This window comes from Erithacus rubecula, assembly GCF_903797595.1.
Source record: "Erithacus rubecula genome assembly, chromosome: 1".
NCBI lineage: Eukaryota > Metazoa > Chordata > Aves > Passeriformes > Muscicapidae > Erithacus > Erithacus rubecula.
In genome coordinates, this window is record NC_136658.1 from 59,084,007 (window position 1) to 59,354,006 (window position 270,000).

Below are 270,000 nucleotides of genomic sequence, written 5' to 3' on the forward strand. Positions count from 1 at the left end.
TTCCTTCCTTCCTTCCTTCCTTCCTCTTCCTTCCTTCCTTCCTTCCTTCCTTCCTTCCTTCCTTCCTTCCTTTTCCTTCCTTCCTTCCTTCCTTCCTTCCTTCCTCCTTCCTTCCTCCCCTTCCTTCCTTCCTTCCTTTCCTTCCTTCCTTCCTTCCTTCCTTCCTTCCTTCCTTCCTTCCTTCCTTCCTTCCTTCCTTCCTTCCTTCCTTCCTTCCTTCCTTCCTTCCTTCCTTCCTTCCTTCCTTCCTTCCTTCCTTCCTTCCTTCCTTCCTCCCAAGAAATCTCTCTACATTTAATTTTTCCAATTATTTAACTGTGGATTCATTAATGTTCAAAAACAAATCTTTCATTCAAACCAATACCTTGCTTTCCAAATACCAGCTACCACAAATATATTTGGGTTCTGTCTAGTTAATACCAATCAGTATCGCTAAATTGTAGGTACAACCTTGAAAATAGATTTTCTTTTATCAGAGTCTCTATTTTTACAAATGTCATTCTTATACCAACATAGTTAAATTTTTATATAACAATTGTTTCTAGAGATTTTGACTCCTAATATGATAAGAAATCTACTGTGGAAATTTACCTAAGCTCATTTCCTTTACTAGAGGCTTGTGAGAAGTGGAATGTAGGCAACAACACGGTGAGAAACCCATTCCAAAATTACCAACTGAATGCCTTCCATTACTTGATTTGATGAAAATTAGAAAAATTCCTAAGTGTTATTAATAAAAACATGGTTTGATCAAACAAATTTAAACTGAAGAAAGAACTTGAATTCTTTTTTTTTTTTTTCTGTTAATTTGTTGGATTTCTGGAGGTTTATATTAGAAACATAATCACTACGAATACAGTGAAATAAATATATATTGATTCCTCAGCCCCATAAAAATGTCCAATAGAGGCTTTGTTTGTAAGTGGTATGTAATAAATACACACTTAATTAAATTACAGATGTACTTTTGAATGGACAAATAATAAATTTACCCTCTTGAAAATCAGGACATCAATCATAATAGAAATTATATGAGCAATAAATGAAATTGTAAGCTGGTTTTAATTAAAAAGCAATAGTGGAAATATGTCATGTGTATTTTTTCAAGATCATATTGCAGTGCTTCTGTCAAGTATAAATACTACCAGAAAAGCTGAAAATAAATACTTTTCATTGCACTTAGTGTAACTACAGCACTTTTCACAGGAAGAACTTTAATAACCAGCAGTACATCAAAGTTCCTATCAGACCTGCTGGATTAGTACTTGCAAGTTGCTGAAATGTATGAACCAGAGTATAATTTTAAGTAATTTGGTGTATAAAAATATGTTGAGCATATATGGTGCCTTGTCCATAATTTCTAGCTTGCAAAATAAGAAAATGGTCATTATTATAAATATGCATATTATGGCATATGCAACATCTATGCAAAGTGTGCACCATAAATTCAGGTAGAAATTACCATCTATTAAAAGGCTGATAACTGAAGAGAACAGAGCAGAGGCTGGGCTGCAGCATGTCACTACAATCCTTTGTCCTCATCTGGCAGAACTGAGCCAGCTGGAAGCTCATTTTAGCCTTAATTTAAGCAGTGACTAAGAGCACATACATTTAAATAACCTCTCCAGATCTTTCAATTTTTTCTGTTTTCTTTTACAATATGGAGAGCTTATGCTATAGACTACAGAGACACTAAGTAGTAACTAAAGGAACTTGCCTATCAATTGCTTAAAGATAAGAGGTTGTCCCATCATCCTTCTTCCCTTCTTTGGAAAATCTAAAATGTTTTTATCAGAAACAGTAAGATAGTTTATCACAGTATCCAATACATCCTATGAATTAGGTAGAATAATATTTGTTCTCCATAATGTCCTTATTTTTTGCCTTTTACAACTGCCTTTCAGTGGAAAAATTAGTTATTTAATCTTGGATATTTAACTCAGTGAAAATTAAGTTCCCCCCTTCTCAAAAGTAAATTGTTAGGAAATTGATTGTGAGGATTACTTCTTCAGCAATATGTTTTAAAAGTTATTGCCAAAACATAGCAGTGGAATTTGAAGTGTAGGAAAAGTCTATTGAAAAAATTAAACAAATTGAAAGAAACTGACCTGACTGGTACAATAATGTACAGATATACGTATATATACATAAAGAAATGTGTATTTTATCTCTGTAACCAAACCACCTTGAAATTTAAGTTGCTTAAAACCACAGAAATAACTGCAAGTAATATTTTCAATTACAACTCATTGAAGAAAGTGCTGCTACTTACTTAGAAGAGAAAAATCATATTAGAAACAATATTCAGGCCTAAATATTTCCAGAAGCAATATGGTTTCAAATAGACTTGATTGCTTTCTACTCCTTAAACTGCCAAAAGTTACCTTTACATTGGGGAGGATAAGTGAAAAAGTGGCAACTGAATAAAATATTTCATTTGGTAGTTTATGAGTTTCAGTTTTAACGTATGTTTGGTTTTTTTTGGCTTACTGTTTTTTTGGGGGATGTTGGTTTTGTTTGTTTGTTTGTTTGTTTTTGTGGTTTTGGTTTTTTCCTTCTTTTTTTTTTTTTTTTTGTTTCTAACACAGATATATTTATTACTTATGATGTTAATTAACCATATCAGGAGATATTTAGACATTAATTTGGGAAGTAGATAAAATTCACAACTGTTTTTATGGAAGTTAGAGCCTAGAATGCAACATGAAACAACTACCTGGAAACATATTTCTAATGTCAGGTTTTTCAAAATTAAACTAATTCACAAAAGAGTATCTTTCAAGCTTGAAATATAAGTACAGGTTACTAGCTGGGTATTTTTGTCTACATTTCTAAATATGACTTGATTTGGTGGAAACCCTATTAAAGAAAATGCTGTTTCAAAATACTTGGTTTCCATAGGACACTATAATCTAGAATTCCAGGGAAAAACTCAGGGAAATTAAAATTCTCACCTTTTTCAGATGTGACCAAGTAATCATTGTACACCTTTCTTTCTATATACTTGGAAATAACCACTTATTTACAGCAGAATTCTTGACATTGCTTTGTAAAGGTGATAATTTATTTTTTCCTAAATATTTTGACTTTTCTGAAGAATATTGGAAACCAAACTCTATAAGAATCAGTATTACAGCATAATAAATTAATTCACCAGGGAAAAGAACTAGGTAGTAGAAGAGGAGATGCACTTATTTTTTAAAGTCTAGATTCTAATTGTGAGGTAACTGCCCTCCGAGCAAGATGGCAGAAATAAACATATGAGCATGTTGCTCTCAAAAGTCTGATGAAAAGCTCTGGTTTGATGAATTAGGGGTGTGTTCTGGGATTCTGGAAATAATACAAAATGGTCTTTGATCAGTAGTGGGAAAAATAGTGAAGTATAATGGGAATACTCTTTAATTAGTGGGTTTGTCTTCTATAGACAGCAACATAAATTCTTCATAATATTTTACAAATGACAAAGCAGTCAATTGGACAAGTTCTGAAAATTTTTGCCAGTGTTCCAAAAAAAATAGAAGCTCATGTAAATGTTAGCAAAAAAATGTTTATTCAAAAAGTATTAAATTATAGATTGTCAAGACTATTAAAAATGCAAAAATTGCTGATGGGAAGCTAATAGATGGCTAAACTTGTATCCATGGGATATTTGCCTTTGAAGAAATACTCTAATACTAAAATCCATTAATTCTTTATATCATAATCTTATCCTCTTTCATATTTGAAATGTGAATGAAAAATATAATTAAGGACTCTGTACATATATCTCAGATTCATCTTACGTATAAAGCAAATATTTTTTCACTGCTTTTCTTTAAGTTCTGCTGACTGCGTTGCACATTTATTTGAATGCTTCTTTGCTTCTTTCTTCTGTCAATACTGTGCAATTCATGCCATCTACAAAAGGTATGATTTCTCTCACCTAAGTAAATGTATTTCATCTTTAGCATCCCTTTATATTAAATTGACAGAAAAGTAATTGATTTGGTCCACCTAACATTGATTCTTTTGGCAAAGGTCACCTTGAGAAAACTTTGTCTGCTAGGATTCAGCTCAAGGAATGGAATAATTGAGAAGACTGGTAGGCACTGGAGAGACCTTCAGCCTCTGTGGATATATATTATAGAATAAAATTATCAACCCTCTAAACTTTATTGACTGTACTGAACAGAATTCTGACAATAATCTCTTTCACATGTAGATACCCCTTTTGAAGACACATGTTAAGATAAACTTCACCTCCTCTTCTGTGCAGGTATTTGTAATTCTGTTGAGTATTTAGGAAACCTAGGTGAATTCTAGATGTCTAAAATTAGGTGAGATGAAACCCACTCTCAACACCAAGAAACTCCTCCCTATAAACTGCCAAACTCACAATGTTGCAGTTCTGCAAAATTTGCCAAAGAAATGACTATAGCATTAACTGCATAAAAAATGCCTGCACGTGGATATTTTTCAAGATATTCACAAGATATTTTTCACATAAGAAGATTTGGAGACTCGTCTTCTATTTCTTCAGTGAATAATACCCCCAAAAATATATTAGGTTTTTGAATTTAGTACTCTTCCTGTTACAATTTTTTAACTTTACATGACTTGTCAAAAATCATCTAATTCAGAGAAAGATTGGTAAAGCCAGATAGGAAAGAAAATTAGAAACTGGTTACTCATAGTGTGAGCAGAAAGATAGGGAAAGATTTTAAAAAGTAAGGAAACTAAACAGAAGCAGTGACAAACATCCTGCAATTTTCCTGCAGGGATTATGTATTATTTAATCAGTGACAAAATTATAAGAGCCTGCACATTTGATGTCTCACCACGGGAACACAATAGCCATTGTGCATGCTTGTAATTGCCAAAGTAACATGGCAAAGAGAAGGAAATACACAGAACAATATCACTGAGTAATAAGACTTTTTCAATAATTGAAATTCAGGTGGTGAATTATTCAAATAACCACTTTTATATTGTAAAGCAGCAGATACAGTCTGGTAAACTGCATATATGTGTCACTTGAACTCAGAGAATGATTTCAGAAAACTACAGATTCTAGTTTTGATCAAAAGTTTTTGAATGACACACAAGAAAGTATAAAAATTTGAATCAGAACATTTGGGTAAAGTACAGGATCCAGAGATCAAGAAATTTGTCAAGGTTGAAAAAGCACAGATGATTCTTACAAGCTCAGCTTATGCTAGCAAATTAATACGAATCAGAGTTTTGTCTATTATTGACAGCAACTCTGTGAAAAAACCTGCATTCAGTCTATTAAACTATTAAACTCCCTTTTGCTGCAGAGCATCATGAATACATCCACAGTGCCTTTTGGGGTCATCCATAGTCAGTGTTAACTCCCCAAATGTCCTAAGAAATGCTTTAGGAGACTGTAACTGCCACAAGCTTTTCAGGGACCATTCCAGCAGACTAACAGAATATAAAATAGTGTCCAGGAGCATTTCCAGGAGCTTTATTTAATAATACAGATGCAACCAAAAGCTTCACTATTGATGTTGTTTACAATTTCATTTACTTTTCAACCACTTACTTAAGCTTAGGCAGCTTTCACAACTGTGTACTCAATAAACCTCTCTAGCTGGTCATTCCATGATTTCTCAGTCCGATGCCCTTGAATATTAAGTGTGTATCTTGCTCTCATTAATAGCTTTCCTTCTGGCATGCTGCTTCTCCGTACACTGGGGTATACTAATTGGAAACTACTTCCTATCTGTTACACCAGTTCATAATCCCAGGCTTACTCGTGAGGTGTGAAGACTAAGGTATGGCTCAAGAAGGCTTCATTAGAAATGCCTGATAGTCCACTATATGATTTTCGTTGTAAGTTGCTTAGCAACCTTCCTCTGGTATCCATCCCTGCATTCAGGATGGCAAAAAGCTCTACAAAGAAAAAACAGATAATCAAGAAATGGGAGAGATATCTCAAAGAAAAATCTGCATGTAAAGGGATCCATTTATTAGGCTTATTTTTGTGATTTTTTTCATGCCTTTTCATTTCTTCACTGATTATTAATAGAAGTGCAAAGATGCCATTGAGGTCTGTGCATCTCTGCAGCTTATGATGATGCCAGGAATGAATGAATGAACAAAAAAAGAAAGAGAGAGAGAAAAGGATGTACGTCATGACAGCTGTAGACAGAAAGGTCTAAATGCAAAACTCCACTCACTCTTTCCTCAAACTTCCTGGTGAGCTATTTAGTTATTACTGCATGCTTTTTAGAAAGGAAAATTTTGAGAGATAATAATAGGCTCATTTTTAATGTTGTCTAGTTTTTTTCTCATTGGTAGAAGTCCCATAAATAGAGCTCTGGAAACTGGAATTGCTCTACAGCACAGACACAGATATCTACCATAGGCTAGAAATTAGAGAAACTTTTAACTTAATTTGAATAATTATATCAAAGGCTGAATTTGTGGGAAGTCTTGCAGAATTTTCTTAAAACATATATAAGGATATAGATACTGTATTGTGCCATAATATTCAGAATATTATCAAAATTATCTCTTTATGCTGATGTATACTTACATCTGGAGTCTAGCAACAGAACCAATAGAATTAACTTACCCAAGACAGTGTTAAATCAGCTGTTTCCAAATGAATATCAAATGTCGTACCTCTCTTTGACTGCCTTTTGATAAAGGCCATGTGTAGTTCCCTTATGCATTCAACTACAGCCTTAATGCTTTGAAGTAGTTTTTTACAGGCATGGGAATGGATCCTTGAATGAACAGTTATAAAGCACAGAGAGCTCCCATCCAGCTTCAAACACTTCCCTCTCAGTATGTGACTCCCACGGTTCTTATCTCAAATGTCCTTTTGGTGTACTCACTAATAGTGTAGGGAAGATTAATTTGAAAATTTCTCCTTTTTTATATTGTACAAGATTGAATTTGGCAACTGAAGGCAGTGATCAGAACAAGGCACAATAATCTTCGACTATCAGACTCCAAAAATTTAGACTAATGGTGTGGAAAGGATTGTGAGCAGAAGGATAAAAGCTATACAAATATTAAATGTCTCATAAACTCTTTTTTTTTTTTCCTTCATATTCCACATGTTAGAAGGATATAGACTCAATTACTAATAGCTACTGAAAGAAAAGGGATAAAATGGGATTTACATCAGTGACAGTTTGATTTCTTAGTCTTGTGTCTGAGCCTCTGACTTCTACTTCCCTGTCTATTTAAATAAACTTGTAACTTGTGTTACTATATATTTTGACTGCTTTTGCTGCAAGAAAAAGTGGACTCATGTAAACTCAGGCTGATGATGAAGGATTTATGGTACTGACCACCTGAAGCAAACACTTCCTGCTTAGGCTGGCATCTTGTGACTTGTGGGCAGCCATTCACAGTGATGTGCTGCTGGGACCTTGGTCCATGTTACTGATCATCCATGGAACTTGAGAAGTTTACTTGGTCAGATGAATGCTGACACCACTACAGGGAAGGTCAGGCATTGCTGTTCAGGTCTGTGAAGAGATTGTGTCCTTGTAGAAATCTGTCAGTACTGAATTCTTGCAATATGTATTCTCAGTGAAGGCATTTATTGCATGCAGTACTTCTGGCTCATATATTCTTATTCTATGTACAATGTGATAACAGTGAAGACAAAGGAAACTATGTCTGTATACCTTCCCAAGCCCACTCAGAGCATTCTTTATATGTTTTTCTTTGACAATCCCATCTTTCCTTAGTTAGCCCCTCTCCTCCAGTCAGTGTCTTATAGGTCTTCTTCCACCTTACAGGGCAAATTGGGAAAACACGACCATCCCACATGCTGCTCAGTGACAAAACAATTTTCAGCTGGCAGCATCTGGGGACTCAGAGCAGGAAGTTAAGCATGTAAATCATCAACCACACTGTACTACATACAGAAACTGCAATATTAGCTGAACATACGTCATATTGATATGATCTACGTAGTTGGTTTTGGCTGTGACAGACGGGAACTGTGCTGTCCAGGTGTGCCAGGTTTTGCAAATTTTCTGCTTCTGTAAAAGTAGAAGCTGTGACTCTTCTCTCAGAATTGTCTTCAAAAGGCAACAGCTTTTTGTCCATGAAAATTAAATCTTCTATTTTCTAGATAGTTCATCTGGGGTTAGGGGAAGAGGTCTTGCTAGCAGAGAAGAAAAAATAAACCTCCAAGGTTTGTGGGTTTTGGCAAAGCGGGGTAACGATGGATTTGAAGAAGGAGCAAGACTGAGCAGAAATGTGGAGGGAATGGGTAGGAGGAGGAGGTTTTAGTGTGATGCCCTGCAGCTCTTTTCCTTCATGTTGTATTGTCAGCTTGATAAAGCTGAGTCGCTTGAATCACTCCAGCTGAAGGCTGTCTGTCCATGTCTTCCATTGTGTAAATAGGTAGGTAGGATGTCTGGCTCTGGGCAGGTATCTCATGATTAAATGCAGTTTTGAAAAGCACTAGCCTAAACTCAGATATCTATTTTTAGACAACTGAATCACATCCCAACAGAAACTAATGTGGAAGTAGGAGTGGTTATTGTGAGCCAAAGGATCACCCTGCAGTCTTTGACAAATTTCCTACAATGAATATGAGAAGAGTACTTTACAGGAACACAAAAATATGGTTTATATACTTATGAAACTTCAAAGAAAAGTATCATGGGGAAAAATAACAGAGGAAACAATCATGCAACAACAATTAGCAATCATGCAAACAATTAGCACCTGAGAGGAACTACAAAGTCTCTGAGTCCTACTTAGACATTGCATGTAAGAAATGTTATAAGGTGATGCAAATTAATGCATTATAGATGCTGTACAGCCATCACATCTCTTATTATCACATTTTCTGCATTTGGCTAGAGTTTGGAACACTGACATTTAAAACTAATCTATTGGGAAAAGCGCTTCTAAGTCTAAAATTAAAATTGTGTGTATATATTTCGGAGTTCAATTGGGAAGCAAGATATTGTCTAGCATCTAAATATGTAATTAAACAAAAGCTCCTTAATTATACTATGCTCATTAACTCATACCTATAATAAATGCCCATCTTTAAATATTTATATGATTGAATTCATGTTGCTGAATAATGTACTTCAAATGATTTCTGTTTAAAACAAAATCATTACTGTGCATATTGCCATTGTAAATCTGGAGAGGTGGTAATAGCTCATTGGATTGCAGGGCTTTGGGATTTTTTGTAAGATGGACAACTACAAATTATATTAATGTAATTTTATGCCAAGTTTTATGTTAATGAGGATGAGTGAGGATGACCTGCAATAGGGAACAAGGAGATTTATTTGAGGGGACTGTTCTCAATAGAATTTTGGTCAAAGCAAGCCTTGTCATTGCAGACCTGGAAGCCTCAAGGCAGGCAGGTTTTTCTCCTGTGTTAGTTTTCAGTATATCCAGTCTTGTTTTCAGCTACAGTGAGGAGATATATTCAGTTACATATATTCACATGGTAACAGTTAAGCTGTTACCATTCTTCTATTTTCATGTCCACAGCATCAGCAGAAGACTTCATTTGTCAGTTTCTCTCGTTTATGAAAAGTTATGGAATACAATTTTCAAATTAGACTCAAATTTCTTCCTCATCTATAAATGTTGTATATAGGGTATGAGTTCTGAGGTTTTGTGCACACCCAATGCACTTAAGTCATTAGTTCTTGGTGTGGTCCAGAAATTCCCTGTGAAGCTATCTGCAGAGTTGAGATAATGGACTGACTGGAGAGAAGTTTATTACTGAAATCTTAATCATCTACCCATAAACGCCTTTGACTAATCTTCAGAGGAGCTCTCCAGGTCAGAATTTCAAACTGTGCCGAAGATTTTGCCAGGTGAAATGTGTTGTCTGTATCAGTGTGCATGTGCAAAGTATTGACTAACACCTTGGGTAAAAAAATCTAACCTTTTCAGAAACTCAGAATGGTTCCCGTGCAGAACTGACCAACCCTTGAGTAAGAAGGATCCCTGTAAACAGTGACTATAAAGTGTTTGTGCAATACAGAAATGGTCACATGTGACAAACTCTTGTGGGTACTCAGGATAAGCAGGAGATGTTTCACATGTGATTAAATTATTGAATTGTACACATCCTGGTCATGTAGTCATGCATGTCAGGGAGCAGCAAAGAGCAGGGCTGCTCCCTGAGTGAGCTGGAGCCCTGAGTGACCCTGAGTGACCCTGAGTGACCCTGGCATAGGCCATGGGCAGTCATGGACAGGCCATGATCTAGGCAAGCAGAGCAGGGGTGGAGGCATTGCTGGAGGATGCAGGTGAGGCTGCTGGAGTAACAATGCACAGTGACTGACCATCTACTTTGAGATTGCCTAGTGTACTCAATACTCAGTCTTTTTTCTTTCTTTCTTTCTTTTTTTATTTTTTTTTGTTTGTTTTCTTCCTTTACTTTCCTTTATTTATCTTTTTTTTTTTTTTTTTGCCCCTATTTCTTACTCTTTTTCTTTTCTTTGCAATACTTAGGCATGCTGAAAAAGTGTTCTTTGATAAAGTACCATATCAGAGTCAGCACTGGGTACTAAGGAAAATCACTGGAGAAAACCTGGCATGCAATCAATAAGAGGCTAACTCAGTCTCTGTATAACCCTCAAATTTCTCTTTTATTTGAGCCATGTATATTTTCAGAAATCTGCTTCTAGGTTTAAAAAAAAAATTTAAAAAAATAGCAAACAAAAAAAATCTTACCTGGATAGCTTAAGGTACTTTTGTCCTTTCTTTTGTTTAGGTTTATTCGTTGTTAACTGATATTATTATCTCTTTATATTTGAATTTGCTGATTAAGTTTCATAGGGAACATTCAATTTTTTTTTTTTCCTTATTTTTGCCATTCTTTCTGAGAATGAGGGGCTTATTCTTTTTCACCTTTTATTTTAATTTTTTTACTAAGCAATTTTTATTCTATCTTATGATTTAAAAAATGAAATAATTTTGGATGTAAATTCTTTTAAGTATTAAGCAAATAAAGTATCCTATGAATGTGTGACAGATGAGAAAAAGTTATTTCAACTTTTAAACAAACTGTTTGTAATATAGTTAATGATATCCATAATTCATGTTCTGGAATAAACACACTGAGATGAGATTGTTACTGTCAATATTTTAAGGTAAGGCTTCAATAATGGATAAAGTATCTAAGGTTGCTGGTGTGCTGTATTACTAAGCCTGTTAGAAAGTCGTGCAAATAAAGCCCACATGGAATTAGAAAACCAAATAGTAACCACATAGCACAGCCAAATTTCCTCCCAAGCTTTTCCAGCAAAGTTGCATGTGCAGGTATCAAGTACCAGAATGTGTATTGCCTTCCTAGTCTATTGATTTTTGTTGATCTCCTATATTCTAGTCCATAGAGTAAGAATAGAATTGAACTTCTGAAATAATAGCTTCAACTAACACAAACTGTGTTTATGATGCACCCTAACCTTCAAGAAAAACTTCATGTATCTCTATGATTAGCAGACTTGCTTCACCATTCAGATAAAAAATACAAGCAAAATACAAAGCTAAACTTCATTTTGTCTGTTTTGAGTTGTTTTGGTTATTTGTTGGTGCTTTAGATTTTTGGAGTGATTGATTTCCACTTTTCTTTCTGTCATTGAAAAAAACATAAAGCTTTTATCAGCATTAAATTGTTACTTTGAGTTTTCTGAAGGTATCTAAGTACAGACCTGAACTTAGAATCATAGAATTCTCTAGGTGGAAAAGCTCTTTAAGATCAAACTCCAACCCCTTACAGCACTGCAAAGTCCACCACTAAATCATGTCCCTAAGCACCTCAGCTACACATCTTTTACATACCTCTAGGGCTGGTGACTGAACCATTCTTTTTCAATGTTGCTTGACAATATGTTTGGTGAAGAAATGTTTCCTAATATTCAACTTGAATTTCCCCACGTTAAACTTGAGGTCATATCATCTTGTTATCACTTGTTATTTGGGAGAAATGACCAATCCTCATCTCATTAGATTCTCCTTTTAGATAACTGCAGAGGGCAATAAGATGTCCCCTGTATTTCATTTTCTCCAGGTGAAACAACTGAAATTCCTTTAGATGCTCCTCATTTTGCTCCAGCCACTTCACCAGCTCTGTTGTCCTCCTCTGGACATGCTTTAGCACTTTCTTGTAGTGAGGGACTCTCACAGATAGAGAGATAAACTTCAGTCATAACAGCACAGCAGCAATATATTTTATTGATATAAAACAGAGAGTTGAACAACTTTAAATGAGAAATTTAGCAAAATTTGATGGCAAGATATACTTGATTACTTACTACATAGGTCAGATAAAACTATTAGCTGGACCCTCTCATTAAGTCAAGAGGGTTTAAAAGGAGCCTTATGCTTATTAAATTCCTTCTCAGAGAGTGATGTCCCTAATTTGTTCAATGGCTCATGTCTAAAGGATTAGATGTGCAAAATCATTCATTTATGAAACTCAGCTAAGATTTCAAAGTTTAGCATTTTATTAATCTCTTACCAAGGATCTGTTGTGGCAAGGAATCTCTCAGCCTCATGGAGCAACCTTAATAGCCATCCCTACTAAAAGGGAGATCCTGGTGTGTGCAGCCCATGGTTGTGCAGGAAAGTTCAGTGGGTCCTGAGCTCTCCACTATCTATAGAGTAATTATCATAATAATGATAATTATTATGTCATATCTGCATACTAACAAGAGATCTGGGTCACTGTTTCCAAACAGCCCTTGACTACCCTGTTGTTATTGGTCACCTTGGCATAGAAGGAGATCAGGTGTCAGGTTGCCTTTCATAAAGCTGTGATGCTTACTGTGATCAACTGATTGTGCTGTATGTGCCATGTGAAAGCACTCAAGATGATCTTTTTACACTGGAATAAGTGCCAATATAAAATAGGCCATTTTTTTGTCTCAGCAAATCTGCTATCTGAAAGTTCAAATTTAGATGTTAACTTTATCCATAGTCATTTCATGCCCATTTATTCTTGCACCAACATTTATCCCCTACCTTTGATAACTCTCATTTTTATGTTCCACCTTTTAGTACCGTCTTTTCAAGCTTCATTTTATCTATTTTAAGTGCTAGTAGCCCTTGTAGCTGCTAGTCCTCAGCATAACTTTTATAGTCTCCAGTCAAGTCATCTGTCTCTGGGCACAAGTATACATTAGAAAGAATATTGGCTTGAAAGCAACCCTGCATAAAGGGATCCAGGGGGGCTAATTGACAGCAGGATCAGTAGGAGCCAGCAGTGTGCCCTGGCAGCCAAGATGATAAAATGCATCCTGGGGTGCATCAGGCAAAGCATAACCAGACAGTCAAAAGAGGTGATTATCCATCATCCTATGTTCAGCACTGCTGCAGCCTCACCCTGGAGTGCTGTGTGTGGTACTGGGCCACACAGGGTTAAGGTAGTCCAGTGCATACAGAGGAGCTGGAAGGAATTTCCTCTGAGGAGCAGCTAAAGACTTTGTATAGTTTAGAGAAAAGGAGGGTGAGGGGTGACCTCTTTGCTCCCTACAGCTTCCTGAGGAGAGGGAGGTGCTGAGCTCTTCTCCTTGGTGTCTAGGGATAGGAAGCATTTCTTTACCAAAAGAGTGGTCAAACACCGTGACAGGCTTCCTAGAGAGGTGGTTGATGCCTCGAGAGTGTCAGTGTTTAAGAAGCATTTGACCAATGCCCTTTATAACTTTTGTTTAGTAGTAGTCAGAGAGTTGGACTGGATCACTGCTGAAGAGACCTTTCAACAGAAACAGGGTGTTCTGTTCTATTCTCTTTTCTAAACCTTTGTATAATAAATCTGATACCTACTGGGAGTAGCAGGGTACTTTACACAATTTCTCTTCATTTTTATCACATCTGTATAAATTTGGGAGAGTACAGTCATAACCAGGGAAGTAATATTCTGCTGATTATCTTTCAGTTAATCTTGTAGAAACTCACTTTATAAGTTATATACACATGACCCTAATAAATTTTGGCTCATTTATATTATTGTATTTTGGAAGTTCATCTCATTCTTCTCTCATATAATATTCAGGTCTTGTTATGTATTAATGTTGTCTGCAAAGAAAGAAGGGTAGAAAGAGTTCCAAAAAGACAGAAGCATTGTCTGATATTTTTCTATTTTATTAATGGGAAACAATAAAGAAATAATAAATGTTAATAAATATAAAACTAAAAGTCTAACATTATTAGGGGCAGTATCTTCCTTAAATTTAGCCTTTTTCTCTTTTTAATCCCCCCACTGTTTCTCCCAGTGTTACATCTCTTATATAGCACTTCTAAGAAGCATATGGCTTCCACATATTTATTTCACTACTCTGCCTGAGGATACAGAACTATGACTTAAGTCACTTCCTCTACAAATTTTACAATTATGAGCTAGAGAGCATCAGTTAAAAAGTAACATTTGAATTAATCTCTGTTCTTATTCATGCAGACTTGGAAGTTTACACAGCATAAATTCAGTGTAATCCTTATAATGGATTTGATAAATACAAGATCAAGCAGAGAGTCCCTTCAAGAAAAACCCTGTAGGATAAACAGACTACAGGGTGTTTAAAGAATACAGTATCCTGATATCAGTTCCACTAACCTTTTTATGAGGTAAAGCAGAAGTCCATGATAGTGTCTGATTTAGAATAGTTGAGAGCTGGCAAATAAAATCTGTTTTGCAGGCAGACTTTTACCACATAGCTGATAAAGAAGAAACATCCTCATGTACTGTTATTCAGCCTGAGGCTTGTGATAAAAAATTATTCCAGAAAAGTGAAGGTGCTAAATGTTTAGAAACAGATAAGTGGGCATCCGTTTGTTGCTATTCATCACTTTTCTAATTTTCAAGAGCATTTTATGAGTGTTGGTTGTCATATCCTTAGCACTTGCTGAAATAAATTTAAAATGTAAAAAAACTTCTAGAACTGAAGTTTTCACTGGAGTAAAATGACATTTATGAAGATATCAATTTTATTTTTGTAAATCTTATAAAATGTTTCACCAAATACTCATAAGAATTAAAAATTATATGAATTCTCTTTAACAAAATAGTTTTTTAGTGAAATGTTGGTAAATGCTTTATGCTCTTTTTCAGTAAAGCTGGCAAATGGATTTACATTGTTTCAAATATTAATGCATAAAGCCAAAGATACAGTTCTTCTATAATATATGATAATTTTAAAAATTATAATAAATAAAGTTGTTATCAGATTTTTATGTAAATTACGTTTAAAAAATCAAAATAATCTATTTTCTAAGAAAATATTTTAGCTACATTAGAGTGGTTTTCCATCCCATTCTGCTACCACTGAAGACAAATGAAAATTCTGTAAAAGATGATGTAGCATAAAAGAGCCCATAAAATCAAATATTTCAGATACCTAGGGCACCAGTAAATTAAAGAAGACATGTAACTTCTCATTTTTTCTGGATTACACTGGCACGCCTTTAGCTATGGACTGGTGTCAAAAGAAATATTTATCAACTTTCCTGTAATGACTCATGTTAAAATACTACAGTTGGACAGGGTATGTTAATTATTTTGCATTTTTTTATTCTAAGAGTAATTTTGAATGCTGTTTTGAGATGTATTTTGTTTAATATCTGTATTGTAGTCAAAGAAATTTGCAATTTGTTAATATGGTTCATCAGACTTTTTTCTTTGCACTCTTCTTTCCAGTCAGAATGTTCTCTGATTTCTAAATCTGAAGGGACAGAGTTGCATACTGAGGATAGGGTTGCTCAAAAAAGTCCATTTGGAAACCATGACAGAATTATTGAATCAGCACCCTTTTGTGTTTTGGTTTAATTTTTGTTGGTTTTTTCCCTTCCTTTTGGGACTTATATGACAGTGATGCAATGATGATAACTACATGCTATCTGGTAATAAAACCACAGTGTCAACAGAGTTATGGAATCAAATCTCCTGAACTTCACTGTTGAGATGATATTGGCAGATAAAAACCACTTTAATCTCAGACACGTGCACTTTTAAAAGTTACATAACATTGCTGCTGCCTCCCAGGGTAGCCCGGGAGGAATGTCAGATTGGTCACAGCAGCAGTCACAGCTGGTGGTTTGTGATCAGGGAGCTGGGCTATGGTCCCCTCTGGGTTCCACCTTCCTGCCTTTTTCTGCAGTCCCATCAGCCCTGTGTTGGACCCTCTCCTTGTGCGCCCCAGGAATCTCTCTTCCCTCACCACTGTCTCTGTTTCTGTGTGTTTCCACCTGCCCCTTGCACAGCCTCTACACGGGTCTCCTCAAGCTCCCAGTCCCACCTGTCTGCACAAGAGTCTATCCCCAGCACCAAACAGCTCTTGACACTTCTCTCCCAAAGTGTTCCTCCTCAGTGTGTCTCCTGTGCCTTGTGGCTCTCCCTCCTTCCTAAATTCATGTGAGCCAGAGCACATGGCTCCCCTGCCTGGCTGCACTTTGGGGTGCAATGGGATATCTACAGCAGCATCAACTGAACCCTCAGGATCTCCTTCCAGAGCATCTGGCAGCTCCCAACTACCCAAACCTGCAACACTGGTCCAACACATCAACATTTAACATCAGATCTTCCTCTCTTTTCCCCTTCCCCCCTCACTTTTTTCAGAGCTCAGTCTCATACTTTGTTGGTAAGATTTAACACATTCTTAGTGGGTGATGATTTTCATTGTTTCTACTATATGTGAAATACTGACTTTTTCCTTGTTGCAGGCAGGTTTACTGCTTTTATTCACTCGTAAACTAGCTACTTCCTGATCTGAAAAGGAAGGATTGGGTTATGTCTGGTTGGGTGCTTTTTTTCTTTTTCTTCCAAACACATAACTTTCCTTAAAGCAACAAATTTTCACCTTTTGAGTCAGTCCAAAAAGGTGCTTTAGAGCAAAGTATTAGCAGCCAGAGCTAAAGTCAGAACAGAGGGTTGTGTATTGTTAAGGTTATTAGTATCACTATTCTGCAAATACTTGAGAGAGATGTCTTGGCTGTTTTTTAGGGATAAGATTGAGCTGGAGAAAAGCAGTAATAAATGAAATTTTTAATTTTTCAAGCATATCAAATGGTTTTAATATATGTATTTTATAAATAAGACATTAAAAACAGGAAAAGGGAAAAATTCTTGTTAGGTTTTGATTGGAGCATAGCTACTAAATAGATTCTCAGTATAATGTTTCTGTTTTAGTATACAAAATCACCTTGTTTCTGCATTGCTTGCTTATAATTTTGTAAATATCAACCTCAAAGAAGATGAAAACTAAGCAAGCAGGATGTGAAATTCTCAAAGTGTTCTCTCTTGGTTGTTTTTTTCCTTTGTTGGTTTTGTTTTGTTTCTATCATGATACCTATCTTTTTTTTTTACTTTTTGATGTTTGTCTTAGAGAAGCTGTAAATGGCTGACAGGTTCTTTTTACATTTATTTAGATTCCAGCTGGGACTTCATGTATGAATTAGCTTGAGGCCATGATAGTGAAAAAAAACATGAAATATAAAGTGCTCTTTTGGCATTGGAGGCCACCTTCTACAGAGATTATGTATAATGTCAATTAAACAGTCAACAAATATTCAGCACCTGCCAAAAAGTTTAAGAAACCCTTACTGTCAGATACAGCTTCATACGCATTGTATAAAGATATCTATTAAAGAAAAACTGAAGTGTTCTCTGTGAAGCAGTTTTACAGTGCTTTTCTTTCTGCTTCCTGTCCTTCTGACTTACCTGTCTCCTAGAGAGTCTTAAGACACATGAGCACAAGGAATTTTCTTCATCTTTGTGTAAAATCCTTATTTATAGCATGAGGATTTAAACTATGAGTTGAAGATGCTAATTTTACATTTCCAGAAGCTCACCAGTCCTAAAGAAAAGAGATTTGACAAATCCTCCCTACAGAATGACTGTGACATTCTAGTTCTGGGGTTTTACTCTAAGTGAAAAAGGCAGGAAGACATCTAATTTTTAATTAGTTCTCCCCATTTGGGAGATCATCTGATTTTACTGGCAGAATTAGCAATTGAAATCACTCAAGAACTGCCATGTAAATGTCCCCTACCCCTAGGGACTCAATATATTGAGTACAGTATTAACCTGGAAATATTATCATTGGTTTTCAAAGAGAGCAGCTCTGAAATTTGGTGGAAAACATTAAATTGAAATAATTATTTGCATTCTATTCTTGATCAATGACAATGATCAAGATTAGACATATATGTCTCTTTTCTGCAGAAAAGAGGACAATTTCTGTCCACCTCCTGCATTTTGTTGATTAAAATAAATAATTCAAATTGATTTCAGACAAATTTTAGTGTTTTCTGACAAACAGAAAGAACAACTTGCAGGACATATCAAAGCATAAAAAAGGTCTTAATTCTTTTCCTCCCTGATACGTATTTTTAAACTTATTTTGCTAAGTTATACATAATCTTTTTTTTTTTTAATTTTATGAAATGAAATATTTCTGAAAGAATTAAAAAAATATATACTGAGATTTTGTTAATTGGTTTGTTTTTCCAGCATTATTTAATTATTCAAATTCAACTGCATTTCTATGGCAGACTTTCAACCCTTGATTTGATTACAAATGAAGACGATTTCTGGAGTATCAGTATGGAAGCTCATTTACTGCAAAATTTACAATGCTTATGTAAATTCTGAATGACTGCACCCTGGAGCCATACAGACAGCTGTCACATATTTAAAGCTCAGCCCTCCAAAAGTTCTTGAATAAAGACCCCAGCCTTACTAGCCTGACTAGTCCTACAGAACTGTCATTCTTATCACTCTTCCTTTTACTACCTCAGAACAAAAAATGCCTGGAGATAAGCAGAGTTTTGAGCACCTGTGCTTTCCAGTCACCATTTCATGAATTTTACTGCTAATGTAAAATAAAAAAGAATCAGGCATTTCCAGATAAATATTAAGACTGAAAATGTCATGTAAAAATTCACCACTAATGACACATTTTTTTTAATGTATTAATATATGCATGTATATAGACACACATGCATATGGATCCATACACAATCATAGGGTCACAGAAACCTTTAGGTTAGCATTACCTTTAAGATCGAGTCCAGTAAATTGTAGCAAGAATATCTGACAAAATCACAAAAGAAAATACATTCAGGTATAATATAATAGTCTAGATTTTCCAATTCCCTTCTATCTTTTAGTACAAAGATGTCTCCTTAAAATGATTATACATTCCTACATTTTAAAACATAAATTACTGTAGAAAGACTAGCAAAAAGAGGTCTTTATTTCACAAATCCACACTATGGGGACTGCATCTTTTAAAATCTGATAAGTGGTATGTAAATCTAGCACAATAATGCAGAGGATTAATTTCAAATGTAAGCACTCTAAAAGGATAAATTAAAGCATAGGGGATAAATTTACATATTACACTTATCACCATAAATGAAAATACAAGAAGTACAAGAACTCTTTTTGAAACTTTGCAGTCTTCAGAAGTATAGGAAACCATATAGTTTCACCATAGAGAAGTTCATTCAGTTTTTAACAGCCTCAGCAATCCATGAAATACATTTCTTTCTTAGTCACTAATAATTTTTAAAAATAATTTATAAAAGGAATAAGCTTGAAGTAATGATAATGAAATACAAAAAAAAAAAGAAAATAATTTTTATTTAATGTAATTTTAAGATTACATTTTTCAAAAAAACAATTTAGTTAGAAACGGCATCATTACTTGGACAGCTTTATTGTATGTATCTTAAAAAAAATTTAGGGAAGTGTTCCAAATTTTGTTGTAATAGATCTTGGTCTTCTACTACTAATACATTGTTAACACCATTAATATTAATGAAGGGGAAAAAAAAGAGGCAATTCTATCAAGAATATGCATTATTATTTTCAGTAATACTTGCATCTGCTCTCAAAGATTAGAATCAAACTTGTCATTATATAGAACTATACCTAAAAATGGAAATTTGTTTCCAAGAACTGACAAGGAGGATATGAGAACTCATTAAGAGCTGAAACACTTCTGTTAAACAAAAGGAGACTACTTGAAAATGCTTAGAAATCAATATAACTATATACAACCTGCAAAAATATATTAGTAAAAAAGAAAGGGATTCAACTCTGTAGTGCTCTTGATCATGCAGTCATTGCCAGCTGCAGAATACTAATGTGAGTCATTATCATTTTAATATTTATAAGAAGGTAAGTATGTATGTATACTCAAAACCAAACTCATCGGAATCTGTGAATTTAAATTTCTGCAACTTTCTATTATTTCTTTCTGTTATTGGAATACTAAGTATAAAGGCAGTTTCTTTATCAAATTGTCAGATAAATTTGACTTGTAAATAAGGCCCAAAATGTCAATATTTGGATGGCCCATAATAAAGGCACACTTTTTGCATATTTCACTGAAAACATAGTTCCTTTTACTGCTTATGTCAGAGCTTTAGAAAAGAAACCATTTTGGCAACTACTTTGCCAATTAGTTTCTCTGAATAATAATTGAGTGAATAATGCTGGAATAAATAAAGAAGTGATAGCCAGAGATATATATTTGTCCTGAAAATATTAATTTCAGTTATGAGAGAATCTGCCTGATTTATAGGCCAATCAATATGATTTTTTACAGAATAAAGAGATCATTAGAAGTAATGAATTTCCTTTTCACTTAATTTCAAACTTTTTCTGGTCTTTTTCTGTTATGATTTATCAGAAAGCTGCATTTTTATGTCCCTTCAAAAAAAAAAAAAAAACACAAAAAAGTATTACCTTAACAAGAAAGAGACATTTAGCTATGAAAGAAAAGAAAAGATCTCCAAGTAGCTGGAATTCAAGAGGTATAATCAAAGAGATATCTTGAGCAGAAGCTCTTTCAAACACTTGAAATGTACAGTAGAGTTTGACACTATGTGTCCTCCACCTGGCTATTACTGGTTCTTTTGAGTTACTGATTTTTATCAGTTTTTATATCTTCTAGCAGAATCATGTCTTATGAACCATGGCTACATCACGTCTCAAACTGTTATTTGCAGGAATTTGTTTCCCATTCACTACAGACTAGCATATGGATAACTACGTAGTGAATCTTGATTTTAAAGTAGGTACAAACCTTATGATTCACAAATGCTGTGAATAGATCACTCACTATATGCCTTTCTTGCTCTGAATTTCCACAGAAGTACTTTGTGTGACCTTGGGAACCTTTAAGTAAACAGCATCAGCTCTAAAAAAAATATATGGTTGCAGTGCTATTTCCAAGCCATTGGCAGAACTTAGTGACTTTTTAAATTTTACATAACTGCTGGGTGACAAAGTGTTACCATGTTTCTATTTTACACCATTTCTTTGCAGTCAGAGGAGTAGTCCAGGCTACCAAACAGCTTTGTTTACTCCACATTGTACACCAACAGGGTAAAAGTAACATCCTGGACTTCCCAGGAAAAAGCCTTACAGATTACATTAAAAGATGTTGGGTTGAAGCAGATAAATTCTCTTGGTTTCTTCTTTTCAAGTGGTGCTTATATGCAATAAGAAAATTATTATTTAATGTATTACAAGACATACCACAAGTGTGAAAATAACTCCCATATCCTCTCAAAGTTGATATGACTTTGAAATTCTGACATGGGAGGGATAAATAAACACTAAACTTTAAATTTCTCTCATCTTTTCAACTGCTGCACTATTATTGTGGATCACTTTACTAGTACTGTAGTGGTAATATGTTTTCAAAGAGTGTTTATTATTACAGTTTATGAGGGACAAACACGGTGACAAACTTTGTTGTGACTTGAGATTTCTATATGGTCATTCAGAAGACATTGGATTCAGTATACAGCTTCAAGGTAAAAGAGACTGGTTATGTAAACAGATCAAAATGAGACTTCCTGCAAAACTGCACATAAATAAAGCACAGTGATACTAGTGTTTTAAAGTCAAAAAGAGATAGAAATTTTTTTTTTTTGACATGCCAAATCCTGATTTTGGGTTGGGGCAAAGACAAATTTATAAACCCCAAATTAAGACAGCAAAGTATCCCATTGTGCCATTCCTGTAATCAGATTTCAGGGGGAACATTTGTTTCAGGCTGCATCTATCACTTTCCAGCCTGGATATGTGGATCTATGTATCAGCTTGTAATAGTCAAATCTGTATGCCAGCAAGACTTCTAAGACTGCACACCATAGCTAATTTCCACAGTAGATTTTGGGAAGCATAATAAAAATGAGTTCTATATCAGAAGATGTGAATGGACAAGAACACAACAAGAGACTAATCTCTGCCACTGCAATGCAGACAAAATATATCTATGTAATTAAAATTATCTAACTATAATCTCATGTGGATGTTTGTTTATCAGGATTAATTATAAAACACAAATGTTGTTTATGGTTACAAGTACACAATTAAGGGCAATATAGTATAAAATTCAAATAACATATGGCATTTGCAGAACCAGCAGTGCCACCAGAAAAAAAACAAACTAGTTGTCATATTTTATTAATCTTATGATAAATTATTGCTGCATTGTAATTAAATGAGCAAGACAGTCAGCCAACATCATTATCAGAGCTCCTGTTTTCTTTGAATCTCTTGAAACTTAAAAATCCAATTTAGGAATATTACATTGTTTTATTGAATGTGAATTACTGTAGGGATAGTGAGCTTGAGTTATTCTCCAGTAATATTATTCCAATATAGCAATGATTTATGGTAGGTATTAATTTTGTCATGTTTCATATTGTATCTATTTATATGTAGTTCTTGGCAAGAATAACTAGTCCAATATTCCTTAGGTAATGAGCTATTAAGTTCAACAACTGAACTTACAGTGCCCTTTGAAATATAGCATTCACATTTAGCTCTTATTCATGTCAGAGGTTAATAATTTCACAATTTAATGACTTCCCTCTAACAAAGGTAATCAATATTATTTTGTTTCACATGTTGGAATGAACATAAATTTGTTTTGGTAACATGTTTCAGTAGCATTCAAAATCTAAAAAAAAATACTATTTTCAGTATCCAAGAATTTTTTAAGAATTAAAGACCACTGGAAAGGAAATTAAAAGCTTACACATTGTGAAAAGATAACTAATTATATTCATTACAGAAATAGAACCTGGAGACACAATCCAACAGCAGATGAAGTATCTTAAATTAATTTTGGGTTTCAGTGCTGACAACTCATTGGATAAATAATCAATAAAAGAACATTTAATCCTATATTACTGATTCTTCCCAGCAACAACAAAATTCAAGAACCTTAAATCTGTCAGGGTCATGTACATACCTTGTAAGTGCTTCTCTTGCATTTAAGACCACCAGATAAAAGACATTTTGCCCCAGAATGTCTTTGGAATTACTATGTAGACACAGCTAAATAAACTATCAGGCTATTTTGATTTCAGAACTCAACAACAGGTCAAGTAGACACGCCAATTACTTCACTAAGAAAAAAAATAATTTGACTTAAAATGGGTTAACTGGTTCAAATAGAAAACTAACTGCTGCAAGAACAATTTTTAGTAAGTTCTTGGAGATCTGGATGCAAAAAAAAGAGACTAATTATAGGTGAAATACTGAACATATTACATCCAAGAAGAAATTCAGCAGAATTTTAAGCTTTGAGGACTGTTCTACATGTTTTTCTTGTCCTCAGTTATTAGAAAAATATGGGACACAATTATATTTTATAAGTCTCTCAATTCAAAAGCTTATTGAATTGTAAGTATTTTCAAATTACTTAATTTACAATCTATTCAATTGACACAAGAGGTCAGTTCTCACATCAGAATCCTTTCTGGAAAGGGCTCTGCAAAGGATTTATCTGCTATCCAAAGGATTGTGGAAGAAGCTATGGCACATGCATAAATAAACAAGAATACAACACCTCACAAATAGAATCCCAGGAATTTTTAGCAAAACCACATGATATTTTGTCTAAAATTGCATTGATATATGGATTACAAAGTAAACCAGTTTAATTAAATACATTTTCATGTGCAGGGAGAGAACTACATCTTCATAACTCTTATACCAAGCAAATTAAGATGCTATGAAGGACAGAATTAATTGATAAGTGAATAGATAAGATCATTCAGTAGATTACATATGCTTTTCTCTTTTTATCAAGACAAAGAAATATTTTAAATTTCTCTTTTAAAGTTGCATCTTTATTCCACAGTAATCTATTGACTGAAGGATAAGGCATATGACAAACAATCAAATAAAAACAAACCTACCAGAAAGAAAGTATGTTTAAAACTGAACCTACATCTACTATATCCTAATAAACTTCTGCTGAAAGGGAAACAAAACTCTTCTTGCTGTGCACTGTATCTTCAGAAGAAGGACTGTTAATCACACATGGAGAAAACAGCCTCCCTGGGGACTGGCATTGTCTGAAGAGTAATGGCACTGAACAGATACTTCTCACTACAGGCAAAATATTGGCTCATCACTCAGCACTCTAGTCAGCCTCAAATATATCAATTCATTTAGGAAGTTAATAGTCCACCAAAAATGACTGGGATTTCAGTCTACGATGAACATATCTGAAAAATAGATTTAAAAATTAGAAACCCCAATATTATGCTGCAGTGCCTAAATTCCTTTCCAGGTTTAATTTCGAATTAATTTCACACAACACTTACACTGTTTCTTTCTATTAATGGAGTATTTTAACCATACTGGAAACATGCTTGTTGCAGCAATATTTTGTAAATAATATTTTTTTACTGTTTCCAAATGAGCAATTCATAAACAAAGTATATCAAGAGTAATTACATGAAACAATTTTGCAGCTACAAGACAAGAGATTTTGTTTTTAACATAATTGAACCAGTTTTTGTCGCGAAATTGAATTGACATATTTTGGAATACACAACTATAATTACTCCTGCAAAAGTAATCAAACAAACAAAAATCAAACCAAACAATCAAGCAAAAATAATTTCTTATCTTAGTTCTTTATATTCCTTAGAAGTGGTCTGGTGAAGAAGAGAGACCTAACTAATATGACTTATCTAGATGGGAGAAAGAACAGAGATTTGAGCTCTTAGAGAACTCAGAAGGCAGTCCTGAGTTTTCTGGACTATACAGCTCTCAATAAATTATATTTGAGGATCATAATGAAAAATGTTTGTATGACAGAAAAAATATATTATTTTTATCATATGTTGTGTTATTAATTCGAATTTCTATACAAGCAGAGTAAATATTTGGGCAGCTCAAACAAGAATTTCAAAAAACATAGTTCAGTGCTTTTTTATGATTCTGAGTTATCTTATTAGATGCCAGGCTAACACATTGCAAACCATGATCCTCTGTTTTCAATGAAAATGGAATCGTGAAAAAGACTTCCAAAACCTTCTGCATAGATTTTTTAAAAGGTAAATTAAACCACACACTTCAAATTAAATTAAAATAATAATAAGAAAGGTTCTATAAATCTTTATCAGTGAACACATACATAACTCTAACAGAAGACATATGTTTCACTAAAAATTTCTTCTGTCACATCTTCTGACACCTTCATTTCTTCCAGTTTCTTCTATCATATTGCCAGAATACTATTCCCAAAAAGTGCATGAGGATCAAAAACCCTTTAGAACAACAGAAGGAGCATAGCAATTGCCAAATCAAGTGCAGGGGGAGGGTTTATATGTTTTTTTCTTTGTTTGTTTGGTTGTTGTTTTTTTTGTTTTTAATTTCCCATCTTAACCATTTTTATTCTCATCAGTTACATGGTCATTTCTGTAGCCTCACTTTTCAGTCACATAGAGGAGTTTTACTTCTCAATTTCAGTTTGCCAAAACTATTCCATACATGATACTCTGCAGGGCACATTACCAAGTTAGACTTCTACCCACATAGGTAGATTTCTATCAAGGAGGAATAATATGACATGAAAGTCTGACAAGGTTAGTCTGTGCTTCAATAATATCTGTTGGACACTGACTTCATTGAATTTGAGTTTTTGACCAGTTATTCTTTCTAACTTCTATATAAATCCAAATAAAGAGGTTATTAAGTTACAAGTAAAGAAATACTGAGAAGAGAACTTAGTGGTTGTGGTGCCATCCAACTTCCAAGTGCATCTGAGACTCAGACATCATATTTCTATCTATCCATATAATACAGTTGTTTAAGAACTAACATATGATTTAAGAATTTGTGTTGTGTAAATATGAACAAAATGCACAGGAAAATCAGAGACTTCTTCAAGGTTTGAATACACCCTGAATATACCCTTCTACAGGGTTTGAATACAGGGTTTTGAATATCAAAAATTACCTAAAACAGTACATGAAAAAATTCCTAACAAACAGGCACTAATAAATGAAATATGTAAAATATAAAAATAAAAAAATAAATCATCAGTAGAAGACGTGTCTTCAGGTATCCTTCACAGCTGTAATTTGAAGGAGAGGAGGAAGACACAGTCACTGTGTTATCTCTGTCATGCCATTTTGAATGGCAAGGCAGCTGATGGTGCCAAATCTTACCACTGACTATAACACATTTAACTTTCAAAACCACATGTGGTATCTGAGCACAATAGATTTTTAGTGTGTGCAGTCTGGAGCTCATTTGCAACTTGCATGACCTTACTCTTACTGTATCCTATGCTCTTACCTATTTCTGTTTTCTGCCTACAGAACTATCATTTAAAATCAGCCTTAGAACCTAAACTACATTTTTAAAAGGACCTGAAGGGTCCCAGTACAGGGGAATTAGAAATTACAGACATTGGATTTGCTCTGTTTGTTAGCAGGAAACCCAAAAAAACACTTTAATTATGAGAAACCTTCAGAGAAAGGCCAAGTTCCAGAAAACCATATAGAAAACCAGATCCACTGATGGGCTATTTCCACACTTGGAAAATACAGTTTAGTGTACAAATTTATACTAATAGGTATATTTCAGATACATTTTCTTTCATAAATAAATAATAGAATGCAATACATAGCTAAAATAAAGATAATAATTTTAAATTTTCAATGTAAAACTCCAGCAATTGGTAGTAATTTCCTTTATACCTAAAATGAAGAGCACTGAAGGAATAATCAATACCTCTGAAAGTAGAATTGACTTTGAGTGCATTTTTTAATTAACTTCTTAAATCACAGTTTGCTCTTAATAACATTTTAAGATAATGAAATATTTTATTGTGTTTGCAGTGTTCACAAACATAGACTATTTTTTTAATTAGCTAAAATCTTTCATTCTCATACTTGGTGACAAATCGTCATACAGAAAACATAAATACAATGAACTGTAAAATTGTAAAATTGTATGTAACTTTTTTCCCTTGTTCAAACTTGGTAAGGATCATTTAAATGAAACCTAAAAGTCTAGAAGATACTTTAATAAAAAAAAAAAAAAGATATGTTTTTACAGCATGGATAATTTCAGTGAGAAGATGTTAAAGTTGATAAAGAAACAAGCAACAAGTAAAACATGATATATAAAGATGATGCATAAATATGACAATAGCACAAAAGTAAAATTTTATGGAAGGCTGGAGTGTTTGAGAAAAGAAATCAAAGCCAGCAGGTTCTAATAGCTATCTGATATCTCTCAGTGCCAAATACTATTAGTGGTGGTACTGGAAAAGCTAAGTGACAATAGCAATGTTAGGAAGAGGGGCACAAAGGTGATGAGCACTTATCTCTATCTGTCTATAAAAATTTGTGCTTTTTTCACTGGGATTTTACTCCCCTTAGTTGCCTGTGCTAATAGTTTGACAAAAAGTCTGTACTTAAGTGTCCACAGAGCTGAATATTGGCTTTACACAGCTGTGAACTTGCATAAAGGGTGGAATCTTGTTAGAGCTGCAAACCCATGACTATGCTGCTGGCTATAAGCATGTCCTGAGATAAAGCTGACTGAGCTGGACATGGCACAGCATGGGGAATGGCTGGATGTGACAGATAAAACAGTATGAGAAGCTGAAATAAATTGAAGAGAACACCATGAGGCATGGTTTGGGGTGCAGAGGTGGTTAAGGCAGAATTATCCAAGAAATGGTCAAACTTCACAGCTAATTGGAGGGATAACTTGGGACCTTCAGGAGGGCAGTTTCTCATAGGCAAGCAGTGAGAAGGTAAACCAGCCAGCAATGACCCACACTGAGGCTGAGGTTACATAAGGAATGGTCACAGAATTAAACAGTTGGGATAAGGATGCAGCAAAACAGGGATCAACAGGGAAGAAGTAATTGAGGTCAGTTAGGGGCATAGAATGGGAGGTGCAAAAGAGTCAAGATAAAGAAAAAGCAGTAATAAGGTATGTTAATGTTGAAATTGATGCTGCCTGTGTGTACCTTCTGGGAAGTCCTGCACTTCATCACTGTGGCCTAAATCAGCACTGCAGACAAAACCTGCTCCTCTGAGTGTAACACAGGAGTCAGCCCTGCAGGAAAGACACCTTAGAGGACCACACCTGGAAAACCAAATCAGATGTCTCCACATGAGATCCTTCTTGCTCATGACAGCATCCACATCTACTCATCACTTCTAACAAGAACAAAATTTTGTCACAAACATTTCCACACAATTCATGCAATTCATATTTTGGATCTTCCAGCTGCAGATGTAACTTGAAATAAGAGAAATGGATCCACTGGAAATATGATGTAAATATTTATTAATTTGGAGAGGACAACACAATACTTTTTTTTTTTTTTTAATTGCTGTTTTTTTTTTAATTCATGGTTTAGGATTTGTTCAAGCACAATTAACAACTTCTACTTTCAACAGAATGAGAATGCTGTTTTTCTTGGTTTACAAAAATTTGGAGATGGAAAAAAACACCAAAAGGTAGACTACAAAGACCGTGTACACACATGGGATAGATTAAACCACTAGAAAAATCTTGCCTGAGATCTGAGATACTTGGTTTAGTGTACCTGAGGAAGAACTTGAATTAGTAACTTTAATTTACTGTGATTAAATGGCACCTAGTCCCCTTAATATTTGGCAATGCATGCATACACATATACAACATTGCTGGACTGCAACTCTCTTAAATGGTGTCAGCAGCAAAGCTATAAAACTTAAGTATGAAACATGCATTAGACAGAAGAAAGAAAATTATTTCAGAAGTATTTGTTTACTTCTTTATTCAGTTTGGTTTTTTCATGGATCCTTTATGGAAATCAAATGGAGAACTTCAAATATTTACTGCTTACTTTTAATAAAATACAGAATAAACTGCAAGAAATATAATTCACTGAGAATCAAGTGCTACAAGTTACAGAATCCATTACTTTAAGAAGACTAAGTATGTATTACCTTTATTATTAAGTACATTTCAACAGAATCTAATTGTGCAGTCCTTCTGCCTATCTATCTCTAAATCTTATACTTTGTGTGCAAAATGATTTTTTAATGATTTTTATTAAACTAAAATATTTTCACTTCCTTTATCTCAGATTTATACCTCTTGCTCCACATAAGGAGCAATACATGATGAACTCTGAGCAGGAAAAATATAAATTTTCAGAAGGAAGCAGCAGATGTCTATCCAAGTAATGATAATTTATTTTCTTGATTAGAAGCAATTAAGTATGGAGCTAGAGAAATGAAAGCTCCCATCTCACCTTCTGTAGATTTATCCTTCACTTGTAACATTATGAATTCCAGTAAATTTGTTCTATAGAACTTCAGGGTATTCAATAAAAAAACAAGCTTATCAAACCATGAAGTATTTCAAATTTCATACAGTACAGGCCTGATGAAAAAAGGGTTACTATGTGACCAAATTATAGGATCCTATTTAATTATTTTAAGAGATGAAGAAGGAAGACTTTATATGCAGACAGATTTAAGAAAAGAAAACCCTGTATAATGTGGAATGGTTTCAGTTTAAAAAATGTACGCAAAGCCCTCAGTTAGCTGTCCATTATTAGTTTCTTTTTCCAAGTCAGCATGAGTCATCTTCATTAAAATTGTCATATTTCAGAAACTCTGACATTCAGAGACAGTTTTCAAATGTATCTTTGATATAGTCCCTTCTGTTGTCAAGATGCCATGGAAGTTGCAGCCTCAACAGCACTCTACAGTCAACTGATGGAGACATGGAAGAAAGCAGGAATGGTGGCAGTGACTCCAGAACTCAGAAGCAAGCAATACTTCACAAATTAATTCTTCTCCTTGCAGAAGTGCATTGAGCAACACTCTAGCTTGCATTTCTGTAAAGAAAGAAATTATATGTGGAAAGCCAGAAATAATCAAAAAAGACATGGAATTAAATGTAAACAATGACTTTTCATTTATTTCAACATATTCCACCAAATTTTGTGTTTTGCATTTGTATTCTTACTAAAAGAAATATCCTAGACAGTTTATGACCCAGTTAAAAAAAAAAATAATAAATTGCACCATAAAGTCTACTGTAATTTGGTCAAAAACTTATGGTGGGACTTTCAACTCTGAAACACTTTCATTTAAATAATTTGCTTAGTGGCTTTTATATTTCTATTGTCTTTAGGTTTCCTGGTCATCAGAATTTTTCATATTTTCAGCCATATGATACCTTTATATATACTGTAGATGGAACTAAGGTGGTAACTTACCTTAAAACTTGCTGTATCTGCACACCTAATGCAGCTGCAGTACTAAGGTTAATAAAATTTCTGTGTCTTCACTGCTTTGCTTATCAATTGTATTGAGAAGGAAACCATGAGGCAAATACAACATATTATTACTTCCCATACAATTTAGGTTAATAAAAATGGATGCCATATTGGGATATTTTCCAAGGATTGTTTACTGCCAAATGTTAATGAATACTAATTTAAATTTAATCAGGACAGTATTTCACATAAATTTCCAATTAAAAGGAATGCATTTTTCTATTGCCAAAAGATAAGTGGTGTTCAAAAAAGTTCAAAATATATCTAAAATTCAAATTTGATCTTGATACACATTTTTCTAAATACATATCAAGAGGTACAAAAGCTAGTTTATTTGAGAATAGCATACAATCTACTTAACAAAGAGATTTAATTTATGATTAAATGTTAGGTGCTTTGTGAATTAGCTGCTCAGTAAAGGTCAGTCAGTCAGTTATCCCTAAAGGTAAAAAGATAAATATTCATAAAAAAAAAAAAATTAACATTGAGAAATGTATTTCAATTTTTTAAGATGAATTATTCCTTTAAAAATTATGAAGTATACCAATATTAATAATCTGAAGACAAATTTTGGACAACTATTGAGCCTGAAATCCATATAGAAGCATAGAATGGTTTTGGTTGGAATGGGTGATTATCTTTTTCTAATCCCCCTGCCATGGGCAGGGAACATTTAATTAAACCATGCTAATGCTTAGAGCTCCATCCACACTTCCAAGAATAGAGAATTCATAACATCTCTGGCCAATCTGTTCTTGTGCTTTGCCACCCTCTTAGCAAAAAAAAAAAAAAAAAAAAAAAAAAATTGAATATCTAAATAAACCTTCCCTATTTTTGAACATGAATGTTTGAACACATTCTCTCCTTGTCTTGTCACTACATGATCTTGCAAAAAGTCTCTCTCCATCTTTCTTGTAGGCTCAGTTCTGGTACTGGAAGACCACAATTAGGTCATCCCAAATTCTTCTCTTTTTGCAGGCTGAGCAAACTAAGTTCTCTCAGTCCTTCCTTGCAGGAGAGATGCTCCACCCCTCTAGTCCTCTTGTTTCTCCTCTTGCATCACGGTGCTCTCCTCTGGATTCACTCCAATCAAAGGTCAAAGTCCTTCCCTGCGCTGGGGACTGCAGAGTGGATACAGCACTCCAGGTGAGGTTCCACCAAAAAGGAGTAGAAGCAGAATCACCTCTCTTGACTTGCCTTTCATGTTCCCCAGGGCATCTACAGCTTTCTGGTCTCAGTGTACGTTGGGTCATTTCTCATCTCTCATCCATCAGCACCACTCCCAAGTCCTTCTTAGCAGGGCTGCTCTCCATCAATTCACCCCCAGCCTGCATTGATTCTGGGAACTGACCTGACCCAGCTGCAGCACCTTGCACTTCATCTTACTGAACCTTATGACATTCTCACAGGCCCACTTCTAAAGCTCCTCTGGATGGCATCCCCTTCTTGAGGTACATCAACAGCACCACTCAGCTTAATGTCATCCACAAATTTGCTGAGGGTGAACCTGATCTCACTGCCTACACCATTGATGAAAGTATTAAATAGCACTGGTCCCAGTATGGACCCTTAAGGGAAACCACCCATCTCTGATGTCCATAGGGACTCTGAGTCACTTCTGCTTGGATGCAATTTTCCAACTGAGTCCTCATTCACCTAACAGTCTTCCCATCAGTCAGAATCAAATCCATCTCTTTCCAATTCACACAACAAGGGAATGATGTTTACTCCTGGTTGTCTGCAATGCTTAACTGCTAAATTACTTGTGGCTTCTGTTTCCAAATCTGTCACTAGTCATCTTCAAGACAAATTTGTCATTAAAATGGCTAAGTTTCAGCAGCCTTTCTCCATTCGGTCACTGAGTTAGTGATAATTTCCCTGTAAGTTAACATTAGCCATGGAAAGGGAGGGAATACATACTGTTAGTTTATCAGAAGTAAAAGGATAAACAAGAAAGAGCTGAGTCATTACTTAAAGGGCACCAAACATTGATGCTGGGAAGGATGAAGTGTTTGCACTTCTGCTTCAGCTTTCATTAGGGAGGTTAGGGATTAATGGACATCACACTAAGACAAAATAAGGAATAAAAGGTTTTCTTACATATTGGTCACATGTAATTTTACTGAGTTCATGAAATTTTCTGCAGGGGATTTACAAAAGTGGTGAGAAAAGAGAATAAATGACCTTACAAAATATTAGAAAAGAGCAAAAACAGTTTTTATTTTTTTTTTTTTTAAGGGAGGAAAATTGCCCTGGCAAACTGCATCCCATTGAGGAAGAATAAGCTACGATAAAAATATGGAATATCCAAAAATATTTACTGCTGAAAAGTACATTGTGCCATAAAAATTTAATTCAACCAGATACCTAATATCATTAGTATGTTTGAAATATTAAGGTATTTCAGACACTGCCTCGTACTATTTTCTTAAATGACCTAGAAAATTACAGTGAAGAAAAATCTGCAGCAAGGTAAGAATGTAAATGGTTGGAAAACTGTACTCGGCTGCTATTCATTGCACACAGTAGTACAAGAGAAAAATGATGTGAATGTTTGCATGCGTATTTTTCTTTCCTTAACTACTGTTTAATTTTTGTAACAGAAAATAGAGTACATTCTTCAATGTGCAGATCACTTCAGACTGGACTGGGCTTTGGAGACCACATTAAAATTCAAAGAGACTTGAGAAACTGAAGTTGTTTATCTTCCTAAACAACTGCAAATGGAATGTTTACTGACAGTAATGCATTCTTAGCTTAAAAGAATAGAAAAGATTGCTGTTGTCTTCACTTAAAAATTGCATCCTGATAGCCAAACTGCACATATGAATATTTGGGGCAAATAAGAAAATGGTCCAAAAGTATACCATAATGATTCTATTACTTGGTATTTTCTTCATGCCCCTTCTTTAGATTATCAGAAATAATAAACCTTCTCTTTTTAGGTTTTCTAGGTATCAGTGCTTTGTACCGCCCATGTAACTTCCACTGGACAGGTAACTCATGTTCTCATCATCACAGTATCCCAACAAGTGATCTTATTTGCTAATTATGATTTCTTATTAGTTAATATGCTGTAACAATCAAACCACCAGACTCAGGTCATAGCAAAATAATGAAAAATATTTCAGTCCTTACTTAAACACTTGCAGCTGTAAAGAAAGCTGTGTGTCTATTTTACATTTAATCTACATGCAACCTTTTGAAACTGCTAAAACCTACTGAAATAAAATGGGGAAAAAATGAATTTCCATTAAAAGCTTTTTTAAAAAAACAGAGAAATACCTGTCAGTTATAATTTAGTCAACTTTGAGGAGAAATTTGAGGAGAGAAAGGGAGAAGAGAAAGAGAGTGAGAGAGAGATTTAGTAGAAATACATCACTGCCACATAGATTTTTGTGGCATCCTCCTGGTACTTCTTCACCCCGGTCTTCTGTGGTAGGGTCCCAGACTCATTCTTCTATATGAAACCACTCTTTTACAGTCCAGGTCCCAGGTATCCACAGGGTAGAGATGCTGTGCCCACAACCTGGTTGGCATATGTATCCTTTCCCACAGTTTGTGACCAAACTGGGACAGTCTGTGGTCTGCTAATTTGAAGTCATCACCTTTGATAGACCTGGAATTAAGGCCTTCTGTGGTTATCTCAAGTTCCTAATGTGGTGGCTTATCTTATGGGAACTTTATTTTTTAACCATGTTTTGAGAAAAGCAACTGCATTCTTTAAGTCCTCACAACATTCTACCTCTAAAAAAACTTGTGAGCAAGGGATTGAAAATATATTATACTATATTAAAAATAAAGTTTGTCAGGTGAAATCAGAGAGAACGCAGTAGGAAAACAATTCTGCGAACATAAATAACTATGTGAAATTTCAGATATATACTGTAAAAAATTTTTAGAGTTTCCATAACCACAGAACCAAATCTTCCTGCTTTTGTACTGTGTACTTAAAGCAAGGAAATTTAAAGCAATTTTTGATCTCAAATTGTTATGTTAACAGTTATTACTGTAAGCGTCACGACATTTGGATGGAAAACTATCAAGTTGTTCAAAGAATTATGATACTCTAATCTGAATCACAAGCATTTTTTTCAAGAGAAAAAACCCCAAGAGTATACACTTTGGGGCACTCAGTTTAAATGAAAGTGTGAATAGGCAGATTTAAAAAAACATTCTCAAATATTTGATTTTTTTATTTCTTTATTTGGTCAGACACTGATTATGAACAACCAAAAGACTATTTGTACACATAATCACAGACAAAACCTCATCTTCCCTTTTCAAAAGGAAGGACAGAGAATCCAACAAGAGCTTATTTATTACCTTATATTCAATGTTGAGGAATTCTTTTAAAGAAATAATATATTTCTGCAAAAAATATTGTAACTTCTTGCTCACTTATTTTTAATGCATTATCTGACTGCGATACGAGATGTGAAAGAACGAAATACTTTGTAAATAAAGACTTCCTTGTCATCAACAGTTTCTTTAAAATTAAAATGGCACTCAGAGATCTCCAAGAGCATAACGAGATGTGTATTTTCTTGTTAGGATTTCCAGAAAGACCATGAAGTTGTCCAAACACTGACCATTTCTTGAAAGCTGGGAAAAAAAAATCTGTAACTATGAAACACAGTATTTTAAACTACTCTTACTCATGTGATGACATGGCACTTGATACAAGCAACAAATATCTTGACTGCAACTAGAAAGTTAATTATCATGGAGAAAAGGCTGGTAACTTTCTAATCTGGAAATATACAGTTTTTCAAAGTCTGGGAATCTGTCTACTGAGACTAGAAAATATAAGAAGTATAAGGTACTAAAAGTTTGATGCTAAATAATAACTCAGGTGAGACAATATACCTCTGTGAGGGTATGAGAGTATACCATGAGAGATTGGGAAAATAGGGAAATGCTTCTCCTGTTAATGTGTATATTATATTTTCCTATAAAATAAAACAACAAAGAAAATAAAAAGTCAGATTTATTAAATAACCCCCCCAAGTTTCTTTTAAAACAATTTGTTCACAGAGCGTCATTACAAAATATCTCATAAAAGGTTTTCGATTGTAAAATTCCCCTGAAATATTTTTTTTAAACTTCAAAATAACCTGTAAGCTGAAATATAAGCATTGTAAGGTCATGTCTAGAACAGTAAACAAAATCTCCCTGTCCCTGTTCTCTGCTCTGTTCAGCCTCTGGACCCAGGCCAAATGGCATGGCACCATTTACCTCCACATGCCTAAATGCTCTTTTCCTCCAAAATGCTGGCTGCATTCAAAGTGCCTACTGAGTATGTTCCCTGAATCATGGTAACTTCTGAACGAGGTTAAAAGACCCTATTTGCACAACAAAAGCATTTGAAGACTGCAATGCCTTATCAGTGTTGACCATTTTATGCCAGTTACATTGGCTCTGTTTAATTTAATTAGCTGTAATATAATTTACTACTACATGTGTAGTTGTAAAATTCTAGCAGTTCCCTTTTTATAGAACATATTTAGCAAACCATTGGTGCCTCTATTACTGTGATTTGCCAACATATATTTGAAATTTTTCAATTCAGATTAAAAAATAAACATGGGATAAAATATCGGCAGGAAACTGCATATTTTTTGAACAGAACATGAAAGCAAACAGCTTTTAAGAAGATTCTGAGTCACCAAAAAATGACAGCAACTATTACTGAATCTAGCAAAGGAAAACCACCCTATTTTCCTTGCATCACCAGTATTTCCACTGAGATTGATGTCATTCACAGAAACACCACTAGAGGTGTTAGCTTTATAGCAAAACAAAACAACAGAGTGATTTTTATGATATTCTAGCACTTAAAATACACAGTAATAGTGTCTATGTGAATCAGCAGGTGGAATGGATGACTGGCCTCCAAATGCTAAGGTCTAAGGTGTTAGGGGGAGTATGGTAAAGGAGCAGAGAGGTGTGTACTCTGCCAAAGTTGAGCAGATGGAGTTTGGGTGTTTCTCTTGACCATAACTTAGGAGTTTTTAGAAAAAGGACAAGGTTTGGCATTTTCTTCAAATAAGGGGGATTTATAGGCATCGTGGCAACAGTGGGTAAAAACTATGTACTTCACAAGAAAACTGTTACAACTAGAGAAATTAAGGGAAATTATTTAGGAATTTAAGAACATTAATATTCGTTAACTACCTTATTTTTGAAAATAATTGGTGTCATAATTTCATTTTCTCTAGCCTTAGTTTACTTGTGAATCACTACCCACAACAAATCCTGTAACATTTACACTCCTTAAGTGAAATTCTCTGACTATTTAAAAATTGCTTTAGAGTATGCTTATGCAACTGCTTGTGATCATGATGAAACAGATTAAGAAATTACTGTCTCTCAAGCTTATGCAAAATAAGCAACTGCTCTTCTAGGTGCCTGCAATGCTGAACAAAATCTGTTCAAGTCCCCACTAGGGGTAATTCATATATGGTTTTTTTCATCTGGCATTACCAAGGAGACACCAATCAACAACTGTGGAGAAGCAATTTTTTTAACAACTAAAATAAATGCAGTTGGTCCTGTCACCACACTTTCAGAAACCTAGCCTGTGCTGTGCTAGCTCTTTTAATTTTGAGAAATGACACCATTTAACCTTTTAACTTGTTGAAGGCAAAATCATTCTCAAAAGTTCAATCTCAGTTGAAAAGTCACCACAAAAAAACACATACAAGTGCCACCAAGTAAATCACCTCTGGTTTAGTTTTTGTCTGGTTTTGTTATTCTTTTCTTGCCACTAGAAAACAATCATAGTAAACGGGTGTGGGCATATCTATAGTATTTTAAATATAACTTTACATACTATTATGGGAGGAAAATCAACTCAACAATTTGACTCAGAGGAATGCCACAGCACTATGTCTATACATTATAAACAATGTAGGAGTTTGATTTCCCCCTACAACCATCTATTCCCACTATTTCTCAGTTTACTTATCAAAATAGACTCAGAATATATCTACATATCGTAAAAAATGTTCAAAGGCTTTGTAAACACCAAAAATATTATTTAAATAATAATTCTTAAACATTACTTATTTGCTTGAATTACCTAGCACACTATTTCAGCACTGAGTTTTGATCTCTCAATGGATGTCCCACCCCATCAATTTCTTTCTCCACTTTCTTCTAGCTTCAGTATTCCATAGTTCTGTTTCACAGCATCTTTTTAACACCCTCTAGCTTTTGAATGTATAACTAAACACCCATAAAATAAATAGCTTTATAGCTGAAGTGAATGTTCCTTCATTCATATAAGAATTCCCACATTGAAGTGAGAATTCTTGTAAAACTATTCATTCTAATATTATACCCAATGCACAGCATTCTTTTTTCTTTTTTCTTTTTTTTTGGTGGGTTTTTTTTTTTTTTTTGTTTTTTTTTGGTTTTTTTTTTGTTTTTTTTTTTTGTGTATTCTGGATTAAAATATGTGACAGGATAAAATTCAGTAACAAAATTATGCCCTATCCTTTTAATTTGCTGAGAGGTATATCCCTTCTTTTATTAGTAACTATGATTCCCCAGTACACATATAAGCTCATCACTCTTAGACTCTCTGTATCTTTTGCAGAGACTCACACAGACTGAGACTACTCTTAACCCTAAGGGGTTTCTTTGCACAATGGCTCCTCTCTTGCTTGTTTTATCAATCAATAACCAACCAAAACTCAACTTCAGTCCTAATCCACCAGTTCTCCCTGAGGTACAACATGTAAATAGCTCAACATAAATCATGTGCTTAAAAATAAACAGTACTCCAAACCTTTGCAATGGAAAGAAGGAAAAAAGAGGGTTAATAAAATCTGAGTTATTTGGATACCTACTCCAAACTTCTTTCTTTGGAAGTGCTGTTTACTACTTGAAAGATTTATTAAAAGGATATATATCCTTAGGCCATTTTTCCTACAAAACACGAGCATGAGTCTTCCTTAGGGACATGACTATGTGAATTTATTTCATTTGAAGTGCATTAGAAAGGCAAAAACACAAAGAGAAAGTGTCAGGAATCTGACTCATAACAGGAACATAAAGATTAACCACTTTCATCTGTTTGCCTGACTAATACAAAAGAAAAAAGAGGCATGAATACTTTCAAGCAAAGTCTATAAAGTTATTCAAGATTTGAGTGGCAATGAATAATCCAGGGAAACTGCATCAGGGGTGGAGGTTGAGAACTGCTGTTTAATAAACAAAAATACAATGACACACAGTGTGCAGCCAACAGACAGAAAAGTTTACCTGTGATCATTATTATTTTGGCTATGGAACACATAAGATATGGATGGAAGGCCACAAGACATCAAAATGTTTCCTTTTGACAACTTAAAAGACAAGTGCAATTTCATACTTCTGTTCATATGTCTATGTCAATCCCATGAGTAGACTAAGATACATTTAACTAGAAAGCTAATTATTTTAGTGTAATTTCTATAAGTAAGATCCTAGAACTCCAGGAGAAGAACCATTTTTTCTTCCTAGAAAGCCTAGAAAAATTACAGTTAAGTTAGTATTTTTATGTACCAGAAGTTTCAACTAAAACTAAAATGTATTTTGTGTTTCTCTCATGTGATAATCTAGAATATGTTCTTTGCCTCCCAGGCATATATCTGAAGCATTCACTGGGAAATATGAAGGAAAAATTCATGAAAACCTAACTAAACAAACCTGCTTATTTTTTTTACTTCATGCTCAGTAAACCAATCTATTAACTAACTATAAATACTGACAATGACTGCTTCTTCCATGTAGCTGTTTTTTGGGGGGTAGCTCTTATTTACTGTATATTGACAAAATAATTTGTGATCGTGATATGAATTCAGGAGAGTATTCCAGATTTCATTTCATGATAGTCAAGTGTTCACACAATTTAATGCAAGAAAAAACAGGGATACATGCCAAATTAATGCATCTCTTACTGCAAAAAAATATGCACTAAGATATGAAAGAATCAAACGTTAAGAAGTATGTCAATATATTGAAGACCTGAGATTTTAGTTATTTTAAAAATCTAAGACTTTATTTCAGTTACTGACATAACTGAAATAATAACTTATTAATAACAAATAACCTAAAGTCTGTTCTGCCTTTTTTCCTTATAAATGATTGATAGCTTGTATTGGATGGAAGGGTGATAAAAAAAACAAATCACTTTCTTGGGTGATACTATAATATATATTGAGTGACCTCTGAAGTATATTTAGAATTAGTATACATTGTCCTTTATATTTACCTATTAAGGTGAAGTAAAACTAGAATGTCTAACCTAATAATTGTTCAAAATTATGATTATTAAATGATCAATTTAAATACTAATGCAGATTTTAAAATGACTAAGATGTATAACATGGTGAGGAAATGATGCAATTCTCAAATCAGATTATCTGAATAAGCCTAATCAATTAAGAGGTATTAACACAGAAGAGATAGCAGTGTCTATCTATATAATCACTGATTAAAACAATTTTGTATGTAGATACCCCCATCTTTTAGAGCACACTAAGTAGCCAGTATTCACTAGAGATGATGTCATATATTTAATCATAAGAGATGCATTTCTAGACTCTCAGAAATTATCAAAGTTTCATCTGTCCTACTCTAGATGAAGATACCCAGGCATTTTTTTCTGCTGCTTTCCTATGCAGCATATACTTAGATCAGCTCCTAGATAAAAATGAACTGTCTCTTCTGTTTGGTTTAGAATGGTCTTTGTCTCTTTTTGATCATGGAATACTGAGAAAAAAGTTGAGGCATCAGGGAGTTTTCAGTCCAGCTGCTGTGGCATAAATCAATATTTAAAATGCACAGTGGCAGTTTTTCTTCCTTTGAAAGTAGGACTTGGTGCCCTGCATTCTTGTACTGTTAAATCCAGGACTTTATCAGTCTTAAACACAAACCCTAATATTGCTTTGTATCCAGAAGCACTACTTCATTGAAAAATAAACAAAACAGTAATATACTTGAGTTGTGAAGTAAATGTAACAGCAATAAAATTTTTAATTCATGATTGATTTTTGTGCTTCCCTGGAGGAATTTTCAAGCTATAGTACTTTATGAATGTGGAGTTAAAACATGCCAGCTTGAGGAAGATAATTCCTTCAACCTTATTTCTTGATTTCAGAGAGTTAGAATAACAAACTTTTGAGAGCTCATAAATGCATGGGTAAAACTGGCCAATGCAAAGATTCCTGGTTGAAAATACAATATATTTCATCATTTTCCTAGGGACAAATCTTCTTCGAAAATATTACTTAGTAAGGTACAGGTGAATTGAAGGTATTCTGTGTATCATCTTATTGCCACCCACTTTTCACGTGCGGGGTTTATGAGCCAGCAGGTGACAATATGTAATTTTGCTGCCATATCCCTCTCCTGCATTTCACCATAAAGCTTTTAATTCTGTAATTATGCCCCTGATGCAGTGTACTCTGTGACACCCCTCCCAAGCGGGCAGATGTTCCTAAGCAGATCTCTTCTGTTGTGAAAGGAACCTCCCTTGGGTTTAGCACTGTCAGACTACATTAAGAGCAGGTATGAAAGGTAAGAAGCAGATGTGTCGTGCTATTTTTGTTTGACACACTGTCCCTCTAGCCAATGTTTTCTACTGGTACAGCAATACTGAGCCAACAGGCTAATGAATGGAGCCTGCAGAATACATCGTTAACCTGTAACCTCATCCAGCCTGCACGCAGTCTATTAAGTCTGTACTCCCATAATTCACATTTTTGTGTTTACTGCAGCTGATACATATGTTGTTACACTTTATTTTGCTCCCAGTAATATACAGCTGTCTCAGAACCAAAATACCAAGGTGAGGACACCTGCACTGGAGGGAGAAGAGGAGGAGGCTGTGAGGGGCAGTTAGTGACCTGCCGACTTACTTGCACGACGAAGCCTGAAGCATCTCTTTTCCCCAGAGCACATCTGCGTCACATGCAAGGGAGGGGGCGGCTTGGTGAGAGGCGCCGAGATAGACGGAAAATTGTATACTGAGGACCTTGACAGCCTCACGGGCGGGATTTTTTTTTTCCCTCCTACGTACAGTGCATATAAAGGAGCCCCGATTTTTTTCGGAGACAGCTCTCAGGCTTTGCCATCCCAGATAACGGCAGGCATGGGACTCCCCAGAGAAACGGGATGGGAAGGCGGGAGGTGGAGAGAGGCTTCCAGGTGACTTTTTCCTCTCTGCGCTCGGTCACGGAGCTCTGCGAGACTGAGGAGGTGCCACCTGCCTCCCGCTGTGGCTGCCGCCGCCGCTCCTCTCCGGGCTGTAGCTCGCTCCCCCGTTAATCACATCAGCGCGTCGCAGCCTCCCTCGCCCGCTCTTCCCTCGCAAGTGTCCGTCTCCCCTGAGAGATGTCTCTCATTTCTGCCTCTCTCTCCTCCCCTTTCCACTGATCACCGAGCAGTTCTCGTCAGCTCTGGGCATCTCTGCCTCTCTCTTTCTCCCTTTCCTGCTGGGTGTCTCTACCTCCTCTGTGCATCGCTCCATCCATCCTCTCTCTCTCCGCACTGGTGTGCGCGCATCTCTCTCCGCCCGCCCGGCTGCCACCCCTCGCCCTACCAGCCCAGCCGCCCGGAGGAGCCGCCGCCGCTGCCGGAGCGGGGCCGCCCGGCGCTGCCTCCGCCGCCGCCCGGCCCTGCCCGGCCCTGCCTGGCCGCCGCGAGTCCCGCCTCAGCCCGCGCCGTCCCCCGCCCGCCGCGGCACCATGTCCGGCTCCGGCAGGAAAGACTTCGACGTGAAGCACATCCTGCGCCTCCGCTGGAAACTGTTCAGCCACCCCTCGCCGGCGGGCGGCCCGGCGGGGGGAGGCTGCCTGCCGCCCGACAGCAGCTTCGAGCACTGGGGACCGAGCCAGAGCCGCCTGCTGAAGAGCCAGGAGAGAGGCAACGGCGTCTTCTGGAAGAAATCCGCCTCCTCCGCCTCCTCCTCGGCGGCCACCACGGCCAGCCAGCCCAACGGAACGCTGCTGCCCGCCGGCGGCCGGCCGGCCGCGGGGCACGGCCCGGGACCGCCGCCGCCCCGCACCGTCTTCTACGTGGAGTCCCTGGAGGAGGAGGAGGAGGCGGTGCCCGGCGGGATGGAGGTGGCCCGCGAGCCCGAGAAGCCCCTGGCGCCGCCGGAGCGGGAGGAGGCGCCGGGGGGCTGCGCCGATGGAGGTGGCCGGGCAACAGGTGACGGAGGCGGGCACAGGTAGGGGAGCGCGGCGGGCTCGGGTCGGTCCGCGGCGCTTTGCGGGGCTTTGCGGGGCGGGGGCACAGCCGGGTCCGTGTGCTGGCGTTGCTGCGGGAGGATGAGGGTCTGGGCTCGGGACGATTGCTCCGTTTGAGCTGGCAGGGTTTGGAGCCGGAGGGAAGGGCGGCTGAAGGGCTGCCGAGGGTCCCGGGAGACCGGCCAGCTTCTTGGTCAAGGTGGCGCGGACCAGGGATACTGCCCTTGGCCTGTCCCTGTCCCTGTCCCTGTCCCTGATCTGCCCCTGTTCCCACTCCGTCCCCGCTCCTGGGCTGCCCCTGCCCGAGAACAGGCGCTCCTCAAATCCGCGCTCCGGGCTGGGGACCGTCGCTATCCAACTTTCTCAGAAGTTTATTAAAACGAGGTGGTGTTGTGCTGGGTAGTGGGAAGACAGGTGAAAGCTCGAAAGCAAAGGCGTCTGCTCTCCTGAAACTCGGCGTGACAGCCTACCTCAGAGAGAAATTAGACTTACAAGAATTTTACGAGTCGTCAACCGAGTGACACCCGAGAGGATGTAAGAACAAGAGAGACACGTCCAGATTCTTGTGTTTCATACAAGTGCGTTAATGTTGAGTTGGTTTTCCTTCCCATTCCCTGCCCTCTTTCCCCCTAGCTGAAATAGAAATTAAAATCGTTTGAAGAAGAAAATGGAGCTAACAGAGAGCTTTCAGAAAAAAACTCTGATACAGATAGTCCTAAGGGTAAAATGATTCATTGCTTTAACTCTGCTTGCCCCTGCCTCCCCATGGTTAAGATTACTTCATTTTCATTTCTCTTGTATATTTTTTTTCCTAGGGAGAGAAATGTACAGTTCTGTTTCTAAACATGAAAAGAAATGAAATAAATTATTTGATTTTTTTTCATATTGAAAGTAAAACCTTTAATATTAATTATTCTATTGCATGAAGGGGCACACTGGGTTTGAAGTAGTACAGCTGTAGATAAACATGTGTGTGTAACTTTGAGTATATTACACCTTTTCAGAAAGCCCTATTCTCTCCTTGAATCTCTTAATGTTTTGTCAGTTAGCATAGTGGATTTCATAGGAGCTACATAATTTAAACACGTGGAATAGCTGCTATGTGACTTAGGGTATATTTTTAAGGCAAAAGTAATACTGAAGTTTTTATAAACACTGGAAATTGTTCTAAGCCACAAGAAGGTGCTTATACTAGCATTCAGTTCAAACTGTTATCTGATCCACTACAAAGAAATGCAAAACACCATTCCTAAAATTATATCTTCAAGAGTTTTGAAGAGGGAATGGGAGAGGTTAAAGACTATTACAAATATAGTCTCATTCTATATTCAATATTCTATTCTAGACTTTTAATTTAGGTGTGTCACTGATCTGAGATTCTGTAGAGATTTTCAGACTAGCATAAACTGAATTTTAATGGCACCATGTGATTTGTACATAACAGTTGACTTGATAGAATGTATGTACTTTGTAACATTACATATCTAATTACTGCATTTACTGGTCTTGATTTTCATAATCCATTTATTCCATGTTCTTCTTTTATTGCTACTGAAATGACACTTCTGGTCATCAATAGCTTAGTCCTGCTAAAGAAATATGCTCAAACTTGTTCAGATTTAAAATATCTATACCAGGAGATATGATTTTATTAGCAATGAAAATGCCATCTTCTGAGGCATGAAAATGTTTAAGATAGTTTTAGAGTCTAAGGCTTGACATTCTGCTTTTCATCAAAGAACCTTTCATTTACCTCTACAAACTTATACTAAGTTGGTCAAATGCTTCAAAAACAGCAGTTCTGTGCTTGAAAGTTGTGATGATCCAACAATCTTCTAATGCCCTGTAAAGTTATGTTTCACTCATTCTGTAGACATAAGGATTTTTATATTTTTTTTTTTTCCTGCTATTGATGTATATGTACAAGTGAAAGCTACTTTTTATTTTTATTTTTAGTGTCTGCTTGGTATCCTTGTATCTCCAAAAGAGTTTTGGTTGGATTCTTGTTTGGAGTTTTTGTTTGTTAGTTTCTTATTTTTTTTCCCAGTTGGTCTCCTCAGCTTGGTACATGAATTTTATACTGGTATTTTGTACCTTTTTGTGCTCAGCTGGGTTTGTTTTTATCAGTAGAGTTTTAATTACTGTTTCTACATCTAAGCTAAACACTAAGCTTTAAGATCCTGAATTCTTGGTTTTAATTTTAACGTTCTGTTAGCTATTGTGGGATTTACTTAATGAGGGATTATGTTTCTGTAATAATAAATATATTCTACTTTACTAATTTGGGGTTTTTTGCATGTTTCTGAAGAACATCCTGTCATGTCAATTGTACAGTACATCTTGCATAAGTAAGGTTATGTGGATAGTCCTACTGGCATTTAGAAGACTGAAGGGTTAGATAGGATGTGTTATAAAGTACTCACCTTATTGTTCTATTTTCCATATTGTATCTTTAAAAATGTTCTATGGTTAACAATTAGACCATGTTAGAACACTGTCTGATTGCTTGAAATTGCTTGGAAACATGCATATCAAATTAGTTTACAGCTGGCATGACAAAATTGTCAATAGATGCAGTGGATATTTAAAGATTTTTTTGTTTTTTAATCTTAATTTCCTAAGATAAAACTGTTAGGAAAAAAAAAAAAGTGTAATATGAATTTATGATTGAGATTTACAAATCAGCCACAAAATACTTTGAGAATACCAGTGCATTGATTTGTGATATATCCATCAGAGCCTCAAAGTCTGTAATGGAGATGTGACATGATCACGATGGCTCTTTTCAGGTGACATGTTAATCAACCCCCAACATGAATGGGATCCACTTAATAGGCAGAGTTAGTATTTTAATCTGTCGTTCCAGAGTGGGTGGCAGCATGTTTTGCTTGCCTTACACTGTCCAGATTGTATGAAAATATAATTCCTCATGAGCCCTTGGCACTGTTCACCACTACGTACGTGCCTCACAAACTAGTAACAGGTTTATTTTTACTGCAGCCTGATTTTACGGTGGAGGGGTAAACCAGAAAGAGAGATAAAAGAAAAAAAAAAAAACAAACGTTAAATTGATTGGTTTCAGCACATATAGCACTCTTCTCCCACTGCTTTCTGTGTTCTCACTTGCACCCATAAATGATGAGCCCATCTGCAAAACAGTTCCAGACTCCTCTGGTTGTGTGCAAGAGGAGTGGAGAACACAGGATTCAATTAACATTTTGTTTAAGAGACAGTTCCAAGAAGAATATGCCAGATATGCCTAACCCACTTATATCAAGCACTGACAATGAAGAAGTCTTTGATAAAACATACAAGAATTTGAAAATACAGCTTCTGAAGGAAGATGGCAAATCCTCCCACCATTAGATATTGTCTAATAGTGTACTGTAAAGCAAGAAGCAAAAGGGCTGAGTACTGTGCCTTCCTCACACTACAGTTTCATGCTCAAATGTTGAGTCACTAGAAAAGTAACGAGGAAGTAATTTTACTGTGTTTCTATTGACTTTGTCAATGGGAAGTAAAAAATTCAGTATTAATGGGAATCCGAAGGGTTAGTAAGTGAGAGAATGATTTTCTAATTCAAACATTAACTGAGAAATTCTGAGTTTGCAAGTCTCTGTGGTCAAAACTATTTAAATTAAATCATTATGATCAGTGTGGAATCAGGAACATAAAAATATTCATGGTTAAACTATATGATCAAAGCTTTTGTATAAGCATTTTTTTTTTTTGTATTTTTCTGTTCTGAGCCCACAAATCCTGCATTTTGATGCTTTTGTCCATTAGTCTCTCCCCCTTTCAAGTCTTCCTTTTCTTCTGGCAACCTACAACCTTGTGGTTGGCAGGCTGCTGTAGAAAGTGACGAATTTGAAACCTGTCAGGATGAGCAACATTCTCTCAATGAAGCTTTCTAATTTAATGAGAAAATACTTTGACCATTTAGAAAATGCAGATAAGATTGTCATAAAGATTTGCTACTTTACTACTTCATGTAGTGTTGCAAGTGTATCTTGTCTCATGACAGGATTCTGGTCTCTGGTTTCTAAGTAAATGGAGTTTCCTCTTTTCAGCTTTTATTCCAGTACCTGAACTTACAAGAAGAATCAAGATACCTTCCTATGGCTTAGTCAGCCCTGTGGGCTCTCACAACTTCAAGTATTTTCACAACTGATCATGACTGTGTCCTTTCTGAGGTGCTATCCACATTTGAACCATAGCTTTTGTTGTGATAATCTAAAATTAGATGCTAAAGAAGTCAAATTAGTAGCTGCATATGTTTTTATACTATCTCATATAGACTGCTTTGTTAGAAAGTTAATTTAATGCTTGGGGTGGAATATAGATCACACAATTCTTCATTTCTAGGTTATGGAATCAGAAGAGAATAACATATTTGTCTTTGTCATGAGCCAGTTCTTCAACTTGATTGTGAAACTTCTTAAAATGGTTATATAACTTGTATGCTTTTATATCTATACTTTTAACTTTCACAACAAAAGAGTCAGTGTTCCTACACAACACAGGCCACAGACCTTTCTCCTCCAAAGTTCTTATTCATTCTCAGAGGATCTATACTTTGTGCATGGGATGCAGAAGAATCAGGTAACAAATATAGTGCAAGATCACATAGCTGAAGACTGTATATATGTGTGTCTGGAATTAGGTAAGTTACAAGGACAATCTAGGTCTAGAATTACCTAACTTTAAAAACTGGCTTTGGTACTTGTAGAACAGCATTTCTAAAGCTTGGCTGTTTGTTTTCGTTTGTTTTTTGACAAAAGAAGCAAAACACACAAGTCACTTCATGTGCTGTCATTTCTTTTGTCCATTATTTGAATGCAGAACTGAAACTTGTGGATTCAGTGTGTATCCCATAGCCACTTGAACTGATAGAATAACTGACATCAAAAGAAAGTTGTTAATGTTTATGTAATTACAATGGTGATTGTGTACTTTCTCTGCAGGAAGACTGAAGAATTCAGTAAATGAAGATATGACAAGTATTTAGAATCGTCGTCTGCATTTGTGATTCTACTGACAAAGATTCATATAACTTTCTTCTTGGTGCTTCCAAACTGTCTTTTGTTACAACCTGTTTTGTTTTTTGGGTTTTTTTTTTAATTGAATATGTGTTCTCCTGGACTTTTTTCTCTCTTTTTTCCCTTCCTTCCACAGTCCATTACTTGGTTTTACCAACTTCTCTTACTATCTGCTTAATGGGTTTATTTACCGGGTTGCTTTCTACCCATCCTTTCCTGTATCTTGTCCTAGATACTTCCAAAATTAAGGTTAAATTTCCTGAAGTTCATTAACAGTTTCTTGGACGTCTCATTCTTTTGTTTTTCCCTAACTATTTCATAGTCTTTGAATTTCAGGATAATTTAATCATTCCCTTATCTCCTTTGTCATTTTTAATAAAATCCTAATAGAATTACCACCCCTATATTTTTACCTCAGCTCCCCATTTTACTTTGTTCTCTGGTTTGTTTCATCACCAGCTGCCAAGTTGATGGTAACATTTACTGTGTTTAATGGGTCAGCAAGACACTTTGAGTAACTCATTCAGTCCATGATGGGGATTTATCTTCTCTCATCTCATCTTTATCTTAGATGCACATTTTTGTATAAGGTGAATTATCTTTCAGATGTCCCTATTTCTCATTATTGAATGTAACAGTAGTCTAAACTGGCTAGTTCAGGTTCAAATATTCAATTTAAATGTTTAATGTTCAATTAAATTTGATAAAAAGAACGCAATTTGAAATCTACATGGCAAATTCAAACTGTTCTAAAAAGATAGAATGAAAGGATAGAATTAATTGAATCTATTATATTTTCACAGTGTTAGTAAAAAGTATATCACCCATCTCAATAAAAGTATGAATGCTGCTAGAAAACATGAGCCCATTAAACACACTAGGAAGCAAAGGACTTGACCAGTTTTTTGGCTGTTGTTACCCATGTACTTTCAACATTAACAAAACCAGCCATTCTTTTTTCTCCTGGATTAACTTGCACTGCTTTGCAGGAATATTAAACAAAAAAAAAAAAAAAAAAAAAAAAAAAAAGTTAATGTTTAGAAAGGATTTGGCAGTGAAAATATCAGTTGTGCAGTGAGTTACTGAATCAGTGAAATGCCTCTAAAACTATGGACTTTTTAAGGGCAACATCAAAGAATATTACAAAAGAGAAATGCTTTTCAACCTTTTCATAGTCAAAGTAAAAGCAAGAACAGAGAATAACCATCTTGAAAATCCAATTGATGGTGAATATAGATAAGTCTGCAGAAACACAGTTGGATTGAATATAATATTTTTTCCTCGATAAAACCATGTCTGGAATAATAATAGTAGGAACCTGTATAAGTCTATATATGCACAAACAAATATGTATCACCTTCATTTTCTCCCTTAATATAAACATTATAAGATTTGCATGCATATAATTCATATAGTTTTTAATGAATAAATTAGACTTGTTTCCTTTATAATATTTTGTGAGCAGTGAAGATCACTTAAATATTGTAGATGGACCAAAATTAGAGCAAATTGTTGGAATATATTAAATTCATAAGAATGCTGCAGATACATATAGATACACATACTCTTAGCACATGATCTTTGCCTTCTAGCTGCTACTTCTTATCCTTGGGACACATTTTTTCCTGTTGGAAGCAGTTTAAGCATTTTCTCTTTGTTTTTCTATCTCAGACTTGCATTTTTTAGGTGAAAACTGTTCCTTAAATGCTATGCTATGATGTTTTGGCAGAAATTCCTAGCATACAAATCTCCTGGAGTTGTTAGAATAATTTTTTAGAATACAGAATCAATGACTTAAAGTATTTACACTAGGGAAAGAACTAGATGTTATTAAAAGTTTCAGAAAAGAAATTTATCCTGTAAAAAGTTGAAAACTCCTGCAACTTCCACAGAAAGACAAGTAACTGTGTAATCTTTCCTAGTAACTCTGAGAAAAAAAATCTGCAAATCCTCTAACCTTAACCTTACCAAAAACTTAGTTTCAGCAGTATCTAAAATTTCTGATTTTTATTTCAAAAAGTCATAACTTACCAATAATTTAAGATGAACATAGATTAAAATTGCTAAAATATTATGAAATTTTGGTGAGAGTTTTAGAAAAGGTTATAATTTTGTTTAGATGTTTTTCCATTAGTATTCTAAATATTTTATTTCAAAATTTTTTGAAAAATGTTATTTTTAACTTTAATATCAGATTACAACATTTTCATCATTTACACTTGAAAACAGTCTTTTAAGTGAAAACATTTTTCTGCGAAATGAAAGTAAGTTTCTCCAAAATTCATGTTAAAATTTAGCTGGAAGTTTCCATACATGCTTCAAGTTTACGTCACATTGTTCTTTCATATCGTCTATTTCCAACTGAAGTCTTGAATATTTGTACTGGCTCTACTGAGGATTTCTGTTAGTTTGGGCCACTGTTAATGTAGTCATAATGATAAATATTCAAGGCATAGAGGTGATTACCATGAGTAGCCTGATTTTTCAAACCACATTTTTAATCATATCTCCTATTTCTTCACTCTTCAGTCCTTTGCTGGATATCTCCCTGCTCAATTTTGGCTGTCACGTAACCTTTCCTATCAATTAAGATCCCAAATCCATTATTTTTTTACTCAGGCACATCTTATCTCTTGATTTCCATTTTCACTACTATATGTGCAATTTCATCTGTTCTACTTGATTCATGAAAAAATATTGCCATTAATTAATGAGCTAAAATGGAAAATAAATGACGAGTATTTAATTCTCAGAAATGATCCAACAAAAATACACAGAGAATTAAGACTTGGTTCAGTATGGTGTGTATGCCAAAGTTTGGATTTCAACTTATATTAAAATGTAAAGTCAGAAATAAAACTTGTAAGATTATGCAAAATTGAAAGTAAGTTTTATATTTTAGTGTTCGCCATTATCTCAAAATGCATTTGAGAGATGGAAATGTCTTTTTCAAAACTTAAAAATTATTTATTGAATCTAAACCAACACTTTATCACACACAATTTGTTTTCTGAATAAGGAAATAATTGTCTTATTCTTTAATAAGTAGCTGGGTGCAAGTCACAGAACATACCATTTGCAGTTCATTTTTTTAACTGTATCAGTCAAGTTTTCTGTTTGACTATGTTTCATTAACATTAAAATATTCAACCTTTTGTTGCATTTGTATTTTCCTGTCATCTGTGTTCATCCTTCCTCCCACTAACCATATGGAAAAAGCAGCATTGTTTTGACCTTGGTATCTTTTTGCTGCTATGTAGCTTTTCTCTGTGCAAAACTCATGAAGAAAAACAAAACCAAATCAAATTAAAAAATCACAAAAATTCCTTGGATCTGAATGGGCATTATCACAGGCAGCATCTTTGCCAAATATAGTCCTAGGACTCAATCCTATTTGGCCTCTTAATTCTTTCTAGAGATTGTTCAATGTGTGAGTTATTCATACCTAAAATAGAGTGTTGAATTATGTAAAAGGATGTATACCTTATGCCAAATTCTGTTGTGCATTGTGATTGTATTGAAACTATAGTTTCCCAGATTATTTTATATTCTAGCTGGGAATAGGAATAGGTTCTTCCAGAGCACAGAAGTTGTTTTATTTTCAGCAAGTAAGGAGAAAACATGATAAAAAACACTGCATCTGTATTTGCAGGAATAGATGGCACTTCAGATACTCAACTTGCAGTTCTTAGATGGGCTTCTGATTGTCTGCACAGGCACTTCTTTTCATATTCTAGACCAGTCAAATGCATCACCTGTCTAAGCATTCAGACCAATCTGGTTCACTGTTTTTTTCTCATATTCCTTGTTATTTCTCTACTTATAAATTGGAATATGTAATATTAGTGTACCTCCATCCACTACTAATTTCCTCATGCAGTGCTATATTTTTATTCACGCAGTCAAATGATAATAGTTTACAAATGCCCAAAAGGTTAAATTGATAAAATTATTTATATTAGAGTTTTATAATTCTAATCATTATACTAAATGCAAGCCTTCTATGTGTAGTGTCTGGTGGCTCCATTTATTGAGTTCTTTTCTGTCCGTTGCTTTGTCATAATTTTTACTATAAACTGACCCATAAAGATAACCACTACTTATATCAATTATCTGAAATTCCAAACAAAAATACCCCTTCAAAGTAGCAACAGTAAAAGCAACTCCAAAGAAAATGAGAGATAAAATATAGGGAAGGAGAAAAGAGAAAGAAAGGAAGAGAGAAAGGAAGTTGTATAGAATAAACTACTCAATATTTTCAGTTAGTGGGAACAGTTTTTAAAATTATTTTTAGTCTTCTGTTGATAGACACAAGGACTTCAAACTACTGTCTTATCTCAGAAGTTGTTTTTTTAATAGCAAAAGCTTCAATTAATAATTGTTTGTTAATCAACAATACCTTCACCAACATATTTGATGATAATTAATCCTCCTGAATTAAATTTCTGTGTATCTTGACTGTGGTGTTTTAATTTAGAAGATTAATGACTTTTTGAAAAGTAATAGTCTTTGAGAGGACAGAAATTCAGATGAAAGTGAGTGCTTCTGTACACTGTTCATCAGATATGTAAATGGAATTTATGAAACCTGCTATAAAAGGGATTGAAGAGGAAAGCCTTGACATGCAATATTAGGAACAGTAGTAGAGTGAGTAGGAATTCTTCATGTTTCTTTTGCACCTTGTACTTTCATTTTAGTCAATAAGGACTAAATAATGAAGTGAAGCATATGCTTCTTCAAAACAAAAATGAAAAGTGTTAAATGATTCACCCATATGTTTATAGGAGAGAATGAAAATGCACAATAGTCTTGAAAAAAAGTAATAGACCTCTGAAAAAATGAATATGGAATAGTGCAACTTGCTATTCTGTTAAAACAATATTCAGCAGAGATGTGAAGTAGGATCAAATGCCTAGATAGCCTTCTGCAGAAGTGTTATGCTTAATAAAAAGTAAAATATGAATTAAGTATTCCATAGTGCCAGTAAAATTTAATCACAGGAGTAGATGAACAGACACATAGCTTGCAAAATAATAATTCTTGTTCTCTAATCTGTTTGGATAGAGTCTCAGTTCTACTGTATTGTCCAGAACAATTAAAGAAATGCATGAATTGTTTGAAGAAATACCAGGTAAAAAAAGTTACTAGCATTTTAAGAAATATGTTGTACTAAGAAAAGATTATCACAGGAAAGAAATATTACTGTGTTTTTTTAAATATGAAAAAGATTTCCGGGTAGTGGTGTGGACTCTTAATATCTGGCATTATAAGATCATAATAAGCTAGACAAAGTTCTGTCAATCATGACATGTTTAGACATGACAGTCTTTTTGCCTTGAAGAAAGAAGCACATTCAATAATTTCTCTCAAACTGTCAGTAAGTATTTTTCTACAGAAAGGTTGCCTGCAGATGCTGACAAAGATTAAAAATGAAAAATCTTACATTTTATATCAGTGCTAAAGGTTTTTTATCAATCTATTTTTTACAACAGTCATTGAATATATCTTTTAAAATTTAAGTACATCCTCTCTAAATTTTATACTTAATCTGATTTGCTCTTCCACTGGAGTACTGTAGTGTCCCAAATCTCATGACTATGCATAACCAAAATCAGTCCCCTCATTCAGACATTTAGGATAACAGACAGACTCGTACCTTAAAAAGTTTTGTGTTTAAAGAAATGCCACTAATTAAAAGTGAATGCCAATTGTATTATTTATGGGGTGTTTTGTTTATTTGTTTTCTGGGATTTCTTCTGGTTTGTTTTTAAACAAACACTGAAGCAAAAATAATTAAATTACATAGGGAAATTTATAAATTGAAGCTGGCTATTTTGAGTCTGAGTCCTTATAGGCAAGATCAATCTCCATCAAGTAAATGTAATAGTAGAATAAACTTATCCACAGTACTCATAAGAAGAGAAGTTTAAGTACATAAGGGAGAATTGTGCATTTAGTTCATTAAACTGCAATTCTTTAATTATGTGAAATTTAGTATCTTCCTTTTTGTGCACAAGTTTCATTGTTATTTCCCCCAAATTATCCCACTCTATGTCATTTCTTGTTGCAGCAGACATCTTGTTAGGGCTAGAGATGAGTCAAGACACAGACTCTCATACAACAACATGAAAAAGGTCCCTGTTCATTCTCCTTTACAGCTTTGCCATCCTGTCTCTGACTACAGCAAGCTCCTGCTGTAGGGTCCAACTGCAGACTCTGGCTGTGGCTATTTCCTGCTGGACTGTGACTGCAAGCATTGGTTTGCAGACTCTGAGCACAGCTTTCATCCAGCTCAGCTGTGACTGCAGGCTCCAGCAGCAGCTCTGACTCCATCAGACCCAGACTGATCTCACAGCAGATCTTCCACTGCAGCAACTCCCTTGTTTTGTTCTTTGTGGCTCCCTGGATCATTCCCCATATTCTCTTGGGCTCCTCCACCTCGGTATTCTCTTCTTCAAGGATGCCCTAACCAGCCCACCCACCCATTTTATCACACTTATCTTTATTAGTCACAGCTGTAACCCATTAAAGGCAAGGCTATTCCTCTTCTTGGTAATTAGTACAACTAGTCACTTATCAGGGGTGAGGTCACCTGTAATCTCTTCTTCTACCCTACAATTTCTCATTATAGTGTCTTAAAAATACTGTGGAAAATATAATGAAGTTTATTGCTTCCAGAGAGTGAATTAGATGCAAAATAAAAACTTAAAAGCAATTTTGTGTGGTTTCCTAACAGCACCAAGTAATGGCTAGTGCCATCTCTCTCACCACCGTGAAAATTGACAGGTTGATTTTAGGTTTTCATGACAGGCTTCAAATATTACTAAAACAGAGTTGAAATAAGATCTTTTTATATGTAAGACTCTTAATCCTCTTATAGTAGAAGAGTACACATTATTAAGAGTGTAATGCATAGAATGAAACATGGTTGTCTAATCAAGGAGATTTCTGTCAGAAGTGTCCTGTTTCCTTTGTAGTGGTGACTGGAAATGTAGCAAAAAAGAGGCAGTGAGTAATTAGGAAAGGAAGGAATGTGAATTATCTTATGAACTGTAATATAAGAGGCTTATTTCAGAAGGAGAATTTCATTGGAAGGTTTTTTTCCAAATTTTGGTGATTAAGAAATTATACAGATATTTTTTAAATCTTTGGTCTGCTGTCGAAATTAATTCCTTTGTGCATGACACAAGAACATTTTGAAAAGATCTGTGAAAGAAAGAAAAGATACAAAAATCTAAAAAAATAAGTGCGAGTAATTAATCTCAAATGAAATTTGGAAAGCGCCCATTTATCTTTTTTTTCACCCTGCAATTTGAGTGTTTTTTTACAAAGAGATGTGTCCAGACTTGTGTTATTTTGCAAGGTGAAGTCAAATAAGATCTCTCTTCAGGGCCTTATTTTTTTCTCTTTCCTTTTTGTGTAGTCTAAACAGAGCCACCCATGGTTATTGTACTGTAGGAAAAGCTCAATATACTTCAGGATCTTTACTTAGCTTGACTTTTTATGTTAACATATGAAAACAGAAGTTAAAAAAAACCAACCCAATCCAACAGATGGTTTGTGCATTCTGCTACAAGCAGATGATAGATTCTTTCTCTAGTGTATGAATTGTCTGCCTAAGGTTTTCAAGAGAGTGTGATTATGGCCTATATTGAGCAGAAAAATGTCAATGTCTTTTTTTTTATTTATTTATGTTGAATGGTGATGTATCTACAAATTTCAACATATGTATAGTTTATGTTTCTGTGGTATACAGAATATAGATATTAGATATCTATATATAGTAAGACAAACCAGAAAAATGCTTGTTTCTGGAAGTATTGCTTCCTCTCTTTGCAAATGTCATGTTTTGACTATCTGTTGCAAACTTTCCTGTCAGGGCTGAAAGACTCTAATGAAACTTTTATCTCTGCATGTTTGAGCATATTGAAATAACAAGTAGACAGGTCTCACTTTCTTGCTGATTTTTATTGTTTTGTTGTGCTTTTTTGTTTTGTTTTGTCTTGTTTTCTTTTGTTTTTAAATTTATTTTTTTTATTTCCTGGAGAAAATACAGGTAGATATATTGACCAAGCAGCAGTTGTAATTACTCCCTTTCCATTTTGTATCATTAAAAAAAAATCTTTTTCACTGATCATAATTAAGTAGTTAAAAATCCTAAAGAGTATGACAAGAACTAGTACTAAATTATTCAAATTATATGTTGGATTGAGCTGATAAAGACTTTATATTTTTTTAATTTTTTCATTCTGGTTCATGAAATCATCAAGGTTCTGATTGCATTTTTAAAATTATAGAAAACTATTTATCTTAAAATGCCATCAAATGGTCTAAGAGATTGTTTCAAGTTTAATGCAAGAAGAAGGAAAATATATTTTATTATTAATTCTCAGATCACAGATCCTATTTTGAGGAGTTTGACCACCGCATTAATGTTTTTAAGTTGTGCAGTTTTTCTGAGTACATAAGTTCTTTCCTGTGAATAATTATTATTCTCAAGTAATCTTTTGGGTTTTAGAGTACCTTATGTTTATATAGACTTGCTATGTGATTGAGAATAGATAAAGATTTCAATAACAGTAATAAGTTTTAGATGGATGAACTTCACAGTATTCCATGCCCTTTGAAGAAATGCACTAAATTAGTCTTATATTAAAGTTTATAATTTACTATCAGCATAATATTTCAGTCTTATTTTCCATTACTGCTGATAACTACTCAGTGAGCTGTAGTGTCAAAAGGAAATGAGCCATAGCAACCTTATAGATCGGAAATAATATTTTTGTTAAAATCATAATGGGGCAAAAAAAGCTCAGTATTATTCTTCTGCTAAACCTTTTGTCAAATGCTGTGTATTGTCCCTGCTTTATGATCTTTTCAAATTTCATTTTAAATCTCCACATTGTATTAGAAACTAATTTCTGAGATTAAAACATTACTTAGGTTTTACAATTGGAATAATTAGACAAATGTCATATAAACCAGAGGAGCTAGATTTTTAGTAAACCTCCTCTGACTTCCATAACTTTCCTTACTATTACTTTTGTGGTTTTGATTACCAAAATGGTAATCCAAATGGTCCAAATGGTCCAATGGTCAAAAACAATTTAACCACTTTTCCAAATTTTCTTTGCTAAAACTGCAGGCAGTAAGCTTTGATTATCCCTTTTCAGCCTGATACCTTTATTTTCTTCAATTTAATTTTACTCATCTAAAAGAAAGAATCGTAGTTCAGTATTCATGGAGTCAATGTAATGTACTCAATATTTGAATATAGCTTGTCTGAAAAAAGATGTGCATGTACTGCACAAGATGAGTCTCTCTGTGTGACAGGAGAGAATCAGGATCACAGTTCTTGAGTGAGATCATTATTGAGGTAGACTATCTCAATGCATTTTAGCCATTTACATTTAGATAACCCATTTTGGTGTATCTTCTATATTCTGGAGTAAATGGAGAAAAACACATATTTTAAGCCTTGGTTCAACTGACTTATATCATATGTCTACAGTAGTATGGATTGGCTTGTGCTTAAGTAGTGCTTTGATTTCTGTACTACCCATTCTGTGTTTCTGTAAAGATTGTCCATGAATAGAATAAGGAAGAATAGACTGGGGCAAGGCAGGATCTGAATTTTACTCGTCTAATGAGCTTAAATTTCTGGGAAGGCAGCCCAGGCCTCATAATCTTAACCTAAAATGATAAAAGGAATGAATTAAAAGAGAATATATATTCCTTTAAAGGTAGAAATAAAGATTTTTAGCTGCTCTCTTTCATATATAGATGGGGTTACTTCAAATTACATGTAATACTCTATAAAAGAAGATATTAAGATAAAACTATAACTTAGAAGGTTCTAAAACTGATAGAAAACAATAACTGCACAGTACTGCTAAAGAAAATTATATGCACTACTTTATAATGAAAATTCTACAAATTAGAAAAACAAATGCAAAATGAAAATTTCAGAAGTTACTATATCAATTGAAAGTGTTATTTTCAGTCCAAGGCACATATTTTTCACCTATAGAGAAGTAAGAAAACCCCCAAATTTTTAACAGTACTGTAGCACCTTCTGAACCATCTATTTGAATTATTTTTAAATGTGCTTAAGAGCTGCATATGAGAATTTCATACAAAGATACTGTTGAGAGATACTGGGTGAACATTTCTGAATTCAAACAGAATGATTTCAGGTTGAGGCCCAACCTCACAGAGCCCTTTAGCTATTGACATTTCTGTGACTAGTATTGACCAAAATGCTTTTGATGCATGGTGACCAGTAGTTTCTGATCAAATTTTGAGGTTGGCCAAGACAAACAAATTGAAAGTTTTGAAAGAAAGTTTGTAAAAAAATTGTTTTATTTGATCTCAATGCGAATTTTTCTTTTTTTTTTTTTTTTTTTTTTTTTTCTTTTTTCCTGTTATGCATTGACCAAAAATAAATACACCATGAGAAGGGAGTAAGGAGTATCAGAAAAGCATATCCATGAAACAGCAATGCAATAAAATCTGTATTTTTTACTTTCTGGTAGATACACTTGCTGTCTTTTAAAGAGAAATTATCACAAGCCCAACTCTTGTCTTAATATTTCATAACCTTAAGCCTTATAAAACTTTAACTCTGATATAAAATTTTAATAGATAGCAGAAGATGCTGAATAAGAATGTTTTGAAAGGGGTTCTTTAGCACAAAGAAAAAAGAACTGAAGTAATTGTGAATATTTCATGTTGTAAGGACTAGCTTCAATGTCAACTTTCATATTTTTGAGAAAAAATTCCAACAAAAGGTTAGTTATAACCTTTGGAAAAGGTTACTTAAGTAATGCCATGCAGGGAAGCATATGAAATGTTTGCAAACCTTTATGTTTTTAGTATGCGTGTTTCTGATGTCAATTAAAAATATCATCACTCAAGGAAAAGTGCATTTTGAAATAAACATTGGCAAAAAAATCCAGAAAGTATTTTAAAGGAAAACAAATGCAGGGGAAATGATGGGTGTGTGTTTAGATTGGAGTCTGCAAGCCCCATTTTATTGTGGGAATTAAATAGTAACATTTGAGTTTTCAGTTCTGACTGACTGTACCATTTTGCTTGGCTTCATTAGTTCCTCTAAAATTAGAAACCAAAGTAATGAATGACAACAACAAAACTGAAGAAAATCCGTTTAAAGTATCATGCCTGTATTTGATCACTGCTGGATGGGGTAGTCCATTTATTCCAAGTTCCCAGCTACAAGTAGGTTGCTTAAAGCTATATTTGGTGGAAATATATTAATAAATTATTGGCTAGCTAGTATGATTGATGGCTGTCCAATGTTTTTTTGTGTTTCCTGTCCTCAACTCAGAAATAGCTTCAAGGTCTGATACAAGGGACATTTTGTTTTGGGCTGTCATTTCTTTGCTTCCTTTCCATGCCCCAGTTGCTCTGTAGTTTACAGCACTGTCAAATATGGGTCACCTTATCACTGACTACACAAGTTGTGACAAGCATTAATATGAAGAATTCTTATTCAGAGTAAAGGAAAAAGCTTCTCAAATTATTTTTTTAATTTTATCTCACCCTTTTTTATCCTTCTTTTTCTTCTCTTTCCACAGCATTGAGCTGTATTGCTGTCATAGTGCTGTGAAAATACTACTTTGTAAACTGCAAACGTAATAAAATTGGTGGTCATGACAAATGACTCAAGTCAGTCTTTCCTATTAAGTCCATGTAATGGCTGCAGTATGTACAGAGGAATGAGTATAGTCTCTGCAGGAACTAACCAACCCATTTTTAACCAGAAGTAAATCAGACAACAGTGAACAGTCTTCTTATTTAAGGGTATTCATAAAGTCTCTACTGTGCATTTTCTGTGGAGGAAAAAGTATCCCAGGTTTCTGGAACCTTGTGCAGCTTCTCCTGTCAGGTTTTGTTTCTGATTTCATTACATACTGAATTCCATGGGAATTTTGAGAAGGTTTGATTCAATAAAATGATATAAAATTGATAAAAATTTAAGAAATGATACAAAACCTCTTAATTTTACATCTGAAAAGGATGGATTTTAGAAACATTATCAATGATGGACAGGGATAAGATGCTCACCAAGGTGTGTATGCCACACCATCTTAAATATATGGTAGCTGATTCAAGAGATTATATGAGAAATATTTATTTTAAACAATACAACTGTGGTGATACATTTTGCATTCTAGATTACATATAGACATACACAAACAGATGAATTTTTCCATTCCCATGGAATAAAGATACTGACAATCTCTCAAAATGCAACTATGCCCGTATTTTAAAATATTAAGAATGGTTTTTATTAAGACAATGCTAAAATAAAGAGGATTAAAATTAAATTACTGTCATATCACCTTTTTGAGACATTAAAGACAAAAACTCACTGCCATATCAAAGATTACAAAATATGACTTAATAAGTGGCTACTAGCAGATATTCATACATGGAAAGCGTATCAAATGGTCTACTATATTTATTAAGAAAATAAAATTATCCACAGTGTATCCAGAGTTATCTTCTAAGTGGTAATAATCAATTTTTATCCAATTTAGAGCCTAATGTTTCCCATATGTGGTGATTCTTACCCAGTCTGCTTGATTATGCAGTTACCAACACTGAATTTAATCTACTTTTTTTATTCAAATGTATTGCTCAGTCATTTAGAAGCATGAGATATTTCTTATGCCTCTATGATCAGGTTAGATGTGATTATCATTAATAATTTAAATAAAATATTTTATATACTCAGATTGTTCAGGGATGTTTCTGTGGAGTTCCCTTCAGTATGAAAAATGACCAGTTTTTTCAATTCTTCCCAATTCTAATCTTTTAGCTGATCATTAATTCATTGAAGACCTTCTTCTTCCCTTAAAACAGGATAGGTTCTTTCAAAGGCATTGATGGGAGGACTTAATCAAAGATTTATTGACAAAAAGTATATAGTGTGCATATCATATTTACATAATTGCTCATCCCTTTGCATACTAAAACTTGTAAGCTCAGGATTTCTTCCATGTTACCTGGTTTGAAACTGTAACTCATGTATTCAAGTGTATATGAATAATGCTCCTTATTTTATTTTATACTAATTTCCTTGTAGTAGGGTAAGACAATTATTAGAAGTCTTCTTACAGTTGATGTCACACTGAGGTTCTGCCCATTGTTCTGATACCAAAGGTAATTTAAGCAATAGCTTAAACCACAGCAGATAGCTGTGCATTTCATAGAAAATTTGTGGATTAATAGAAAATTATCCAGACAATTTATTGTTTTATATTTCATAAATCCTTTTCTTTAGCAATTTCATTTTGTTACTACTTGTCAAATTTTGTTTCCAGTAAAAACGAGACATCTGGTCAGAGAACCTACATGTGTGCCTCCATGACTGAACTCTATTGTAAACAGAAAATTAGAAAAGATACGTAAGAAAAACAAAACAAAACTGAAAGAAGCATAGGAATTTCCATATTTTTAAAGCCTTGAAAAGTGCATAATTTTATGCAGTTTTTTTCCAGGTATGATTCACATATTCAGTGTGTGATACTGCAATATTTCTGCTATCCATTTCTTGTTCTTAGCTAGAACTATCATCTTCATTTCAAGAGTCTCAAAAAAAAAACAAAAAAAAAAACCAAAAAAATGGAGCAGGCATCTAAGAATATGAAGCTAAAAGATTGTTCAGTTTTGAACCTGTCATTCTGTCAAGCTGTTTGAAAAGTGCATCAAAAATACGAGTTCATAATAACAGAAAAATAGAATGGGAAGGAAGAATTTATTTCCTATTTTTTCTATCATTTTATATGATTTTTCAGTGCACAAGGCAAAGCTATAGATATGATAAAGACTTAATTTTTAGTAAAAGTTAACTCAAAGATGAATTTACTGTAGAAATGCATAATTATGAAATTAATTATATTTAATTTCTGTTATCAGATGTTTAGTAATGACTGTTCAAAGCTCAGCAAATAGCCTTCTGGCTTTGTTAGTACAAGGAGATAATGTGACATCTCACACATAGATCATCTGATGCTCAGCAAAGCTCATTTGAGCTACTTAAGTTTTACCATTTATTTGGGAAAAGGATTAGCTTCATCATTACATTACTCATATATAACAAAGCGTCTTTGGGAGGGAAGAGCAGAGGGAAGGAAAACAGGAGTCATTTAAATGTTATTTAAATGTTCTCAGCATTTGGTTATTCTCCACATGAATGGTCTACTGAAGTATACTCTCACCTAAGATAAAAGCCAAAGCTCAAGACACAGTCCAATCCCAGCACAAAAATCAGAACATAATCATGCCTATTCCTGACTAGGTTGTGTGTCTGAACTCTCTGGGTTCTGTGATTTTTGGTTGGTGGTTTTTTATTTATTTAACTTCTAAGTTACTTAGCAGGAAGTAATCTGCTTTAATGCTGGAATTCTGATAAATGCTACTATATAACCATATTGCCTCTTGAGTATTTTGTAAGCTTCTCATTTTTCTTGAAAATGTGGGAAAATAGTATGAGAAAGAGTTTCTCCCTTTTGAAGAATTCAGTTAAAATTTATTTGTTAATCTTTGAATGTCTATGTATGTATCTACTGTAACTGATAAATAATTGCAGAATTACAAGAACTTGAAGTATGATTGTAAATTACACTGCTAATGAAGTGTGTGCCTAAAATTTTCCTGTGAAAATTTTAAGCAAATAGAAGTAAAAAAATAATTCTTCAATAAAATGTAGTCACCTACATTGCAATTTTATTTTCTTTTTTAGGAAAGTTTGAAACGATATTTGAGTTACTTGTGAAAGATTGTCTTTATTCTTTAAAGGGTTTTTTCATATTATTTGTGCTGGCTAAAGGATTATAAAGGTCTTCATGAACTTAATAGGCTAGATTAAAAGCATAATTAGGGAATTATGTAATCATACCTAATTTCCTGTTCACTTTTAAATGCACCTATTAGGAAAAATTCAGAGTAACTTACAGCAGACAGCTAACATAAAGCACAGGCGAGTCTCATATAAATTTTCTTGGTTTAGTTATATGCAGATATGTATGCATGTATATACACATACATATGTGTCTATATGATCAAAATACACCTTTTTGCTTTGTGGAAGCACTGTATGGGAAATAGACTTGGATGTTTTTACAGTATCCATTCACTTCTGCACAATGTTGATCATTCTTCCCCCTACCACAGAGGGCTGAAAGATGGGGGAAGAGGAGATTAAATAAACCCATCCTCTCCTGTGAAGAAGACCAGAAACTTCAAGCATCTCCCATGTTGCATAACTTGAAAAAAATGAATTTGTTTCAGTAACAAATATTTTTAAAACAATGCAGTGCAATAATACTATAAATTATCTCTATAACTGATAAAAAGACTATAACATTCAATGCAAAAATTCATATGACTCTAGTAAAGTTTTGAATTAAGAACTCATCTCTGGAAAGCCTTACTTATTTCAAAATAGACCATGTGTTGTTATTTCAAAATAAATTGAAAGTTAAAATCTTATTTTAAAAATAAGAGATATATACAAAATATCAGAGAATGTTTCTTTTTTGTTGTTGTGCAGTACTTGATATCAATGTCTTACTGAAAATATGAAAATACTTTAAAGTATTTTTATAATTAAGAAATTATGACTTTTTAAATAATTGTGATTTAAATTAAATAATAAATCAAAATATTTGGAAATAACATGCCAATTGTTTTGACTCTCAGAAACATACTATTCTATGAGTCTATGCCAGCCCTGCAATGCTATTGAAAGTACCATCTTGACTTCAATCCAAGAAGTGCTATGGTACTTCTACAATAATTCAAGTTTTAAAATTGGTTTTAATTATATTATTTATTCTTTATGAACTGACAAAATTTAAGCAATAGTGTTTTTGCTTTCCTTAATGAGATCTTACATTAACAGTATTTTCATTTCAGTTGCTTTTCTATGCATAGGAAAAATTAACATGTATCTATGATTCCTTTCATAGATAGATCTTCTAAAATAAGATTCTTACAAAACAGCAATAATGTTTTCATTCTTGAAAATTTTATTTGCAACTTCTGACTACTGAACCAAAAAGAACAGAAGAAGCCAGTTCTCTTCCTCCATAGAAGTTTTACACAACAGTAGAGTTAAAAGGGAACAAATAATTAAGAATTTAAATTTTTAAAATGGCAACTAATTTTCAGAATGCTCTGTAAACAAAGCAAGGATAAGGATTCACCAGAAAGGTCTCATAAATATACAAGTTGAAGTCCATATTTTATGAAGTATGATGAGCTGTTAGAAGCTGTCAGTGTTGTCAATAAGCAAAGTAAAATGTGTGTGTGTTTGAAAAAACATTGCTGGTTTTCTTTATACTGTAGGGAAGTGAGAACAAAAGATGCTTCTCTCCTATGTATCTCCCCACTATGTTCAACAAGGAGCCCATAATGACCCTTAGCCTTGCCTAAGCTCACACCTGGCTTTAGATTTCTAGTTGAGGCATAAAAGTGAGGACGAGAGCAAGAACTTGCCATAATGGTACTAGAAGGAAGAAAGGTATTTCCCGGTAATCTAGCACATTTTGGGTCCATTACAGCAGCTAACTCAGTATGAAAAGTGGAGCCTTTCTTCATTAGCACCTTCAGCTTCGTGACTACTTCAAAGGAAGGTGAAAGAAAAATAAGGGCACATATGGTAGTGCTGTAAAAGGTACAGAATCAGTCTCTCTTGATGGAGGTCACGGTAGACTGAGAAGCTGGTCCCAGCAGACACCTCCTAGTCTATTCATTCTAAGGAATTGCTCTCAGGTCAATATTAGGCCATGAGATGTGGAATCCTGCTTGAAAGAAACATAGTGGCATACTTCCATGAATCCAAGATTATTCCAGAAAATTAGATTTATAATGTGGTATTAAATTTCTTGTAGTTTTCTGTTGCCGTATTTCCATTGTTCTACCTTTACATGAGCCTATGACATGAAAATTAAAGAAAGATGTAAGTAGAATTCAATATCAGACAGATAAAGAGGTATTTAGAAACAGCTTTGTTTTTATTAAACAAAAAAAATCCAAATAGGTATAGATTTTTAGGTTCTAATTTAAGACCATAGATCTCCTGTCCTTTAATGAGACTGTTACTGTCACTGATTCTTGTGATTTCAAATACCTTTTTGAAAAATGTGTGAGGTTTTAGAAACTTAGAAACAATCATGTATTTTTCTACTAATTAAACTGAACAAAATTGGTGTGTCAGCCACACTTAATTGAGACTGTTCTGCATGCAAATGGGTTCAATACTGCAAAGCTGTCATCAATTGAGATGTTTTTTGTTAGCATAATACCAGGATAAACCGAGTCAGTGTGCCTAACATAAACAGGAATAAAAATATAAAGGCAAATTGATGTCCTCACGCACAAGCATACACAGAGCATTCCAAGGAGCACCCTAAAAAGGCACTGTTTGGAGATGGAGATATACTGAAATGGTTCAATGGTTATTTCTTGTTTAAAAATGGACCAGCATAAAAAAAAGTATTTCTAAACTGAACAGCAGGCCTGCGAACACTTAAATGTTACTGAGTTAATAAATCCAAAGAAAATCTAAACTGCCACATATTGGAAATCCTTGAATTAGGGCTGTCCATTAATGTCTTAAAATTTTCTATGCATGGATTGAAGCAAATGAAGTCTTGCTTCCCTTTTACTGTTTTGTTTGCCTTAAGGATTATTGATCAGTCTATCAATCAACAAGTATTGCAGATACCCCTGTAGAATAAAATTTGTAGCTAAGCTTCATATCCTTGAGCATTAAGCTAGAATTGCACACAGTTGTACTTAGGCAGCTAAATGTCAACATGTCAGTCAGACATTGATCCATCTAAGTCTCTTCAAACATCTATACTATGAGACTTTTGAAATAGCGTTGCTAACATTTCATTCAACAGAATAAATTACTTAAATTTTTATTGCAATTATTTTTTTTTTTTTTTTTTTTTTTTTTAGAGCTAGAGAATGCACTTTGCATTTGTTACCTCTGATGCAGAGATTATACTTTAGAAATAGTTCTTTGCTTATCACTCCCATGAAGTGATGCATGGGAAATCATAATATTGTCATGTGCTTGTTGTACGACACAGCTGATGGTTTGTGTGCCACCGTCTACCAGCTATATACAAATAACTGCTGAGGATGACAGTTGTGGTACTCCCACTGAGCAGCTTTGGTGGGACCCTCTCAGCTTCAACAGAATGTCTTAAACATCATTCATGACACATGAACAGTTAGGAGAATATTTATCCATTGATTACCCTATATATGGCTCTTTGAGTCCTAAGCATTGTCTGTAGTTAATGAAATGAGGAATTCCTTTTTGCAGACTTTACACAAATCCAAAGCTCAGAGCTTATTTTTAATTACTTATAATTCCTGTTACATAGCTGGATACAGGTACTCATTCACATAAATGCTGTTGGATTTTGCTAATTTTGTTAAATATATTACTAAGAGTGAGCGGTAGCAATGTAACTATTAAATTCAAGAAATAGAAAGGTTTTTTGTTTGTTTGTTTTATTCTGTTTTGGTTTTTTGGGGTTTTGTGGGGTTTTTTTTTGTTTGTTTTTTTTGGGGTTTTTTTTGTTTTTGTTTGTTTGTTTGTTTGATTTGGTCTTCTTTGGTTTGTTTTTTTTTGTATTTAACAGTCAAAACAATGCCTGCTCCAGTTCCTTCTTTATGTAATTTTAAATATTTTTACTGGCTTTTCAGGAACAGTAAAATTTTACTTGCAGCTTCTGACCACTGAACCAAACAAAATTGGAAGACTGGTCATTTCACTTTACTTCAATTTCTGTGATGTAGACATTTGAATGTGGTTGAGCAATTAAGCATGCACTGTTAAAGGAAAAGCCAAATAAGGCATTCAGAGACCTCATCATATCCTTGATAAAGGTTACGTCCTTAGATGTCCAGATGAATACTGCTCTAAGCTCCGCTAACAGCTAAGTTCAGGTTCTCCTGTGCAGGTATCTAGAGCCATTTGACATCCCTTGAGATGTCTGAGATATCTGACAGTTACTATACTGCATCTAGAGGAGAGCACTCTTTATGTGATGCCATCTGAAGACCACACGACACATGAGAGCATCTTAGATTGCTTCAAGATGCTGGAATATGGGCAGCTGTACTGATATTTTATAGCATAAAGAATGCCACAGTGATGCCTTTATGTTCATGACATAAAGACTTTTGTCAGTAAGAAATAATAATTTTAAATACACAGATTTGTCTTGTGCTTGTTGATGAACAAGTGTGCTACAGAAAATGTAATTTTATAATCCCACATGTAGCATTACACATTTTACTAATTTCTCTATTTTAAAACAGCATAAGGTGATAATTAACATATTACAAAATACTAATTTATTTCTTAATACACACATACAGCAGCCTTTGTTTCTAATATTATAAAAACAAACTACTCTCAACATATCAAAGAGGAGATAGACTGTACTGTAATTTGGTTTTGACTATTGTAATTCCTTTTCTGGAAAAAAAAGTCCACAGTTATGAGCCATACCATACTGTGATATTTGATGACATAGCACAAATATAATATTGGAAAAATAATGTTCCAACTGAGGAATAAAAGTTGTTAATTGTGATCATGAAAAGAAAAAAAAAACCTTTCTGAAAAAATTTAAGATTCATCTGTCATGCCTGTTTCCATTTATTATTTTCTTGCTTATATTCTAAAATAGAGAGCAGACACATTATTTAATGTTTGCTGTTTCTTTACATGTTATAAGTTCTTCACTTAAATTGATCCCTCCGTCCTGAAGTTATTCGTGCTATATATTTTCTTCAGATGCATTGAAATTTAAAATCTAAGGAACAATTTTTGTAGATGATTTCACTTTCAAGGGGCACTCTACTACAAAGGTGTATTTAATGGGATGCTCATTGACTATGGTGCTTGAAAGGAATACTGTCTCTTACTTCAGGAGTTTGTAAGCAGCGAAGAAGTGATGGATTTACAACAAATCAAGAAGGGATCATTGCACAGGCTTAAGACACATGGAGCACATACATGGAATTTCACTGAGGTACCTTGATTCTCAATAAATAAACACTGATCTAATAAGATTGTGATCAAGAGATAAAACGTGTCCTCCTATCATCGGTATTTGAAGAACAAGTAATGTCTAACCAATCTATTTGCTAGATTGACTTTCTCAATTTATTAAAACCCAGGAAAGATTTTGGCACTTGAGCTAACTGATAAATGGACTATTGATATATGATGTAAGTGTAATCTGCCTCTGGTAAGTGTTCAACTGCTTACAAATCAATCACAGGATAGTTACTAAAGACTTGTTGTTAGCTAAAAGGACATTTATTACAGTTGTATTCTGAATCCAGTTTCATCCATTATTTTAATTGCTTGAATAATAAAATAAAATTAAAATTAATGCAGTTTTCAGGTGAAATACACAGAGATTTAAAAAATTATTTAAAATATAAATGTCTGATCTTGCATTGATTTTGAACCATTTGGAAGGAAAAAGGAAAATAAAGGAGAAATCTAAATTTTGAAACACAAGTCTCTCACACACAAGCAAATTACCCATGGGTACTGTTTTACTAATCACAGATGTGTACATCCCACAACAAATGCAAGGTAATTTGTGTTAACATATTTCTCTTGATGCAACAATGATAAGCTATTCCATGTTTCTAGTGTCTGTGGCTAAGAATTAAAATTTTGGTTAGCTGATGTGTGTCTTTTGGGGACATGTTTAACTTGAGATAGGAACACTGAAAAAGATTATTACAGATCTCTAAATCTCATTCATTAAACAGGTTTGAGTTTTGAGAATTATCCAGACATCTTTCAGCAATTTTCTAGATTTGCTTAATTCTTACTAGACAGATGGTTATATTTTTAAATTTATTTCATTTTAATATTTAAATTCCCTTTATTTTAGCTGTTTATCTGCTATACCAGAATCATACATCATCCCAGTATAATTTATATAATGAGTGTTTCTCATGTCTCTTGCTCGGCCAAGTGCAACCAAACGATGAGCACTTGACCTGTTCAGCAGAACCCCTCTGACTCACCCTGAGGAATGCACCCTCATGTAATTTACAGAGTGCCCCAAGAAGATCAAGAACAAGGGTGTCACACCTGCCACCCGTGTTCCAAATTTATCAGACTATTTAGTGTGCAGTTAAACTAATCTGCCTTGTGTTCCTAAGTATGTGTGTGCACAAATGCTGTCTTGGTACCAGTGCTCTTTGAGAGGCACAAAGTCCTTGGCCTTCCCAGCAAGCTGATGCCAGGTCTCCTCAGCAACCTGCTACGACTTGTGTACTCTTCCTGTGCCTTCCATTGCCTTCACGACCTGCTGTCCAAGGTCACTGTGAGTGGTGTACCTCTGAAGTGGCACCTCCTGGTGCACAGCAATGTGCATGTACATCCAAATATTCTCAGGGCAATTTAGAATCATTCTGTTTTCTGACAGTATCATTGCTCAAAGAAATGCACTGCAGCAATACTGCAGTGAGAATACTGGGTGTGAGAAAATAAGGAAACAAGATTGGCGAAACAAATGAGCATCTTAATGTAGCTTCTTTTGAGACCATGATAGCAGTCTCCCTCTGGTGTGAGTCTTTTCTCATCTCTGTATCCCAAGTCACACTACTTGCTAGTTCAGTTATTTGATGCTGTGAACATTTCACAAGAACTTATCCACAGGTGTAAAACTCACAGCTGTCATTATTTTTATGAGCTATCTTCCCTTCACATAAGTCATCATCTGTCCTGCAGGCTCACCTTTCTCCCTGCCTGACTGCTTCTAAGGATTGCAAATGGCCACTCAGTTGTCCTCTTGAGTAACACTGGGTATCTACATGCACTTGTCATTAACAGCAGGAAAAGGAGTAAGAGCTCACCTTACTGAGCACAATCCCAGACACTGGAACCGGCTGGAAAGGGAAGAAGTGGTAGAAAAATATGTGGTATTGTTATTGTCAAGCTAAGATACTTCAACATGGAAGCTCAAGAAAGGAAAACTAATTCTCCCTCAAAATTTGTACAGTAGTAAGACATCCTCTCTTCCAAATGGGGTGCAGTTCTGCACTTATGCATGTGTGTATATGTACACACTAAAGATATTTGTGCCGTGCAAGTGCAGTGCATAATGTCTTGGCAAAAGTAATTGTCTATATCTGGATGAGGTCTGCACTGTTATGATTTTTTTCTGAAAAAGGAAAAAGGAAACCTGGAATTAGATATTTTTTTTTTCTTTTCGAGTTCAGAGCACTCTGACAAAGCTATTTGCCACACAGTGAAAAACCTCTGCTGCAATTGTGACAGTAAATTTATTCCTCTGCTCATCTGCTCTCTCATTCCATACAGACAGTAATGATAGAACTTATTTTTCAAGAGTAAAACATTTTTAGTACTTGCCTTTTCTTATTTATTTATATTTTTCAGCTCTATTAGAGTGTTCTCATTTGTGTTTGTTTTTTTTTTTTTAAATCCAGATTTTTTACATCTTAGCAAGAAGCAATCCTTTAATAAGCATATAGATTTCTACTTTTTATGATACAGCTAGGTAGTAAAGTAAACAATCAATCTGCAGATCATCTGTTTTCTCAGTTCAGCATATTTTCCCAGGAATCAGCACGATTCATATCATAACAGTACTTAATGAACCAGTACTTCAAAGCCCTACTATTTGTTCTTATTTTGGCCACTGGTAAATAGGCTATTGCAACTAATGCTTAACTCTGGCCAAATCTATCAGAAGGAAATGACAGTCCATATAGTTTTATGTAGTCGGCAATGAATTTCACAGAAGCTTAAAGGTTGTTTTTTAATGAAGAAAATCAATTACAGCTGAGCAATCCTATATTTTTGCTGTTGCTGTTGTTAGATCTATGCTGAATGATTGCCACAAGTTAAGAATACACATGCCTAACAGAAACTGTTTCATTTAGCATAAATGCAGTTTTGTTTTAAAAGAGATTCTAATTTCATAGCTAGGTCATATTAATAAATGTAGATATAATATTAAGTCATTTATGCTTCTGCTTGTCCTCATCAAACTCATTACTGCAGAGTCTTTCATCCCTCTCTCTAAACAGAAATACGAAAAATTCTCCCAAAAGGCCCTCTTCATATCTATTCCCTTTCCAACCCCCACAACTGAAATTTTTCTATGGAAAAGTAATGAGAACAAGCTCAAAGAACATAAAGTAAACAAGCTTTGGAAAACAAGCTCCAGCTTTCAGTTGCCATTTTATTCAAAGCAGTAATTTCTCATGGTCAAAGCATAATTTAAGTGCATGCAGTTTCCTGTAAAAAAATAAGAGAATGGGGGAGACTAGAATGGGAAGAAAAATTAAACTTTACAGAACATTTTTGTAGAACTGCCTTTTAATTCAAACAGAAAACAACCAATGGGTTAACTTTTAAGTTTTCACCCTCCTTAACTAAAAGGCTGGGTCTTCACAAATGGTTTTGCTGCAAAAGTGCATGTAATTTTTTTGGGAGAAGGGAGGTCAGGGACTGCTGCCTAAGGGAAGGGGAACAGTGAGCAAAGGGTGACCACGGCATGGATGCTGATGTGGTACAGCCCTAAAACATCTGAACATAACAGAGACCAAAGGTTTCCAACCCCAACACAGCAAACAAGGAACCATAGCCAGGGTATTTCAGGGGAATCAAGACTATAAAGAGACAAAGCCAGAGAAAGATCTGGAGACAAAGCTACAATAGAGACAGCAGTGGAGTTTTAAAACAATTCCATTTCCTCTTTCATTTTAAAATACGAATTATATTCCTGCATGTCTGCAAAATAAGCAATAACTCAGAAAAGTTTGATCAAGCCTATATGACCACCAGACATTAGAAGGAAGAGTGCTGCCTTCCAGTTTTAATTTCCCCATGGAAACAGTCTTGAGGTGCTTGTGGGTCCTTCAGTGTAGATCTAGTCCAAGATATTAGATATATGAAGTCAGGACTACAGGCACATAAAGGAGGCTAAATATATCCATGAAAAATTCTGAGCAGGACCAAAAAACAAAACAATATTTTAAATATTAGGAGGAAATATACTTTGCTGACATCAAAATATGGTCGGCAGGACATACTGAAAATACAGCAATCCTGTATTTGTGAGTTTTCTTTTATTGAAATGCTATCTGATCTGGTTTCTATTTCTGAGATGTTGATATTGAACTATTAAAAATATGTAATAGATGGCAAATGTGACGACAATATTATTTATTAAAAGTGAAATTCTTGATCAAATCCTTGAATTAATCTTTTTAAAAACCAAACAGAATGTTAGAGAATATGTAGATGTCTAAGGAAAAGTTTGTTCTAATAGTTCAAAAGACCAGCCAGGTAACACACAAACTAGTCCAATTTTAATCCTAAAAAAATATTATTGAAGTTGACATTGTATGCATTATGAAATAAGCAATTCAAAACAAAACAGCTTCATGAATAATAAATTTTATCACTCAATTAATTATCTTTCTCCAAAGGAAGAAATAGATACAATCTTTTGACAACTGTAATGTTTTATATTAGCCTTTAATAAGATTCTAATATAAAACAAAATAGTTAGATATGGCATTTACCACCTAAATGAAGTATGACTTGCATTGAGTTAATTTTCTCTGCTCTAGACTTTATGCTGTCAACGTCCATGAATATGTAACTGTTTTAAAGAAAATATATAAATGTACTGATGCAATCTGCATATGATTCTAATATTTTAGTTTCTTACACGATAATTACAAAATAATATGGTAAGCATATGTTAGTAATGAAAAAATGCAAAGGGAATCTTTTGAGTATAAGCCATTTCAAGGTATCCATGTATATCTGCTAAGATTATTAAAAATATTCCTATGATAGGAAATAGCATCCTGGAAGATAAAAATAAATTATAGAGAGGATCAACAAATTCTGAATGCATAAAGAAGAAAAGATTAAGTAAGAAAATATATGGCAATGATGATGCCATCACAATAGCTTCACATCCTGTGCTGGTATGTGATGTGAAGAGAGCAAGGGTCTGAAAACCAAACAAAACAAAGCAAAAAAATTTAGTGAAAAAAAGAATGATCTGATAATTATGCATTAGACAAAATTAATAAGCAAGGTAATTTATTTTCTTGACTGGAAGAGAGGATTTACAAGTAATTGTATTTGTAGACAAGAAAGCATTTTCTTATGTACTCTAGTCTTCATAAAGCAAAATATCATCATGTTTTTTGACTTTCTGGATTTCAGAACTGGTATTTGAGTTGTCTTGTAAATCCTGAATCCTTTCTAAGCAAGCAAAATAGGTAGGAATATGACTCCGTTGAAGCATGTGTGTGTTTCTACTGAACTCAATTGAGTTCTCATGTGTGTTTTTCCGGGTGACTGTGGGGAATTCAGTGCTAAGCTGCTGCATCATTCCCTTCTGCATCATGTAGTGTGTTCCCACGTGTGGCTGCATTCATCTTCATGTATGCTGGTGCTCTTGCTGTCTGTTGCTCTCAGGCACGTTGGTAAATATTCATTTAACGACAGCTTACTGTACATTTGATTAGTAAAATGTTTCTTCCAGGGATATTAGCAACAGTTTGGACTCTAGAAAATGTTCCAGGAGGCATAATCAAGGAGGCTGGTCTGAATCAGCTTGGAAACTCCTGACAAATGTGCACAGTAAATAAAGAAGCTGTGGATTAATATGTATTTGAAAATAATAGTATTTTTCCCGTTTATTATTTTCTTTGCGTATTGGAGCAACAATTCAGTTGTTTTGGTTTTGTATTTCTGATGCCAACAAATTCCACATATATTGAAAGTAAATAGTATCTCTAATCCAATGAAATGTATTAAGTGTGAAGAGAGCACATGCTTTTTTTTCTCCCCTCCAACTCCCCCAGCCCCTATTTGCCTTGTCACTGTTGAGCTACAGTCTTTTTAAGAGGAAGCCAGGAATTTTGTATGTAGAATCCCTTAAATAACATAATTACACTGCCTGGTAGAGGTATGGGCTCTGAGGTTTATTATCCAGTTCTCCCTTGTCTCCAGAGAAACAATGGGATGTGGAAAGGCACAGAAGAAAAAACAGAGCACAATTTTATACTTATCTCTGATTCTCATTATACCTTTACTGAAAGACCATTTTTCTAATGAAAAACATGGATCTCAAGCCACTGTAAAGGGTTTTACTTCAGTGATTCTAGAAAAATATTTAGCTAGGCTTTTTTGTTCTTACTTGGTTATCATTAACTTTGTGAAATACAAGATTTAAATAAAAAGAAAGGATGATTCGTTGTTGAAATATCGTGTTAATACACAGAAGATTTAAGTTTAGGTTTTGGCTTTACTTCAAGCCTTCACTATAATTTTGTGGACTTAATCTCAAAGCTTCCACATGATTTGTAATGTAAGATATTCCCATTTTTCTTTTTATTAAGCTTGAAAAGTAGTAATATTCTAATAATGTGATATTAAGCTCCTTGAAAATGTTGGGGTTTTTTTGCCAAATATTGCAAAAGGTGTTATTCTACATTATTGCAAACTCTACATTTTGGTGAACTGCCCTATAGGTTAAAAAAAAAAAAAAAAAAAAAAAAAGTGGCAAAAAAATTACCGCAAAAGGATAATTGTTTGAGAATTAGAAGAAATTGGATAGATCCTTCTTTTCATATCAGAGGATTTTCTTAGGATACAGCTATGAATGCTGATTTGTAGACAAATTTAGGCATTCTTGTTTCTTCTACAGCTTATCTGTTAAAGACAGGGAGAATCTGAATCCATAGGATCATAGATTCATGGAATGGTTTGGGATGGAAGGGACCTTAAAGATCCTTTACTTCCAATCTCCTTGCCATAGGCAGGGGCACCTTCCACCCTCTGGGCTTCTCAGAGCCCCATCCAACGTGGCCTGGGACATTTCCAGGGGTGAATGTAAATTGTAGCATTGTGATTTGTATGCACTACCTGTGAAAATGTTAATTATTCTGATAAAAGACACTAAGACTGAGGATATAAAGTAATTGTGCAGCCATAGGTTTTTTCTCACCATAAAGTAATGTTTAAATTGCAGCTGGTAATCTTTTAAATATTTGATTTTTTTTCAACATAAAAACAAATCAACAAACGAAAATCTTCAATTATGATAGAATAAAAGTGAAAATGAAGTGTGTGTTTAAAAATAACTGAAGAATACATTGTCATAATTTTTAATTTCTGTACATTGACCTGCTTTTTGGCTCTGTATTACGTGAATTTATCTAACTAATGTTTTGCCCTAAACAAAAGAAAGAAAGAAAAAAAAAACAGATTGCACATAAACTGCTTCTTTACTCATACTGGAGAAATAAGAGAAAACAATAATAGACCCACCAAAAGATACTGGAAAAATATTGGCAGTGGGGCAGATTATTGAGGAATAAAGTAATGCACTTGGATTTAGATCAGTGCTTGCGAGCATAGACTATTTATAACTCCTGTTCATCATCTAAATTTTTATTTATTTTGTTAAGAGATTTTCTTAAAAAAAAAAAAAAAAGGATGCTTTTGGTTTATTTTTTGGGTTTGCAAAATTGGTTTTTAATCTAAGAAGATGCATTTCAGTCAATGGAGAACACCAGTCAAACCTCACTTTTCCCAAAGAGCAGTGTTTCTTGATCTGAACAAGAGTGCTTCATAAAGACATAAAATCAGACATCCATTAAGATCATGATGAAGGACATACAGCTCTTTGAAGCCATGTCATTCAACATTTATGCCAAAGCATAATTGTCCAGAGTGTCCACTTATTTATTTAAAGAGATCTTTGAATTTGTTGCATTCTGCCAAGCAATCTTAAGGTTTTGAAATGGTTAACTCTAAGTAGTAGGCAAGTATTGGTTTTAAAGAAAGGTAAAAATAGTGAGGTGATTCAGTTGAGCTGAAAAGGGAATACTGAAGACATATCTACAGAAAGGCAGATAGGTTTGAAGAAAAATAATTGGAAAAAAGTGATTATGATTAGCAGGATTAAAGTATATTTAAATATGTGCAGTATATTAAACAATAAATGTGTCTTTCCAACATTTGAAAAAGAAGTTGGATTAATTGTTTCTGTCAAAATGTGTTTGCTATTGACCAGATGGTACAGAACAGCTTAAAGAGCTTTCAGAGATTAATTGTGAATGCCAGAATTAAGAATATGTATCTTATCCATATACATAAAATGTATGCGCTAAAGAAAAATCTTTTAAAAACACGTTAAAAGTTTTGGGGGAATAATTAGTCAACTGATGGCTGTCTTTATTTCTACAAAGCTTAAAAGTAGTGTGGAGAGGCTGGGGAAAGCACACTACTTCTGGTCCTTGGTCTTGAAATGAAGCATCTCAAAATGACATGTTATTGTAATTAATTTTTTTCCTCAGCCAACATTAAACTTGGCATTGTATGCATTAATATGTCAAGGCAAATTATAAAGGCAGAGTTGTGAAAATGCAGTGTAGTAACAATTTCATGTTTAAGAAGGAGAATTTGTGGTGACTCAATTGCAAATAACTGTGGTTTGGAAATGTATAGTGAACAAAAGTAGTGTAAAGTACACTGAAATAGGCTTTTGATATTTTGTCCATGCGTAAAGTGGGAAAACTATGAATGAACATCAGTATAATATTCCACAGAAGAGATGCTGTTACATTTTTGTTCAGATAGATGTAATATCACTTATGCATAAGAGTGTATTTCAAGCATAAGAACATACCAAGTTCCTTAATGAAATTCCTTCTACATGATCTTCCCTAGAGCCATAAATAACATGTTCCAGTTCCATGATGCAGCATGGTCAGTGTCAGTGGTCAGTGTTGTCTAGAGAGGCCTTCCAGTTCAGAGTAGTGTTTAATCACATGAACAAGATGCTTTCCTGGGTTGGACAGCCACGGAACCCAGATCTGAGGAGATTCCTCTTACCCTGGGCCATTACAGACTGCTCTTAGCAGTTGGACTCGATAATGTTAAAGGTCTATTCCAAAGTAAGTGATTCTACGATTAGTAAGTCCAGAATGGGTAGGTGTCTCTTCATCTGTTTCAGATTTTTGCTTGTCCGGAGTTTTGAGGGAGCCTCTCCTATACTCTGTCTTTTCCAATCCTACAGCATAAGGAAATTCAATCTCACTTATTCCATTGGTAATCCCTGTTGGCTCAAGTGTTCCAGCCTTTGGTTATCTTAATTATTATGAAACAAACAAGTTTTTCTGTCTTCAACAACTCTACCTGTAGGTGCACTTGGTAGTTTCATTTCTGGCAGTAGCAGGCATACTGTTGGGCATGTCATTATATCTACTAGCATAATGAACTCTAGTTTAGGTTTATATCCTTTGGATTTTATTCACCCTGCAGCAGATTTTACCTGGCATTATTTTCTTACCAGTTTAGCCCTCTCTGGTCAGTCACGGGTGAACTGTTACCTGCTGTCTTGGTTCTTAAAATCTGCCAGATGTCTGGTTTTACAGGTCAATCAGCCAGCCTGGGTGCACACATTTGCAAAATTTATATAAGTGGCAGGTCACTACTGAGACAGTCTTTCCAGGAGTAAAAAGAAAGGGTAAATTTATGTTCGTTTCAGCCATTGGGCATGGCAACAAACAGCTGTTAAGTTCATTAGGGGTCATTTCATATAACAGGTTTCATCTGTGAATTAGTATCCTTTCAGGCAGCATAATAGAGCTTGATGGGAAGGTTGTGTTGTCTCTGGTTTTGTATCTCTTAGGTTTAAAGGGTTTACAACTCTAAAGTAAAATAATTTGGAGTTGGTAATTTATCAGTGAGAACTGAAATTGAATTAAGGTGCAAAGTTCATTTTAAAACATAATATAAATGTGTTCTTCTGTTTCCTTTGGTTCAAAGAGCAGAATAGTTGATGGTTAGCTATATAAGGATAAGTACTATAACTTGATTAATATGTGTATGTTATCAAAACATTGTTAGGACAATAAGAACCTTTTAATGATGGGGTTTATTTTTAATTGGGAAGGATTAGATAAGGATAAGATTTCAGTTAAGTTTTTTTAAGTACCTCTTTTTTTTCGTAACAACAGCAGCTTATATTTCCAATTAAATTTTTATTGTAAAAGCTACCAGCATTTAAATACATATCCATTTTATCTGAGATAGAAATGTTTGGTGTATAATTGTTTTTTCATGCCAAAACGTTTAAATAGATTAAATAACTCTATCATTCTTCAAGTAAAATCTTTTTTCCAAAGATATAAAGTTAATTAATTTTAGAAGTAAAATTTACTTCATAGTAGTATAAAAATTTGTGTATCACAGTTGTCATACTAGACTTCAGCTCTGACTAATAGCAATTTTTCTTGTGTGTTCATACTATAGTTATGCAAAAATCTATTCTTAGTCTGCCCGTTTTAAATTATTCCACAAGTCTAGATGTAAAATACACCTGTGCTATTGAGTAAGTGCTGGCAGTGAAAAGTGCATATTGAACTGTAAAGGAAAACCTTACTAGGTGGATTAATGTTACAAGCTCTGAGAAGTTAGGAGTCCTTCCTTTAGCTTTGCTAATCACTAGCATTCTTTTTTCCCCTTTCCTTCTTGGAGAGTCTCTTTGGGTTAAGAATGACAGCTTGCTTTTAAAGAAATAAGAACTATTAGGCTATTTTTACCTAAATTCATTAATCTAAGTCTTTGAATGTGATTTAAATGCTTTGATTTTTAAATGTTATTTTCCTTACATTGTTTATATTATTATTCTTTAAATTGGCCCCTTGGCTTGATGGACTTAAGCTGGTTGCTTTTGGGCTTTGAAGCTGGTTTGTCTGTAGCTCAGAATAATCTGCTGATGTGTTTGAACACACAGGTTTCAAGAATACACAGCATGACAATTGAGACAAATCCTTTTTGTTTCCTCCATGAACTTCCAAAATATAACCATCCTGCTGTCAAAATACTAAACCTTGCTGCTTCTCACCTCAAGCTGTGATGGAACACAAAAAGAAATCTACTCAATGACCCTGTGTCTTTTCCAGACTAAATAACTTTATGACTCTATGTTTCAACTATTAAAAGGCACTGTTTCTGATAGTTTTGTTTACTAATATGGATGCAGCTATTAAACTTTATTATGTTTGGTTGCCTAAATTACATTATTTACAGAAAATACAGCATTTTTATAAAGTACAAACATGTTCTAGTTAATTCTGGCATTTATTCCTTCATTTTTTCTTGGCCAGGTAGTGGATTTTTTGAAATACCACTTCATGTGTTGATAACACATCTTCTCCAATACTAAAATGCAGTTAATAATGATAGCATTTTTTTTAAGAACAGTGATGTTGAATGTGCAGACTTTATCTAGATAATGTTTGAATTTAATTGAAATATTTGATTGGTAACAGTAAATTAGTACGAAAAGTCATATAAAGTTATAGTGTACTACATTAGTGTTAGTCTTTTAATCCATTTTCATTTTGAATGTCAGAAAACTAGAGCAGTCAGTTGTTTGCATATTTATGACTTTCCTTAAAGTATCACATATGAAAAGGCATTGTAAAAAAATGGATTTTTTTTTTCATTTTTGAAAATTAGGTGAGCAGAAATCTCTGGTTGAGAATATTTTGAGATAAAATCCAATTGAGATAATGCTGCTATGAATTCATTTACTGAACTTGGCTGAACTGATGTACCGTGCATTACTGTATCTTCTGAAAATTAATGTCTTAACCATACAATCCTTGAGACCCATAATATCATCTTGGAATTTAACAGGCAAATGATTCAGCCTACAATTCAGTCAGGGCTCAATGCATCCTTGAAAGTTTGGGCTTTTTCCTTTCAAAGCATTGTTAAGAATAACTAACTACAGCTATCAAGGCTAGAGGAGGTTGAAAAGCCGTACTCTGATCTGACAGCTATGGTCGAAATTATTGTGCCAAATACATGTGAAATAGATGAACTACACAGTGAGCCACTTGAAACTTCAGAGATGGTCACTGCCCTTACTGACTTCCTCCTACATGTGTAGCTCACTAATGCAGCTAACAGTGCTTTTGAAATGCACTAATTGTTTTTATGCTAAACTGAAAACTAAATGTGATATGCCAAAACTCTTTGTGAGTGAATTGTGTTTGTGTGTCTATCTGTGTGTATGTTTGTTCATATATACATACATGCACATGTATATGTATAAATATGAAAACTCACACATATAAAATGTATTGTGCACAAAAATGTATAAATAAATAAATGCCTAATAGATTATAGTCAAAGGAAAACCCAGAAGAGAAAATGTTCTGGGACATCAGAGGCCTGAATGGTCTGTTCCCTCTCTCTATTCAATAGTTTTACTGGAGTGTGGAAAATGAAAGGTAAAAGGCTAGATTTTTCTTTAGAAAAGGTAGCCTGGAGTTTCTGTGTCTCAAAGAAAAGTGTTAATGCTATATTTGTATAACTTTTCCTCTACTGCTTGAGGAGCCTCATATGATGTTCATGTGAGGAAATATTGCTTAGCCTGAGGATTACTGCACTTTTACCTGAGGGAGAAGCACTCTTGTGGTCCTTTTTCCACTAATTGCTGTGGACATACTACTTTTTTAATAACTTTTGATGTATCTTACATTAAAACACTTTGAATTGGTGAACAAAATCAAAGTTCTTTGTGGTGTGAGTGAAAGAATGAGGGGGTCTGTACCAGCAAGTGGAATGTCCTTTGACCTTGGTATATCCAGGTGCCAGAAACTGGGCAGTTGGGATTTCTGAGATTGGCTGCTCGAGACATCCAGAAGCTGCATTGTGCATAATTTCTTTCTCTTGGGTTCTATTGCACTCTCTTTTCTGTTAATGATTATATTATTAATAATAGTGATTTAATAGCCATTATTAAACTGTTATTAATTCACATTTAACCTTTTTCAGATTGTTCTCCCCATCCTACTGGGGAGTAGGGAGGAGTGGGGAGTGAGCTCAAGGTGACACAGCAGTGTGCATTCCACCATTTCAAATTTCTAATAGAACTAGAGTGTTTTCAGATATTGCAGTTGTATCCTAAATGTAACCACACAGCATTAGAAGTGACAGGGGCTTCAAAGAAAGCTTTTAAGTACTAAGGTAAATTTGTTATGGGTGATTTGTAACTCTAGAACATGGAATAAACAGAACTTTGAGTTCAATGTTTAGTTTAAACTTATTTTGCATTTCAGCAATGGTGCAGAAGATTTTCCACAGAATTAAGTATTCTGTCATGTATAATCAACTTACTAAATAAACTAATGTATTAAATGATTTCCTAAGTATTTTTATAATCTGAGTTGCTTGCAAAATTATGTACTAAATTTGTTTTTCTTAACTTCTATAATAACTGGTTTTTAAATCAGCAGAAAAGATGCTCTCAAGAAAACAAAAGTAAACAGATAAAACCCAAACCAATAAACTTTGAATGTCTTGTATTGTAAATAGAATGATACTGTGGATGAAATTTTTTCATGATGTATTTGTGCTAGCCATGCACATACATCATTCAGTAATAAATTTGCATTAAATTAAACCCTGAATGATAAAGTCATCATTAATTGCTTAACGAAAGTAAGCATGCTGTTCTGAAAGCAAGAAAAGTGATAATGAAATGCCGTTTCAAGAAATTTTTTACAGAGGCAACATATAATGGCAAGCATAATGATTGGAAGCTTTCAGTGTTTAGGTGTTCTGGTGATGTTTTAGGGATGGGATTATTCCAGACATGCACAAGTAGAATAGTCTTGAATAAGCACTGTTTTGGAAGAAAACTCACAGGATTGTTTTTTGTTGTTTTGTGGTGTTTTTTTTTCCCCAGAGTTATATGTACCTTTGAAATAACTTCTGTTGATGCCTTGTCAGTGGTGGTGTTTTAAATCAGAAAGGTCTGTCCAGAAAGAATGACTAGTATTTTAGAATCTGTCGCAATTTCATGTTATGATTGAGAGATTTCATATCATTATAGGATGAATGAATCACTCTTTTTGACAGTGAGAAAAAAAGATCATGTCAAGCATCCTGGTAAAGCTTCAATGAAATATGAATCTTGGAAATCTGTGCCTGCCAATAGCATAATGCATTCTTGACAGATGCCCAAATACAACAGCTGAGAAGCCCAAAAATTAGCAGGCATACACACATCAATATTTTAAATTGAATTCTCCATCACAGCAAATCTTGGCAGACATCAAAATAATTAGCAGGTGTATTTCATTAATAAAAGTCAGTCTCATACACAATTGTACCTAATTTTGTGATATATAGTATGCAATGATTGCAATTAACCAACAAAGATTTATTAGTAACTGCTATATTATGGTCACACAGTCTGTAAACTGGTTTATTGTTCTGTTTAATAGTAACTCTTCTTTTAGTTTCTGGCTATTAAAATATGATGATAATGAATATTATGATTGTCAAAATAATTTGGAAATAAAGAAATTGTACCTCACCTTAACATGCATAAAAAAATAGATTTGCTGCCTTAATCTTTCATTAATGAGAAGAAAAGAAAGATCCTCTCTACTAAAAAAAGCAACTAAAAAAACCCCCCATAAAAAAAACAAAACAAAAAAAAAAACAAAAAACCAACAAACAAACAACGAAAAAAACATGTCTAGTTGGGACTTTGCTGATGTGGAGTAAAGTTTCTTGAATTTTAATTGGAAGTGTCAGTGGTTTTTTTTTTATAAGCCATGAAAAAAATGCATAATGAAACAATTTTTGTAAAGTAATTACAGTTAGCATTGCTTCTTGTTGAAAGAAAATATTGCATGTTGTAAAGTAGTAGACAATTTATCTTTGTTTTGGAATAAGAAGATCGGCAGAAACCTTTGTGTTTGTTTTACAGCACTCCTAATGAAACGTGGGTCATGCTTACAGCTTGATTTGTCTGCTAAGTTTGTGAATGCAAGTTGCTCAGGTAGAGAAAGAAGGCTGCCAGCAAAGCTCTTATTTCCTACAGACATCTCTGGCCAAGAGATTAAGCTATAATATTGCCAATTTGTCACCTTCTTCCCTTAAACGTGTGTACGATAGTTTGATGTGTTCCACTTATAAAACCTTTTTGTACAAGTTGGATTTTTAAGTGACAACTAAATGAAATGAATTCCACAATTAGGGCTCTTTAACTATGCATTTTGTAAACTACTCATCCCAGGCATCAGTTTCAATAGTGAAAAAATGTCATATATATAATCATTCTTAGAGGTAGGCTAGTAATTACAGCATTAGTGCCTTCTCTTTTGTCTTACATCTGCCAAAAATATAGCAACATTCATTCATGACTGGAAATGGCTTTTCAGCAAAATAATCTGAAGCAAATAAATGGATGTGGCAGCGGATAATGCTTTCTATAGCTAATGAATATTAGCTGTTGAATTGAATAAATAATGAACCTATCAGGGCACTGCACAGGACGAGGCAGTCTGTACAAATCATATTTGAAATGTTTCAGAGGTGATCAGTTCCTTATAGTTGGGGGTTTTATTCTAGTTCTTTAATTTTCTTTTAAAAATATTATTTAGTTTTTAAAATAAAGACAGGATTTTCTATTACTTGACGTCCTCATTCCCCCTTAGACTTCTGATACGGAGGAATACTCTGCTAGCAAAAATTTTGTCAGACTGTGACAAACTCTGAGGAGATAAACCCACCATGTCCATTTTCCTGATATGAGATTGCCCTAGAGCTTCTCAAATTTGAGGACAGAAGTGAACAGTCCCAATAGCCTTACAGACTAAAAGGCTTCTCAGACGTACCCTATGCTAGAATACTCATTTGGGCTCTGTGTGAAACATGGTGAGGTCAGACATGAAATAAGACTGGTTTTGTTTCACCAATGTGAATTAATTGTAGTAAATTCATAATCGTTATTATTATACTAGTGTGTCTGTAGCTTGACTGGATTTAAAGTGATTGAAAAAAAGTCTTAGTTGAGCTTCTGTATTACTGTTCTATAGATTACTGAATTTGATTTGTTAAAAAAGCAAACTTAATCTAAATATATTTATCCTTGTGCAGCAACAGCTTTTCACTTTTTGGATATTTAATCTGTTTTAATTTTTTAAAATTTGTTTTGATTTCATTTAATTTGACAATTTTGAAAGTGTACTAGAAAACACAAGTGAAAATGTATATATATATACACACATAACTTTCATTTAAATTGATGTAGTAAAAAAACCATTCTAAATATTAATCCAGAAGACTGTGGTACCTACTTGATTAACATTCTTCTTGATCTTTGACTGTTTAATCCCAGAGGGATATTGGTAATAGCTTGCTCAAGTCTGAGGCATAAGAAACATGATCTTTGCAGTAGGCAGGACTTTCTATAACTTCTGAGTCATGAAGAAGCAGCACTAAATATATTCTTAAAGCTTTGCCTAAGTAGGATTATTTGAATAATATACAGATTCTTTCAAGTTTGAAAAATAATTTAAGTTGCTTTTGAAATACTACTTTATTTATTTATTTATTTATTTATTTATTTATTAAGGCACTCAGATGAGTTCTATTGTATTTACATTTCATCCAAAGAATGACAAGGAAATCAGTGAAAATCTGTCTTTCTTTCTAATCTTGGGTGCAGACATAAACAGTATTACAGATACTTTTTAAGTAGGTTGATTAGGAGTACATTTCTGTTCTCTGTTTATATATTAATCTTTCCATTTCTACTGAATATTAGATTTCTCAAGAAAGACTAATAAGTTACAATATTCAAATACACTGCTATTTTTTATAGCATTTTAACATTTATAGCATTATAATATTTTCATAATAGAATATTACTATGCTTTGTATTTTAATACCTAGTACTGTGATGAATAGAACATTCATGAATTATAATTCCAAGATATTACTGCACAATTTCAGATTTTTTTCTTTTATTAAGTTGTGTAAATAGAGCCAAGTAAAGTTATATTCTACAATCAGTGGTCATTTTGAGATGTGTTTCCAGAGATACTGGGTCTGATATGTATCATATTAAATATGTTGCATGAATAACCCATAATAAAACCTTTTACGTGATTAATGAATGATCTAAAAAATTTGAGAAATTATTCCAAATCTGACTTTGGCATTCATATCTTGATGCTGTTTGATAGCTTTATGCAGGTTGCAGAGGTTCTTCAAGATGTAACATTTTTAATTCTTCTTTTCATGAATTATATGAGCTTTAGGTTTTTGTCTTTTCACGTATACTTGAACTAGAATTTTAATTCTTTATCCCAGTGTTAGAGAAGTAAGTATAAAAAGCCTGTCAGTCACAAGTCTTAACTACTGTTTGAATAGTTCTGTAATTCACAGCTGCAGCTACACTATTCTGTGTGGACAGAGTTTGATTCAGATAGTCAAGGATTGGAACGCTCTGCAAATTCGTCCATATGCACTGAAATTAGCTTGACATTTGAAAGCACTTATTCAGAAAGCAAAAGTGAGTACATGCAAGGAAAAAAATCAAGTAGACTTGAGACTTGACTAGGCAGGCACTTTTTGAGATGCAAACAGTGTCAGTATGAATTTGTCTGGTTTATAATGAGCCTGATTAAAGTAAGTCTTATTCTAGTCAGTAGTTCTTAATTTTGAAATGGTGTGCGGTTCACTGAAGCTAGTTGGAAGTGAATACTTGCAATTCTGTAGACCTGAGAAATAAAGGGATTACATAGAAGTGGGTATTTTTAAAACACTTGACAAGTTCATGAAAATTCTATATGGATTAAAGGTGTAATATAGCCAAATAATTGTTGCTACCATACTTTAAAGCTGTCCTGTGACAGTTAGAGAATTTCTGCAATTTCTCTCATTTCTAGTCATCAAAGAAATGCAAAAGGTGTGATTAGGATTTATCTCTATATATATGACCTGTATTTTGTTTCTCTTGTTCTTTATTTGAAGTGGGAAAGAGAAAGAAAGAGAATGGCCTCTAAACAGTTGCTGTGATGTAATAGCTTAAGAAAAAAATGGGAAGCATAACCAATAATCAGTGTTGTTAGAAAATACTCCTGAACACTCCTCTTCACATACACCATTATATAGAATTATAGTGTGCATTATATAGAATCTAGGTAGAAACATATTGTTGGGAAATCTAGGCATTCTTTTTGCCATCATTGGAGCTCAGCTTCCAAAGGAGACTGTTGCTGCAATGTTAAGTACTGAAATGCCTAAGGATGAGTACCCATGCTGAAAAAAGATTCTCAAGCTCCTTAAATGTTTAATGCAAAAAGCTAAGTACCACAAAATTGAGATCCATAAAAGCCATCACACATAGAATCTCCATAAACTAGCTAATTTAAGGCAGGTGAAAAAAAAAAGATATACCTTTCTTTATATCTTGCTTTTTTTTCATTTGTATTTCTGAAAGTATCTCCACCTGTGTCAGTCTAGCAGACAGGACTATCTCGTATCTGTATTGCTCTAAAGATATGAGAAAAATCTGCAAAATTCCTGATCACAGAGCTCTGGCTTCTTTGTGCTATGTGCAGTTAATTCTGTGGTCAGACCACTAATGCTCTGCTCTTGATTCCTTCTCCAGGGGAAGATCTTACTTTGGGTTTTATAGACTAATCTGTGAAGGAGAGAGTAAAAGTATTTCACTACTTAATCTTTCAAGGAAAATTAAGCAAAAGGCAGAGGGATACAAAGAAATACCTTTGCTTTAATGGAAAAAAATCTGAATTCCAGGTTTTGTTTTTATGTTTGTGTCACACTTTGGATTAAAAATAATCACAATCAGTAATGTGGAAAAAATAACATTGGAGTCTTTTTTTGAGTTCTATGAGGTAAGCATTAATTATGCCACAGAATGCTCTGTACCTCTTTGTAGCTGTACGCAATATTGATGCTTTGACTGGAAGTTTTGAACCTGCAAGTTTGTAAATTAAGGGCAGTATTTAATGTGGGTGTGTGTGTGTACTTACCTTTTTATTTAATTCAGTCTAGCATATCGCTCTTAATGTTTGATTTCAGCCTCTCTAGACAGTAATTTTACAAATATTGCAGTGACAAAAGCAATATTAATGGCTAGGTGTTCGTGCTACCATGCATGCATATGAAAAATTCATTAGACCTTTTTCATATTGATCATTGGATGAAGAACACAGCTGGGGTTTGTGCTGGTTAATGAGTGGTAGCTATTATGAAATATGTAGACTTTAATTGCTTGTGAGTTAAATTCAGTGTTGTAGTGATCCTGCAGTGTAGAAACTGAAACCATCAAATTCATCTTAGACAGGATTCACAAACTGTCAATTTTAATTGCTGTTTTCAGGATTAGCAAAAAAATGTACTGACGCTTCAGAACAGCAGGGCAAAATCACCCACAATTTATTTCTGTGTTTCAGACATATCTTTCTCACTGATTTACAGGTGCTGTGAAATTTGTGAGAGTCACCAAAAGATATATGACACTTGATAGATCTGTAACAAATAGCAGGAGAGTGTGTGCTGCTTTCCACTGAATGCTGTGCAAGCTCTATAAAAGCTTGTCTTTCAACAGGACATGGGCTGAATCATTCATACAGTTCACTGAAGGGCAGTGTGTGCACACATGTGTTTTGTGATCTCCCATCTCACTGAGTGCAGTAAGCAACAGCACTTAACTAGAATTCTAATCTGGGAATTTTTAAGATTCAGCTTCCAGTGGTGTTTGACATGATTTCTATCACAGTCATAATGTTTTTTAAGCTCTGACATGCTACCTATGCTGTGGAATATCAGTGCATAATATAGTAGCACAATTAAATTTTATTGAAATGTACTAAGCTCAATATTCATAAAATACTTCCTTATCCTTTTTTTGAATGCCATTGCCATCACTCGCATATATAACTTCTGTTTATATAAAAGTTCCTATGTCACAAATTAAATGCTGGAAGAAAATAGCTCTTAATAAAAAAGAGATCCGCATCTTTGTATTTGTGCACACACTGAATGATTAACTGTGTCAGCTAATTTACTTAGTTTATCCATATAGATATGGCCATTCATCATGACAAGATAGTTAACACATGACACAAGCATCTCTCCTAGGCATAATGCAGGCCATCCATTCAGAAAATAGGGCGCTGTTACAGAGGGAAGCAAAAGCAGCTCTATTTTAGGTGTCTCACTAGTAAATCCAGCACTGCTCTTTTAAAATCTGAAGTTGTATTATTCTGAGTAGCAAGGGTTAGAAGACAGCTTCTATGTCAGTGGCGCTGCCACTGATTTTATGAAGCTTTAAAGTGGAAATTCGTGGAGAATTACATACTACTGATAGCAGCTGCTAATGGAATTATAGCTAGAGCTGCCTGAAAGATATGGGAGTTTTCCTCTATAGTATATTAGAAAACTCTCCTGTATGTAGTGTTGGCTTCATCAGTTTCTAAATGTACAATCTTTAGTGTGTATGTTTGTAAAAACATTCTCTTTGAAGTATATGTATAAATGCTGGGTGGTGAAATTTAAATAATATAGGACAATTACTTCATTATGTTATGTTTGATCACTTAAGTAAACCACAAAGTCTCAGTGCAGTTTGTCATCTCGAATAAGATGCATTAACAACTGGCCATGGAGGAAACTGAAAGTCTGTGGTTTGTGAGAACATGTAGCCTGTGTTTTTGCTAGCACTGCTTGGCTGATAGTGCACAGTGGTATGCTGTACATTTCCATTAATTTCTTGAGTTATTAAGAAAGGAAAAGGAATTTCTCTCATTTTCACTATGGTGTCTACTGCTTGATTTTCTTCCTCCAATTGTCAGGCAGAGGTATCAACAGCTATGGTGAGAACTTCACAACTGCAAGAAGACAGGGAAGTGCATCTCCAACCTCTTGCATTTAACTGCTCTGGCCAGTGATATTAGCCTCCTGTACAATAGTCTGTGCCCTTCGTCTCATACTTCCTAGATGATAACTCCCACTGGGAGGACTTCCACTTCTGTGGGCAAGTTGAGGTTAGGTTAAATTAAGGTTTGAATTTCTGAGTCCTAATAATCATTTTCATTCAACTTTCAGTTGGTAAAAATAAGGAATAAAAAAATGCTAGGTAATATTTAACTGGAGAATTAAAAAAGTTTTATGGTGTCAGTCTGTATTCATAATGGAGCAGGTGTATCCCACTGTATTACCAACTGGGTAGTTAAAAAATGGACTGTGAGTGCATGGTGACTACTTGATGCCTGTGATGAATGCAGGGCACTTTCCTGTTTTATGTATTTGCTTGCCATAGGAGCATAAAAGGCTTGGAAGACAACGAACCAACTTTTGGGTTTTGTTTTGCTTTTTTTTCTTTTAAATGAGAAGCAAACGGTCTCACAAATATAAGAGATTTTATTTTTATAGTGGCACAATTTTGTTTATTTTATTATTTTAATTCAGCGTCAAAATCTTCATTAACTGATCATGGTGAATGAGGGCAATGATTTTGATGGGATTAAGGGAGACTGGAGAAAGCATGCTTATCCAAAGAAGGAGCCTTACTTCTAAAAGAAGCTTATTCCTGATCTAAAGCAAAGTTGTTTCAACAGGAATTTTTTTCTCCTGCTATGATAGTAAAAGGGAAGAGGGAGAGAAAGCAGAACAGCTGGATTGTATTCTGATTAAACAGACTCACTTGAGTCTTGAGCTAGAAATAGAGAAATATTACTGTCAGCAACTTAAAGAAAAGTGGCTATGCTTTTTGGTTGTTCTCCAACAGTAACTTAAAAATTGAGGTTTCCTGTGATATTTTTTCTGTATTGTGTTTTCAGGATGAACAGGTTGCCTCCTTTCAGGAAGCAACTTGTTTTTTACTAAACTTGTATTTTACTAAGAGCATGCTTTGGGGAATTTTGCATAGCATGAGCAAAACAGTTGCTAAAAACTTTTACAGCTGGAAGGGTTATATAAAATGGATATTTTCTCAGTAATGGCATCATTTTTATCTGGGCTGTCTTTCATTTTCCCTCTCAGAATACATATATAGGAAAGTAAATGTCTCCATTAGTAGTACAGACCTGTACCTTTTCAATAGTGTAGGTTTATATGCACCTAGTATCTGTTTGTCGGGCTTTTATTCTTAGAGGCTCTTTGTTTTCTGTATTCTCCATGGTACAAAAAATAAGTTCATCCAGCAAGATTCATTATAATAAAAAGTCCAGCAATGTGACTGTGTAAAATATATCAGTATGTGTCCAAGTCATTAAAATATGACTGTGTAGTCAGGAGAATTCTGTTTGAGTTAATCATCGGTTTTCCAGGAACAGCTGGAACAAACTGCTCCCTCTGTTTGGGCATGCAAAGCTGAAAAAGCAGTAGATGCATCATTAGCCCTATGTGGGAGAGAGCAGTCCAACCAGCATATTTTTTTCTGTTGCATAGCAAGACTATTTAGAGCTAGAATAGGTCGAAGATACAGGGTGGGAGGCACAAAGTGTAATTTGTCAAGGAAGTGTGATGGCTGCTGACTTGTGATGGAGGCTTGCAGTGGTACCATTATTACTATAGCTCTCAGGTGCCTGGCACAACCAGTGTGATGAGCCTTAAAAAATCAGCTTTCCTTCAGCAGTTTTCTCTGGATTTTAGGAAGTGCTTGGAACTTGAAATAGGGTTTATAAAATGATCATCTTTGTGTTGAAATGAGTTTCAGAAAGGATGAGAATGATTTTAGGTATGAATTTTCTACTGTGCTACACTACAGTAAATTGTTGTATTTTTACATGATGAGAGAAGCAAAGCACTTTGAGATCTTAGTTACATTTCAAAGACACTGTAAGAAGCAATGAGTAGATTTGAAAAACTATTTTAAAAAATATTCTCATAGGTGGATATTGTGTGGAATACAAGAAAACAGACAAAAATTTCAATGTCTTAGATCCTATCAGGCAACTCAGCCATCAGTCAGGAGAAAAAAATCTTTTACTTTAGTTTTTATTTGTATTTATCACTTTTTTAGTCATAATTTAGAGATTTTGGATTTTCAAGGAAAAATAAAAAGTGAGAACATGTGAGAGAAACACCTGCAGATTCCAAGGTCAGTGCAGGTGTGGGAGGAGGTGCTCCAGGTGTTGGGCCTGAGATTCCCCTGCAGCCCTGGTCAGAGCATGGTGAGGCAGCTGTGCCCCTGCAGCCCATGGAGGCTCAGGATGCAGGGACCCACCTGCTGCCCATGGAGGAGCTCAGCCTGGAGGAGGCTCCGACACTGTGGGAAGCCTGTGCTGGAGCAGGCTCCTGGCAGGACCTGTGGACCCATGGAGAGAGGAGCCCACACTGGAGCAAATTTACTGGCAGGACTTGTGACCCCAGGGGTTACACAGGGTGCAGTCTTTTGAGGACTTCCAGTATGCAAGGGACCCACACTGGAGGAGGACAAGAGTGTAAGGTCCTCCCCCTCAGGGGGAAGGAGCAGCAAAATGTGATGAACTTACTACAACAGCTATTCCCCATCTCTCTGTGCTTCTGTGAGAGAGAAATTGTGAGTGAAGTTGAGCCCAGAAAAAGGGAGTTATTGGCTAAAGTGTTTTAACATATGTGTTTTATTTCTCATTATCCTCCTCTTCTGATTGTTAGTGAATTAAGTTTATGTCACCATGTTGACTGTTTTTTGCCTGTGATGGTGATTTTTGAGTGATCTCTTGAGTCATACATTAGGTGTCTCAAAAGCTGTTAAAATGAGATCTGAAATTATGAATTAAAACAAAGCATAAATACACACAAAGCAAACAAAACCCCCTTCCAAAATACAAAACTGATCTCAAAAGACCAAATTGAATCAATTATCATATATGAAACTAAGTGAAGTCAGTTCCACAAACTTTCTCTTTACAAAAAGTAAGCTTTGGGGAATTTTGTACAACTTCAGCAGAACAGTTGCTAACTACATTTTTGACAGCAGCACTGCGTCTCTAAGTGAATCTGCTAAAATTATAAAGTCCTATTTGATACTCTGATTATTCTATCTGGCACTTCTACCTGCTGAAGCTCTGGGCAGAGCCCCGAGGTGCAGACGTGGTTGCTGGTAGCAGAATGAGAAGCCCAGCTTTTTTTCACAAACAGAACAAACTTTAGCCATGCTCTTGCAGTAAGAAAGTGGTTTTAAGTCTTTATAAAACTCCCTGTTGCCTTTTTGCAAGTGATCACTAATGAGAGCCATGACTTCTGACAGTCCATTTTAGATGGTGCAATTCCACAGGCTATTGATTTCTAAGCATTCGATAAGTAATTTTTAGAGGATGAATTGTGTGAAGATTTTTTTCACTCTTGCATATGGAATACTTCTTCTGGTTTTGTAAGTTATAAATAGCAAAGCAATGTTTCTTTCACTGAAGAACTGGATATATTTTGTTTTTTGACTATGTATTTTGGATATGTACCCAATAATATACACTAAATTAAATTGAACAGGTTTTGGATAGCTTTGCATGATCAATCCTGCATAAGAAAAAACTGAAAAAACCCCAATTGAATAAAACAGGATTTAATATACCAGTAATGATGAAATTATATTACATTTTCTGGTTAAAGAGTTCTTTATTTGGGGCCAGGGCCTTCAGTGGAATTAAGAATAAATGTATTCAAATTGAGTATTTAAAATACCAAAGTACTCTGTAAAGTTTTCTGCTATACACAGTGATACGAATCTTTTTTTTTCTGCGCCTCTGTAAATATAATTTCCAGAATGGAAACATTTCTTAATCTAAACCCCTTTTTACACAAAGTAATGTATTATAGTTTCAAGTAATGTGAATTCTCTATTTCAAAGTACTTCTTTTTTGTTATTTTGTTCAGAATATGGTTTAACTATTGGTTTTATTAATTACTTAACAAGAAAGATATAGGTAGCTGAATCTGTGTATGGAGTCTCTTTTCCCCTGGCATTTTCTCTGTAACTCCTTGACAACATTGGTGTATGCTAAAGGTTTTCATTTCTCTATTCTTCAAATCAGTGTCTTTTTTCTAGTAGAAGAGGATAATTTTGGAGTCAGAAGTTTTATATTCTCTAGGTTTTTATTTCTGTTTACGCTATTTTAAGATCTGTGATGTCTCAAAGACTGGGTTCTTCTCTATACCTTCAGGCTCTGTAATAATTTCTCTTTTAAAAGCAGAATGCTGTTCTTTGCACTGAAAAATACTCTGTACAAATTTGCTATGGATTTGCTAAGGATTTTTTTCCTTCATTTATTTATTTATTTTTATTTTTATGCAATATGCACTCTAGTTTTTCATTTCATAAAAAAAAGCTTTCAGAATTATTGGTTATTTGCAATGTTGTTAATTTTGGTGAGGCTTTCAGTATTTTCATGCTCTAGTCACCCTTCATAACATTGCTGCAATGTTGAGAAAGTTAATAGCAGACACAAACAAGGAAATCAAACGTAAGTCATTTGAAGTGTTTTAGGCTGGACAACTCCCAAATGTTTGAAATTTCCACACTGAGTTCAGCCTTTGCACTTGCCAGCTGAGGAAGATTATTGAAAAAGTCCACCTGGAGTCTGTCCAGTTCAATGATAACAGGATTTTGAAGTATACAAATGCTAGAAAGGGTTTTGAAAGACTTAGGGAATTTTCAGTCAAATTTGTGTTGGAGTTGCTGCTGAATGCAATCAAAAAACCTCTCACTCCATTTGTGGTTCGATTTGCTTGCACCTAAACAAGAGCAATATATGCAAAGAGAAAATGTGGTTTTCATAATGCTGGTTGTCCCTGGCTAACTATATATGCCTTTCACAAACTGGTAATAGGTAATAAATAGTATTTGCTTTAACTAATTCCTACTTTAACAAGTTGCTATCTGATATTAAAGCGTTGATTATGCAGACAGAGCATAAAAGAAACAGATATAGCTCCTGAATAGAATAAGTAGCAGGCTTTTTATCTGAGATTTCTTAGGAAATAAATAGAAGATTAACTTACTGTCTTCTACCAAGCCTATTGCTTGCCATTTTTCTTGATAAATATTTAAAATATGCTTTGGTCTTTGGTGGCTTGCTTTTGAGCAGTCATTTACTGACTTGCTAAGTGACAGATACACTGAATTAGTGGGTACAAAGTGTTGCTTAAAAATGGCTAGCACTAAAGAGACCAAAATTTGTGGCAAGCACTGCCTAGCAATTCAAGAACAAAGTAGACTAAGCTTATTACAGTGCAGTCTTACTTCACAGGACCAGCATAAATTCAGTCAGGATACTTCTCTTTTCTGACCTGGAAAAGACCGCATTTTGAATAGTCAAAAAGATTCAAGACTAATATCCTATCTGTTCAAATTTAAGCTGACCTAGACTTACCCATTTAGATTTGTTAATTCCTGTTACTTGCCTTTCTCAGAACTGGTGTTACTGTCACTTCTAAATTCCCCAGAGGAGAGGAAGAAATGTGTCTGTTTAAACTTGTCAACCTCATTTATTAGGCATTAATTTATTTCTTGTAAATTACTTGACATTCTAATTCTCCAGCAATACAACTGAAGAAATCTGTGTATGTCTGTAAACATGAAATGGAGAAGAAAAAAAAAGAGAAAAGCTGAAATACCTGTCCACTGCCCATTCTAATGAGCTTAGCTCTAACGATTTTATGAGAAACCATCAATTGATCAACCAGAGATGTGAAAATAAACTTGGATTTCTGATCGACATGATTGGGGTCCAGATTAGATAGAAACACATAAACAAACTGTGTCACTCACAAAATGAATGTGTTTGTTTTATCCAGGAGGAAATATCTGGCATAAAATTCTGACAGTATAACAAGATTACCTTTAACAGAATTAAGCAAATGTTTGTTTCTAAATCACCATTTTTGTGTAACTGTTTCTGTTGAGGAATCACATTTAACGTTTTGCCAGTTCAGTTTCCTATAGCCAGGCTCATGCATATTGTAACCTTTGCAGCATAAAATTAACATCAATTAATTTAAACCAACTGATAATTTTTTGCTATCCAAGTTAATGATACAAAAGTGAATTTACTTATTGTAGATGAAGTTTAAGTAAAGCAAAGTTACTTAATTTTAAATGATAACTCATTCTGTTAAGTTAGTATGTGCACATGGCACAGAATAGGTGTTGGGGCAGTGAGATACAGAAGTAGTTGCTTTAGTTCTCTGTGAAATTATCTGCATGTCACCTTCAATTATGCAGGATTCCAGCTACTTTAAAGGATTTCTGTGAAGCCTGGTGATTCCTCTGACAGAAAGATGGACTTGTCCTTCCTCCTTAAACTTGCTAAGCCCTATACAGTGACTGTAGGAGATTATGTGGAACAGTTTTGGACAAAAGATAATTCAAAAACAATTCACTAGCATATCTCAATAATTTGGTTTGAGTTTTTTATTTTTTTGTTATTATTTTTATTTTCTAAATGCGTTTCATTCTGATTTTTAACAATTATTATGTTTATGCAATTTTCATTTCATAAATTGAATTTTTCAATTTTTTTACCAGCACCAGGAATGCATTTTATTACACATCTTTCAATATGGTTTTTTGAATGTAGTATCTACTGAATTCAAACCTTGAGTAAGGAAACTGTTGTATAATTACTGTCAATAAAAAACATTGTTTATGTCCTTCTTAATATTTGTATTTCAATAGACTATATAAAATGAGATTGCTTAGAATTAGTTTATTATACTGTATCATATGCTGGGCTAAGATAGGTTGTCTATTGCTATTCTATTGATTATGTAAACTTTTTTGTATATATCTAGTTGAAGAAAAAACGTTAGCTTTATCTGTGAAATCCTTAATTTTCAGCATTACAAGTCTATATATATAATCTTAAGGCTTTCATTTGAATCCATCTTCTTACGTATTTGTAAAAGAGGGTATCATCTCTGTTGAGAACTATTTAGAAATTCTAGCATATCTTCCTAGTTTCCTCAAGGACTAGTGCTTCCTGACATTTTGATACTTTGATTTTCCACTGCAACACTGAACTGAGTAACTTCGAACAAGAAATAAATGGCTATATAATGAAAAAAAAAAAATTCTCCTGTTTATTTTTTTTCTTTTACTTATAGACATAATTATCTTTGCAGGCTAAATTCAGTCTTCATTAAGAAGTCTTTTGGATAAAAACTATATATCTAATTTTTCATTGTGAAAATAATCAGAATTTATTACAAATTAAGTCAATTAAAGTTTTATTTTTCTTTCCCAAGGGATGTGAAATGAATGTGAATTTGAGAAAGTGAACTAAAGTAGGTGCTCAGAATCAGTGGAAAGACAGGATTGCTCTTTCCATTTCTCTCCCAATGCAGTGAGATTTTCCCGTCTTGTACTTACAGGGATGAGAACAGGGATAAGATGCATTGATTGGCTTGTTTCAGCTTCTAGAAGCTGTGATGGAGTCAACACTTGGCCACGTTGTACCAACCTGGAGTTTCTCTTGCTGTTTACAGACTGTCAGGAGCCAGCCACCCCTTGCCACCCCACTGTGACATGGACTCGTGCAGCTCCGAGGAATTCTACCAGGCTGTTCACCACGCAGAGCAAACCTTCAGGAAAATGGAGAGCTACCTGAAGCAGCAGCAGCTCTGTGATGTAATCCTGATTGCTGGGGACCGCAAGATCCCTGCACATAGGTAGGAGATAGGCATAAAATACTGAAATTACAAAAATTAAATCTTTTGGGTATTTCTTTAAACACAAATGTAAGTGGCTGTAAAAGGTGTGTTTGAAGGTTGGGGCTTTGAAGGTAAGGGTTTTTTGTACAGATTTCAAAAGTTCAAGTAGCACTCAACTAGCAAACTGATGGTGAGTGTCACTAACAATTCTCCCTGCTGTGATGCTATTCTTATGTGGAGAGAATGGAAATTTCTGAAATGGGATGCTGTATAGCTACACTGAACACAGCATCATTTCCAACTTAATTTCCTGATCCTCTGATAAGTCTTTCAGTCTTATAGACAGTTTTACAGTCTTTCAGACACTTAGAGTAGAATACCAAACACTTTCTTTCTATGGCCTGTGCCTTTCAAAAATCTAGATGATTTCTTGTTTACTTTTAATTATAGTTGTTGGGATAAAAATTATCATTACATTATAATTTCTAAAATTCTGTAAGATTGTCTGATATTAAAGCAACTGGTATTTATAAGACTACTTGGTTTTGGTTAACAATTAGAGCTTAAAATAGTTATTCTTCATTGAGATTTTGGTCTCAGAGATAGGTTTTCCTTTAATGAATGAAAATAAAAGCATGATCCTAGAGTTTAGATTAAAATACAGAGAATAATTTAGAATTTCCAGTATATTTTTGCATCTGAACTCTGCATAAAGCTGCAAACCAAGGGTAATCTATTCCCTGCTTATGTCCTGATTTCTCTGGTGAGTTGCTAAATTCAGAACAGGATTATGGTTTCCCCAGCAGGAACTCAGGAAAACAGCCAGTGCATTTCTGAACTTATAAATTAACTTCCTGGTACAGAGGAATATTTTAAGGGCATATTGGAAACTTAGACCTTACAGAGTTCCCTTGGTGAATATGGACACAGAGACTATCCCTGCTACACAAAGAAGCTGGATAGTTTATACTCCAACTCTAACAGTAAGTACAAGAAAAAAAGATGTAATATACAAGACTGCAGACCAAAGTTGTTGACCAAATGCTAAGAAGTAAAACCAGGCAGAGCCTTCATTAAAATATTTAAATCATGGGGAGTTTTAAATTAGTTTATTTAAATTCCCCTACTGTTTTTAATATAGCTGATCATACTTGGATGCGCACTTTTTAGTAGTAAATTTAATTTCACATTTGTCATTTCAATTCTACAGTATATATAGATCTTTCCTGAGCTGGAAACCTGCCCTAATAAGAAGACTAACCATGAAATAATACCCATAATCTTATTTAGATTTTCTAATAAGCCTTTGGACACCTTAACAGTTAATTTTCTACTTCTTTGTGGTCTGCAGTCTAAAGTCTAAATCTCAAATAACTGGAAAAGTTTTAATAGTGTTTATTCTATGTTGGTTTAGACAGGTGTGGCTGGACAAGCAGAGTGAGGTTTTTATTTTACTGTATTCTTTACAATTCTAGAAACTGCAGATTCAACTCTCCTTGCTCTTGCATGGTCAACTGCAAGTAACCATACACAGTTAGTTTTTAAATATCATCTCTTGTGGACATTCCTTTTTTGTTAGCCTGTTCCAGGTTTTATTATCCTGACTTTTTAGTGATCCAGCATCTTCCAGTCAAATTTGCTCCATGATCTTGGTGAGGCAAATGAGTCTATAGTTCTGTAAGTCTGTACACCTTTCTTTTTAGGGATGGATATGGAAATTGACTTTTTTGAGCAGTGCACAAAATCTTTCAAAACTTTTGCCTTTGCTTCTATTTACAGAAATTATTCTTTGCTATCAAATCCCTTGCTGTCTTCATCTGTACCTGATGTTTTGACCTCTCTAATTCCATTTTTGTATGTTGACAAAATGTTTCTAAATTTCTTCCACATCATTCATCTCTACTTTCATTTTCCATGTACTCCTGTTGTGCATTTGGGAAGTAAATATTGTTCAAAACTATAGCAACATGATCAGAGCACTAGTTGTTACCAAGGTAAATGAAAATTCTTAATCAAGCAATAATCTCATGGGTCAACATAAAATTAAGAGTATGTGTTAGCCATCAATGATTTGGTTGTTTTGAGTGAAGGCAACTTACATGAATGCACTGGTTTTAGATACTGTGTTCAAATGCTGTATTCTACAGCTGCTAAAGAAACATCAAAAATGCTGCGAGGAAAAGAGTTGAAGTTACTGCAAATGATAGATAGACCTTAATATTTCCACTGGAGAGTTCATTAAAACTTCCATCTAGGACTGCATACATGTTAGAGCATCTCTGAGTGTAGTTTAAGGCATTTTGATTAGTAATGCTGCACAAAACATTATAGGAACTCTATCTTAAAGGGAAACAAAAAAAAAGAGCAAATATGATATAAGGCTAAAATTCAGCTGCCCCTATCCAATTAAAACAAACACTCCCATATAACAGAGCCTGGATTCAATAAAACAGAAAATTCAATAAAACCAGAAAATGCAAAGGTGTAGAAGGGGAGTTGTATCCTCAGCTTGCAGTTCTGACTTTCATTGTTGAGAAACCAATAATTCTACTTTTGTTGTTATAATATAGTCAAGTATAGTTGAGTATATAATGAGAAAAAGTTATTTTTTATCTTAATATTTAAAAAAATGAAGTTTTTTTTTTCTTTCCAATACTCAAGAAAAGTATCACATGAGACTCTTACTGTGGTAGAAAAGGTAGTACAGAACTATTGGAAAATTACCAATAACACAGCAATACTTCAGTGAGGTTACCCAAGTCTTTCTACAAGTATCTGAATGACAGGTGAAGATAAATTTAATGAAACTCCTTCAGCAAAATGCAGTTAACATTGTCTGAGTGGTAACTTTTTTCAATGCATTTTGAGTGCTACTATAGAGATACAAAGTTAAAACAAGTAGTATTAGTAAAATGATGAAAAATTAATGGAGTAAGTATAGCTGAAAGGCAAGATGAAAGAACAAAGAAGCAAGCAGGAAAGAAAGGACAACCAGGCAGAGAAGGAAAGAAAGTCTAAAAGCAAGGAGTCTAAAAAAGTCTAAAAGCAAGTCTGAAGACTTGTTTTCTGTCACGAGTCAGTAACAGATGCATGTGGAGAACATGCAGTAAAGGTAGTACAGCAGCCCTATTTTATTCTCAGATATCTGTATGGTTTGAGATAGTTCCCCTGTCAAACATTGCATCTGAACAGAGCTGTTTAACACAACCCACTGTCCTTGAGTTTAGAAACAATTCATTCAAGTAGTATGGTTGGGAAAGAGCAATAACAGCAAAAATTCCTGCTATCAGAAGAGCAGCAAGGCAATTTAGATAAGCTTTTAATATTAACCTGGATTGCCAATCTTGATATGGGGGTTTGGGTTGCTGGCATGTTGAATATGAATCATCAGTACCCCGGCAGCAAAGGGCCAACCATGGCCTGGGGTGCACCAGGCACAACATCACCAGCCCATCAAGGGGTGATTGATTGTCCCTCTCTGCTCTGTGTTGGTACAGCCTCACCTTGAGTATTGTGTGCAGTTTTGGGAGCCATAATATAAGGACATCACACTGTTGGAGTGTGGCCAGAGGAGGCCATCCAAGGTGCTGGAGGGTTTTTAAGGAAAAATGTACAAGGAGAGTGGCTGAGGTCACTGGGCTTGTTCATCCAACACACAGGAAGGCTGAGGGATGACCTCATCACACTCTACAGCTTCCTGGAGGGGAGCAGCACAGGGGGAGGTGGTGATCTCATCTGTCTGGTGACCAGTGGCAGGACCCAAGGAAATGGAATGAAGTCAGGGGAAGTTCAGACTGGATATTACAAAAAGGTAAGCAGAAAGGGGGTGAGTCACTCCAACAGGCTTCCAGGGATGTGATAACATTCAAAGAGCACCTGATCATGTTCTTAATTACGTGGTTTGTTTTTGTTTTACAAGCCTTAGGGGTCCTCTCCCAGCTAGAGATATTTTATTACTATATTAAACCAGAATACTAATGCTGTTACTTTATGGACTGGAAGAATGTGCAGTAATTGAAATGAACTTTGAAGGGTGAAAAAACCTACTCTCTTTTGCTTTGAAACCATTCCCTCCTGTCCTATCACTAAATGACCATATAAGAGTCCTTCTCCACCTTTCTTGTAGGCTCCTTCAGGTACTGAAAGGCAGCAATTAAGACATCCCTAAGTCTTATGTTTTCTAGGCTGAAAAAGCTGAATTCCCTCAATCTTTCCCTATGGAAGAGGTGCTCCACCCCTCTAATCGTTTTGGTGGCCCTGGACTCACTCTAAGGTTAATGTCCCTCCTGTGAATTATACCACTATTCATTGTATGTCAGATTTCATTCCTTTCAGAACTCAGAGTTTAAAATTGCATCTTCTTTAAACAAATAGTACTTATGAATGCATATATATGAGTCCATATATGTATATATATATGCATACTTTCACAATGCCATCTGTCAAAATAAATTAAAATTAAAATGTAGTGTGGAAAAATTCTAAATATTGCAATTTTTCCCCTAGAATCTTTGTAAATGAAAGCTGTTTTTATGCAGCACTCCAGGTGGGGTCTCACAGAGCAGAGCAGAGGGGCAGAATCCCCTCCCTCCCCTGCTGCCCACGCTGCTCTGGATGCAGCCCAGGGCTGGGAGTGCCCATGGCTGGGTTATGTCCCGCCTCTCGCCCACCAGCACCCCAAGACCATCCCAGCAAGGCTGCTCTTTATCCATTCAGACCTCATATCAGGGGTTGCCCTAAACCAGGTACAGCACCTTGCACTTGGTCTTGTTAAACCTCATGAGATTCTCATGAACACAGCTTTCAAGAGTATTCAATTCCTGTGTGTACTAGCATAATATACTTAGAGAAAAAATCGTGTCTTCCCTATGAGTTTTCATAGTAACATCTAGTAACATCAAGTAACATCTGATATCCTACTCAATTGGTAGTAAAATACTGAAGAATACTTTCTTAAAGGTTCTAAGAGATCAAGTGATCGTTGTTTGCTTCTTTTAATTAATAAATACACAATCAGTGTTGAGGCAATCCTCTGTCAAAGGTGTATATGAAAACAGTTGTGAAAGTGACGAATAAATATCCTATAATAAAATAAAATAAAATATTATATCCTGGGAAAAAAAGGTCACAACCCTAATCAGTCATTTGGATTACTTATAAAAGAAAATAGAAACATCAGGTTGAAATTAGTCATAAAGTGAAAGAAGTCCCTTAATCTGGAGAAAATCTTTCTGGGTTCACAAACTCATTTTAAGCCATGAGTTACCTACTGTGAGTCTCAAGGATGAAAGAGTTTATTCTGTATTCTCACTGCCAAATCAGAAGTTGAAAAAAGTGACATCCTCAGCCACCTGACCTTTCTTGATTAATAGGTCAACATGCCTTTAAGCCAAGATTTAGGGCTGTTTGGATCCTTCTGATCTACAAAAAGCAGCAGATCATTAGAAATTAATTGATCTCTTTGATTTCTCACTTTTGATCTTCCATCACAACCCTGGAACATAATAAAGATTTACAAAAGGCGTCACCTGTCAGAATTAAGTGTAATTAGCAAGTTCCTCTTACTTCACTTCAACTTGCTGAGCACTTCCCAAGGTAGAAGTTAGTGTCTTGAAATCAGTTAACTTTTTTTGGTTATACTAAGTTGGTGAAATATCTGATTCAGTATTTCTGTTAACTATTGATTAACATATGATACTTTAAAAAAATAATCCTGTTTTTTATCATTCTGTTCAAAAGCTTGTCTTGCTTCTGTAGGTGAGCTGCTGCATCACAGAACCTTTCTGCTCATTTAAGCCATCTTCTTTGATAGGTGGTACAAACCAGTAAGGATAAACCTTTAAGAAACATGGGTAATGCTGAGGTCATATATCTCATTTATTTTTCGGGGTTTTTTTCTTTCCACTTTGGACTGGCTCTTGTGTGTTCCTGTAGACTGAATGCTCCTTTGCAGCTGAAATCCATTAGATAATTTATTAGATCTTCCTCACCCAAACTGTAGAAAAGCACATATTTTTATAGAAGTTTGTGAAAGATATTTAATCCTTCTGTTATTTATTTTCTGCCCTCCCTCTGTTGTTTTTTGTTTGTTCCTTTTATATTTGACAATATATATACAGTAAGATTATATAATAAGTAACTGCTGAACATACATTATGTGAATTTAAAATACAAGATATTACTGTTTGAAAATATTTCCACTGATCATTAACTGGTATATTAAAATTTCTGTTGATTTGTCCTTTTTTTTTAATGCAGCCAAAGGTTTTAGCCTTCCTTTTGGCAAGTGACCAAGTTGAATACTCACAGCTGAATTTAAATGATGGATAGTAAATCTGAAGTTACAGCTAACGCAAAATGGTCTCAAAATCTCAATCACATACCTAAATAACATCTCTGCAAAGCTGCTTCTAAAACGTTTTCTGACCATTTATTTATAACTGACTTTATTGTTAATAGATACTTTAATAAAACATCACAGAAATCACAGAAAAACAGTATTAAATACTGATGATTTTCTATGAGAAAAATTCTCACAGATAGCAAAGAGAATAATATATAAATATAATAAAATAGAATAAATAAACAAATGTAGAAATAAATGTTCCTGAATGACGAAAATATAGTAAATTAGGAGTTCCTGGTGGTAGCACCAAAGTCTGTTTCTAAGTTCATCGTTTTGTAATCATCCATTGTCTTTTAGTCATTACATAAATATAAATGTGAACTGTTTATGGACTAGGATGTTTACTTCTGAAATTCATGATTACTAGAGTTAAACACAATATGAAAAGTGATAAAGCTACTATACCTATTTAGTTATTTCCCATCATTAGAGTCAAAGATCATATACATATATATCCTCAAGCTACTCTACGTGCTGGTAAAATATAGCAGCTTAAAACACCATAAAACTGTGGAGTCAATTCAAGCTGTCATATTTTACTTAGTTATTGGGGTGAGCTAAAACAGCAAAGGCAATCAATTACCATGGTGGCTGATAAGAATTAACTTATTTATCTTCACTATTTTTAAAAAAATAATATTTTTCCATGCTCAAGCTAGCTAACAATATATAAAAGGCTAATTGTTTTTTCTTTTGGTTTCCAAGTTCTCCAGTTGTGACTGTTGGGTCTTTTATTTATATGTTTGTGTATCATGCTTTCAAATTAGTCCAGAAATATGACCATTTTTTATGGAAGCACATGGTGCACTATTTATAGCTGTACCACATTTCTATCTCATGATCATCTGTGAATATTCAATTCTAACAAGATCAAAATGTCACTGTAGATGGTATTTGGAAGAATGCCTTAAATTAAATCCCCAGTAACTAGTCATACCTGATACTTGCTGTGGTATTGATTTATCTATATCAGATCCCTAAACAAGGAGCTATGCACATTTTGTAGGTATTTTCAAATTATTTTCCTTGGACATGTTTATTAACAAAAACATTGCATTACACAATTATTCTATTGCATATTTTTAGTGAGTAGCATGCTAAGGTACTAACAGTTTAGTGAAGGGTTTATAGATTGCTTAAAGTCACATGATATTATTAAAGTTTATAACAAATATACCTTTAAGAACAAAGAAGAGCGCCTCTGGAGTCTGAAATGCCTGTCATTATTAAGTTGTCTTTGATACTGAGAGATTATTAACATTATCTTGTTAACAGTTGGGATATCTGCATGATTGGAAGATTATCAGGAAGACTGAGTGCTAATTTCTATGTCTTATAGTCATATGCTAAAGTGCTACTTGGTTTATATCACAGGAGGCAAAACCAAAATTAGAATTAAATGTCATTCTGTGTTTTGCTGCCAATGTGCATTAATAACATATTCCTCCTAATAATTTTTAATGATTATGGAAATAATTTTTGAAGAAGTTTATAATTATGTGAAATTTTTAATACATGCATCCAAGGAAATTACACTAGTTTCTAACTTTTTTGCAGACTTGTCCTCAGTTCTGTCTCTGACTACTTTGCTGCCATGTTTACAAGTGATGTTTGTGAAGCCAAGCAAGAAGAGATCAAAATGGAAGGCATAGACCCCAATGCACTGTGGGACCTTGTTCAGTTTGCATATACAGGTATGGTGGTGCATACATTATATACTTCCTCTACAGGGAAAGATGTTGATATTTTTGTTTGCTACATTCCAATTAATTTTATTTTTGTTTAAATATTTTTATTTTAAATTTTAATCATCCAAAAGGTTTATTTACCTTTTCTAGGGATTAATTCAGATTATTACCTTTTGTCTTCAAACTGTTCAATATTTCAGGCTTGTCAAGTTCAGTAGGACAGTCAAGAAAATGATATTTTTTTCTTGGTTTTCAAATGCTTGAAAAGAGTGCCTCATGCCCACATAATTTATAGTACATAAGATCACTGAATGAACAATTATATTTTTTTGAAGAATAATCCTATGTTGCAGTCTTAATCAAACCTCAGTTTGAATAGTTGCATAAATCTTTAAAAATTTCAAAGAAAAAGCAATAATTTGAAATTTAAATAAGAAAGTATTTTAAAAGGTTTTATTGTAAACCAGATGTTTTCAATTTCATTTCCTTTCATATGCTGGTACTCTGTTTTGAAGTGTAAACTTATGAATTACTCACAATTCAGAGTCAGTAACTCAAAGCTCTCTTCTGAATAGTTTTTACATGTTAATGCATTATAGATTTGGGATTTATCCTTCTTAAGCAAATTGTTATGCACATTGTAACTGAAGTGCATTAATCTGAAAGAACTAATGTTAATGTTCCAAAATAAAGTAATTAAAAGAGTGGAAATGCCTATAAAATTTTCCTTGAATCACATAAGTATAAGAGATATACTGTTTTCTGTTTGTTTCATAAAAGACATCCTTATATTGTTTAAATTAGCCCTATTTTATCATGATGATTCTATCATATATTTGATTTAGATTCAATTTTAAATGGATACTCCAAACCCTGCAGTTTTAATCTGCTCTAAATACACATATAATAATTTAATCACAAGTTGCTGTTCGTCCTGATATATTTAATCAGGATATGTGCTGGGTTTTTATGACATAGCTTTACCATCTTAATAGAAAACAGAAATGACAAATAAACATAATTTAAGCTAAAAATACACTTTTTGGAAATAATGTTTGGGCAATAAATGTTCTGGGAAAGTAAGACCAGGATTTATGTGGTACTCTACATGTTAAAAGGGTAATGCCTATTCTTGTTAGCTGTGGCTTTGCTGCTCAGGAATGTGCATCATCCAGAGGGTTTCAAGGGATCCATGAAATGAAATAGTTCACATAAGAAGGATAAAATCTGATTCTTTGGTGAATGAATGGCACAGGACTACTTAGGTAAAATCAAGAATACCTTGGCACAGAACAGCAAAAAAACTTTGGGTAGTGTTAAATCATTTTGTAAGAGGAAGGTTAGAGAAAGAGGAGATAAGAAAAAGAACAATGTTGTTCTCCTGGAAAGAAAGCTGTGGAAATACTCGAGTACAGTATGGTTCTTTTGCCACTGTTTTCACTAAAATATCGCCTGGAAAGATATGAAGGGTTTTCTATTTACAAGAGGCGGCATGTATGTGTAGATTAAGGAAATAATGAGATTCAGAAGAAATGAGGTGGGGAATAAACATTTTCAAGAAGAATGAGGCTGCCTAAGAACATTATTGTTATCTCTGAAAACTTTCGAGACTGGATGAGGCAATGAAAAAGTAGAAGAAGCAAACCTCTGCTTACCAAAAACATTTAAGATTTTCAGCTTCATTATGCTTCTTGATTTCTCTATGCTATGTGATGTACTCTATTCATTATATGAGATCTAAAACTCGAAAGTTTCTTTCTTGTGTAAGGTAAATAAGGGTTAGACTTCACAAATAGATGATGAGAGAACTCCACAGCTAGTATCATTCCCATGTTTTCTAATTTGTCCCATATGAATTTGCATCTGTAATATTTGTTCATTTAAACAGTCACACAGCCCAAACTGCCTCAGTAATGGCAACATTATGTACAATTGTAGCATCACCTTGAAGAATTAGAAACTTAAGATGATGACTAATATCTCTAATGTCTTTCACTTGCAGTGGTAATACGCCATTGTTCTTTATTTCTGACTCATTTTGGAGACCAAATAAGACTTTAAAATGTCTTTAATTTACCCTTTCAAGTTTCACAAGTATTTACTGACAACAGAAGAGTGTTGAGGATCGTGAAACATGAGACAATTTTACTAAATTGGGCTAAAAGAGAAATATATTGGGTACCATAGATATTTTGGTTTTGATTACTTTGTCTAGCTTTTCTCTTCCATCAGGTTCTTTATCCTGACTTATTCTGATTTATCCTTATTTATTCTTAGCTTGTGTCCTTATCTCCTGAAGTTTGTCTAGGATTATTTCTTTCTCTGTTGCTTTTCTCTGCATCAGATATCTCAGCAGACACCTAAATTTCCTAGCTACAATTATGCTAATAAATTAAACTGGGGAAAGTTTGCATGCACTGGAACACAATTGTCTCTATTGATCCTGGCAATTTTAGCCAAATCCAAATAGCAATCTCTCTAACAGATGATGCGTATACCTTGGATACACATCATTAATGTGGCCTACCTTGCACAGAGGGTAAGAGCATTCAAAAGTGCTGTGGAGAATTCAGTGATAACTCATGTGATTCGTGATTTCCTAGAAAATAGTCCCAAACTTATTCAGTTTATTGAAATTAAATACAATCTAGGCTTCTCAGTTAATTGTTCTGTTTTCCCTTGATCTTGCCAGAGCAAAACCCTATTTTTTTTTCCCATTGTTTTTCCGTCATCTCACATGATTTATCTAGATTCATAGTTTCTTACCTTCTTTCTTGCACTTTTATTTGCCACCAGTCTAGCTCATGTCCCCTTTTCCTTTGAGTCAGTTCACTTTCCTTGTGCTGCATGGATGTGGACAAGTAGAAATTTGAGAAAATAGCCACTGTTCAGATATCCAGAAGCATAGAGACCAAGAAAAAATTCCTTTCAGACTTCCAGTCTCTAATCTGGAGTGCACATGTGTCTAGACTAAGAATATCTGGAGAATCTGGCTGCCAAATTCCAATTACTGACTGCACAATGAGTGAAAAAGTTTTCAGCGACTCATATCTATGACCAGTTTAACTCTTTATTGTTGTACCTGAGGAATAGAAAACAATTTTGACAAATGAGCAGTTATTTGCTTCTATTTTTTTTTTTTTTTTTTTTTTTTTTTACTGTCACTACCTTATTAACTCAGGGAGCTTTAAAAACAAAAAAAAATCAATTATAGTTGCTGCTGTTACAGAGAAAGTTTTCCCTGGAGACAACTGAACATACCAGAAAAAATACAGCTGAACATAGACTTATTTGCAAATATGTAGAAGTTAAGAGTATTACAGTGCAAATATGTTTAGATGTGATTTAAAAGATGGAACCATTTCCACATCGTCTTATTTACAATTCAGTCAGCTTTATATTTTTTTCATAATCCAGTGAAATTATTTTATTTTTACTGTGCATCATGCATATTAAGTAGGGGTTTAAGAAGGATAAAATATAAGTGTTTATGAAAAGTATTATTATAGATGGAGATATCATAAATTGATACCAGACCCTTTACCAATATAATCTAGTATGGTTGCAAAATATCAGAATTAAAGTTCAGCAGAGGGGAGATTTTGTATACCAAATACATGGGGAAAAATAGTCCTGGGGTGCATCAGGTATAGATAGCTTTGCCAGCCAGGCATGGGAGGGGATTGTCCTGCTCTGCTCTGCACTGGGGCAGCCTCACCTCAAGTCCTGTCTCTGGTTTGAGGCACCACAATATTAAGAAAGACATTAAATTATTAGAGTATCCAAAGGGGGGCCATGAGATTTGTGATGGGGCTTAGGAGCACCTGAGGTCACTTGGTCTGTTCAGCCTGGCGGAGACTGAGGGGAGAGCTCACTGCAGTTACAGCTTCCTCAGGAGTGGAAGAGGAGGGTCAGGCATCTCTTCTCTATGGTGACCAGTGCAGAACCTGTGGCCTGAAGCTGTGTCAGGAGAGGTTTAGGCTGGATATTAGAAATAGAAATAGAAAAAATTATTCACTCAGAGGAGATTGGGCACCGGAGGAAGCTCCCCAGGGAAGTGGTCACAGCACCAAGACTGAACATTTAGAAGCATTTGGACAGTGCACTCAGGCACATGGTGTGACTCTTGGGTGTGATCTTGTGCAGGTCTTAGTCCCTTCCAACTCAGCTTATTCTGTGATTCTGTATGGAAATAGATTTCTAAATAATTGGTGAGGTAGAATTACATGGTGACCAGCAGAGCATCAAGTCTTGTACAGCCTTGATTAGAGCAGTTTCTGGGTGAAGGCACCTGCCAATCTAAGAGGAGCAACAGGAAGACAGAAAATTAGACAACCAAAATACTGATTTCAAGATAATGTAGGGTGTTGAAGTTTCTGTGAAGATTCAATGTGAATAATTATGTAATTTTAAAGTTATATGATTAATGTACCTATAAAACAAAATTTGATAAAAGCTGAAAAAAATGGCATGTTTTAAAATATGTACTATAAACTCTGTGTTAGGTCAGCCTTGGGGTTGTTTTGCAATTGTTTTGGGATTTTCTAATATATATTTAGCTTGTTTTTTGGTAAGCAAATTAATAATGTAGTGACTACATATTGTTTTATCTAAAATAAGCACAATTTTTTTAATGACATTGGCTATATTATAATGTGATTACAATTTGTATAATTCAAATTATGTAGATGATGTAAATTTATTAGAAAAACACTCTATCAAAATTATATGCTTCTTGCTCTATACATAGTTTCACAAGGATAAATCAAAACATCTTTACTACTGGTTTTTGTGAAGGGTATATTTGACCAGTAATAGAATATGTGATTTCATTAATCTATGCACTCTGTGCTGCGTTTTGTAGATTTGTTTATTTAAGTAGACAAAGTATGTTTTGTCTGTTATATAGCAGAACTGCAACTTAATAGGAAACAAAGCTTCCTCTTTTGCATATCTTCTCCTTGTGAGCCAGCTGAGGAAATATGAATCCAACACTTAGGTGCAATGGCTATGCAGAAAGTATGTTTCATTTTTCAAGCAGCAAGATGACTGATAGCAAAAAAATCTATGATTGAGATCTTAGTGCCCTGGGGATAGATGGATATGTAATCTTTGATCTTTTATGAATTCAATATAAGCAGTTATGCAGAAGAGTATTTCTTCACCTCATTTTCTTAGGTAGTGTTTCTTTCTTGATCTTAAAACTTGAGTTTTCATTATTTTCAATTGTGCTTCAATAGTTCAGAGAAGATTGAAACTATAGATTGATATTCTGCTGTTTTTCTACTATTGGTGACTGTGGGAGCCCTCCTTTGAAGATACAAAAGAGCTGTGAAGTCACTATAGATTTCCTATACCAGGAAATCTAATTAGCATTGGGATATCTAATTAGCATGCATTCCCGACAGTGATCAGAAGAGTAGGTTGGTGCTTTCATACTGTTAATGAAACTGAAAAAGCAAAACCCTCTTAAGCAATAAAAGCTAAAAATCCTTGATTTATTTATACACATCTGAAAAAAAATAGAGAATAGATCATACATGGAGGAGGTTCAAGCCCTGCTGTATAGCTTTTAATTAGATTTTTTTTTTGGGAGATTCTTTAATTAAAGTATTGTCAAGTGTCTTTGTCAGTGTTATAGCTAATAAAACACACAGGGCAGACAGCAGGGATGTCGCAAGTAGGAGCATGCCTTAAGCACAAGGACCCTAAGGTTCTTGCAGAAAAGGAACTATAATAATTAAATATCCCAAGGAGGCTTATTTCTTGGTTTTGATTTGGGGACATTTTTTTTTTTTTTAGTTGCTGAAAGTCAGTTGCCTATATGAACAAACATTGAGGACAACTTAGGATACTTTTGGCTTGTGCCAATTAGTAGTGTCAGAGTCCAGAGGTTATCACAGCCCCTGGACTATGCTACAACATGCTGTTTGAGTGTGACTGCCATTGTTTAGGGATCACAGTGTTTGGAGTAAAACTGAGGCCATTTCACTCCCCTTAGCCTCAGTGCTAGAGGAAAGTCCCAGACAAGTTTAACTCAATGGATACAATGTAAGGTGTTTTATTAAAATCTTGTCCTCAGGCAAATGCCTGGATTTTAGGTACTGGTGGCATTTTTTACAGTGTTTCAGGCTTCTTGTGTATATTGATCACATTGAGAAGAAGAGCTACCCCAATATTGTAAAGGTCCTTGCCTCTGCCTCTGTGACTTGTTGAGTTTGCTCAAGAGTTGTTTGTTCTGTAGTATCATGTTAGAGATCCCAGTGAACATGGACCATGTCAAAGTAGCACTTTTTGGAGGAGACTGTTCCCTGCTCCTGTCCCACTACTTTTTCTCTGCCACATATTTGATGGTTGGCTTTGCACTTGCAGAGAATAGGCCCTTAAATTTCCATTCATTTCAGATGTGTAATCATTTGTTCCAGGAACTCTGGGAGGAGTGGTAAAAGGACAAATTAAGGTAAGTGGATTGATCTAAAAGACAGAAAAAGGTCATATATCACACTAGGTGCTCATAGACCTTGAATAAACTTAACTTCTGGATATGGAGGATCCTCTGTGAAACTCTCTTCTAGGAGCAGATACATGTCATGGTGCATGTCATCCTTTTCAGGAGTCAATAAAGAGAGTTTTGCAAAGAGAGTTATCTAAAGAAGCCTTCTTTATCAGGGTTGCTCCAGTTTAGGAAGTGGGAAGTGGTAGTGATGGCACAATCTGTACAGCCATAATTCAGATTATCTGTACGTGGATGCTCCACATTGACTTTCAGAGTTCCTCAGTGTAACTGTAGGACCAGATTCTTATATTCTGTCCTCTGTGAATGCCAGCCTGCTTGGAAAAATACCTTTCTGCAACGAATATTTTTCTGATCCTAAAACAATCTGTTGGCTTCCATATAAATCAGGAAAGAACTTCAGAGACCCCTTTATCTTAAAGAACTGCAGAGACTGACTGCCTCCTTAGTGGGTTTTGTTTTTTTTTTTTTTTTTTTCCCTGAGCCAGCCCTGCTCTGAGGATCTTGTTTCCGTCTGGAGCAGATATTTTCCATTCCTGTCACTGAAACACAAAGTCCTTGCGCATACCTGGAACTCTACACTCCGATGAATTGTTATTCCTCCTTTTACCCTGGGTACTTCATTAAGGGACAGAATTGGCAATTATATGCTAGGAACCAGCTGTTGTCTCATTCTTTTGGCAACGCTTATGAGAATTGCTCAGAAAAGAGCTCTGAACTAGATATCCATAAATTTTGAGTATTCAGAATGATCTAGAATGTTATGGAGAGAGATAGTGACTGTATGTCCTTGTACTGTTATGCAATCTGGTATTCTGGAGAATTAAATTAAAAAAAATTCAGGCAAACAAAGGGAAACAGAGTATGGAGGTACTCAGAAAACTGAGTACATTGCAGGATGCATTTTTAAAACTGTCCCTTGCTAAGCTCAAAGTTCTTCATCTCCAAAGAGAGCTTTAAACAATTACTGAACATTAGTACTGGGCATGGCTGGAAAGTGGAGTATCATCCCTCTGTGTTGCCATCTGGCAAATGCATGTGCCTGTAAATGGCATCAGTGAAGTGACAAGACAGGCTGCTGTAGGATGGACTGCCTATTTAATATGTTTCTTCTGGAGCACCTACATTGGAGATGTGAACCCATGTCCACTTTCTTGAATTCAGCTGCCTAGCTGTATATTTCCAGTTCCAAACACAAGCAAAAGAATAATGAAAATTAGATTAGTAGAGGTCTCACATTTCAGGTCTTTACTTCTGTTCCTGCAATGTAAAATGCCTTCATTGCCTTTATGATCTGTACCCATCTGACAGCAGCTGTGGTGAAATGTAGCCTCAGAACAGCCCAAAGTAAATTTTTGGCCGAAAGTAGATTTCATTATTCAGTAAGGTGGACTCATAAGCAAAAATCTTTTCTTGGCAATTGATGCCTCCATTTCTGTAACTTTTTGCTCTTTAAGCATGGATTTGAATTGCTCTGTGCTACTGTAGCACAAGCTGCCAAATCATTGCCTGAGAAGTTAAGAAGCTTATTCTGGCAGAGGAGAGTGCTCCTGCTTCTGAGCTAGCTTCAGATGTGGAGAATAAAATACTGCTCCTTCAAACCTGAAACCTGAGCTCCTTTGTCCTTGAGACTTTTTTGTTTGTTTTTGGTTTTTTTTAGGTTTTTTTCAGCTATCCCCCTTCCCCTCCCCCGAGGCCAAAGCTTGACTGGGTTCTGTGCAATAGGAAGGTTGTATCTCTCCAACAGCTACTCAATATTTGGTACAAGTCTTGTGAAATGAAACTTCCCCTCCCAACCCCTTCTCAAGCTAAAGTTTGCTTTTGTTTACAAGCATACATTCCTGGAGTGGCTTTTGATGTGTGCAGCATGATGAGCAGAACAGACAGTCTGGAAGCAAACATAAGAACTGAAGTCCATTAACTAAAAGCAGTTAAGGGAAACTAAGGCCTTATAGATGAAATGAGCTTTCTGGAATAATTCTTGTTATCTCCCAGCCTATTTTGTGAATGAGTGCAAGATTTGTGCTATTTGAATTTTAATGAGTAAGTGCTGCTTATATTTATGTATTTTTGAGGTAACTTTTATCTTGGCTTTTTTTTTCTTCTGTTTTAACCTGTGAGTTTTTATTCCTCTATTTATGTACATAATTAAGCTTAAAAGTTCCAGATTCAATGCCTGTGTATTAGCTGAATTATTGGTGACAAAATTACTAACATAATGGTCATCTGTGCAAGTACAAACCAGTAATATTTAGCATATAGTTCCAAGAATGATGTTCATATTTTTACAAATTTTTTTTATAACTAATGAGAAAACAAATCTTCTATCTCAGATTGCTAACATATCTTTCTTCATAGCTGATAAGAAGGTTTTATGGAGATGAGGCTCACAGCTAAAATGATTTGCTGCTTTTATTCGTGTTATTTGTATGTATATCTTACCAGTGACTATGTTCACGTATATAAAATGAGATAAGGCATGTGAATGGCATAAGGAGAAAATAACATTTGAATGTCTCTCTCTGAAAAGCTGAAGTATATGAATGAGTGGACAAATTTCTTTAAAATCTGTCATTTCAGTTATAAAACAGAGGTCTTTTGGTGTGTAGTTTTGAGGATTTCTTGTTTCAGAACAGAAGATGAAAAGGTAGTATATGGATTATTTTGGTTAATACAGTTTTCTGATCTTTAGTTAGACACTTTTGAGAAGTTTCCTGCTCAGGGGGATTTCAATTTGTTAATAGCATTTCCTTATCACTCTGCAATGTTGTAATTTTCCATGCTATTTAAATAAAGGAGACTGGCAGAAGGATCATGTGATTAGGCCAGTTTAGTCCACTTACTCAAAGATATAACATTAGCATGTAAATAATTGTACAGTATTTTAAAAGAGTGAATCTAGTTAATTTATAAGAATTCTCATATTACTGTGATGGTGGATTTTTTTCATTTTTTATGAGCTGCATATTTATGTCTCTGGAATAATTTATGAAATAATTTTATATATAATAATACTTAAATGAAGGGAGCCTACAAGAGAATTGGAGTGGGAATATGTACAAGAGCACACAGAGACAGAACAAAGGCTTCAGACTTAAGTACAGTAGGTTTCTATTAGATAATAGGAAGAAATTTTTTGCTGTGAGGTTGGTCTGGTACTGCAGCAGGTTGCCCAGAGAAGCTGGAGATGCCTCACCCTGGAATTGTTCAAGGTCAGACTGGGTGGAGGAAATCTCATCTAGTGGTAGGTGTCTCTGCCCATGGCAGGAGAGTTAGAAGTAGATGATCTTTAGAGTCCCTTCCAACCCAAACATTCTGTGATTCTAAATAAACATAATTAGCTACAGAATGCCTTCTTCCTCAATTAGGACTGATGAATTTGGTCTGCAGCAAATAATTAATGGAGAATAAAACACAGTTTGATCAGAAAAAAAACCCATACTAAGTGAATATATTGTGTCCTGTTTTCTTTTCTGAAAACATCTTCACCTTTTAATAAGTATGGAAGACAATGTAACATAGGATTTATATTTTTAAGGCATAGATCAGACTGGAGACGATAAGATATTCTGCAACACAGAAGATACTTTTATAGCATTGTTCATTGACTATGGCTAGACATAAGAGGTGATTTTACACACTATGTCACTACCAGGAATTGACCTCAACTAAAAGAACAGAATTGAACCCAAAGAGTATTTCATCACCTGAAACCTGATGACTCTAATGATTGCAGTGCTGAGTTTGGGAGCAGATGAACTGAATTTATATCAACAAATATGAATATCAATATCATCTCAGTAAGTCAAATGAAGGTTCTGCTTTTGTACCTGAAATAAAGAAATAGCCATTCAGGGAGTAATTAATCTTATTCTGCAGTACATAACTGAAACAGAGCAGGTGAAAGCTGCTCTCAGACCTCCTATTTCTTTCCGTGGACTGTAAAAGGAGATCTTGGGTGATTAGGTCAGGTGGCTACCTCAAAGTACCTAAGATTTGGAATGATTAAGATAAGCAATGACAAAAAGGTTCATTATAGCAGTGTGAGGCATAACACCTTTTTAATAAGCTTTTTCAGTTCTTCAAGGGAATTAGATTCTGTTTCAAGAAAGCAATTTCTTATTGTAGTCAAATTATCTACAATGCATAAAATAAATAAATATTATCTTGATAGCATTTACTGTGTTTTTTAGAAAAAATAATTAGACCTCCTAAAACTGATTAGCCTATAGAAATAATCCCATTCAGCAACACTTTAAAACTGGAACACAACTGATCAAGACTCGTGAAATAGAAAGGTTAAAAAGATAAATACCTGATTACAAGGAATTAGTTTTAGCCTTTTTAATTCCTTGACACGCCCTGTGATTTCCCTTTTACACACTTACAGCACTCTTAGGAATGTTGAGGAGTCTTACAATGAATGAATGGGTAAATGTCTAATTATAAAAGAGAAAAAAATCTACTGTGCACGTGCTGTCAGATGATATTATGATGTGTTACAAATTTAGGCTAAAATTTCATTGCTTGTACATAGAGAAATTGCTCTGTACCTACTGAGTTGTCCCACCACAGGTTCAATCTGTTGGTCAATAACTGTTGGAGGCTATTCCTGTGAAACTCTCTGACCTTAGTAACATCATACGAAGGTGGGCAAAGGTGCAGTGATTCCCTGTAAACAAAACTAGTTTTGAAGAATAGTCAGTAGTGTGGGAAACAGAATGAAAGAAGAAAAAAGAAAAAAAATAAAACAAAAAAACTCCAACCAAAATCAACCAACCAACCAAAAAAATCCCAAACCAAAACAAAGCAAACAAACAACAGTAAGAACAAATTTAAAAAACCCACAAAACTACAAACCAACCCCAAGTCAAAACTGCCCCTTAACTTGGGCAAACGTTTAGCAACAGAACAAGAATATCTGAGAATTCTTGTATTATCTCTGCTTCACATTTGGTAATGAGGCAATAAAATTTATGTAGTCATTTTGAGAGTGCATGCTAAAGATAGGCATTTTAATTTCTGAATAAGCAATGCACATAAAATTTTTCACAAATACAGATATAATTTAGAATACAATTAGAATACATTACAGTTCTTTTGATTGTTTTTTTCCTCATATTTTTTCATCTTAATTAATGTAATGCGAAAGGAGATTTTAAGCTCTGGTTAATTTGTTTTTCTCAGACTAAGACACTTGTGCAAGCTTCTTATTGCATAAAAATGTGAGAGGGAGGTGAATTGAAGGAGCAATAGTATTAATGCCCCTTGAATATCCCATTAGACGTTTTTAAATAGATACTTGGATCTTCTAATTGCCAATATTAAACTGTCTGAAGATTTCATATTTTATGTACAGAACCCCTTAACAGCTTTCTTTTTTCAAACTCTGACCATACTAAACACTTGATATCCCAGAGGAAATATCATAAAAATGTCATGGCACTCTTCTGAGAAAGAGAATACAGCCCTTGAGAAAAAAATTTATGAAGGTGTCTTGATGTTTAAAAAAGAAGATAAGTAAGATTTGGAAAGCATTTAGATGGATTAAAACCCTATCTATCATTGAAACTAAAAGAATGAAGAACAGTGCACTCTGTAACTTGTACTGAGCGTATCATAGATATACTAAGTAGTAAACTAGTATTTCTGAATTTAGTTAAAATAGCCAAACTGTAATATATTCATATCCCCAGATATCCTAGAAGCCATTGTATGTTTACGTCTTCTATTAAAATATAAAGCAGAAATGTGTTCATACTCTTCTATAAAATGTGAAACATTTTCTTCAAAATGTCCATGTGATTTACATAAAGAAATAGATGTTTCATAAAAAAGATAAAAAATGTTATTGATTTAAACTTAGTTTAATCCTCCTATTTTCCAACTAATACTGTACCAGGACTAGTGTACTTTAAAGTGAGCAAAAGATTTCTCAGTTTGAAAACAAATATATTGATGTGGTTTCAAGTGATTGCTTTGGTTTCTTCTCCTAAGAGTAGCTGCCTTTAGTGATAAAAAGGCCAAACCATAAGACTGTTACCTTTCCTCATAAAGTCAGGATATTGGAAGTGATTATTTCTATACTTACAACAGTTTTGTAGGGCCAGAGACTTAGAGACTTTTTGACCTCCTTGTTGAGAAATCAATAGTATGTAAGAAAAGAAGATTTAGTTGTTTGGGTTTTCTTGAATGTTTGTTTGGTTGGTTTTTGGATTTTGCTCCATTTCTCAGTTAAACTCATTTTTAAAGAAGTTTTGCACATTTTAATTTTTTTACTTCTGGTACCAGGATGGTGAGTTTTAACCTGAAAACAGCGATCTTTTGAATGCTTCCACTTTACACAGTGGAACTGTCTTCCAGAGAATAGATGGTGTGTTGAGCCAGCCATTTGCTGCAGGCAGGCTGCAAATGTGGGAGTGTCATTGATGAATATATGGGTCAGCCAAGAATCTGCTACTGAGGGGGCCTTCTGACCACATTGCATGAAGATGTGGTGTACAGAAATCGTGAGAAAAGGTTAGATAACATAAAGAGAAACTCATGGGACATTAATAAAAGAATAAAAATAAGGAGAGGAAACCCACTGAAATTAGTCTGTGCGCTTGATCTGATGCACTGACCTTTGCAAAAGGATGTATTATAACTAAATCTAGGAAAGTATTGCTTCATAGTTTTCATTTCATATTAAAAACTCCAGATATAGTGAAGGGAGAAAAGATCAGATGTGCAGTGTTAATGTTACTGTATTTTGAGTTTGATAATTCAGTATAAAGTGTCTTTTCAAGGGCATTCTCTTGTGAATGGAAGATTTTAGAACTCCTTAGTCCCATGCAATAGAATTAAGATTTTTAGATTTTTTTTTTAATGTGACAACAAAGTTTATGTGAGGAAAAGAGTGAGTTTATCCAGGTGTAGAACTGTATTACTTTTAAGAGAAAGATCAATATACACCTAATCCTCTACAGTCAAAATTATTTTTTCAAGCACAGCAGAATAAAATCAGAAGTATCTTTTGAAAATTTATATTAAATTCACACATTTTATTTTCCTATTCTTCTTTTTCCAGTTCTCCAAAACATCCTTGTAATCTTTAGTTTATAGTTTTTTTAAACTATTAATGTAAGAAATTTATAAGATTCTAATGTAAAAATAAAATTTAATATTATGTCTGGGTGGAGCATTATAACAAGAATTGCATATTCCAGCCTAAAATAAATATTTTTTAAACTTTATTTTAATCTCTTCTACCTTTTATTTGCTAAAACGTGACTCAGTCTGAAAGGTGAAGATAATGACTTGTGAAATTACAGAATTAAGTTCAATATAATTATTATTAATTATTCTTTTCCCTAATATAAATTATTTTAGAGGATCTATGTGTTACAAGAAGCCTGCCATATGTTACTCAGATATCATTAATCCCAAAGTCACATTACCAATGTTTGAAGGCTGTTAAGCCTTCTTTTGAAGATGTATTTATGGGTTATTCATACTATACTGGGCAGTTATTTCATTCTTTTCAGGGAAGTAAATGGCTGTTAAGTTTTTCTTGGTGCCACTGAAGATAACTCAAGTTTTATCACAAATTTCAATGAAAAAAAGAAAAGAAACCCAGCAACAAAACCATCCACAGCCTGATTGATATCAAGATATTCCAAGTCTCCTCTTCCATTTCAGACAGTACGGTCTCTCTTTTTATGCCTGTTAAATAGTTGAATTAATAGTAATTTAAAAAGAAATATTTCTAATACTGTAATTTCCAGGTCACTGGTGTGTTCAGTCAGGGAGACTCATCCTTCTTTTCTTCACTTTTTCTGTTATTTATAGAGAGCTATGATTATTTATAAAAACATATTTGGATACTGTATGTTTTGTAAATACTAAGTAAATAAGTTTGCATTTGTTATCAATACTTTTTTTTTAGGCTGCCTGGAATTAAAGGAAGACACCATTGAAAACCTGCTAGCAGCTGCCTGCCTCCTCCAGCTCCCCCAAGTAGTAGAGGTTTGCTGCCATTTCCTAATGAAGCTTTTGCACCCCTCCAACTGCTTGGGAATTCGAGCATTTGCTGATGCACAAGGGTGCACAGAGCTTATGAAGGTGGCTCACAACTACACCATGGTAAGGCAGTTTTGGAATAGCTAAATTATAATCTTGTCAATCCTACATGTCCTCTACAAGTAAAAATATCGTGTTAGTTTTTGGATTTAAATTATTCTGTATTATATTCTGTACTTCTATGGAACTTTATTTCATAAGTGGTCCTTTTGAAACCATTGAAGGGATGATTCCTGTGAACTTCAGTGAAGCTATGGCTTGGCCTTCTATGATGGATGTACTATTTGCTGGGTCAGAACTGTGTGTAACTTCTTTAGATGCATGGTCACATACAGGTGATAATAGTAAAGTGTGTCTAAGTCATTGTAATACTTTTTAGTCACTTCAGCTTTAGGGAAGCTTTGTAATTGTCGTTGGTGTGCATGGGAATACTGTGAAGGGAAGTTTTGTTGGGTAGTGTTTTGGGACTGTTTTTTCAAGAATTTTAGTCATCCTTTTAGTCATCTGTGAGGTAGATTAAGACAGGAAGTTCTAGAAATACGGAATTTCATCTGGTAATATTTAATATTTTTCTAGTGTCATCTGACAGATCAGGTATGGAATTAATGTCAAAATTTAACCAGAATCAATGAAGCAGAAATATGCTACTTATTCAGAAATTAAATCATATTGGTAGTCATTTGATTTTTCATGGTTTGACAAAATTAAAAACATCTGGCTCATGAAATTAAACTTACATAAAGAGTAGATTATATATCATTTATGAGAAATAATGGTCCCTTTAGGTCTCTATTGTAATTATTATTGAAGTTATAGAGCACATTTCAGTGAATCTCATTCTCTTGTTCAGCATTTACATCCTTATTTTATTTATTATTTTCTGTAAGTAATAACACATTGCAATTCACAGGTTTAACTAAACAGTTAAGTGTATTAGTACAGTTCAGGTAGCTATACCCATGTTACACTTTTGGAGCAAGTTCTGTGATTTCTCTGTATTACAGGTCCAAGATAGTTCAACCATCTTCTGTCAGTAGAAAGAAATAAGCTGTCAGAGAAGCATTCATGTGATCTTCTTTGAAATAAAATTGTATTTGGACTGAACAGATGTGTTTCGAAAAAATGCAACTTTTTTATCAACGTATTTCTTAGATTTATGTAAGACTTTCATCTTTTTAGTTTTTTTTTTGTTGTATGGACATTAAAATAGAAAAAAAACTGATTTAAAAAAATTTTAAAACTTATTATGGTTCTTTAAAAGAACTTATTGAAATATTTTTGGGTGAATGAAATAAGTCATTATAGTACAATTGAAGACTTGCAACTAATGGATATCTAATGTATCACAAAGTTAATGAAGATCTGTGCCATGACTCAGATATTAGATATATAATTTATTATTCTTTTAATCCTGAGATCTAAAATCTCAATTATGTCTAATGGGAAAGTCACCAACAAAAGATGGCAGATCATAGAGGAAGTCCATTGTAATTAATAAGCAAGCTTTGATTTATCTTCAAGGGCATTTGCACAAGTTTTTCTCTTTGCAAGAAAAACAGATAATCACCATGAAATTGCATTCTTTTTTCTGATCCAGTGAAAATGTAGCCCTAAAAGATAAGTTTCATAGTGTAAGGTATTTTCATAAGCATTGTGTTACTTCGTTAAGGTGTGAGCCAGCTCACATCTATTTGACTTACTGTTTTGTGTTAACACGTGGGGAAAACCAATTGTGAGTGGGGAAGGAGTGCCTTATTGCCTATCTTCAGTACATCACTTTCAATCAAAGAGGATCTACATAAGAGAAAAGTGATTAATTCTTCTACATGGATGCATAACCAGGAAAAACTTACACAGTTCAAGGAAGATACCCTGAGGAATAGATAGAGGAACAGAGACCTGGGTGTATGAAGAAAGGGGAGGAAAGTGGTGAGCACAGGCTAAGAGCAGATGCATAGTCTCTGCAGTGACAGAAGTAATTATTTTTACCTTCAGTCTCCAGGACAGTAGTATGGACTGTGAGCAGGGCAGACATAAAGTAGGGCAAGAGGAGTTTGTTGACAAACTCCTGCAGTCTTATGCAGAAGATTTGAAGGGAATTGCTGGCTAAAAAGGGGATGGAAAATTCACTCTTTCCTTAAAAAAGTAGTTCTTTTGCTTTCCAGAGAACTTCAAGACCCTTTTTTCAAAGCTTTTCAGGGTGCTTTTCTTAAGAATTCAAAGTGGTGTATCTCATATTCTAGCTCTGTGAATCTTCTCCCACAGTGTTACTGCAAAAGCTTGCTGTGCGTAGGAACTAATAATTCTCCCTTAACTCTGGAATCTTATGCTGTTGTTGCTTGAGCTAAAAAAAAAAGCTCAAAGAAACGATAGTTCTGTACTAATGTAGGAACTGCAAGCAAGACAAAGTTTTTCAAATAATCTTGCAAAAGCAGATTTATAGGTGTGACTTATATGATAAATCATGTAATAATTTTGAGATATGGCTCAAGTTAAATCTCATTTTTGAATAATTTTACTACTTAGCTAATTACATGTTTGAAATTACATATTCATTGATTCATTTGGAAAAAAAACAAGGAATTAAACAATAGCTCTCTGCCTGAATTATACCTGGAAAATATTATACAGCTTTTCTCCACCAAATACTTTTAGGTAGAAAGGAATTCACAATTGTCTTCACAATAGCATTCTAATGAAAATCAATATATTTTTGTGAAATTTTTTGCTTCATTGAACCTCCATAAATTTTTCAATCATAATTTTTCAAAGAAATCTGCCTGCCTAGTCTCAGACTTGATATAAATTCTAAATTACACTGTTGTTATATAACTTGCTTTGTGCTTTCACATAGCATGTTATGACAATTGAGGTAGCAAATTTCTTTATACTGGAGAAGAAAAAGCTCCTAAAGAGCAGGCCAGTTAATTTAAGAATCCTTTTGATAGGAGATGTATGATTTCAAACATGTTTTGTGTCACACTGAAGAACTTCTATTTCCCTAACCATGAAATCTGTGGATAAAAAAGAATACACATTTTTGTTTGAAGGTCCTATCAAATGGAAATAAAATTTGTTAACTATAAAATTATATATACCTTTCCATGAGCAGAGATATAATATCCCTCTGTGTTTATTGGGATATTTAGTCTTCAGTTTCAAATATCAAATTATTATTTTGAAATGCAAAATCTAAGTGAGGAAGAACAAATGTGTTCATAGAAGATGGTAAAAAGTCAGGAAATGAAGATAAAAGCAGTGAAGGGAAACCAAATAATATTTGAAAAATCTTAGAAAATGCATTTGCCATAAGCAATGGCAAATGTAATATTGTTGGAAGAAAAGAGGAAGATAGATTTCATATAAAATTGATGAACAATGAACGTTGGAGATTTCTATGTTTGTGTTCCCTGTACTTTTTAGAAATAGAACTTGAATGGCAACATTTTAAATGGAAGCTTTGCAAAAAAGACATTAATAAGAGGAAAATGTAAATTGTCATTGATTTCATTTTTAGGCACATCAGATTTAATTAAGTTTGGTTTTTTTCTGAGGTATGAAGATGTACTGCCAGTGTTTTGTGGTGTGATTTTTATTTTTTAATTATTTTTAATGAATCTGCTAATTTAAATGGCGGTACAAATATCCATGTCTCTTGATTTAAAACTTCTGTACTTCTTAATTGCAATCTGGGTTGTTACTAGCTTGTCACTGTCTGAAAGCTTTCAATCTGCAAAACCATATGTCTGATAAGTTTAAATTCCTTGTTTATTGCCAGAGTTAGGTTTGATGATAGCAGAGTGAAATGCATGTGTGATGTCTTTAAAAAAAAAAAAAAAAAAGGCAGCAAAATGGAACATATTAATAAGCTGAAGCAAATGATTTCTTCTAGCAAGAATTTTAAGTGACAGTTCTTTATTCTTCTAGTTATAAGGAGCTTCATATGTAGGGAAGCTAACCTCTAAAGTCTACAATTTATCAGCTTGTCATACTTGTCAGAAATTTAAGTCATACTATAGGGACTTACCGGTCTCTTTAGAAAATAAAGTGTAATTTGAAATTTTGGTGGCTACCTCATTGGGATGCAATTATTTTTAGAGTAGAAGTTGTTTTCAAACATACTCTAATTTGAACCACTGTGTGTTTATTGGTGAAGGTTTGTAATAAACCGTACTAGATTATTGGAGTCCATGGCTTTAATATACCATTAGCCCTTCTTGCAACAACTACTTTGCTGCATTGGTAAATTCTGAAAGAGGAAAAGTAAGTCAGATTTTTCCTTAAAAAATTAATTGCAGTTTGGTTTGAAAGCCTGGCAAATTATTAAAAAAAAAATAGTCATACTGTGTATGGTTTTGAATACAAATATGATTTGCTTTCTCTCTCCCAGGAAAGGCCATGGTTCTGCTTGTGTTACAATGTATAGATAATGTTTAGAAATGGAGAGTGTTACCTTCCAAGATATAGTAGCAGATTCATCATCTCATTATCATGCCATTTGACTTGAACCTGATTGCTTCAAACAGAAAATTGAAATACCTCTTAGATATAGCTATTTAAACTGTCAGTGCTTCACCTCTCAGGAAACTTCACTTAAAGCTCAGTGATCATTTTGCATCTTGAAACTGCAATTTGAGAGTTGAAATGATAGAGCTTGTTCCTTATTTTTATTTGACCATATTTCAAAATGAATTGCTAAACATAAACTTGTAAAATCTTCAGATTGCTTTGATGCACTGAGCAGAAGAATGGCTATAAGTAAAAATTCCTTGACCAGAAGAACATAAATGAATAAAGTGATTGATGTGTCTGTAACCCAGCCATAATGTTAGCAATATAAAGTACCCTAACATATGTTACATTTCCAAGCCTGGGAGATGCAGAATGTTTGCAAGTGTCTTTGAATGAAGTGGTAAGAGGTGTTTAGCTTCTCAGAGATGCAGTTCTATGCTTTGCATTGCAAGGGTCATTAGTCCCAGCACAACAAAACATTATTCAAACTTAATTATGAGCACGTAAGTAATCTCAGTGACATGTGCTGACTCTATATGGACTCTAATTTACTGAGACTTCTGATTGTGCTGCAGATGGAGAAACCATTTCATTTAGTAGAAGTGTATGCCTTATGCAAATTTTCTAATAATCTTTTATGACGAAGAGCTTCAGTGATCATTTTATTAGTTTATGTTTATTATCTAGGTTACAAAATTTCACAGTTAAAACCTGTTGGACTGGAGTAGGGGAGGAGTGATATGTAGAACCATTCCTTTCCTTTTACCACAGTTTATCCTGAAGCATATTGAAATATTGTAACATTACTCTATATTCAAATTAGGAAAAATATTATTGATTTATTGATAGATTTTCATAACAGTCATTAATGAGTTGTAGTTGTACATTCAGATATCAGAAGTTTGTTTCAGTGTTAGTGTAGCTTTAACTAAAATCAGATAGCAAGTGAGGCAAGAAAACTCTCTAGCATTGTAATTTAACAGTTCTTTAGTGTCATGGTAAGGAGTAGTATTCCTCAATTTTGTGTTCCCACTAAATCACTCCAAAGCATGCACTGCTCACTCACTCCCCCTTTTCTCTCCCCCTCTCCCTGCAGTAGGACTGGAGAGGAGAACTGGAGGCACAAAAGGTGAAGATTGTAGGTTGAGATATGAACAGTTTAAGGGAAACAGCAATGAGATAAGAAAAGGAACAGTTGCAACAATACTTTACAAATGACAAAAGGTACAAGAAGGAGGTAAATTATTCTCATCTTCACCATGGGGAAACCCCACAACAGTACTCAACTGCTTCATCTACCACACTACCTGACCTGGAAGGGAGCTTTTCCCAAACCCCTGGAAAATGGAAGGAGGTGGTGTTAAATAACCTCCAGGTCCTAGCTACCCTTCCTCTTGGCTGCTGCAGCAATTAACCCTGTCCTGGCTGAACCCTGTTCCAGCAGTTTCACATCATATATGTACAGGGTCATAAGATTGCTTTCTACTGTTAATATAGCTGAGTACATGCTGCTAATAGGTACTTATCAGGTAACAGCTTTTTAATTTCAAAATGTACTTTGTTTTTGACCACTTTGGCCTCTTTACCACCAGATTGGTGACATATGGATGAAAAGAAAATAAGATGGATGGAAAGCTGACTGGACAGGGAGGCCCAGAGACTTGTGATGTGTACTAAAAGGTCCAGCTGGTGGCCAGTAAATAGTGATGTTCCTCAGGAATAATTTTGGGGTCCAACACTGTCTAGCAACTTCAGGAATTATTAGCTGATAGGATGGAGGTCCCTCTCAGCAAGTTTGCAGATGTCATCAAACTGGCAGGAGGAGGTGATATGTTTAAGCACAAGGCTGCTATTTAGAGGGCATGCTGAAGCAATGGGCTGAAGGCACAGAATCACAGACTCATTAAGGTTGGAAGTGACCTCCAAGATCAAGTCCCACCTTTGAATAAATGCCACCATACCCACTGAACCATGTCACAAAGTGCCACTTCTACTTGTTTTTGAAATACCTCCAGGGATAGCAACTTCACCAGTTCATTGGAGAGCCTATTCAGACACTCTTTCAGTGAAGAAATGTTTCCTGATATCCAATCTGAACCTTCTTTTGTGCAACTTGAGGTCCTTATCCTGTCTCTAGTTGCCTGAGAGAAGACACCAAACTCCACCTCCAAACAAGCTCCATTCAGGTAGTTGCAGAGAGCAATAAGGTCTCTTCTGAACCTTTTATTCACCAGGCTAAACCATCCCAGTAACCCCAGTCAGCTGAGGGTTCCAGACCCTTCACTAGGTGTTTTGCTTTATGGCCACTCATCCCCATGCCTGCAGGATTGCACAGGCTTGTTATGACCCAAGTGCAGGATCTGCACTTTGTCATGTTGAACCCACCACTGGCCTTGCCCCACGGATCCAGCCTTTCTGACCCCTCTGCAGAGCTTTTCTGCCCTTCAGCAGATGACACTCTTGCCCGACATTTTGTTTCCTGCAAACTTAGAATGCACTTGATTCCCTCATCCAGATCACCAATAAAAGTATTTAAAAGGCCTGCCCCCAAAAGGAGGAACATCAGGAAGTTCAGCAAGGGAAGATGCGAAGTCCTGCAATCTAGGACAAATAATCCCATGACAGCTACGGGCTGGGGACTAACTGTCTAGGAAACAGCTCTGCAGAAAAGGACACCAAGATGAGCATAAACCAGCAGTGTAACCTTTCTGCAAGAAGGCCATCAGCATCCTGGGGTGTGTCACTGAGAGTGAGAAAATTGAAGAAGGTGATCCTTTCCTGTTTGGCACCCATGAGACCAAATATGAAGAGTTTTGTCTCTTTGTGTTCCTCAGTGCAAGGGAGACATGGGTGTGATGGAGTTAGTCCAGGGGAGGTCACCATGCTGACTAGATGCTGGAACAGTGCATGAGGGAAGTGTGGGGAAGCTGGCTCTGATGGACCTGGTGTACTGAGAGAGACCTCACTGCTCTCTGCATCTACACAACTGGGGGATACAGAGTGCAGACTGTTGTTGGGGTGCAGATTAATGGGCAACAGAGGCAAATTAGGATATAGAAAATCCCAGCTGGATATTAAGATTATTTTTTTAGAACATTGGGAGTAGTTAAATACTAGTAACAACCACTGTAATTTTGGAGATGTATTCTTAGAGGTATTCAACACATGACAAAATGTTGCTAAGTAACCTGACCTAGTTAAGGCATGCACTGGGCAGGGATTGTGAGTACTGTGACTAGATGAGGTCACTTTGAACAAAATTATTCTGTAAGGCTATTAAAGATATTTCCTGCATGCTTTCAGTGAACTGTGTATCCAGGAATGGCATGAAGCAAAAGTTGAGATTTTTTTATTTTTTAATTTTACTGCAACAGATGGGTTTCCCATAGCTAGTTTTTAATTGCCTTTTATTAGCAGTAAGCTATTGAGAGCATGTTAGCAACAAGTTAACAGTAACACACCGAAATTTTAAAATATTCTGCAATTTTCTGCTTCTTATGTTCATAGTACTAGCTTGGAGTAAAAAGTTTAATTACATTTCTGTTTAAAATGCTTCCTAAATCTACATAGAATGCTACTTTTAAATAACACAGGTCCCTTCACTTGGCTAGTTAAATTCTGATTTTTAAAGCTGTTATTCTGATACTGTTGCATTTTTTTATAAGATCCTTCCTCTCTCTAGCATCTCTTGGACAAGTAAAATTAAGTTGAAAATACTCCAAAGACACAAGAAGAATTAAAATGAATAATATTACCAGATAAATTAAAATTAATGACATTTGGGAACTTACAATGCAGTACCAATTATGCCTGACTGGGAAATACATTTTTTGAGGTTTAGAATTTTCTCTATTTTACTCCTTCAAGGCCATAGTAGTGATATAGTAAAGTAAACAATTGCAGCACTGCAAACGCAAGAGTCACAAAATCCTTGTCACTTTAAATTGAACCACAAAATTTGATCTTTTACTTCTCTTGCTAGGATAACTTTCTTACAATATTTAAATAGCTTTTTTTTAAACTATTATTGCTATTATTATTATGACTCCTACTCACAATTTATTTTTTCATTTTTCTTTTATATTTTTGAGAAAAAATTGTACTTTATAGATCACCTTTCACACTTTCAGTATTTTAGAGATTCTTGTTTGAAAGCAATAATCAACACTTAGCACGGTGTGCTGCTTTCATTTTAAGTTCTCCTTAGTACAGCTGCGACATAGCACGTTACAGCAGCACTCCATCAAGACACAGTTGGAGAAGAGGAAGTTAAGAGCATTTCAAGAACTAGCATATGGACAGCAAGATAATTAATAGAAAATAGAAAAGACAACTGCTGGTAGTAAAATGCTGTGAAATCTACAGGAAAATAGTTAAGGAAATAGTCTATAGTGCTTTAATCACAATTTGATGGCTTCTTAATAATCAGGAACTTCAATGTGGTTGCCTAGGTGCTATATTAAAAGGATTAGTATGGCAGAATTCCATATTATTCCTAGAGAGGGCTGGTTTGAAAAGCAGTGCTCTCAACTGAATAACATTTTTACATTATGCAAAAGTCTCAACTGTTCCTGTAGCTTTGATTTGTTTATCAAGATTATTCTAGTTCCTGAAAACTGAATATTCAGCAGCAGTGTTAATATCCCATTGACCTAAAACCTTCTGTGCTTTGGACATATAATTTCATAATAAGGGTACTCTGGTAGGTCTCTTCTTCTTCTTCATATGGTAATTCTCTTTGAGGTCAGCAGATTTATGTCTCAGTCTCTCAACTGAAGAATATATCAGTTTGTAGATGCTGCTTCATCTGACTGAACTGTATAGCAATAAACTACTGCTCTTAGAGGTAGCTCAGGACAAGCAGACTTAACCTAACAAGTATTGGTGAGTGCCTAAAATCAGCATGAATCTATTTCAGCATGCACAGAACTACAAACTAAAAAAGCACTCCAAAGACAGTGGATCTTGGAGGATTTTCTTGACATTCATGGAAAACAATGGAGATGGAGAAACAAGGTAGCTAAATTTTGTAGCTGTAAATTTAAACCTTTGAGTCTGCATACCAGGGTAAGATCAAATACCTGACATTTTTGCATGTCTTTGGTAAAGTTAGAGGTTGTGTCCCAGTACTGAGGATAACCATTCTTTCTTTGTTTTCATTAAAGTATTCAAGGGCGGGTAAATAAAACCCCCATATGAGTTCTTTGACTGTGTGTGTAGAAAATTAATTGATGGCTAAATCCTCTGAAAATCTAGTGTATATTGAATTTCCAGTTCAAGGGTTCCAAGAAAGCATGACATAAGCTTTAATTGCATTTTCTCTCAGCTATTCCCTACACTTTAACGTTGAGAAGAGGTTTTTTAGAAAGAAGAGTCACTATTGCTTTCTGTGGGCATCTCAGACAACAAAGAATTTAGTCTGACTGGAATATGTAGCTCATGGGAGGTGAAAAAGAGCTAACATTGGACAGTGTGATTGAACTGATACTATTATGGAGAACTCTGGTAGGAAAAACAGAAAAAGGAAAGATAGATAAATGAGAATCTTAGTCTTTGGACTATGGTTGAAGCAAACGGAAGAGTATATGATCAATAGAAATTACACTGTGTAGAAACTCCATCACCAATAATATTTTCCCTATTTATTGCTCTGTTTTCTGAAATTATCAGTAGCTCATATTGTAAAAATGTCTTGAAAACATTCAGTCTGATCTTGTCTGACAATAATGTGTTCAGTACAATGCAGGGCAGATGTCTCATTTCTCTGTTGACTAAGAAAGCATTTGCAGCCATATGAAAATAAAGACAATGAAATCTCAAGGAATGGTAAGGTTTTTTAGTACTTGATGTAGTGGGGAAAAAAAAAAAAAGATAACATTTCAGGTCAGAAATTAGCCCTGGTCTTTCCTGAAACAGTATAAGAAAGTGAGGCTGTACAGTGTTCTGTCAATGTACAGGAACCCTTGAATACAACAATGACAGATGTTACAGAACCTTAATACAGAGATACTGAGGTGAAAACATCACCTGCAAGTATTTCTTCCTAACTGGAGCCAGGGGAAGAAAAGAGTCTATGTTCTTACTTAACACCAATATTTAAAAAGATATTCAAAAGATATTCAATATTTAAAAAGAAAAAAAAAATCATTATGAAGAGTCAAGACTTTGGTCTTTCCATTTCATTTTCATGTTACTCCATCCTGAGACTTTTTATATGTTGTTTCATAAAATATTTCATTTTATTCACATTCAGAAAACTTATTGAGGTACTGAAAACTTTCAGAAAGTTTTTTCTGATACAGAAACATCACACCCTTGCCTTAGTAAAGACTTGGGTGACTGGATATAATGAGCCATAGCTGACAATACAATGACAATACAACTCACTAACAGAGACAGAGTATGATAAGCTTTGGTACAGGCTGTGGGTCAACAAGCGAGTGAAGAGCAAAACCTGTAGCTGCCAGAAAGTTACATCATATCATCATGGACTGATTTTATTTGTGGCCTGTGTGACACCTCCTCAGTAGCAGGGATTGAGATCAGAAGGGCAGGGGAAGGGGCATATTGTTATGCAGGCATCCAGCACTGAGCTGCAGAAGTTACTGCATTTCCCCAGGCTCCACTGTGCCAACTCACAATTAGGGCCAGCTTTGGTAGCTGGAATTGTGTGTGGGCTGTATGTGTGGGAGTGTGAAGTTTTTCCTGACACAGCTTACCCACTGCTTTGGTTCAGTTATTAAATTGAACTTTGCAGCATCACACTGTCTGGTGCTCTTTCTCCCTGTCCCCTCCTCCTTGACAGCTGTTCATGGTGGATTTTTTTCTTGGTGCCAAGAAATAACAGATCATCTCTTATTGACTAGAAAACATTCTTACCAGAAGTACTTTTTTTTTTTTTTCCTTATGGAAACATATAATTTAAAAACCGTTTTGTCACTCATTTTTGACATTTTTATCACTCATTTAGACTTAGAGGTTTTAAAGACATTGTAATACATTATAGCTACAAATATAATTTACATATAAAATATATATAAAAATATTTGAAACTGTACTTTAATCAAAAAATAATAAAAATGCAATCAAGTCATTATAGAAAAGGTCGTCAGCCGCATTATATCTTCTTTTTTCTGACAACCTGTTCTGAAAAAAAAACAATAAAACTATACAGTACCAATAAAGTGTGATTTTTATACGAGCAACATGTAAAATGCAGAAGGCTGCTAGGCCTGGAAATAATAGCTGTATATAATAAATTACGCAATTTCCTTTTTTACCTTTCTCTGTCTTTCACAATATCATTAATTTCTTTCACTTTTCCTGTGTCCTTCCCCTCTTCTTCCTCCCCCTGTTCCTTCCTCTCTGTCTCCCTCCTATTTCTACCTTCCCTATGTCCCTTTCCATCCCTCTCTTCCTGCTTTCCTGCCTTCATAACCTCCCGTTGATGCTTTCTTTCCTTCCTTCTTTCCTTTATCCTTCCTTCCTGTTTGATTTCTATGCTTTACCCTCTTTCCATACATAATGGATTTCACCTCTTGGTCACTTAAAGCAGACACACCCTTAATACTTGTCAGTAGTAATTCTGTTCTGCACAGAGAATACATAGTGGAAACCTTAGAAATTATGCTGGAAAGCCAGTAAATATTGAGAAATCCAAAAGGATAACTGGAAATTACAATGTATCTCAGCTTCACTGTTCAGGTATGCTTTTCATTCATATATATATATATATATAATTATGTAAATATATAACACATAAGCTGTATTATATATAATTATGGTTGTCATGTTCAATGTAATGTAATTATAATTATAAGGGCACTGCTGCTGTGTAAGCAGTGCTCAGCAATAGCAAAAACATCCCTGTGTTATCAATGTTGCCTTTAGTGTAAATGCAAAAATAGTCCCAGACTAACTCCTATGAGGAAATACAGCTCTATACCTGCCAAAATCAGTACAACCAAGGAGTTTGTTAGTTTCTGAATGGAAATGAGAAGCTAGCTGATCTCATTCATTAAAACTCTCATAAAATTTTTTCCTACATTTTCTGAAATGTGACCAATGCTGACATGGAATGAAAGCAATAGTTATGGTTGCAAGTGTTCAAATTTTCTAGGGAATGGGAAACTTCTATCAATTCAGCATTCCCTTAGGTAGAGAAGATATTTTTTAATTAATAATTATAGGTGATCCTCACTTCCATGAGTATTTGGATTCTGGAGATTGTTTTTCTTTTTTCATGATCAGGCTTGTCTTAGTACTTTGTGATCCCGATTGTGTATAACCTCACTTTTGTGCATCCTCTGTGCTTGCAGTCTAGCAGCCAAAGACAACCATTCTATAGAATAAGACAAATAGCTCAAAAATTAAAGGAAAGGAAAGAAGGGAGGGAAGATGTGAAAAAAAAAAAAATCTTTGTTTGAGTGATTCCTTTAAATAACTTCTAATTTATTTGAATTGCAAAAGCCTGTCTGAAGATGACTGCTTCTGGATTTCTTCAAAAATTAAAACATGCTCCAAAAGGAGATGAATTAGTTGCTTTTTAGAAGGAAATAGCCTTTCTTGATTCTGAGATCATAATCACATCTAGTACTTCAAAAACTATTTAGGGTTAGTAAAAAAGAATGTCATTTAAATGGACATAATTTCATTAGAGTCATTAAGCTAATGCTTTTTTATAACAGCTGAGAAGCACATATACTTCTAAAATCACCCTATTACGATTGTTTCAACTGTTTTAAAGGGTATTGCATATTCCTTCATTACTCTCCTTATATTGTTTCTTTGCTTGCAACCCCTGGAATTATTTGTTCAAAATGATACCATATTAACATCATACCTGATATTAACAGCTTTAGCCAGTTTTACAGGGTTGAACATCTTGATATAATCTAAGTGTCCTCTGTAGGGGAAACATTGTTGAGAGGAAGATGTAGAGAATTGTGTGGATATTTCTTGGGGCTTTTCTGTGGGGTTAAAAAGTTGGAAAATCTATCACTTAACACTTATGGTGCTAAAAATCAGAACTTAAAAGAATATTCTGTATGACTGAAGTGCCCATAATAAAAGACTGACAGTTGACTCAAGGTTAAATATAATTTAATTTAATAATTACTCAAAAATTCTCAAGCCACTGAAGATTAGACTTAATATCAAGTAGTTGAGTTTCATTCTCCCTTATGTCATTGTCTTGGAAGAGTAGAATTTTCAACTTCAGCATGAATCCATAGTTACTAAACTCTCAATTTCTTGTCATAGCCTTGACTGAAAATTTTAGTGCTCAACACAAAGTGTAAGTCATGGCAGTTGTGTTTAAATTCCATTTTTCCCATGAGTTCTTTTGTTGACAATATTTTTATTTCATTCTTAGAACTCCCCCTGGTGGATTATGTAAAATATAAACTGACAAACTAAAGAATATGCCTCTAGAGGCTAATTTTACAACTTTCAGTACTAAGAATATTTCAGTTAGCATTTTACAACTATATGTATTACTTATCTTGATAGTGGCTATATATATTACTTAACTTGATATTAATTCTTAGGGAATGTTGCAGATTTTTTCTTGTCTATAATGTGTCTTCTATCATGAAAAGGAGAGTTCATTAAAAACCCCAAACCCAAACAAAACCCAGTTCTAATAAATTTAAAGTCTGTCAAAGGTAAAAGGTTTGTCAGAGCATTCATGAGAACTACCAGCTGTGGAGAATTGCCTGGGCTGGTTACTTAACACTAACATTATTTTTAATGTGCCCACAAGTGAGTTAGTTACATACCCTAGAGACAAAAAAGATGAAGAGTGGAGGGTCTGAATTTTAAATGTTACTTTAAGTAAGAAGGACCAAGAGAAGGATGCTAGAGTGCAGGAAACTGTAAGGGACAAGAAATGTCATAATTATATGTAATTACTTATGTACTAACGTTAAGACAGAGCAGCTAACCGGAGAAGTTTTTATTTAATGTGTGAAACTGGATTTTATACAGATAGCAACAAATTGATTATTGTGAATGTCTTCCACAAGTATGAGATCATATGGTTTATTCCTTAAAGGAAGAAAGTGAAAAGTAGTAGTGGTAAATGAAGTGACAGGCAGGTAAATAGTAAGAATAAACACTTATCAAAGAAATTCTGATAAATTGAAAATGGAAAATATGAAAATATTGAAAAGTATATGTTGCAGACCTGTAGAATTGGATTTTTAAATAGATAATTGTTTCATTCAAGTTGTAAATTGAGAGTTTTTACAAGAGATTGTCCTTATGGAAGATTTGAAGATGTAGAAAATGTAGTAACTATTGCTAATAAACGTAGAGGTCAGTCATTTCTGGAGATAGTAGTTTCCAGGTTTCTTTACCAATGAATTAATAAGCCAAAGCAAATCCATGACCTCATGGTTTGAAAGCATCGTTGAACCATTGGTTCTCAAAGATGAAATTGATTTGTGTGATGACTTTACATAAAAAGGAGGATAAACAAAAAGTGGGTATCACTTAACAGTCTTGATAGCAAAAGTGGAAAGTTATTAATAAATTAGTCAACTTGACCAAATAGCTAGTAAAAACCAAGATACTGAGGAGATCTAGATCTTTAAAATGAAAGGTATGACATAAAATTAGGTATAAGAGTACTTAGATCTCACATTTCCAGAAAGAGTGGAAGTGCTTGCACAGAGGATTCTAATGAAATAAATAATTTCCTCAAACACAAACCTACAAAACTGACTTTAAAATGAGCTAAGAAAATACAAGTAATGAAAAAGAAAATTTAGAAATCAGTAAATGCAGATATACGGTGGAAAGTGCCAAGAGCTGAGTTGATTATTTATTTTCAACAGATACAAGAAAAAAAGAGTATTTTATTTGCTAAATCAAGAAAATAACAGTGTAATTACAGTGAGATGGTGAGTGTATCTATTGCTAATTGTATAAATGTCATGAAACTTAACAGAAATGTTGATTTGCTTGTAATAATTACAATAGTTTCCCACGTGTAGACCAGAGCAGGATGTGCTTCAATGAAAACTGAAGTTCTTGAAAGGAAATTTACCACAATTAAGATGGAGGTAAAACTTGGAGTTCAAAATATATGCTAGTGACACTAGTATACATATGTGTCTTTTTACATACATATGTTTATACATATATAAATCTATGTCTTGATAGATAGATATAGATATATACACAAATATTATATAAATATAGAAATATATGTGTGTGTGTATATATATACATATAAATATATATGTATATATGGGGAATATATAAAGGACTCTCTTCTGTGTCAGTCTGGTGCTGTGAGAAAAAAAAAAGAGCTAATCTCTGGATGCAATGGTGGATTTTGGAATATTTTGTATAATTCTCATGTCACCATTTTTAGAAAGCACTTGACATTTGGAGGGTGTGAAGAGGGGAGACACACAGGATTACAGGACAAGAGAAAATGTCTTGCCATAAATATCTTAGAGTGCTCAGGCTGTTTCAGCTTATTAAAAAGAAAAGAAGACGAGGTTCTTGATGACAGTGTATCTCCACGGGGAGAAACTAGTGTGAACTAAAGAGCTCTTTAATCTAGTAGAGAAATCTTAGCAAGAGCCAATTCAGTTTAGATGGATTGGAAATAAAGTACTTTTCCATCAATAAGATTGTTTAAACACTGGAACAAACTGGGATAACTGCAGAGAAAAGCATTGAATTCTCCATCTCTAAGTATTTTCATCTCAAGGTTGAATATGTTTGAATAAAATTGACACAAAGCAGAAATTATTCTATGTCACAGAATAATTGGTGAATTGTATATGCAGAATATATTTTATATACAAAAAACCCCTCTAGATTAATAGCCTAACTAGTTTTCCTGCCTTTATTCTAAATACCTGTGTCATGCTAATCTATTTTTTATCTTGTTGCTGCCTTATATATCCTGTTACAAAGGTGTCACAGAGGAGCAGGCTGCCATTTCATTAACTCATGAATACTGAAAAATGAATGAAGGGGAATTGTGTGGGACATAGTCCAAGTTCTCTTTAACAGGTTGCTCAGCAGGAGGAATATTTTAGAAGTTTATAATGTCATTAGAGAAATTTTACTAAATGAGGAATCCACAGAGAAGATAAAAGTTCCTTAGCTCAGGAAGAAGCTAAAGCTTGGAGGCAGTGGACTTCTTTTCAGACCATCAGAGAATATTCTGAGTTGAAGGGACCCACAAGAACCATCAATTCCGACATGCATCCCTACGCAGCACCATTCCCAAGTGTCACACCATGTTCCTGAGGGCGGTGTCCAAATGTTGGTTGAGCTCTGTCAGGCTGGTGCTGTGCCCACTTCCCAGGGGAGCCTGTTCCAGTGCCCAGCCACCCTCTGGGTGAAGAATCTTCTCCTGGCATCCAGCCTAAATATTCCCTGATGCAGCTTCAGGCCATTCCCTTAGGTCCTGTCATTGGTCACCATAGAGAAGAGACTTCTTGCAGGAGGTACATAGAATTTGTTGCAGCACAGAAACATGTTGTAGTTCAGTCAACAGGAGTAGTAATAGATGGTAGCAGTGTGCCTACTAAGGGAAAGATACAAGAAATTTTCCTTGGTGATTTAGAATCCTTTCCTAGTATCTTTTGAAACCTTCATTGTCAAGTGTCATGAAGGTATGACATGAACACATCACTCATGTAGTCTTAAATAAACTTAAATAGATTAAATATCTTTCTTAGTATGAAAAATAATATATGGATTAAAAAAACTTGAACAGAAATCTGTGAATTCATGTAAATTCCCATAGGGATGCTGGCTATTCAGGGAATTAAAGATTGATTTATATAAGTAAAATGTCAATATTTCTGATTTCTGGATAAATGAGCTACTTACGTGTAACACGTTAGAAAATATCCAAGTCTAAATTCAGGTGATTAGTAGTTTACATGAGATGCAACACTTGTCACAGCTGCCATTATATCCCAGTGATAATAAAGAACAGTTTCCTTTTCATTTAAGAAAGATTAGCAAGGTTTGTTTACAGTAAAATGTTTCTAGGGAGAATTTATAAAATCAGTGCATCTAGGTGGCAGTTTGCTCTAAAAATACCTAAAACTTGTTTTATTCTTGCATACTTGGGAACTTATCTTTCCATCTGAAAATACAGAGACAGGTAAAATGTGTACAATATGCAGCATCATTTAAACAGAACTTCAATCCTTTACAGAATTCAGATGGTAAATTTAGCTTGTTATTGAACTAATAGAAAAAAAAATATTAATTTTTTGTGTGTTTTGCTTCTATTAATGTCCTTAAAATAGTGTGTCTGGAGCAGAAAAGCACAAAACAGCATTAGACAACCAAAATGTCCTGCTGCTTTTAATATGTTTAAATGAATGACATGGCATTAAAATATGCATACAGCCCACATCTAATTTTCAGTTTTCTTTAAAAACATAATTATTAATAAAGAATAGCCTTATCCCATGAATAGTATGAATAGTTGATCCACGAATTCATACTTACACCACTGCACACTTATTATTCACTTTTTAAAATTCAAAATATAAATGAAAAGTCAGAGTTAGCTTGCGTGCCTTGGTCATGTTAGTGTTTGTTGCCTCATCTAAGCTTGGTTTTCAGGCCTAGTCTGTCATCAGTTGAGAAATAGAGGTTTCTCCAAAGCATATTTAAATGTCATCTGTCTTCAGTCTCACAGTAACAATAGCTACTTAGAGATTAATTATGAAACAATTCTTTCTAATTATTATATAAAATATAGCTTCCACATCCTCATTTATGGAGATGAGTGAGCTCCACTTGTTCCTTTCAAAGAATGATTCTCTTGCTCATGGTTCATTCAACTCTTGCATCTAGATCCGGGATATGTGACCACTCACTAGCCAGATCTACATCCCCATTGCTACAACTATTTGAATTTCACTGTTTAGATTATTTTGTAATTGTAGAAATCCTAAACATCGACAACAGGCTCCTGGATTGTGCTCCAGAGACCAGATACTTAAGAAGTTGTCAAAATATTTAAATTATTTTCAGTGGTTTCAGATTTCAGTGGAAAAGGTCATAGTTTCAAACAAACACATTAAATTCTAGTGGTGAGTACAGTTCCACATAAACAAGGATAGTTACTCCATTTTCATTGGTTGAGTAAGCAGTGATTTCTTATTTGCTATAGTGATTTAATATTTATTCAGCACATTTATTTGTTTTGTTAGGGAGCTGGTTGTAATTTCACTCATCCACTTTCATAATAGAAAAACTATCATGGATTGATTTGGGAAAAGTGAGGTATAAATATTGTCATGTATAATACATTCTCTTCACTGATTATGCTTAGAACAAAAAATATCCCTTTCATTTCCATTTAATTTCCATTATATATCCCTTATATATCTTTATGCTACACACTCGTTAATGAGAAGAAAAGAAACATAAAATAATTGCACATTTTTCAGATTTGTTTTATTCTAGGCATTGGCTAACATTTGTATTTATTTAGCCCATGTCTTCTGTTTTTCAGTATGACAAATGTTATATGCTTTATAATTATGCAAATTTTATCTGACAGGTTTCTAGCTTGCTGAGATTAGAGGTGCCTGGGTTGGGAAAGCCTTAAGAAGGAGACTTACATGTTTATTTAGCTACTGAATACAAGAGACAAAACACTGTTCATTGGGGTTTTTAACTATCACTTCCTATTGAAATTAAGGAGTTGAATTGTGATTTCTATTTATGCTAGTTAAATTAAAAAAAAAAAAAAAGAAATGTGAATGGCAAAATGTGTTTTATATCTGCAGTTTCACATAACCAAATTTTGCCAATGCACTGGTAGTTCAGTATAGCCTAGTGCAAAGTCTTAAATAGATCTAGACCTGTCCAATTTTTTAATTGTTGTAAGAGCAATATTTTGTGCTTAACAGTAATATAATTTTTTCAGAAGGTGAAGTATTGTGCACTACTAAGATTAACTAAAGAAACATCCCTCCCTTCAAACCCTTTCAGCAAAGTTATATCTAGCCAGTGTAGCTGCTGTTTGCAGTAGGGTTAAACAAAATACAGTAAAGCCTGAGGACACTGCTATCACAGCCCGGCAAGTAGGGAAATGGCTTTTCCTCAAAATACAAAGGTTAATGAGAATTAATAGTTTCACTTGTGCTTCATTAAAGACTTTCCTAAAGGTAGTATAGTCTAATTCCTAATCTGTATCCTACATTGAACTAGGTTTTTAGGACTTCTAGTTAAAAGTTCAAAGCTATTTCACAGAGGGTTATATCCTTTCCATTTTCTTAAATTTCCAGTATGTGCCAAGAAGGTGCTGATACCCCATCTCTCCATATATTTAATTTATACAGAAAGGCTCTTAGTCGGCATGCAGTAATATTATAACTTGGTATGAATAAATTCAAGCTGAGTCAAAGCTGTTTTCTTTTATTATATCTCAGATGCTTTATGTTGTTTATTGTTGGCTTTGCTGTTTGCAGCAGTGGAGGAAGTTGTTTGCTCTTTTTTGCTTTTATCTAGGGTGCTTTGTATTTTCTGGAATGCTCCTAAAGGTTAATCAGTGTTCCTGCTTCACATGTGAAACAGACCAGAATGTTTTGAATTTATCTTGGTCTATTCTTACATGAACAATTTTTCTCTAAGATTTTATTTTTAAAAATTGATTATACAAGTCTTTAGATTGCCAAATGGAGAGCAACACAAAGTCTACTGGCCATCTGAATGACATGCAGCTAAAGTCAACATTATCAGTTTTTAACATGTGGATCCTCTACTGACATTATTAAAATACTCTCTTTTGATAGAGGTGCATGCTGCATGGGTATAAAGACCAGCCATATGCTCAGTTGCATTAGCCAGAGGATTGAAAGAAATTATTTCTCCCTTCTACTCATGATGCTGTAATGGAATGCATTTTCCAGCTGATAGCATTTCAATTGATGAGCAAATTGAACCAGCTATGAAGCTGAAACAGGAAGCACACTATATATGAAGAGAATCTGAGAGTGCATTCATGAAGAAAAGAAAGCTAAGAGAGATGGTATTTTCAGCTGCCTATCAGTGCTTATGGAGAAATAAAATTATTCTTTTCTTGAAGGTGCACAATGAGGAGGCATTGGGCACCAGTCCTAAGTTGCAGTTTCCAAGTGAAGAACATCTTCACAGTGAGAGTAGCACTCATTGCAGCCGTTTTCTCTGAGGCTGTGGAATCTTTGCTTGGAAATATTCCAAGCTAGACTCAACAAGGCTGTGATCATCCTGTTTCATCAGTCAACCTGATGCAACTGAGTCTGAATTTCCTATATTCCATTGCTGTGCAATCAAGGGAAAATGTAATATTCAGGTAACACTCAGATGTACTTACTTGTGGCATTATACAATTTTCAATTTTGGGTAGAAATTTCTTGAGATTAGAGCTATGATTCAGATCAGATTCAAATCCTGTGGTGGAATGTCCTGTTTAAGTGTGTGTGTATACATCTATGTGCCCATGTACACATGCATTTGCATATGTATTTATATATTTTGGTTATTACTGACCTAGTTCCAATTATGAAAAACAGCATTTAATTGATAATAGCTATAAATATGAGCATGCTACTCATGTAATTGAAATTAAGATAAGTTAATGTGGTAATTCTTGTAATTTATTATTAAATAGTAACCTCTAGACAAGTGACTTTATAAACTTAGCACACTCTGCCGAAAAGTTTGTGATCAGAGCAATAAAACATATATCTGTGGCTCAAACTGTCAGACTAGGACTGAAAGTGTAAATTCTGTTACATCCAGTAATGGGCTTACTGTGAAGTTAATAATTAGTGTTTTACATAGAAATTATGCTAGATATTTAGAAAATAACGACTTTTACATGCAGTCTCTTCACATAAGGCAAAACTGTCAAAACTGTGGAAATCACTAGCTGCTGTGAAATATCTCCTTCTACTTGAAATTGGACCTGTGACAAGATCGTTTCCAAACCCAATCAATTTTCTATTAGTCTTGTGCTTTTCATAAGACTGAACACACTGATCATCTTGATTCTGAAGACACGAGCCATGTACTGACATACAGAGCAAGAACTAGAAGTATTGCTAAACTTCTCTGCCACTCTTCTCAAACTTTTTCTTTAAACCAGTTTAATTCAGCTGTAAAACCAATACAGAGTTCATTTTGATGGTTGTTAAACAGCTTAGCATAGGTGTAGACAAAATCTGAGCTGGAGTTGTGAAATTCCTAAGGGAGTATATAAACTTTATGTTAATTATGTTTTGATAACAATTTCAGAAATATATTATCTGAAGAATTAATTCAGAAGTACACCTGATAGTTTAGCTATTTTGCAGTGAATCTTAGAAATGTCTTGCTATGACTTCCTCATGGAAGTTATCACAATATACATCCACAGAAAGGATTTTGCAGTCTAGTTTTTTTAATACCTGTGTCGTTACAAATTTTATATATATCAGAATAGATTAATGAATTCTGTAGAATAAATTCCTGAATTAAAATCCACTTTTTTAAAAACATTTTAGTAGCTAAATTACATTTGAATAACATATGTTCTAAACATATGTTCTTAAATCTTAACATTCTTAATCTGTTACATCCACCAGGACCTGTTGAGATATGCAGCTGACTTATTTATTGTATGCTTGGTAAAAACGTCTTCCTTTTAAGAAGTGAAATCCAGAATATATTTTGGAAATGCATTACATAATTGAGTGCCTCTTACTAAAGATTTTTGTCTAGTAAATGCTGGAGAAAGTGTATATCCATGAAAATACAGATACTTTGATTCATTTTCATTCAGAATGTTGCTGTACAAATGTATCAGAAATGCAGAATAGTATCTACTGCTGTCTGTTCTTATGTTTAAGTAAAATTGAGAGGCAACAAGAACTTCCAGAGTTTATCAACATTTTCAAATTTTCAGTTAGCTGAAAATTTGCTTAATTTAAATAAAGTTGTATTTCTTATGCAGCATCTTTCTCAGTAAGAATTAAAAAATGCACTGGGGAGGCTTTAAGAGACACTTAAGACAAATTACTTGAAAGAGAGAACAGGATATTATTTCCCTCAAGTCAAGAATGGAGATTTCATCAAATTTATTTTAGCCATAGTTTAAAAGTAAAACAACAACAACCAAGAATATTTGCCTTTCATGGGCATGTGCTAAAATTGAGTAGTTGGCTGCAAGAGATTCTATGAAGGCAAAACCTAATCAGATTCAAACTGCTGTTAAATAAATTGAAGAGAATGCCCCAAAGATCTTCTAAGCATCTCATAAAGGAAATCACTAAAGTCACAAATTTTCAAAATCTATGATACATTAAGAAGATAGAATATTCACCATTTAAATTCCCTCTAATGATTTTCAAAATTGTATCTGGTCACTGGTCACAAATATCTCTTGCTCTAAGGCCATGCAGCTCTTTTTATGTCCCATGAGCACTTAAACAGTTTTTCATCTAGATAACTAAATTCTGTGCAAGATTTTATCAGCTATCAGTAAGTTTATCTGAATAAATAGGATTTTAAATATAATGGTTAGCTTCTAAAGCATAAGAGAATCAGAAAATATACTACTAAAAATTGAACAAATTCTCATGTTATTTCAAATTCTTCATTTTCATGCTGGGTTAGGTAACATAATTTCAGGTATAAATATCATGTAATAGTTTCTCTTTATTTTCAGAAAAAAAATTATATGTTTATTTGTGTCAGGCCGTGCACTTGGGTCACAGCAATCTCATTCAGCATTACCATCTTGAGGAAGAGGGGCTGGAAAGCTTCTCAGAGAAAAGAACCTGTGCCTGCTGGCCAACAGCCAGCTGAACATGATCCAGCTGTGCCCAGGTGGCCAAGAAGGCCAGTGGCATCCTAGCCTGTACCAGCAGCAGAGTGGCCAGCAGGACAGGCCAGGGATTGTCCCACTGCACTGGACACTGGTGAGGTGCCACTTTAAATATCATGTTCACTTTTGGGCCTCTCACCACGAGAAGGACACTGAAGACCTGAGGCATGTCCAGAGAAGGAGCTGGCAAAGGTTCTGGAGCACAAGTCTTATGAGTAGTGTCTGAGAGATCTGGGGTTCCTGGAAAAAAAGGGGCTTGAGGTACCTTATCACAATGTACAGCTCAGCTGAAAGGAGGTTGCTGTGAGGAAGGGATTGGTCTCTTTCCACAGTAAAAAGTGACAGGACAAGAGGAAGTGGCCTCAAATTGCACCAGGAGAGGTTTAGATCAAGTATTAGGGAAACATTCTTAGGAATGTTTTAGGAAAATTTGGAAAAATGGAAGAGTGCTCAAGCACTGAAATAAGCTACCCAGGTAAGTGGTGGAATCATCATCCCTGGAAGTGTTCAAAAGGTGCATGGAAATGGCACTTGGTGATTTGGTGTAGCGGTGAACACAATGATGCTGGGTTAATGGTTGGATTCAATAATTTTAGAGACCTTTTCCAACCTTAGTGATTCTGAACTTGAACACAGGCTAATGAAAAAAACACCTAAACTTATCAACAACAGGACAGAGCTATAAAGTTCTATTTGCCTCCTTCCCTTTCCAAATAAAGAACTTACAGTATTCTTAATGTATATTAATGCATATTTCAGTAGACAGCATGAGATTATTTGATGTTAGCTTACACTCTTGGAAAGAGTGAAACATAATATCTGTTCCTTCCAAATTTGTAATTTACAAAACAGCAATAAAACAAGAATAACTGTCAGTATAATCAATATTATGTGCAGGATGACAAATGTTTTACAATTTAATTTCAGTCTGAAATTTGTCTTTTGGGATTTAAATGGTAGATTAATGTATTTTCAGCAGTCACTTAATAGTTTTTTAAAGTGTTTTATCAAGCAACCTAATGTGACAAATTTTCAGCAGCCTTATATCTTGACAATCACTTAAAGCCTAAATACAGAAATACAGTGCTTGTTCGTGTAATATACCATTATTTTGTTGGAATGAGTGTGGAAATTTCACTGTTAATGGTCAGGCATCTTTGTGTGAATCATTCTGTTTTGTGAAATATTGTGGAGTACAAAAATTTCTGTCATCTAGAAGAGGGCCTATATTAAATTAATTTGCATTATGATACTGATTCTTGAGCATTAGTCTGTGCTTAAAGGTTGTAAATGCTGTTAGAAAGTGATTACCATATGAGTTCCTTCAAACTTGCTTATAGTGTGGAAATCTTTGGAAGTCCCCTTTCAGTTGAGAGGTGGTTCTTTCCCAGAATCATGTTTGTGTTTTGTTGTTTATCTAATTTGAAATATATTCTTTTTTTCCATACTAAAATTCTCAGAAATAATTCAGTTTATGCTGGTTACTAGTTGAAAGGTGAATCAGAGTTCAACAATGGAAAAGAGAGTATATCAGAGTATGAATCAGGGACAAACCTCAGGCCTTGCTGAACTTTGTCTTTTCCCTACAATGGGTATTTTGCTTTCTAGAATGCTCTTAGGTGGTATAGAATTTTTCAATACAATGATTTACTATAAATTAATTAGAAATGCTAATGTTTTCATGTCTCTGATGTGATATTTTAAATATTTGGTTTAAGTTAAAATGACTACTGTATAAGAAATACTGACATAAACTACCATTTGTAAATATTTCACTCCTCAAACAAAAATTTTACTGAAACATTCTCCAGAAACGATGTACATGACATGACATGACATAAAACACATAAGCTTTAGAGATGCATAGTGAAGATAGAAGAAACAGTATTGTTTCAAATCTTTATGATGTGGAAAGTCATAGAGAAATGCATTTTTCCTCTGTGGTCTTGCAATTACCCATGAATGCATTTTGATTTTAATGGCTACCTGTTTTTAATTCAAGTTTGAAGAACAGGAATAGAAAAAAAAGATTCACTCTTGTGCTCTGACTGATCTTCCAATTACCTTTTGAAATACTATGTTATTTATAGTATTTATTAATAATTTATTAGAGACTTTTATTATAGACATGATCTTGCATATGCCTTCAGCCCTTGCTTTGTGCTGTATTCCATCACATTTCAAGGCTAAGTAGGGTCAGAATAAGTCAGTGAATGATGATGAAATTGCAAGTAAATTTTTAGGTGTTACCATAAAGAAGAGTGTTAGTGATTAAATAACTTGTTTTCACTCCTGAACATTACAACAATTACAGGACTGTGACTGAATTGTAAAAGCAAGACCATAGCCACTCAGTCCCTATGAGTTATTAAAGACCCAAGAGATTATTTTGAGGCTTTTAAGTTTTGGTGCTAATGGCCTCATTAATCAGACTGAGAAATTCATAATAACCAGTATGTATGAGTAGAAGACAGACAAATTCAAATGGAGTATTAGACATACATTTTAATGTTTGGAATGATTGCTTCTGAAAGCTAGTGTGAAAGCAGCAAATTATCCATCTCGGCATGTCTTTGAGTTGGTGTCTTTATAGGAAGCAATCTTCAGTGAATCAGATTTTATTAGGCTCAACAGAAGGGTAACTGGGTTGGAAAAAAAACTGAAATGGATTCCAAGGCAGTTTCCTGCTTTGAGAAGCGGTTTAACAAGAAGCTGAAAGGAATTGCTGGTATTCTAGTAGCTGTGCAGCCCTTCAGAAGGACCTGGACAGGTTGGAGAGAGGAACTTTCTGAAATGCATCAAAAACATGGTGCTGCACCTGGAGAGTAATAGCTCCATGTACCAGTACAGGATCAGGACTGACCTGCTGGAAAGCAGCTCTCAGGCCATGAAAAGGATCTGGGGGTCCTGATGGACAACAAGCTGTCCATGAGATGGCAGTGAGCTCTTGTGGGCAAGAAGGCCAACAGAATCCTGGGATGCATTAGGAAGAGCATTACCAGCAGGTTGAGAGAAGTGGTGCTTCCCCTCTACTCACCTGTGGTGAAGCTACATCTGGAGTGCTGTTGCCAGTTCTGGGCTTCTCATTACAGGAGAGACATGGAGCTCCAGGAGCAAGTCCAGCAGAGGTCTCTGAAGATGGTGAATATCTGAGGCTGAGGGAGTTGGGCCTGTTCAGCTTTGGGGAAGAGATGGCTGCGAGAGGACCTCATCAATGTATATAAATATGATAAGCAAGAATGTCAATGTGATAGTGTCAAACAATAGGACAAGAGGCAATAGACAGAAACAGATTAGCAAACAGTTCCCCAGTTATGAGAAAGAACTTCCTTACTGTGCAGGTGACCACACCTTGGATCAGGTTGTCCAGAGAGCTTGTGGAGTCTCCCTCATTGGAGATATTTAAGAACCATATGGACACAGTCCTGTGCAGTGTGCTCTAGGATAACCCTGCTTGAGCAGAGAGGTTGGACCAGGTGACCTTCCCAATCTTGCCTTTTGTAAACTGCATCCTATGTTATAACATTGGTTCTAACAGACATGTTCCTATCCTATCCCCTGGAAATCTCTTCCAGAACTTAATGCTTTAACAGCAACGAATACTTTTTTTTGATTTCCAGTTTTCTTTTAATCAGATCTGGACCTGTTAGCTTTTATTTTCCTTGTTTTTCCTTCTGTGCCTGTAATCAGCATAAACAAGACAGAGATTTTATTAGGACATAAATATGCTCACCTTTACATAAATCAACATTTTCATAAATCAACATGTTGTCAACATTATTCTCCTACTGAGTCCAAAAAGCAGAACTGCACCAGCTATTAAGATGAAAATAAGCTCTATCACAGCCAAAATCGGTACAGTAGGAAAGAAGGAAAAGTTGTGCTAGGATGGTAAGAAACTGAGATTGTCATGGTGACTACTCTCCTGAAGTGTTATAATTTAAACCCAGAAAATTGTCATTCTGTTATCTATGTGAGAAAGGTTGCATTCCTGCTGTGGAAACAGCACAATTTAAACAGCTGGGGCAGCTCATATTTTCCATACTTGGAAAATACTAGGGGTAAATCTTAGTCAAGTAGCAGCAAAACCAGACAATCACCAGAGTTAGTACCAGTATGTAACTACTCTATACAATACTGCACCATTGTGACAATTTGCACTGTAATTCTATATTTTTGCTGCTTGCAGCCTTTTATATCTAAAGTGCCTCTAGATGATTCACAGTACTGATCTCCACTGCGATGTACTTGAAATTGTGCTGTGAACCTTTCTGATGACAAACAAATCAATTTGGGCCAATTCAAGTAAGAGAACAGAATCATAGAATATGTCAGGTTGAAAGGGGGTCTCAGGGCTCATCTAGAACAACTACACAGGACAGTCCCCAAGAGTCATACCATGTACTTAAGAGCTTCTTGGACTTTGTCAGGTTTAGTCTTTTGTCCACTACCCTGAGGAGCCTCTTCCAGTGCCCTCTGGGTGAAGAACCTTTTCCTACTATCCAACCTAAATCTCCCCTGATGCAATTTCTGGCTATTCCTTTGGGTCCTGTCACTGGTCACCACAGAGAAGAAATCAGTGCCAGCCTCTCCTCTTCCCCTCATGAGGAAGTTGTAACTGTAGTGATGTTTCTCTCAGTCTCCTCCAGGCTGAACAAAGTGACCTCAGACACTCCTCATACAACCTTTCCCCTTGATCACCATCCTTATTACCCTCCTCTGGATGCTCTCTAAGAGCTTAATATCTTTCTTATATTGTGGTGCCCAAAACTGTCCCCAGCATCCAAGTGAGGCTGCCCCAGCTCAGAGCAGAGCAGGACAATCCCCTGCCTTGCCTGGCTGTGATGCTGTGCCTGATGCCACCAGGGCAGCATTGGCTCTCCTGGCTGCCAGGGCACTGGTGACTCATGTTCAACTTCCCACTGACCAGGACCTGCAGGTTCCTTTCCATGGCACTGCTCTCCAGCATCTAATTCCCCTGTCTGTCTGTACATCCTGAGTTACCTCACCCCAGGTGTAGGATGAGCACTGCCCCTTGTTAAGCTTCATGCAATTGGTGATTCCCAGTCCTCTGGTTTGTCAAGGTCTATCTTCAGGGCCTCCCTGCCTTTGAGGTAGTCAACAGCTCCTCCTAGTTTTGTATCATCTGTGAACTTCCTTAGTGTCCCTTCCAGTCCTGTGTCCAAGCCGTTTATGAAGAGTACAAAGCCAAAAATGGAGCCTTGTGGAACCCCACAGGTCATCAATCTGATGTCAAAGATGACATTTTTGCAAGTCACCTCTCTTAGGACCTGTTCTAAAAAATTCTCTTCCAGGCCTTTTAGGAGACTTCTTGCCTGGATTACATCATTGTGTAATGGGAGTTCACAATGGGCTGAAAAGTCCATTCTCCTTAAGGAAGAAGTTACATGGTATTGTAAAAGGGATGTAGTCTTATATGATATACAGCTGATATGGAAAATGGGGCATAAAAACAATTGGTGTGAATTCAATGTAACACAGCAAGAATAACTCCAGACTGAAATAGCTTGGGAATTGACCAAAATCTAAATTTTCTTTCATGTCTTACCACTTCAGAAAGTATACTACCAATATTATTTAATATGAAAATCAGATGCACTATTTATTCATTTATTTAATGTTCTTGTGGCAACTTAAGTTCTAAACTAAAAGTAGTATGACTTTAAAATGTTATGGACCCTAGTGATATACTAAGTGAAAGCCTAGTATATGGATATCTATTTTTTGGCATTTTTTTATATGATTTTAATTTTTTAATTGTTGAGATCAATGCATCTAAATTACAGAAATATAAAACATTTTAAATAAGACCTAAAACATCAAAACCAAAAAAAACCTGCTAATCATTTTGCTTCCTTGGTAACTCTGATGTAGCAAGTTCTGAAGAGCACTTTCAAAATAAGGCATTCTTTGTCAACATATGAAATGATTTAATATTTTTCTAGTTCTTCATTGCAACTGATACATGCTGATTAGTGAAATCAATGAAAAAAACATCAATGGAAACTAGCTTTTGTAAGATAATTTGATTTCGTGTGGAATAATAATCATTACAAGTTAAGATTAAAAAAAAAAGTAATTCAATTGTGTTGGTGACATCATTTTAAAGATATATGGTATTAAATTCCATTTGGTAATAATTTAATTTTACTAGAGCCTTTATGTTCCTTTGATGCACAATCTCATAGATACTTGGGTGATTACTTATCTACATTTAAATATAGATTTGTTTTGTTTACATGGCTCTACTGTTCTAATACTTCATGCTTGTTTAATGTTAACCTTGTGTACTGCTAAAAAGGTTTAAAAGTGAAATGCTATAACCCCACAGCAATGGTTACTGCATGGTCATTTTGAGAAAGTGGAAGAGCAATCAAGTGACACAGCTTACAGCTTTGTCCAAGCAAGTTCAGAGACTTTCATACTTTCCACTGTAAGTTATATTTTCTGAATGAAAAGCAAAAATCTACCACTCCACTTAATTAAGACATGGAAAGGCTGTGTGAATGACGCATGCAGAACTGGCCCAGTGCATCTTATGAGAATTATGAGATAGTGAAGAGCGATATACAAAGCCTCTTAAAGTGTTAGAGTTAAAAATTACAGGTCCTGGAGACTCATAGAACTGTGTCCCATAATCTTCAGCATGCTTAGAGATTCAGTACCCTTGTTCTCATAATAAAGGTTTATCTGCCCATGAGGACCTAGGATCTCCTGAAAGCACTTCAGTGGAACAAATTGAGAGGAAATGGCCTCCACTTGTGCCTAGGGAAGATGCAATTGGATATTAGGAAAAATTTCTTCACTGAAAGGGTGATCATGGTGTGCAATCACCATCCCTGAAAGTATTCAAAAAACATCTAGATGTGGTCTTGGGACATGGTTTAGTGGTGAAGATGCCAGTGTTGGGTTAATGGTTGAACTGGGTGATCTTAAGTATTTTCTAGCCATAATGATTCTGTGATTCTATAACTGTGTACCTCAGTTCCTATCTTGCACCTTAATCTCAGGAGAATTTATAATTTATTTAATATATCCCAAAAAGATGTTACAGACATCTGTTGTAGCATATGAGAAATTATTTCTGTTGTGGTGAAACAGCTAACCATTGAAATATGCTTGGCTGCTCCAAATGAAATTAACCTCAAATAATTTAAATGTTATCTAGGAAGATTTAACATTCATTAGTAAGTTCAGGAAATGCTAATAAATTGAAGGAGAGAGTTTTTACCTCTGAAGATCAAAAATCCAGATTTTACATATAAATCAGAATTGTATATATAGCATTTATATTATATATATGGGCATATATGGTATATTTATAATATGTATGTAATTTTATGTATATAAAACATAATATGTGTTTGTTCCTTTCTGCAATGCTCATGCCCTATTAACATGAAATTTTTGTAAGTCCAGATGTTTAGAAAAAGAGATTTGATTTTATATGTTTTGCCTGACGACTTTATTTGATTCTACAATCAATACAGAGGCTGGAATATGTTCTCTTTAAACATGCATGCAGAAAAAAAACAATTAAAGAAGACCAAATAAACCTTAATCAAATCTAAAATTATTGTTCCGAAGTTAAAGCTTCTGCTTGGAAAGTTATTCTTAATAATTATGTTCTGTAAGTTCATGAAATGTGTTCCACCATCACAATGTTTCTCTATAATATTAGGTCTTTGGATTAATATGCTATTGCAAAGTTCGATGTTGGTTTCTATTAAGAGGTAGAGTTATATTTTTTTCCATAATGAGATTTAATGTCAGTTGAACCAGGCTTAATTAAACTTTGTCTTATAAATCATTTTATTGAGAACTGCAATGAAATTTTATGACTTTATAATTAAAATAAATTAAGCCAGCTTATGTTTAAGTGCCTGCCTACAAACTAGTTCCCTCACATTTCAAAACTATTCTAAAATGTTCTAGGCACACAATTTAAACTTTATCAGTAGGTAATGGTTTAAAACCTCATTCCAGAAAAATCTACATTTTTAGGGACCTAATGACATTTAATGTAGTAATTTTTAAAAGAACTGAGTCATGTGTTGATCCAGTTCTCAATTATGTTAGGGTAGCTTAACAGGATAGTTAATATGGTCCATAACCACATATAAATCTTAGATTTTCTGTTGTGTTAGCATCTTATATATGTAGAGTTAAAAGTCCAGACACAAACAAGCTATTATAGGCAGCATTGATTGGATTTTATATGCTAAAAACTGAATTTAGTGGGTATAGCAGTGGAACTACCCACTTCCCTCAGTTTTGATGTTTGTACATTTCAGTCCTTGACTGATGTTTTGTCATTCTTTCCTGACTTCTCATCTTAAAAATTCTATCCAAAACAGCACAACAAGATTTATTATTATTATTTTTCATCTGTTAGATGTTGCAACTTACTGTTCCCAATATTGCTTCATACATTTTCAGTTTATATAAAGATTAAGTTCTTTTTTCTTGTGCCTCCAGTCTTCAATTACTTCACTTTCTTCTTATAATTGTCTATGGATCAATAATATGAAAACACAGTTTCAGTTTTCCACAGAGGTAAAGCATCCTAAAAGGAATGTTTGGAGAAAAAATCTGTAGAATTGTGATTCTACTGTGTCCTGTTGATGTAGAATAGGTAGTTCAGGGAGTGCTTAATTCAGTTCTTAGGATTCAGACCACTAAATGCAAAAGTTTTTTTGTTTGTTTATGTTTTATGTATTTTATGGGAGGGAGGAGTGTTTTAGGGTTTTTTTAGTTATTCCTGTTTTTATTTGTCCTGGTTCTGTCCAGGATAAGGTTAATTTTTTTGCAGTAGTGAGGAGTGGGGCATAATTAAGACATAAAAGTCTGTGAAACCTTCTGTCATTGCTGGGAGTGGGAGGGAAGGTCCCTTGCAAGGAGAAGGGGAGAAGGGATTCTTTCTGATCGAGTAAATGTGGCAGAGGGATCCACCTGGTATTGTCTGCTGGGGATGGGGGCGGGGGTGTGGGGGGCGTGGTTCTGTGTGAATAATTTCCTTTCTTGTACCCTCTGTCATTAGTATTGTTGCTGTTATTCTTTGTGTCCTTACCTCATTGCTGTTTCCAGTAAATTGTTCCTATCTCAACCAGTGACCTTTACCTTTTGTGCCTCCAATTTTTATGCCTCTCCAGCCCACCACAGTATGGAAGGGTGAGGGGAAAAGCAAGGGTGCAAGAGAGTGTCAGTGGTTTGGAAAGCTGCAGTGGGGACACTGAAATGGAGAGCACCGTTCCTAAACCACAACAGTATAATAGTTCTCAATACTGTGAGATCATAATTGCTGTGGACTACTTGCATGATAATTGGATATTAAAAATCTGTTCTGAACAATGTAAAACAATCCTTAATTCATGGTGTTGATCTTCACCCCAATACTTGTCATATGTGTAGACAGAAATATAGATATTCATAATACAGCTCTATATGACTGAAGTTATTTAAGAAATAGTGAAAGAAAGTGAAAATATAAAAAAAAAATGTAGTATGTGCATGTAAAGACTTACAATATATTTAATGTGCTGAATTACAACTGAGTTTATAAAAATTTCGAACAATAGCCTTTACTAAATCTGACAATTTTAAATTATATTATTACCATATAATCCACTTACTGTTTTTGAAATATTTTTATATATGAATTGTACCTATAGCTGTTGAACTCTATCCATTTATGTTTTGTTTTTCTCATGAGCTGCAAGGATATGACAGAGCATACCCATATCGGGGTATGGCAGATATTGACTAATCCTATGGCTTATTAGCTTTAATGGTTATTTTCTTGCAGTGTTACTGAATCTGAAATACTTTTTTATTCTCAGGAGAATATAATGGAAGTTATAAGAAATCAAGAATTTTTACTTCTACCTGCCGAAGAACTCCATAAACTTCTTGCCAGTGATGATGTGAATGTTCCTGATGAAGAGACCATTTTCCATGCCTTAATGATGTGGGTGAAATATGATATGCAGAGGCGATGCAATGACCTAAGTATGCTGCTTGCTTATATCAGATTACCCCTCCTTCCACCTCAGGTATTTTTAAAATTATGTAACCGTCATCATCATCATAACAACAAAAACGTCATTGTTATTGTGTCCTTGTGAAAACTCTCATCAGTTTACAATCTACAACTTCTGAATACTCTGTGTTTAAAAGCAAACCTGTTCAGAATCAGAAAAAAAGGAATGGTAACCTTTCACCCAGGATCATCTCAATAAACTTGAGGATTGGGCCAACGCATTCACAAGAAGGGCAGAGTTGTGAAACTGAAGAGGAGTAACTGCAGATTTCATAATATACTAAGAAAAAACAGGCAGAATAATAAATATTCTCAGAAAAACCAACAAAACCTAAACACAACAAACAAACCAACAAAAAAAAACAACAACCCAAACACATGGGATTTATGACAGGCACCAACCAGACGATGAGTCAGCAGTATGAATTAAAAAACCTTCTTGTTCTACAACACAAAAAATTCTGTCACCAGGCAATATGAAGTTATTATTCCCATAATACCTGGTGTTGCTAAGGCTGCACCTACACTATTATTTCTAGTTTTGTACTCCAGGATTTGAAAGGCATAGGAACAAATTGGAGAAAGTCCAGTGGTGGGCTACCAAGATGGTTTGTCTAGAAAAGGAGAAGCAGAAGAAATAGGGTTGTGCAGTCCAGGGAAAAGAAGGCTAGGCTATGACCTAATAGCAACTTAAGACCTGAAGGTAAGATCATGGAACCACATTCTTGGGCACACCACAAAATGTAAGAAGAGACAAACACTCTAACTTGTAGAGCGGACAGTTCAGAGTGAACATTGGCTTGGGGAGAGTCACTTGGAATGCAATGAGCAAATGCAGCAGTTTTTTCAAGGGTTAAAACCTTCTTCATGGAAGGTTTTCCTGAAATATCTAGACCAGATCACTAAACTCAGTGTTGGCAGAAGCCCTAGTTGACCACTGGTGGTCATTTGTAGCTCCACCCCTCTGAATGGTTCTATCAAACTGTGATTCAGGCTTCAAGGCTTCAGCGCTCCTTTCTCCTTTTTTTTTTTTTTTTTTTTTTTTTTTTTTGTTTTTTTGTTTTTTTGTTTTTTTTTTTTTTTCTCCCAGAGAAATAAGTATCAATTATTTTTGGTAATTGTTTGGGATTTTTGATGTCTGTTGAAGTGATGGTTACCATCTTGACCAAAGTAAATGGCTCAGACTGGATCAACAGATTATGGAGTAAATCCCAGTGAAATCCATAGAACACAAAAGCTGCTTGGTTTATATTTACTCAGGTAGGAAAGCCCAGGTACCTCCCTTGGAGTGAAGAATTTCAACTGGATGATGTAATGTGGATCATGGGACACTTAGGAGTCTTTGACACCTTCTAAGATATAGCTGCCTATTATGAATTCGAGTCCATTAAGACACATTATGGCCCATCAGCAGAGATTGACACCTTCAGGCTACACGTGAATCCCCCAGTACTTCCCCAAGGGGAGTTATCCCAGCTGGGTCACTTGAGTAGGACAGAGACAGGACTTTGCCTGCAGGAATTGCCTCTGTCCTTGTCTGGTTCAACCCCAGCTGTAGCCTGAGGTGTCAGGTGTGCTCTCCCACTGCAGCTGGGAGGTGACTTTGCAGGAAAGCAGCTTGTCCTTGATTGATTGAGCCACCAACAGTCCAGTCTCTCTTCCAGTGTCACTTCTGGAGTGCCCCTTTTATCCCAAATTTCCCTCACAGTTCAAATTCCAGTTAGTAGGCATATTTGGGAAGATGTGGGTGTTGATGGTCACAGATGAGCAGGTGAATCTTTGCACTTTTCTATAGTGGGCAAAAGTCCTCCAATTATTTTACAAATGTTTAAGCCATTAACCATTTCAGTCCCTTATACAGTGTTGGTAACACGTGTTTAGGCTATTGCTGAGCTGCATTTATATAGCAAGGAGGTAGGTGACTAGGGAGTTTGGTACACAAAAAAAAAAAAAAAAAAAAAAAAAAAAGCAGTTTAAAATCTGTTTATAAGGAAATTTAGAAAGAAATATTTTACAGTGGTATGTTGGCAATTTGCTTGGACTTTCTGTTCTATTTAATCTGGAAATTGAGTCATACACTGGTGCTGATCTGTAATTGAAACTGTATCATCAATGTAGCAACTATAATGCTTAAAAAGCATTATAGGTCTTTTTCAAAATTAGAATTAAGATATAGCAGAATTTCAGTAAAAAATTGTTGAGAACTGAAAGTGAAAATTTACTTTTTATTACCAATGTGTAATAAATACCAAAAAAAGAGTATTTTTTCCCTACTGTGGTATATACTTGAATATGTATAAAATAAAACCCTCTGCTATTTTCATTGCACTGAAAATTAACTGAAGAGCTCTCTGGAAAGAAGCTAGGTCAAAATTAGCAGCTAGTCATTGGACCTTTGGGGAAAAAAAACCCAAAAACTATTTACATTTCTTAGTTTTAAATTCACTTTTAAAAGATGCAGAAATTATTAGCAGACTGGAAAGACCGTACTGAGATCCAGTTAAAATGAGGGTTTAAATTTATAGTCTGAGTTTCCATTTCTCATTTCACTCTCAAGGTGTAGTAATTATATTGGCAATGTAGTCAAACTTAAGTAGTACAATACCAAAGAATGTAATTCATAATCCAGTAGATAAATGTAGGAGAAGGAAAGCCAGTATTTACATGTTAAAAAGAAACTATCATGAAATTGAGAATGAAATAGAACCTGCAATGTTGTCCTAGAAACTTTTTTGCTTCTTTGATTTGCCTAGAATCGTCTTCTAAATTAAAATGGTTCATATTTCTTCATTCAAGTTAAACAAGAAAGATTAATAGCTTGGCCAACATAAGAGTTTATTTCACATTATAAGAGGTAATAATATAGGTAATAGGCAATATTTAATAATAGATAATACAATAAGAACACCTTTCAATAGATGTTCCAGATATTTTATGTTGATCCATACAGAAAGTATAATTTATGCTAATTTTCATTCTTAAGGGATTTGGAGAGATTAAAAATTTGGTGGCATCCTTAAACCATGTTAATGCTGAAGATTATTTAGTTGAATCATTAATTTATGAGCTTATCAAATATTTTCCCTGTGACTTCTGGTAGCATTTTTTGCGAAGTTAAAAAGCAATTTAAGAAGCAAGCAATAACTGTATTTAAGAAGACCTTTTGTCAGTTGTATAAGGAACTACTTTATTGGCTAAATGGTGGCACTGTTGCCCTCAATTCCTAATTCTTTAATTCACTTTAAATAAAATTATTTTTATGTTAAAAAACTCCAACAAAATGAGTGCATGTAAAACAATACAGAAACACTACGAATAGTTTATATACAGGTGTGTGTGTTGTGTCTGTGTATGTCTTTGTTTTACATGGTATGATAAACTTATACATAATCACAGAATCAAAATGACAGAATGCCTGAGGTTGGAAGGAACCTCTTAATAACCTCTGGTCCAGCACTTCTGCTCAAGCAGAGATAACCTGGAGCCATTTGCACTGGACTGTGTCTAAATAGTTCTAAGTAATTCCAAGGATTCTGCCAGTGCTTAGTTACCCTAACAGTATAAAAGTGTTTCCTGGTGTTCAGAGGAAACCTCCTGTGTTTCAGTTTGTGCCCATTGACTCTGGTCCTCTGGGCACCACTGAAAACAGCCTGAATCTCTCCTTTATGCACCTTCTCTTTAGGTATTTGTGAACCTTAGTAAGATTTTCCGAAGTCTCCTCTTTTCTGGCATGAGCTGACCCAGCTCTATCAATCTTCCCTCATAGGAGAGATGCTCCAGTCCCTTCCTTGTGAGCCTTCATTGTATTCTCTACAGTATGTTCAATTCTCTGTTGTACTGAGGAGTCTAGAATTGAGCACAGCTCTTGTGGTTTCACTTCACCAGTGCTAAGACTAGGGGAAGAATCACTCTCCTCAACTTACTGGTGATACTTTGTCTAATGCAGGTTCAGATGTCATGTCACCTGCCTTCTTTGAGGCAAGGGCACAGTGCTGGCTCCTGTTCAGCCAAGCTCCTTTCCACCTGGGTGGCCCAAAGAATCTATTAGTGCATGAATGTACATTATACATACACATATGGATGAAGATACAAACATACCTATGAATTTATTTAATTATTTTATAGTAGAATGTATTTAGGAATCCTTTTCTTAGAAGTGAAAATCTATAGTTGTGGAAAGATATATCCATTATAGTATGGTTAGAACAATTGAAAGTATTTTCACCTAGTTCCCTTATGGCATGTGATATAGTGATTGCCATTCCCACCTCTCAGGGAGCAAAACAGTTCATCTAAATCCTCACTAATTGTGTATATACAAAAGTCTAGCCTTGTCCGCAGCTGAAGCTGAAACATTAACTTCTGGCCATGAAGGCAAATGAAGAAGAGATTACATCTATGTCACTGAATTCTCCTTATCTTTCTTTCCACCTTTCCCAAAACACAATAGTTTATTCTATGTTTGAATCTCCTATTCCCTGACTAAAGCTGTACTGTGTAACACTCAATGCAGTGCAGCAGCATAGTTGAGCCTCTGTCTATTTTAATTACTAATGATGCAATTGAGTTTACTAAGATGGAAAGCTGGTTTCTGCTATTTGTCGGAACACACTGTAATGTATCTGTTAATGCTGTTGCTACAATATGAGCCAAGAATGTGTGCAGTTTCTGTTAGGCAACACATTATTTTTATGGTGTTTTTTAAGAGGGTGAATGATACCTGGGTTGCTGAAGGAATTTACAAGCAAGAGAAATTAACACAATACTGAGTACCTAGAATAGCATGACATACAGATGAGGATGCTTAGTGTTTTTAAGCAAAACTGTGCATGATGAAAAAAGCACAAATATTTCCTTATATAAATGCTTAAATTGAAACTAACTTGTATTCCACCACTGTGCTGGGTTTATAAAGGCTGCTGTTTTCATCTGCCTATAACAGTAGATCACTGGTTTAACTAGGAAAGTTAAAAAATAGCATAGAGTAAAGCAGAGATATTGTCTTTTCCTCTGTAGCACTTTTAATGATATTACTTTTAGAGTTTTGCAAATTACATCAGTAGGATAATGCATAGGCTTTGAGCATTAAACACACTGTGGCTCAGATCCAGTGAATCTGTTATAGGCATCTAAATTAGATTTCTTGCCCAGAAGCAGAAACAATGCAGTCCTTATAAAATGAAGTACTTAAATACTGTGTAAGCCACTGGAGAGAAAGTAAACAGATCCATGTGAATTCTCTTATTTATACAGAGATGCTGTAGGTAAACTGTAGGAACCACTGAGCCTCTAAATCCCCTTAGAGTTCACACATTACATCTGACTGTATATGATCTTAAAAATGTGTATGAATTTGCATGTAATAATTGAGTAGAAACACTTTAAATCTTAGCTTGGATAACTGACATGATTGTGTAAACTTGTAAATTCCTTCCACAATTCAGCTGTCATTTGGCAAAGAAATATTTCTTTGTACTACTAAAAAACCCCAATTAACCAAGCTGTGGTCAGACAGGTTCATTAAGTTCTGACCTTTTCAACATATATTGAGTTAGAGAAAACAACTGAAGGTTCCTTTGCTTAGCAAAAATGGAGGGTATCATTCTATGTCACTCAATCTTTAAATTTGTCTTGGAGAGCAGTGTGATTGATAGTATGAAATAAGAAGCTTCTCTCAATTCTCTGTCTCCAGTGTCACTAAACAAGTGCAGCTGATAAAAACTCACACCTGAGGAGAGTTCTAGGCTTTTGGGATTGGTTCCTACCTACTGGTATGGGGTAAATCCCAAGGGTGTGTGTAAGCTTTGTCAGCCTCTGCAACATTCTGTGAATTCTTTCAAGAATTTCTAAATGGTTGCATATCAGGAGATTATAAATTGAATCTGGAAAAACTGAAGGGTATGATTCACTTTCTTATTCACCTATGTAAACAGGCTTCTCCACATCAGCTAGATTTCTAACCTCTCACTATAGACAATAAAGATCTGGAACACTTCCTAACAGATAGGAACAAACCTGTGTGCTGATTTGAGAAGTTCCATGGATTATCATGCTGCCTGGCTCTAAGCATGTTTTCTAGAAATATTTCCTTATAAATCCAGTACTATATTTTCTGTCTCTGTGTGGATTCTTACACACCCTGTGGCATCTCAAATGGTGCTAAATGCTTGGTTTTGTGCAAGTGGTTTAAGCATTACTCAATTTAAATGCCAGCCTCTATCAAAATAATATAAATTTGGGAATATGAAGAAATTTAACAATATTTTAAAATAAATATTTATGGTAATTTCAAGTAAGCAAATTAATTAACTTAAGAATTAATAACTTCCTAGTCCCCAAAAAATGAGTTTCTGGCAAGCTTCTAGGATAATCTCCATATCTCTTAATTTATCAACCTAATAAAAATTTGGACTTGAAATTTCAATTGCCTTTTTAATGACAATTAATTGAGTATAGCCAGTAGAAACAATACAAGCTGTCATTTATTTACTTTTCTTATACAGCTCATAGAGTAAAGCTAACTTTTAAACTTTTTTATATAGCAGCTTCTCTGGCAGTACATGCAACTTAGCTGATACTTTACCTCTTTACTTGAACAAAGATATGCTACTTCAATGCAATGTGCAAGATACAGTCCAAAGGATTTTTTTTGCCTTATAGTTCTAAAATTGTCCAAAAGTCCTGTCAACATGGCTGAGATTTTTTTTTGTGTAGATAAATGACATGTGAACATTTGTAAATAGTGAAAATGATGAAAATAATAACTGTTCTATGCAGTTATGTGTCATTTCCAAATACATTTTATTATCAATAAAGTTTAGTAAATGCAAGTAAATATCAGTAAAGTTTCAGTAGATGCTTTGATGCTGTCACAAGGTGCTGCTCAAATAAGAGTGTGACAACATAATTCTATAGTATTGGTTTTTTATCCAACACACAGGCAACTTATCTGACTTTTTATTCAGTTTCTCATGATATACTGAGCATATGGTTCACTACTAAATATTTTGGGCTAAATTTATTTGATGGAGGTTTGGATTTTTACTAATTAAATCACTTCTTCACGTGGTCATAAAATACAAACCTTGCCACACTTTAATTTATTCTGTGTTGAGAAAAATCTAGAACAGTAGTTCTAAAATTCTAAAATTCTAAAAATAGTATGCTTCTGTTAGTTATTCTCTGCATTTTATGTGAAACACTTAAGAGAATGTATGTTTCATACATGCCTCCACTAGAATGTTTAGACTGTGTCCATGTGAAAACACATATTTATGGATAAATTAGATTACATTAACAATTAAATAAATTAGAAGCTCTGGTCGTATAAATAAGAGAATATCTTTCCTTGACCTTTGAAATAGCACCATACTTAAATTCATAATACAGTTACATTCACATAAAATTATTTCTTCTGTTTTGAGAATAAATATTTTACCTGTTGCTTATGTTTTTTCAAGTTCATATGATCTGTAGTCATTTTCTGGCAGGTTTATTTCTTTTTCTGTCTTACTGACTCTCTGATTGACAATTATGTGTTACCCCTGGCAGGATGCCCCTCTACCCTCTCCTCAACAGCTGAACAGGGGAGAGAAAATACTATAAAAAGCTCATGAATTGAGAAATTTTTCATGAATTGAAGTTTTGCTGCTAGTTGTTGATGTTCTGTAAATCATGCCTCCAGAGGTCATGCAAACATAATTTTATTGAACATAGTTAGGAAAAAGATCAGTTTGTGCTTTCAGCAATTAGCAACAGGTAGTTTTAAAAGGATAAACCATTATTGCTGTTGGTGTCATTGAAATCTGTCACTCTTAAGTAAAGAAGAAAAGAAGAAGGGAGGGATAAGAAATGGGTTGGACTTACCCTCCATAATGTTAAGTCCCTATTTTTAATAGTATAGTGCTATTTTCTGCATTCTTGCAGAATGTTCCTTTGGTTGATTTAGCATAATAAAAAGGCACAAAATAAGACACTTTTTTTTTCTAGTTTTAGTTAAGTCATCAACATTTCACAGATCGTGTATGTCTTAAACAATTCTTCATATTCAATATTTGCAACATTTAAACATGAAATATACTATCTGGCAAAGATCCTTAGATACCCCTTTTGTGATATTTTCTAATCCATCTCTTGCCTACTTCTAAGACAGAACTCGTATTTGAATTAGGAGAACATGATTTATGGGGAAAAATATTACTTTATTCTCTATTTCTTTGTACTTTTTCTCATATGAGTTTTATAAAAATTGCATCAATTTTGGTAGACTACAGCTAACTGCAGTTAAGAAGTAACTACAGTAAAAAAATAAAAAGCCAGTAATATTCAAATATGGGCTGTTAGTTGTTAATGGTTTAATAATGTTTGTATTCCATTTGTTAGCATCTGTTGTGCTTTTTACCTAATCTCCTATTTATCACTTTCAGAAGAAAAAAAAATAAATAATTTTATTCAGAAGAGCTTCAAATAAAGACATCTGTCTTCAAATAAAAGGAGACCAGCCTTTTGTTGCTTCTAGTGTGGGCATGTGTTTTATATTTTTTCTTTTTTAAAATGTGATTTGGGGTTTAAGTTTTTGTCTCACTTTCTTTTGAATGCAATTTGACCTTTTCTTGTTTTTTATGTAGCATTTTAAAACTATGACAAAATATACATAGCTCTCAGAATTATGAACTTATTTTTTTCCTCAAGGACTAGAGAAGAAAAAGTGCATGTTACTTTACAAGACATAGACCTTTATCTAACTTAATCTAGAAACTTAATATTTGCTTTAAGAAGCAATTTATCTTGAAATAAAGATATTTTTCTTCATTTTCTGGAGAATGAGCCTACCATGATAAAGTAAAATGTAGATCTGCGTATCAGTAGAATTGTTTAGTAAGCTTGCAACTTTCATTTTGCCCTCCTAATTTCAGCCTCTCTGTAAATTACACAAATTGATAAAATAATACATCCAGTTGGTAAGTCAATTGGTCAAATTTGTGCCAATTTCAAATACAGACCTGGTTGTACAAGGAGTTCAATAAAAGTCATGTGTGCCAGAAAAGCGTGGGCATATTTACAAATTAGTTAAAATTTTAACAGTTGTCATAAAAGATAACATGGGTTTACTTATAGAAAAGAATACTGAGGATTGTAATAAATAGGTTTGTTAAATCATAAGCTTTGGAAAATAGTTAAAGTTGTGAAAGTGATTCCAATGCCACAGTTTATTCACTTGCCACAGATGCTACCAATGAATGTTCCAATTCCATTACTTAATTTATTTTGAGAGGAAGGTGGAGGGGAAGTCAGTTTCTTTATTTCTGTATCAAATATAGAGCCTCAGGGAATGTGTGTACATGGTTGATTGTCTCTCTAATAAATTCTTTAGGGTAATGATAAGTTAAGGAAACAAACTCCAACTATGCTATATTCATTTTTTTTGTTTCAATTTTGTACCCTGATGTGGGGGAGGAATAGAGAGGACTCGGTTATAGCTGAAGGGTAGAAATCCAGTTTAAAATTTCTTCTGAAAGTAAAAATGAAATAATTTTAATATGTTGGAGACAAGGAGTTACAAATCAAAAAAATGCTGAGCACATTTCCTCTGCCAGTGACTATGGTCATCAAAAATGCAAGCTCAGTAGACATCAGATTTCAGACAGAAGACAAAATTAGATTTTTTTGCCAAAATTGCAGTCTGAGACTAATCATTATTACTACTATGTGACTGATCTATTTGCAATATGTTATCACCTGCATGCATACAGAGATCACAGACTTTCAGTCAGACTAATGAAGGTCTGCAGTGTCTAAGCAGTAAATCCTAATGTAGATTATCTATAATAGAAATTATTAGCTCTATGTTTCAAGGAAGAACTGGTCTAGAGTTTCTTAAAGATCCTTAAGTCTACTGCATCTTATTGCTGAGGAGAAAATAATCTTTGTCTGAGAATACAGAAATCTGAGGGATTTAGTATAGTCTTTCTTCCTGAGTTGGTTGAGCAGCTGGCTTGACTAACACATCATGAATAATTTAGACTGTAAGCGACACAAATATTGAATTTCATATACTGAATATTTGTCTTACTACAGAAAAATGCCTGGAAATCTCTGAGCTAAAAAAACTTTACTGAAATCATTAATTAAACATGAATTAGAAAAAAGAACTTAAAACAGATCCAGAATGTTCCATGAGCTGAAAAAAGATGATAGAAAACAAAATGAGATGTGCTAAATTTGAGGTATTATTAATTGCAGATATTTTTCATTATTTTATTTCTAAGACAAAATATTTAATTGATTGTTTTAAAAGCTAGCAAAACCTCAAATAATATGTTAGAAATAAGCTTTTTAAAAAAATTCAATATAAGGCTCCTGATTACAAGTCAAGTGATAAAGCAGATGGTTATGTTGGATTTAGCTCAATGTATTTAATTCCTAGCAAAACAAAAAGGTCTTTTAGTAATATTGCAAAGGTTCCTATGGATAAAATGGGATTAAGAAATGGAGTTGAAACTTCAGCTACGTACAGGATCAGTTTGAGACCTTGTGTTTTCTATATTTAGAAGACCCAAAAAAGTTAACAACTCTTATGATTTTTTCATTGTTTAAAGCCTAAAGGGGAGACTGAGGGAATGTTTTAAGTGTTTTCATTTTCTTTATATAAAATCTACTTGGAAATCAGGATCTGTAAAATGAATGGCACTATTGATAATACCTCAGAGTGCAAAAATTGGCAGAAAATAATTTTATGGCTGAAGTGCAATTTTCTTTCAAGATATAGTAATTTAAAAGGAAGAAGGAGTGATAAATGTATTTGCAGTAAATTCACAAGTATATAATTCTTGTTATTGTACCTTCTGTTATGAAAAACTAAGAGGTTTTTTTTTTACAAAACTGTTCAAATTTTTTAAATTAATCCGTAATTTCTGATATCTTTTGATGATGACTACTCAAAATTTTAATCTGAACTTTTAAAGTTTTTAAATTTGTTCTTGTTCTCTGAGTATAATTCTTACGCATTGTAATAATGCATGCCTAATCAATAGTCCCAAATATTTTCTCCCATAAACAGTGAAAACATGGTGCTCTTCTCATTCCCATTCTGTTAAGATTTTTTCATGAATACTTAATTTAGTCTGTATAAAAATAAGATTTACTGTATATTTTTTTCCTTATTTGAAAGTATTACTGATGATTGAAATATCTTACTGATTTTGCTTTATTCTTTTTACCTTATTTTTTGAATAGTTAATAATATTACCAGTGGTAATTACTTAAATTTCTAATGTAAGAGTGTAAATTAATACCTTGCATTGTCAAGAAAGCCATAATGATTTCTTACTAAAATCTGTTCTTTTCAAGAATAAATGTTAAGCTGAATATTTGCTTAATATTGTGATAACAAAAATTAAAATTATGTTGAAAGAAGCAAACCCTACTTTAATTCTATTGCCCAGTACCTGTGATTAATTTCATCCTTGAGCAAAGGAAGAAAGTTAATTTGGAACTAATCCATAGTAATGGACAATACTGGATTCTGATATTATTTCAGACACTTTTACAAACTTGTAAGCATCATCACACAAAAAGTATGTAGTATGTAAGTTCAGCAATTTTAACAAACAAGTTTAAATACATTAAACTATAGTCCTTATACCAAGAGAAGTGCTATCCAACAGAAGTACTTCAGAGTTTATTCCTTTTATAAAAAAAATAGACATAGCACTTCTTGGGGGACTTTGTTTCTATCATATTTATGGTGAAACATAAATAGTCTGACTGATATTTCTTACAATGGGTAAATTTATATAAAGTTTTAATCAGAATAGCAGTTAATTAAGTTGAAATTTACAGTTGCAACAGTATTACAGGCATTTCCTTCAACTGTCTTATGGTCAGAAAATACAAAATATCAAACAATTTATTCCTTTCACCACATCAATTAATAGAAATAATTGTATTCATATAGCAATATTTTGATGTAGGAATCATGACCTTTACCAGATTTAGACAAAATTTAGACAAAAGATAAAATATTCAAATTTGAGCTTTGTTCATAGAAACACAGCATTTCCTAACTACAGTAGCTTGAGTATGGTAAAACTTTGAAAGTATACTGAAAACTATTTTTGTGGAAAGTTTCAAAGCAGTATTTTTATTCTTTCCAGAATCTCATATAAACCCATTATTTGCTTTTCATTTTAACCTGTACAAAGAGCAATCATGACCTTACATGAAGTCTATTCTTTCCTGGAAGCAGCATTACTGTGATCAACAACAACTTGCTGTAACAAATCTGTACATGGAAGAAGACTCACAAAAGGCTAATCAAACTTCTCTCTTGAAAATGAAAAACATTCAAAATGCAAACTTCAGGTCATTAATTCTTCAGATTTTTGTTTCATATGGTAATGTGATTCTCTGACTCAAAGTTGTAAAGCAACTTGGGATGTATTTAGATCAAGGAAGAGACTTGTGGACTTTTAGAAATGAAATGTGCCATGAAAATCTACATTTCATTTATTCATAATGCTTTTAAAGGACTTTTAGCTTTTTGTTCTTTTGTTATAATTACTAATACTATTACTGCTCTGTACGACATTGGCATGTATGTTTCTAAGGACACAGAACTCTAGGGCTTTTCAGAGGGAGAATACATCTAGATACTGGGATAATTTTTAGAGAACTGGAAGTTGCTCTCTGCCTGTGAAAAAATTAATGTGACTGGGTATGAAATTTAACCCTAATCAGTGATATACGGAATAATTCTATGTTGTTAAGGACTATTTAGGATTCTAAATCATAATAAACACTCATGAGCAGACACAGACCACATAATGCATAATTTGGAATGATGCTGTCCCTCTTTTGGAAGCATCTATCTCTTGTATTACAGATTATAATTTTTACATGTCCTTAGTATTTACTTTTGGCATGCAGGGAGTACTTTCTCACTTTGTCCATTTTTATGGCCCTGATATCTATCCTGGAGGAAATACGCTGTTTTTTTCTTTTTAGTGGTAAGAATCCAATGGTGCTTCATCATCTTCCCTTTTGGACAATTACGGTGTCTGAGGCACATATCAAGGTGGAATCTGAGCCTCGTTTATTCTGACTGAGTGAATATTGTCACACATTACACTTTCCACAAGATAGAAAACCTTATCTGAATAACCAGGAGGGTGTTCTGTGTCTCTTCAGAAGTATAAGGTCACTGTGAAATCTTTGGTGAGGCAGCTCTTTCCTTCTTCCATTGCCTTGTAGTCTCTTCCAAGAGCAGATTAAAGGAAAGAAGTGGTCTTTTTCTTTCCAGATAGGTGGTATCCCCTTTTTCCCTAGTAGTGGCTGAACTTCATCCTAGATGACACAGGGTACAAAAGGGACCATCTCTCAGATGGTTGTTTATGTAGAATATGTGTAACTTTGCTAATGTCATTCAAATCAAGTATTCAGATCCCCACAATCATAACTGCAAATCACTGGGATAACAGGCTGGGAGGGAATCTGTCAGGAAGTAGCTGCTCATCAAGGAAGGAAGGAGGGATCTGAGGGTAAGAGCAAGGCAGGCAGCAGTCAGTGCAGTCTTGTCGTGTCGCTGTGGGTCACTGAATCCATATCCAGCTACTCCTTTTTTTGTCATTAGACTTGATTTTCCTTTTGCCAGTACTTGAGTGCTTTACTGTGGGAGCCCAGAGTATTCCTCTGGCTTCCCTGGGAGGTTTAACACCCCCCTGATGGGGTCCCCAAAGACCCTTTAATGAGACCCAGGTGTCTCAGGGGCTGGATTTAGCTTCTTGGAATAATTTACCAACATTAAGAGAAGAAATGCAAGCTGCAAAAATAAATAGAGTGTAAATTAGACTGTTAGAATGTAGAATGATCATATTTCTAGAATGTTTATGTTAAGGGGTTCGTGACCAAGAAGGAGGATTTGAGGTGTGGTATACCTCTTCCTCCTTCTTCTCCATGTCATCCATGCTGGGTGACATGCTGGCACTTTCAGATTGGATGGGGACAAAGCTGGACCATTTAACAAACTTGTATTGGAAAGTTATTATAAACATGTAGCACGTAATTTATAGTATAAAAGATAAGCCCTGCCTTTACCAGGCAGATTCTGCCCTGGATGTCTAGCTAGACAGATCACTGTTAGCTGGGCAAAGCATTCCTGAGATAAGAAACGATAAACAACCATGAAAACCTCTAGGAACAGCCTCCTGCAGTCTCTCGTCGGTGGGTATAGGAAAGAGCTGGGGTCCAAAACACCTGCATGTCCCCCCAGAGGTGATCTCAGGTCTAAAGAGACACCTCGGGCTGTGACACTTTACACTCCAGATCTCAAACTGAATGTGCTTCCCCGAGTTGAAATATGCCTGCTCTCTGCAGCATGATGCTGAAAGTGATTTGAAATACATCCAAGAAAGGACTTTTGGGAGGTTTTAACTGGGAAAAATGAGAAACATGATGGCACAAAGTGTCAAAAAATTCTCAGGATATTGCTAATCTGAGAAGTTCTAGAAGTGGTAAAGTTAACTATGCTGGTGTAACACTGATAGTGTAGTCTTGAGAAGCTGCAGCTCTGTGAATTTCCATGTTACAAAGCCCAGCAATATTCATTTAATATTAGATACAATTCTCTCTTAATGAAGTATGTCATAAACATGGAAGAACAAGCTGAACATAATATGGTTTCCAGGGCAACGTCCTTATTAACTGAATTTCCTGATCAAGTGCATCCTGATTTAATAAAATATATTGATTGTTTTGACATAATCAGGAAAGATAACTATGGAGTAGAAAAATTTGAAGCAGATAAGTGAAATTTAGACCACATGCAACAGCTTTATATAACTTCTGGATTCTAAATAGCTGCAATTAAATTTTTTTGTTTTGTTATTCACCACTTCTAGCCTTTAGGAGATTCAGAAATGCTGTGTTTATCGCAAGTTAACCCACATTCTAAACAAGATGTTAGAAGAAATGAGTAATTAATTTTTCTAAAGAGCATGAACAAATGTTTCTGTCCATTTAAAATTTTTTATTTCTATTTTTTCTGGGTTTTTGTCCCCCATTTTCTATTAATTTTTAAGGTGAATTTCTAACTTGAAAGTAAAAGAGATTCAGCTTTTGTCTGTGGTTGAGCAATTAAGTCTCAGAATTTTGGGACAGAACAGTGTTCACAGATTATTTCATCTTTATTTGGAACAGCTGGCAACTTAGTTGAAAGATTTCACAGATAAATATTTGCTTTAAGAGCCTAAGCATTTCTGGGTAAAGGAGTAGTGGTCTAAAAAGAAACCTCCAATATTATTGTTGGACTTTGATCCTTACTGATGAAATAAGCTTGCCATAAAAACCTTTGTCATCAATTTCTTTAATTTCATTAAGCATTAGAAACTCTATGTTAAATTTGTGCAGACAAAACTGGTAATTTGATTTCTTAGCTCTCTTGTGCCTGTATTCTGTTTAGCTAATGTTGACAGAGTACGCTGGTTCTGTAGTCCTAAATGTGTGTTAAATCATTTTGCAATCATCTTGCCTAAAATCTGGACATGATTTGTCTTCAGCTCTTTGATTTTTCTAGTCTACTGAGCAGTGTGCTAAATACTGTAAAGGAAAAAAAAAATCTCAAAAAGAATATATGAAAAACTTAAGATTATGAGATAAAAATTAACCTAGTGTTATGAAAATCAGAAGCAGACAACAACTGTCTACATGTGCCAGCTGTTAATATTTTAGGTGACACAGAAAACGTATTACCTGCCAAAGGCTGACAGATTGACAAAGGACATTCAAACTTCTTCTGCAGCCATTGAAGTAGAGATGAAATAGCTGAGAGTTCTTAAAAGGGATCTAGCTTCCTGTCTTTAGGCAACTGCTAAACAATTTGCATATGTTTGTGTTTATATGTCTATGGTAAGACAGACACCAGGAATGAAATTCCCTGGCTTCCTGGCCTTTAGCTGTTTCTCTGAATATCATTTGATCTCCCAGATAGATGTTCTATATCTAGAAATTTACTGCACTGTGCAGATACGCTGTTATATGCAATTAAATCTTGCTCTAATTTGGATGCCTCAGGTTATCTGAGATATCTGCATGGGTCTGGCAGATATTGCACTCATCTGGTCTGACATCAGTGAGATCAGAGAATCATTCAGGTGGGAGTAGACTTCAGGATTTCTACAGTCCAACTCCTGCTCAGGGCTGGGTCAGTTGTGAGGTTAATCCAGAATGCATAATTCAATGGGATCTTGAAAACTTCCATGGTAATTTACAAAAGCTGGTAGATACAGGCCAGGGAATCAAACACAACATATACAACTTGCAGACTTCTTCTATGGAGACATTAAAAAAACATTCTTTTACCTGTATGCACTGAGCACTCTTTGTTTTGGGGTGGGATATTGTATCGGTTTTTTAAAAATAAGGGATATTCCTGCAAAGAGATGCCTTCTGGGTTCTTTCAGTGCTGTGCTGGAAACCATTAAAAATAAGTCAGCCTACAAGAGAATATTTTGTTTTTTCCAAAGCTTTCAGTCTTTGCAGTCTTTAGGGCTGATGAAAGACTTAGTGAGAGGCTTAAAATCCTTTAACAATCCTTTAACAATCAATTAACTATTTAATTTTCTCTCTGTGTTCCAAGAAAAAATAGGCCTGCAAAACTGTGTTCTAGAATGAAGAAATATACTTGTGGCATCCATTTTTGTTTGTCTCTCATTGCATGGTATGACTTTTCTAGGAATTTCTAGGTTTTTTTATTCACTTGTTGTCATTCACAGATATTGGCTGACCTGGAAAACCATGCACTTTTTAAGGATGACCTAGAATGCCAGAAGCTTATTCTGGAAGCCATGAAATATCATCTTCTACCAGAAAGAAGAACTCTCATGCAAAGTCCAAGAACTAAACCCAGAAAATCTACAGTTGGAACACTTTATGCTGTTGGAGGAATGGATAACAACAAAGGTATTATAGGATTTTTGTTGCTTCATGAGTTATACTTCACATTTTCTTTGTCAGAAAATGGTGAAATAACTTTCTATTCCTAGTTTGATGGGGAGATGTCTAAATCAGTCAAGAAATATTGCCAAGATTTTGGTCCAGTGAAAATCTACTGATATTAAAGGAAAAGTATAATACAATTAGAGGAAAAAACCTGACTTTTGACTTAATTCTTTGCTCAAAATTATTATAATTTTCAGAAAGAAATTTAACAAAAGCTACCTAGAATGGTACTAACATACATTAGTTATACATTTCTAGAATTTGTTTTTCCTTTATAAATCAAATACTTCCCTATATTTTTTTAACTTATGATAAAATGTTTTTTGATATGCAGTGTATTTGATCCTTAAGTAATTGTATAAAATATTATGGATGATTCATGAGTCTTCCAATGCAGAAATTTTTAAGTCTTCTAGAGAAAAATGATAACTAGCTTTGACTAGCTTGCTTGTTTGACAGAAGAAAAAGGAAGGTAAAATTACCCCCATTTTTCTGTGAAGTAGGAAGAAGTAGAAATTTTATTAAAGTGTTTTGTTTTTATTTGTTTGGAATAAGAGTTATGGTGATTGTGCTTTCATTTCTGGTAAATTTAATCCACTGATTTCTTGCATGGAATGAAACAAAATATTTGAACTAAAAGCTAGCTATATTCTAAGTTTATACACTCAAAAAGGCTTCTTTTTTTTTCTTTTTTTATTTTTTATTTTTTTTATTATATTCACTAACAATTCCATAGCATTTAAATTTTCATGTCCATATTTAGACTGAAGACTATACCTTCCGAAGTACCTACTAGATCTAATATAAAATAAACTGTACTTTTAAAAAGTGTGGTATAGGATTATATTTTTAATATTTCACAACTCTTTTGGTGCTGCTATTACAGTTGTTTCACTAAATATCTGTGGCAATATTGTTTGCAAAATGCCGTGGTGTGTTTTCCCATCAAGTTATACCAGTGATTAGAATGTATGACATTGGTGCCTGTGTGAAAAATAAATGGGTGGCATCAAGAGAAGCATGACAAGCAAGTCAAAGCAGCTTCCTGCTAATGGAATGAAGCTGTGTCAGGGGAGGCTTAGATCAGATATCAGGAAAAGCTTTTTCACCCAGAGGGTGATTGGGCACTGGAAGAGGCTCCTCAGGGAAGTGGTCACAGCACAAAGTCTGTCTGAGTTGAAAAAAATGTTTGGAAAATGCTCTCAGGCACGTGAGACTTTTGGGGATGTCCTGTGCAGGGTCAGGAGTTGATGGACTTGATGGTCCTTGTGGGTCCCCTCCAACTCAGATTATTGTGTGACTGTGATTCTGCCCTTTGACCCCACTTTCTGGAAGCTCCACATGGAGTACTGCATCCATCTCTGGGATCCCATAATGACAGGGAGCTTCTGGAGCATGTCTAGAGGAGGGCCACACAGTTGGTCAGAGGGCTGGAGCACCTCTCCTGTGAAGACAGGCTGAGAGAGCTGGGACTGTTCAGCACAGAGTAAAAAAAATGCTCCAAGGGATACCTTCTAATAATCCACCTTCCAATACCTAGAGGGACTAACAAAAAAGATGGACACAAAGTTTTTGCAAAGGCATGTAGTCATAGGACAAGAGGCAATGACTTTAAACTGAGGTCATAGGTTTAGATCAGATATTAGGAAGTAATTTGTTACTGGCAGTGATGGTGAGACACTGACACGTTACCCAGAGAAGTCCCATGCCTGGAAGTGTTCAGGGTCAGGCTGGATAGGCTCTGAGAAATGTTGTCTAGTGAAAGTCTTGCATGTCATGGCTCAAAACTGTTCAACCATTCCATGACAATAAGAAATTGTTGATGAAAAGTAGCAATACATATATATATATATATATATATATATATATATATATATATATATATATAATTGAAGTAGCTGCAGAGTATTTTTGTCCTTTTAATGTTTATAAACAATTGTATAGTTAAATGTCAGGCATGGATGTGCATAGAACATTGTCTTTGGGTGATGAAATACAGATTTCCTCTTACTCAGGACAAATTACAATCACCACATGCATTCAGGTAGGAAATGACCTAATAATAAACCTAATTTGGGTGCAACTGTATTTGTTCTCATTTACTATTAATATCTGTTCCTCAATGAAAATATTTAGGACGACAGCAGGAGGCATAGCACCATTACTACATCAACACACAGCCTCTTTGCAGATTCAGATCAGGCAGAAGCAGTTCATTTCTGTAGCAGCAGGAGAAAACATGGAACAACAGAGGTTCAGCCCTCTGTTGATGCAATCTCTGGCTGAAAACTGACAGGACTTTTATGCATTTACAGCAGGTAAAAACTGCTTTGAGAATGGGCTCGGTATGGCAGAGGAGCATCTGCATAGCAGGAGCCTGTGTTACAGCTGATGCAATATGTGTTCTCAGTAACCCAGGCTCTGCAGCTGTGCTGCCTCAGCTTGCATCTGTTCAGCTCATCCCTCTTGTGATGCTGCTGTGTTCTTGACTAGATTTTATGCTCAGTTTCTACACGTCCATTCAGGAGACCAGAGTGCTGTTTTCCTGCTTTGAAGAGTCACTGAGTTCATAAAGCAACCTGGGCTGGGAGATTATGCTGGTACTGTATTACCTCTCCTCAGTAATTAGTAATTTATTTTTTCACCCACAATTTTCTTCACAGAAAGGCTGATATGGATGGTTGCAATTCACAATGATGTATTTTAAATACTTCCTGATGTTTGCCACCAAATGTGAAACCGTTGAAAATAATTGGATGAGCTAGACAAATTAGCAATATATTAACTAGCATATAAAATAGTGGCTAAGTGCAAATATTATGAAAGCATTTGAAGGTTATATGGCTCATCACATAAAAAGTAGCCTAGCATTCTAAGTTTGTTTTGAAATCTCTTCTATAATTATTTTCCTTTCCATAAAATGAAGTGATAATTAAACTCCAGAAAACAGCAACTGGGATTTTGCCTGATGTGAGAAATTAATGCAGCATAGCTCTAAATGGATAGAAAGTATCAAAGTTAGATAAATTTGTAACTTGAATTTCCTAGACAAACTAAAAGAATTTAAATCTCTGTTTCCACACACCTTTGCTTATTAATTACTTTAATTTTAATGGAGCACATAAGAAATACATTTTCTCAGTATGTCTGCATTAATGGAATGGGATGCATTAACAGGTTGTGGGTATGTGCTGCTGACAACGTTCCATTCACTCTACCCATTAATATCATCACACTCATTTCTGTAATTTAGCTGTATTTAATCATATAATAGCATGCAGAAGTCCACATATAGAGGAAAATTATAGACTGAAATAAATGAGCAATTGCAAGAAGTGGGCATACAACAATTTTTAGAAATGATTACGCATTTAGAAATTATTAACTGACTTCCTGCGGCCATCCTATAATCCCAAATATAGAGCAGAACCCAAGTGGTAGAACATGGTGTATACATTCTGTGGATAATTATGGTCAGGAAAATATGTAGCAAGCAGAGATTGGTATCAATAACCAAGTGGTGTTATAGTGATGTCAGAATGCTGATTAATTTCTTCTGAGGTGTTCTAGCCTGTCCCACTAGGTAGCAGTTAGACTAATAAGGGACAATGAAAACTTGCAGAAAAAGAAAACAGAGCTGTTACAGTAACCATGATCCAAAACCACTGGTATCTATTACATTTGGAATAGCCCTAGACTAGTTCCTCAAAGTCCTAGATTGGTTATTTGTTTACTGAATCTCAGTCTAAATAAATACAAGGGGAAAAGAAATGAAAAATTGTGTGAGCAAGAAACTCTTCCCTAAAAATGTGGCAGGTCATTAAAAAAAGTGATAGGATAATCAGTTTACTGAAGCACTGATACAAAATGATACTAAATGTGTGTTTTTCATTGATCTTATGACCAGTTATAAAACCTGCTGCAAAAAGTGCCCTGGTGGTAAACAGGTAAGGTTCATCATTAAGCTGTATCAAGCAATAATAAACATTCTTTATTGCTATATAGTTATATACTTTCCAGAAAGATCTTTGCTATTGCTCCAGTAATATTAAAAAATTAACCTTTTGAAATATGAAATTGAGGCCTCAAGTCATTCTTCCTTATGCAACCATGTTGCATATTTTTCCTTTTCTTTAATGCATTTTTAATCATTGCAGTAATTATTTTTGCTTCACAAATATGGTTTATCAAATATGGTTTATCAAATATGGTTTATTACATATATATAATTATTTCAAAGGAATGCCATCTAGCATAGCCACATTTACTCTTATTCTATTGAATTCTGGAGATGTTCTTTTTCCGGGCTTTTTTTTTAGTTTTGACTTTGTTTTTTGTTTTGCTTCATTTTGCTTCTAGCAAGACATTTTTTGGAGCAGATTTAATTTAAACTTTATTTATTTTATTTATATTATTCATTCTCATATAGGAATATTTTTTAAATGCTGAAAGAAATCTTCAAAAACATGTTATAAATAGTGTAAAAAATGCAAAAATAGGGAAAGATCATGTTTTTCCTCTTTGGTAACTCTTCTAGCTTCTTGAGATATGTGTCTGAGTTGTTTGTGACTTGAATCTGCCTCCTTCCTCTTCAGTTTAGTGAGAATTTGTTAAAAAATATAAAAAAACAGAAAGTGAAATCTATAAAGATTGTTATATGGCATTTTGCAAGTCGTAAATATTGTTGTGGTTGTAAAAACCACTTTGTCTTCACATACATAAAACGTTTGACAGCATTCATTATCTATCCATTTGATGCACAAAACTATTGTGAGAAACCATCTTCATTTTACTTGCATTTTCATTTGAAATATACAATGTACAGTAACAGTGCTTAATTTGCAGAATGTCAGTGCTGTATTTGTATAAAACACAAACAGCAAAATCTACTTAAGAAGATAGAGTATTTTCCTTTAAAAGAAAGAAAATTTCAAAGTGTTTATTACTGAATATTTCTCCCTCTTTCAAAATTTTTATATAAATAAGCAGACTTTCTAAGTATGCTTGCGTATGTGTATCTATCCGCACTCCAAGAGCAGCCCTGTCAAGCAGGAAGAAAAACAAGCATGCTGTTTTTGCCCATTACATAAATAGATGTTCAAAAAAGAGCTGAGAAGTGAGGACTTGATGATCCTATTTGCAATCCTACTCTTTTTATTGATATATCACATATATGTCGTTACTACTTCTCTGTGAGAGTTTCTTCTGCCTTTGGTGCTAATTTGTTTTCACCTGTGTTTTCCATGAAGACATTTGTTATCTTAAAGAATCATGTAGTCATAGCCTTAAAATACCTCAGGAGAGCAATAAGCCAAATAAATTTTGCTTCTGACATTTCAAGCAGCTATCTGTATACCACTTTTTATTTACATACCTATAGTTTTTCTCTGAAATCTCATCTGCTCTATTTAAGTAGCAGTTCTATATCAGCCACACACCTGCAGTGTTTTCAAGTACCAGAAGTGAGTAATTTTTCTGAGATAGATTTGAAGGAGCAGCAAAAGGTACTGGGGTTGTTAAGGATGCAGAAAAGGAGGCTCTGGAGAGATGTTATCACTCTGTACCACAACCTGAAAAGAATTTGTAGCAAGGTTGGAGTCAGTGTCTTTTCCTAAGTAACAAGCAATACAATAAGGAAAAAATGACACCAAATTTCACCAGGGATATTAGGAAAAATTTTCCACTGCAAGAGTTGTCAAGAATTGGAGCAGGCTGCCCAGGGAAGTGGTTGAGTCTCCATCTTTGGAGGTATTTGAAGGATATGTAGATGTGGCACAGAGGGACATGGTTGACTCAGTAGTGCCAGGTTAAGGGATGGCAATTTTTTCTAATCAAAATGAGTCTATGAGTTGGTGTTTTCTGAATTCCATATAATATATTTCATTATTCTTTCTTATACTTTCTGGAATTAATTTTTGCAAAAAAATTTCCAAATTAAAAGGTTTTTTTTAAAACATGAAAATGTGTGTTGGCATAATCCAGTGTTTTCCCAGACATTCTCTAGCTAGCAATGGAAGACATTGGAAATGGAAAACAATTTACCTTAAATCTAAAATGCACTAATGAACAACTAATGTTCCTTTAGCTTTAGGTCAATACTGGAACAATGACCAACTCTCTTTTTCGTTCTCATGCTTTCTGGAAGACTTAACAGGAAAATAATAATGGAATATATAAACAACAACACTGAGAAGTTTGCTCTTGTAGGTGTAATCAAGATAGCATAAAAATATCATCATGCTGGTTTTTCATGACAAAATTAAATACCAGAATAAGTGGCAGGCAAGCTATGCAGAATGAATAAGTAAAATTTTCTGTGGCTGTATTGCAAATGTGCATTGAAACTTACGTTTCCTTATAGGTTTCTTAAAAAAAAAAAAAAAAAAAAAAAAAAAGAATCCCTCACTTTTTAAAACAGAAAACCAGGCAACGGATTTTGGGAGAATTAGTTTATCTTTTGCATAAATTCATACTTTTAACAATAGCCCAAGAGTTCATTATTGAATATATGTTTGATACACTAAAAGAGAGTCTGATTTTTAGTTTGACTCAGCAAAAACAAACAGAAAACAAAATTAACTGTTTTAAGAAATATATATATATATATTCATCTAGCAACAAAACATTCTGGAGAGAGAAAACATAATTAATGAAACAACAGGAAGTAACCTCATGAAGTTCAACATGGGGAAACACAAAGTGCTGTGCCTGTGCCTGTTCCTAATAGGAGCAACCCCTGGAACCAGTCTCATCTGAGGGCCACCCAGCTGGACAGAAGCTTGGCAGAAAAGTGCCTAGGATCATTTTGCCCCAAACATCTGCCTAGCAATTGTTCAGATATTTGGAAACAGCAAAATTACAAATGCAGATTTGTTCCATGGTAACAGATTAAGAGAGCAGAGGAGGTGTCTGCTCCCTGGCAGATCTTGCATAGGAATTTTAAAGCATGTGCTGCTATTAAAGAGGAAGATATGAGGGGATTATTTTCCCTGTTTTCATTTGTTTTTAGTTTCTCCTGAAAACACCGAGAAAGCTTTGCCTCAATACTTACTGCAGAGATGAGAGATGTTCCCACAGGATTTCTTTCCTGGCAGGTGGTACCATGAGAGATCACTTTACTTACCTTGCTGCTAACACAGTGCATCTCTTTGAGGACTGGAATAAGGAAACAATCCTTTCCTGGATAATTATTGGAAAAAAAGATGGACAAAATACCACTATTTGAGGTTTAAATACCCCTCTATCCCTTCTCTTTTCAGTCATCAAATTGCTTCCATCTTCCTCACTCTGGTCAGATCTCACTGGAAACACTGGTCAGTCCTTTAACAGCATCTCAGACAGGTGATGAAAGGACTCTCTCCTGTGAAGAAAGGCTGAGAGATTTGGGACTGCTCAGCCCAGAGAAGAGATGACCTCCAGAGATCACTTCCAACCTCATCTGTTCTGTGGTTCTGCAACATGTTAATGTAATTGTAGTAAAAGTAGAGCTTGGCTAATTACTTCACCGGAGGAATATTAAATACACTGGTTAATCACTAATGAGATAATTAAATGTATAAATCACACTAAAATTCTCGTCCAGTTCTTATAAGTATTAACATGATTACTTCCTTCTTTTCACTCCCATGATTTTCAATATGTTCAAAAACATTCAGCCTCATAGGCAAATTAGCAGTTTAAGTACTTTGATTTAGCAGTGCATTTCAGAATAGGAAAAAAAAAAAATCAACCCATATTTTAACACCATCTGCTACTTTTTCAGTACTTATTTTATATCACTAAATTTCTGGCTTTTTTCAGCGTAATTATCTTCTGAAACTGCTGATTCAGTTATAGATTTCAAAAAAAAAGAAGATCCTGAAGTGAGCTGTTCTGAAACATCCATGGCTTCAAATGTGAGAGAAGAGCCAAAGTTATCACAAACGGGAAAAATTTTATCATCCCGCACACTTTTACTTTCTCAATCTGTTGCCCTGGAATTCACACCTGTTAGTACAAGCTTTGGGATTATGCAGATAGCACAAGAGGGTTGTGCATCATGGGTGTGTTAGGGAGATTATTAACCTAAGAACAGCCCTCTGCTGCTCCTAATTACTTCCCTGCAATTTACTCTGTTGTCTGACATTTCCAGTGCAGATATCTTATCACTTATTAAAATACTCAAAAAGGCCAAACAAAAAAAAAAACAAACAAAACCAAAACAACCAATCAAAAAAGGGGAAACAGCAAAAAACACCACCAAAAATCTTTGGTGAGCTAGACAAGACACATGCCTGGCAAATGGATAACTTAGAAACCTCTATGCTATCAGAAACCTTATCTTTTTCTATGTTCTCTTTCTTTCACCACAGTTTCATTAATGACTGTCACTACTGATATTGGCATTAGAGTAAACCACAACAAATTCTGAATCTTGTTGTTTAAATAGTTCAGATCTGGAACCAGCCAGAATCCACCACCAGCCAGTGTGGATAAGGCTTGAAAAATGGTGGCATCTCCCAGTACAGTCTTCCAGCTTTATCTTGCACCTTCAGCCACCTCACAAATTGCCATGCCAAATTCTAGGAAATGCTCCAAAGGTCTCTATTGTCGAGAACAAGAACATCCAAGTAATCTTCAGTAGAGCTTTCACCGTATTTTTAATACTCTGGACTGGAAAACCAAATAAACACAATTACCTTTTTGAACTACAGATGTCACCATATAGAATCCAATCAGCATTATCTGCATCCTTTCCATAAAGGTTAGGAATAGCACCCTGTGCAGCAGGTTTACCTGAGAGGGAAGTAATTGCAACAAAAGAGAGTCTCCCAGGAACTGAGTTAAGGGCTAAGCAGTGTGGATGAGCATCTCTACATCTAGAATGGAAAATAATGAAGGAAGGCTGCGGTTTATGGGAAACTGGTACTGTTGCAGCACCAGACTGCTCAGTTCAGATTATTTAACCAAATCATGATCAAAGAAGCTTATTGATTTAGTTATGGTACGTAACAAACTCCCAATCAGATGAACCATATGTTTAGAATCAATATCAATCATGCATTATATAAACTGCTGTACTAGACACTTGCAAAATATGAATATGCATCTTTAAATTTCTTAACATTCTTCTTGACCAAATCCCTCTGTGTTCTAGTCACAGTCACACATGTACATAGACATTCAAACACAGATACACAGCTTGTGTAGGTCACCATCATCTGCTCCCCCCTGGTGGGAGCTCCAGTGGCTGCACACCCCTCCTGCAGAATATGTAGTTCCCCCAGAATTTGCATTTGTCCACGTGTAGAATTTTTTTTTTTTAATTGTTAACACATTATTTGCGCAATTTTCAGTGGGAACAGAACTATTTTTAAAGAAGAGGTGTGAATGTGTTGCTGAGAAAAGATAGACTATCATAAGACATGACATAAATCATTAAAAAAAGGAATTTTTGTAAGTTTTAGACTACATAAAAATACAAAATAAACCATGAATGTTTTATGTAATAACACATAACACTGTACTATAAAACAAAGTGCATAACATCAAAGACATTGCCTAAAATCACTGTTGAAAAGCTGTCAGTTGTGATACACTCACGAATATAAAGATTGGTAGAAAAAACTTGTATTGGCTTTAGAGAATTCTGCTCATATAGAATGATTAAACACCCCCAATGGTTCTCTGATTTTTATTTCATATCAGTATATGGAAAATCCTTCTGACATTTTAAAGCATGTTTTCACCAAAAAAATATTAAGATTATTTTTGTGTATGTGTTTCAGATTTTGGAGTGCTTAAATGAATTTCCAGCAGTCTTATTATAGAGTAATGAACTGCTACCCTATGCTCCCATTTTCTGTATAGCTGTTTATTTTCCAAAATAGTCTTCTTGGTATCTGCATCAGTAACCTCCTTAGGTCACATTCGTTCCACTTGAGTCACCATCTTTTCAGTTCAAAATGTAATGTTGCAGATCACTAGATCAAGGTCATCACTTTGCACCTACTCACAGCAGCATCTCTAAATCTTGAGCAAAATTATCAGAGTACATGTCAGCAACAGCTTTAGTAATAGCAAAATCAGCAGAAAGTCTTACAGGGAAAAAAAATTAGAAATTTTCTGATGATAAATGTAGAACTGCTACCCTTCTTCATGGGTTTAAATACGGAATCATTCTACCAAAAAGGGAAAAAAAGTTACTTTTATGTGGAAATGTTTACATTAAATACAAAGATAGTTTGGCAAGGGGGAGATTTTCATCTGCTTTTGAAGCAATTTTCACTTTATTTACATGAGAAGTTCTGCATTCATTCCTAGCTACAATAAATATATTGCATTCATAGTCTCAGATGATCTTCATTACTTAATGTAGCCTATTTCAATTTGTTCAAAAAATACTTTAAATATCTTTGAAGGACAGACTTCTAGGTATTTCTGCATTTGACTTAAAATACTGGGTCGCAAATAATATTGCTATCCAAATATTCTTCTTCATTCAATGGCCTTACTATATTATTAGTCTTCAGTCATCAACTATGCAAAAAATGTGAGAATGACAATCAGGTTTCTACAAAAATTCATTAGCAAGGAAATGAAATATGCTTAATTTTAGAAAAAGACAAAGTTTAAGAGAAGATAATTAGAGGATCATTTGAAGGGTTTCACCAAAACAATTTCACAAATTCACATGCTTAAAAATGACAACTAAAACAAAGAAATAGAAATTTCTATTTATTGTAATGCTATACTGCTTCGTAGCTAAAGGTGAAATTGTGAGAGCTATTTTACTGTTTCATCAGAAACGTGGGGTGGTGGGATGGTTTTCATCCCTGCTGCATACACAGAGGAATTGTCAGCAGCAGTTGGACATTAGTGCAAAATTACCCTGATCATCTATGGCATTTCATTTCTGAAGTTTTCTTTCTCTGTAGGTCTCTCATTACTTCATAGACCTTGATTAATCAGGGTTTATAATGCCCATATGCACAATACACAGAACTAATTTCATCCAATGCCCAGCTGGATCCTAAGAAGAATTTAAGTTAGGGGAAAAATAAAAAAAAGACAGAAATGTACACAGAACATCAAAAAACATCCTTATGTTCTTACCAGAAATTATTTGTGCTGCTACATTTATGGAATAGTTTTTTAATTTGCTACACACTTTTCTTTATCATGCTATTAGCTATTAAATGAATTCTGGTTTACCTCACTATGCCTTTTTCATATACTCTCTCTTCAGTGTTACATTATGAACTTAGTCAGTTCTAGAGCTCTGTCCATCTGAAAAATAGGAGTTTGTGCATTTGTGTGTGTGTATAGAGAAATTGTCTGTGTGTGTAGTACTTTTATTGTAAAATCTTCGATATTCTGTGTCTTTTTTTTTTTCATCTTTACAGTTTCATATCCACTGTCTTAAAGACAGTCTACTGAGTAATTGTAATTTGTTTCCTCTTTACCATTAGACCACTCAAAAAGCACTAGTGATATGCAAATGAAGGAAACAATAATAGAATAAATTTAAAAATATAATTTCATATATATTTTTATATACTTTTAAATATAGTTAGTATTTTTGGGGGGTCTATGTGTGTGTTACTTATTCTGTGGTATTCCATCTGTTTTGTTTTGTAAAAAAATATGTCTATCTCTATTAGATAGATATGCTTCAACTAAAAATGAATAATGAATTTTTTCCTTTTTTTATTTTATTTATGTCTTTACATTAAGCTTGCATTTCCAATTTCCATACAAATACATGCCAGTCACTTCCAGATTGCTTCCTTCCATCCTCATATTCTTGGGAAATTGAATTTTCTGGTTTTCTGAAACATATCAGAATTACTTAGGTTTTTTCATAGGGATTAGAAAAAGTCCTTGTCTACAGATTTGTGACATTGCTAAAACATCCTTTCACTGCCTGCACAGGCTGGGGTAGACAGTATTAACCAACACAGCTCATTTCTTTGAGTTTGCACAGTTTGGAAGTTGCTTCAGCTAGGAGCTGGCTCTGCTGACTGCCATCCACTGGTTATGGCAGAGAGGAGAGGATTTTCTGGCATGTGATGCTACCAATTTTCACTTGTTGCTGGTACCAGCACCTGTGCAAGTGACTGTTCCTCCATTGCACCACAGCATGGTGGTGTAAAATCCTAGACACTGCTCTCACCTTAGAGGTGATGAAGGTGAGTGGGGATAGGGTTCTGTCCCTCTCTCTGATAGTTCCATGTGGGATACTCTATATTCCTTCCAGATCTGGCAGCAAAGAGTGACTCATCATCCTGCAGTGTAGTTGCTGATTTTATGTGCACTGTGCTCAGCACTGGTCAGCATCTCAAATCCTGCATCCAGTTCTGGGGCCCCTCACTGCTAGAAGGATGTTGAACTGGAGTGTATCCAGAGAAGGGCAATGGAGCTGGTGAAGGGTATGGACTGTAAATCTTGTGAGGAGTGGTTGAGGGAGCTGAGGTTCTTTAGCCTGGAAAAAAGGGAAGAGCTTACCACTCTTTGCAACTTCTTGAAAGGAGGTTGTAGCTAGGTGGGTGTCAGTCTCTTATCCCAAGTAACAAGTGATAGGACAACATGAAATGGCCTCAAATTGCACCAGAGGAGGTTTAGATTGGACATGAAGAAATGTTGCTTCACTGAAATTGTTAACAGGTGTTGGAAATGCCCAGAAAAGTGATGGAATCCCCATCCCTGGAGGTATTTAAAAGATGTGTAGATATGACACTTGGGGTTTAGTGGAGGATTTGGCAGTGCTAGGTTACAGGGTGATTGATTTTAAATGTCTTTTTCAACCTAAATGATTCTGCAATTATACTATTCTATGATTCATTTAGACTTCTGGCAAAGACAGACCTACTACCCAAAGGCATAAAATATAATCAGTTGCTTAATTTCTAAAACAGATTTCCAAGAAATTTCCCAAAACCTTAATGTTTATTAATTTCTTAGCTCCAGTAGCTTTTACTTTAAGGTCAATATAGAATTAGCAGAAAAGGCTGTGAGAGAATCTAAGAATGATATTACTCTTCTGTGAATTAAGATTCCAAAAAAATGGGTAAACAGATGTTTTGTACGCTTCACTCAGTAGCAGGAGATTTTAACAAAAGTAGCTCAAAGGTGTCATCATCAAGAAAAAGCAATGGCCTTGTTGTTTGTGCTGTGTTTGATGCACCCCTGGACACTATAGATCTTCTGCTTTTATTCTGTTTCAGAGCAAATTTGTGATGTCAACCGTTGGCAATGTAATAATAATTTCATTTGGAGTATTATATGCAAATATATTCAAGCCATAAAATATACGACAGATGAAAAATCAATATTCCAATATGGTATTGATTTTATGTACCCAGAGGACCTGACTCTTAAATAGCTATACTAATTTGTCTAATAAAATCCTATTGGTGTCAAGATTTTGCTTCCTCTCCTAGGTGCAGAAAATCCTTTTGCTTTCAAGATCAAAATAGTTGTGCTAAAGAAAATAACCTATTATTTTGTCAGAAGTTCCCAGTTTTCTTCCTAGGAAAGGTAGAAGTTTATTCTCTTTTAAAGTCAAAGCTGTGGGAATATTTTACCATATGTATGGGAATGATGGACAGTCTAAATATTATAAAAATAAATTTTCAATAATCTGCAATTGAAGATATCCTAAAGTCTCTGCTGGTGATACCTTTCAGTTGCTCCACCACCTTTTTGTTTCAAGATATTTTGAATGTTACTATTGCAGAATCATTGCGATCAAAATAATTACTGTTTTTTAAGAGATCTCCTTTTCTTGTCTGAATTGCACTCTATAATGTATTATATTCGTGTTCCTGATTATAATGATCTTATAGGACTGACACCTATTTCACTTTGTGTTGGTGATTTTTGTCATTATTCTCATTGCCATTTTTATTGTTAGCATTTTATCATCCTATCATCTTCCTCATCATCATCATAATTTAAAATTTTGAAGGCACCTTATTGGACAAACAGATTAAGCAGTCCAGGAACTCCTGGGTTAGGTTCTCAGTATGTAATAATAAAATGTTATAGTAAAAAATTGTGGCAACTCAGACTTAGCCAAAATTAGAAAATATGTTGCTGAGCATAATTCAAAGACTCTATTATGGAAGTTTAATTTTTTGAAATCAGAATAACAAAATTTTTTAAGCTGTACTTTTTACCATTGAAGTAAACAGTTTTACACAACTCATGTGCTACAATTCTAGCTTTCAACATGAATAGATTCAACATATAAAGCATTACAATTTTATGGATATACATCATTATAATATGCCCTGCAGTACCTGTAAGAAACTGTATCAAATAAACCGTATATTTTAGGTTCTTTCAAACCTAATTATTAATGAATTTACTGTCTGTTTTAAACTAGGGTCAAAAAGATAAGTATATCTCTCTAAATTGAAAGCAAGATTTGCTTCACATATCTTGTGGCTTAATAAAACTGGGAGGGAGTTTAATATATCCAGTGTACATTATTGCTCCTCTGCTATACTTACATACAAATTGAATTTAAATAATGTTGTTTTTGGGGTTTTTTTTTAGTCCAGTTAACAAAACTACTGCTTTCATGATGTTTGTTTGAACTTTGTTCATTGCTTGTTAATTCCACAGAATGAATGAATGCTAAGAGAATTATTTTCTATGGAATTATAACATTTTACTATGTTAGTTCCAAAGAGTAAAGCTTTATAATTTTTTTTGGGGTTTTTTTTTTTTTCTGTACAATACTTAATCGTTGGAAGCAAAGCACTGTTATGTGTATGTTAAAATAAAGCACTGGCTACATTTCAGATGTATTATTAAGCTATTCTCTTAAGCATAAATTTAAATGCATCTATAATTTTGATATTTGTAGTTGTGCTTTTATGTCTCATCAGGAGCTACAACTATTGAAAAATATGATCTCAGAACAAACATATGGATTCAGGCTGGAGTCATGAATGGCAGGAGGCTTCAGTTTGGTGTTGCTGTCATCGATGACAAGCTGTTTGTCATTGGAGGCCGGGATGGTTTAAAAACATTAAACACTGTTGAATGTTACAATCCAAAGACCAAGGCCTGGACTGTGTTACCACCTATGTCAACACATAGACATGGCTTAGGTAAGAAAAAAATATTTTTTAAACTTGCCACATTTTTTTATCTATGTAACTTTTAATGGAAAACTCAATACTTTTAAGCTACTGTATCATTCTGAGCAGTAACAATAACTGGGCTTTACAATATTGTTGTTACAAGATGTAGAAAACTGAACTGTGCATTTTCCATTTTGCTTAAACCCCGTGGTGTGATAGAATTATTGAAAAGTCACCAAGAATAGAAATGAAAGACACTGTTATGACTTACTCTAGAAGGCAAGGATAACCCAGGATCTTGTTAACAGATCCCTTGGGGCAGTTAGACCACACTGAATAATTGGTGTTTGTAAATATATACATGTAGGGCTTATTTTAGAACTGTTTGGTTGCAATGGGAAGCAGGTATGTAGCCATTTTAGTTATTATTATCTGGTTATTATTATCTGCAATACAGCAATATATAATAAAGCATAAAAATAACATTTAATAAAATGCATATGGAAAAGAAAAAGAGAGAAAGAAAGGAGAAGAGTAGAAAGATATTACCGCCTGTGGATCAATGATTAAACTTGAGTGTTGCAGCTTAGGTGTGTATTGTTTGAAGTGATCACAGTCTTGATCCATTGGGAGTGGGGGAAGCCCACAAAACACAGAATTCAATGGATTTGAGTTTTGTACTGTCTTTTGCAACACTGTAGATCATGTTGATCCACACTGAAATGAGACTGGGGGTGCATTCAGGGGAAAGTGTTCAATGGTTTGTGACATGACAGCTGCCTCTCATGTCAGCACAGTTGAGCCACCAGAAGGGATGAATGCTCCCATGCCTATGTGTAAATGTCAATATTCCATGTGAATCTGATCTTCCAAGGAGGTAAGGTGGCTGGAGAGCAGGAGGGGGAATTTTGCAACTGAACCAGATTGTGTAAGGGAGGACACTGGCATGGTAAAAAAAACTACCCTGACTCCACAAGGTCTGCTTCTTATTGGCCTCCAGTAGTGGATGGTCACCCACTCTGATTTATGCAGACCAGAGGCTTCACCATCATCCACCCAAAAAATTCACCTCCTACCCCTCAGGGAGTGCAAACCCTGCCCCAACAAAGCACCCTATCACCTCCACAAATGGGCAAATGCTTGACCCATTAACCATTAACATCTCAGACTCTCACAGACGCGTGCAGGGATGAAAGCATTAAAAGTACTTGGTGAGGAGGTGAGGAGGATGGCAGATTTGCTCAAGTGACCTTGCAGCCAAGGAATGCCAAGGCCTGGAGAATAACAGTGTGGGAACCCTATATGTATATATATTATGCCTACTGCTGTTTATCTCTGTTTTGAGAAGTAAAATTTCTGTGTAGATATAACATAGGTGTTTGGAGGGGCTTATGTACCTGTTTTGGGAGAGAGATCAAAGCTCAGAGGTCATAAAAAGCTCAGAGGAGATTCCAGCACATTGGCAAACTGTGCATGCATTGGTGCTTGATAAATGGGTGCAAACAGCAGCCCAGCCACCTGCTAAGATTGGGCTGAGTTACTGTGTTCCTGCTTGTGTGTCTCTGCCTGGGCGTTGCTTTGGCATCCTCTGGTTAGGAAGGCAATAAGTAGGAAATAAATTTACTCTTTGCATTTCAGCAGTGGTTTTGTGGTTATTCTGGCTGCCTGCCTGTCTTGACTCATGCAACATGCTACACTATCCTGTCCATTCCCCTGTGCTTCAATCATCAAGTCCTTTATTGTACAATTGCATCAATACCTGACAAAATGACCATGCTTTTCTGCCCTTCACCCATATCATTGGACACTTGTAATATGCATATGTGCTGTTGCTGTTAAACAAGTCTTACAACAGAAAATAACAATGGGAATCTATATCAGATGGCATAATGTCACTGATTATCTCACAGATTTAAATATTTTTCCTAAGTTTAAATTTAATTGTAAATTAGAAAATATGTGAGAAAATACATTAATTACATGCAAAAATACATCATGTCTCTTCTGCCAGTGTTCCAGAATTTTATGGAATCAGTGCTGTTCCCCAGGGTGGTAAAAATGCATTGACTTTAGCTATAACTACAGGACAGTGGTTATACAACATTAGGGTATGCTTCATAGAGAAAATATTTGTTTCAGTGATGAAAGACACAAATCTATGATTGAAACCCCTTGGCGATCTGTTAAAAAATAATTCTGGATTAAAATTTTACAGATGCTTTTGGTCAACACATTTGAAAAATACAATTATAGTTAAGGTTGAGGAATACTGAGATTATGACTGGAGAAAAACTGGCATTTTTTCTATACTAGGAAAAAAAGGAACAAACTTGACCATTTGAGGGTTTTGGTGGTTTTTTTTTGCTTACTATAAAATAGCTTTAAAATGTTTATATTGAAGTGATTCAGGTTTTTGTAAACAACATGTAAAATGATTCAATTCCAATTTTTGGGAGGCATTAGAAAGGTGTTCTTTATTTGGAATTATCTAATCACATTATTATCTGTGAAGTTTAGTTAATAGAATTTAACTGACTTTTTAAATTTTAATTTTTTCTGGTATCCCATGAAGTTATTTTAGTAAATACCCTTTGTAATGGAAGTTACTCTGAAGTTATGCATCTTTTATTTGTTGTTTTATTTGTTTTCTAATCTATGTTATGTTATGTCCATGTAGTAATAATGCTAGAACAGTTTGCATTGGATTCTGTATACAGGATAGAAATAAACACCCATCCTTTGCATGGATGTCTTTTTGTTGACATAGCAAAGAAATTTTCAGATGTAACCCACTGTAAGTAAGGCCACAACCAGGTAATGCAATTCACTTTATCCTGTCTTCATATATAGAACCATGTGTGTAGAAGATGATTGATGTAGAAATGAGGAAATAAATGTTGACAGGCTGTTGGGGATTGAGTGTTTTTCTGTTACTGTGTCAATTGTAAGAATTTTTCCCATTATCATGCCAATGGAGCTGGCCGGGTTACTCCCAGGGTCCCTGATGGGTCCAGACAAAGGGGGTGGGTGGGGACGGCCCCCGGAGGGGCCTGTGAGGCTTCCGGGAGGGCACTCGCGTTTCCGGCGAGCTGGGAGGAGGACGCCTGGGATCGTTCAGCCACGCGGCCGAGCACAGCAGAGCCAGACCCTCTGCGATCACCTGCCCTGCATCTGCCCCGTTTCCAGCCTCCTGCCTCTGCGGACACAGCTGATCCCCCGGACACACACGGTGAGCGAGGAGCCGCCGCCCTCGGTGAGGGTGAGCCCGTTCCCGCCCGAGACCGGCGTGGCCGCTGCTGCCCCTCCCCCCTCCCTCCTGCCTTCGTTCCCGTCTGCCCTCTGGCAAATCCGGGCTCTGGACTAAGCACAGAGACAGCGTGCTTGCATCTAAAGGGACTGACACCGAGTTATCTATTTCGTTCTGTTAGCAATTTTAACTGTTATTGTTTTCTGTTTGTATAGTTAGATATATTAGTAAAAGAGCTGTTATTCCCACCCCCCCTTATCTCTGCCTCAGAGTCCTTGATTCAAACAATCGTAATACTTGGGGGAGGGGAGTGGAACCAAAGTCTCTATTCCAAAAAGGGAAACTTCTGCCCCTACTGGCAGACACCTGTCCTTTCAAACCAGGACACAGGCCTTGTAGTGAAAGTCCATAGTGCAGAAGTATATGTTAGGCAGTTTCAAAGCTGCCAATTGAAGATGAGCGAAAACTCTTTTAATGGCAGTGTTGGAAATAAGTGGTGCTAAAGTACAAAAAAGAAACAGCAGACTCTGGGATCCAAAACTATTATTTAAAGTAATAGTGATTCTAATATCCCTTTTGAGTAGTCCATAAAACAGAAGGGAATATGAAAGAGCAATAAGACACCAGAAAACTGGTGAAAAGCAAAAATGAAATATGGCAAAGGTGAAACCTGACAAACAGGAAGACCAAATCAAAATCCATATAGGAAAGGGAGGAAGAGACTGAAAGAACAAAGATGTGAAAAATGTAAAACAGATTGTTGTTTATTAATTCAGCAGTTTTATGAGGCAAATCTGTATCCACTTTTTCAATTTCTGTGCTCAACTTAATAGTCTACGTAGAAGAGGAAAGAAAAAGGAAATATAGAACCAATGACAGACTAATTATAATTTTAGATATCAAATCCAGTGGAACTGTGATTTTTTTAAAAAAACAAACTGAAAAGCTTAAAAAATTGGTACTTAGCGTGTCTTTAAAAATTAAGTGCCACAGTGAGAAAATTAGGCTTCCAGTATAATTAAGGGAGAACAGCAGTCTTTTCAGGCAGGTGTTCTAAATTGTCTTGTTCTTTCAATGAGCTATGTAAAAGGTGTCTAGGCTTCTATTTTAGGTTTTGACTTTGAAAATATACTGATCTCACTATCCATAGTCAAACACCTATTTGCAAGATGTTCAGTGTGGGAAGGAGGCTGACAGGTCATAGTTTTACCTTGTAAAATCCTGTACAGCTTAAAGTGGAGGCAAGTCAGATAGGATATAGGCCTAGGGTAGATAGAATTCATTCTATTTAATACTTTAAAAAGTATTAATTGATTCAAAATTAATGAAACGCTTTGCAAGTAATGTTTGTATTTTCAAAAGGAATCATTGCTTATCAAAATAGTTTTATGTTGTGTGAAGGCTTAGGGCAAAAAATGCAACTCCAAAATTTTAGAGATCTAAGAATTTGTGTAGGGTTCAGCTGCCTAAGAAGATATGTGTACAATGGGCTAGAGCAGCTGGGATGGCATAATCTGATTTCTGTGGGAAAAAAAGAAGTGTGGCATGTTTAGGATTAAATGATTTATGGTTTGGGAGCACTTACTGCTTCTCAAGGTATAACAAAAACTGTTGAGTAGACTGGAAACTGACAATCTGGTAATGCAAAAATAATTTAGATTCCAGTTGCACTGGCACTTTTTTAAAAAAAGCCAAAGATGTTGTATTGGGTATTTATGCCTGTATGTGTGTATGATTTGAGAGATGTCAAAAACATAGATTCTTTAAAAATTATTTAAGATATGAAATGAAACAAAAAAAAAAACAAAAACAAAAACAAAACCCAGTAAATTTTTAGGAACACTTCTATTTAAATAAAGCTAGCATAGTAATGAATTACATAATATCTTAAAGAGCTAGCAGCAGCATAGTAGCATCAATAGAACTGTTTAGTAATTATTGGTAGAATTATTCCTTCATAAAGCAATAAGTTGAAAAAAAATTCTGTATAATAACATATATAATAATATATATAAATATTGACATCAAGCAGATACTTTAAATCACATTGCTCTCCCTTGGTGAAGTAAATAAAGTAATTTCTAATAGTAAATTTGTAAAATTTAAATAGCTTTTAAAAACAAGCCTACAGTGCAATATCAGAAAAAGTATCAGATACTAGAAACCTTAATAGATCCATAATAGCAAAATCAGTATAGATTACGCTGAAACAAGTGAAGGAGACACACATGGGTAACACATATTTGATATTACAAATTTATAATGAACATTGAATATTGCAGTCAAATTATGTGTATTAAAGATGCATTTTATGAAATGGATGTGGAAATCAATCACCTCTACTTTATTTTATGCCAAATAAATTTTGTTATGAAACAAAGCCTTTGAAGAATGACTGCTACCAACAGATTTTTAAAACCCTTCCACCAGGAAAACATAGGTTGTAGTATTCATGAGCAGAGTAGATCGGATACACAGCAAAGAACCAAAACTGTTAACTGTACAAGTTGGCTGAGTTTTGCCTCTTACATGAAACATAATATAACATTGATTATTGCTTACTCAACACCAAAAATTTAATGATGAATGATACCTCTCTTTAGACCTAGTTTGAAAGACAATTTTGAAGTCAGTGAGAGCTGAAATTTTATCTTCCCTTTTAAAAACTTTTGCGGTGGCAGTTAAGCAAGGAAGCTATTTTAGATAGTGCTTAAGACCCAATAAATACGTTTGTCTGTGGAGTTACAATCTGTCGGAAAGCAGGAAGAGAAGAAACCATTAAAATAGACTAGAAGAATAAAGAAAAGCTTGTTATAGCTTTAACACTCCAATTCATGGTAACTGTAACTGTAACTGTAAAATAAACTATAAAATCTGGAAGATAAAAGGCCTCTTTGTTCTTCTTTCTCCACCATCTTGCATGATAGCTTCTTCTTTTTTGTGTATCACCATTGCTGGCTGCTAAGGAGCCAAAATTGGTGAATTTACATCTTCCATTAACATACAGCAAAAAATAAGTAGGATTTTATTCCTAGGTCTGGATTTATTTTTTTTTTAATTAATTTAACAATGTAATAAATCCAAATTTTTTGTATGTTTTCTGTATGAAAAGAAGCCACTCTGTGGAAATTAAAAAGTACAGAGCTGCAGAGACAGATGCATGAGAATCTGAGATCCCATGCTGGATATAAGGGCGTTTATGAATCTCGAGGCCAGAGAAAAAGGGCAGGAGAAGAGTTCAGTAAAACAAAGATACTTTAATTAGCATTGAAACCAACAGATTAAGTCATACCCTATTAGTATGATAAAACTGTAATTATTTATGACTAATTAATCTCCCAATATTGTGGAGCAACTATTTATAAATAAAAGAATTCTTGAATGATATAATAATATTTTTGCATAATATTTGTTACATTGCCAAGAAGCTTGATAAAGGAAATTTTCCCAGATGCTAGTTTGTTAGAGAATGCAGACAACTGAAAATATCATAGCATTTCATGGTATCACATATATGATATGACCAAATTCTACCAAGCTGGGCAGTGATACTCCAGATTTACAGAGCATGGTGCCATAGTGTGGAATATAATTTTGATCAGTAGTGGTCAGCTGAGAAAGATTCATGTCCCATAAAAGTTCAGCTTGAGATCCTATTGTAAATATATTTTTCTGCAATGGTAGATCTTTCTGGGTACATCAGAATCTCATGAAAGCAATGTTATAGTTAAGGTGGACGTTCTCCATCTTTATATAGTGATTTCTGTGCCCAGAAAACCCCACAACCCATTGTCTCCCAAAAAGCCCAACAAACAAAACCACCCAAACCTATCACCATCTATTATTAGCATTGAGTGGAAGAGTTCTGCAACAGACTGGCTTACCACAGCACAGCAATGTTGTGGTACAGATGCATTTTTTACCCCAGAAGGAGATTGGTTTGAGATTCTTTCTTTTAGACAACATTGACTAGTTCTTCTGTGTGATTATTGTTATTTTTCCATGTGAAATCTCAAGAAAAAGATGCCATTCTGATTACTTTCACTGTGTGTTGCAATATGGCCTGATGGTTTTAAAGCATTTTCTCTGCAATATTGATTTCCATGTATATGAGATTACTGCTTTGGATTTTTCTCCTAATCATGGGGAACATTAGAGAGATTTTTAATTTTTTTTCCTGAGCATTAAGTACCTTTTCTTTGTACTTTGCACCTTTTACTAAATAGTATATCATGACCCAATTCACTAAAGGGTTACAAATCATAACAGCAACACTTGCAATAATTTCTGAGTCATGATCTCAGGGTAATGGTGTGGCAGAATTGAGAACTTAGTGTCTTATCTACAAAACTGAATGTAAATAAAGTCAGGCAGATCTTTGCTTTTATAAGTTTGAATTGTATTAGCAAGTTAGTGTAATATCTTCTGGCCCATGAGGGCAGTGATATTGCTATAATTCCTTAAATCTTGATACTTACTTGTGAATTTACATAGGAGTAGGTATTTTCAACACTGAGTCAGTGAATATTCAATAAGAAAGGAAGGTCAGGTCCAATTCTCCAATTAGTGACACACTAAATTCCAAGATTAGCCTATGGCAGTCATATATGAAGCATCCAAAGAACACTATTTGTATTTCCCATTCAGTTAATATTATGGATTTCAGAACTAAATACGTGATTTAATTCATGATGCATAATTTAAAGGAAATTAGACTTTACTTTTTTGATACCACTATTATAGAAGAAAAGTGGTTTAATAATTAAAGAGGGAAATAACAGAATAAGAAGAAATAGCAATAATACTTGCAATTAATAAAAATCTAATAAATATGATTCTGTGGGTGTGGGTGAGAAAGGAGATTGCTAAAAATGTTCTTCTACCTGGACAGTAAATAAATGAAGAGAGTAAAAGGGTAGAATAAAATCTGGATGTTGTTTGATCAAGCTTTGTACTCAGATAATAAACCACTGATTTGTCTTCTGTTGTCTGTTGTCTTCTTGAAAGGTAATGTTCTTATTTAAAGTAAAAGTTGCTGGATACAAGTGTATCCTTGCCAAAAATTTCATGTCTCTACAAATGTCAATATGTAGAGACTACAGTAAAGCTAGCACCACAGATAAGTTTTTTCTTTGGCATTTTGTATAAAAATATCTGTATTAAACTATATTTACAATTATTTTTTTTAATGCACTTTTTATTTCACTCTGTAAAATTAGGTCTAACAGGCAGATAAGGAGCTGCAGAATTAAAAGTATTATAGGCAGTGCTCCTTTTTTTTTTTTTGCAACATTACAGAAAAGCAATTTAAAATCCCATTCCAGTCTTCAAGTATAAATAATTGGAACTGTACAGATCAAGCACCTAATTAGGCATAATAGGGTTTTTGCTGCATAGCTTTGTGAAGGCAATCAAAAGGAAAATGCCTGCCATTGCAAACTGGACTATTAATTTTTTAGATCTCATTTAGTTTAGAAAGAATACTGTTTGCTTTTATAAATTCCTAAGACAAAACGCTTAGAATAATTATTTTCCAGGAACTTCTTTTGTTCAGGAAAACATTAAGGTTTCTCTGCACTGTACCTACTGCACTTAACTGCTTAAGATACTGCTGAAAATATATCTCCTCTTAAGAAAACAAGTTGCTTCCTTTCTTCAAATTGATGTTCATAGCTGGTTCAGCTCTCCAGCTGAGTTAGAGAACTAGGAAAGCCAAAATGTTCAGAGTGTCAGGTAAATGAAAGTAATTAATCAAAAGATGGGTAGAACAAATTACTCAGAATTATTATTTTCTACAAATTAAAAAAGTAAGCTCTGATTCTGCCAATTTCTAGTTTTTTGTTCAGATAAATAACTACTTAGGTTATTTAATGTCATTCTCTTAGAGTGAAACACTCCCTTTCTGAATGTATTATTACATTTGTCAGAAAAGAGCAAAGTACTAGTGGCACATGAAAAATTAATTCCAAGAGAATTTTTTTTCTTTTTTTTTGCCCTTTAAACTAGTTTTGCCAAATTGTTGAAGATGACATATAGGAGGAAAATATATGAGGGCCTTCTGTCCTTTCTCTTCTCTTAGTAAACTCTCCTAAAAGAGCTAAGAGCATTTTTCAGAATTCTCTACAATTTGTTTAATGACAAATAAGGGCTCAAGTTTCAGCTGGAAATAATTATTTTCATATTTAGAAAAAGGAAAAACTCATTCATGTAGATATTTTATAACATCTACCTTCTAAGTGTAAATCTAGGTGGATGTTTATTATCTTGTGGACATAGTCAACAGAAAACAAAATATGTTCTCTGACATCAGTTTACTCTAGGTTACATAATGAACATGAAAACCTGTCTCATGAAGTTGAAATAAACTCTGATCTTCTAACACACTGTTCAGTATCTTCACTACAAAAGGATGAAAAATCTTATCTCAAGAGACCAAGCAGAAATTAGCTGCATCATTTAAAAAAAAAAATGAAAGGTATATAGAGTTCAGTACCTTTGCTCTTTAAGGAGGAGGAATTCTACAGCGTGTTAATAGGATTGGAACTCTGACATTTTAACACAGACTACTTACAGTGAATTTAATTTTTTTCTTCTATTAAAACAAATGACCTGGAACATTCAGAAAAGAAAATAGTCTTGCTTCATCAATTTTACTGGAAAATATTTTGCTTTGTGATCTTGGAGAATGTGTCCCTTGAGATTTTGATTGTGGTGTTGCCATTTGCTGTTGTCATGGACTGTCCAGTAATTTCAGTCAGAGAAGAGGTGTACTGCAATCCATCCTGTGTGATAAGGAGGTTACAAGCAACACCTTTGGGATTACCCTTTAGTCTATTTGTGTGATACAAAAATCACCTAGAAATCCTGGCACATAAGCTTGGAATGAATTCAAATGCTTGAATTCAATCCTTGGTTATTGAATTCTTCATATAAGATACATATAAGTCTCTCTAATATAAAATGTTCATTTATATACTTGGGCAAGATGATTACTACTCATTAGAATATTTTGAAATATATATTCCAAGCACTGCCTCATGGGCAAAGAAAATACTTATGTGTAGCTTAGAATGTTGCAATACTTATGTGTAGCTTAGAATGTTGCCAACCTGGCTTTTTAGAAAACATGAGTCAAATGTGGGGCTTCATAGACACGTGGGTCTAAACACAGCTAACTGAGATGCAACCCAGCAGATGCCACAATTTGTGCAATTGCTTCCACAAAATGGCAAAAGAAGCTACTGAGGGAGTATATTTGTTTCTACAATGGGGAAAAAGTCAGCAGTAACTATACATCTCACAGTGTTCTATCTGCATTGTGTGAACTCAGAAAAGTTCTCATGAAAACTGAGAAGCCATTGATGACTATTTTCTGTAAAAAGCTCAGTTACTTAATATTATTTTTCTCTCTTTGTAACAAGAAATGCAAAGAGAAAGTAACATTATATTAATGCAATGAGCTTATCAGTTTTCATTGTCATTAAAAAATCCATGAAAATGCAGGAAGAATGGTATTTTGATTAAGGGGAAATCAAATTTCCTACAAAAACTGAATTAAATAATTGTAATGGCTTAATTTCCAGCAGGAAATACATGAGAATAAAACTCAACTACGAAGGACTTGCAAAAAAATAAATACTGAATGAGATAAAAAGTGTAATTGAGGAAAACTCTTCATATCCTAGTGAAAGCGCAAATGAATTAGCTGAGGAAGTAAAATCTGGAAATTTTAAAACAGATGAGATGTGTTTTTATGTGTATCATAGGTTCCTTGTGAAATTCACTGCATAACTATGCAACACTGTTTATGTTTGAAGGTGAAGGTTTGTGTGTTTGTCTAGACACCAATTATGTGTACATGCATGTGCATAGAAATGTTTATCCCCCTTAACTTTCTTTGATTGTGATTCATTTTTATCCGCAAAAGAACTTAATTTTCGATTTAACTTTGCATTTAATGAAGAGTATATAGATGAAAAGCTAAGGAGAACCATGTTTTTATTAAAAAATCATAGTAAATAATGTTTTTACAATGTAACCCTCTTTGTTCAAATTTTATTTGAAATTTTGTTAAAAATATTGCATACTATAGTAAATAAAAAATCACCCCCAAACTACATATATTAGCATATAACCCCTAATTTTTATGTGACCACTGACACATCTTCCCATATGTTGTTGCTGGTTGTGTTCTGAGATAATATATTGAGCAATATGGATCATGATTCAATTTAATATCCACTTAAATATTCTGGGAAAATGTGATTTAATGGAAAGAATTCTAGGCAATGCAATGAAAACAATTGGAGAATGAGAATAGAAACCTTAATTTGGAGGAAATTTTTTCTAAGAGTTAATAGGGGGTTTTGAATTATTTTCTTTTTTAAATTAAAAAGTATTGACAAACAAAAACCAACAACCAAAGTGCGGGAACACTTTCTGTGAACACTGAGATAAAACATATACAAACTCATTGATAAATATAGTTTTTAAGTAAAATAACGTCTTAATGTATTACTTTTCTGAAATAGAGTATAACATTCCTACACATAAAATGGAAACTTCACATTGTTTAAAATTAAAGATAGACTTTGCTGCAAGAAAAAACAAAGCCATTCTCTGAAACTTTAATGATCTCTTGTTTTCTGACTTTTTGATCAATTCAAATCTTGTGAAATGGAGTGAGGAAAACAAAAGACATTGGCTTAGAAATAGGACAGTATTTAGCCTGAGATTTTTCAGAGCAATGTTCATTTGGGATCATGGATTCATAGAATGGAATTACTGAGCTCAGTCTTGTAACAAATGGTGCTTAGCTGTCACTTATCTTCCAAAGCCTTCTAATCTTAACTGAAGAGACTGTGAGAGAGAATTCATCAATTCTTTGACTGGGTCATTCAAACCTCTCATAGTTAAAAATTTTTTATTGAAATATTTTTAACTTCAGTTTTCACACATTACATTTTATTTCATTTTTCTTTAGTAGATAAAAGTGTCCTCATATATCCAACAGTAATTTTTGTGAAGGTGTGTAGTTTTGTTTTTATTTTTTTAATAGACTAAAACTGAGGAAGCAGCTTAAATTTCTCAGTCTAATTATATGCTCAAGCATTCAAATGTGTTTTTTGATTTCTGTACCAGTCCATCAATCTTCCTGCTACTGAAAAATTGTGTATTTTCTTCTATGTGATTGACAAAAATGGTGAAAAAGCTCACTTCAACCTCTGTAGAAGCAATTACATTCAATGACATCCCCCCTTAGGTTGACAATAATCAGAGATCTATCTACCAGGTATCCAGTCCTTAATTTATTATGTGGTTTACTGCTATTCTAAAAAGCTAATTCATGATCAGAATATTATGAGATACTAAAAAGAATAGAGAAATTTAAGAGCATCATATCACTAGCAGGTTATTCTCTGAAGCAAGCACTCTTCTTAAGAAATGAAAATCAGTTTGTTTGACAAAAACTGTTTTTCCTAGATCCATGTGGCGTGGCATTAATTTTATTCCTGTTTGTTAATTCTTAATTGATCAAATCTCAAATTGGTACTTCCATTTTAATTTTGAATAGATAAGTTCATGTGTTGGTTATGCTTTGGAAAACACAAAAATTTGTTGGTTGTGTTTTTTAATTTTTGCTACTGATAGAAGAAACATACTTTTATCTTCTCTCACTTTCTCCTCCATTTTAGGAGTTACAGTGCTGGAAGGGCCTATTTATGCAGTGGGAGGACATGATGGTTGGAGCTATTTGAACACAGTTGAGAGGTGGGACCCTCAAAGTCAGCAGTGGACATTTGTGGCAAGTATGTCAATTGCCAGAAGCACTGTTGGAGTAGCAGCATTAAATGGCAAGTGAGTAGGGTATGCTTACACAATTGAAACACTTCTTTTGGAAAAGAATGAAGCTTAATTGTCATTGCTTTCCCTTTTAAGTTGCAGTGGCACTGAAATGTTCTGGAGTAGATCAAACATTCAAAGCTGCTTTAATAGCCCTGTTATTTTACAAGAAACTGGTTTCAATGGTGCATAAGTCATGCAGCAGACTAGCAGAAGCAACATCTAGACAAATAACCCTGGAAATATTGATCTAAAGTAATGAAGAACTGCATATTATTATGCATATATATTTCAGCTTTGTGTCTTTTTGCACAGCTGACCATATATTTAATGTTTCCTATTTAATAGATACTCAAATGAATTTTGCATGACTTATATCAAACACTTTTAAATTGAAAGAGATTTTATCTGTGTCTCAGAAAGGTGGGATGGGCAGCACTGAAAATCAAAAAGCACTGCAACAAGTAGAAATATGCCATACATTTTTATTATTTTTATCCAAGTAACAATCTTTAAAAATATCCAATGTTCCAAGAAATGCAACTTGTAAACAATTGTAAGGACCTTTCATCTTCCTGGTGCCATTCTTGCTACATTGCTGTTCCACACAACTGACATGTGTTGCATTCCTCAGGACATTGGAAATGGATATCTCATTGATAAATATGATGTTGGATTTAACATTCAGCAAAGGAAAAAATATTTTAGTATGGAAGTTTTGAGGATTTTTTCCTTGGTTATTCATTATGATTTCTTTCTTCTGTAGTGAATTAAATAAGTAAATAAATGAAATGCATTAGATGGTCTTTGAAGTGAGAGAGTTACAAACTATTCTATGTGTGTATCTCACACTGCTTTGGGCACTTTATATAAAATGGATACTGGATGCTAAATATTTAAAATGTGAGTTCTTAAAAGACTTGAAAAAGTATAGCCCCTTCCTTTGTGTTTTAAGTGGGAAAGTATTCTATTTGTGATCTTCCATTGCCCTATGGTTGGTTTATAATTTTAAGCAGAAAAAATAAAACTGTATTTTTCTATCAGCTTATGATGGAAAGAAAATAAAAAACCTAAAGCTTTTGTATTCTGATCTCATCAGGCTCTGAGTGAAGTGATTCATTTGTAAGTAACCTCTTGATATTTCCCAATGTATTGAAGTGTATCTGAAGCTCACTTGTATTGACCATGCAAGTAAACTAACAATTATTTTGCTGCTCAAACAAATTGAAAACCTTACAATCTGAATTTGGCAAAGCAGTGTGCACAGAAATGAATGTTATTTCACTGAAATACATTTCTAAACCTAAACTGAAATCCTTATCTCAACTTCTTTCCTAAAACATGAAAAAGATTGTGTCAACCTGTGCATCATAATCTAAATTGAAAAGTATTTAACCATTGAAGCAATAAAATTCTACTGAATTTCTCAGAAATTCAGAAAAATAACTATCTGACGTTGTTTTGGTTTTTGGTTTTTTGGGGTTTTTTTTTTTTGTTTGTTTGTTTGGTTTTGGTTTTTTGTTTTGTTTGTTTGTTTAAATTCAAGCTTAGTTCATTTGACAGGATTCTTTCTATAATCATGTTGCCTTATTACATTTTGAAGTTGTGACACTCTTTCACCCAGGACGGCTTAATGGAGTGTCTTCATCTCTCCACACAAAGGTCACCTGGTTGTTACCTCCAGATTTCCCAGAGTAATAGGATACAATAGTTAATATTCTTCAACGAGGCAATATTAATTTTCTTAAATATCCTGGTTGTCAGGAGAGCTAGAGCAACTAATATAAGATAAAGGTGGTTTTCTAGATAAAAGAAGGACACATGACAAATTTATTTTACCAGAATTTTAGCATAACAATTTATCTGGTGCTACATATGAAACAAATAGTAAAGATGAAAAAAAAAAGGTGAATATTACAGGGATTTGAAGAAGAAAAGGACTGTATGCAATCACTAGGATGTCACAGTTACCCCTGGAATTCTATAATGATCAGTCCTGGGTTAAAAGAGTATGATAGCAAGTGCATCAGTTAAATTACCAGACCATTCAAAGGGGCACCAAAGTGAACAATATCATATGGTTCATGTTGGACACATGATTATAGAAGTATTTGGATGACCTTAAGAAGCAACACAAATAGAATATTTAGTAGTTCATGTGTGAATTAACATGCCTTGTACTCGAAGAAAATTAATGTTAAGAAGTAAAAGAAGAGGTGAAAAACCTCTGTATGTTGTTAGCACAGAAGAACAGCAGAAGAAATCTGGTGGGGGGGAAGGAAATGCCATTGAAAGACATGAGGTTTTATATATATTTTATGTATGTTTTATATAAAGTTTTGGAAATATTTATGTTGTGCTACTGTGTGGAATTCTGGTCATCCATACTGGATGAAGTTCAAGTGAAATTGCAAAGGCCGTATTATTTGTACCAGGACTACTAAGAATGCATGTCATACCAAAGAAAAACAACAAAACTGATACAGTTAGCAAAGAAACAGCTGGGAAAATAGAGGTTAAATAAAAGTAATACAGAGACAATAAGACTGCATCCACAAAACTTTCATCAGGTTCTAAATGCCTGTTTATTGGATCATATAAGGGATAATATTATATGTTTTTATGCAACACCAAAGGAACCTGAGAATTTTCCTTTTCAGTAATACTTCTGTTTTTCCAAGTCAACAATAGGTTCTGGGTACCACTAACAGTGGGTGCTGAGGCTTTGGAGATTCCATCTCCTTCATCTTCATGTGTTTCTCACAGTCAAACAGCAATGCTGGAGTGGAGTGTGTTATCCTTATTATATATTAAAATAATTTATTTTTAACTTGATGTCTTTATCAATTTTTAGCATATTTAGGTAGGTGTTTTAGGACTTGTCAGGACTGTAGAATTTCCTGGGATCAAATATGGTCAGTACTTCCTTCTGATATGAAGACAGCATAATCCTTTCTGCCTTTTACTGTTAACAACTGTGTAGCACAGGCTGTAAGAGAAGAAGTGTGTGAACATCCTCAGATCAGCAATAGATATGGGTGTTAAAATACTAAATATGGGATGGAGATCTACACTATGAAAAAACTGGTAGAGGATGGTGTTTTTATATGCAGCTAATGAGTAAGAAGTTGGAATGATTTATTTGAATCTTCTTTGGGGCTAACATAAGTGGTGTATAACTAGTGTGCAATTCATACTACATAAAACTAGCATTCTACAGTTGTATTGTGTTGTCAGCAGATAGTGCTGATATTATCATTCTGCAGTATGAATTAGAAGCACCAAGAAATCAAGAGTGTGAAAAAGTCTATCTTTTCCAGAAACTGTTTAAAATTATCACTTATCTATTTCAGGCTTTTCTTAATTTCTTAAACTCAAGAAGAAAAAAAAAAATCTAGCTGATACCTTTAATCCAATAAATATTAATCCTTTCATTAACTTAAAATATAAATGCCTCCAAATTTATAGGTAATACCACAGCTATTTATTAGCCTTCTATCAAAAAACCCTCTAATATATGAACCACCCATTCGCTAAGAACACTAAACCTTTAAACTAATTCAATATAATTTTTGAGTGTATTTTATGCTAATAATGTAACTCTAAATGAAAGTGAAATTTAGTTTATACATTTTCATCAGAATTACATACTCCTCAAAGACATTCTCTATATCATAGAGATTTATGTTATTCTAAACATTTTTGTGACCCTACCGTAACTGAAATTTTTCTGTATTACTCTATTATATGTCCAAAAGGCTGCATTACAAAAAATATTCCTTAATTTCTACTGGTATGTTCAAAATTATCAATATTTTTTGAAGCAACTGTAGCTTTCATGGCAGAAAGTGTGGCCCTTTAGCCTGGATTCTTTTAGCCAGTATCAGTAAATCTGTGTTACGAAAGGATAAAATACTCAGCTGTTGATACAATCCACAGGCTGACTTTAAATGGTAGAGCATCACAGCAGTGCCTGAAGTGTCAGAAATGACTTTGACACACAGTGACAAGCAGTTCAATTTCATGCTAACATCTTGTGGAGTCATGGAGAAGGAGTCCAGCTCTTTATTGATTGCCACATCCTCAAATATGTGCTGCAGTGAACTTGCTGATGTTGTTTTTATTAAACACACACATATACCAACATTGTTGGTATATGATAGATGACAGAAAGTGAGGAATTGTTTGATCTTAACTTTTAGAAATACGGCTGTGTAAGTAATCTTTTAAATAATATTTTACTTTTATTTGAGGGGAAAAAAATAGGTTTTATAAGTATTTAATGTCTCTGAAGGAAAGTAAAAGAGCATGGAGAAATGCTGCAAGAGATTATTCCCCACCATTATCCACCTGACCACTTATCATTTGTTGTCACAGGCAAAATAGACTTGACTTGGGGAAAATGAATGCAATTTATTAGTAATAAAGATAGATTCTGGCTAGTGAAAAGCAACCCCAAACTTTAAAAAGCCACCTTTCTTTCCCGCTTTCCCAGGCTCAATTGATGTTTTGTATAACCTTACAGCCCCACTGTTGACTGATGCAGGGGGATGGGAAATGGGGTCAGGCCATAATTGCTTTTTCTCTGCCACTCTTTCCTCACACATTTCCCTTGCTCCATCATGGGCTGTCCATGGGCTGCAGTCCTGTGGGAGATAACCTCCTACTCCAATGTGGTTTCCTCCATTGGCTGCTGTGCCTGTGCCTGTGCCAGGTGATTATCCTAAGCAGGAAAATGCAATGCCAATACTACAGGCAAGATACATGAGCTGACCCAGAGGTATTTTCTTTTACAGCAACAAACCCCTAAGCATAGATCCTCTAAATCAAATCCAGCTTTTAAAATTAGAGTTGTTTGGCAAGCCTCATCTCTCTCCATCAAATGTGTTTCTGTCCTTTTTCCTGTTTGCCTTAGACACTAATATTTTTTGCATATTTTTGTTAAAAGGCAGTCCAACTAAAAAACAGTGCTTTTCTTGTTGTGGCCTTTAAGTAATTATTTATTATCAATTGGTAATGAAGCATTTTGTCTTACTTAACTGTAACAGAGAGAATTTAGATCAGATTTCACATTCTATCAATTCTGCTGAAGTACTGATAGAATATACTAATTCTTATTCTTTAAAAATTCATTTCTATATACATATTTATTAGTTTTCCTTTCACATCCATGCAAATTAATTTGTTGCATTTTAAATTTTACTAGTTAGATAGAGAGACTTTATTAACTCGGTGGCTTTAGAATTTTAAAATAGTTATTTATTTATTTATATTCAGTTACATTCATTCAGTTCCACCATTTTTGCAATAATTGGATTCATTTAGTAATGGATTTTCATAAATTGGGTTATTGTTTTGGCAGGGCTTTCCCAGCTATTCTCTATTTCATTTTGAATGGAAAATACAGAAAGCTAGTCAATAGAGATTTTGGCATATGCACAATGGAATGTTTTGTTTTCTGGTCATTTAATAAGAAATACTTGAAAGAAACTTGTGTTATTTAGATCAATATTATGCCTGCTGTAAATAGCAGTTGCTTTATTTTAGTATGGCCCATATGGCTATCATGCACTATTACAAAGTAACTATCAGAAAGTTTAGCCTCCTGAACCTTAATTTTAAAGAAAAATAGCAAAAATTCAAACCAAATCAGCGTGAGCACAAGAAAGGTTCTCAAAATCATCTTGTAGTTACTCACTCACCAGGAATATAATTGCTTTGGACTGACCTTGGATAGACAAAGGTTAATAATTCCACAAAGTCCTTAATAGTAGTTCAGTGTTTGGCACGAAAGAATATGTATTACATTCATATAACCACCTACAAAACTTGATTGTATGGCTGATTACAACCTCCTCCAGAAGTTCTGCTCCTTTGGCTTTCATGCATCATATAATAAACTATCTGTGGCATTTTCTCTTAGCAGAATCATTAAGGCTTATTACTAATTCAGTGTCCTGGTCTGGTCTTTTGTACTTTAGCACACTAATTCATATTTCCTGCATGGTGTCTCATACAGCTCAGTGAATGTACCATTTAATTCAGAGTGCATTATATTCTCTCTGAAGCAAGATTTAACTTGTTATTTTACATCCAGCCTGTAAAATAAGAGACTCTGTACACATTTACTTTTTTTTTCCTGTGAGGCTAGACTAGCCTAAAAAAGATACAAACTAGATAAATATATGCCACTCTTATAGGAAAACAGTGAAAAATCATGAAAATTTATTGCAAAGCCACTGTTTTTCCTACAGTCCAAGGCAGATGCAGATGCATATGCAGCTGGGATGTCTTCCTGTTTAGAAGCTAAGTTATTAGTAAGAGACACAGAAGATGTTTAAAACACTGCTAATCTGCAGGTGGGAACATGATGAGCCTATTTTCTCTCTCTATACTGTGACCAGAGTCCTAGATGCTTGGACCACATTTCTGTTTTGAATGTTTACTTCACACTTACATCTTTTAGTGTGTATGCCCCTACTCTGCCCTTCTCTTCATCCATTACCCATACAAAAAATTTTCAGCTGGCTGTTGTACAACTGGCATGACTGTAATTTGTGATAAGGTCTGTCATCCAGGTTTTGTAATAAGAAACCATTTGTCTGTATTACATTTTATTTCTGTAAGTTTTGTAATGAATGATGAATTCTATGCGGATATGCATATGATCTAGTATGGTGTGAATTAATTTGGACATGTATGTGCACTTCAGGCCAGACATACTTACTTAGTCCTAATACCTGACAGAAAAATGCAGTAATGTCACTCCATATATTTTAAGCTTTTACATGTAGTATCTGCACCAGTCTAGACAGGGGGAAGCAGTGTGAATAATGCCTACGAAAATTCACTGTCTATTTTTCAACTGAGCAGCTTCCACAATTAAGCACAGATTTTAAAAAAATCCAAAAAAGTCAGCAATCACTGTTTTCTTTCTTCTGGTCAGGACTGCAAAAGGTATTCATATCCAGTATTCTTGATTATGACTAAAGTTTGGCTTTTCATTATTATCTTTAGTGGGAGGTAAAGTATGAGAATCTGAACCTGTTTCAGATAGTACTTGGTGCCTATATGCTGGGATAGGAAGGAAACCCTTGTACAGTGCAGTTGGATCAGTCTAGAGATCCTCCCACACCAAATGTAGTCATTAACTTAGATTACACACATGGACATATACATTCCTGTGTTATATCATGTGTATTCACATAATTATTTCCACATATATTTAAATCTGGAAGAATATGTACATATACACATCTGACTGAAATTAAAGCAAGATAAATAATAATTTAATACTCAAATAAATAACTTTATGGGCAACATCCCATACAGCAGCTACCAAATAACTACTGTACTCAGCAGAATAGAACACCAAGCCATCTCCACACTTAATTTCCTATTTTTCCAGTTTGAAACTTAATTAACTTCTTGGGGTAAGATGAAATTTCTTTTGACTCAGTAGACCAGCTTCAGCTAAATCTTTTCATTATTGGTTGAATTTGTTCAACTGAGAAGGGTTTGTTCATTGTAAAAATCACAAGCTAAATGACCTAAGACTTTTATGCAAGTCATCCATATAATTGCAATGCACAGATAATTTTCACACTTCAGCAAAGACTAAGGAACTGCTCAATATTATTAAATAAAGGAAGTATTAATGCACTTAGTGTTTTTCAAGGCTGAAGTAACACTTCAAAATTTTGTGCCAAACTAATAAACAAGAAAGTATGCTCAAAACCACTATATTTTCTATCAGTGCCATTTTTTTCTCATACCTTTTGTTGCTTAAGATTTTCTTTGCTCTTATGCGTTATTGATGATTCACTTATTTCTTTACCTAATCCATTTGAACTAAGAAAATTGCTTTAATTGGCATACATAGTAACTGTCAGGTAAGGAGGAAAAAATGTTTCAAACTGCAAGCTTTCTGCTCACAATATTTTCATTAATTACAAGAAAATCTGTATATTAAGTATGATGTAGATATTTTGCATGATGCTAAAGTACAGCAGTCCTTTTTTTGTCAAAAAAGTTCATGCTGCCACATGTCTGCTTTCATCTATATCATCTACCTAGCCAAACCATATCTCAATTTTGCCTTAGGAAGTTATTAGCTATTAATGCATTTTGTGAAACTCTTTTGCAATAGGAAGAATAACAAACATACGTCAAAGACTAGCTTACCAGTTATCAGCCTTAGAGTTCATTTTGGTTAAAATTTTGTCTCTGTTCTTAGTGTATTTTACTCCAAATGTACTTTGACCTATAAATAGCTTTATAACTTAATTTGAATCTTGAAAAGTTATTTCAGATTATTTTATGACAATTTTTATGTTTCTGCTGTTTTATAAATATGATGTTTGATAACTTCTGGTTTAAATCAAGGTCTTTTTCTCAGAAAAAAATTATTCTGTGTCCCACTTTAGGGAGAATGAGCTATGTATTGAAATTATTCTTCCTCAATTGTGAAAACTACAAAAAGGTATAGATATTTTAAAATATTTTAGTCAAAATAATTATATAAAAGGATACTGAGTCAAAAAAAATGGAGCAATTAGACTTACAAAGAAAATTAGTATCATAAACATTATCTCAGTCTAACATGGATTCACTAAAGATTCTTATTGAATGACAGGTTCATTGAGTGTCTTTTAATAATAGAGCAAATAAAGGGCCTCATGCACATGCTGTAGTAAATTATTAATTTACGAAGACTATTTTGCCTTACTTACTTTATAGCCTGATAAAGCCAAGAATGTTTTTTAACTGGTGAAATTTGCATTGAGTCAATGATCTTGAAGAGAGAATGTAGCCCATATAATTCTGATTACAATTAAAATTGCTTGAAGCAAGTTCTTTCTATGAGGAAACTGAAATTTCCAGTGTAGGAAGTCAAACTTTTTCTTAACAATATCATCCATGCAAAGAGTGTTTTTCTCTCAATATTTTATGTCACAGAGTCAGAGAATGGCTTGGGTTGGAAGAGACCTCAAAGATCCTCTAGTTCCAACCCCCCTTTCATGGGCAGGAACACCAGCCATTAGATTGAGTTCTCAGGACTCCTATCTAATTTATCAGTAATTACTACTATTTAATTCCAGGAACTTACTCTATGACTATATTTTTTTCCATTTTTGAGGGGGTCAAATCTTATTTTTAATTTACTTCACTACTGCATTACAAATACATTAAATGACCTTCCAAATTCACCCACGGAAATAAGACTTCATTAATGCTTTCCATTCACAAAATTATTGTATTTTCAACTTTTGTCTGTGAACTCCATTGGCTTAACCAGTGCAGAATGGATAAATATCTCTTCTTTCATATAGTCTGCTTCCTAGGCCAAGTATGGACTGGTTCAGCAATACAGTATTCCAGAACAAAGGAAAATGATTACTGTCCCTCAGTCCTACCAAACAGATAGCTTTTGTGCCTGAGTAATTCTCTGCTGCTCTTTCAGACACACTGAAAGGCCAGAAGAGGGTACAAAAGGCCTAAGCAAAACCTGGATAAGGTCTTTGATGTTCACAGTGAAAGAATTTTGAAAGTGAAAACCTCATTAAGAAATGTGGCAAGGGCATGATTCAACTGATTTCACAGGCCATACCACCTCACATCAAAGGCAGTCTGGTCTTTTGAGGTTAGCTTGTCAAACTGAATTTAAAACCGGCTTTTCTGAGGAGTTATCAAAGGTTTGTAATGACAGAACTGAGATAAATGCTTTTGATCCAGCTGGTCATGATTTCTCCTAATGTTTCCTGCTTTAAAACCTCTGCTTCATTTTTCTGGCCAATAATACATATAGTTGTATATATATGAATGTTCAGGAATCTCTCTCCATCTTAGTAGAAGTTGTTACAAAACCCTGAAAAGACAGAAGAGGCTGAGCTTGGTCTAATTTCATATTTGTGCACAGTGCCTGAATCAGCTGAAATGTAGACCATTTAGGAATAGAAATCTATAATATCTCTGCAGGCAGAACTTTCACTATGGAGATAAAAGTGCTCAGTACTGCATGCTTTCTTTTCCTTGCTGATCTCTCTCTCTCTAAGCAGAGATAGATGAATATTTTTTATAATAATTCTAATTTTGATGGAATACATCATGAAGTTAATTCAGAGAAAGACATATTTTTCCCTGTAGAAATTTTATTAAGAACTTTCACCAGTCTAAACAAAGCTGAAAAAATTATTTAATTGGAAGTCATCTAATAAAATTGGAGACCCTAAGCTCTGAAAAAGAACTATACTATATAACTTTAAGTATTTCAAAAGTTTCAAGTAGCTGTACAGTATCCTGAATATTCAGTGCTTGTTGTTGACTTGTTCCCCAGTCATTTTGGGTCTTTGTGAACATGGATTTTGAAATTTGACTGAAGACTGGAAGCAATTTCTGACAGAATTGTTCAAGCTCAGCCACAGCCAGAACTTTAGGGCAATTACTTAATTTCCAACTTTCACTTTCCTGAACTATTTTTATTTCACCTTTCTGAAATTGGGAAAAAAAAAAAGAAGATTCCTTAGAGAAAAGAGATAGAAAAACTATCAAACTCTAGAATGTTAGTTTCAAAATATGATTTTTAAATTAATTTTGTTCTAAATAGCAGAGAGCATTTTAGCAGCAGTCTGTGTGGTCCCAATCACTGTCTGAAAGTTTTATCAGTTACTTATGAACAGCATTTTCTGCCTTTTTACCAGCAACTCAAGTGCCTTCAGTTATATTTTATTAGCAGTTTTAACTGGAATAGAGGAATAAGAAAATATATTTCACTTTCAGTGTGCAATTATCAGTTTATTGATTTATTTCTGTTGAAAGGCAATGGATAAATAAGAATTTTTCATGCTAGAAGAAATATCAAAGCAGTGGGGATTTTGACTAGGGGTACACAAGATTATTTGCACTGAAATCTGTAGAAATGTTGATTCTTTGCATTTTTAAAATGGTGTTCCATGTTTACGTGTCCAATTATCTACTTAGAAATACATTTGAAAACCTTAGAAGTCTTAGTCATTATTTTTATTTTTGGGGATCAATTCACTTACTGACATGTATCTGTCAGCTGACATTTAATTTGCTTCAGGATGCCAGCAGTCATGTTTTTTTCTGCTGTACTTTTTTCCATCTCTCTCAGCCTGGAAGGAATATCAACATACTTTAAATGTCACAAAAAATGTTTTATCACTCTCTATGGGTAGTTGAACCAAGTCACATCTTTGAAAATAAAGATAACATCCTTGCAGACATCTGTATGTGAACATTTATGTTTACATTTATATTACTGTGAATGTTTTTGGTCATATGTTTAAATATTTTTTGGTGCTGTTCTTTCGGCTCAGCTGACTACTCTGAGCATAACAGTAAGTTAGACTATGTAGACATCCCCAGATTAACTCAATTGGGTGCCTTAATATTGATTTAATCTATAGATATCTGATAATCATAAATTTAGTTAAATGTATGAAGTCTGGATCCAAAGAAATAGTTGAAAAAAAATGTATTTGCTTTAGTATCTCTCATAGAGGAGTATGGATTCTCCTGGGTGCTTTAGTCACAGCACAGGTATGTCTGTCAGACACTACCAAAATGTTCTCAGGCTTCAGTGACATATTTCATGGTTGTACAGCTCTTCCTTACTCATCAGCATCTGTAGCAATGAAGTGCAATGGCAAATGCACATTTAAATGGTTCTGAATTCATGGAGTGCTTAGGACAGTAAAAGCTTCCAAATGAGTAATTGCTTTACAGAGACAGCTTTCACATCTAAAATTGCTTAGTGGTTGGACTTTAAAATAGCCTGTGTTTCTATTAGTTAATCTCCAGGCACTGTATAAAAGGCAACAGACTGCAAAAAGATTCATACAGAATGAATACAGCATGGTATTAGGGGGAAAGAATAATCAGAACTATTTCCTCCTGGGACCCATTATAAAGAGTAGAACGAAACAAGTTTCTTGCCTGCAGATACTTACAAACAGAACATCTTTTTTGTTAAACCACATTTTTATTTTTTCAAGTTTATAATGCTCTTCAGAAGTTGTCCATGACTTCCAAACATAACTCAATCCTCATAAAACATTCTGATGAAGAAAAACAACACACAGTGCTTGGGGTTATAATTTTCTTGCAAAGTAGACATGTTGCTGTTAGTGTGGATAAGAATTTTCTTCAGTGTAAGCAAGAGCCTTGAAATTGAAATACTACTTTAAAAATCCACGTTTGTAACATAGCATGATAGTCCTATTTGCAATGCATTTAATATTTGATCTCTTCTATATTCTAAGTGTAAAATTCATGCTGAACATGTGTTTCATTGATAGATCTTTATGTGAAATTTGTTGAATATCGGATCTAGTTTTTCATATTGTTTGTGCTTAATACTTTGATGCATAGCAAAACCACAGAGAAACTATAATAAATGAATTTGTTTGTCTGGATTACTACTTATAAATTTGAACTTCCACTTCTATCTCATAGATGATGAGCTTAGGCAACAGTCCTGCTTACATGATTTTAAAATTTAAAGACACAAACCTGCACGTCATTTGTGATGCTCTTGACTGTATATGCAGTAATGAAAGAATGAAAATATTCATTATCAGAAAGAAATATTTTCCTTTCTCTTCAGGTGGACAAAGCACTAAATAGCACACGAGTTTGGTAATAATATTTAAAGCATACGTGTTTGTTCACTATATGAAATTCACATGATTTGAAAATATTATATAGATTCTTTTTTCTGATGTCAGATTAAAAACATGCTCAGTGTTTTTATTTCTGCAATTCTGAACTCTTGTTTTATCAACATTTTTATTTGTGTGGACTTTCTTAGGTTATATTCAGTTGGAGGTCGGGATGGAAGTTCATGTTTGAGTTCAATGGAATATTATGATCCTCATACAAATAAATGGAATATGTGTGCTCCTATGTGTAAGAGGAGAGGAGGTGTAGGAGTTGCTACCTGTGATGGTTTCCTTTATGCAGTTGGAGGTCATGATGCTCCTGCTTCTAATCACTGTTCTCGACTGCTGGACTACGTGGAGAGGTATCAAATTATGCATGCCTTTTTTTAAATACAAAATAATATCTGGGAGCAATATTTTCTTAGCTTAGTGGTGGTAAAATTAAATAGATGTTTTTAACCAAGAAATGTCTAATTAGTACTTACTTGAAGAACTCTATAGAGGTCTGTGAGAAACAATCTCTTTGAAACTTATTGTCATTCCTTTTTATTCACAGTACTGGTATACATTACCACAAATACAAAAAATCCACTCTTTTCACATTCCATTTAAGTAATTTTAGGACACTATATTATGCATTGCAGTGTCACAACCTAAAAATTGTAGAGAAAAGAAATCCTTGAAATAATTTTATAAGAAAATTGATTTGTGTTTAGAATATTTTCTAACTCTAAAAGCATAGCTAAGCAAAGAAGAAATAAAACTGTTTACTTGATGAATATTCACATTAGAATGTATTGCATCCTTTAGCAAAATGGCCACTTTCTAATTTGGTGACATGAAGCTTAATACACTGTATTTACAGTACCCTGAATTTTGCAAGTAGATTTTCTACAAATCCAGTATTATCTTGTAGGGCAGTACAGGACAGATGAAGTGTATAAAGCATTCAGTTTAAAGATATTCTTAAAATGTTTCATGAATGTTTAACTTTTTTTTTCTGTTTCTGAATGCTATAAAATAGAATAAGGAAAATATTCACTCCAGATACAAACAGATTGGAAAAGTTAAAGTAGATATGTTTCAGTAGTTGGGTTATCTTAACATACAAGCTGGGAAAGATTTATTCTGTCATTTATTTTCTGAAGGGGCTAATTAAATGTCAGTAATTTCTTCTGCTGAATCAAGCTTGGTATTCAATATTTAATTGAAAAATTATAAGTTAAAAATGCTTATGTTATCCATATGATTTAGATCAGTGTTAGACTCATTGCCATCTCTACTGTATGTAAGCAAAGATCATACACTTCCAAATTCTTCTTATCTCCAACAGAGGGACAGTTAATCAGAATTGTGTGATGCCTGTACTTACTGAGTCTATGCTGGTAGATCTCTGTTTATAAGGAATAATAACAGGAATTTTCAATGAAATAAATTTACATTAAAACTACTAATGACAGCCTTAATAAGTATAACATCTTTGCTTATTTACTACTCCTTCTGCTTATTAGTAATCAGAAGGGATCATTTCTTTCATTCTTCATTCCCTGGGAAAAATGGTAGTGTTGAAGACAAACCATATCCTCCCATTTCTCATTAGAGGCTGCAAAAATGAGCCAACCATATCCTTATACTGTTTTATATATTGGGATAGAATGACTATATGTAGTGTGCCTCATCTAGATATTTTTTCCACAGATAGCAGATATCAGTGTGGATAATGTACTTCATCAATAGACAGTTTTGACACTAAAAGTTGGGATTAACAAACAAGAACTTGTAAGATTATTAGTTTACATTGAGTGAATGTGAATTAACTGGTGACCTCCACTTAAATGTGAAAAAATTCTCATGGCCCTCACAGTGATTCATTAGTTTATAAAAGGGCTAGAATGTGATTTAGTATGTCTGGTTTCTTATTCCAAAATAATGCACCATTGTCAAAAATAAAAGCCCCTTAATATCTTAGAAAAGATAAAGAATAGTAATTGATAGTAAGTGATGAGGAGGTCTGTTAGTTTGAGATATTTTATATCTTTCTGAAAGATTTTCTTTCTGCAAATATCAAAGGCCTGCTTTTTAACTAATTCTCTTCTTCATTCTCATTTCTTCAGAAATGAGTCTGCTTCAGTCATTTTGTCATTCTGATGCAGTCTGGTAGGATGTGCTTTATTCCAGTACCAATTTGCTCCTGGAAGACTTGTCAAACCAGACATATTATTTTAATATTAATTTATGAGATTATGGAAATAGAGTATCAGCAAATACATGTTATTTTTATGCTATTGCTAAAATCCTTATCAATAGTAATTAGGTATTTCAGTTTACTTTCTTCTAAGATTGATGAAATTTTAAAGGATTTCCTCTGGATTCAAGCATTCTGAAATAAATTAATAGTTACATTTCACTCATCTTCACAAGTTGTCAAAGTGCAATCTTCTGTTCCTTTTTAAAGGCAAAACAGCTATTTTCTTCAGAAAATTTTTGAGATATTTTGGCAGATTTCATAAAGCAGCTTTATTTTTCAAATGCTACTCAAAACTTGACAGATGCTAAAAACACAGTCACTTGATCCATAGTTCTTTCCCCCTTCATCTTACTTTGATTTCAAAATTGATTTTTTTCCACATTCAAGAGCTTTTATCATAACCCTGCTCAGCCTGGGGCATACCTAGTTATTATAAAGATGACCTATATAGTTACTTTTAGCAGCAAAAAGGATATAAGAAATCTCAGGTATTTTCCTGGCAATTACAAAAATGATAAGTTCTTGTGCAGTTCTATTTTGTTGACAGAATTGAGTATAGGGACTCATTTTAGCCTTACATGCCTCTTTATTGGAAGAAGAAGAAAATAAAAAAAGGTCCAGTGATGATGTCACTTGTATTGCTTTCCAGTTTTAATTTTTGAACCTGCTCACCTTGGCCCTTGTAATTTGACAGCAGTGTATGAAGGAGTCTATTAAACATTAAGTACCTTTAGGCAAGCAAAGTTATAATGCACACTGGTGCATTTCACTGGATGGGAAACTGTTCCAGCTAGAGGCATATGATGCTGTTGTTGAAAAATACACAGAATCTTTGAAAAATTTTTTTTTTTTTTTTTTTTGGCTTGCTACATGTTCATTTCTCTTCCACACATTCAAGCAATATTTTGCAGTATTTTCTTCCAAAGTTAGGAAAAAGATTTATCATATATCTAGATATTTGACATCTTATTTTCTGAGAAGTCCCCCAGATGCCAGGATTAGCAGCTAGCAGAAAAAGTATATTTATTTTTCTTAAAATGTATTTACATCTCAAGGACAATATAAACAAGGTTGCAGACAATTATTTGATTGCCCAGTTTAAAAATCATATTTATCTACCAAAAGGCTGTTACAAGGAAAACACTGTAGCATTGCTGCTTCAGTACTTGTATAAAAAAAAAAAGAAAAAAAAAAAAGAGATAGATATAGATATAGATATAGATATAAATATAAATATAAATATAAATATATATAGATATAGATAAAGATATAGATATAGATGTGTATATATATGCAATATTAATTGTTCAAATATGTAGGACTTCAAGCAAGTATCCTTACAAGTTGCATATTAATAATATGACTTGCTAAAATACTTACATGTTTGAGCAAATTAATAATACCAGACAAAGTATTTGTAGACTACAACTGCTAATTCTCTCCACTGATTACATTATTCTATTGCATAGTAGACTTGCTTAAGGACTGATTAAATTAATTTTATTATACTGTGATGCACTATTCTGTTTTGGTAATATTTGGCAGTCTAAAATTGAGGTATCTAGTGTAACCTAATACTCCAGATATCTTTGGTAACAAACTATCAAAAGATAAATAATTTCTGGTTTATGCATGTCCAAAGGAGAATGAAATTACTTCAGAAATGAAACAATTTTAACTTGTAAAGTAATATCTAAATGAAAACCTAAGTTAAATATTTAATTTTTAAATTACCATAATTATAAAAAAGGATTTTTACCCTCAGTTTTCAAAATTCAGTATTACTTTAAACCAGTGTTATTTTCTTTAACGGAGCAAATATCAGGTCGATACATTTACTCTAATGCAGTCAGGCACTGGAATACATACGGAGGTTTTTACTGTTGTATAGTATAATTTCAGAAATTGTAATAGAGTGAAATTTAATTTTAGAAATACTATTTCTGATATTTTTGATGTGCTACAAGAAACACTTTAAATGTGTACATAACATATAAATATAATTTATATACCCAGCCATTCAGATATTGCTATATATCTTTCTCTATATCTTTATGGTACACTATGCTACAAATACCTTAGTTTATTCTAGGAGGTTAGCTGAGCAAAAGTTTCTAATCAACATCTAGAGGGCTGCATTAGGATCACAATAAATCTGTATCTTTTTATTTTGCTTTTAGAAAGAACTTTTTCTTATAGGATGCTAGAGGTTTGGGTTTTTTTTGTTTTGTTCCCCGGGAGAATAAAACTATATTCAAGTGAAAATCAACATGAAATGATGCATCCCTCCTCATACCCAGTTTCATTTTTCTTTGCTCAGGTATGACCCAAAAACTGATACATGGACAATGGTGGCTCCACTGAGTATGCCTCGAGATGCTGTGGGCGTTTGTCTCCTTGGGGACAAATTGTATGCAGTAGGTGGTTATGATGGTCAGTCGTACCTGAACACTATGGAAGCATATGACCCTCAAACTAATGAGTGGACTCAGGTAATTATAAGGTTTATTTTATGTATACACATGTGCACACACACACACATATATATATGAATTAGCCATTCTAAGTTTTCTTTAAACTTAGTGCAGAAAGGTGATGTTGTCCTAAAATATGCATTTAAAATAGGTAAGATTTATTATACTCAAGAATGCTTATTTCTTTTTATGATTTCACGGGGGAACTTCTGTTGACAAGCTTAAATGTAGACACGAATGCTTTAAAGTTAATGCAGAAGCCCATCTTTTTTTAATGTACTATGAATTACTGAGAAGAGTATTTTTATGACATTCTGGAGGAGATAAGAAATCAATTTGGAAGGATTTATTTCGCAAAACTGCCAGTTCATGTTAAAAACCATTAACAAACGTGCTTGGACAGGTAGTTAGGTGATATGTAAACAATGTTGTGATTTATACAGTTCCACTAATTACAATGTGTTGTTACATACACATAAGCTGACTACTATGGTTGTTTCAGTAAGACTCAGTCCCTTAAGGGTTTTAATCCTTGTCTTTTCTTGAATACTGTTTAAAATTGCCAAACATATTCTAAAGGACCCTTGGACCTGTTTAGGAATACTGGAACCATACACTTCTGTACTGGTAGTTTTCACCTAGCCTCAAGTGCTAAAGTGTAAGCATCAGCCACAGTCTACAGAATATAGAAACTCCTTGCATCTCAGTGGCTCACAAAATTGATAACAACTATAAAATTAATTCCGGCTTTCTATTCTCACACTTTCAAATGAAAGATGTCAGATGTGAGTAAGCAATTTTAAAGTACAATAGTAGCATAATGTGAGTTTTATTTTTTTAGCAAATTTTACTCCCATTAGATTTGACCATTTTAAAGTAATGTTGACACAGTGCTTTAATAATCTTTGCATGGTTTGTTCCTGTTTGGCAATCTTTTGCATGGTTTTTCCTTTCCAGTTAATTTGTGCCTGTTTTTCTGCAGATGGCTTCCTTAAATATTGGAAGAGCTGGTGCCTGTGTTGTAGTCATCAAACAACCATGACTTTGTCAGTACCGCTTAGGATTTTACTGACTGTGAAATGATTATTTTTCTATGAGACAAAGAGAATGGCAACTTCACAAGAACAAGGATTTACACAGTGGATACATTGTTGATCACAAACTTGAAGAAGTTTGGAAGTGACAAAGATAAAGTATTTATGCCCTATAAAATCATAAAACTGTTTGCAGTCAGTGAACATGAAAAAAGCCCCCAGAGTGTTGTAGGCGTAAATATGTGAGTGTAGAGTAGTAAGTTCAGGTATTGTTCTCATGAATGTGTCCTGGAGAACTGGATAATCACTGGAAATTACACAAAAAGCAGAAAGGAATATGAGAACAGTTTTCGTGGCTGCAAGAGAACTGCAGGAACATGAAAGTATATTTAATCAGTTTTAAACTGTGTTTTTTAAAAGAGAAAAGTTGATAGTAATATAATTTTTTTGCTGTTCAGGTCTTGTCTTCAAATGGTTTATGGTCTTCTCATTTAAATGAGCAGTTTGACTTTACTAGAAGGAAGAAGTCAAATGGTCTGGATATTCATTGTGACTGAGCTGTGACTCTAGAATTGGAAGAAACACAAAACTAAAAGTAAAAATTACCTTTTTTTTGAATTTTAGATTGCACCTCCTCACCAGAATTAATGCATCTTATAAATTAATCTGTTCAGAGGGGAGCCTGTGTGTTTAATCAACTAATATATAACAGTCCTGTGGCTGCCCTGGGGCTTTATTGCAAATATGGGAATCAAAGATGCAGTTACCTAATTCTTTCTTAATCTTATATTCAATTTAAGCATGTGGGCTCTTACACATTTTTAATGTGTTTAAACACATTGTTGAATGCATCTACTGCATGTTGGAAGCTCATGACAAGCTGCAAAATTGATCCCCTTATTTCACTGCATCATATTAATGAATGAACCATGACAAGAACAGTCTAAAGAGCCTCTTCTAACATTTCAAGGAGAAGAAAAATCCTACATTTTATTTCTTTCTGATGCTTGTACATAAACAATTTTACCTACTTAGAGCTGTCAATTTATGACTTTCCACTTATGACTGAGATTAACTGAAAGTCATGAAATCAGAATAAATGCAAGTGGAACAAGGAAAATTAGACCATTTGATCTAATCAAGTTCATATGGTAAATATACTGGTGTCATCTGTACTTCCCTTTAGGGTTGATAATTTCTGCCAGTAATGATAGTTTGAGCTTTTGCTTTGGCAGTAGATTTGATGCTGATGTTTTTTGTCTGCTCAGCTGAATCAGTTGCAACCTAAGGTCACTACTGGAATATGAAATTCTGCTATTCAGGGATGCCACCAAATATACTTCTGTAATGCCTTGCAGATCCTATAGTAAACATTTCATGGCCCAATATCAGAAAACTCACAATCCTCTGTCACTAGAAATTTTGAGAAGGAATTCTGGTTGCACTAAAAAGAGTTTTCTTAGTGGAAAACTGCGATCATTTGAGATGAAGAAATATGTAGAGCTTCCATCTTGGGACATTTGATTTGAAGATGTGTCTTTCCTTCTAACAGTAAATGGATTTAAATCTTTAAAATATTTCTCTGTCCTAATTTGGAATCAGCTGAAAACACTTAAATATTAGCTTTCCACAACCTGTTGCCCTTTGAATTGCATTTAGTCTTTCACAGACAAGCATGTGAATTTTTCTCCAACTACAACTAGGTGTTGAATAAAAAATGTTACCTCTTTAAAGATTTTGCTTTACATAAACAAAAGTTTTGGAGTCCAAATGAAGAAGGTTCTAGAATTATAACTGTAATTAAATATAGACATTGGCATTCAGTTATCCTATGGAGATAGCTAAAGAACTTAGAAATTGAATTTTAATTCTCTTTCCAGAACTTTTTTTAATTTCATAATATTAATGCATAATAGATATATTATTGCTTCCATACACAGATCTTCAAAATAGGATTATTCCTATTAATCTTATTCTGTGGCAAATTTCTTTTAAGTGCCTTGATCATTATTTTCATCCATTTATCCTCAATTTCATTTTTGAGTCTCAATTTCCTTTTCCACTTTTTCAGTTTGCTTTTATTTTGCCAAAATGTTTCTCATAGGAAATTTCTCAGTCAATTTCAGTTCTTTTATTCTGAAAGAGTAAAATTAGTATTCGTTTTATTTTGACTATGTAAAATCTAGCCACAATAAGAACCAAAATTTGCTTTCATATTCTTTATATACAACTGCTACAAGTTGTTTCTAAAACAAATGTATGAAGAAATTTTATTTTTTTTCCTTACCATTATGTTTAATTTTACTAAAAAAATAATAACCTTTGTTTTCAAAGGGAATATATATAAATCCAAGTGCTACATAATTGTAGTCTTAATTTCTGTGGTGTATTAAGACCCATTTTTTATGTATAGGAGTTAAAATCACTTCTGATGTACTAGATTGGACTAAACATTAAGTTTACAGGAAAAGTGGCTGTCATTTCAAAAAACAGGTGATTTGTTGTTAATCTATCATGGTTTCTTTTGTCTCACATAATCCATTTGATTTCAAAATATAAAAATCACAGTGAAATCAGAGCTGTGATAAACATTAATTTTAGTGAAATCACTGACCAAATTCCTCAAAATGCTGCTTTGAAGTTTACTAGTTCAGTGTTCTGGTTTAGTAGGCTACTTTAATATTCTATTAATATTTTGGTTCAATATTCTAACTATATTCTAAAATGTTAGCTTTTTCTCAGTCTTTCCAATGTTTTTGCAAGAACATCAACCAGTTTAACTAGAATCTTTGTGTTTCACATAGCCTGGACTTATACATAAGAGGTAGATAATTTTTTTTAAATTGTTGTCTATATTTATATATGAGCATCTTTTGAACTAATCAAATACAAGTAAAGGTAATTAAAATAACAGTCCTCTGAAGTAATAAACATTAAGGCCCTCTGGACTACTATGGCATCTTGCATTTCTTTGTTCTGTATGTCAAAAAGTCCTTTTAAAATTTATTCTTGATTTTATAGAAATTTTATTAATTTCCTTTTTACTTCTACTGGTTTTGAGACAGAAAGAAGGCTAAGGATGTGAATACTAAAAAAGTTATTTTTAAATGGGTGAGTCCACACAGATTTTTATAACAGTTAGAAAAAGCAATACTGTCAGAAAGTGATCATTCATGGGCATTGGCAAAGAAATCATAGAATGAATCATAGAATCAAGATTATCTGGGTCCAACTCCACTGCTGTGAGTGAGGACACCTTCCACTAGACCAGATTTCTTAGGCCCTCATCCAAACTGGCCAAATTTGCTTCTTGAGATGCTTATAGAAACAATACCTAAAAGACAAAATAAGCATGTTTCCCACAAGAGGAAATTGTTATAGGTGTGGCAGTGCCGTTTATATTTATTAATAAAAGTAATAAATAAAAAAAAAACATTTTTGGAGAGCTTTAATTGGTGATTGAAGTTTAAAAAAAAAGCGAAAAAAACCCCACCAAAAACAAAAGAAAAATACCATAGTACCTTATGTCTTATTTTTCAAATTAATTAATCTTTCTGATTTAATTTCTCTCAAAATGCTAAATGGCTAAATTTCAAGAGTGTGCTTTTCTAGACACTCTGAAGCTCTATAAATATGAAGTAATTCAAGTTGAACTCAATAGAAAAAATCAAGAAAATTATCTAATTTTTTTATTACACTTTTGATGTGATTCTACAAATAGTGAAATGTTAAAAAATCCATTTTACAACATAAATACTAAACTTGTGATCCTCTTCTGCTTCTGGACTGTTGATTACCCTACAGGTTTAGGACTATTTCTTGAATGTGTTTTTTTATATTTGCAGTTTTAATTATTGACAATAATGGATTCTAGAAATATAATCCATATTAGGAAATAGCTACATTAAAAATGTCAATTAATAACTATTTTTTAGTGGAGCACTTTAGTATTCACATTACATGATCCAATTTTATAGAAAAGTTTTATAATGTTATCAGAGTAAAAAAAGGGTATAATATTGTTGCATTGGCTTTAATTAAAATTTTGCAATAATTGTTGTGATATATATTCTTACAGTCAAAATACTGATATTGTTTAAAAATCAAAAGTAAACTTTTGAAAATCCTATCACATGCAGAATAGACTTTTTATTCATATGAAACTTTCCCACTTATGAAGACAATTTTAAGTTGCTTTCAGGGAGTTGCCCGCCTCATAATTTTACTCTGTTAAACATTAATTGATGTAAGGGAACCGTTTGAGCATAGACAAAGGATCATTTCCTTGAGTGCCATTCTTTTCTACAGCAACCTGCTGTCAACTGACAATTATTTTAAAAGTACTTAAAATATATCTAGAAACTCCATATATTATTCAGATACGTTCAATAGGTTTATATGGCCCGTATAAATTCCCTTAAATATGTTTACATCATAACTTTGTCTTACTACAATAAAAGTAACTCACAAAATAAATTTGAGGTTATGCAAGTTTTAATGGCTCAGACCTTGATGTCCATGAGCAAACACCAGAAACACTGTACATTGTGATTATGAATGAAATCCATTTTTTCTCAAGAGAATTTACATTCTGAAAACCTTTCCTTATTATTTTGCCCACAATGAGCTGGGGAAAACAAAATGTGACCTATGACCTATGTTATCTATGAATTGCGTTAGTAATTTCACGTGGAATAAATAGAGAAGGCATTTCCACAAAGGCTTCATAAAAGCTCTTGTAACTGTTATCAAGCAGCAGTAATAGATTGAATCATTTAAATTCTTGAAATATCATATTCTTGGATTTTTTTGCATTACTGTACCAAGGGAATGTGCATACACTAGGTAATGCAGGTTCACTGCCAGCTCAGAATTTCAATGTGTTAAAGTAACTCCAGATATATTTCTTTATAAGCAGATTATCCATGCAGTGTATCTGTTCTAACTTAAATGAGAATGCATAAAATATTCAGCAGCATAATTATTCTTCAGCATTGTTCTAAATCCAGTGTAAAGCTGTTCAAATTGGCATAACTTTGCAATTCATTGCAAATTCCCTCATTACAGTTCTGCTTCATAGTTCACGGGGACTGGGTACACTTTGAGACAGAGAATCTGCTGAAAATTGTTAAATCAGCAAAAGTTTGATTTCCATGTGTAGGACTACAGCTGTCAGACATTAAACCATAAAGAAAATTACAAGTACAGGTAAGAATTGTGGTGACAGGGAGCAGTATAGCTGCGAATCACTGGCTATTCACAGCTTCACCTTGGGAAATCCATGCAATGGCCAAATTCATCACCTGCTGACAGCTGCAAAAGTAGTCAAAACTGAGGTGTAAGCAACTTATTCTTCTATCACCCCATATTTTTTCATATTTCCCATGATGACGTGATGCACAAAAAGTTAAAGATGATAATAAGTCCTCTCTTGCCGAAGTCTAGTACTCCTCAGAATTAGCTCTGTGGACCAGGTTCATGCTCAGTCTTCTTTGCTTAGGTGGCCTGGGTTGTGTGTTAAGTCTGGCAGCATCTTTAGTGAACTCTTTCTAATGTCCCCAGCAAAAGCATCAGGAGGGGACTGCCTTTGATGGCCTCCAGGAAGAAATGATGTTCCAAAGGTGAGATGTTTCCATTACATAGAAAAATATTCCTTTTACCCACCTCAACATAAGTGTTCTTTACCATGTGCAATGACCAAAATTATCTAAGTCATCCACAGAGGGCTGGCACATATGACACAGATGAATGATGTGGTAACAGAAGTTTGAATGGGCTGTAAACTATCCCAGATGATATTAGATACCTTTTCTAGGCAAATAGAATCCATATTCCCTCATATATATGTGTATATATATATTTATTTATGCATATACACCAGTGCCAGTAGTTATTTGAAGATTTTTTTCTTACAACCCACCTGTGTGATGGGTCAGGCTGAATTTAAAATATTTTACTTCAGGTTGCTTCAGCTTGAAAATATTAACCTTTGCTCTCCAGTGAATGATACAAATAATGAACATTATTAATGCTGGCGAGTATGGGAAATGCTAACTTGTTGAGATACTCTTTATAAGGAAATTTTTCTTTTTTTTTTTTTTTTTTTGCATCACTTCAGTCAAAAAATTCGTTCTGTAAGCAAGTCAGAAGTAAATCACCCTTACTCAGCAGTTATTGAAAGAAATCACCTACATTAGTTGCCATTACCTAATGTAAGCTTTTTGCTTTTTTCTTCTATATGACAGTAAAATGTTTCTGAGTGCAGTTCTGAAAGGGTTTGAGTGGCACATTTCAGTCACAGAGTGGAAAATCTCACATATAGACATAGAGTGAAAACATACTATTTGGCTTAGGTTTTGGGGTGGTTTTTTTCTTGTTGTATATCTGTATATTTTCCAGGATATCAATTAATTTTAAATGATCATTTGTTCCACTTGAAAGGTGAAAGAGGAAGAAGTGGTGCTTATAGCAGGCTGAATGAATAAATATCCATTTCATAATAAAGAGTGTTCTACTGTGTAAATTTCCACATCAGAATTATGCATCCAAAGGGTTTTCTTATAGCCAGAGAAAAAAATCACTATTTCCAGGACACGATTCAACTCATTAATAGGGTGAAATAAATCACACTTTAAAAATGTGTTTCTCTCCAATGAATGCAAAAGTGCCTAAAATGACTAGTTCAGACAGAATTACTTAAGTTGGATAAAATGCATCTCTACCTTTGATAAATGCCTAGAAGGAATTGGCCCCACAAACATTTATTTCAAATAAATATGACAGGAATTTAATTTAGAATATAACTGCAAGACTCAAATAGGCATTGAACAAAAAACAATTTCCCTGTTCTGAAATCAAATACTCTTATGGTATTCAGAGCATGGATAATTTGGATCTTTCAAATGACATGCAAAAGAAGCAAAAAGATATCTCTTTGTTAACCTAGAGGGACAAAAAGTGTTGAGAAAATTGCAGCTGCATCTCCTGGTTACCTAAATTTTATATGACCTAGATTTGAGGGATAAGGGAGCAATTTAATACAGTAACCAGACAAACATATCTATATAATTAAACTTTAGAAACTTTCAGAATATGAAATAGGATTACTTAAAAACTTAGGATTTCTGTAATAATCAATAGGATCATTATTCCAGGTCTTTGTGTGGGAAGAGAAAAACTGGAGGAAAGCAAACACCTCCCAGCAGATGGGTCATCTCATTCAAATGTAGGCACTCAGAAAAATAACCTGCTTGAAGTGCATTGTTTTACTCTTTGATTTATAAAGGTGCCAGTGATAATAACCACATTTAGGCACCTAAATCAGTAGAAATACCAACAGTGAAGTGTAGAAAAATGCCAGTTGTATGATCTGTCTGAAATTATAAATCTGCTTGACTTGCTTATAGACTTAACCCACATTATCATTTATCTCACAAGTAGTTTACTCCATACTACATATTCTTTGACAGCTGTATGTATATGGATAATTAAATAGATATATTTTGTGTGATCTGATTCAACTTTTGAAGTAACATCCATTGTACAGCTATTGTAGGTGAATTTCTTGTTCTTATGAAAGTTCATGGTTTTGTGCAGTTCTGCACAAAGTGCAAAGGCAGTGGATTAATTGTTCATTTCATTATAAACTGTGAATGTTTAGCATCTTCTAAAATCACAGACTATATTATTTGCTCTTTAAAATCAAATGCTTATTTTTTTACTTCTTTTTTCAAAATTGTGGCTATATTTTACATAGGATATTTATTATGCAACACGTTTATGTGTCTGGAACCTTGCCGAAAAATACATGTCAGGATTCTACTGGAATAAAATTCCAAAATACATAAGCTTATATAAATGCATTTTCCGTGTCACATACTTAACATATCTTTGGTTATGTTTTGTTGACTTTAGGGAACTGACTCAGAGTTATTAAAATATATATAAATAAAATGAAACCAAGATTTTGGTTTAAAGAATTTAAAAAATAAACTTTACTTGCTTGACTTCTATCTTTTCCTTCTTCCCTCCTAAAAAGCAATGACGACTACTAAAAAGCAACCAAAAAAACCCCAGATAAGTTCTAAGTCCTTTTTAATGTCATTGTACATTCAACAGTTTATATTGTCATAAATTATGATTAATTGTAAAATTAGAATTAGAAAGAGGAAGAGCTGCAACCAGACTAATACAGAAGTAACTGTTATGCACAGATGGAAGGTCTTCATCAATTGGGGAAATAAAACTCATATTTCTGGAATGATCTAGTAAACACCAAGTGTTATCTGACATGCTAATGGATGACTCATTCTTTAACTAAAATGCTTCTGCCTTCATGTTGCATACATAAAGAGCTTGTAACAGATTATGGCTGCTTGCTTTGAGGAGGAGACTGGAAAATGAGGTCTGAGTCTTTATTGCAAGGGGGACATTGTTAAAGCAGGAATGATGTGTTTAACAGCATGTCACAAATATCAACTTCCCACTGCTGTCATATGAACATGCAATGATGATGTATTATAGGATTTTTGCATCAAATGGATCCAGTCAGAAGTTTTGACTCTTTAGTCAAAAACAAAATCAGTATTGAAGAAATATCTATGTTGACATATGAGTTTATTTAATATGGGAAGGGACTATACAGCAAAATAAGTGTACAATGTTTTGGAATGTAAGACAATAAATACATTGAGAAAATGTATAAATATGGTTGTAAATACATTCAATTAAGCTGTCCTAAGTTTTGCAATATTTGCAGAGCAGTTTACTGAATGTTATGCTTTTACCATGGTTCTGTTATATCTTGGACATGTATGTATAGAATGCAAGTGATGACAATAGAGCACAATGTTAAACTCTTAACCTGACGTTGTTTGACACAAATTGTTTCTAAGAAATTTGAATCTTGAAAATGTCACTGTGCAAAAATAAACATGCCTGTTTTTATGTGTTGCAGAGGTTATTCTTTCAAGTGAGTATGATAACATGATTAGGGGTTTAGCTGGCATATTTTAAACCTGCCTGTACAGTTTTCCTTATATAGAACCAAAAGGCAAGAATTTTAAGACTCTGATAAACATTATTATTTGTTTTTTGTCCTTTTCTTATGTCAGACTATCAAAAATATAATGGGATGACAACATCATTACAAATTCAGACTTTCAAGTTTTTTTGATCACCTTCTGTTGTAAACATAATGAATGAACTTCTTTCCCTCAAAAAATTAAGAAATCAATGGGCAGATCTATGTGATTTAAGTAGAGTAAGATCATGAACTGCAAGTGAGTCTTCTGTTTAATATGATCAATAGGAAAATAAATTTTCAGTGGAAAGAAAACAAGAGAACAGGAAAACCTGTTCAAAATATCTGTCTTGAATCACATGTATTTGAAGAGCTTTCTTGAATCACACATATTTGGAATCGTTTAGTGTCCAAAATGTTAACCTGGGGTACAAAATAAATCTCTGTTACAAGACCTTGGAGTAATTAATATTTTTTGGGTCTACCTCCAAGTTCCAGATTTGTTCTGAATTTGTCTTAGAGTGAGATACAGCTGAACTCTACTCTCTGGGTAGAAAATTCAGATTTACAGATTTAATAAATTTGTTTTTTGAGTTTTCGTGTGTAATTTCTGGAAATCATGTATTCTCTGTTTTTTAAATCCATTCCTTCACTCTGTGAAAAATGGGTTAATTACATACTTAAAATATACAGGATTTATAAGAAGACACACTAAAATATGTTGAAGAGGACATGAGAGGGGTGCATGACAGATTGGTTAAAAATTCTATCAAAGTAAAATTTGAATAGAGACTCCTGAAGCATAAAAATTTTCATTAAATAATTTTAAACTCCTTGGAGAGAAAAACAATTTAGACATGACTGCATCAATAATCAGAAATTTTGAATAACTGATATCAGGTTTTCCATGGTGGACAGTTTAATGCAGAAACTGCTGAGAATGTACTTCTCTTTAACATTCATCTTAACCTATTTTGGATGAGGAGTGAAATGTCAAAATTCTTTCTTTAAGAGATGCTGGAAAATATTTAAGCAAGAAATTCTTTTTGTGTTCAGCTGCATTGAACTTTGGATACAATGAACCTTTGCCACATAATTTACTTTTCTTTTGGTCTCAATATTTCCCTTGAATAGTATACAGTCAAACAATGGGTAGTTGCTTATGACTGAAATTAATAAAAAGGAGGGTGTCAAAAGCAGCCATACTTTCTACATTCTGTTAATTCATGGAACTTTTGATCTGTTAATACAGTACTTGGCCAAACCTGTCTGACCTGTTAATATAACTTTCCAAAAGAAATACAGCGAGGCTTGAGCCCTGATCCCTGTATGTCAAATCATATGAGATAATATAACAAGGTTCTTAGAGTCAAAACCCATTCTCTAATATGAGAGGTTTTATTTATTAAACAGATATATTTAATTGTTTAATACTTCAGTGTGCAATTTTCAGGTTTGAATCCTAATATGAAAATGTAAGACCTGTGAAGAAATTACATCTGTGGTTTCTTACTACTTATTCTTTTATTCATACTTTCCTTCTTTTTTCTTTTTACCCATGTCAATTCCAGCTTTATGCTTCATTCATATGATAATTTTCTTCCTTTTCATAAATGCTACTGTTTTGTGTTTCCATTCTTCTCCCAATTTTCTTCTGATTTTAGCATTCTATCTAATGTCCTAACTTAATTTTTCTTACTGATTCTTATTATCATGGGTTGCAACACCTACTTCATGTCACTTTTAGCTGGAGCTCATAGATTTGTTCTCCTTCTTAGTACTTTCCCTTGAAATTCCTCTTTTTTGGTGTGTGTACACATATAGATTATCAGGGAATCCTGCTTGCATTGTATTGAAAATTGTTATATTGCAGCCATCCATCCTTTAAAATTACTTCCTTTTGTCCTATTATAAGCATTGGGAAGTTATATTTATTTTTATAAGGATGAATTATTAGTAGTATTGAACTAAAAAAAAGAAAATTATTGCTAATTATGTAGTCATAAAGGCTTTGGTTTTTTTTGTACTATCCAGAGGCAAAATACTCATGCTGCACAACACCTTGCATAATTTCTCTGTCAGAAATATTTCATATATGTAAAAAACAGTTATTACTTGTTCATTTCCTTCTGATAATAATTCTGTTCAATAAAACTGTGAGGGGTTGAACAGGGGGATTCAGATTCTACAAGGGATTCTTGTTAGGCACATGAAATTAAGAACTACAACCACTGGCTGGAAAGAAAAGTCAGGAAAAATTGGCAGACAACGAAGAAAAAATAATTATTTACAGGGTCAAACTAGGCAGGAAAAGAGGAGTTAAGAAAAAAACTGAAGACAGAAAAAAAGAAAATTTAAATAGGAGAAGACTAAATTTATGGAACTACCTTTTAGCAAAAGTGCTTAGAAGTTAACTGTAAAGTAAAAAGAATATAAACCCTACATTTTTCCTATATTAGATAGTTTTATCACATTTTGGCCAGGTCCCCAATTGTCCTGAAAGGACTCTGCAACTTCAAAAAGTAAGTTTTGGAAGTTTGACAATTGGAGGTACTTAATGCTGATGCCATTCCTTGCAATTTGTAAATGTAAATGAAAATTCTCAATATTATAGCAGCTTTTCTAACAACTTTACAAATCTCTCTTGTCCTCTTTTTAAAACAATATTTCTGCTCGGAAAAATTGCAGGAAGACATCATGTTGGTATCTTGATCCACAATTTCATTTGGCCCAAGGAAAAAAAAGTGTTACTTTGTGAATTCATGATGCTACACTCTCTCTGTACCTCACGTTTAACTTTTACATTTGCTATACTCAGCAACCCTGCAGCTGGTGCCCAAACTATGATGAGGGGATTTCACAGAACACAATCTCCACATTGCTGCAAATGTGTCATTTGGCAGCAAAGAGGGAAAGGTTCATTGAGCCAGAGAGAGCATGAGCACCAGTGTGGGAAGGAATATGACTTTCTAATCTATTAATCTGGGCATTCATCATACAAAATTTCTGGGATTTAGCTATGCATAAAATGTTTCATATATTACATTTCGTAGTTTATGATCCTTTAACATTAAAAAGATATTAGACAAAATAATCATCAATGAAATGTAGTCCTGGATCTTCCCATTTTCAGAATTTTCTCTCATCTAATTTATGTAGCTCTAATCACTTACATGCTGAATGGCTATGTACTCTCATTCCTGATCCTGGGCAGTTATAGGTACATGAGCTTATATTTACACTCTCTGTGCAGTTATATTCTTGCTTTATCTCTTTAAATTAGGGCACATTGATGAACACAAACCCAGATATTTAACTTCCAGGAGATTTATTAAGAGAAGTTCTAAGTAATTTTAACACAGTCCCACAGACCTGCACTTTATCAGAGGAAATTCATGTATGACCAATACATATTTTACAAATCTATTAATAAAAAATGACATAGCAACCCTCCGCATCATTTTCACTGTATATGTGAATTTTAAAGTTCATATAGTATTTGGAAGCCTGACAACTTAAATGGAGAAGCACAGTAAAAAATGGCAGTTTAACAACAAAAAGTTCTACTATGAATCTAAAGGAATTTCCAGAATTTTACAGGTCCAGAGAAATAAAACTATGGGTAAATTTGTGAAGACAAAAATACTATCTTTGAAGAAATGGAAATAAATTTCCTTGACTTTATCCAAACTGGAAGATAAGAATGTATTGTGCTGAGTATGCTTTCTTGAGCTTTCTAACCTACACTACTAGGATCAGGAAACTGGTTAATCTCTAAAGCAAAGAAAGATCATTTGAACTGTAAAACCTAACTAGCAGGGTAAAAAAATGAAAGAATCCAAATTTAAATGAATAATTTATTTGAATCAAAATCTATGATGGCACTTGCCTATAATGACAGGCCAAGTGTGGCCCACCAGTGGCCACTCACCTGCAGCCCATTGTGACTCAAAGAATTAAGCAGCTCTAGGGGTTATTTTAAAATTTTGTTGTGTTTTACATAGCCTAACTACCTATGTTACCTACCTGTAACAACCTACTGCATTTATGCCGATTTTATTGGTGCTGGTTTTAAAATATAACCAATTAAGTTAATTTAGAACATTAATGGATATAAAATTGATGGTTTTTTCTTCTCCCTCTGTTTTTTTCTTTTTGACGGTATTATGTTGCAAGTCAAAGATCTTCAAACAGGCAGACATAAAAGAGAGGCTGTCTGACCACAGGCTGAGTTCTTCAGAGTCTGACAGATGCCTTCATCTGATGCCTGGTGCCATTACTCCAAGATACATTTGGGGGGATAAATTACTAATTCAAATACAAAGCTCAGCCTGCCTGGAACGGCCTTTGAAGAGTTTGATGAATCCCTTGGCTGTATAACATAAACACAATAGTGATTGCTAAAGTATCTCTGGATTGCCTTAGTATGACCATAGAAAGACATCTAGAATTTCATTACATAGCTCAGGCCTGTGTTGAACAAAGGGTTTAGGCTAAATATCAAAGGGCTTCAGCACCTGATATTATTGGCAAAATAAAGTAACAACAAAAATTCCTTTATGATGTCTTCACTGTATAAGGAAGAATGAAATGAAGGGCTTTCTATTGTATCAGAAAGAAAAACACAGGTTACCTGGTGGAAATTAGTTTGAAACATATCATCAGAGACTTTCAGTTATTCTGAATGTTTCAAAAAGAGCAAGAAAACCTGCCTGTAAGAACATAGAAATGGCTGCACTATTTATGGTGAAAAATCCAATGAGTCTCTAATTTTCTTGTTGAGTAGTAACCACCACCTGCAGCTTCAGCAAAAAATCTTATGGGATTATGATGTCACCTACTCCTGCCTAACTTCTGTCACATCCTGGAAACTTGGGTAGGAAACACAAACTTTTGTGTTGTCAAAAAGAAAGAATTCCTGTGTTGTAACAAAGAATGAATGACTGCTCTTTCCTTGTCCTCTCTATCTCTTTTCATTTTACTTTACTCATTATTTTGCATAATTTGCTATCTTTCATCCAGGGCATCTTTATTCTACCTGAAGAGACTTATTTTCTTTATATTTTATAATACTTACTCTGTAGCTTCCATTGTCTTTGTCAGCCTGTTACTACTTTTTGAAAGGATATTTTACTATATCATGTTAGATCCCATATTTTAAATGTTAGTATGTCCTGGAAGTTCAGTGGTATCAATATGTTAACTATTTTTTTCCTTTATTTTAGTAGAATGTTGTGAGATATTTGCTTCTCATGTGGCTGCACATAGTAATGTTATTGTAAATTTATTTATAAATATTATATAATCTTTATTTATAAAGATAATTAGATTTATTTCTAAGAACTCATCCCTAAGAATAAATAATTTATAAATGTTTATATTTTTTTTTTAATTAAGACCATTTCCCACACAAGATTATATATATTGACCTTTAATTTTCTCTAGCTTATTTCCAATTCATTTGAACATTCAATTCTGGACTTGGTTTTACAGTCAAATATAATTTTTTATCAATTGCAAATGTAATAATCTTTCACCCATTTTCTTTTTTTATCCATGTTGTGATCTTGGTTCCATCCCATGATGGCTTAGTTTCTTTAATATGCTTTATGTCATCTGAAAAGTTTTTGGAAATTGAGGTGCACCTTATTAAAAAAACATCTTTCAAAGATTTTTAATTTTTTTTTTCCAGTGTGACTTCCTTTAAAATAGAAGATACTGACTTTTCCTTATATTTTTAAGCTAATAATTTTATTCTTTATCACAATTTATAACACTCACAGTTATGTAGAATTCAGACCTAATTGTGTGCAGATATTTATATGCTCCCAAACCTTCTTATTAACTCAAGCCTTACTTTTCACATGTCATTCCCAAGTGTAAATTAAAGCCAGTCTTATTATTTAACTGTTTTGTATCTGGCTTTCTTTAACACTCTGGGGTGAATACCATTTGCTTCTGGAAATCTGAGTGTTGCTCTTTATTCATTAACACTTGGTCTGTTCTGGTGACACCTGTCTTTAATGAAAGTTCTATTTCAGAAAAGGAAAAATTGAAAGTGATAAAATTTCAGAACTCCTCCATAAAAAATGTAAACTACTGACATAGTTCAATTTTCTGCAAATGTGGAGTTTTTTCACACTTCTTCCATGTTCTTTTATACCATGATCATCTGTGCACACGGTAAATTCTTCTGTCATTCTTCTGAATCTGAGAAGTTTAAATTTTTTTCTGTCATTAAGATTGAGGAAGTATTTTCTCAAATTTTCTTCTGGCCATTTTCATGAAGGATTTATATTTGTCTCATCGGTTTTCTTTATTTCATCATAACTTTTACCAAGTGAAGATTTACTTTACACACATATCTCTTTTTTTCTGTGCTTTTTTTTTTTTTTTTTTTTTACTCACATATATCCTTCTTTTTTTAATAGTTTTAATTTTTGAGTTGGTTTTGAGGAGTGGGCAATATTTCCATTGAAGTGCCAATGCAGTTTCTTTCATTATTTATTTCACTTTACTTTCACTTTCATTAAAAATGGTTATATTACATAATTGCTTCTCATTACTACATTACCAGGCCATTACAAAGTATTTTATGAAAATATTATTTTCTCCTTCTGCCACAAAGGGCTGATGAATGCTAAGACTAATGGATGGTCCTTCATATGACCTGTGAAATATCTAAGAAATGTCAACAAAAAGTGAAGAAAAAGTGACTTGTATGTTCATTTCCTGAGATTTACTCAGTAGGATGTAAATTTTGAAGTCATAGAATAGAGTTTTATGTTCATGTTACTCTTGCTTTTTCTTTTCAATTGTGTGAAATTCTCCTAGTATTCCTAGTAGCACTAGGAAGATACTGATTGTTTCAAGTTGGTATGATAATAATTTGAAACTATTGTATACTTCAAGTATGTCATCTTTCACTTTTAAGCTTTATTTTCAGAAATGTGGTAAATTTTATGTGTCAATTTAATGACATTAATCCCTGCAATATAACTGCCATTTCATAGGAAAAAGTGAATTTTCAGTAGCAAGCATTTTGATTTCAAATGACAGAACACTGTAATGGTCACAATGGTTTCATAAACTATTGTATCAAAAAGCAGAATTTTGTTTAATTTAAACAGAAATTATTAAGAATATGCCAATAATGTAATATAAATGGTTGAAGGCCTTTAAACCCTAATACAAGACAAATATTGTGGTATGGCAACCTTTGCTATGAAAATTAATAATGAATATTGAACAGACTTCTGATGCATGAAACAGGCAATACATGGAATTTTCATCTCATTTCAGTCAGTTGCCCTGAACTAAGAAAAGAAAAATGCAAATTTAGTAAGACAAATTCAGTACTTATTCTGTACATGAATATGAGCTGAATGTGGTAAGTTTGATCATAATCTTTTCAATAAGTATGCTTACACAACTCATAAGGCCATAAAGATGATCTTGTGTTTTTAAAACTTCAAGACTACTTTATTAAAATGAATGACAAGATATCAGACAGGGATATATCTGGTGCTACTACAACAGAGAAAAAGTCAAATGTCTCACATTTTTGGTCAGAGAGTGGATCTAGTGCATAAAAAAGAAGTCTTAGCATTAGTACACTTACTACATAGTGTTGTGGAAAACATAGTAAATCTAGGAAAACCAAAATTCTTTCACCATGGTGTTTTCTAAAGATTATATCTGAGTCTTCCTTGCAAGTTTGTGTTAAGTACAGGGAGTAGAGAAATCATTATAGAAGTATAGAAGTGGCAGTGTGGTATGAGGAAATGTGGTTATTTAAAATATAAAATAATTTTTTAAGATCTTTTAGACGTGTCAGCCAAGGGGTACTGTTTTTTATTAGAAAAAAAAAAAAAAAAAAAAAAAAGAAAAAAAAAAAAAAAAGAAGGTTTAAGGAATAAATATAATAAAAGTAAGTAATTTAAATGTAAATTAAATTTGCATTAGTATGTGTACTGTCATTTATAAAATTCTATGGTGAGAGCCTTATTGAAAAAGAAAAATGAGTATACTAAAAAATTAAATGAAATTATTTTATTCAATGACTGGTTTTCTTTCCACTCCTTAGACATCTTTCAGCAGACCACTCCTTTTCACACTCCTTCTCAGTCTTGTCTTCATGATTTTTCCTTTGTTCTCCTAGTTCTTCAGTCTTCCATTTTTTAAGTCCATCCTTACCAATGAAGGAAAAGTTTCTGTATTCAAACTCCTTGCACTTATATCCTCTGAAACTCCGTCTTCCACAATAAACCTCACTTGTCTTCCATTCTATAGTGCTTCACTTTAACTCTCTTCAACCATATTTTAGCCCATTAATGTTAAGGCATGGAGGGAAACTATTCTTCAAAGCAAATGACTTCTTAGGCAGAAAAGGAAGCAGTAATAAGAATATTTCAGAGAATACAGCCATGTCTCAAGGCTGCTTGATTTTTTGCATAAGGTGAACTAATTTATATAAATAGGAAAAGTGGAATAATACTTGAATATTCTTTCTCTTTACTGTTCATAAGGGAAGTCTAATTAAATAGCTCAGAAACAGAGAGGTGGTGCATACAACTAAACTTTAGTGAGAGGGATACTGAATAAAAGTCAACTTTTATCCTAAGGTTCAGATTCAAAAACAATATAGGGGCAATCTTCAATAATTAAATTTGTTACATTTGACAGCAGATCTTGTGACTCAGAGCAGTTTCTGATTTCAGCCATTTACAGTAATGAAAACTGACAGTCATAAAATTAGTCTCTAGTAATGTTCATACAGTAAGATAATGACAACTGGAAATTTCTGTGCAGTGATTTGTTAACTCATTCTTCCATGACTTATACCCAGTATTCCTTGATATTGCTTCCTCTTTCAAGTAATGAATGGCTCATCTGCTCCACTTGGACAACAAATCTTCTTGATGAAAAATTTCCATAGCAACAAAGTGTATTATATGGCAATGGAATACTTAAAAAGGTAGGCATGTGCCTTAAAAATAAAACTATATAATATTATTACATTTCCAAAATAAGAACATTTTCTTGTAACTCTTTGTTACAGAAGGGAAGGAAAAAGTTTCTTTTCCTTGTTGTGAGACAGACATTAAAAGTCATATTCCACTATAGAGAAAATCTGAATTCATGGAGACAGTCATGCAAGGAACAAAACTGAATCCCATTGGGAAGAAGGAGGAAGGAAATTATTATGTCCAGGACTTTCAAGTTTAAACTTACAAGTTGAAGATGCATTTGATCCACATAGGTTCTAATGAATCATGATACTCTGTTTTAATCAAGAAAGAAAGCACTGACTGGAAACTGCAAGTTTTCAGTTTGATAGCTTTGTCCCTCTTTGACATTTTGGTTTAGACTATGGTTACCATGGTTTGAGTTTTCACTTGGAGAATTAAGATGACAACCAGCAGGGGAGGATTTAATGCATGGATACTCATCCTTAATAACAAGATGAGAGTGGTTTTATGTGAAGCTGTCTAAAAAGCTGAGAAAAAACTTCTCTAATGGTCTTGTCTCAGGCCTTCTCCCCATTGCTGTAATATCATGGAGGCACTTAAGACTAGAACCCTGAAAATGCTGTGCAACATAATACAGGAGTCTTTCTTGGATATTTCCTTGGTAGGAACTCGAAATATTGGTGAAATGACCACCCTTTGAAAAGCCTGAAAGGTCAGAACAAATATGAACAAGAATTATCTGAGATTATTTTTGGTTTGCTAACATTGCTGAAACAACCTCTAAGAGCAAAATGGTAAAATAAAATAAGTAAAGAAGTAATTTGTTTCCAGAATTCAAACACAGGTCATAGAAGTAATTTTCTAAGGGGAATATAGGTGTTGGAAAGAAAAACAGCACATATATATATATATTCAATCAATGCCAAGAATTTCAGATTTCATTAATGTTTTTCCATAATGTTTTTCCATAGCTAAATCTTGGTGAGATAAGACTCACTTTTATTTTATACATTTAGAAAATATTTAAATGCAATTTTTATAGATGTTTGTTTGTACTCTTTATGCACATATATAAATACAAATATGGATCATACTTGTTCCAAGTTGCTGGTTGAAATTTGAGCAGATCTGTATCTGTACTTCCAGGGTTGTCTCACATGACTACTTACCTCATTTTTGAGGGAGACCATCATGGGAAAAGTCTGAAAATAAAACTGTCCTGATTAATGTGCCATGACACCTAATGGGCAACCTAACAAGATCCAGCAACAGAACATCATAAGTATTTTAGAAATGATGGACTGTGTCTAATTCTTACAACAATTTCTTACACAAATTTCATCAAGTTGCAGTCAATGTTTACCTTCTAAGAATTTTTTAAGGAAAATCTTTGATTTTGTTATCTTTAATCTCAGAAATGAACAGAAATTCCTGGTAGATCTTGTATGACCATCCATAAGCACCAAATTTGCTTTTCTGGGAAAAAAAAAAAATTATATGATACAAGGCTTCATCTAAAGATGGACTTTTTCTTCTTGGTCTTTTTGTTTGGTAAATAAACTGATGGATTAGCATCTACTATTAAAAAGATTACATGTTTACAATGCCATATTAATTTGAATTATCTTGGAATTCTTTTAACTCAAATGCATCATGTAACTATAATACCTTGATTAGCAGGTACTTAATACCTGCTAATATGAAAAATACATATTTTCAAAATGACCCACATTCAATCTTTTGGGTTCACATAAATATAACATACAATAATTTGATTAACTTGACAACAGTTGTGCAAGTTTCAGAGTTTCTGAACTCCTAATTAGTAAGATAAATGCAATTTTTAATAATTTGGTGAGAAGGAAGTGGGGGACTTGCTCCTTCTCCAACATCCTGACGTAAGAGGTTTTATCTGTAACACTCATTGTCTGAAGATTAATGAACTCAGGAACAGCACACAAAAAAAAAAAAAAAAAAAAAAAAAAAAAAAAAAAAAAAAAAAAAAAAGTTAATGTCGGATAAGGGCACTGTAATTATCTGTGACTCAGAGAAAAATAAATTGTGGTACTTACACTAAAGTGTGTGTACAAGTCTTTCTTAAGTTGTATTGAAATAAGGCAATTGCCAGAGTAATATACTGCTCAGTATTAATACCTGATCTTCAGTCATGATTTTGGTAATTTTGTGAATTTTTCTTTCTTCTACATTACTTGGTGAATATTATATTATTCTTAGTAAGTGCTCAGAAGGAAGTCCATAGTAGAATAGCTCACAAATAGACCATAGTTTTAAAATAAAAAATAGTGAAACCAGTGCAACCCCAGTCAAAGGACTGCTTGCAGCTCTGTCCTCATCTCCCTTCATTTGCTGCCACATAAATTTTCTTAAATTTACATTTTATTACCTTTGTCCTTCAGAACCTTTATCTCTGTAGAGGAGCACTTTCTCTGTTAATAAGGAGTAAAAATTGAATACAGTCCTCATGAGTTCCTGATCATCCTGGGCATAGCCCTACATATAAATGTGGATTTAATACTGCTGCAGTTCACTGAACTTCCGAAAAGATAAATGTTCCCTACATAGACCACTGTGGTGACTTTGACATTGCTGGACATATATTTCCATGGGAGTGACATTCACTGAGGAGACAAAAGAAGGATTAAACATTATAATTGTACTTTGACAAGAACATATGACTTCTGGGATGGATTAATACTCCTGCAGAGGATTTTACTACTGTGTCTGACAATACTGCCTCATGAACTTTTGTTCTGGATGCCTTTTTATCTTTTGCAGTAAAATGATGCATGAAGTGCTCTGAAGAAACGTTTATCTTTATTCCAAGCAAAATATACTGTAAATTTATGGAAGGTTATCCTGACCTCTCTACTGCCAGCAGAATTTGGTCATCTCATCTGACCTTATAGCAGGTCAGAGATTTTTACTTTTTATCCTGAGTGACCTCTTCTTCTGCCTATTAATCTCAGATAACTGAAATTTAGGTTGGGGTTTTTTCCTGCTATATGTCTGAAATCCATGATAGACTCTGTTTAAATGATTGGTCAAACTACACATAAGCAGAGCTTTTGCTGGTCATAATTATAATCTTTTGAACCTTTGCAGATGGCCAGAATAACTCATATCTTCCAGAACAGTAACACTGCCTTCAGTTATATGTCTCGAGTGCTTTCAATGGGATCCTTATTAAACAAACATTTGAAACAGAACTACCTAGATTCTTTCATGAAGAAGATTACCAGAGTATCAAGATTATCAGAAAGGCTTTAAAACAAGATGAACAAATCCCAAAGAAACAAGAAAACAAAATAAAAATTAAAAACACTTCAACCCACTCCCTGCCCAAAACCCAAATCAACCAACCAAATAAACCCCAAAACCTCAAACCAAAAAACCCAATAAACAAACAACCAACTCCCCCCAAAATACCAAGCAAGAAAACAAATAAAAAATAAACAAGAAAAAATCCCTACAATATAAAAAATTAAACCCAAACAAAAATCCCAACAAAACGAAAATCAAACAACAGCCCTCCCCCATCCCAAAAAAACCCCAACATAAATGAAAAAAAAAACAAAACTACAAATACAGAGCAGAAAATATAAAACCCATTCTCATTTAAAGGTATTATGGAAAGGCAAATCGATGTTTTCAGACCAGCTGTCCAGCTTTAGGGTTAAGGTTAGTCTCTGAGTGGTTCCCTCAATGAAAAGTAACTCAACACAATTCCAATTATTTCCTTTGAAACCATCTTCTGTTTGTTGTGAGTTCTTGTCCGAAGTCTCTCCTCCTAACCAATGTCTCAGTCTCTGTATGAGGGAAAAACTCTTTGTTCTATGCTAAACTATCAGCATTTCTCCTTTCACTCTGCCAGGAAACATATTTTTCCAAAGTATGCTAAAATAGCTACAGAAATTCATCAAGCTTCCCTGGGCAGTCAGGCGAGTTCCACTTGACCACGTAATTATTTCCGTTAGGTAATACAACATAACACAAAGAAAGTAAATAAAGATATTATCTGTTATATTGATGCTGCAACTATGTTGGTATCTCAAAAAAAGTTGCAGAGTATCAATGTAATTGTCCAAAAATTCTGGTTTTACTTTTTACTGGGCCAGTAGTGACAGAACAAGGGGCAAGGGTTTTACATTAAACAGGATTTATATTGGACAGGAGTAAGAATCTATTATAACGGTGGTGAGCCACCAGAAGAGTTCACTCAGAAGAATATGTGAATGCCCCATCCCTGGCAAGATTTAAGATCAGGTTGGATGAGACTTTGAACAACTTGATTTAGTGAATTCTGTCCCTGATTATGGCAGAGGGGTTAGGACTAGGTGATCTTTAAGGTTCCTTCCAAACCACGTCATTCTATGATTGCATGATTCCATGATCATTTGTCTCTGACTCATGCTATAAATGAATCATTCATACTGATTTACAAACAGAATTACAAATAAATATTTGCATGAAATTTTATCATGTTATGGTCCTGTAATTTTGTGGCTGATACTTATTAATAAAAATATATTTTGATGGATTTTCAGATGTTATTTGTTTTCTTCTTCTTCATAGAATTATAAGAATTAAAAAACATTTTAAATAATCTTGAAAACTTTAATGATACCTGAATAAGAATTTCTTAATTGTATTTCCAGAAATGCAACTTCTTTCTCATTACTAAAGTTATTCAAACCCCTATTAATCAAACACACACCAAAAGATCATCATCCCAGGATGCAGTTTGATTAGTCTCAGGATTTCCCAATAGACAGTGCATCAATGCCTTCAGACATAGCAACTGGAAAAGAAATCTCTCATCACAGAGGAATATGCCCACACCCATGCTTCAGGTCTGTTTGAAGGAGACACTATGAGAGTTATACACTGAAAGAAAAAGATCATTTCAGCTGTGCAACTTCAAAGCTTCTCTAATATAAATCAGATCTTCACAAATACTCAGGTCCCAAAAGGCAGAAAATGCCTTTTGGCAGGGAAAATTCATCTCCACTTTGACAGACGGAAGTAAAAATATTAAATTTTTACTTGTTAAGCAGCAGTATGATGTTAGTGGCCCCATGTATAGACTGACACTACAATAAAAACAATATTAAAAATAAATAATTTATTGAAAACAAAACACTATTTGTGCCAGGTGGGATTTTTTCGTTTGTTTGGTTTGGTTTTGTTGCTTTTTAATCTGAAAATTTCATAAAATGATAAATGTATTTGTGTAAGCACCACTCAGATCACAATGACATCTTAATAGCTTATTATATTAGTATGTGATTATGTACATGAATCATACACATTGTTATCTAGTAATCCTATATTGTTGAAATTCAGGACAATTTCTAACGTTCAAAATCCACTTACAACAAAAGATGTTTCTTATTTTCCAATAAAAGAATGTAATAAAAAAAGTTATCATTTTAAAGCACAGAACATCAATAATTATTGATATTAAATAAAATGTTAGAAAAATAATAAAATAAATGGTTTTTTGTAATCAGATGCTCGAAATCTGAGCAACTGCATCAAACATTCCTTAGTTACTAGGTAATGCCTACCAAAACTCTGCAGGTACATGTTTTTTTTCACTAGCATCAGCTAGTTTATATAAAGAGTCTTTTGTTTAAAATTTATTTTGCTTGCTATGTTGCTCGCTTGCTTCTAAGAGCACAATTTAATAGTATACCTCATGTTTTGGAGGGACAGAGGTCATAAGATGAGGATTGCTCAGTAAATTTAAAAAAATATTGCACTTCTATTTCATTGAAATTCACTCCTTTGTATTTTGAGACAGGAAAAGACAAGCTTAGAGTAATTTGAGGATTTGAGATATATATCTTTTAATACCATAAACCTGTAAAATATGAGTATTTCAATACAGATGTTAGCTATTTCACAGCTCAGTTTTAATATCATAAGGTTAGGTGCTAAATTCCTAAAGCAGTGCAAGGGGATTTATAGGTATTACTACTGGATTTGAAGGGAAGTCAAAGGTTTAATCCTGATGTAAATCCCACCTCTGTTTAAAAAAACTAAACAAAACAAAGGAAAAAAACAAACCCAAAAAATCCTCCACTATAGATTTTTTAACAAAGAATGGGATTTTTATGTTGCAAATTTTAACCATGAAGGAAAATAGAACAATCCTGTCATCTTATGCTTAGTTATTTTAACAGTATATCTTGTTTCATCTGTTCATCATAATATGAGCTGAAGAGAGCTGGCAGGTCTTTAATAATATTATTCTTGGAGTGAAAGAGCTCTAAATTCCCACATGTAAGAAATTGAACAAGGACAGCAGGAGACCAACATGACTGATTAAGAACCTCCAGTGAAACTAAGGCATTAGAGTGAATTACACATGGACATTTGTTCTGGGAAGAATACAGATACATTTCCCATATAGGTAGGGATGGGATTAGGAAAACTAAAGTGTAGCTTGACAAGGGGTGCAAAGAATAATAAGGGCTTTGAAAGATACATTGATCAGAAATAGAAAATTAAACAAAATATACTCCTTCTGGTAAATAAGACAGGACAACAAGTGACAACCAACATGGAGAAGGTTGGTGCATTTTTTTTTCCCCTCAATTTTCAATGCTAGTTTTTTCCCCCATACCTCTGAAGTCCCTGAACCTCATGGCAAGGATAATGGCAATGAAGTCTCTCCCACCATAAGTGAGGATCATGTCTGAGACCACCTGAGGAATCTAAAAATACAGAAGTCCATGGGCACTGATGATATGCATCCCAGGATCCAGGGAATTGGCTGATGCAGTTACTAACTCATTGTCCATCTTATTTGAAAAGTTGTAGCAGTAAGACAAAGTCAACAGTAACTGGAAAAAAAATGAATAGCACATCCATTGTCGAAAAGTGTAAAAAGGAGGCCCCTGGGAGCTATTGACAAGTCAGCCTCCCCTCTGTACCCAGCAAGATCACAGTACAGATCTTGCTGGAAGATATGTCAAAATGTATGGAAAACAAGGAGGTGGTTAGGGACAGGTGACATGGCTTCACAAAGGGCAATTTGTGTGCCTGAATCATCTAGTGGCCTTCTATGATGTAGTGACTGTATCAGTGGATGAGGAAGAGCCATAGATATTTTCTATCTAGACTTCTGTGAAGTGTCCAGTGCCAGACTGAGTGGAGTTTTGAGCAACCTGACCTACCTGAAAGTGTATCTGTCTATGGCAGAGAGACTGGAACAAGATGATATTTATGGTCCTTTCCAACCCAAATTATTTTACTATTTTATGTATAATAGTATAATAATAATAGTATTACTTATGGACATTAATATTATAATATTAATGATGCTTTGTCTTCAGTCATTGGGAAAACAAAATCATAAAAAATAGGTATGTAGATATGAAGTGCAATAGATATGTAGAAATGGAAACAGTTTTTTTAGCTCTTTTTTTTTTTTTTTTTTTTGGCATCATATTTTTAATCACTAGAAGGTGGGTTCCTTTTCGTTAAAGAAATTTCTTTGCCCCAGGCTTCCCAAAGCAGACTCATACATTTGATTCCAGAAAAAAAAAAAAAATTAATAATTTAGTGTTACAGAAATAGGAACAGCTTGAACTGGATCCCTCCAGAGAGGGACTGAGAACAAAGAAACTCCTGGACCTTTATAATCTTACAGTCTGTACTACTGATCCTCATGGGCTCTTCATGCACTTTACATGTGATTCTTGATCAAGTGGTGAGTTTTGGCCTGTGGTCTTCTTTATGCCCTAGTGAATTGTATCTCTGTCTTGTGGCAGATCATTATCTGTTTTTTATCTGGACAGGTTATGCTTCAGATCACAAGCATGGCTTCCTTATCTCCCCATTGGCATTACCTTCAGGACCTCCATTTATATAACAGCTCAAGGTAAGTTAGTGGGAGCTGGGAGCTTCCTGCCTAAGACTTCAGCAACTTTACCATCTTGTGCCAAAATTACTCAGACAAGCTTGCTAAAATGAAAGTATAACACCTCAGTGTAATTCTTCCTGTGGGAGATAGGGGATGCTTGTTTTTAAATGCACCTCTGCTGGCATCATCATCATCACCTTGATGATGGATATATTGCTGAGAAATCGATATAATGCACATGCTTGCACACTTGAGTATTGTGCAGTGTCACCCTGAGTGCTGCACCTTGCAGTGCCTCCCCAGTCACCAGAAAACAGCTGCTCAAACTGCCCCAGGTGTGCTTTATCTTGCATGGGGAGGGCTGGGGCACTGCAGGATGATTTCCAACACTTTAAAGACAAGTCTGACTGCTGCTACTTCCTTTACAATGTCTCTGAACTCTGGTTTTTCTTCAAGCTTCCTCTTCTGTTTGACAAGTCACTTGATAGTTACGGCTTGCTGTTTAAACTGGTGGATTGGTAATTTTTCTTTTTTATGTGCAAAAGCCTGTCTTTGGCAGACACCCTCATGAGGTCATTCACTATGTCATTCACCCCCCCCCCATTCTTTTACCCTCATTTCAATCTCAACAGCTTTGCCAATCATGGGATGTGTGAGCTTCCCTACACTGCAGTAATAGCAATAAGATTTTATAAAAAATATTGTTCAGACTTGTTAAAAGGTTATTTGACATTTTGGAAAGTCTTTTCCATGAGATCACCATGACATGGATAGGCTTAATATGAAGTAATACTTTTTAGTAGCAATATTTCAGTAATGCTTGTAAGAAATAAGCTCGAGAAATTATTTAAATCTAGAATATGAGCAAAGGTTTCAATTCTCTCATTTTCACTGGAAGTTGAATATGCACAGAAAAATATAAAGAGCACCTTTAATAAAAAAAGTAACATCTGTAGAAGTTATGCTTCTTAGAGACAATTCTTGATACCTGAAAAAGTAAATTTAAAAGTTTCTTGTTTCACTTCTTCATAAATCCCAGATGATTCAGCAGCTTTTTGTCCCTCCTAGAAATCATCTCCACTGATCATGAGTTTTTACAGTATTATACAAAGGATAGTTTAATGTTTTGGGTAGCTCTGAGAATATTCATCAATTTATTTCTGAGTTACAGGACTAATCCTGAAAAATGTATTTAAACCACTGAAAAAGGGAAAACATGTGTTGGTTGCCTCCCAGTGCTGGGAAGAGATTCGATCATACTTTATTCGAGTCTTTGCCAGGATAAAGTTAATATCCTCCTAAAACATTTGAGTGATGAACCTATAATGAGAGGGAAAGTGTTTCCTTTTCTTATCCCAAAATTCTGTTCCAGGAAAGCACCCAGAAATCCTGTATATTTCAATTCAATAAAATACGTTTAATTTTAGTTTAATACTACATTTTTCTTAGATGTTATTTCCTACTGAAGTAGTTCTCCCAATTACCTCTTTTTTCAGCAAAAGCTAATTTACAAAAGCTATAGGGTTTTAGCCAGCATCTCTAAATAAAAAAAATCACCTACATTACCCTCACTCTAAAATATTTTCTGGCTCTCCATAGAATATACCCATGCAAAAGACATGAGTATTTTCAGTCCAAATTAATATTACTTCTCACATACATCTTTTTTAGTCACCCTTTTTGCATAAGTGGTAATTGTTGCAAAATTGTTTTATGTAATTTAAGCATCTTTTTAGTGAAATATGTCTAATAGAACATGACTCATGTATTTAAAAGTTCCTAGAAAATCTCTTTTTTTTCACACTGAGTTTAGAAGTTAGTGACTTCTACTGACTTTTGTTACAAATTATAAGGCTCCTACCATCTAATTTTAATCATCCAGTTGTAATATCCTGACACCTCTGCTGCTAATTCTCTTTCACTCTATTAGGTACTTAGGGAATTAAGAACTAATTTCCAAGTCTCAATCACATCTCAGTTACATGTTTAAAGTACCCAAAGCAGATAGTGTGAATAGCCCCTTATCTGTTTCTGCTGCCACTTAAAGCATGAGCTATCCTAAGTTGGTATTTTCCTTTCTCTTCTGTGCATTTAGAACAACACCATTTTTCAGGGACAGGGAGGAATTACTAACCATTTATTTAGTTGGTGATTTCAGAACAGACTTCTCAAAATCTGGAATCCTATGGAGTAATGCCTCATGCTTGCATTGTTTTGTTTGTTTTTTTTTTTTTTGTGGTTAGGTAGAGAGTGGCTATGGAAGTGGCTTTTGTGAGATGTCCAACAGAGCTGGCTCCAAGATGGATCTGCCACTGGGCAAGGCCAAGCCCATCAGTGCTACTGGTAACATCTCTGGGATAAAGTGTTTAAGGGCATGGGAAAAGCTGTGCAATGGCAGCAGAGAGAGAAGTGAAAATATATGAAGAAACAGCCTTGCAGGCACCAAGTTGAGTGAAGGAGGGGAGGAGGTGCCCCAGCACAGAGCAGGGATGCCCCTGCAGCCCATGGTGAAGATCATGGTGAGGGAGGTTTTCCCCCTGCAACCCGTGGAGGTCCATGGCAGAGCAGAGATCCATTTGCAGCCCATGGTGGACTCCAGGCTGGGGAGACTCTTTGCCTGATGGGGGCTGGTACCCTGTGGAAGCCTGCACTGGAACAGGGTCCTGACAGAATCTGTAGTCCCATGGAGACACGACCCCACACTGGACCAGATTTTTCTGGCAGGTCTTGTGACTCTGTGGGGGCCTCTCCCTCAAGCACTTTGTTCCTGTAGGGCTGCACCCCACAGGAGGGACCCATGCTGGAGCAGTTTTCGAGGAAGTGTGGCCGACAGGAAGGACTCACTTGGAGAAGTCAATGGATGACACTCTTTTGTGTGAGGGACATTTGCAAAAGAGTGAGGAAAAGTAAGGAAAAGGAGTTAGGAGACCTCCACCTGTAGAGGAAGGAGTGGTAGAGATGTATTATGAACTGACCACAACCCCCATTCCTCATCCCCCTGCACCACTGGAGGAGAGGGGGTAGAGAAAATAAGGAGTGAAGTTAAGCCTGGGGAGAAGGGAGAGATGAGGGGAATATTTTGTTATATTTCTCATTATCCTACTCTGATTTAATTGGTAAGAAATTAAAATTCCCCAAGTCATTTCCCCTAGATTTCCCCAAGTCAACTTCATTTTGCCCATGTTAACTAGTGAGTGATCTCTGCCTGTCCTTATCCAAAACCTTGAGCCTTTTGTAACATTTTTTCTCCCCCTATGCAGCTGAGGAGGAGGATAAGAGAGACAGAGTGGTGGAACCTTGGCATCCATCCAAGGTGAGCCCACCTTGGGTATGATATTACATTATCAATGTGACATAATGCTGGTATTGTGGGATAGATAACATAATCAGATAACTAACAGAAATTAGTTACGGATTCTGCTTTTAAAGGACTAATCCCAAACAGATGATAATCCTTTTATTTGAAGAATAAATCTTTCTCCTATTTTGCCCTCCATCTATGTGTCAGCAAGAAAGCTTTTGCAAGTTGCTATATGTGCTATCCATCCAAGTAATTGGACTCTGATCAAGCAAGCACACTGTTCTTTCTGGTTTATATCTGCACTGTTAGTACACTGACAGAAGAGGGGAACATTTTAAGGAAATCTAATTTACTCATGTATATTTTAGGTGAAAGTGGAACAAACCCTAGCATAGTTTTGAATTGGAACAAGAAACACTCTGCCTGACAATTTCTGGGCACAGCTCAGGAGTTGACATGAGCCAGGAGCCTCTTCCATATTCAGTTTGGATGTTGCCAATTTTTTTCTGAGGTGAAGATGGATTAATAGAACAGATATGGGCTGTTGGCACGAGTGCCAGAAAAAATTCTGGGCATGTTAAATTTACTGACAGATGAAGTGCTAATTTACATGGATTAAATCACCCGTTGGAGGTCTTCAACAGTATATATTTCCCTTGTAACTTCATTATAAATGTATATGTGGAACACAGCTGAAAAATAAGGTATCTTATGATTCCACAAATATAATAAAACACTCTATAAAAATCAAGAGTTTAATAGCAAAAAGCAGAAGGGTTCTCTATATAAAGGGAGAGAAAATTTTGGCAGAAGTCAGATGACGAAGCTAGAAATAGTGAAAAGGTTAATATATGTCACCTATAATTGAAAAATTTAGTTAAGGACTAGTCTGTGTCTATTAAATAAAGTTACTCATCAGAAATTGGTAACCTATAACTGCAGAAATAGTAGGAGCTTGCAGTTACATTATACTCACAGAAAGTATGTCATGCCTCACTTGGGAATCCCATAATGAGGAATTCTGAGATAACTAATAGTCTGAATCTTTAGGGTTGGAAAGAAACCTCTAAGATCATTGAGACAGACCTTAAACCAACACTACCATGTTCACCACTAAGTCATTTCACCAAGTTCCACATCCACCTATTTTTTGAACACTTCCCTGGTTAGTGACTCTACCAACTAGCCTTGGCCATCAACCCAGCCTGTCCAGATCCCTCTGCAGAGCCTTCCTACCCTCTAGCACATCAACACTCCCACCCAACTTGGTGTTGTCTGCAAAATGACTGAGTGCTCTTGATATCCCCTCTACAGGATGTCGATATAGATGTCAAACAGGACTGGCCCTGATACTGAGCCCTGGGAAACACCACTGGCCACAGGATGTATATCCTGTTACCACCACTCTGAGCACAGTCATCCATCCAAATTTTTACCTATTGAAGAGTACCTCTGTCTACACCATGGTAAACCAGTTTCTCCAGGAGAATGCTGTTGGAAGAAGCAAATGTTTTACTAAAGTCCAGTTATACACTAAACTCCTTAACATTAGTTAAGTTTGAGGGATATTTATAGATAACTAGCTTAACAGAAATGCTTAAAAACAGAGATTTGTTTATTTTTTCTAGCTTTTAGATGACAACAGTATAAAGCACTATGTAAGATATAGACTAAATCACAGAAATTTCATTAGGCAGTAATTTTCTGTATTTTTCATTTTAGTGAATAAAGGTTCTATATATAAGTCATTTTAGTTCCAATGGTCTTACAACATCTTCACAAATCTCTTGGATTAAGAACTCAAAGGTATATTCCATAAGTTTGCCAATAGCTGCCTGGAGACAGGCTGAGCATTGGTGAGCAGTGGTGAACAACTCTTTTGTGCATCACTTGCTCTTCTTGTGTTTTATTCCTAATTCCTTTCCATTACCAATTTTGTTATTATTACTGTTGTTGTTATCATCATTAGTGCTGTTGCTATTGTTTGTTTGTTTCAATTATTAAACTGTTCATATCTCAACCCAAGAGTTTTACCTTTTTCCTGATTCTCCTCCCCCACCTTGGAGTGGGTGGGAAGCAAATAAGTGGCTGATCAATACTTAGTTACCCAGTGGGGTTAAACCATAAAGCATATATCCTTGTAATCCTTTAAATAATTTTTTTCCTTATCTAAAGAAAAAGATGAAGACAAAATGTTCTCAGCTGTTCAAGACTGGAATAATTATGACCAAAAAGGGAAATTAAGAATGGTATCAATTGTCTGAAGCTTAATTTTGGCTCTTACAAAATTCCATGTAACCCATCGTTCCCTAAATAAAAGTAATTTTACAGGAACAAGTTGACATTGCTTACCTCTTAGAGGAACAACATTATTAAGAAAAGTGCTGTGCATATGAAATGTAATGTGAATTGTTATCTCAGTTGACAGCCCAAGATGCCTTAAAAAAGATGATCTGCACAGACCAGCTGTGAAGCTTAGTAAAAGAGGTCTTCAATAAACAAGTATATGTCAGCTGTTTTGTAAATTTGATAGCTCAGAAGTGTGATGACTTTTAGCTCAATCAATTATAAGTAAACTTGAATAGAAAAATGGTTTTCCATGAACAGACAACGTTTGAAATTTGAAAAAAATGTAAGTATTTTTAGTGATAAAAATTTGGTATTCCAAAATGTTTTGAAATATAAGAAACAATAGACTTGGTATTTTGTCTCATGTTCAAGTAATGGCTCTGAGTGAGGTAAACTGTGGATCTAAAGGTGGGTTTGCCATATCATAATATATAACATAGCGTAGTTGTGTGCTACTGGATAATCCTGTTTTGCTATAGAAACTGGTTTTAAACAGCAACAATGGCATTGTTTAGTAATACTTTACTCAAAAGAACTTTAATGCAGCTGATATATTTGTGAAAACCACCAGTGATTTAATTGGAATTTAAAAACAATCTAACCAAAAACCCTAAACTCCGAAAAACACATTTTTTCCTTCTCTAAAAATATACTTTGAAATAAGTCCTTTACTTAAGTAATAACTGTTAAAATTTACACAAATTAATCTAATTTTGGATAAATCTGAAGTATAGTCACATTTGAACTGCTGTTTGTCAATATGGTCATTTGTTGTCTATGTATTGCCTCCATATTTTATTTTTGTTTGAACTTTTACATTAGTACTAAACTATTATGCACACAACTTGCTTAATTTACTCTTTTTGTCTGATTTATCAGATTTTGTCCTAAGGAATATGAAATTAAGCCAGTGCTACTTATCAAATATCTAATAAAATATTAATATTTCAATTGCATTTATGAGTGGATGAAGTGATTATTCACAGTGGGATGGCAATTATAATCAAACACTGTTTTTTACTACACAAGGGAAAGGTCTTCATAATGTTAAGTATCAATTCAAATAGAAATAATGCTATATCAAATATATTATACTTCACGGACACTTGATTCTTCACCTTTAGAAGATAATAGAAAATTCAATTATACTTGAAGAATACTTAGACTATATTAGCTTTGAACTTTTTCAACAGTCAAAAGGAAAAATTAGTTAAATAAAGATGGGATTTCAGTCATTTAAATGAACAGCAAAAAAAAAAAAAAAATCTTTCTCAAATGGGAAAAAAATGAACTACTAAAAATTCCTGTCCCTGATTAAAGAGTCCTTGCATTTACAAATTTGAAATAGATCACTCACCTTTAAAAAGTATCTAAACTAATCCCTTTTTGAGGGCATCCAAGAACATCTAATGTTTTGGTGATACAGCAAGACTCTTTAAAGACAAGCAGCTAGTGAACTGTAAGACCGTGGCCAAAGAGTTTTTTGTGCAATCCCCACAGGGTGTTCTCATCTTAGGACAAGCCTCATTGCCCATTAGAGGTGGCAGGAAGGGCCAGGGTGTGTGTGTGTGTGTATGTCTGTGTGTCTGTGTTTCTGTGTGTCTGTGTGTCTGTGTCTGTGTGTGTGAGACTGCACACAATGACCTGGCCATCACTTGCTGCTGTCACAAAGACTAAACATGAAATTTATCAGAGCGAAACTACATGGCAATCTCTCTTGGAAAGAAAGTGGTGGCCAAGGTGACCTTCTGAGATCCCTTCAGTCCTCTTGTACAACCCCCTCTGATGAGAACACTAGTGGTATAGCCACTAAGAAAAAGTACTTGGAACGCTCATGTACAAACTGGTTTCCACACAACTAAGGTGTTTAAAAGCATCACTTTTCATATTTTCATCTGTATGTCTAGAAAAAGGACAGAGAGAATTCTCCTCTGTTAGCAGCCTAGAGACCAAGTGACAGATATCTGACCTATATCCAATGCTCAGATAAAGAATGGGACATTTACTTAATGTCTTGTGTTGTGTTACATGCTGTTTCCTTTCTGTGACTATTTTGCAGTAAAAATTTCTCTGACTTTGGGAAAAAACAACATGTTCTACCCTGGCATTTCTGTAAAAATGGAAATTTAGTGAAAAAAAGAAAATTCCATTTTTGCAGAGAAAAAAACAACCAAAGATTAGGAAATAGAGGAGACTTGTAGGTTTCATAGTTTGTGCTGAACTCATCTTACCATCCCCTCTGCCTCCTTGAACTGCCTCGAGTGAACATTTCTCTGGGAGTTTTAATAACAGATTTTTCTGTCCTTTGGGTACAATAAGGCCTTAAATAACATACCGTGCCATGAAGGAGCATCAGTGAATCCTCAGTTGTGGAAAAACTAGAAAATGCACTAAACTCCCAATGTGCTATGCCTCCAGATCTTTCACAAGGTTACAGTACATAAAGACTGCAGTTTAAAATTACTTTCTATAGACAATAGTTTCCTCACTAGGGTCTTTCTGTCATGAACTGTGTTAAATTAATTTTATCTTAATGGTTTCAAGAATTCTCTGTAGTGCTTATTTAATTGGAGAGTTTCTGATTACCTTTTGTAAATAGCTTTTTCTTCCTTTTATAAAAATATAATGATAAATCTACTAGATCTTGCAAGGCCACATCCACCCTAACAACTCCAATATATTTGATTTGAAAGATGCAACACAAGTAAAAGATAAGATTAAGATAAGAACATAGTAATTTTCAGTTTTTCTCTTGGCAGAGATAAATCATACTAGAAAAATTCCCTTGCATTTCCATTCAGGACACCCCAGTCCCACCTTTGCAAAGAAAGTCTGCTGTAAGAAACTCTTCCATGTGCATATATATTTTGCAGTCAGAAAAGCAGGAATCAAAGACAAAATTGTATGAAGTGGAATTTTTCTGCAAAATGAAATAAAATAGTAAGTATGCAGAGCATAGTGAGAAAAACTATGTTTAAACCCACAAGACAGAGGAAGCCAGAGAAGTCATAGAGAATCAGAGACATGATTTAACCCATGTTAAATAAAATTAATACACAAGGAGTGAACTGCAAAAAATATATCTATTTAATTCTTTATTTTTTGGCTGTTATTCACTGAGAAAAAAGCTCTTAAACTGCTGTGAGACATGTCCCTTTCTTTTTACTTGAAAACACTTAGTGGAGCTATCTGGTTTAAAGAAAAAGAAAGTCACACATCTTTCTCATAGTGAAGGGTTTATACTATTTTTATAATTAAATAAAACTTTATTTTAAGGATAAAAAAGTATTTTTAAAACTCTATAATTAGGGGTTTTTTACTATGGTCCTGTCATCGTTTAAAATTTCTCCTTTTTCCAGTCAGTAGTAAATATTTTCACACTGAAAGTTGAGCAAATATTTAAGTCTTTTTTGTGATTATTCCCTGGTCACACTGCAATTTGGATGAGCATGTCCTGAACTTCAGGGTGGAACTCTGCTTTTATGAAATGTTCACTGCAAGTAAGAAGACTTACTATTCTATCCATCTATCTATTTTTCATCTATCTACATGGCATATGAATGGTATACAGGTCTTTAATCTAACCTAAATCACCAGGTAAATTGTTCAGCACATACCAATCTGCTTATTTTCATGAACATTTATGTGAACATTTTTCACATGAACATTTTTCATGTAAAAAGAAAGCCTTTCTGCAGTTCAGTGAAGATTTTGGGCCAAATGACTCCAACAATTCTCATTAGTGAAAAGAGAGATTAAGTACCCTATAGCACAGATACAGCACTTATGAAAAGATACCTAATAAAGGTGAGGTTGTAGCCTTTTGAGGCATAAAATGAAGTAGAAACAGAAGTCTGACTTTCTATTTTTTTTCATTTCTTTGATGAGATGCTTTTCTAATTTGTCATCTTTGTTAAACATATCTATTTCTGCTTCTGTTACAATAGGATTCTGGGTCTTTAAGAAGGATACAGTCCATACAGTCTACAATTTAAAATAACTTTAGATAGACAATAATTTGAACAGGAGGGCCTTTCTACTCTGAATTCTATAAAATTGCAGTTGTCTTGATGGCTTGAAGAATTCTCTGTAGTGCTTATTTCACTAAAGAGTTTCTGATTGCCTTTTTGTAAATAACTTTATCCTCCTTCTATAAAATGTGCAGGTAACTGTCTTTTCCAGATGAATTTCTACAGTTCATGGCTTTTAAAGTAAATTCAGTAACTTTTGAATCACTCATAACTTTTTAGGATATTATCAATCTATTTTGAAGCCTTTTGAGAAGCAGTGACAAACTGTCAAAAATACAAAATTGTCTCCAGCAGATTCAAATCTATTTAATGTGTACAATTTAATTGGAAGAAACAGGACAAATCATGCCTATTTTAATCTTGATGAATTATTAGTACAAAAAAAAACAATAAAAAGAAAATACTGCATACCCATACCAAACAAATTGCTTCTCCTAGGAGAAAACTGTCATTTACTGTACTGCTTTTACTGTGACATCTCATAAATGTTTCAGTTAGAACATTTAAGGCTTGAAACAATGTTTCATGTGGATAAAAATTTTTAGTTCAATTAACTAAATTTCTGTTATAAACATCCATTTCACTTGACCCTAAGTGTCTAACCTAGGATGCAAAAAAAAAATCAGTAAGAATCAAATAGGAAGGCAGGTTTTTCCATTAAATGCCACCAAAGACAGCTGCCTCTTTCTTTTGACTACATTTGCAAGTTAAGCACTTTTTTTAACAGACTAAAGATCTGTACTTAAATTATCCATTCATTAATATTTCAGCCTATTTTTTGATGAATTTTAAAGGATTTCCTAACCTATTTTTGTATTTCTATTCTTATATAAAAGTGTCAGTAAGTATGAAAAATCCTCAATTCTTTGTGAGTAGGTAAAATCCCTGTTTACAGTTAAAGTTGAAAATGTGACATGGACATAGGATATTAACATTTACCAGTTTCTGTAAACAAATTAGAAAAGTCTCTGAACCATATGCATCCCTCCAACACATTTTTCAGATCATATTCATAGCTAATGGATAAATAAGCAGTGTTTCAAACCTCCAAATAAAACTCTTTTGTCTCTGCAAATAATGTGAAAACTCTCATTGTCACTAACAGAATAAGTAATTCAATTTCAAATAAGAATACTCTGCATAGCAACTTTATGTGAATTATCTGTGCTATGGTACAGTGCTGTAATAGGGGCCAGTGACTTGTAATGGAAACTACAGTTATCTGCTGCATCACAATTCATCTAAATAATCTGACTAAACTTGCACTCTTCTAAAAATACATTACTTCATGGTGACATTTTTTACTTATTTTAAAGTTTATTATATTATTTTGGAGTGTTTATGGAAAGATTAGCAATTTTTAATACTGTAAATATATATATAAAGACTACATTTCTTACTTTAAAAAAACTCTTAGACATAAGTGTAAAATGAGCTTGATCTGCCTACTTAATTAATCTTTGGGGTTTGATTCTGAAATATTAAACAGCTGACTTTTCATCCTTCCTCTTCACTCATAACCAAAAATATTGCTCAATTATCAGGTCTGTATATATCAACAAAACTAGTTAGCACACATTAAATCACCCATGTAAACACATGCGCATGTAAGTCAGAAAGGAAACAATAAATCATTACATAAAAGCTTATATTCATATTTGTTCACAAAATAGTGTGTACACATGAGCTTTTTCAGAAGATGCTGTTGCTAATCTGTGTCAAGAGAGAATAAAATCAATAGAACAAATGTGCTGTCACTGGTTCTAAAGAGACATTCTAGAGGGTTGGAGAAAAAATCCTACAAGAAAAAGAATTGTGGTTTTCCTGACTTAAAATTGAACATAAGCTCACAGTTCTGAGTTTTATCTAGCAAGCATCTTGATGTAAAACTTCACTTATAGAAATTTATAGTTAGCAAGTCTTAACTATACACAGGTAAGTATATATATATATTTCAAAATCTACGAGATAAAAAATTAAAAGAATGCCTTCAAATTATTAACTTCAATTTTATTTATAGTGAATATTCCCCACAAAAAATAGGCTGTTTTCCAGACAACTGCAGGCAATTTGTGTAACAGCTTTATAAAGTCTGTATATATGGATCCCACATGCATCATAAATTCAACAACACAGTTTCTTTCTAAATTCTTTACTTTTCTTCTTTTTACTGACACAGAAGAGGAAAAAAGGTAACTTTTAAAAGAACTATTTTAAAAACCTATTACAAAAAAAAAAAAAAAAAATCAATGGTTTCCTCAATGAAAGTCATGCAGGCAAACAGAAGACTGGAATACTTTGTGAGTGACTGTACATCAGAAGGAAAAAATCAATAGTTTCCGTAAAGAAGGTATCCTCAGGGACAGAAAGCTTCAAGGCATGAATAGAACAGTAGCTTCAGCACTTGGAATCTGCAGAAATGATACATTTTCTAATCCGGACCAAGAGTGGGTAAAAGAACACAGTGTTTCAAAGTTTTAATAATCCAGGGTGAATATATTACACTATATTTCCTGCTGAGCTGCCTGAACCCTACTTTACTTATGGGATATGTCAGAAGACAAATCAAATCATTCAGAAAACCTCACAGTTTAGCCAACAATGTTGGAATGATGTTTACCCCTACTTCTGGGTCCTTTAATGTTTGCTAAAATCTCAGATACTTACCTCAGGCAGCAGTTTGTTATTCACTAGCAAAGATTTTATTGGTAGGAAGGAAGGAAAACAAACCATAGTTTTTGTAAATCTGTTTTGTGAATTAAGTTCAATTTGAAGTACAAAAAATACCAAACCAACACAGGACTTCCAGCTGTCTGGGATTAAGTGTTTCCACTGGCTGGTAATGTCCTTACTCCACATCTTCATTATCCATTTCTCTTTCCCCTGTTCCAAATTGCATGAAAGGAAAACTAAAATTGCAGAGCAATAGCATGCCTCAGCTAACAACATCACACTCTGCTTAGAGGAAACTAGGGTGGGATAGCTTAAACATGTACTAGATGTCAAATTTCTTCATTGTAATTGTCCTTCTTGATGATGTCAACCCATCATCCATGTTGCATGAAGGGTAGTTTTCTTCAAGACAAAACAAATCACAAAAAGATGACTTTGAGAACATAGCTCACACCAAAAAATATTCTCTAAAATCAGTAAAAAGAAGTTCAACCTGCTGCAGGCTCTTTTATGTCTACAATATTACCCACGATTTCCTAGAAATACAGTAAGAAAAGTCATTGAGAAAAGAAACAAATGGACTTACATTAAGAAACTGCCTCAGGATATTAAATATATGCTTTACCTCTCAAGTAAGAGTGCTGTGCAGAAAGAAAGCAAGGAAAAGCAGGTGACTAGAGAAAATAAAGAGGAGAAAAAGGGTAACAGACAGTCAGATGGAGAGAGAAAAAAAAAAAGACAAGAAAGAAAGATTGAAAGAAGAAAGATGAAAAAAAAGGCAAATGGACCGAAAGGTAGATGGGCAGACAGAGAGGAGGTAGAAAGGCAGCGAGTGACATTGTTTTAAACATCTTAAACTGAAGAAGCTATGCCTTAGGGTCCCAGGAAAGCCATGAGACTGGGAGGACTCAGGAACAAACGTCCAGCAGCTTGATCAACCGGATTTAGAGATAACCTGAGAAATATGTCTGGAAACCATTCTGATCTGCCAGGCTGTGAGATGAAACCCCTTGGGTTCACTTCATTTATCAGTACAGATGTAGCTATAGTGAATATTGCATAGGGATACTAATATCCAAAATCATTTGAAGAGAATATTTCAACAAATAAAGAAGGGTTTACCTTAGAGATGCATAGATTGCCACCCTTTATCCATAAAAGCAGTGAAGACAGAAATGACAGTCTTTGAGGGGAATAAGTTATCTGCCCTTCAGATGCACATACCCCAGCTTGGTGAGACAATCTTCTGTCATCAAGTTTAAAGTGAGCTGTGCATCTGTCGAGTCTGTTAGATATACACAGGCAGTAACTGTTCAGCCTGATTCTTTTGTCATGATAGAATGAAAAGTACTGAAGAACATCTCAGAGAGGCTCCCTGCAGATCTGTGAATCCCAAGCAGCTGTGGGTGTCAAGCAACATGCTTAAGAGCTGCAGAGCATTTTAAGTTTCAGCTTGGTTTTTTCCTTTCATGAATAGCAGTCAAATCATGCCATCCTTTTCACTAGGGTGCTTTGGAAAAAAGCCCACACATGTAACACCCTGCATGTAAAATATCCTTAAATCTGTGTATGATCTAATCATATAATAAGAAAATCAAGAAAGATCTCATGGTTGCACCATAAAGTTTGAATGACTCAGATTTGTCATGTATTTGACACTCTCTTTTTTGATTTCATTTGTATAAACTTACTACTGCAACCTAATTCTTTGATATTATTTAACATACACAATAACTTCCAGCCCTTACCTAGAGTTCTTTTCATGTCAAAAAATGTACACAAAAGTTTCAGATAAGCAAATATTGATGCATACTTTCCAGTCATTCTGAGGGTTGTCCTGGGTTTTTGTTATATGCTGTGCTAGTTTTGCAGGTTTTTATCTATAATAATCAGACTGATCTGAAAAATATATGCATTATATTTTTCCCGTTTATCAGTTTGAGGTATGCTTTTTCAGTTGGAGAGGAAATCTGATCATGTTTAAGCACTAAGTTTTCTGTCATGTCTTTCTGAGGTGTCTATTTCTCTATTTTCAAAATGCATTTGGCAATGTAACTAGCACTGTAATTGATAAAGTGACTGCAAGGCATGCTGAATGATTTTCATTCTTTGAGAGAAGCCTTCAGACGTTTTCCTGCTCTACATCTCCTGCTGTGCTGAATAATAATTTTTTCTTCACAAAATGTAAGTGATAATGATGAGTCTTGTTGAAATTCCCGATGGCTGTTTACTTAAGCAAAGAAGGGAAAAAAACCCTTTGGTTATTTAAAATTTTAATACAGCATTGCCAGATGAAATCATGACATAATTAAAATACTAAATAATGTCTAATCTTGCAATGTAGGAGTTTGCTAAAATTCACATGTGTTTTTTAAAAAAAATATATAATTTCATAATATATGGTTATGAGACTTTTTGCTGTGTTTTGTCAACACAGTTCAGAAATTTAATGTTGCTTTCTCCAATCATGAATATTAGTTCCAGAAATGTAAATATTTTCAGACAAAAATTATGAAATCTATCAATTAGTCTCAGGATACTTTGATGGCCTACTTCTGTATGGTGAATCTTAAAGATTGGAAAAGCACAGGATGATACAACAAAATAAAAATAGTCCAAGTAATTTAATTCAAATTATAAATAATTTTATGGTGCTTAAAGAAAATAACATTCCTTTATTTCTTAGTAATTTAATATTTCATAAAAGAAATTTAAAATATTCTGTGGGTTTCTATACCCACAGAATATTATATCAGATAATGCCTATCTGAGAGCTCTTGGGCTCTCATTTTGAGTCAGGTGCCGTGTATATTTATTTACTCCTAAGCTGTCATTTTTAATGAAGAATCACATAGTCTTTAAGAGGCAACACAACTGCTGTTCTCAGAAAGGTTAGTTCCCCTGGCACCCTCCATGGAAACAAAATGAAAAAAATTAGCCCCAAATTATTACCTTTGCCATGCAGATTAGCAAATTATGTGTCCTTAAAAATCACTAAATGGTCTCAAATGTAATTTCAGAGTGTAAAATGTACATTTTTTGTTATATTGTACTAGTGAGTTGTGATATAGCACTTAACTGAAAAAGTACTGAAGAAGTGATGGTTGTTCCTGAGGATACAGAGATTCTCTGGGAAAGTTCTTTGTAGCTGAATATGGCCAGTCCACCCTGACAGACCTTAACTGATGACTACAGACACAAGAAATTCTATTACTTTCTAGCTGAAGGACTAGGGATTTGTCCAGCATGCCTTTAGTTATAAAGACATGGATTGTGAACTGCACTACCATATTTGAGAAAGGTTAATACATTTCCTATTAATTATTTAAAGTACTACAAAATAACAGCTGCTGCTTTAGATCCAGATTTTTCTTTACAGATACCATTTAACAATCTGTAGAGCAATCAGAATTTGCAATTGTGTGGGAAATAGATACATTTTACAGAACACCAAAAATGTACATTAAATGTTATCATTAAATGATTCAATTGCTTTCACAGCCTTGGCTGTCTTGGATTTCTCAGAAGTACAGAAATACTAATAACTATTTGAACAATTTATGTTATTGCTTGAGAAAGCTTAAGCTTGTTTTCTCACTGTGTCAGCACAGTCAATTTTAATTCCAAAGAACAGCAATCTTAAATAACTAGAAAGTGATGGGAAAAAACAATAAAACCCAAAACCACCAAAAAAAAAAAAAAAAAAAAAAAAAAAAGAGAGAGCTAGAAGTTGGCTGATGTAAATTGCAGAATTATGTAGCTGAGGTGGAATTCACCATCCTGCAGTATGATTTTCTGTGGTTTTGTAAGAATATGAAGTAAAATTCAAGACCAGAGATAGGAAAATACAGTTGTATCAAATTATTAAACAATATGCAAGTTTATTTTTAAATACAAAATAATCAAAAGATCATGTTGTTATTCCTTGTTTTATTTAATAGAGACATCCAGAAAAGTTTTTAGATGTCTTAATTTGAATTTTGGAGTTTAACAAATTACACGATATATCACAAATATCACAAAATTTCTCATTGTGATAGTGTTGTCTACTAGTGAGTATTGTCTACTAGGAGTATTGTCTAATCTTTTCTTCAGTGAGTTTTTCAAGACTGTGCTTTTAAAAGGAGATAAAAAAGACATTAAGGTGTCAAAAATAATTACAGTGAAAACACGGAGATCCAGACCTATCACAAATTAGTAGAATATTCAGTAATTTTTCTCTAAGATATCAGCTCCTATATATTTTTCTCAGTCAAACAAGTCAAACATTAATTAATTCTACCAGAATTTGGTTTTGTTATCATTACTTAGAAAAATTGTGAAGTCTGATTTGTAGTAACATTTCTGTTAAAGGTCTTTTAAAGAATTAAAAAAAAAAAAAATCCATGTTAAAATATTAGCTTGTTGTAAGGAAAATAACATACCCTTTTTTAAAAAAAAGTTCAAGTCCAACTACCTTTTCCAATTTTGAACAGATTTTTATAGAGTAAAATTAATTTGTACTACATTTTAAAATTATTCTTTCATTTGTATAATGAATTCTCTGTAAGATAACCATAAAATGGAAGCTATATGAACTCAAACTTTTTTCCAAGTGAAAGATAGTGACTCATTATAACTTCTAAATGTATTTTCAGTGACAAAAGCTATACCAGACTTTGTTTTATGTTTTCAGCATGAGAATATCTTTGGAGGACATTTTAATAGGAGAGACTTATGTTCTACTTATTTTTGGGTCAGAAAGCAACTCTCTTGTGCCCCTCTTGCATGCAATGTAATATATCTATGTCAGTGGTACTTCTCACCTGATAGAAATATGAAATGAAGTGTGTGCAAGATATATACCTAATACAGTATCAAAGAAAATTTTGAGGTATTCTGTAATTAATTTGGTTCTTCTGTGTTGTTGTGATTTTCCTAGATCTGCAGCTGATCTTGTCACATAGAATCAAAGAACTCTTTAGGTTGGAAAGACCTTTGAACTCTAAAAGTGAAATAGTTGTCCGAGACCAACACCAAACCATGTCCTAAGTGCCACACCTACAAATCTTCTAATACCTCCAGGGACTGTGACTCAACCACCTCCAGCCACACCTTCCTAGGGCCATAGCATCGGGTCCTGTGCTTTGCCATGTCCAGCCTCACACCACTGCCTCAGCCTGTAGATCCAACCTGTCCAGATTCCTCTGCAGAGCCTTCCTACCCTCCAGATCAACATTGCCTCCCAAATTTGTGTTGGGAGCTTCATTCTGCTCCCTGTCCCTGTCTTCTAGCTCAGAGATCTGGGTGCCCAGAGAACAACTCATCTTGCTAATAAAGGCTGAGGCAAAGAAGGTGTAAAGTACCTCCCTCAGCCTTTCTCTCAGTCTTTATCACCAAATTAATTCTTATCAGTATTATGTAAATACATATTAGGCAGTGCAGCAGTATAGCAGTAATTTTTTTTTTCCTTAAGAAACCAACTTGATTAAAGCTACAAATGTTTGGTGTGACTATGCTGTCCCATACTACTAAAATAAATCCCAAACAAATACCAGGACATGCAGTATTTACCATAAGGGACTTTTGTTCTGCTCAATGAAAACTGATCTCTTTTTTAAAACTTAAAAATGGATGGCATTGTTTTGTTTAGGATTTTATGGATTTCACAATTGTTGTCAGTGTTTGGGATTAAGAGTTCTACTCTAATTACTGTTTTCACAGAAGCATTCCTAAGTCTGTTTTAATCTTTGCTAGTTTTTATAACATTGCATATCTTTTCATACCTTCTGGATTATATTCAAGGTAGAGGATCAGAGCTGCTTACACTATATTATGTACCAACATAGACATATTAATATATTTTATTTTCTTTTTTTACCTTGATAATGTAATGTCATTTTCAGTTGAAAAGCTCTATTCAGAGATTCTCAAATGCATACTCAAGAAAGCTGGATTATATTTTTAATGTGAATTTCTTGGAAATTATATTCACAATGTTTTGTGTCCATTTTATTTTCTGATAAATCCATAGTAAAAATTTTCACCCTATCATACAGTATTATCTTCAAGTAAGGGCACTACCCAGCATGCTTACTAACTCCTTCAGGAAAATCTGGAATACAAAGGAACAACCTTCCATACTTCCTTTCATAGATATGAAATGCAACTTAGGCTTTCTCAAGGTAAGATTCAGAATAAACTGATATATTGGATGATATAGAGGTAAATTCATGAAGATTGATACTGTTTTGATAACAAGTTTTCTTCTACATCAGTCATATCAGCTCATTTTCTAGGCCACCATAGCCCACAAAATGCTGATCCATAAATCTCCTCTGTTCAGGATGTCTTATGATTAATTGATTTTGTTGTCTACCATAAACTACAAAACATGTTGTTAAACCTTTTTACCAAATCTTAAAAAAAAACCCCAAAAAACAACCAAAAAACCCCCCTCATACTCACCTTCTTTAGGAGATCAACAACATCTCAGGAACATACCTACCCATGCCTACATTGTATGGCTTTTTAAAATCACACTATCTTCTGGAATATTTTTTTCTTGTTACAAATAATTTTTAACAACTCCACAATTTAGGCTACATAAAAACATTATTTTAAAAAATCAAAGAAAATCAAGAAAAAAACAAATGCTACAGTAAACCATTGAAATTAAAGAGAAAATTATTTTCTTAGTTTAAGAGCTGCATTACATGGTTGTACACTTGGAATCATGATCTGAAAGTTGCTCTACCTGTTAGTCTTAAGCCCCTGTCCAGTTCTCCAGCTACCAAATGTAAACTGCTACAAAGCCTGGAGGGGAAGCTGTGTCCTGGGGCAGCATCACAGCCAGGCAAGGGTGGGGATTGTCCTGCTCTGCTCTGAGCTGGGAGGCTTCACCTCCAGTGCTGGGGGCAGTTTTAGCTTCCAGAATAAGACATTAAACTATTAGAGAGCATCCAAGGGAGGGAAACAAGGATGGTGAAGGGCTTTGGGAAGCTGTATGAGGAGCAGCTGAGGTGACTTGGTCTGTTCAGCCTGGAGAAGAGGAGACTGAGGGGAGACCTCACTGCAGTTACAATTTCCTCAAGAGGGGAAGAGGAGGGGTAGGCATTGATTTCTTTTCTCTGGTTACCGGCAACAAAATGCAAGATAATGGCTTGAAGTTGTGTCAGGGGAGTTTTAAGTTGGATGGTAGGAAAAAGTTCTTTACCCAGAGGCTCCCTAGGGAAGTGGCCACAGCATCAAACCTGACAGAGTTTAAACATTTGGACAATGCTCTCAGGCACATGGTGTGACTCTTGGAGATGGTGCTGTTCAGGACCAGGAGCTGGACTTGATGATCCTTCTGGGTTCCTTCCAACTCAGGGCTTTATATTACTCTGTGATTTTATATGACATCTTCCTTTTTGGAATTTCAGAAAATTATGGTTTTCCCCACCTAGTGGAGCCAGGTAAGTGCCAGTGTGAACCTTCACATGAGGGAGAATTAAGGGCAAGTATTTTATCTCAAGATGAGCATTTCATGGTATCTATTATTTTCAGTGATAGTTCATGGTCAGAAGTGTTGAAGGTTGATATGGGACATTAATGGCCCTTAGGGTTTCTATAGCTGAGATATCTGCTCTGACTTTGACATGAGAAAAATAGAGTGGAAAAGCATCTTTAGATTTTAGAAATTTAAATGTCAATGTCTGCATTCAGAAGTTTACATTTTAGTAATGTAAAGCTAATGGCTTTCTGCATCCTTTAATGTTGATTAGTGACTCCTTTCGTTTTCTAGACTTTGTTGTTTAGTAATATTTGAGATGCCTTGGGGTATCTTGGCCATCAATTGCCACATGAGAGGTATACAAATACAAAAATAAGTCCTGCCTTATACGCAGTTATGAATAGCCAAATACCCTAGGACATCTTAAATGTCAAGGTACCCCTACACAAAAAGAACCATACTGATTTCTTAAATTTTAATTTGGCATAATCAGGGAGCCAAGTACAGCCTTACTTTTTACAATCTGTGAACTGCATCCCACACTAGCTGCCTTACACAGACAAAATAAGGTCCTTTTCTATTCAGCAGAGAGTAATAGAAAGCTCTGGAGGGCAGCTTATCTCCTTCTAAGGCATTGGAAAGTAAATAAGCATCTGGAGTTTCTTTTTCTAGGTCTTGGCTGTAAAGGTTATTAGATCAGATGTAGATATGGGATATCTTAGAGAGAAAGATGCAAAACCATTCTCTTGCTTATTCTTATCCTGCTCTTTATAGCCTCACTTAGTTTTTCTGGAAGAATCTTTGAATGAAACCCCTTCAAACACACTTTGTGGCAAAGAAGAAGGAAATGACTGGAGACAATTTGTATGGATTTGCCAAGGATAAGTATGAATGACTTGATTGTTTCATAAGACAAAATGACTGTATTTGTGTGTGAAGGGAGCAGAGAAGGTTCAATTTGAAAAGCAAGCCTTTCGACACAGTCTCCCAAAATGTTTAGGATGTTATAGTATGGATGGGAAGTCTTACAAAGACCTGGCTGGATGATTAGGCTGAGCAGATATCACTAAGGGTTTGCCCTCTCCTAGGATACAGTAATCAGAGGATACTGCAGAAGCCTGTACTAGGGCCTGTCCTGTCCAGCATCTCTATCAGTGACCTGGAGGGAATGACAGTGTGCTTTCAGCAAGTTTGCATGTGACATGAATCTTGAAGGACATATATGTTTCAGGGCAGGGCTATCTTTCATGACAGACAGGAGGGAGAAATTAATGAAATTCAACAAGCACAGAAGCGAAGTCCCACCCCTAGGAAAAAAGATACCCTGACATCAATACAGGCTGGGGAAAAGCTAGTGACATACCCTATGGAAAGGCTTTTGGGAATCCTTGGTGGGCAGTGGCTGAATGTTACCCAGGAATGTGGTCTGGATGCAGAGACAGCCCAGTCTCAGGATTGTATTAGCAGAAGCCTAGGTAGCAGATAACAGGAGGGTCTTCTTTTCCATGTTCAGCACTCAGACCATATTGAGAAAATTACAACTTGGTTTGGACCCCTAGCTTCAGGAAGGACATTTGGCAAAGTGGAGCAAGTTTATCAGATGGAGAGCAGGTTGGCCAGGATGGGAGCCCATGCCCTTGGGAAGATTCTGAGAGAGAGAAACCGGTTCAGCTCCAAGAAGAGACTCTGCAGCGAGAGCTCACAGAATTCCTGATGGGAATTACCTATGGGAGTTACTGAGAGGATGGAGCCAGGTTATTCACAGCAGTGTATGAGAAGAATATCTGAGACAAAGGACAGAAATCTGAATGAGACAGGTTTACACTGGGTATAAGGAGCATCCTTTCCCCCATTCCCAACGGAATGAATAGCCCAGAAATATTTTGCAGTATCCAGCCTTGAAGGATTCCTAGATCTGACTGAATAAAGTCCTGATAAACTTGATATCAACTCACAGTTGACCTGCAGTTACTAGGAGGTTGGACCAGAAAACTCTTCAAGTCCCTTTCTGCCTGTTAACCTAAGGCTAATCTCCTGATACATGTTCCAGGTTTATGAAAAAACATGGGAAGAACATTTTTATATCTGACTAGTTGTTTTTTGCTTTCTCATTAAATTTCAGCTGCTTTCAACATTAATTCCTGAATTTATTACCTTACTTGATTTTTATAGTCAAACAAACTGAATAAGTGTCCTCTGATCCTAAAGTAGATTAGACAAATGTAAAATGGCAAAGAGACATTGATTTAAATGTAGAATACGTACTGAAAATATTTTAACTCTAGGAAGATTAATTCCCATCCAGAAAAATTTAATTTTGTAGTTGCCTTCATGTTAACTCAGTCTTTGGTTGGAGTGAACCAACAGTCATTTATTTTTCTTGATGTATTGAAAGTTCAGAGAAACTTTTGCTGCTTTACCAGTTCTTTCTTAAAAATAATATTATTAGAATATAATAAAGATTTTCTGAGAACAAAATCAGATTGCAACTATTCTGATTTTATGATTTAGTATTATCTCCAAATTATACAAAAAGTTAATTACTGTTTAATGATTTAGTAAAATGCATAAAAGGGCAAATTAAAAGGAGTATTTATTTTGCAATTCTCCTTTAAATTGACAAACATCTAATACTTTGCTTCCAGTGCAGGTATGACTGTCAAATAGTATACTTAACAGTGACTTCTCTTATACACATGCATGATATGGCACTGTAAATTCATGTCTGCTGAGCCTTGCAGAATGAATAGATTGATATTTTCAACCAAGTCCAAATAGATAAATGAAAGAATCTGACCTCATAAGAAAAGCTGCCATTTCAAACAGAAATGATTGTCATCTTCATTGTGAATAATACACTCATTGCAAGAAAAAAAATCTGCTTAGAAATGAGGAAGAACATAATTTAAGTAACAAAATAATATAATTTAACTAGAGAAGAAGATGTATTATGTCAAACGGTTCATCAGTCTGGTGATTCATAATTGCCCCTTGTCAAATTTTCAACAGAGTTTTGCCTGATTTAGTTTTAAATGTTCAAGAGAAATAATGCACTTCATTTCCCACAGGAGACTCTATTGGCTGTGAAAGCTCATTTCAAGGATTTTTTTTCAAGTTCAATTTAATACTTGCTCTTTCTATAAATAACTGGGAGTTAGTATTGCTATTATGATTGCTGTTGATGCTATTGTTACTATAATCTTAAATTTTACTTTCTTACTCCATGTTCTAAAATGCTGTTTCTTTTCTAACCCATATGTATATATTATGTTGAAATAATTCCCCCGTGTGTGATCTCTCCAACTTCATGCACTATCAGTATCTTAACTGCTGTCTCAACACAGTTGTTCAGAGGAAGAATGATACCTGAAAAAAACTATGCTTGGATTTTGTTGTTATTATTCATTGCAAAGTGATTGCTATTTCTTTTAATTTCTCACTAGCTTTTGCTGTTCCACAAAACCAAATATTTTCACAGTCCAAGAAAACAGAGGATTTGTTAAATGAAAATTTGGTAAGTGAAAACCATTTCTGATGTTTCCATGGAAAGAAAAAATGAAAAGTGTTACTAGGTGAGTTATTCAGCAGATGAGTGTGTGAGAACAGGTAGTGTGGGAGCTGTCACTGTGTTTCATATTAATGAAACCACTGATCAGTGGAGTTATAGAAACATATAAATATCTCTATTTTAGTTTTATCCTTAGAGTCGTAGTAGCAGGCAACTCTCTTCTGAGGGGCAGACACCTACTTGCTAACCTGATGTGTGAGAGGTATGCTGCTCACCAGAGGCACACTTCAGGGATTTCACTGGGGCAGTGCCAAGTCTCATACAGTCCTCTTGACTATTATTCATTAAAAAGTTTCATGTAGGCACTAGTGATACAGCCAGGAGCAGCATGAGCCACATCAAGAAGGATTAAGGACTATGGAGCACATGTAGTTTTTGCATTCCATGAAAACCATTCAATGATTATAGCTTTTGATTACTGTTTTGCCATAATATTTCTGCTTTTTTTCCCCCAAGTTAAAGGAGTCCCAGATCCTTGTGAACAGGTATTCCTGCTTTTGTGTAGTGTGCCAATTGAATTAAGAGTTCCACATGAGAACTTAGATGTGCCTATGTACATCTTGTGAAACTAGAGTTTGTGTTTCTTTTTATCTTTTTTAATGAAAGTTATTCTTTTAACATATATATTTTATTTTAGCCTTCTTTTTCCATTCTTTAATTCTATTTTTTTTAACCATTTATGGTTATATCAGATCTGGCATTATTAAATCTTATTTTTATTTCCAGTAAACGCACATGATTTTCTTCCTCCCTTTTTCACAGAGAATATTTATTGTTCAAATTCTATTATTTAATCATCTTCATTCTTAAATTCTTATGATGCAAAATGTGAAATAAAGCAATGTCTATAAAATCACTTCAATGACAAACAGTAATCGAGCACTGTCTTGTGGATGTTTCCATAGGTCTAGAAATGGAAATGAAAGCTGCGGATGTTAAAATATCTTTTTGACAAGTTGCTAATTGTGGTCGGTAAGTGATCTCTCATTTTGCTTAATGATTTCGAGGTTCTGATTTATTCTTGATGGTATGGAGTCTGAAGGAAACCAGAACAAACAAATTAAACCCTACAAGGATGCTTTGGAGGGCACACTGGTGTTTGGGAAGGCCTTAACTTTGGCTGCAGTTACAGTCTCTCTGCCTGGAGGACCAGGAATATGATATTTTGGTTTGCAAGCAAATAGTCCTGTTAATATGCTGTTATATAGCTGGAATCCTAATGAGCACTGATTGTTTGTGAAACAATGTAATTTTTCCCCCATACTGTCCAAAGTTTACACATATTTCCTCACTCTAGCTGTCAATCCCTCCCATTACATAGCCATCAGTTTCAGCAGTCAGAAAGGATTGATATGTATCATTTTTACACTGAATGGCATTAAATCTCATGCCAGTAAAAAATGCTTCTTTCTTACTTCAGCACGCAAACATTTTCACTTTCTTACATTATAGGAAAGAAAACTGAGAGTTAGCATAATGTGGCCCTGGAAGTCTTCATATTGCAATCCACTATACTAACTGGGTAGGCTCATTTATCTTTGACTTATCTATGCTACCTCTCATAATGAAGTTATCATTATTTAATATTTTGACTACATTATCTGTTTTATTGAGTATAACTCCTCTCACTTGAGCACTAAGAAATGCACATATTTATTTTTAATTACTGGTAAAGACACATAAAATGTATCTGTGTGGTAAAAGATATCCCTAAAAAAACAAGTGATATTTCTGTGTCCTAAATTATACTTTACTGTTTAGACATTTGTCTTTGCAATTGCTGTAAATTTTTTCAGGGAACTTCCATTTTAGTAGAAAATAAATAGATTGTAGATGTGATGGTATTTATAAAATAATAAAATGATTCTTATTATGTGACAGAATAATCTTGGAAACTGTAAAAGCAAACTGCTCTGAAGTAAAAGGCAAAATAAAATGCACAAGCATTTCAAACACAAACTGCTGTATCTGCAGGGTGAAACAAGGAAGTAGACTCCGAATTGTTTACGAAAATAAGCAGAAATGGCGAATACCCTAAACTGTAATGATGTGGGCTTTCAATTATCCTGATGCTGAAAACAATGAAAACTGTGGAGCAGTTAAAAAGAAAACCCAAAAACCAACATCCAAAAAATTAAACCAACCCCTCCAAAACTGCAGACAATCAAACCAATAAATTCCCAAACACTTTCTATCTCCAAACCATAAAATATGAACATTCAAGCTTACTTCTTTTGACTGCTGACTATTCAGCAGACAGGCACTAGCTGGACTCCTGAGAAAGAGAATAAAATGATAAATGAGGTAAATTGGCTCTTATCTGATACAGCACCACTGGGAACCCATCCGTGTGGGGAAGTAGATCCTGCTTTTGTTAGGACACTATCCTCACACCTCTAATTTTTGCCAAAGGCTTGCCAACAAAAGCCTTTAGATGTTATATCAGTAATCCCTGGAGTACAACACACTCTGTTGTCAGTCAGTATTTAGCATTTTAACTACTGTGCTGAGCAGCTTTAGGCCTCTGGACATCACTTTGTGACTCTCGGGATCATTATCAGAAAACAGGGTATCCTGTCTTGGAATCTAGCAAATCACATTAATATTTCAGAAATAATATACTAAACACAATTTCCACATCTTTCTAGAAGAAAATACTTTAGGTTTCTTCTACGTTTCAGTTAAGGGTTGTGTATCAGGTCTAGGTCATGTAAGAGTTTGATTAACCTTGTGAGTAAAATAGCAGTATTATCTTAAATACAGAATGAAACATTCATTCAGGAAAATAAACAAAAGGCAAATTGAAAGCAATAGGAATGTTGCAGCCAGAGAATATTTTGAGAGGGAAGGGACCCTCAAGGATCATCAAGTCCATCTCTTAAGTGAGTAGCCATACAGGGATCAAACACTCAACCTTGGCACTTCTTGTGCCATGCTGTAACCAAGGTAAATTCTCTTATCAAACTTCTTGGGACATGCAGCACAGTTTTTAAAGCCATGCTAAGTAGTTTGTATGCAAGATATTGTAAGATTATTGAGGATTACCTCAATAGGTAATTAGATTACGGGATGTATCATTCAAAGAATTTTGAAAACTATGAGAAAGTAATTATGTAATGAAAATTTTAATTTTTATCAGAATAATTTTTAAGTAACCTTGCAGGAAAAGCAAAGGGGAATGCAATTATTTTTTAATACATTTTAAAATTTTCAGAAGAAAATATATTTGATTACTGAGAGTATATTTGATTAATAAGAGTAATAAGAGTAATTCTCAAGAAATTTTTTTTTAAATTGTTCTTATTGCACTCAGAAAATACTTGTTCTTTTAGTCAGATAATAACTTTAGGCCCTCTTTTTTTGTATTTTGGTGATGTTGTAATGCATACTATTAAACTCTTCAAACAATGCAAACTAGGTCCTGAAACACTTCCTAACTGAAGCTGTCATCAAAAATCACTGGACTTATCTGCAGTACTTAATACTATGTCAGGAAATAAAGCAAACTTGTCAGCTTTATAATGATATGAAACCAAATGATGACATTCAAAAACAAAACTGTCATTGAGAAGAGTTCTCATGATAATGAATTTTATACATGGAGATGCTTCATGCAAAAAATATGGAAAATTACTGAGGCATCTCAGTGAAGCTGCCAAGCACCTGATAGGAAAGACATATCTAACTGTTGGAGTCAGGAGGCTGATTTCTTGATTTCTAGAAACTATCTTTAAAAAAAAATCTAACAACAGATTGGAACTTAATGAGATTTTAATTACATGCTTTTGAAATACATACCATTGAAATAAAACCAGAAAATAATTTAGACTGGGAAGGACTTCTGGCGATCACCTGGTCCAAATCCTCTCACACCAACTTTGAAGCTGGATATAACTTAAAAGTTTGATAAATTTCTCACTATCTTCTTTGATTGAGTTTGAATATCTGAAAACAGATTCAACAAGCATTGTGTGACTCAATTGCAGGTTGTGGGTTTTTCCACACAAATAATGTTTTTCCTTGTGGTGGCTGGTATCTATTCCCCTATACTTTATAGCTGTACTTGTCTAAAAACAGTCTGGCTTCTTCCACATTATAAAACAGTAGAGATATTTGAAGGCAACCATAAAATTATTCCTTTATCTTCGTTTATTCTGATGGAATAAGTCTAGTCCTCTCTTTCATTCCTAGCCTCATATGTAAGAATATGAACAGCCACAAAATCTAGAGCAGTTCTCTGACACATAGTGTCTGTTTTCACAAATGAAAACTCAGAGCAGTTGTAACTAGCTAGGAGCCGTAGTGCTTGATATAGAAAAATTTAGAATCAAAATTCTATTTTTTTATCTGTTATTTAGAAAGCATAAGGATTTCTAAAAGTCCACTGATTTGCACTTTTTTTTTTTTTTTTTTTTTTCCAGCATAGGTGATATGTGGCACTGAGATTCTGCAGTTTGTATCAGGACCAGATTTGTGTTAAACATCTCTGTTCCTCAACCTGTGTGATTGTGCAAGTGTGTACTGACATCTGGTGGGCGTTTGACCAAACATTTCAATAAAACAGCGACTACATAAAGCTCATTCAAAGAAAGTGCTTACTTAGAGA

General features: G+C 34.4%; 1 protein-coding gene across 1 annotated transcript; it reads left to right on the forward strand.

Annotated features, from left to right (window-relative positions):
- The first annotated feature begins 42,291 nt into the window (after nucleotides 1-42,291).
- On the forward strand, nucleotides 42,292-216,671 carry KLHL1 (kelch like family member 1). The gene is made up of 11 exons (XM_079318031.1): nucleotides 42,292-42,801; nucleotides 96,263-96,445; nucleotides 104,391-104,527; nucleotides 118,963-119,159; nucleotides 152,316-152,528; nucleotides 169,285-169,471; nucleotides 184,387-184,611; nucleotides 197,527-197,689; nucleotides 210,507-210,719; nucleotides 214,926-215,097; nucleotides 216,062-216,671. The coding sequence occupies exons 1-11, from the start codon at nucleotides 42,317-42,319 to the stop codon at nucleotides 216,119-216,121; spliced, it is 2,235 nt and encodes a 744-aa protein (XP_079174157.1). The 5' UTR covers nucleotides 42,292-42,316; the 3' UTR covers nucleotides 216,122-216,671.
- Nucleotides 216,672-270,000: the final 53,329 nt, after the last annotated feature.

Bases quoted from the DNA above. Each gene is read 5' to 3' on its own strand.
- KLHL1 (XM_079318031.1), top strand. From the start codon at position 42,317: ATGTCCGGCTCCGGCAGGAAAGACTTCGACGTGAAGCACATCCTGCGC. The intron at 42,802-96,262 runs GTAGGGGAGCGC...TGCTGTTTACAG, and splicing joins GGTGACGGAGGCGGGCACAG to ACTGTCAGGAGCCAGCCACC. The intron at 184,612-197,526 runs GTAAGAAAAAAA...CCTCCATTTTAG, and splicing joins AACACATAGACATGGCTTAG to GAGTTACAGTGCTGGAAGGG.